Source organism: Thermobia domestica, chromosome 1 (genome assembly GCF_964235325.1).
Source record: "Thermobia domestica chromosome 1, izTheDome1.hap1.1, whole genome shotgun sequence".
Taxonomy (NCBI): Eukaryota; Metazoa; Arthropoda; class Insecta; order Zygentoma; family Lepismatidae; genus Thermobia; species Thermobia domestica.
This window is the reverse complement of record NC_137454.1, coordinates 249,159-537,516: the sequence shown is the minus strand read 5'-3', so window position 1 is coordinate 537,516 and position 288,358 is coordinate 249,159. Positions and strand designations below refer to the sequence as shown.

Here is a 288,358-nt window from a genome sequence, read left to right as displayed (position 1 = left end):
TATGAATACGCGTGATGAAATTAGAAGCAGTTTTCTCTAGACATTAGATATAAATATGTTTGTGTGATTTTAAAGTGAGTTGCATCTCCCGAGTGTACCTTTATTACATATATTTTTGAACATGTAAAAATAAACTTGAAAAAGAACTTTATATTCCTTTGTTTTGGTTTCATACCCTCAGATCATGTTTCTGCTTATTTATTTTTATCGTAGAGAATAGCAGCCTCAAATTATGGGATTTCAACTTGAGGAAAGTACCAGACGTCAAATACATGTGTAATATTAGGTTCAAAAAGCGCAAAGTAAGTGTCGCATTGGGAAAATGAAATGAAATGAAATATTTGTTGTGCGTTCCACGATTATTCCGGCTAGGCTAAAGGAGACGGTGATAATGAGAAATTAATGAAATAGTGGAATGAAGAAAGTGGGGGGAAACGGCAGAACTGAGAAAACCCACGAACATGGAGTTTGTCCACCACACAAAATCCACTTGACGCGTGCTGGCATCGAACCAAGGCCCCACGCACCAGAGATGAACGCTCTACCACTTAGGCGCCGTTCCTCCAGTGTTATATTGGGATTAATACTTGGCCACTGTAGAATGAAATTTTCCAAAAACCGTCATTGTTGTCTCACATGAAAGGCTGGAACAAATTTTTCTAAAAGATGTTTTTTTTTTTTCAAATTGTGGGAATTTTATTTAAATGTTTAATTCCTTTAATTTTACTTTATTTGCATTGTAGTTTTTCAGTGTAACTTCAGTTCGATATAACTGTATCCTCTTCCGAGCGCGAAACTGAACTTTCCAGGACAACTTCGAAGAACTTCAGTATAGCCTATGTCAACGATCATCAGTTTCACTGAACAGTGGGCAACTCAGTCAGGATCCAACTTAAGAAAAATGTATTTTTGAAGCAAAATTATTGAAAATTTAATATACACATTTCTGTTGCAGTAAATAGTTAGCTATTACGTTAGTATTAGTTTATATTTCAGAATGCTAATTATTTACATAGCGCTTAGGTGTATTCGTTTATCTTTTATACTTTTTAACTATGACGGTAGGTGGGGATGAGTTCTCAGGTTAAGAAAATATTCGAAACACCGTTGCCTCACTACTCCAAGTAACGAAACGCCAATATTCGTCTTCAGTTGTGGAGCCACGGCTACATGCACCCCGTGAAATTGGATGAAACAAGTTTTGCAGTTATTTTCTCATTACACTTTGTAACAATATAAATCGACATTTATTGTAAACTAGCTGGAATGCCCGTTCTTCGCACGGAGAGAATAGGTTTATGGGAAATATTGGATCTCCTTTCTCAGAACATTTATTTCAGTGAAATTGTAATGATAAAAATACAGAAGATCCTCTATTTTTGCATACAAATTAAAGCACCCTATCCCACACAGAATACGTCTTTATCAAATTGATATGACTATATAATCCAGCTTGAAGTGGGTACTATCTATCTTCCAAAAGTCATTTCAGATGGACCAGATGCTCCCGACCCGCAAAACTATGAATTCCACACAAATCTGTCATTTTTGACATATTATACGTTTGCCTCGGTGAAATTAATTCATAATGACTTGGGCATGCGCAAGCTCTCGGCAAAGTGGATTTCGAAAATCTGTCAGCAGGTCAACGGCATGAAAAAGTAATGGGGAAGTCATCTCCCATTTTGGCCGCAATGCCGACTAATTTCTGTCACCAATACTAGCCATGGACGAAACGTGGTTATACAGTCCGCAGCAAAAAAACCTGCAACATGAGCATTAAGTTTATTGTGAAACGACGAAGTCTTTTGCTACAAAATAAATGTGCACGGGAGGATGCCGAGGTTTCTCCTGGCGTGATTCTTGCCACTTAGACGTTATGTTGATTCCCTGCGCTGTTAGGCGTAGTTTCACAATAAACTTACATGCTCATGTTGCAGTTTTTTTTGCTGCGAACTGTCCTACTATGATCTTGAAACGAAACAATAGTCAATGGAGTGGCGGCACTCAATTTTCCCTCGCGGCAAGAAGTTCAACTGACACAAGTCGGCTTCGAAAATGTTGGCAACATTCTTTTGGATAAGGTCGTACACATATAGTACGTGCCCAGTGGTCAGACCTGTGATCCCAAGTATTAGTCTGTATTACTTAAAAACCTGAAAGTGCAACACCGCAGAAAATTGAAATAGGGAATTATGTTCCTTGAGGACAGTGCTCCTGTACATCGATGATTGCAAATAGAACTGACATTGCATGGTCTAAGGTTTCTGTGTCTACGTCATCCTTCTTATTCCTCAGATCTAGCTCCTTCAAACTATTGCTTATTCTTCAAACTCAAACAAAATTTTGGGTTTGATAAGGAGGTGATTAGTGCTATGCAACAGTCTTCAGGATTTTTAAAACTAGTCTGCAAAAATTGAATCACCTTAAAGGAAATGTATTGAACTTCGGGGGGATTATGTAGAATGACTAAAATTTCATCATTCCACATGCAGTCCGTCTGGGGTTGTGCTACGAACTTTGCAGTAGCCCCTCGTATATGTCTGGATCCGAAATATTTACTCTGATGAACTTAGAGAGTATCAAACATATACAAGTATGTCATGTAAATAGTAACAACTTGTAATATTTTCTCTTTATTGTAATGTTAAATGTTCTTAAGTGTGTATGTATGTGTGCATTAGGTGAGATAGCGGAGGTGATTAAAGCCATGGAACGATAGTCCGCGTCTTCTGAGGCAAAGCCGAAAGCAAGGAGAGCAGAACGTTTCTCTCATTTACAGTTCTCGTTGGCATCACCGTTTGCTTCTTCCAGAATTCATTACATTTCGTGCAAACTCTCGCTGTCACAAGTAGCGCTATGAGGAGGCAAGGAAGATAATTATCTCCTTAGAATTTCGCTTTACCTCTCGTAGTCTCTCATCGGTTAGTAAGTACCTAGGTAGTTGTTCGTGCAAAGTAGAAGCGATTGCAGGACTTGTTTTCAAATACTCAGATGCATTTCAACTTGTTCATATGACAATATGTGCAAACCTTCATGTTCAGAATCAATTCACTCCCATATCCTTGACCTATTTGAATCCCAATATATCACACGTTACTGCGCGATACAACTTCACATTTCAATCAAATTATCATCTTCCACAGTGGGGAAACTTCGAAAGTAGTTCTCTTTCTGAAACCGAATGAAAATACTACTAATGTAAACTCATACCAAGTACTGCCTAAGTGAAAACTCTAAGGAAGTGGTATGTAAATTATTGGAAAGACGCCGTGACGTGAAAAAAGCAACCAGAGGTAAGGGTACGCTGATTATGATTGTTTTGAAGTCGGGGCATGTCATACCGTGCATACCCCAACTTTGATCACTGATATCAACCTGTACAAATTACAACAATATTAAATAAAGTATTCGAAAAAGAAAGAAAAAAAAAACGTTAAAATATTCCATATCTATTTCAACAACTTTAAGCTTCTTCCAGGCAAGTTTTCGAGCAAAGTTTCAATGTAAACCATAAGGAAATTCAATCAATTACAAGTATAGCAAATAATTATAATAAAAAAAATAATAAACACATTTACGTACTTATTTTGACAGAGAATACATTCGATAACTCTATATTTTAAGCACCTCTCCATCCCCTTTTCGCGTGAAAAGGAAAGCCCATTACATTTGCTGGCTTTCCAACTTTGTCTCGAATCATTTTTTTTTTTTTTTTCTTTCTTCAATATTCCATTTCAACACCGAGATGTGAACGCAGATTCAGAATTACATAAGCTTCCGCTGAGAATCCAAGCTAATCTCAAAGGTGAGTACAATATTTTCAAAAATACATACCATAAGAAGTTGTGTATTAAAAAAAAATGATGTGTGCCATGATTATGCCCCATGGTTAACGGGGAAAGTGGCTATGCACCTTTATGAACCTGGTCCCAGTGTTGTCAGATGGCGGGAAATTTCCCGCAAAACGGGAAATTCTTAGCATTGGCGGGAATGCGGAAAATTCGTGTTAAAAATGGGAAATTCAGTCAACATTTCTCCTTTTCATGTCGTCTCTTTCTAACTCCTTGTGTACATGGAATATGTCAAAAGGTCAAAAGAACTAGAATAGCAAGAAATGTTTATAAACCAAATCAAATTGAACTGATAATTAAACGCGCCAATATCCATTTTCTGCAAGGGAGAGAGGGTTTATGGCCCTTTGCTTACTATATTTGATGTGACTAGTCATTCACGGAATATTAAGGTGAAGTGAAGAAGAGGGGGAAGAATATAATGCTTGGAAGTAGCGCACACACACACATGCGCACACGTGTATATTTCTCTCTATACCAAATAAACTACAGATAGAAAGATGTTCCTATAATAGATTTCTTCTCCCGCATGAAAAAAAATGTACTTCTGATTCATTGTTCATTGTCATTTGATTTTAATTTGAAATTATTAACATAATGATTAATTAGGTTAATATTCTTTCTTGGCGGGAAATTTTGAAAGCGATCGGGAAATTTCAAAGCTTTGAGCGGGAAGTCTGTTATTCTGAATCTGACAACACTGCCTGGTCCCCTCATCTCCCGGTACAAATGACTTCAGTATACAGTGTGACCTAAAAGTAGATATACAGTCCTATACTGAACGGTCATGACTAGGGCCCGGAAGTTAAGGAAAAATCCTCTTTTTCGCGAGTGCCCGAAGACTAGGCTGAACATAATACTTATTCATTATGGGTCATTGTAAACCAGAAAATGGATTTTATTTGTCCTTTTTTGCCTTTTTCGGCATTTTTTCGTTTATTGGTATTTTTTAAAAGCTTTTAAGGGTCTTAAACGTCTTTTTTTGCCCTTTCATCTTTCGACAATAAATTACTGGCCATTAACTCGAATCATCACCACCTCTTAAACATCTTTTCTTTAGTAAAGAAAATTCAAAAGATAAGACATTCTTCAACGACTGGACTGTTAAGACCAGATCTGCAACACTCACAAGTCAGATAAGGAGGCGTAACAATGTCCTCCAGCAAGGGCGCTGAAGGTGGGGAAGTTTTCTTATTTTACTTTGTACTTCAGTTTGTGGAAGGACAGACCGTTAACCTACCAGAAGCTTGTATTTCTTGAGCATTATATCAATTAAATATATAATTCTTAATTAAATTGGGTCTTATTTTACGTCCCTTTTTCCAGTTTTTAGGTCCTTTTTTAAAAGGACATTTTTAGGCAATTTTTAGGTCCTCAACTTCCGAACCTTAGTAATGACATTTTATATCATTAACTTATTGTTATCCATAGATACAGGTATTGACTTAGTTTCTTCCTTAGGTTATCTATTAATTTATTTTCACTTATACCTTAAGCTCGGAACAAACCAAAACAAATACATTGATCGATGCTGGTCTGTATATCCTACTTTTGGGCCACTCTGTATATAGATACTATAGAATGAGAAATTAAAACAAGTTGAGGAGGGCTGAGAATTACAATAAAAGTTACATCAATTGATAGTGGAATGTTAGTGTTGGATATTGCTACAAGCACAACGTTAGTTTTTTTTTTTTTTTTTTTTTTTTTTTTGCTAGAAACACAAGGTTACTGCTGCTACATACGGAAAGTTATTAAAATGTTAATATGTCATCATGTTTTAAAAATAAGTTTCAAGGGACCAAAAGAGTGCTAATATTTAATACTATGTACAGAAATTTAGTAGAAAGTAAAGTGGCTTGACGTCAAGCTAAATAGCCACTTTTTCAAAATAACTTTTGAAGACAAAAAAAAAAAGGGGGGGGGGTCATTCGTTAGTTTTGCAAACACTGTGTTAGTGCCACAGTGTGCGGGAAGTAATTAACAAATTTTGGTTTGACGTAAACGTAGAATCTTATTTTTAAAAATAACTTTGAGAAAAACAAAGCATGCCAACCATTAGTGCTACAAGGACAGTGTTAGTATATATGAAAAGTTATTAACGAATTAAAGTGGAGATTCTGGCTTGACATGAAGCTAGAATTGCCACTTTTTCAAAATAGCTTTCTAGAGTAGAAAAATCGTGCCGATCGTTACTAAAGTCTGTTTCAGCACCCTGATAGAAAACTCCTTACTTCCAACCAACTACCACTGCAGAAGGTGAAAGCAAGTCGTTGACCTTCACAGGGAGGGAAGCTTTACTAATAAAAGAATTGTGTAAACTCTAAATTTGTACGTCAATTCGCTCGCATCTGATGTTGAGAAAGCGTTGCTGTTCCTTTTAGCTGTCCCGAGTAACAATTCCCATGGGCGCCCGAAGGTGGGGGCAGGGTAGGGCCCGGGCCCCCCTCTGGCTCACGAAAATGTATACGTAATATATCAAACCACGTATATTAATTACCAGAAATGCCAGACGTAATGTACCAACCATGGAGATGGGCCGCCCTCTAGAAAATAATCTTCGGGCGCCCTTGACAATTACTGTTTTAAATTTGTCTTGGAGAAAAGTATTGCATATTATTTATATACTAAAGTTTACCCTACCGTAAAATATTTTATTCTCTTAACAAATATTGAAAACATTAAAATCAATAAGAGCTCAATCTGCCCAATTTTGTATGAATGTGGAAGTTGATCTTTAACACGAATACAAGAATGGGTACTGCGGGGTTTCGAAAATAAAATGTTGATAAAACTATTTGGAGCAAAAGAGTCATACATTCAGGTAAAATCTATACAAGCTTTTATTTCACAACAAGTACCGAGTATTATAGAAATAGTGAAGTTAATACGTATAAGATAAGCATGACACCTTGCTTGTATGGGAAATACGCACTAAGTCAGCAAGTCCTATTGAAAAAGTCTAGGAGAAAGAGACTGTTAGGTGGGCGAAGGAGAAGGTTCCCGGACAATGTAAAACAGGATCTGTGAAGGATGGTTGATAAACACGGTACATTGATTTTTCACAGGTTAAAATCTAATGGAAAAGTTTGTTTCTGCTGCAATGAGCCTTTGAGATCTTTAAGCCAAAGCGTCCGTTATTTTTGTATAATTGAACGAAATCGTATTTATCGTTATTCTTTCTTATACACTAATCAATTCTCGCTACAACATTAGACTACCCTGCAGGCCATAATCGTCTCTCCCTTGCAAGTTAATTACTGCAAATGATTATACTTATTAATGGAGACCGATAATCTTTCTAAGATAATAAAAAGTCATTTGTCCCTCTTCTGCAAGAGAGGCTCAGCAAACAAACATTATCATTGTGTATATATGTATAGTTCTTTTTCTTGTTTTTAATGTAAGAACATCAGTTTATAAAAGAAAACGAGAAGTGTTTTTTTTTTTTTAATCAAGTTCTATTGTTATCATCTTAACGTTCTGATAATTTATCTATACATATTTTACTTGGTTTTCGATTTTATGAAATTATTGTATCAATAAATAAATACCTATTAAATTACCAACCCTGCCATTCCAACATTATGTCACAACCCCGACTGCCGAAAAGAAAGAAAATAAACAATACAACTGTTCAATAAAATTTCAATTGCAATAACACATGTGTTACTTATCTCACTAATACAGGTAAGTGTAATCACGTGTTTTAAATACGTAGTGTTATTATGAAAGTTGTAATTTATTATTTAGATACACTCTATACCTCCATGTGCGGGGGCTGATGATGGAAGACGGAACACCAACATTCGCCTGTACTTGAGCCTGGTGTGGGGGGGGGGAAGATTCTTTTTCCTATCAGGTTATGTGAAACAGATTATACCTGGTCAGTGCTAAAAGTATAATGTTAGTGCTGCTATGTACGGAAGGGGATTATTATAAAACTGAAGTCCCAATTCTGCCTTGGAGCTCCTCCGTGGCTAAGCGGTTAGCGTACGCGCCTTTGGCGTGGGTGGCCCGGGTTCGATTCCCGGCGGGAGCTCATGTGGTTCGGATTCCACGTTAATCAGTAGGTCCACGTCTCATATAGCCTCGCTGCTGAACGGGACGTTAAACTCAAAATCAACTCAACCAATTCTGCCTTGACATCAAGTTAGAATCGGTACTTAAGGGTCTTCAATACAGCAAAATTAAACTACCGCTAATTTTAGAGTTTTTCTGTAATATCTTCAAAACAAATACAAATATTCGAAAAGCAGGAACGTAGTGAACTAGAAAATACGATTTTGCATTTGATATCTTTACCACAATTCACCTATCTGCTTTTGGTATGCCGCTATTTACAGAACCCGCAAAAAATATTAAAACTAGCTACAGTTGCAAATCGTAAGCAGATAAATGAGTTGTGATAACCGTATCACATGTAAAATTGTATTGTCTAGTTCACTACGTTTCTGGTTTTCGAATATTTTTATTTGTTTTGAAGATATTACAAAAAAACTCTAAAATTAGCGGTAGTTTAATTTCACTGTAGTGAAGACTTAATAATAATAATAATAATAATAATAATAATAATAATAATAATAATAATAATAATAATAATAATAATAATAATAATAATAATAATAATAAGAAGAAGAAGAAGAAGAAGCTGTGTTCCCACCTACCTGGAGAAGCCAGTGAGTTCAGCTTACACGTAAAAGTCCTGGAAATTAGGGAGCTTAACGGACAGGTAAAATAATGAAAGACGATTCAATAAAGAAATTAATACGAAATTTTACTGTGATCCTTAACACACTCGTTCTGTAGAGTATTTCGTCTATCGGTGTCAGCAAAGATGCTTAGAGCTAAAGGCTGTTTCAAGGTGACCAAAATTTTAACTTTCAAAAACAGGACGCATATGAATCGGAGGAAGGGAGAGAGGACTCTAACAACGTCTAATTTCCAGATGGTTGAGCGCTAGCAAAATTTTAAAGTTACAAAATACACAGGCGACGGATTCAAAAGTTCAAGCACTCAAAAGCATTTAAAACTTTCAAGTGTGAAATGAAATGAAATGAACATCGTTATATCCTTATGAACACATAGATACACTCAGTAACGACAGCGCATACTATTTTTACTTAGTTTTTCGACTGCTTTGCTTCCTTAGTTTTTTTTTTTTTTTTTTTACAAGTATTACTTTAAGTTGATATTAATATTAATAAAAACATTCTAGATGCACTAGATTTCAGATTTAAAATACTACATTTCATTTCTTATTTTGTCAGTCACTTATTTGGAACATATATTGTGCACACTTTTCTGGTGCGCAGGATCTTGATTCGATCCCAGCTTGCCAAGTAAGCTTTGTGGTAGACAAATAGCATGTGCGTGGATTTTCTCGGGGTTCTTCATTCATTTCTCATCATCACAGCTTTAGTCTACACGGCACAATTGTGGGACGTAACAGTGAAGATCTTTCCCTCTTCTCCAGTTTGTCATTAGAAATTTCATCTTCTGTTACCATACTTTCCTCAAAAGATTGTTGAATTAGTGCTTCGATATGTCTTCGGTGATTAGAAATCTCTTCTAAGACGGAGAATATAAATTATTGTGCCAAGTCCTTGATGAAGTCAAACCGTATAATAATGGGAGACCCTCGTATAATATTTCATAGCAAAGGTAAAAAGACGAAACTGTTAACACAGCTGATGTACTGAACTTGCTGGTTGAAGGCTGCTCCATGATAGCTAATGAAGTACACTAAACACACGTAATCAAACATTTAATTGGAGACACACTGTTTTCTAGAGCTTACGCAAAATTACGTAACTGGAAACATCCGGTCCCATAAACTCACATGTTTTTAAAACTTGATGTTTATCTTGCAACAATCAATTACTAACTGGTCAGCACAACACACAAACGACCGAAAAAGTTTGAAATAAAGGTAGGTGACATATAGTGGCAGTAGACGGATTTCCTGTTTTTCCTGCTTGCTACACTATTTGTGTTACGTGTTGCGTAAACTCTTATTTACAAACGTAATATATTTTGTTACTTTACCCAAGATTTACAGCTTTAAAAGTTTTAATGAGGCCAATGAAATGGTTAAGTGAGCTGATTTTCTCATACCTTCGATTGCTATAATAGGGAAAAATACTATTCCACGAAAGACATGCATTTTTTTTGTGACAGATAATACGTTCAGGGTGTGAGTTAGAACTTCGAGAAGGACACAGTGCCTGTGAGATGAACATAAATAAGATGCACAGGCTGCTAAGAATCCTAACCAGGGGCTGAATGTTATGTCTACATTGCGTGTACAAGTACAGTAATCTACAAATAAAGTACTCTGTTAACGTATTCCTACAGTGTTTTTTTTTTTTTTTTTTAACTTTCTTTCATAAAATGTCCGTAAAAATTCTACCTACAAAACAAGAAGTAAATATAACAATCTTCCGCGGGAAGGAACCTTCGAGGGAAATTTTTACACCGGGTCATTCCCTTGATTGACGACTGCTTTCTGACCCCACACGTGGTAATCTTGAATATTATAAATTGGAACAAGGAAACAAATGCCAAGAAGGAAATAAGTTAAAACAAAGTTATTGTGACAGCGCAACAGATAACACAACTGATTGTAGTGACTGATAGCTGAGAAAAGCATTGTAAGCAATTATATTTTAGTTTTTATCTTTTATTTTTCCATTGACTTAAATGTTTTAATTAAATGCAGGAGATATATATATTTTTTTTTTATTAGTAGAAACGTTGCGTACGGTTCATAAGCTGCATTGCGTGATCAGTTCTTGATTTCTAAACGGTTAACTACAAAGAAAAAGGTGCTAAATGGATGTTCTACAGAATTTATGTGCTAAATGAATGTTACATGGATCAAAACTATTATCTGTAATAAAACTGTTAGATATATCACCTGGAAATTCGCTTACAATGCCACAAAATTTTAATTTATAATTACAGTTCAACGTTATTTGATTGAAAGTATATATATATATATATACAGTGGCGGCGGTTGGACGTTAAAAGTGGGGGGGGGGCAAGACATGATCGGAATATTTGATATCAATGTTAGTTTTCCTGGTTGCTTGTAACACTTTGTTTGACGAAAGGTTGTATAACTATTAGGATACTGTCTTTTTCAGTTATACCGTATATCTTGCTTTATATTTTATTAAGTATATTGACAAGAGCAACGCAAGTAGATACTAGCTCTTTGTACTCTTAAAAAACCAAGGTGTAAGAAGAGATTTGTTTCCTTGCTCATGAATATCTGTCTGGAAAATTGTGTGATCAGATTAGGGGCCTATTTAATAACAAATTTGCAAAACAAATAAACAGAAAGGATAATATTAATCAAATAATCATAGTAATGAATAATGAGGCTTGTTTTGCTAAAGTTATATTGAAACTGGAAATTAATAAACAACTTATATTTTTAATTCCACGCATGCTATTATATGTGTTATTACTCTTAGAATGACAGTGAATACTATAAGCATATGCTACGACATTTAAAGAAATACTTTTGCAGCTCTCCGAAACATGTTCGCTGCCATTAAGTACAGTTTTCACTTTCTTGGAATATATCAAAACTCAGCAATACTTAGAGTCACTCCACATTTCAGTTATACAAAATAATCCTAAAACCTAGAATTATGCTGAATTCTCTAAATTTAATTGTATACACAAAACTATATGTACACCACTAAACTCGTACATTACACTGCAAAATTAATATTCCTTACTGAGCTCTTTCGTGGCGAAGCGGTTAGCGTACGCGCCTGAGACGTAGGAGACCCGGGCTCGATTCCCGGGAAGAGCGCACGTGGTTCGGACTCCACGTTGATCATTAAGTCCACGTCTCATATAACTTCGCTGCTGAACAGGATGTTAAACTGAAAAAATCAAATCAAAATATGATTATTAGAAAGAAGAAAATACATTTTAGGAACTGTCGATTTTAGTACAATTAAAGAATAACTTGTGAAGGACTTCTTTTCTTGCGAAATGTTACCTCAATTAGTTCCAGAGCGGCTGACTAACATATCGATCAATTGCAAGAAGAAATGAAAGTACGCTCGAATTGTGGCGCTCCAATAGGTTAATTTTTGGGCCATTTTTAGTGGCAGTTCAAACGCAATTCCTGCAACTTTCTTACTTCCACGGGAAGACAACCAATACGTACTCATAGAATGACAAATATTTTATGGCACCATTTTTATTCTATGAACCAATAATACTCGTACATACAAAACTTTATATTTCCAAATGAAACTATATATATTAATGGGCAATTCCAAAAAAAGTGGGGGCAACTGCCCCCCTTTGCCCCCCGTATCGCCGCCCATGTATATATATATATATATATATATATATATATATATATATATATATATATATATATATTTCAATTAACTAGCTGAACCTGCGCTCTCTACACAGCGTATCATTTACATATGAGCATGAATCTCCTTGTCATTCCTCACATCTGTTCATGTCCCTTTACGGACACAAGTGAAGGACGTCTTGTTAAAAATCGGCAAGGGGAGGGGTATCATAAAGACCATATTTATTTTCGATTATTTTTTCAATATCTCGTTCAGTTTGCAAGATTTGAGACTACTTCCTGTTGGAGTTTCTAAATTCATGTATGACCAGTGTTTTTCTTTTTCTTTTTGCATGCAGTATGTAAATAAGGGTCATTCGATATGAAGTGGTCCAAAGATGGTGAAAATGGTTGCTCGACCATCTCCAAAAATTATAGAAATTGGAGATAATGAACCGTGTGTATGAGAAGGTCAATAACATCAGTGTTCCTGAGTGGGGACTATCTTTGTTGTCGGTGGAGCGCCAATTTTTGCATGCAAGCTTTTGCATAACTGAAAACAAAGAAAAGCGGGTCTAAACTGAGTCATGCGTAGTTTTTGAGATCTAGCATGAAATATATCAAAACATTTAATTTTTTCCGGGCTATGACCATCGTCACGTGCGTGCTTTCTTCGCGTTTTTACCATGTTTCTCACTTTTTTCTCCATGTAATATCAGTCATTCATTTTTTGCAATAGTTTATTTACATACAGAATTACTTTGTGGCTTAAGCAGCAAATTTTAGCACTTTGTCCTCTTGAGATATTACGCCCCAAACATGGCATCAAAATCACAAACTTCAAATTTCGGACCCTCAAAAATCTATGGTGTCAGTACTATCATAGATGTGAATATTTCTGCAGACTGTTTACATGCAATAGTATTCAGCACAAAACTTATGAACCCCGCATTTTATGTTATTCCAAAATACAGCCTCTTTTAAAGCGTAATTTTCTGTACCTTTGCTAGTGATTTTATGTATTGGTTTGCAACCTTGCATATTTATTTAGAAGCAAGAGTATAGGTTCTCCGTGTACCTCACTCTCTCCTCTAAACATTCGTTTTTGTTTGTATTCGTCTGGCACGTCCATCCTGAGCAACTGTAGTTTTCGTAAATGCTTGTACATACAAAAAATGGCGCTCCACCGACAACAAAGATGGCTGCCATTCAGGAACACTTGTACATACGACAACGTGAATGGTGCTATTGACCTTCGCATACACAAGGTTCGTCGCAGTTAAATTTTTATAATTTTCGGAGATAGTCGAGCAACCACCTCTAGACCACTTCGTATGGATTGACCCATAAGCAAATACATTACAGACTCAATTAATTATAATGTCAGTGATATATGGTGTTCATTGGGCAAAACACTCCAAACAATAAAGATTTATCTTACTGGAGAAATGGTTATCCTTTGTTCTTCATTATAGTTTGCCCATGAAACAAACGCCTGAAAGATATACAACCCCTGTATACAGCTATATGTTGTTGGAATATATAACTCGTAAGATATTATGCTTTACTTTTTAAAAATTTAAACACTTCCAGTATACCCCTAAAAATGTAATAAATAAATAACGGTCATGTGTTTTAAATATTGAGTTAGAACTAAAGAATCTACACAAAATTTGGAATCGACCAGTGAAAACAGCACGTTTCTTGCACTTGTGATTTTCGAGATCTCATTGTCGAAATGATTGGAGACAAACATATAAAGCTAACATTTTAATATATGGACACCTTTTAAAGGGTTAAAGAAGTAATTATACAATATTTTTAATATTTGAAAAAGTATGTATTCGTCTTTTTGTTAGAATGTCTCAAAGAACCTAAAGACATCTTCGATTCTGCAGAGAGAACAATGATGCTCTCACAATCACATTATATCATCAAACAAGTAAAAGAATACACTCTATGGATGAAGCACTCTGTACGTTTTCTATGTATACTACGAATTAGTTTTATCTTGTTTAAAAGACTTCCTTAAAGTCTAGGAATTGAGAATATGCCCGAAGCACATTACTTTAGTCTCATATTGAAAAAAGAAAGTCTAATAAAACCGATTTTCGAATCACAACTCTCATCTCAGATGTATGTATAGTTTGTGCTGTTTGTTGATGTTGGAATCATACAGTCAGTGTTTGCCAGAGTTTTCAAGAAGGTAATTGTTTCTTTAATTCGATTATTTCAACTGTTCATTTTTTCTTCTACGCACCTGAGAATATGTAATCAACATTCTGCTGTCTGAACTACCAGCATTTCAACAAGGCATAACTTACTTTGAAATGAAATGAAATCTTTTTAAGTTTTGCGTCCAACGGTTGTGCCTTCTAGGCTAAAGAGACGGTGATGACGAGAAATGAATGAAATGGTTGAATGAAGAAAGTGAGAGGAAACGGGAGAACTCCGAGGAAACGCACTCACATGGTGTTTGTCTGTCCACCGCAAAGTTCACTTGGCGTGAGCTGGGATCGAACTAAGGACCCCATGCACCAGAGGTGAACGCTGTACCACTGAGCCTCCGCGGCCCTCATAACCTACTTTAATGTAAGCATTGTAGGATATAAATCATCTCCGTAAGAATTCTGTCATAATTGTAGGCTACTTCCTGAAATTTAGTTAGTACCTATTGCTAAAAATGAATATTATAGTGGAGAATATTAATATTTTGTTTTAGCATTAAAATTATTGTCTGTAACATTGTTCATCAACTGCAGCCTTCCTCTTCTGCCTCTTTAACTTAGTCTAATCATAAGGGCTTTTGAGGAAGTGATAAATATCGATAAATACTTAAATTTTCTCATTAGAAGCTAAGAAGAAAAGCCGTATCAAGACTTACTACTTTAGGCAAACTTTCTTCTCTTAGCTTAGCAATAACTAAGTTTTCAACGGTGTGACTTTCTTCAAAAGGTGTCACACTGAACCTAACACATATCTTTGCTAACCGTTCTACTTCTTAGCTATTTTTTCCATACACATTTCGAACTATTGCTCTCAAAGCTCCCTGTTGGCTATATGGTTAGCGTATCATCTTCGGCGGGGTTCGATTCCCATTACAAGCTTATGTGTTCGCGATCTCATGTTAAGCTATAGTCGCACATCTCATATATAACCTCGTTTGTGAAAAAAAAAATGTTAAACACCAAAATCAACGAACCAATTAGTGCTCTTCATTCCCCTACTTCTGCTAACATAAATTTTCGTGCCTCTCATTTATTTTCTCCATTTTTTCCCTACATTAATATTTCGAATGCTTCAGTCGTTTCTCACAACTCTTTATGTCAACATTTGTAGCCTGTTGACTTTAGTAACCCACAGGAAGCATTTGACGGGCTTTCTGTATAATTACCTTTAATGATTCAAATAATGTTTCTCTTCTCCTTGAAATATCTCTCTTTCATCGTTTTCATTTTCTTTCACGTTTCAGGTGTTCGTTAATGATGCTACTTAGGGTAGGGGATATAAAATACCATAGTAGACAAATATCAATGATTTCTTAATAGAAATTGAGTCAACATGTGTTTAAAACCACTTCCGGACCCATGTTGACCACCACCACCACCATTATTATTATTATTATTATTATTATTATTATTATTATTATTATTATTATTATTATTATTATTATTATTATTATTATTATTATTATTATTATTATTATTATTATCTATATGTTAAGAATTAATTACTGAAGTTTGACCGTATGTTTTTTGAAGCAGAATGGTACAAACACGTATTAAATTAAATGAGTTTTTTCGACTTGTCATGAAGAAACGCTTATTCCGCTGTTTTCTTTAAAATTTTGCTGTATAGTCCAGGCAATTTACAGTTGGACCTGGGCAAAGTTGCAATAGAAGCTTTTTAAACAGTTTTTGATTCAGGAATCATAACTGAATAACATATTCAAAATCCGACAAAATCGGACTACGGGAACACCCCCAAAAACGGTTTTCAAAAATGGCGGACCATGGTTAAAGAATCTTGCGTCTATCTTGCAATTTTCTTTTGTATCTCGGGTTCATCTCATCCGATTTTCACGGTTTTGCTGATGATGACGCCTGATGATGGCTCCTACAGTTTAACGTGGGATCTGAACCGCATGACTCCACAGGGAATCGAACCCTGGACTTCTTCACCATAAGGTGACGAGAATAACCACTCATCCATCGGGGACATTATATAACTACATAAGGTTTCCTAAATCGTAAGGGGAAAAATTATAACCCTCCCAAAAATAGTATAAATTTATTCCAAATGTTCTAATATGCAGGGTTACCCAAAAGTAGATATAAAGTTCCATACTGATCTCCTCCTCTATTTCATATCATTTCTTATTGTTATCACCTAGCTTCTTTATTATTTGTTCTTATTGTATTTTTACTTGTACCTTAAGCCCGGAACAGCCGAAGCAAATAAACCCATAAGCTAGAATGTTATACTTGATCAATGCAGGAGTGTATACCTACGTTCGGGTCACCCTGTATTTCTAAATAATTTTTAATTTGTGTATGTTAGTTGCCCGTTTTCTTAATTTGTTTTTATTATTAATTTTTGTTTTTTACAGTTTTAATATTTTAAAAAGCAACTATTTATAATTTGCTTTTATTCTGTTTTGTTTTCAAATTAAATTGCACATTTAAAAATAGAGATTTCTAAATATTCTGTGATATGTAAGGAAAAATTGGACAGTAGGCAAGAGGTAGTTAAAATGAAACAGAAAGGAGTAGATGGCATAAATGAAGCAAGCCACAGGCGTGGAAGTGATGTTGCTGTCATGGTATTAGTGTCCATGTTTCATTAGTGTCGGAAACGCTTTACAGATTCAAAGGATATTACTGTCAAGAAACGGCAGACTGGTGACGAAACAAAACCAAGAAAAAGTGCACGTTTAAATGAAGGCCCAATTCGTAGTGCCACTCGTTGCTTGTTTTGCGATTCATTTGTGGACATTTCTTTGAAGCATAAACCGTCATCAGAGCATGTAAAAGTACGTACGTCAGAATTTGTTGAAAGTGTTTTAAAAAAATGCTGTGAAAATCGTTGTGATGAATGGTCATTTAAGATACGAGGACGTTTAGAGTAATATCTTGGTGACCTTCATGCAGCGGACTGCGTCTACCATAACACTTGTAGTGTCAATTTTCGAACTGGTAGGAACATTCTCCGTGAGTATTCTTCCTCCAATAAGTACATAAAGAAAGGTCGGCCAAGTAATGAAGAACAGTACCTTGCATTCCTTCAGACCTGTTCGTACTTGGAAAATAATGATGAAGAACAACTGCTGATGGGAGACCTGATTTCAAAAATGGAAGAATATCCTGAAGGGAGTCGAAGCTGTGCCTATGATCGGAGACATATGAAGAGGAAATTTTTGGAATATTATGGAGAGAAAAATATTATTTCTGGTAGTTAAAGGCAGAAGTGGAAAGGCAGATATAGTCACTTTACTTGATACAGCCACTGAAATTCTTCAAAGTTATCACCAAAAGTAAAAAGAATGTGATATTGAACTACAGAAGATACTTAATAGAAGCAGCAGCCAAAATAATGAGAAATGAGGTGAAATCCCTCAACGTTTCTAATGTGGATGTGTACCCATCACCAAGTGACCTTACTGAAGAAAGTACTTTGCAATACGTAACTAAGAGTTCGAAATTACTGTTGTCAAAACTATTTGTGGGAAAGGATCTCTCTATAAAAATTTGTTCAATTGTTCAGAGCATTATGCAAGGTATACGTCCTAGAGTATTACTGTCCATTGCAGATTGGTTTAGCTATCCAGCTGCACCACAACTTTAGATCAAGGTACCTTATTGATTTGCATCACAGTCTTGGTTATTGTTCATCATATTCCGAAGTAATTAGATTTGAAAGAAATGCTGCCGTATCAGGTAGCCATATCTCGTTAAATACTGCCAACAACACTGCAGTTTTTCAGCAAACTTCCAATATTGCCCATTGCCTCTATAAGTAGGCTAAATCCTCTGTGGCAAATATGTGCAGCCGAAAGATCAGGTCCAAGTTGGTCAGGAGCTATGCAAACAATTCATTCTGGAAAAAATGTTTCACATCCTGGTGCGGCATCAATCACATTTCTTCCTATCATTGATATGGCAGCTAGTGACATGACATATATACTCTCAACATTGCAATACCTGAATAAGTTGGTACATGATCAACGTATCCCTTGTATCATCACTTTTGATCAGCCTTTATATTGGAAAGCTTCCCAAATTATCCATGAGCAACAAGATCTCCAAGATATTGTTTTAATGATGGGAACATTTCATACTCTGATCAACCTTTTGAGTTTAATTGGCACTTTGATGAATGGTTCAGGATTATCTGAAGTACTTCAAGAAATCGATGGATCAAATGCCGTGCTGCATATGATGTCTGGAAAAGCTGTTTCTCGAGCAATGCGAGGGCATATGATAGTAGATGTAGCTCTTTGTACCTTACTGGTTTCAGATGTTTTCCCTCGCAATGAAGATGGATCCCCTCATCATCTAGTTAAAGAAGCTTGTAACTTACTTGATAACGTCATAAATGGCAAACAACATGTTGAGGACGTGGAGCTGTCTAGGGCATTATCTCAAATCAGTACTGCTTTGGAGGAGAAGAAAACTCACCTTCAATCTTTTTCAAGAACAAGTAAACTTTGGCTAAAGTAAATGCAAATGATCAACGTTGCACGTAACTTAGTAACAGATAGAACTAGCTCATGGGATTTACATTAGCAATCTGTGATGGAGATTCTCCCAATAGTTGCAGCAGCTGGACATCACAATTACCTCAAGTCATTATTGTTATATTTGCAGAAAATGCTCAGTTTGGAATCTGAAAATCCAGTTGTTCACAAAATGTTTCAGGAAGGCAAGCTTGTGATAAGAAGTGATAGGATATGGGCCGGATTAGGTTCAGATCTGGTGATAGAGCAAGTATTAATGCGTTCTCTGAAAGGTAAAGGAGGTCTGACACGAGGAAGTGGATTTACAGAGATTCAAAGAGTAACATGACTACTTTCTATGCCTGTATTTTCTACTTACACCTTAGCAGTGCAGGAATACAATAAAAGTTTGTTGGAAAGCAGTGAACAACACGAAGAAATGAGGGAAAGTAGACAAACTAGGGAGAGTAATGATATTTAAAAAGTTGTTGACCGACTAGAATCAATATCCCCATTTAATTCTGGCCCAGATCTTTCCAACATATTGTCACAGGTGTAATAGCTGATCCTGGAGTAAATGTTGATGAACTGTATTCCATTAGTACAGACATCGTTCAAAAAATGATGGGCAATGATGTATTCAAATATTCTGGTAAAAGAGCCGACAAAGCGAAAACTCTAGGATCTGTTGCTGCTGTTGTGAGTCGAATTAATGATGATATGCAAATAGATGCAGCACTTCTCTTTCAGAGAATGATGACTGTTGCTGCTGGTGGGGATATGAATCTTGAAGATGTGATGTGTTATGAACTTTGTTCTTATCCTCCTGCGTTATTTGAATCTCAGAGTGTGATGAAGAAAGCTGACAAGACTCAGTTAGCTCATGCGATACTAAAATACACAAAAAAGTACACATGGAAGAACCTGAAGACATTCAGTTTACAAACCAATATATATTGGACGTTTTACAAACCAGACTGCTAAGTCACTGGTTGTGATAATATTCAAACTCGTGCTTATAATGAATATTACAGTGATGAGGATTATTCACATTAAAGTGTTTGTATTTTACGAACTTCAATTTTTTAATGCAAACATACATAATTTGAAGTAATTTTATTTAATTTAAAAGTTGATATGTGAACTGTGTTAATCATTGTTACCTGAAACACAGTTGCTGTAGAATAGTGTTGATGTAGTTTTATTTAAAATACTATTGGGTATAAACGAAAGCTGGATTAAGTTTAAAAGTTTTACTTTACGCATACAAAAGGATAAGCACAAATGAGTTATACGATTTTTAAATGAATTACATGGTTAGCATTCTTACACATATAAAACACAGTGAAGTGGCAAAAATATTTTAATTTATTGAGCTTTATCAAATGATTAAATAAATACATAAATAATACGTTGATTGTAAATTAATAGTTTTTTACACGAAACGGTGTAAGATAGGTGTAAAGTGTTGTTATTAAAAACTTATGTAGCTTTATATGTAGCTTTTAATTAAAAAATGTTTCATGTAAATCCGATTGCAGATACCCGAGGTACAGACAATTATTTAGGGTTTATATGTAAGAAATTATGATTTTTAAAATTAAATGTCGTTTTTTACAAGAAACTGTACGAGATAGGATATCAATGCTCCTAATAAAAAATATAGTAGGTAAAATAACCTTTGATTTAAAAAAAAACAATCGTCAAAATCGGATTACAGGAAACCGAGATACAGAAAGAAATTGCAAGATAGACGCAAGGTTTTTAAATCATGGTCCGCCATTTTGGAAACCGTTTTTGCGAGTGTTCCCGTGGTCCGATTTTGTCGGATTTTGAATATGTTATTCAGTAATGATTCTTGAATCCAAAACTGTTTTAAAAGCTTCTATTGCAATTTTGCCCAGGTTAAGGGTATAATTGCTCTAGATTTCCTAGATTTCCTGGACTAGTAGTACAGAGATCCTTTCTCAACGAATTATTGCGGCTTATCTGTTTGAGGAAATGGTTGTGGTTATATCCAGGTTATCACATTAGGTTAGTTGTTGACAACTTATCAGAAAGAAAAATAAATAATACAAGCTTTGAATGGCATGATAACTAATTTTATTTGCATAGTTAGTAAGTTATGTACACTCATGTGCAAAATGATTGTCGCATATTTATAACTGTCTTCATGTAAGAATATAATTTGATAATGATTTTGCAGAATATTTTTAATATTGATAGTATGTGTATAATCAGGAAATATGTATTTGTGGTGAATTTCATAGGAAAAGAATTATAAATACGAAATTAGAATGAGTAAAACAAAATGTTGCTAAATGAACAAGAAAGTTTTATTTTCGTTTTATTGTTCTTATTTATTACTCTTTTGACAAGAAATTTGCCACACACGTGTCTTTGGCGAATATACACACACTAGCATTATAATAAATACCGGGCGAATTTGTTATCAAATTATATTTCAACAACAACATATTTATAGACATGCGACAATAATTTTGGACATGAGTGTACGCCAGAGGCATCTCATGACATACGTTTGGGTATTTTACAGCCGTTAAAAATATGCTTCCTATGGTTGGTGAGAACAAACAAAACAATAAAATGAAACAAATCAACCATATAGGCGTATACTTATACATAATAAAGAGTATCCCTTCATAAGGAACGCTGCATTTTATTTGAATATGAAAGCAATTCTCCTGTCCTTCTGAGCAGCAAACTGTCCTATAAATTTTTTGAAGTCAAATATATTCTTAGCATTTTTTATCTATTGATATACAATGGCTAATGCACTGAGACAATTCTGAGTCAGGCATTTCTTTATTATCTTTTATACTCTTTAATGGTAAGACATCTTTCAATTTCGGAATAGTTATGATAGTTATAGTTTTCAAGAGATTTGTTGTTGACTGGTAAGTTCATATATCCTCAATACCCTTCTATGGATTTCCCATCCGTTTCACGACGATACATTAATGATATACAGGGTGTTTCAAAACAACACAGAAAACGTTTGGGAGGTGATTCCTGACACCAAGATAAGACAAAAAGTATAGACCAACCTGGGTGCACAAATGCTTCCTTTCGGAGTTATAGGCTGCCGAAAACATAAAAAAAACTTCAAAGGTCCATAGCTCCAATAATATTGGACCTATCGTAGTCAGATCAAGACTTCACTTAGGAACTAGTATGTGCCCTATCCAAATATCCATGCTTCAGAATCCTATGGTTCTTCCGCAACAATTTTTGTAGAGGTAGTTGGCGAGTACTTCTAGTTATTATGCCCGTAGCCAAACTCCCTCTGCAAAAAAAATGCTGAGTACCTTAGGATTCTGAAACATGTACTTTTGGATAGTGCACATATTAGTTTGTAAGTGGTCTTGACCCGACTACGGTAGGTCCCACAGTTTTGGAGCTGTGGACCTTTAAGGATTAAATTTTTCATGTTTTTGGCAGCCTATAACTCCGAAAGGAAGCATTTGTGCACCCCACCCAGGTTGGTCTATACTTTTCGTCTTAGTGTCAAGAGTCGTCTCCCAAATGTTGTTGGTGTTGTTTTGAAACACACTGTATACGTGAGACTGTATACATCCATTCGTCTCGTACAGTTAAATTGTCAGATATGCTACTTTTTTAAATTTCCTCTGTGATACATAAATTTCCTCGTATGTTAACAATATACTGTACATGCAACATACAATGGAACAAATTATTACGAGAGCTGCAGAATTGCCTTTAATTACGGATGCTGTGTCAATGTGTTCTTGTATTCAAATACGTAAGCAGGAGGGGGAGGGGGCAAATTCAATATGACGATAAGTTATATTAAAATTTGTAAAACCATCTCTAAAATTAGACTAAATTTACAGAGAAATTTATACCCACCCCCAGGATCACCCTTGCGTACGTCTCTGCTTGCATTGCTGTGTCAAAACACTTAATGACTGTTTTTTATTTCATGCTTTGTCAGCAGTTAACCTTTATATGTAACGAGATGTACAGTTTAAATGTGAAGTCTGAATTACTGTAGTGTGTTCCATGCTCTCTCACTGGGAATCGAATACGGGTCCAAGGGCACGTTCGGTAGCTACAAGACCAACAAGTACGGAACATGTTTCATAAATTCAGCCAAATTACGGAAACGCTAGGGTTATTTGAATCTTGGGACTTATAATGAAGAAACAGAACAAGTTAAGACGCACCCAAAATTTGATAGTATTAGTCGAAAGTGAGCAAATGCGATCCTTTTTTTTTTTTTTTTTTTTTACTACAAGGGTTATTACGAGCCTCGATAACTACCACCGGATTGTGATAGAATATTCCAAGCTGTGATAATTAGACTACGATCTGATTGGTGAATGGTATCGGGTGTGCTTATACTGGGTAAATTAAACAGCGTTAAATGTTTTTCTCGTGCTTCTTAACTTTTTCTCTCAAATGTGCAGGCCCACTGCGAATCTCTTCCAAATAACAAGCAAGGAAAACAATCTGATATTTCTGTTTCATAATATGTAATCTATTTATTGTTTTCGTAGAATCAGCTTGAAAATTACGCTTATATCTACGCGTTTTAGTTTTCACTTCCTGATTATATTTAACTTTGGTTAATGATGACTTTTGTCTAATCTTTCACATTCTGAGCTGAGTTGAGTTTGAATTAACGTCCTTTTCAGCAGCGTGGCTATATGAGACGTGGACCTACTGATCTCCTGATCTCCCACGCCAAAGGCTCGTACGCTAACCGCTTAGCCATGAACGAGCTCTCTTTCACATTCTGTGAGTGCATTAAATGATATATATAATAGTTCGCAATCTCCTGGCAGAATTCGTGATCATAGCTTCTCTAAGATGCACTGGCATTCAAAGAGTATTTTAGGGAAAGCCATGTAAAGATAGAACGAATTCTATAAAATAAATTCGTGCTTATAAAGCAATCAATATGCCACCACACAACACGTTTGCACTTCTCTCCATTTTGTTTCACTCATCAAGCACAATCTGCTAACTGTAATAAGTCACGCGAAGAAACAAAACACTACCTTTTTCTATGTTACAAATTAACATACGTTACTGCAAATAACAACATTCATCTTTTTGCATATGTTATAAAGAAGAATTTTGAAATAGGAAAGAAAATTGATTTCAAAGTTTCCTTCAGATTTCCAGAATACTAAAGGTCACCTTTATAGCACTGTTACAAAATACAATACTATTTCCATAAGCTATTTGCTTTCCTTACAAATTTTCAGCTTATTTTCACAGGAAAACTGTACCCGAAAGAAAACTAGTTCATATTAAAATAATAATAATAATAATAATAATAATAATAATAATAATAATAATAATAATAATAATAATAATAATAATAATAATTTGAAAACTACAAATGAAAACTTATCTTTTGGTAACTTGAGAATCTCGAGGGAAGAATTCTAAACCTCCGCACTCTCCCCGATACGATCTTGGAAAGTTTTCATTTTGTTCTAAGAGATAATTTTTGTTATAAGAAATTAAAACAATAAGAAATCCAGACAACTATTTGACAAAGTGAATACTATTATGGGCTTCTGTTTTCACTTGAAAAGCTTTTTACTTGTCTATTCTTTGTAAAACATTTTTTTTTTTTATTTTGTGATATTAAAAACTGAAGTTTTTTTCAATTTTTCGGAGAAACCAAACAATGAACAAGTAAAGGTGAAAAATTTTAAATAAAGTATTAAAAACATTTTGGTAAAAATAGTAAAAGTAAAAAACAAACATTATAAACACGGAAGACTTTTACAAAAAAAAGCCATTTTATAAACAATCCTATTTTTTAAATTTGTAATAAAAATGAAAGTATGGAAAATAAGTATATAAACTATATAAATTTTACAAAAATCATCACTTCACATTCACACTTACAGCCTTTAACGTTCACTTAGCAATTTGGATTCTTTTTGTTCAAAGCTTCAATATGAAGTTTCTGAGTAGCGATCGTCAGGACATTAGGTATAAACTTAGAAAGAAGTATAACTAATATATAGTATTATATAACAAGTTAAATTATCTATTAGTAATTCACATATTTTATAGTTATTGTATATTTTCTTCTTTTAGTAATATACTTGTGCATCTAACTTATAAGTAATTGTTTCTTTTATTTTTAATATTAATCAATTACATTATGCATTATTATCATTTTTATTGAATTTCATTACAATCTGTCTCATCTAAATAAAACATCATCACCATTTAAATAAGGTCTCCGTATAACAAGCAATTCTCTTTATAACAAACAATATAAACAGTTCTCCTCATAACAAGCACTATAAGCAATTCTCCTCATAACAAGCAATATAAGCAATACAATACACTATAACTATAATCCGACTATATAATAGTTATACACTATATAATATATATTGATTCTGCTTAAAGCGTCGCATTACGGGCAATTAGACAACATTGCACGTTCAAGTTCTCTTTTGAACGCTGAAAGAGCGCAATTTCTTCGCTTCGTTTCTCTTCTATACTACAAGTCACAGCAACCCATCTCGTTCACAGCGCTGTTGTAAACGGGCTGTAATAACGTAATGCATACAAGCATGGGGAAAATGCAAGCCAATAGTATGTATTAAAGGAAACACCTGGTGACTAATATGTTACAGAAAAAAAAGAAAAAAAAAGAAAAGAAACGACATGATAATATAATACTTTCAATACTATTATATATATATATATATATATATATATATATATATATATATATATATATATATATATATATATATATATATATATATATATATATATATATATATATATATATATATATATATATATATATATATATATATATATATATATATATATATATATATATATATATATATATATATATATATATATCTTAAGGAACAATAAACAATCCAAAATATTTGGTGATTCAAGTGATCTTATGAAGTGCATAATCGGACGCCATTGATTCATCGTCTATTTTTTTTCACATCGTCTATTTTTTTCTTTGTGTTTTCCGTAGTTATATCTTCGTTACATGACATGTATTATGTAAATGAAGCGCCATTTGTTTTGGTCAATTAAATTATTTCCAGTTCTTCAAGTGGAAAAAAAAAGTGAAAGCGAAGGTCAAGAAATCACTTTCTACTTCCTTCCAGACGCAGAATTCATTGCAACTTTGCTAAATTTGTATCTGCGCTTGTTCTACGCATGTAAATTCTTCGGTATTACTGCTGTAGGCAATGTTCCTTGAGGAACACTAGTAGAAGCACATGCAGCCGTAGTGTGCATTTGCAGATCATACTAAAATACTTCTTCGATGTAGCACGAACCAGGGACGTGCGCAGGAGGTGGGTCTTGGGGGTCCGGACTCCCCCGAAATTTAGACTTTTGTGTAAATTTAGCCGAATTTTAGGGGCAATTTCAAGAATTTTAGTTTTTGAGTTTTACGTCCCACGGTTATGCCGGTTAGGCTAAAGGGGGCTTCAGGAATTTTAATATAAAACTAGCTGAACCTGCGCTCTCTACACAGCGCATCATTCGCATATGAGCATAAATCTCCTTCTCATTCCTCACAACATCTGAACATGTCCCTTTACAAACACAAGTGAAAGACGTATTGATTTTTTTTTTTTAAAAAAAAGCCAAGGGGTACCATAAAAGGGAGGCTATTTTCGATTATTTTTTCTCAATATTTCTCACCGTTTGCAAGATTTGAGCCTACTTCCGGTTGGAGTTTCTAATTCATGTATGACTAGTGTTTTCTTTCTTCTTGCATGCATTATGTAAGAAGCAAATGCACTACATATACTGTACAATTAATTATAATGTCAGTTATATATGGTGTTCATTGGGCAAAACACTCAAAAAAATAAAGATTTATCTTAAGACTCGAGAAATGGTTATCCTTCGTTTTTCACTATTATTTGGCCATGGAACAAACGCCTGAGACATATACAACCCCAATATACAACACTGTGGTGTTGGAATGTATAACGCATAGGATATGATGCTTTTTTTTTATTTCAACGCTTCCAGCGTACCCTTAAAATATATAATAAAGAAATAATGATCATGTTTTTTTAAAATATTCAATTAGAACTGGACAACCTACGCAAAATTTCCAATCGATCAGTGAAAACATCATCTTTCTAGAGCCTGTAGTTTCCGAGATCTCATTGTCGAAAGGATTGGCCACAAACATAAACATAGTTTAAAAGAACTCGGAAGATGGAAGCACAACTCACATGCATTGATTTTAGAGAAGGCTTATTAAAACACAAAAGCTTTGAACAATAATTTTATATCATAAACTTTATGAAAAAGATATAGTTAACTAATTTAGACTGTTTAAAGTACAAATACTTAAAATGTTTGTCTCTGTTAAACGTGAAATCACACATAACCGTAAATGAAAGATTTGAAAGCTAAAGTTATAGGTTGGAGCTCAGGTGCTTTTAATTGCTAGTGTAGCATTTTAAAAGATAGATACCCTCATATTGAGTTTGGACCCCTCCCGAAATGAAGTCCTGCGTGCGCTACTAGTACGAACTCTACGACTACGCCACTAAGTTAGTGCTAAAGCAGCACATTTACTGGCAATTAAAGCATTGTTAATGAAAACTTTCTCTTGTTCCTGTAACGGATCAAGAAAACTACTTTATTAGTGAATGATCATTCGTTTCTGCATCATTATTTCTATGGCTAAATTAGACGTATCACATGATTCGAATTTTCTCTCCAGCGCCCACTTATTTATTTGAATATTGATTTTACATTGTACTTTCTCCAACTTCGAAATTATAAAGGATTATATGTACTTCTGCTATAATGTAACCACAAATCACTTCCTTCCAAGGCTTTGGGTCTCCATTAGATATTGAACTAGGGATCAGGCATACTGGAAATAAGTATTGGCCAATCTACTACGGAAGAACGAATATTTTTAAATAATTAAAAAGAATAGTAAGTTCCAAAGGCGATTGTAAATTTTAAAGAGTATATCTGATGTATAAAAATGAAACTCTATAAAGTAACACAACATAGTTCTGAGAATTATACTCTGTGACATAGTCTACCTTGGAAAAAGCATAGAATACTCAAAAGTTACAAAATAAATAAATAAATAAATCTCTTTAAAACTCAAATACAGTTTTTAAATTCAGTGATAAATGTCTATCGAAAACTCGATGTTTACCTTTAGATGTATTTTAGGCTTTCAAAAACAAACCAATTCACTGTGTAGCAGCGGTTAGCGTACGCATCTTTGTCGTGGGAGACCAGAGTTCGATTCTCGGTGGGAGCTCATATCGTTCGAATCCCATGTTAAACTGTAGGTTCACGTCTCATATAGCCTCGCTGCTGAACAGGACGCTAAACTCAAAATCAAATTAAAATCAAATCACTGTGTAGCATACAGGGAAGCATAACTGTATGTCATATTACTTAATACTGTCCGCAAAGTTGGCGACGAGGACACCATGTGTTCTTGGACATTTAATTTTATCTGCAATTAAAGCAACTCTATTTTTTTATTTTTACTTTTATTTATTTATTTATTTTTTAGATTCAATATCCAGACTTACTCTCCGGAGTAAGATTGTGGCAGATATAGGAAGACTTGCAGATTATTAAAAAAGGGATCGGAGAAATTTTGGACGACCATTCAAACATGAAAATAAATAAATAAAAAGCGCAAGCTTGGTCCCGAAACTGCTCACTCCGTTCATTAAGAAACGACGATTGGAGAGTTTGATTTATTTATTTATTTATTTTTAAAGAATTAACCAGAGAAAATCTTACGAAATTTGCGCTCAATTCGTAACTGTAGATGAGATTTGGATTCTCCAATGTGATCCAGAGTCGAAACAGGAGTGTATGCAGTGGATTAAAAAAAAAAAAAAAAAAAAGTGTAAAGGCTCCGAAGAAAAGTCGGCGTAGCAACTTGGGACAGTGAAGGTATTTTGCTGATCGATTATATCCCAAAGGGGACTAAGATGAATGAACAATATCAAGTGGACATAAAACAATAAAAATGAACATAATAAACAGGTATGGTAATAAATATTAACATTAAAAAAAAGCAATGTCAATCTAAAACTAAGCACCAACTTTATAATTGCAGAGACTGATGGTAGCTGGGTTTCAAGCTGTCCAGACGGTTCACCAGGTGAAATTTCATTTTTATGACAAAACCACAGTAACTTAATTTCCCACAAGTATTAATTGTGTATTAATATTGTAGCCAAATACTGCCCTGCCTGAATCTAGTTATTAAAAAAAAAAAAAAAAAAAACATTACCAGTATAAAAAGTGAACACTGTTTTTCTTTCAGCATTTCAGTGTTAAACAAGAGAATATAACAAAGGAATATTTATTGTTTAATGCTATGAAATAACTATATGGATGTCTCGTTTATGAAGTACTTGCCAGAGCTTGAAATAAAAGAAGAGCAGAAAAGGCGGCAATGTTAAAACTCTTTAGTTTTGATAGTTACCTAATTCGGAAAAGAAAACTGAGGTCTTGCATTTCGACAGCCCACGGAGGCGCTTTATTTCCATGTGGTATAAAATATTGAAGGTATAAAATATATGTGGTATGGTCCCTTTGTCAAAACTTTTAGGTCCAGTCTAGTGATATGGTTATTGAGAATCAAGGAGAAATGTCAGGTTTTCGAGTAAGGATGGACACGAGTCGAGCCAAAGGCAATTTTGTCGAGTCTAGTTCTGAGACGAGTCACTGTTTTGGAGGTCGAGTTTGATAAATGGCTCGCTCTTTCAGCTTGTTTTGAAATCATGGCCTGATTAGACTGGAAAGCGAAAGCCATGAGAAATGTAAGCAGTAATGTGGAATACTTTATGTGTCGTGTTGCTCACGACAGAGACATTGCTCACATCTCGTCTCTTCTCGATAACGAGATGACAATAGATAACGAGACAGTCTCAAATGTCGTGAGCACCAACATAAGTATATACTGTAGTTCTTACCTACAAAATTTCATACAAAAAATTACGTACAAAATTTCATAAAGTACCGCCACCAAATTTCATGTCTGTGAACTACAAGAGCGCATTACAGTGCAAATTATTAGTGAAAACAGGCTGGCTGAAACGGGTTTTGGGAGAAATTTCATTACCAAATCGATATACGAAGGAAACAAAGGGGACTTACTTTGAATATTTGTGAGTTACTGTATTACAAATTTAACAGTAAACTTTCGATAGTTATAGTTTATACTTAAGTGTAAAATTTTAAATAATTTATATAAGTAATACAATTATTTTGTTACTTATCGTCGCAGGAGAACCAGAGAAATGTAACTCCATAAATGCGGTATTCGTTTTCTTCATATCTGGACATAATTTTGAAAGCCTCACTTGGTGTAAATGGAACGTAACGCCATCTGTTCTCCTTGTCCATCATCTGTTGAAATGTAGCTGAATTACCATCTTATTAAAAACATATCTTTCTAAGAAAATAGTATGTTTGTTCTTTCGCCTGTAAATTTACGAAAATGGAGTTACGTTCTTCTGGTTCTCATTCGACGTTATATAAATTATTTAAAATTTAAATTTTATTTTATTACTTATAAGGAGTTGAGATCGTTCAAATCATTTTGAAACACGCTGTATATACTCGTATTAATATAGTAAAGCTTATTTTTTTCATATCTTGCTCAAAGCGGACTTAAATCCTAAAACTCCCCTTTCGCGTACACCATACTAATAGTTTGCACAGGACTAAATAAGGCGGATGGTCGGCATTAGGTTATTCACTGCTCTGTCAATAGTGTATTTGTTAAATTCTGCAACCTGCCGTTTGACAAAGCTTCCTGGAAAGCAATGTTTATCCTCGTAGAACTAGATAGTCATTGATGTTCTTTATTGCCACGCACCTGCAGAAGACCATGGCTCTCTTGCTCTTTGTGTGGATTGACTGAGCTGTATTTGTAGCTGCCTTTACTATTTAACTGATCAACATAGAGAGACTGCTCAATGCAGCTTCACTCAATTGTATAAATATACACTCAAGTAATCCTTTTAATATATCCTGACAATGTGCACATGTGTAATGGAACTGTAACATGGCATCAATGTTCTAAAATCTACAACTTTCCGTTAGACGTATAATAATTCCTATTATCTATTACTCTGAGTTATTCACACCGTGAATCTTGGTGCTTGGCTACATTAAAGTTGTTGTTTCTACGGTTAGGATTTTTAAGGACAGTTTTCGTGGGAAAATAGAAAGGCTAAGGAAGTCGGAAGGATAAGGCAGGTCAATGATGATGGAAAAATCGGTGGTATGAGAATGTGGGAACAAACGGGAGTACCCCGGGAAAACCTATGAAAACGATGTTGTCCGCCACAAACTTATATGGCCCGGGGTTGAACCAGGGACCCCACGCACTAGAAGTAAGCTCTCTACCACTTAGTCACCGCCCCCCGTAGGAAATAGAAAGAAAGTGGTAAAAGTAAGGCAAAAAAGGCAGAAAAGATTCTGCGAATATTTCCTTCAACTGTTTTGACAATTGTCCTTTTTATCCACTTCAAAACCTACATAATATATAAAAGAAAGTCACTATATTTGTGACTCCATACTTCTTGAACCACCCGACCGATTCCGATCAAACTCTCAACATATATGAGGTTCGGACCTGGGATGGTTTCTATCATATCACTTTGACGCTGCAACTTAGCGGAGCTGCAGGGGAGATATATAAAAATGATCGACAATGACCGATATTAGTGTCGAATCCATAGTTTTCGGGGTCGCTGAGACGAACAGTGACGCTTCGATACCATTGAAATCCAAATTGACCCCTTCATGCCAAAAATGATACGTATTCTCCCCGTGCGAAGAATGAGTATTCTGTAGTAATATAAATTACTTACCTCTTTCTCTCTCGGTTAATATACCTCGCTTACAGACGTAATTTGTATTGTTTTCAATTAAATAATTTTACTGAGTCAACCAACTACATATATATTCAGTACATTATTTATTGAATTGACTGCATTCCTGTATCAGTTGTTAGCACAGAAAAGATGACATGAAGTCGGTTAATAAAGTTGTTGGAGTTGCAAAATAAAAAACGTAACGCTGTAGATGGAAATTCGACAAGATTTGGATTCTTCCGATGACCAACCTCAAGCTTTCTTTAGTAAAACCATTTAGCTGTTACCGGTACTATATGGAACTAAATAGCCTACTGTTATTTGAAATGAAAGGGATTTTTTTTTTTTTTTTCAGTTTTATCTTCCATGGCTATGTCCTATAGGCTAAAGGAGACGATGATCGTCAGAAAAGAATGAAATGGTGTAATAAGGAGAAAATGTGAGGAAACGAAAGAACCCCGAGAAAACCCACGCATACACAGTGTTTCCCCACCGTAAAGTCTACTTGGCGCGAAGTGGGATCGAACCAGGGACCTACATACAATAGGGGAACATTCTACCACTGAGCCACCGCTGCCCCATCACACGCTTCTTTTTATAAGCATTCTTATCCCAAGTTTTTAATGGCATCCATCACATATTTGTAACCACAATTCAAAATAATTCTGTTTCCAAATCATGAAGTTTCGACTGCATCATTTGGTTTTAGAGACACTATTAAATACTAACTACTTCAAGAATGAGCACACTGAATTTATTATGACCAGGAAATGTAGAATTAAAATTTAAAAAGTAACAGGAAAAAAGGAGAGAAAGGAATTGGGGGAAGATTAAGGAAATACAAGCTTATGGGGCGTTTACACTTGGTCGATTTAGTCGCACGACTAAATCGATTTAGTCGCACGACTCAATCGACTCCTGCATTTGCCACTAAATCGAAGCAACTAGGCCGAATCAGACCGATGGATGTGTTCAATTATTTCAACCACAGAAAATAGAACGTCTTTCAATTCAGTTGCCAGTTGATTAGTCACCTTCGATCAACAAGCGATTAAGTTGAAGTCCCGTTTACACGGTCGATTAAGTTGAAAGTGACGTCAATTCAACTGAATCGAACGCAAATCGACTAAGTGTAAACGCCCCATTAAGGGGGTCAAAAAGGCGATAGAAGTGTTGCAAGACCATCTCTGTACGTAGCTAGAAGCAATATTTGACATCTTGGGTACTTGACATTCCTTGGAAACTGGTTTGTCTTTGCCTTCATTCACAGTGTTGTCACTATGTCTAGGATGATTTCCATCAGACTCAGACAAAAACTCTTTAATATCTTCGCCTGTTTCTGACAGAATATCACTGGAATGGTAATCAATACATATCTTGTAGGCCTACTTATTTCTAATACGAAGTAGCTAAATTAAAATACTAAATAAAACATTATTTCTATCAAGTATAAGGAGACGAATGGCGAACATGGATGCAGCTATTTTTCCTCGCCGGTACCTATGTGGCCGCGGGCCTTGCCCCGGCCCTATAGCTAAATTGTGCATATGATTTTTAAAAAAATTTTCTTTGGATGATTTTTCCCTGAATTTTCTTTGGTGTTGTTATACAGGAGGAAAGACTTTCTAATCCGTTCCTTGTCACTAAGACGAGTGTGTAAATGTTTCAAGTCGCGACCATAAGGTCCAGTCGACTACGTCATTAAAATTGTTTTAAAATCATAATTGTTTGAATGCGGTAAATGTAAAAATGGTCCGCCCCCGTATATTAGTAGAATTATTTGAATAAAAAAAGAAATGTTTTACACTGTAAATTGTAATAATAAAATGCAAACAATTGGAAAAACTTTCGAAGTGGTGACTTTTCTTAATAAAAAGAGAGAAAAAAGAAAGGAACAGGAGGAAGAAGTGATATGGTGCTGGTTATTGTTCTTTCTGTGTTCTGATTGAGAAGTGGATAGAAGACACGTATTGTTAATAAAGATTTTCCATTCAGTGTTTAGAATTCCTAAGTCACTACGTAGCTGTCCACTAGTTTATACAGATTTATTGATTTATATATGCTTTTTTTTTTCCTGCGTGTATTGAAAACAGTTTTCTTATGAGGAAAGGAATTTGCTAGAGATTGCCAATAAATGATGAATGCGTTCGTGCATCTACTGCCGTTAGCAAAAGGTATATACAGGATGTTTCGAAAGAAAAACCGACAACGTTTGGGAATTGATTTCTGACACCTGCAGTAATCTGCTACAATTTTTATTGAGGTATTTTGTGAGTACATCAAATTATATGCCCGTAGTCAAAGTCCCTTTATAGAAATTGTTGCGTCAGTACCTTAACATTCTGAAACATGTATTTTTGGATAGCGCACATATTAGTTCATAAGTGAAGTTCTGCACCAACTACAGTAGGTTTTATAGAATTGGAGTTATGGACCTTTAAAGTTTTGTTTTTTTTTTTTAATGTTTTCGACACCTTATATATATTGAGAACGATACATATTTGAGTGCCAGAAAAAATATTTTTCTCGAAAACTACGCATGACAATTTAGCTCTGAAGGAGGTCTTCTTTTTTCTGTTGAGTGATATGTCTTATCTTCGAACAATTTTACAGTTACAAAAACTAAAGTTTGTCATACTTTTGAGCTGCGCCGCGGTGGCTTTGTGATAGATCATTCCATGTTTGGTGCACGAGATCCCTACTTTGATCCCAGCTAGCGCCAAATGGGCTTTATGGTGGATAACGATTGTGTGCGTGGGATTTTCTCGGGGTTTCTCCCACTTTCTTCATTCAGCATTTCATTAATTTCTCGTAATCACCATCTCCTTTATCCCACACCATATAACCATGTGTCGTAAAACTCACAGATTTCATTTCATTTCATTTTACATTTTTGGATAAAAAAAATCCAATATATTCCAGTCAAAAATTTTCTTGTAGGTCTTATATCTGGAGAAGTACATATAGTGTAGCCGAACCCAAACTATCAGTTAACTCAGTATGATGTGCTTGCCCCCTGATCCACAAACTAATTCTTGGTCGAGATCGCAATCTTTTGATCAATTTTTTGTCACTCCTAAAATTCTTGTTGAGTTACATGTATATCTCGTTAACCATATTATAACAGATTTCAAATGATAAGCGGCATGGTTTTGAGTTGGCTTCACGCGCCGTCCAATTGGCTTTGAGTGGTGTTGACAATTCGCGACAAGCAGTCCTGCACGCTGACTTCTCGTTCTACCGCGAATCTTGACAATACCAGAGGCGCTTATTAGAAATATTGTATTAGCACATCAACTGCTCACTTTACGAAGTAGAGAAAAGAATTACGAACACATACGTGAAAACTACATCTTTTTATGTCAACTGGTTGTTATGATACACGCTTTTAAAGGTTTCCATATAAAACAATTAGTAAAACGAGCGATGAGTCCCGCGTCTAATTTCCAGTGGATTTTTCTTCAATTTGGAAATAGAACTCAACTTTTATTACAGAATACTCATGGGTGTAACCAGCTGGTTGTTCTAGGGGAACATTACTTTCAGGGGGAGGAAAGCTTTTCACACATTTAAAAGAGAACAAATGATCTCTTTCAGAATATGAAAGCATTTTAACTCACCATACATACTATACACATGTTATATTTCCACGATGCTACCTTATCAAAAGACGGATGTTGACAGTACTGAGTTGAAAACCAGATTGTATATGAATCAATAACCTATTCATAAGAAAACAAATGCTGTTTATAGCAGTATGTTCATCTGACTTTGTATTTATATGGGTTAAAACAGTAAAGGAAAAAAAAACTCGAAAACATATCAACTCAGATATTATTATGCAATAATCTAATAGAGAGTTCATACGGTGTGCTCCCAGTTAGGGAAATGATAATATAAAGCATATGGTTAATTTTAGTTGTTTTAATAGGTACAGACACCGTATTGATGATGATTGATTTTTTTTATTTTCATATTTTATTATAAACGTCCCTCATTTGCATTAACTATTAAATAAGTTTATTAAACACATACCAGAACCTCATTTTGGAGTTGGAAATAGTTTGGAAAGACAGGGCCCCCTTTTCCCCCATGGCTGCACACCTTTGGAATCTGATTCATTTATATATATATATATATATATATATATATATATATATATATATAGAGGAGAGGGTGCAAATGTGGAAACCCAGTTTGTATTTAATTTGTATAAAAGCAGTGAATCGTTAATTTAACTTGGAAAATTGCCTCAAAATGCCTTAGAATGTTAGAAATATGGGACCATAATTCGCAAATGCAAAAACCATGTATGTAAAAAATAAAAACATGTTTGGCACATGTACTAGCATATTTCGATTTTTAAAAAACTGAGGGTAATGTGGAAACATCCTAAAATTACAGTAAATCAATGTGTAAACACACAAAGTTGTTGGATCATAGTATGTTTTTTAATCATAGTATGTGTTTAATCTGTAGACGAAGAAAAGACAACAAAATATTTGAAATAATTACAAAGTTAAAAAGCTGAAAGTTACAAAGTAAACAAATTTCATTCGTTTTTTTTTTTTTTTTTTTTTTGTCAACAAAGATGTTATGTAGGCAAGTCTTATTTTCAGAAATCACAAATACAAATGTGTTTCCACACCGGTACACTCAGAGTGACTCCATTTCTAACATAACTGACAATTAATCCATAGTTCACCACGCATATCTTTCGAAAATGGTTTCCCATAAAATATGCACAGGGTGCCTTTTTCGGTGGGCTCTTCTACTCCAACTGGAAGATAGACTACATTTTTTTTAATTGGAGAAGAATTTTGGGTATTTTTCAAGTTTTCTTACCGCCTGCAGGCGGTTTCTGTTTAGGTCTAGTCGTACTCTTAGATAAGGATTGTTCGAGTTGTTTTTTGGCGGAGACGATGTGAAAATAGCGCAAGAACTCGGCTTACGACCTCTATTCGAAGTCTTCCTCTTCAAAGGGGGCATTTTCGTGATTTCATATGGTGACACACAAACTTTTGAAGAGGTGCTCGGAACGTTGGAATCCTCGGAAAAGGTGCTCGGTACGCTGGGATTCTCTAAAGAGATACTCGGTACGCTGGAACCCTGTAATAAAAATTGTGAAGACAATTATTTGCCTTTTTCTGCCTCTTTGTCAGTTTCAACTTTGCTTTACTCCTAAGCCTTACCCCTCTGCCCTACCCCTCACTTAGACCATGAATAAAAAGTATCTAATATATACTTGTATGATTCAAATGTGTGTTATCTTCAATAAATTATTTAGTAATAATAAAGCAATGCAATGGACTTTAGGGTGAGGGATATGTGGAAACGTTTCCACATTTCTCTCATCCACATGTTTTGCAAGTTACCCGCACAGTAGTCAAACTGGATTGTACGAGTTAAGTTAAAAGCACGTGTGCTTGTGTTTGATTGAAAGCCACCAATACCTTCCCAATAACTCCCTTTCACAATACTTTGATATTTATTGCATTACATCCATGATACTTTAGACTTAATAATACTTCATACTTACCTCCAAAAACTTACGAAAATGTGTAAACAACATTCGACGCACCACCATTAACTACACTGGCCGACTGCTTCATAGCGTTGTGATGTGACGAATGGGGACGAGGGTGATTGTTTACGGCAATTGCCGCTAGGGTAAATGTCTCTGCAGTCAACATAAGTTACGTTTCCACATTACCCTCAATTTTCCACATTTGCACCCTTTCCTATATATATATATATATATATATATATATATATATATATATATATATATATATATATATATATATATATATATATATATATATATATAATATGCCTAACATCGTAAGAACAAATTATGGGAAGTTCGTAATATTGTTTTGAAATTTACTTCAGGATAAATTCTTTCTTACTCGACAGAAAAAACGCAGTATGTTTTTTTTTCTTCACGTTTCACTACCTTACATATATGCGACCACTTATTCCCTCTTTCCTCCTCCAGCAGGGATTCAAAAGCACCAGGCGTCTGAATGGTGTCGTAAATTATCGTAACCCAAAACAAACTCGATCATATGGACTTGCTAAGGAATCAGACGGATTGTTTTTGTATGACCTAGACCAAGCCCAAGAAAGTTATTTGTTATGAAAACTGAGAAGGAAACAAAGGTGCTAGTTGTGTTGGAACGTAACTTCTCTTCTAGCATAAACAGAATTCATCAGTGTCTGGGTTACTTTCTTTCGTGGTAGTTCGTTTCTTGTCCAAAATTATAGTTGACAATGTCTTGAAGCAAACCGAGTACAAGTGCGGAGCCTTCTTTAAAAAAAATAAATAAAAATAAAAATAAAAATAAAAAAATAAAGTGCTACGAAATCAGTCTCGAAGAATTATTTTTTGTGTTTACATTTTTTTTAGCCCATGATGATAAATTTACAAGACTCAGATTCAGACAATGACGAAATATTAACTGACATAGACGATAGTGGAAGTAGTGTTGAAGACGAGTGTTTAGCATATCCACTGGAAAAGTTAATAGGTAAGTAATTTAATTGCTATATATACTTCTAGGATGCACAGTCAAAATTCTTGAGTTTGCTGGAATAGTATATTTACATTGCGAATAATGTTGCAAATGTATGTGTCATAATCTCAACTAGAGGAAGAGCGAGAAGGGAAAGGGAAGTCCATGATCCGGCAACACCGCGCGGAATATCGCGCACCATTGGCTATTGCCCGTGATGCTTTACATCTGAAATAGACTGGAATAGTGGTGACGTCATTTCCTCTCCGTTACCATAGTGATCACCATTTTGTTTTCTATACAAACGTGAGTGTGTAAATGAGGTGTTGAGTAAACAATGGCTGTGAAATTATTTAGAATTTTTAAATACTTTGAGAACGATGTAAAGTTGGTGGAAAAAAGCGAAAATGTTCTTGACTCAAATCACTTGTCTTCCGTAATGTATGATGGTGACTTTAAATATTTAAAAGGCAGAGTGGAGGAAAACATCAAGAACTGAAGTAGAGGTAAGTTTGTACCCATTATTTGTAAATATAAATGCCTCGATATATTCCACAAAAGGGGAACATATCTTATGTAAAGATCGTGTTGATTTGTCTGTATCATGTAATATTACAATTGTTTGTTCTGATCTAATCATATTTGCTCATTTATTTTGCCTTAGTAATTTTACGTTTACGATTAAGACTTTTATGTTGCCTACAGAATATCGAAAATCTTTAGTAAAGAATTCTAGGATATTGCTTGTTCCATTTCAGCTCAATTACATTAATATTTACAATCAAATATATAACACATCACCATTTATGCGTTATTTCTCAGCCTTCGCTCGTGTTTGTATAGAAAATAAAATGGCGATCACCATGGCAACGAAAAGGATGTGACGTCATACTATTTCAGCCTATACACAGTAAGTACTGTCGTCTTCCTAGCGTCACAATAAGCTAGACGAGAATATCAGTTTTCGCTTAATAGATGGCGTGGTTATCATGCAGCGTCAATTTTTAAATTTTGAAAAATCTTCATTTTCTCTGAAACTACACATGAGGATTTCTGTTCACCCTTATAATTTCGTTCAGTTCAATGCAATTGCTATATGTTTCATCTTTAGGCACCTTCTCGTTAAAAGCTAAGAATATTGTGCTGGAATTTACAAATTATAAACTGACAAATATTATATCAATTATTTTTGGGGCACCCTGTATCCCAATACTTTCTGAGTCTGGAAGTGAAATTGCTTGTTGCATTGTTATTCCAGTTGGCAACAAGCCAAGGTATTCAGCAAACAGTATGAAACAAATCGACGGGACTTTCCCGTTGAGAACTCAAAAATTCCTTTGACTGAGAAATAGGATAACTATCATTCTAATCCACTGTTGGTCAATAGTAGCACCTGATATAAAGAAAAGTTGTGATTGGCCGAGATCTTTATTCCGAGGACTAGCGTGCATCTTGATAAGTGTGGTTTTACACGTACGGAAATACCTTGCCAGACAAGTTTCTATTGATTTCGTGTATTTCAATATATTTTTATAAATGTAAACAACTAATCGTGTAATATGAATATAACATTATTTAGAAAAGGTGGGATTAATGTGACCAGAATTTCAACTTGCAAATATAGGACACATATGAATCGGAGGAGAAGAGGTGCAAGTTACAAAACACATAAGTAAAAGTGATACTCAGTGCCGGATTTACGTATAAGCTAAACAAGCTATATAGCTTAGGGCCTCACTCCCTTGGGGGCGGGGAGGGCGAAAAAGTTAAAGAAAGAAACAGCGGTAATACCATTTCAAAAGGGCACATACAACAACGGTGTTTTGTATTATGTACTGGTTTGTTACAAATGGGGTCTCCGTTTCCCAGTTGGCTTGTAATTGGAGTCTGTTTCTCACGTCTGTTTGTGATGGGATGGAGCCCTTTCCCAGCCCCGCTTGTAATATGGCCCGCATCTTCAATACCTTAGGGCCCTAACAATTCTAAATCCGGCGTTGATGATTCTGCAGAATTTCTTAAGTAATACCCATCAATTAGCACTTCGAGGCACGGACAAAAAATTCCCAATAAGTGTTGGTACCAAAAATAGCCCTATACACAGTCATTTTAATGAAAGTGTGAGCATTTCCTTTGATCATCTATATTTTCAATAACAATTACGGGACGCTTTGTTTATATTTGCTCAAAAAACTGAACATTTAGGCATCCCGTTTGAGATTCAGAAAAAAATATGACATAAAATATGACCATATTATTATTTCTTTACAACTTTAAAATCAGACTGGCAACATTGCAAACTGTTCACAAGGAATGAACCATCTATGATCATTCCCTGTAAACAGTTTTCAATGTTGCCAGTTTGATTTTAAAGTTGTAAAGAAATAATAATGTCATATTTTATGTCCCCTGTGGAGGGTGGCGGGACCGACATGATTAAGCGAGATGTAATTCTACAGAAAATAAGGGGGCGCAGTGGCTCAGTGGTAGAGCGTTTACATCCGGTGCTTGTGGTCCCTGGTTCGATCCCAGCTCGCGCCGTGTGGACTTTGTGGTGGATAAACACCGTGCTTGTGGGTTTTCTCGGGGTTGTTCCGTTTCCTCCCACTTTCTTCATTCCACCATTTCATTCATTTCTCATCATCACCGTCTTCTTTAGCTTAACCGGCATAATCGTGGGACGTAAAACTGAAATATTTCATTTCATTTTTTTTTCTACAGAAAATGAAAAAGCATTACATTCCCTGTCCTTATTTCTTACTGTTATTTATCAGGAAAAAGTATCTATCTATTAAAATGCTACAATAGCAACAAAAGCGCCTGAGCTCCAACCTATACCTATGATTCCAAACCTTTGATTTACGGTTATTTGTGATTTCACGTTTAACAGAAACAAATATTTTAAACTAAGCGTACTTTAAAGAAATTATTTGAGTAGACCTTATTCATATAAAGTATATATTTTTTAAATTATTGCTCAAAGCCTTTGTATTTTAATAAGCCTTTTCCAAAATCAGTGCAAATGAATTGTGCTGCCATCTTTGGAGTTCTTTTAAACTATACGTTTTTGGGCGTTTATATGTTTGTGGCCAATCCTTTCGACAATTAGGTCTCAGAAACTATAGGCTCTAGAAAGATGACGTTTTCACTGATCGATTGCAAATTTTGTGTAGATTGTCTAGTTCTAATTGAATATTTTTTAAAAGAAACATGGCCATTATTTTTATTACATTTTTACGGGTACACTGGAAATGTTGAAATTAAAAAAGAAAAAAACTAAAGCATCATATCCTACACATTATACATTCCAACACCACAAAATTGTATACAGGGGTTGCATATATCTCAGGCATTTGTCTCATGGCCAAATGATACTAAAAAAACGTAAGGATAACCATTTCTCCAGACTAAGATGAATCTTTATTGTTCGGAGTGTTTTATCCAATGAACACCATATATAACTGACATTATACTTAATTGTGTGTGTAATGTATTTGCTTATTACATACTGCATGAAAGAAGGAAGAAAACACTAATTATACATGAATTAAAAACGCCAACCGGAAGTCGGCTCAAATGTTGCAAACGGTGCGAGATATTGAAAAAATAATCGACAAAATCTCCCCTTTATGGTATGTCTTGCCAATTTTTATCAAGACGTCTTTCACTTGTGTCTGTAAAGGAACATGTACAGATGTGAGGAATAACAAGGAGATTCATGCTCATATGTGAATGATGCGCTGTGTAGAGAGCGCAGGTTCAGCTAGTATAAATAATTCTCTTTCATTGTGTTGCGAGTAAACTGAAAACAGTATTTTTCATGCAGATCGATCCTTTCGTCGAGATGTATATGTTTTATTTTATCCGAGTTTGCCGTGACATGATGATGCACGTAAACCCGGGATTACTGCGATCGTAACTAAAGCTACTCCAATTAGAAATTCTTGCAAATCCTTGAGATTTTCGGTTTGAAATATATTTATTTTTTGTAAATTGAATACTTATTTAAGTTAACCATTGTGTAGGGCAACCAGTGATGGCCAAATAATAACTGTTATTATGTTCCTTCCTTCCATGCTAAGCTGAAATATCTTACCGGCTCTTTCTCATGCAAAAAGTATAAAGGTACCTTCTAATATGGTGTTATTTTATTTTCAATGGCGGTTCTCTCAACATTTTATCGTGCTATTTTTTTAAAAGTAAAGTCTGCTATTCTGCTGCAAGACTAACGAAGATGATGGTGAGCATATGAACGAAATGGAATGAAAAATGGGAGGAAAAGGAGAAATCCGAGGAAACGCACGCACACGATATTTGTCCACCACACAGGGCCGGCGAGAGGGGGTTCGAGCCGTGCCATCGCTCAGGGCGGCAAGTCTAATGGTTGGTAAAATTTGAAAAAGAAAAGTATACTATCAAAATATAATGCTTCGTAATGGGCCCACATGAGGAATAAAATTGTGTTCACCTGAGAATGTAATTGAACTTACTTCACTCACATTCGAGGCAATACTCACTCAGGAAATTCAGAGCATTCATCCGCATTTTCAATTATCAAACTACTAGCCACAGGTATCTCGTTCAATATTTCCCTTGCAGTGGCGTAGATAAGATTTTCAGCTAGGGTGGATAAGACTATTAAGGTTCCTTTTATATGTTTTTCTAATTAGCAATGTTCTAACGCTCCATTCCAAGTATGCAAAAGGTATACTCCCACTTCAGGCAGGCCGTTATAGCCTACATCTTCTAGAGACATTTAGGTTCTAGCAGCAAGTTGCTAACCAATTTACTGAGCAAATGACAATAATCGTTCGTTTTGTACAAATTACATACAGTAATGGAGAATACCTTGTAAAAAATTGCGAACATTTTCATGCTTTCGTACCGGTAACAGACATCACTAGTCTAGGACTCACAGAAGTAATAATTAAACAGTTAAAGGAAATGAACATTCCTATCGAAGACATGAGGGACCAAGGATACGACAATGGTTCCAATATGAAAGGCAAACATTCAGGTATTCAGAAGAGTATTTAAGAAATAAATTTCCGAGCTTTCTATGTTCCTTGCGGTAGTCATTCACTAAATTTTGTCTCAACGATGCAGGCACAGCATCTCAGTACGCCGTTTCATTTTTTGTATAATTAAAAAGATTCATGACTTCTTTTTTCTGCGTCCGATCAGCGTTGGGCCATATTAAAAGAACATATTAGCAGTCTCATTTTAAAACCATTAAGCACCATAAAGTGGGAGAGCCGAGTTAATGCACTGACTCAAATTAGATATCAAATAGGGGAGATTTATGATGCCTTACCTCAAATAAGTAACGACAATAACATAGATAGAATTGTTATCCATGATGCTCAGTGTATAGCAAACCAGCTGCGTCTACTTTTCTTTGCTCACTCGTTATCTTGTATGACTTCTTACTCCTCCAAAGCATTGATTCTCATGTGTTGGATGCAATCAGGTTTCTTGAAAATGTATTTGTACTTTGAGAGAACAAGAAATGATACAAAGTTTCAATCTTACTTAGTTGATGCGATGGAGTTGGCATCAGCATTAGATATGGATGCTCGAAGTCGAAGGAAGAAGAGAGTTTCAGTACGAGGCAGAGGGTGAAGCTATTGAAGATCCACAAACAAGATACAAGATCAATTTTTATTACGAAGTTCTAGACGTGATTGTGTTAGCTTTAAGAGAAAGGTTTGAGCAACTTAAACATCCCAGCGAGTATTTCGATTTTCTTTACGATATAAGTAATCTTAAAGATATGCCACCTGAACTTTTGTCAGAAAAGTGTACTAAACTTGCTAGCATTTCAACACACGAAGAATCGAAAGATATTAACCACAGTGATTTGAAAGACGAACTGAAAGAAGTGTTATCCGCCATAATTAATCCTAAATGTTCACCAAAAGAGACTTTAAGATTAATTAAGGAACATTACTTTGCTCCTAATGTCAGTGTTGCATTTAGGATTTTGTTAACCTTAGCAGTAACAGTGGAAAAAGACGTTTTCCGAAACTTAAGCTTATTAAAAGTATATACGTTTTTTCATGTCTGAAACACGCTTGAGTAGTCTAGCGATGATATCAATAGAACACGAATTGGCTGAAATATTGGACCACGCAAATGTTATGAAAGAATTTGGTTATATCAAAGCAAGAAAAGTTTCTTTCAATTAAAGTATCTTGAATTTATACAGGGTGGTAAGAAACTATTTAAACAAACTTCGGGAGCTGATTCCTGATACCGAAACAAGCAAAAAAAAGTCCTCTGGAACTTTGGTCAGTGGAGGGATAGTTTCGGCGATATAAGGTGCCGAAAGCGTGGGGAAAATGAACTTCAGAGGGCTGTAATTCAAAAACAACGTAGCGTAAAAAGTGCGCTAGACCACATGACACTTGAAGTCATACCTGCTCAATTGAAAAATGTACTGTACGTTTCAAACATCTGCAGGATGTGTGTGAGAGATTCTCCAAAGGAACGTAGAGATTACTTGCCAGGTTATAGGAGATCTCTATATTCTATATATATTCTTAACATAACTCAAGAGCCGCCACTGTTTATTTTTCACTTTTCCATGATTTAGAAAATGTGAAAATTTTGGAATATGAATAGAGAAAATCCTTGTTAATTTGGAGTCATATTGTTCTGAAGTTAGTTGTAACTTTTCCAGAGTTTTCCGCCCTCAGGCTTTTTTGGCCTCTCGAGAATTTTTAAAGCATTTGTTTTTCAGTACAGTTGGAGATCCAGTGACTTCCCGTAAATCCAGAAAAGAACAACGAGTTCTCAATGTATCATATAGTGAGTGTCATCAACAGCTGATTCACTTTCTCTGCGTGTAAATGCGTTCGGTCGCACTTGGTCTCCGAAGCAGAAAAGGTTTGGATGGGTTGTTGCTTCTCTTTTTCCTCAATTCTCGTCTCCTCTAAAGCTCTCTCTCCCCTCCACATACACGACCTCTAGTAACAGAAATTATGTATTATACTTATATGGAAAGCGAAATGAAATTTTGTGCAGAGTTGCTTTTTCTCTTAAAAATACATATTCACTTACAATTTGCATGCACATGACAATTACATACTGGCATCACGGCGGAAGGGTAAAAGAAACTCTTTTAGCTTTCACACACTTACCCAGATGCACAGACAATGGAGAGAGAGAGAGAGAGAGAGAGAGAGATCTTTCCATATACTTGAACTATTTGCATCAGAACACATTCGGGACGGGAAACAAAGAAAAAATCCTCATGCACGACATAAAAGAGTACATACATTTGTCTGGATAAATTTTAAGGACGATGTAGAGAAGAGAAATGTGTTTAACTGTATGCATGGATATATTTGTCACCAGGATCTAGCTGAACGTTTCTCAACTAGGGATGCGTTCGAGTCGAGTCGAGACAGAATTTTCCTGACAAAATTCGAGTCGAGACACAGCTCTTCCAATAGAAAAATATATATTTTTCGAGTCGAGGCATCACTTTTACAGCACATTTTCGAGTCGAGACAGTCTCAAATCTTGTCTCGTGCGCATCCCTATTCTCAACGTTCTTTCCTTTGGGGCACACCAAAGTACGTTACAAACTTTCGCGACATCCCTGTATGTGATTTTTTTCCTAGATGCAAAAAAAAGCAAACACATAAAAATACATAACTACATTTTTTTTCATTATGGAACGACTATGAGATACAATCATACATATTTATAATAGCTTTGTGCCGTAGATATAATACCTTTGTGCAAATCATGCATTTGTTCTGGCTCATGAAGTTGACGTGCCTTGGAAATTGCGCATTCATCGTTTGGATCCAGAGAAGAGCATAAATTGTTTGATGATGATAAAATTCTGGCACAAGAACTACACACCCAATCTACGATGTTCAAGCAATTTGGAATAACATTTTGAAAAGTAGCATTAAAAGAAGACGAAAGGGGAGAAAATGGAATTGGAGCAGAGTAAGGGAATAAAGCAGGGTCTGAAAAGAAGAGAAATGGCTGAAAAGTTATCTCTATTCCAGGCCCGTATCGAGGGGGTCTAGGGGGGCGCACCCCTAAATTTTTGCTGCCCCTCTAAAATTTTGACGGTAGGCTTGCAAATGAACTATAATATGATGATGAACAATAATATGGTTGGATCGGGCCCTCCTAACTTCAGCCGGGCTCCTCCTACATTTTTGGGCTGGCTACCGGCCTGCTCTATTCTCGACTGGAAGCAACATCTGATACATCCACTACTTTTGACGAGCTTGTGTTTGCTTCGAAAGAAGAATGTGCGGGCACCTACAAATCTTAGCCCTAAAATCATAATAGTTGTAAACACAACAATACATTCAATTTCCTCAAAGCAATCACAATTGTGGAAACTAAACTGATAGCGTTTTACTTTTATTAATCCTTTCTGGGCAGATTTATTTCAATGCTTTGTTAACGGCGGTTTCCTGTTTAAGGTGTTCCTCTGTAAGATGCAGCAAACTGGATAGAAAACAGGGTCCACCTCCAAATAAAAGGAGGAATGGTCCTGCAAATAAATTACGATGACATACTCAATAAAAGATACGGGCCACCACACTAAACAGGGACGTAAATAAGGGCCCCGCAAACTCCGCATTGCGGGGTCCCAAACCATCAGGGGCCTCCAAATCGTGAAGTGGGACGTAGAGAAGGGGCCCCACTCCACGCTGTCTGCGGGAGGCCACCAAGCTTTTAATTACGCCACTGATACTAAACTTTCTCGTTCGAATTCCTTAAACTAAATCTTTTATTCTGCAGTTAGTAATGAAGCATTTTCTCATGATATACGAACAAAATTATAAGTTGTTTTCGTAAACCTCTGTCCGAAGAAAATTAATCACAAAAGTAAACAGAACTTTCTAGACATTTTAACAATTTAACACACCATATGTTAAGGTTACTAATTAAATATTCGTTTATAAAATATCAAGAAAATCTCATGTATCATATCTCAGAAAACTGAGAAAATATTACTTCTGGAAATTATGCAATATTTTCTATACTGCAGGATTATTACTGAAACATTTTATTTATGAAATGTCAACACATTCGCCTGAATCGTTTTTTTGAGAAAATTGTCTGAAAAGAAACTCATTCGAAGAGTAAACTACCTCTGTCACACGACAAACATCGTGTGCGTGCGTTTCCTCGTGGTTCTCCCGTTTCCTCCCACTTTCTTCATTCCACTATTTCATTCATTTCTCATCATCACCGTCTCACCCACTTTATGTCTTAGGTGGTGACATAAAGTGTAGGTGGTAAAATGGTGGAAATCGACCGATGTAAGTTTCGGGGCCACTGAAATGAATACTGACTCTCTTGACACCATTTCAATTCAAATTCTTCCCTCATTAGTACTCGTGAGGAGGGCAATGGTGACAGAAAAATAATTTAAAATGACCAATACTAGTTTCATAGTTTTAGGGCTCCCTAAGTTGATTGGTGACTGTTTCAATACCTTTTAATATTCATGTCAGAATAATACTTATGTCTTCTGTATTTTATGAATACACTTTGATTGAAATAATTATCCTCAGGGAGAAGAGAATTCGAATATTTTCTATAAACCTATTGTAACCTTCCATTTCAAGTAGTACGCGTATGTTAATAAGAAACGTGGAACTTTTATGTCGATGGACAACCTTTTTCCACTCTTCTTGTCAAAATCTGAAATAAAGCTACTGAATTTTATGAAATTAAACTATTTACTAATGGGTGATTCCTAAAATTTGGCACTAAATATGATTCAGTATAAAAATGACAAAATGAAACAATATTTTCTGAAATGTTAATTTATTGCAATCCCTCGTACACAGTGAACTCAAAGAAATACCATAGATTAATTCATTCTTCCAGTGCAGTGAACGTGATCTAATTTTTTGGGTATACTATCTGCCATCCGCTGTATCAGATCCAAGTCTACGTTTTTTTTTTTTTTTTTTTTTTTTTAAATACAGCATTCTGGTTTTAAGATTCTTTTCATTTTTGGCTTCCCACCCATTCTGGAATGCACAAGCTTTTAAAGAATTGACCAAAATTGTTGAATTGCTCGAAGCTTCGGAACACAAGGTGGATTATCTTGCTTAGCAATAAAAGTTATATTTTCATCGGTTGGGTATGATACTACTGATTTTGGATAGTAAGATGAGACAAGATCTGTCCAAAAGACATAATTATCATCGGAATGGTACTTTTTGATGAACGGAATAAGTCGTTTCTTTATGGAATCATTTAGGTCTTGGTTGATTGCCATTCGCGAAGGTTGGAAAATCCCAGCAGGTGAAAACGACTACCCATACCAAGATTTTCCCCCCTCAAATTTGCTTTCCTTTTTACATTTAATATCTTTATAGACTGTGCTATAATCAGTCGTGTAAAATTCTACGTTTGTATTTTTATTCAAATGCTTGAACGTAATTTTCCATCAAACGTCTGCATCTTGGTCGAAATTGTTGCTACTTCCCACACTTCTCTCCGGAACTTGTATTTTTCTCCTTATTGCATTTCACATTTGTTATTGAGAGTTTTTACTATATAAGACTGGTTAAATTTGAATGTTTTGGATAACATTCTCGTTAGTTTTCCAGCTTTGTTGTTGACTTGTTGCTCCAATCGAGGAACGTTCGCTTCGTTCATTACAACTGCTTTCCAACCTGATCCTGATTTCCGATTGGGCAGGCACGTAGCCAGGGGGGAAGTCCGAGCCCCCCCCCTTCGAGACCAGAAATGAAAATTAAGGAAGGATGAAACAAAATGAAATGAGAAAAAGAAGGATCAGCGTTAAAAAGAAGAAAAAAACTACAGGAAGCTTTTGGTTACTCTTTCCTATGAGGAGATTTGTATTACTTGCAATACATGATTGCGAGGTGAGCGATATATTCTGGAAGAGTCAGGGAATTTGAAATTTCTAGAAAAGTTACAGGATTCTCAGAATTTCTGCTTCAGGGAGATTTCAGGGAGATTTCAAGCTTCCGAAAGCATAGTGCCGTTGACTAACAGCGTGGACATTTTTTAATCATAATTTTTCGTCATCGCATCCTTGCAGAATCAAGCATGTTATTTCAAAAACAATTTTCTACTGCTCCTTTAACCTGTCATTTGGACAGACAGTAGTTGACGGAATAATAAAAACAAAAATATATGTGGAAAGAAAGTTCTGTTAACATTTGATTCAACAGAAAAAGGAACGCAGATATTGTAAAATATTTTACAAGACATTATTGAGTATGTACTTTTTATAATAGTGAATATGTACTTTTCATAATAGTTGAGATCATAATGAAAGGAATATTGTTATATTTGAATGAACAAAGAAAGGTAGCCTACTTAAATATTGTAAAATCTTTTTCAATACTTTTTTTATTCTTTTATTACTCGAGATTTCTTCATAGTTTGTTATTAAAATACTTACCAACATATCCTCATTTTATTGTCCTAACAAACCAGGGGCGGATCCAGGGGGGCGATCGCCCCCCCCCAGAAGAGGAAACTTTTTCTTATTTTATACATAAACAAAACACATCCCAGAGTTTGGAACTCTTTAAAGTAGCTCTAAGTGGCAGTATTACAACCCCCCCCCCAGAAGTCCGTCCTGGATCTAACCCTGTAACAAACCAATATATGTTGATAGTAAAGTAGTTTACATTGATCAAGCTCCTATGCCTTCAGAATTTCATATCACGCCCCCCTCCCCGTTACGAAATCCTGGTTAAACGAACCAATATATGTTCCAGTAAAATAGTTTAGAATGATCGAGCCCCTGTTGTGATGATCACAGTATTTCATGTCACGGACACGAAATCCTGGCTACGTGCCTGGATTGGGTGATATTCCCCAACGACGAATAGAGCAATATATAGTTGTTTTAGGTACATTTTCTTATTTAAAATTATCTGCTATAAACTTTTCCCCTTTATTAATGTGATTATCATAAAAGTTGCACACTCGAGAAGGCATCCTCATTCATGATCCCATATTCTTCTTATAAATTACCTTCACCCCAACGAAACTCCATGTAATTAAAGATGGCGGCGTAAGCTAATCACCTGTAACGTACAAAAGAATATTCAATTAATATTAGCGAATTATATATCAGTGCCAAATTTTAGGAATCATCGATTATGTATTTTATAATTCAAGTCACCTCCGGAATAAATCTTACATACGCCACTGGTTAGGTTAACAGATTTTATTGCATAGTAATGTTTGATATTCGTTATTTTCACAGCTACAAATAAATACTCGTAAATAACAAATATATTTAACTATTTTGGTACTGATGTTCGTTGTCTTACTTTCCTATCGAATTGAAGCATTGCGTGCATCTGTACTGAAAGAGCATTCAAGAGCGACTGTAACTTCGAATGTAATGGACATGAGTCAACAAAGGTGGTCTCAATCTGTACGGTCACAGAAGCGCGACCACACGGAAGTATCCAACAAACAACAAAATAACAATACCAGGCACAAACTTACCTAAAGTTTATTCAAGTGTAAGATAACGATTACTTATTATTACGATTACTTTTACATAATCTCATACGCTTTTGATTAGTATAATTACTATTCCTTGTGCTGTAAATACAAAACACTAATATTAGATTAAAAAGATTCTTTGATAACAATAGACCAATTATAATCCAGTTGTTGAACTAAGTTATTACGCAATAGAGAAATGTGCGTGTTAAATAATCTAAGAATGCGCGTGTAATTTAATACTAAATGTGAAACCTTTTCTTCAGCAATTTAATTAATAAAACTTTGTGTTGTGAGCTGTTAATAACATTTGTAAGGAATTTCTTGTTCAAACTCGTTTCTTTTAAAAATGAAAGTGAAAGCTGCCGTGATGGTTGTGTTGCATCCGGTTCTTGTTAATTTATTCTTTGTTGGTTTGCTAAAAGCAAGGAGGAAATTCCAATCAAATAATGCTCTCGATTCAATGAAAAGTTTCCTTCAATTCCTCTTTCCGTAAAGAAAGAATTCAACATTGAAAGTAAACTTAGAATACAATTAAATCTGTCTATGACGGCCACCATCGGTTCCTTTGAAACATGGTCAACTTACTGAAAATCAGAGTATTTTCTTAATATTGGATTATTTTGTCTTTTACAAATAACGTGTAGGCTACTAAAAACCATTTCTGCAATATGAGAAATATTGCGTGTAATTAGGGTTGCCAACTTTTGAAAATTGAAATACTGGACATCCTCCTGGAGTACGTATACTCTGAAAATTGTGACATCATCGGTTGTCAAAAATGTGAACAATCTGAAAGTGTTTACTTCGCATAAAATTGAGCGATTCGGAGTGCATTTACTTTTAAACTTCACTTACTTTTTAAGTTTAAAAGTAAAATTAATAAAATTAAACTTCATGAAACATTTATTAAGGTGGATCACCACCCGGAAGTCAGTACATATTTTAGCTCATTCACTTAACTACTGTACAATGAAACATTACATATTATAAATATTGTCTATAAGATAGAATTATGTTTCAGCTACAACATGTGAGCGTGTGGTCCCCCCCCTCACTCCCATTCCATTTTAAATTTCCCATTTACTGTTGGCTGAATTGGAATGAGGTTTGCGCATTCTCTATTGTAGTATTATCATTTGTATTGCGAATGCCTTCTCCACGCCAATCACTAAAATCCACCACAGGTAAGTTGTATTGAACAGGAGTTGTTTCCAGCAAAGTTATAAAAATTGGTTATCCCAAATGGGATCAGGTAAAAATCAGACTCTGTCAGTCACAAAAGTGGTTAGCTCGAACAGAATTAGACCCTGCAGGCCATTAGAACGGCTGCCCCGAACTGGAACCGAACCCAACACGATCCAATCGTGTTATAAACATAAGACACTGATTCATTTGGTTGTGTCTTCTGATATCCAAAAATGTAACAAATAAAGGAAAACATTTGATACATTTTACAATGAGTACACAAGATGGCACTTGCTGTTAGATCTCACTAGACGTGCTCAGTTTTATGAAATGTTTATTTGTACGTGTAAAGTATTTTAAAGTAACAATCTTATAATAAAATAGATGTATTGTTTGACTGTTTCTCCTATTATGTTTTACATTATCTTTAAATATTAATTTACATTTAAGGAAATAGATTTTGAGAAGAAACTTGCGCAGAACGCCATAATGCATTGTTGCCAAATTTGTACGTTTACTGTGACAGTCACAATAAGAAAATTCCTGGATTTAGCGTTGCAGTTCGAGAAGCGAACTTAGCTATTAATTCCGGTAAGGGTCGAAAATTAATTTCTCCAGTAAGTATCCAAGCAGAATTCCATGATTACTTGCTTTATTATCTGGCATCAGTAAACACTCCACACTATATGGCAACGTCGCACTATTCAAGCAGCGTTTAACATAGCACCTAGTGATCCACCTTAAATTTACTTATTCCAGTTTTGCTTGAGTCGGCACATGTAATTTTTGTAGTTTACCAATATCGTATTTATGGGAATATTATGACATGCACAGAAATATACTTGAAGTTGTAAAGCAAATCTTACCAGCTTTGTTGGGGCTGGTAATGTCTATTAATGTCTACATTCTTTTATCGGATCTGGATGCATTATTTAACTGAAAAATGAAGCAGAGAATGAAGCAGTGCTAGCTGCGGTCTTGAAACTGTAATTTTGTTTACCTTCAGCAGTTTTGATAAAGTTCAGTAAATTTTTCTGGCTTCAACTCTAAAAATGGCCAGAAGTGGCAAGAGTTTCATAAAATAAGCTATTGACCTACTTAAGGTTATAAGCATTTCGTATACCTGTATTTGTATAACTAAATGTCTCTTTAAATACGCTACATTTAGCTAAAAACAGGCCAAATCGGTATCACTGCCACCTTGCAAACGATAACCTCGCTGCGACGGAACTACAAATTCGTTGCGGAATGGAATTGCGCTATGGCTGTGATGAGCCGATTGTCAAATGCGGTTCATTTTAGAAACTAGATTCAACTAAATCTACTTTCCACGAAATTTAAAAAAAAATCTGAATAGAACAGAGAAAAGGACTAGTAAGAGGGAAAATTACCGGATATTTAACATCCGGTCTTAAAGTCGTAACGGACACCCGACAAGGAGGTCAAAAACCAAACTGTCCGGTAAAATACGGGACGGTTGGCAACCCAAATTTTGACTACCACCATTGCTGCCATTGCAACATGGTCAACTTACCACATATGAGTGTATTTTCATGCGGTAACTAATGATTTTACGCGTATGATTTCGTAACGTATACTAAAAACCATTTCTGCAAATAAAGTAATATTGCATGTAATATGAACACCTATCTAGCTTGCTATTTAAGAATTACACACTACCTTCTTAATATTATAAAGTCAAATATGCTAGTACCTACAAAAGAATATGGTGCTTCCCTTATTATTTTATCTCGTCCGCCTCTGTAGACGCAAATATACATTTTTACTAAACGTAAGATTCTCAGTTCTAGGTAATACTTAGGACCTGGAACATCTACTCCACTTAACCCCTTTTCACTCTTTCTAAATATTGGAACAACAAAGGTGGCGCTTGATTGTTGATTTAGCCCAAACGACAAGTGTTGTTTACAAATGTAGCACTTAATAAACTGGCATATCGAAGCGGAGATAAGCAAGCATATGCAGAGGAGGCCAAATTACAGGGGAGACAGATAGATAACAAATAAGTTTTCTTTATAGTCATCCGAGTTTGATATACTGGTGAAGTTTGGTAGCCTTCACATGATGATACTGTGAGCCGCTCACATGAGCTGCAGCTGCTAGCTTAACATTGTCTTAAATGTACGTCTTCACACATGTGCTTCAGTGGAAGTGAGCCTCGGCTCTGAGCTGCTGCCATGAAGATCACTCTGTCACTAAATGGCTCGAGCGGGCTGCTGGCGGAGAAGAAAATAACACACAGTCTTATGAGAGTCCTTTACACGTGAGCGTGAGTTCAGTTGAAATGGAGAAAAGTGTACAAATATTTGATGTTGAAATTTTTCTCATTTTGGTGTTACTCTTATGAAATGCACATTTTATACTATTATACAGTTCGTCAAACGAAGATATAGAGATCCTGGAGTAATTGTAAATTTTTTTTCATCTTCTTTCAACTTAGGAAAGAGGCTGTAAACAGAACATTCTTCCAGTATTAATCGATTTATAGGATAAATCCACATTGTTTTATATCTTCTTTTCTTTGTTTGTTCTTGCAATTTATCATCAAGATTAAAGCTGCAGCTTCTTCTCACTCTAGCATGACTGCCATTTTGGTTTCACGATCTCTTGAGCGGCTCAGAAGTATTCAATGCCTTCACGCTACAGGTTCACATGAGCGGATCACAAGATCCTAGTGTGAAGGCAGCCTTAGTTAACAAATAGAAAGAGATACTCAACTCACTGCTCTTACAATCCATTATGGCTAGGGTTATGGCTAAGGGAGGATGATAATGAACAAAATAATGGAAGAAAGAAAGTGAGAGGAAACGGGAGAACACGAAAAAACTCACGCAAAGGTAGCTGTCCACCACAAGGTCCAATTTGCCCTAGTTGGGAACAAACCAGGGAACCCACGCACTAGAGGAAGACACTTTACCACTGATCTCCGTGTCCATTCATTATAATGGGTCAACACCAGAAAATGGTAGTGGTTTGATTGGAAGTAGAACAAGGGACACGCAGTACTGCGTACGCTTAACAGTTCGGCTTAGCAGATCTATACAATGAAAAAAAAAAAAAAAAATCTTATGCAACCTATTTCTTGTTTAATGGTCTTACTCATGGTCTTACTCATACCTGCAGACGATACATTTTGATGCTTGTGCTGACGAGAAATTGCTCCTCCCCCCCAAGAGAAGAAGAATTCAGTTCATACCGGTAACTATAATTTGTTAGAATCTTAAGGGTTATAGGGGACTTCTTGGAAGCAAGTTTTTAATTTAACATGTCATACAATGGAATATAGTGGATATTAGCAGAATCAGAATTAGATATCACTGAGAAGGGGTAGGCACGTCAGCAGGCCCTCAACCAGCCACAGAGGTTTGGGGGGCCATGAATATGTTAGGGGGGCCAAGTCATTAAAAATTCTCTTACACATATCTAAATTATGTTTTTGTATTAATAATAGCATTTTATGTTATGGTCTAGGGGGGCCACGAAAGGTTTAGGGGGCAGGCCCCCCTCTAGTCAGCCCCTTCTATACACCACAGTGTGGATTTATGCGTATACTTTGGATAGTACTATGGTTGAATGAAGTACACCAATTTTAATAACAGTTGCACCGCACAGCACGTTTCTCTTGTTTTATTAAAGGCAATATATGTTTTTATTTTTATTTATTATTATTATTATTATTATTATTATTATTATTATTATTATTATTATTATTATTATTACAGTTTCCACTTTATATGAAGTTCTTCTAGTATCGGAATGCATTACTTTGTATGTGCTTTTTTTTGAGGGGAGGTATTTTTCGGTCCCATTTTCCACTTCAAATCACAACAATCATCCTAATATTACAACAGAATAAACCATGTATTGAGTTTTAGTATTCGTATGTTCTAGCCACCCTAAAAGTAAAGCAGAAAACCACTCATGCCCAGGCCCGTAGCCAGACCGAAAATGTAGGGGGAAGTTAGAAGTTAGGGGGCCCGATTCAATCATATTATAGTTCATTTGCAAGTCTAACGTGAAAATTTTAGGAGGGGGACGCAGCGCTGTAACTTAGATTTTTTTCTTGGGGGCAAGCATTAATATTTGGGCCCCTAGAAAAAGTTGTTTTTCTAATTCGAAAATAGGCCCCTTCTTTCTACCTTTCTCTTATTTTTCGTTGGCCTCCCAGAACCTGTGGTCCCTCCCGCAAGGAAAGGTCTGCGGGGCCGTTAGTTACACCCCTGGACCCGTTCCAAGGTTCCATACATAACAAATTAATTAAGGGAACAATATTGACAAATCTCAAAGCAACACGAATAAATATTATTTCTAGGGCCCCTAATGGGCCTAGTAGACATTTTTTTTTACTGAAATTGGTCCACGACTCATTTTTGTTTTATTTGCCTTTTTTGCTTATGTAATGTAATGTTTGTTATGTAATGCTGTTTTGTTTATGTAATGTAGTGAACTTGTTTGATGCTTCATTTATAATTTCATGTTTGTATCGTATATGGAGTAAGAAAATTTTGTCTTAAAGTTGACTCCCTCGAACGGCAGAGAAATTCCCGGTCCTGGGGGTCCGGTCCCCCTAGACTCCACGTGGATACGGGCCTGCTTATACCTCCCCAACAAAAACTCTTAACATCAAGCATATAAACACACAGCAGCGACTTCAAACGCAATGTGATGTAAATCACAATTTAAAAAAAACACGTTTTAAAAACTACATTCTTTCCAACAAAGTGTCCTTACATTTATTTATTTATTAACGGAAATAATAGTATTAGATTTATTTTATTAAGTACATCACAACAGTGTCTCGCCACACAAGTAATACTAAATGTGTGCCCTCAATATACCTTAACTACTACTACTACTGCTACTACTATAATGATAACCATAATTCTAACTTCCTTTTACAATACTAATTTTTTAATGCGCTCATTTTTCATGACTTCCGCCCAAAATTTGATTTACACCATACTATTACAGTTTAAGTGATGTATCTTGTGTGTTACAGATATACAGGGTGTTTCAAAACAACACCGACAACGTTTGGGAGGTGATTCCTCGCACTAAGATAAGACAAAAAGTATAGACCAACCTGGGTGCACAAATACTTTCTTTCGGAGTTATAGGCTGCCAAAAACATGCAAAAAATGAACTTTAAAGGTCCATAGCTCCAAAACTATGGGACCTATCGTAGTCGGGTCAAAACTTCACTTAGCAACTAGTATGTGCGCTATCCAAAAATGTATGGGAGCTCATGTGGTTCGGATTCCACGTTAATCAGTAGGTCCACGTCTCATATAGCCTCGCTGCTGAACGGGACGTTAAACTCAAAAGCAAGCAAGCCAAAAATGTATATTTCAGACTCCTAAAGTACTTCTGGTAGGTAGAGGTAGTTCGGCTACGGGGATAAAATTTGAAATACTCACCAACTACCTTAGGATTCTGAAACATGGATATTTGAATAGGGTACATACTAGTTTCTAAGTGAAATCTTGACCTGACTAAGGTAGGTACCATAGTATTGGAGCTATGGACCTTTAAAGTTATTTTTTTTAAGTTTTAGGCAGCCTATAACTCCGAAAGGAAGCATTTGTGCATCCAGGTTGGTCTATACTTTTTGTCTTATCTTGGTATCAGGAATCAGCTCCCAAACGTTGTCGGTGTTGTTTTGAGACACCCTGTATATCTGTAGCACACAAGATACAACACAAAAACTGTAATAGTATGATGTAAAAGATTTAAAAATCTCGTTGTATAATAAGTTCCCATACCAACCTGTGCGTCGGTACCGTAAGGCGAAAATGTAACACTTATATGGTGGAATGCAACATGCAAATTTTCAATACGCGTACATATTGTAAAGAATGGAATAAAAATGAAAACACTAATTTTTCTTATGAAAACGCCCCCTTCATGTGATCTCCCAGTTTATCTCAAATGTGTGTCTCATCAGTTTTTTATGTCCAGGTAAATTTCTCTGGTAGTCTTCAAAGTTTGTTTTTTTGGATCAAAAGATCCAATATATTTCAGTCATTTTTTGTAGGCTTTATATCTGTAGAACTACATATAGTGTAGCCAATAGGGATGCGCACGAGACAAGATTTGAGACTGTCTCGACTCGAAAATGTTCTGTAAAAGTGATGTCTCGACTCGAAAAATATATATTTTTCTATTGGAAGAGCTGTGTCTCGACTCGAATTTTGTCAGGAAAATTCTGTCTCGACCCGACTCGAACGCATCCCTAGTAGCCAAACCCAAACTATCACTTAACTCAGTAATATGATGTGCTCATTCCGTAGAAAATACGAAAACTTGATTTAGGGGCCGTTCAAAAATGTTGTGGGCCCTGATCCAAAAATTAATTATTGGTCAAGATTGCAATCTTTTGATGATTTTTTTATCATTCCTAAAATTCTTGTTTTATAATTAAAATAAACTAACAATGTACAGTAAATGACAGTTTTCTTTTATAAAGGTAACCAAGAAAGTTCTGTCGCTTTTTGTGGAGGTCTGTGTTCCGTTGGCTCTCACACCGTGAGTTGAATGCGAATGAAGATAAAACGAAAATCAGTTGTTGGTGTGAGTATATCCAACATTCTACTGGTTGTGGCAGTTCAGTTACATCGTGAACTTGCGTAAGGACAGAGTTAACATGGGACCTCCACGGAGCGTCATAAGGGCATGTATGCTATACGAGTTCAAACTGGAGTCAAACGCAGCTGCAGCGAAGTGGAAGATATGCCAGGCTTTCGGTGAGGGTGTCGTGACTACGCGGACAGTGCAGCGGTTGTTTAACACGTTTAAGGACGGTGACGAAACACTTGAAGACGCATCACGTGCCGGAATACCTTCACATGTACAAAATAAAGATCTTCAGATTGCCATTGAGGTGAACAGTAGCCAGACATGTGAGGAACTGGGACTATAATTTAGTGTGAGTGAAAAAACCATTCGGCAGCACCTCCATCAACTTGGGAAGCGATACAAGTTGGGTCGATGATTTGACTCCGGACCAGAAGGCAACGGCGAGAAGACACTTGTGTTTCTTCGCTGTCTTGTTCGAGGAAGGAGCTATTTCTGGACAGGTTGTTGACATGTGATGAGAAGTGAGTTCTGTACGAGGTTCCACGGCGCTGTCATCATTGGTTAGCATCTCATGAACCGGTTCCAAGACAGCCAAAACCAGCACTGCACCAGAAGGTCCTCCTGTGTGTTTGGTGAAGAGTTCGCGGTATCGTGCATCGGGAACTGCTACCAGCTGGTCAGAGCATCAATGCAACTGTGTACTGTTAGCAGTTGAGCCGCGTTCAAGAAAAAATTAAACTCTGGAGAGGGTACTTCTCAATCGCAAAGATGTCCTCCTGTTACAGGACAATGCTAAGTCCCACGTGGCTAGGATGACCCGGGACACCATTCCTACGCCTTGGATAGGAAACACTATTGCATCCGACACTTGCCGAATATTGCACCGTCCGATTATCACCTGTTCCATTCCTTGGACAGTCACCTTAGAAGATGCCAGTTCAAATCCCTAGTGGAGATGCAAAATACACTTGATACCTTCTTCGCTTCACGGCCCATCCGGTTCTACCACGATGGAATCCATGACCTCCCAGAACGTTGACAGAAGGTCGTCGACGCTGATTGGGACTATTTTTGATCTTCCAGGTACGTCTTAGATGACATATCAATGTTCGAAGGTGGTGGGTGAAAAAGCGACAGAACATTCTTGGTTGCCTTTGTACATCGAGAAATATACCTTGAAATCGAATCATTATTTATTTATTTATTTATTTTTAATATGTAGGGACGTTGCACAATGCGGTGCCTTGCAGCGGACTATCGTTGAGTTGAGTTGATTTTAGTTTAACTTCCTTTTCAGCAGCGAGACTATTTGAGACGGGACCTACTGATTAACGTGGAACCCGAACCACATGAGCTCCCACGGGAATCGATCCCGTGTTTCCTACACCAAAGACGCGTATGATAACCGCTTAGCCACGAAGGAATTAGCGGACTATCATCGCCGGGAGAGAGTTTTATTTAATATGCATATCATCACTCTTTAACTGCATGTTTTTTATTTACTTGCCTTTTCAGTTGCGAATACTGCTGTCGAACACGCAGGTGATTGGTGGGGTGTTTGATGTAGGATTTCCTCTGACAGAGGTGAATGTACACATTGCGTCCTGGTTTTATATATGAGTTCAGCGTTTTATCCACTTTTTCTATGAAAATCTTTAAATAATAATAACATAAAATGTTTAAAAATTCTTAATTGTTTTTGCTTTTTTAAAAACACTACTTGAAAATGAAATGAAATGAAATCTTTGAGTTTTACGTCCCACGGTTATGCCGGTTAGGCTAAAGGAGACGGTGATTATGAGAGATGAGTGAAATGGTGGAATGAAGAAAGTGGGAGGAAACGAGAGAACCCCGAGAAAACCCACGAGCACGGCGTTTGTCCACCACAAAGTTCACTTGGCGGGGGCTGGGATCGAACCCGGGACCCCAAGCACCAGAGGTGAACGCTCTACCACTGAGCCACCGCGCCCCCCAAAATACTAAAATACTTGAAATGGTAATATTGACAACGATTTCGTACATGTATTTTGTCGAGTAGGATGGTTATTCTTTAAGGTTGGATTAAAGGGACAAGTTTTGCCGATAGATGTCACTACATTCCTCGTATCTCTCTCATGTATTTTTACCTTTCACAAAAATTCACGATTTCTCTTACAAATTTCAAACAAGAGACTTCAAATTTTTAGAGAAGGAACTCCATAACCTATGGAAGGCAACAATCCGTGCCGATCCGATATTTTATTTAGAATTTTCTTCATTGTTGAAATGACTTGATTGTTGAAATGGATATCCAAACCTTTAATAATATAACTATTTCAAGAATGAACAAAATTCTAAATAAAAAATCGGCACGGACTATTGTCTTCAATAGGTTATGAAGTTTCTTCTCTAAAAATTTGAAGTCTCTAGGTCGAAATTTGTAAGAGAAATCATGAATTTTCGTGAAAGGTAAAAAGTACATGAGAGATACGAAGATTGCAGTGACATCTACCGGCAAAGCTTGTCCCTTTACACCAACCTTAATGGAACAGTCATTTGCTATATATTGTGCTGTTTTGCAATTATTCGGCGTTTCATGTGCCTCATACCAGATATATTGCACAAGGAGCAGCTTTAGTAATAAGAGTTTTGCTACCTGCCTCTCCCCCTTTTTTTTTTACTATAGGGTTTATTTTGACAAATCGTGTATAGAGGTTTTTAGGGGGACACGGTGACTCAGAGTGCTTACCTCTAGTATGTGAGATCCCTGGTTCAATCCCCGGAAAAGTACATTTTTGGTTTACAACATCGTCGTTTCCTCGTGTTTTCTCGGGGTATTCTCGTTCCTTCCTCCATTTTCATTCCACCAATTTTTCCAACATCATTCACTTGCCTTAATCACCCGTTTCCCTAACCTGAAGGCCATAATCGTGGAAGCTAAAACTGGATTTCATTTATTTATTTATTTATTTATTTTTTGGAGCGATGTTTTTCATATCTATCTATAGCGAGTTGAAAACTATACCACAATTGTTGAGTTAAAAAAAAAAAAAAAATTCAAGTGCTTCCTTGTTATTTGTTTATTTTGTAACTTTCTTTTGCCGCAAAGAAAAGTTGATAATGATATCTGAATTTACGAGGTAGGGTATGTAATAGCGATTGTGAATTTTCAAATAATGAAGATTGATGTACATTTACATATGCGACACATTCAACACACAATTCAAGACATAAAATTGGATTCAATTACTCTATTCTATTCATCTCCCTTGCGAGGGATTTTATAAAAAAAAGTCACAGCACTATGGCCCAGTTTACTGCTTCATTATAATTGTTTTAAAACTGTTTGTTGATATTATAATTCTAGAAGATGGACAATTCCAAAACAGTGTTGCCAACAAGTTGTTACAAAAAGTCGCTAAATAGGAGATGAAATGACTCCAATTTTGAGTGAAAAGTCGCTAAAATATTTTTCGTGGAATTTTCGTGGAATATATATAAAAGATACGTGATCAATTCAAGCTATAGTACTATCTACGAGAACGTATATGAAAGACTCATATACAGTATAACTGTACAATAATTTCACTTTTAAATATTTTTAACTTTATGATCAATTTTGCTTCAACGAAATCAAAAATGAGTTTAGAAAAACGAACAAAATTAAAGGTCTAGAAAAAAATCTTACTTCACATCTACTCACGCTTCTACAGATAATCAGTTTGCTATCGGTAATGTATTATTTGTGCCTCTAAACGAAAGCTCTGTAAACTGAAGGTCATTAAAAGCTAGAGTTGGTCCCCGGTAGAAGGTAAGAGATAACAGCAATCAAATTGAGAATATAGAAATAAATGTTGTGTATTTTCCCAGATAAATGTTGTGTAGTTTTCTAGCTCGTCAACACCTGCACTGATTCAAATAATCAAAAGGAAAAAGACATATATATCTGAACTGATTCGAGCTAATAGTACTTATTTTAGGACAAATTGCTTGCAGCACAAAAGTCGCTAGATTTGTAAGTAAGTCGCCAAATCGTCATTCCAAAATCACCAAAAAAGTCGCTAATCGGAAAAATTAATTTTTGTCGCTATCCTGGATGGCGAATCCCCTAGATTTAGCGACTTTTCCTCCAAATTGGCAACACTGTTCCAAAATGGACGAATTGGCCTCTTGCAAGTAATTCTGTTTCCACACTATTTTGTTAAATAAGAAGGAGGGCAGACACGTAGAACATACAAAAAAATATGTAAAATACTATAAAAAATGCAATACACTAAATGGTGTCTAAAACTGAAATTGTGTTTTAAATTTAAATTGGAATAATTAAAGAGCATGACGCTCTATTCTGTAAAACATTCTACGCCATCTTGCCAGCCCCGATTCAATTATTAAAAAAAAAAAAAAAAAAAAAGTTTTGTTAACTCGATTGTTCAAGTAGGCTAACAATTGTTTTTACTTTATTAAAACCTCACAAAAGTCGATATTTGTGCGAATAGATACAAATAAAGAGGGGAGTTACTCGTAACATCTCATGATCATTTAATATCAATTAATCTTCTTTAGCTCACCGCAGTGTGCATCACACAAAAAACAGTGAAACGCGAAAAGCGGTCTCAGAAAATTTTATAATCCTAGCGCTTTACCATAATGTGATACGAGAATGTATTGTGTCATTCAAAAATCCTGTTTTTGTGTTTTGCTACGAATTGTAACAATATTCGTCACGACCTTGCCTTCCTGTAGCCTTGAAATATGTTCTGACAATAATAAAAGTTTTTAACAAGTTACTCGAGTTTCGTTTCTGAAGCTATGTTGCAACTTCCTTAATAGTTCAATAACGGTCACTTTCTTATTTCAATTAGAAATTCATTCATGTATCAAACTCTACTTACATGAAGAAGCTTTCATGCGTATTACATTATCCATTTGTTTCCCCGTAGCTCTATTCCTGGTCATTTGGATAACAAATACCTTAATCGCACAAACTCATTCTCGGGATTGACTTCATTTTCTATAATTTTAATATTTTCTATTTTCCTTACTATTTATATAATATACTTTCAAGGGCGCTCATCAGGGGGGCAAGGTGGGGCGCTCGCCCCTCTAGAGGAAATTGTACTTCAGAATATCGAAATTCCAATAGAATTTTTACGTTAGTTATAGCAAAATCTGAAACTATTTTTGAAACGTCGCTTATACTCCCCCCCCTTGGAAACCGCAACATGGGCGCCCTTGTATATTTTATAATATTATAAGGTTGATAATATATTGATTTATCAAATAGCTTATAAGCAAAATCACCAGAACAGTTTTCGAGGAAAAAAGGAATTTTAATATTCACCTTGCAATAAACTACCTTTATTTTAAGGATGGGAAGAAAACCCGAAAAATGTCTCTATAGAATGTTAAAAAAAAAAACTTTTACGTTTAAAATTCTGTCCAGATACGTTGAACGGAATAGCCTCTAGGCAAGCGTATATAAATCGGGACGAACAAAAGAGTATATATATGAAATGAATTCGTTCAGTTTAACGTCCCATGATTATGTCCTCTTAAGCTAAAAGAGACGATGATTAAGGCAAGTGAATGATGATCGAGAATTAGTGGAATGAAAATGTGAGAGGAAATTGGAGTACTCCGAGAAAACCCACAGACAGAATGTAATCCACCACAAACTTACTTGGCTGGGATCGAACCAGAGATAAGCACTGAGTTACTATATGCTCCCCATAGAGACCGGCACGGGCTGAATTTTTCGGCCCGAGCCCAATCCAGCTCGAATGTATGTAGTCCCGGCCCGGCCCGATAAGTTTTTTAAAATTCTTGGCCCAAGCCCGGCCCGGGCCCGATAAAATTTCGAAGTTTCATTTTGTAACATTTTTCACGGGCACACTTCTTCAACGTTTGCCTTTATTCTAATTATTTTAACGAATGTCAATAATTATTAAACAATGGCAATTAATCGGCCCCAGCCCGGCCCGACCTGAAGAGAAATCAGTGGTGGGCCCGCCCAAGCCCGGCCTGGCCCAAAGAAATAATGGAGTCGGCCCGCCCAAGCCCTGCCCGCGGGCCAGGCCCGGCCCGTGCAGGACTTTAGCTCCCCACGGGACAAACAAAAGGATAGGTGAACAGACAGACAGAAGGGTACTCAAAAATCTCTTTTTCATCATGTGGGATCATGAACTATATAAATTTGTTAAAATCTTAAATGCAATTAATTTCAGGATCATCATAGTTTTTTTTTTTCCTTAACGTCGCTCGAAAATAAAAATATGCAGAAATAAAACAGCATATAAAAGAATATTGGGCGTACAAAACAGCATGTAAAAACTAGTGCTGTTCATTTTACGAAAAGTAAGGAGAGTACGGTGCTAGAAAACTTTCTGGAAATCATGCATTGTCAGCCTTATCGATCTGGACGACGAGAGTGCAGTTGCACTATATCTTGCTTAAGTAACTAAGTTCTTCCAACATTTTTGAAATTTGTGGTTCTGCATTCAACGCTCAATAATTTCCATATTCCTGTCCTCTAGTATCTGAAAAAGAAAAAATACTTTCACAAAAGCTGTTTTAATAAAAGGTACGGGCCATTGCACTAAACTTTCTCGCTGCAATTTCTTAAACAAAATTACGTGTTGCAGTTATTAATGAAGCATTTTCTTATTAAATTTCATCTAAAGAAAACTCAACCCTAAAAATACACTACCAACTTGTAGATTTTTTCATACAAATGACTAAAGTCATATGTTAGGGTTATGAAGGAATTATCTGTTTATAAAATTACAAAATCGTACGTATGGGATTTTACAAAATTGTAAGAAAGAAAAAAAAAAAAAAAAAAAAGGAAAAGAAAAATCGTCACCCGAAGAGTAAACTAACCCTTGTGAATAATGTCATGGAAATGATTTATGCAACATTATAAGAATAATAATGAAATATTTATTTTGTATGAAATATGACCAAAAATTCCTGAGTCTTTTTGTGAAAGTAGTTTGAAAAGAAGCTTATCCCTAATAGTAAACTACCCCTTATGAATCTTTTTCCCTAACGAATATTTTTACATTACATTATACAGTTAGTAATAAAATATTTATTTTATAAAATATGAAGAAAAATCACCAGAGTTGTCTTTGAGAAATCGTCCGAAAAAACTGCCCCTACTAATAAACTGAAACAAAATCGGTTTTGAGGAAATAGCATTTTTTTTTTTTTTAATTGGAAGGAGAGTTCGACAAGGATGCTGCCTCTCGCCAACACTATTTAATGTCTATCTAGAAGAGATAGTGAAAAAGCCTACATGATGATGATGGCATTTCGATAGGAGTAGAATGAATAGATGCATAAGATTTGCAGACGATATGGCGCTTGTTGCAGAATCTGAAAAGAAAATCAATAAAATGTTAGAAAAAATGAGAAAGGGCTTTGAAGAATATGGGATGAAAATAAATGTTAGAAAGACAAAAGCCATGGTGATTAGAACGAAGCGGTCTGTGTCAAATATAGAAGTAGGAGGGGAGAAAATAGAACAAGTGAATAGTTTTCGATATCTGGGTAGTATTCTTAGTAATGACGAGCTCCTCCGTGGCTAAGCGGTTAGCGTACGCGCCTTTGGCGTGCGAGACCCGGGTTCGATTCCTGGCGGGAGCTCATGTGATTCGGATTCCACGTTAATCAGTAGGTCCACGTCTCATATAGCCTCGCTGCTGAAAGGGACGCTAAACTAAAATCAACTCAAGTCAACTCTTAGTAATATGAAGTGCGAACGTGAAATAAAAGCAAGAATAGGAATGGCGAAAGAAGCCTTTAGGAGGAAGAAAAGTCTTTTTTGTGGGACCTTGAATAAAGAGTTAAGAAAAAGACTCATAAAATGCTTCGTGTGGAGTGTTGTACTGTATGGGGCGGAAACGTGGACATTACGTAAAGGTGACGAAAATAAAATGGAAGCCTTCGAAATGTGGGTGTGGAGAAGAATGGAAAGAATTAGTTGGATAGAGCGGAAAACGAATGAGAGAGTGTTAGAAATGGTGGGTGAGAAAAGAACACTTTTAGATATTATTAGGAAGAGGAAGAGAAACTGGTTGGGACATTGCCTAAGAACAGATTGTATCATGAGGGACGTCCTGGAGGGTATGGTGGCGGGAAATAGAGGGAGGGGCGAAGGAGACTACAATTAATGGATTATATAAAAACAGAAAGATCACACGCGTAGACGAAGTTAGCGGAGGACCGTGGAGCATAGAAGCTTCTCAGCTGCGGCAAGTGACCTGGCAATAAAGGCAGAATACCTATGATGATCATGACTTCATACACTTATTTTCAGTAAGACGAAGCTACACTTATTTTCAGTAGGACGAAAATTTTGAGAAAATCCTTGGAGAATCACATAAAAATCGTAAGTTTAAAATCTAGTTGAGATTTGTTGAATGGTATGTCCTCAAGGCAGGGCCGGATTAAGGGAGGGGCTTAGGGGGGCTGTGGCCCTGTTCCTTCAGTTGGACGGGGGCATCTCCTCTGATTAAATTCTCAGCTAGCTGTCTAAAAGAACTATACAAGATACAGTCATCATCATCCCATAGCACAATGCACGTACAGTACCCGTATAGTACATGTACAATTGCACGGATACAACATGTGCATCATCTGTATAAATGCACGCCTGTACATGTGATACACATAAGCGTCACAGACAGTGCCTAAGGGTGATAGTTTCAACAGGATAGACCCAATGTTGTTGTTGTTGTTCTTCTTCTTCTTCTTCTTCTTCTTCTTCTACTACTACTACTACTACTACTACTACTACTACTACTACTACTACTACTACTAATAATAATAATAATAATAATAATAATAATAATAATAATAATAATAATAATAAATGAAACAAATTAGACATAAATATTTTAGTACAGAAACACAAGAAGACAAATTCACACAAATTTAACGCAATTGTAGTCCATCGACAGCATTTATTCGATCCGAATCCCAATTTTCATAATGAAATTCACGTATGTGACTCATAGCTGATCTTAATTCGCCGTAATGCAATTTAATTGTTTTAATTCGGCGTGATCGAGTGGGGAAGATGGATTGTCACATTATCTGCGCTTTACAAGAAACATGTGTTGTTTAAGTCTATTTGTACTGAAATAAACGCTGCTTGTAAAATTTCATTTTTAATTATATTGTTCAAAACACACGACAAGCATTCAATAAAGTCATTTTGTGTGTCACTTAATTTCCCTTTGAAAGGAGAATCATACTTAAATATTTTTTTCATACGCTGCTTTTTATATGCCAACAACTCCAAATAATTTTTTGCACCAATTCATGCAGAACTCTCTTGCCCTCTGTTTGTTCTATTTTCATCACAGGCGTTGGTCTTCGTTCCTTAATAACACATTAATTTTCAAAAGACCACTGACATAGAAGATTCTTTAATAGGAATTATATTATGTTCATATGGTATTCTCCACTTACTGACATTTTCTCTCATTCACTTTTGCAAATGTAAGAAAATAAATGTCAATCAGAATATCTCAAAAACATACAGGGCCTTATGCAGAGTCGTTTTGACGTGTGTTTAGCTTCATACTAAAGGCCTGACTACTGTAGGAAACATGTTAGTCGAACTCTTCAGTATGGCACTAATCTTGCGTCAGAACGATTCTGCATAAGGCCCACAGTCTCACTCAATTCTAATGAACTCAACGAGTCTGATTTCGTACAGGTTTGCGCCAACGTAACGGAATGAAAGAGCATTAGTTTGCGATAATAGGCGTAGCACTTTTAGAATTGCTTGTTCCAGTTTTTGCGTTGCGTAAGAGTCCGCAAAATTAAGCAAAGTTAGTACGGAATGGGGCCCTACGTTCCTTTGCACTTTACTTGTTTGACATATCGAATCGAAATCGAAGGTCTCGAGAGAAATGCTTTATGTAGAAACAAAAATCGATAAGCGCTGAGGCCGGTCTCTTTCGCAGGTTATTACCAACACGTTCTCTCGCGGGATTTTCTGAGTAGCTTGGCGGTAGTTCTACTGCCGCCTGAGACACTGCTCGGTGAGCCTCCCAGCAGTGGTGCTAACCATGATTTTTTAACAAACAATGTTTTTTTTTTTTTTCAACTTAGAAACCTATCATACATTCTGTGCAAGGAAAGTGAATTAATTATAAATTACAATTTCTAAATGGGTAGGCCGGGCCTCAGGGCCTCTTACGACCCTTCGCCACTGGTCACAGATCCTATTCAACATCTTCACGTACGCAGTACATGTGCAATGCACACGTCCTGCACAAATGATTTACACCTACCGTACAGTTGATTTACACATAGCACGTATTCGATTTACATGTAGTGCACAGGCGATTTACATGTAGGACAGAGGTGACTTACACGTAGCACACAAGTGATTTACATGCAGTACCCAGTTGATTTACATGTAGGACAGAGATGATTTACACATAGCACGAAGGTGATTTACACGCAATACACAGATGACTTATATGTAGGACACAGGTGATTTCCTCGTGGTGCAGAGGTGACGTAAAAGCATAGATATTCGAAATACAACGAAAAAAAAAGAGTTTATATATATTTGGTGCCTTACGCAGCAAGACCATCTATAACACCAAAGACATCACCTTTCAAGTATATCAGAAGTAAATTGTCAGTGAGAATTTTACTTTTGGAGTTTATTATTTGCAACGAGCAAAGCTTTAGGTAGTATATTTGACATGTTTGCCAAGTAGCAAATAACTCAAGATGTTCTGCTGTAATCGGTCACGAAAATAATTTTATAAACCTATGAACTGTCTGACAGTAGTTACATCAGTACAGTGCTACCAAGTGTTGATCTTATATCCTAGCTCAGCGGACGTTACAGAGTTACCGCCGTGGTACCCCCACATACATGAAATACATATCAGTCGAAAGGTTCATCCTTCAGGAACACATTGATATCAAAATTATCTTTCTCTTAATTAGGGGGTGAGCTATTGAGGTTTAAATTAAGTCACATTAAGGGGCGACCAGAATGTGACTATTTCACAGCATTAGACGCCTCAATGGCCGTAACTCTGTAACGATGCATTTCCTGACATACGGTCAGATGAACTTTTTTGCTTGTCTATCCAGAAGGAACCCACCGGTGAAATTTTGCCGTACCTCTTTGTTACATCCTGTATATTATAATCAGTGTAGTTTGTCATATCCAATGTCATGAACTAGATTGCAACGTGAAATATACATTTTAATTTGAAGTAATCTGCAGTTATATTTGTTTATTGCAATTTTTTGCATTGCGATGCGATGCAAAAAAAAAATAATAATAAAATAATAAATAAAATAAAATAAAAGCACCGACCAGTCTTCCCTAACTTTTGCATAGTGAAGCACAATGCAGCGCTACACAAAAGCTGGAATAAAGAATTGTAAGTACTATACAGATTATCGCAAACTAAAACATACGTCAACGCACCGCACAATAAGCACTTTAGTTTGTACAGTTCAGTGACAGCTTTAGCGGGTATGCACGAGCCTACCCAAAAAATTTTGAAACATATATAAAACGCTAAAAGATACGATAAAGAGTAAATATATTTGTACTATTTATATTAATAATAGATAATTACTTAACAAATAGCACCAATCACTACCGGCACTTTAAAGTAATTTCCTATTGACATTAATGAATCAAATGTGTATGTGTATCCATAAGCAATGGAGTGACCTACCCAAAATTAAAATTCTAAAGCCGCCCCTGATACAGCTTTTGTGCCAGTTTATTGTCCGCAAAATTTGCGCAAACTAGTGCTGAATGACTCTTCTTTTAATTCCACTAACATATTGGGATAATCAGCAACCAAAATCGAATGAATGGTTTTGGCACTACTGTGACACAGCTGACATTGCGACAGTGTTTTGTTTATCATGGCGCCGACCCGAAGATGATGTAGAAATGTTAGATTCGTGTTTTGTATATAGTGGCGGTAACATTGAAAGTTTCCTATCCAGTGATGGCTAAGTATTTAATACAAATAGTGATTTTAGGAACACAAGTTGTAGGACGCGCCTTTGCAAGAGCTTTACGGCAGGAAATTGAAGCAAGCCAACATGCAGCTCGACGTGCTGGCGGAGGACAGGCTGGTGCAAGTCGTGCCGCTGCGAATGCAAAAGCAGGCATGACATTAGAAGAAGCGAAGCAGATTCTTAACTTAGATGAAATAGACCCAGAAAAAGTGAAAAAGAGCTATGAGTATTTGTTTAGTGTAAATGACAAAGCGAAAGGAGGGTCATTTTATTTGCAGTCCAAGGTCGTTCGAGCAAAGGAGAGGTTGGATGCAGAATTACAAAGGCAAGAAGAGGAGAAACGGTGAAAAATACCAATTCTAGTGGCCAGTCTATCATTTTAAAAGATGTATTTAGTACTGAAATTTAGACGATTTAGTTATAAACTCTGCTAGCTGCTGTAGTGTAAACATTTTGGTAGCTTTAACAGTCGCTAGAGTGGAGAGTTGGTGTACATAGATTGAAAGTTTCATGACGCTTGATGTACTGTCCTCAGAATTATATCCTTTTGTGATTCTAGCGTAGTGAACCCATGAAAGACATTACTAGGAAACTCATGAAAGACAAAGAAATAAATGAACTAGCAGTGTTGTGCAAAAATATCTCGCTTCATTGTTTATGAAGATAGTTGTATATTTATCACACATTTGAGGGTAAACTTGGCAATATCCGTATAAATTATTAAACAACTTCTTATTGAGATAATTTTGACAAATTCCTCGATTTATCAGTTAATGGCATGACCTTGCGTTGAGGAGTTTCTAATGAAAAACGTGAGTGTTTTCTTTGCGTATATGTATTGTTATAAAATTAAATGTAGAATTGCATGTAAGAAATGGTCACTTGATAAACAGCATGTGTAAGTAAGAGCTCTTTCTCTGCATTATTTGCTTTTTTTAACATTAAATTGTGAGAAGTTGAAAATAATTGCTGGAAAGGGGTTTCCATCATCGTACTTTCTTAACCAACATTTTCCTGTTAATCCCGAGTATCCGGAATTATATCCATTTTTGTAGTGAACATTGCACTTAGATTAGGTCGTAGGTGGGCATCTGATAAAGAAAATTAGCGAAGATAAAGCACCAACATCTCAGTTAATTGAGCTATAACTGAAGGACAAGATCATCGCCATGGTTTAATGCTACGCTTCCAGACAAAGTGAAAAGTTAATATGAAAATTAAATGAAACTATTAATTTTTAAAATAATTCCACTATTATGTCCTTTTAGGCTAAAGGACAATATGATCAATGAGAGTAAATGATTATGAGATTTATTTTTTGTACTCTCCCACTGGGAAACTTCTCCGTGGCTAAGCGATTCTCGTACGCGGGAGACCCGGGTTCGATTCCAGGCAGGAGCTCATGTAGTTCGGACTTCACGTTAATCATTAAGTCCACGTCTCATATCGAGACTATATGAGACGCTAAACAGAAAAATCAAATCTCCCACAATGGATCGAACCCAGGACCACATGCAATAAAAGCATACATGCTACTCACTAGACCAAAGAAAGCATTACTCGAGCAGATGTTCTACCAAACTTCGACATATTTCGTACATTTTCAGGTTAGGTTAGAGCTTTCTATTTCTTTTAGTAGGCATACGCTAAATAAAGAGCTCCATTACTGCTTGCAGATTGACTTTCCGGCGGGTTCAGTAAATACAATTTGGGTATATGCTATAAAAAGTACAGTGTATAAAATACGAACTCACTTGTACTATGTGGCCATTAAAAGGTACTAATGTTATCTAAGCGAGTCAGGGCAGGAGTGCAGCAAGGGGGCCTTAGCGGTAGCAAGAGCGTGCGTCCGTACAGAGCAGGCGCCTCAACGACGGATGGTATACGTATAAATGAGGGCAGTGGAAGAACACACACATACAATATTTTCACTATTATTCAAAATTCATTTTAATCTACTGTGCACTGACAATAATTACATTTATTCACACTCTCATTCCTTCAAGAAAAAATGTTTCTCATCGTATTTTACCTCTAAATTTTTTTTTTCTTCAGCATCTGCTCAAGTAAAGGAAAAGAACCAATGTTTAATTAAAGGGAGGCCAGGCATTTTTTTCGAAAAGATGTTAGTTTTACTAATTTCTGTTAAAATTAGGTTAGGAGTAACGACTTGCATCATTGTATTCATATTCCCTTACGAGCGCTTCTAATAATTACATTTGTGGTGGACAAACACCGTATGCGTGGGTTTTCTCGGGGTTCTCCCGTTTCCTCCCACTTTCTTCATTCCACCATTTCATTCATTTCTCATAATCACCGTCTCCTTTAGCCTAACCGGCATAACCGTGGGACGTAAAACTCAAAGATTTCATTTCATTTCATTTTCTAATAAGTACATATAGTCTCTACAGGATTTCGGGTAAATTTTACAATACACGTGTGCACATCGATTAGTAGAACCGCTTTGAAAGGGTATAATAACAGTAGAATAGGGTAGAGATGGATTGGCTTAGGATTAGGGAAGTTTAGACCGATTTTGTTAAAATGAATAGAGAATAATTTCTCGTCTCTGCGTAAAAATACCAACTGGAGCAGCCACTTACATTTAACCATGTACTTCTGTTCATAAATGTGAGCCAAATAAATTACGCTTCCCTTACTTCAACTCATTTCTCCTGTATATACATATATATTCAGGGTCTGCCCAAGTGGGCCCAGCCCTAAAAAAACCACCGGGTTTTTTCGGGTTGGACCCATCTGAAAAAACCCACCTCGGTTTTTGACTTTTTTGTTAGTGTATTATTGGTACAACTAAGGTGATTACATTGAAAGTTATTTTTATCAGATTTTAAACTTTCTTTGGGCGAATTATATGCTTTCATGTTAAGATAGACAACAATATTCAACATAAGACCTTATAAAGCTCTAAATGCACTGAATGAATGAATAAATAAATAAAACCCTCACCTTAGCTTGAGATAATTGTAGAACAAATTAATGTGTGGATTATGCTTATAGCTTATTTGAAGTAAAGTAAGCGATTGTATATTTTAGAAAATACTTTCCATGAATAGTATGTTTCCTGACTCGGCACCGCCGAGGGACGTTATCCCTCATACGTTGACGGGTTTAAGGTCATAGGTGCCGGTACTAACAGTAAATATGTAAATACATTAGTAAAACTATTAGTGTTGTTTCTTACCTTTGATGGTAACAAAAGTATTCAGTAAAATTTGGTTTTCCAACAACAGTTAAGTTCAGTCATTTGTTGCTAGCTTTCAAATAAGCATTCTGTAGAATCAACACTAGCAATAACGTAAACATTCTTGTCAAAATTAAGAAGCTTAATGCTCGGAGCTCCGAAGACTACGTAACGCTTACTATTTTAAGTGCTGCATTCAAACTTCAGTATTAATGGAAGTTTCGATGTACAGTAAAGCAAGCTGCATTTTGAGGGAAAACCCGTCGTGGAAAAAGTGTTCGCGAAATTCCCGCAATTGAACCCACAAAGCATCGAAAGTGAATACTTCAACAATAAAACTATTTATTTAACGCTGGAGGATATTTCATTTCATTTTAGATATTTTGAAACATTTACTTTATAAAATATGAATTATAGGCCTATCTTTGTTAAATGTTTTAAATTAATTTTCGGAAAAGAACGGTCTTGCAACAAGTGCTCGGGTAATTCCCGTAATGGAATGCACAAAGCATCGAAAGTGAACTTCAACAATAAGACCATTTATTTTACGTTGAAAAATATTTAAGACTTTTTGATGAATTATGTCTTCGTTTTAAATTAATATAGCTATTTGGTATTCATATTTGGCGAACGTCACTGAGGCTCCTAGTATGACTCGATCTACATTTGTTCGTTTGTCTGCCTTTACCACACAGTGTTCAACTTTCGGTCTTTTAAATTTTCAGGATACAAACCAGAGACAATGTAAATTTTCTATTTAGATTTTGGCAGCATACCGACGTAAAATTACAAAATGGCGCGCTTTTTTTTTTTTTTTTTTTAAATAGCTGATATCCACTGGCGAAAATCCCGGGGGGATGATGGGGACATATCTCTTACAATCTTGGAACTGTCCCCCTCAATAATCCGATTGGAATAGTGTCTTTTAGGAAGAAATGTAATGATTTGTGTCCAACTGTCACAAAGGAAAATGAGATGAAATTGATACCTCCTGGAATAAGCCTCAAATCTGACCGCCTCCCAATGTTGAAGACAACTCTGCTCCCCTACCCATGTTGTCCCTGAGTTCCACACAGGGGACATAAAATATGACCATATTGTTATTATGACATAAAATATGACCGCGGTGGCTCAGTGGTAGAGCGTTCACCTCGGGTGCATGGGGTCCCGGGTTCAAACCCTGCTCCTGCCAAGTGAACTTTGTGGTGGACAAACACCGTGTGCGTGGGTTTTCTCGGGGTTCTCCGTTTCCTTCCCTTTCTTCATTCCGCCATTTCATTCATTCTCATAATCACCGTCTCCTTTAGCCTAACTGGCATAATCGTGAGACGTAAAACTCAAAGATTTCATTTCATTGTTTTGGAGGGTGAAAAGAGAGGATGCGAGTAAAAATTGAAATATTTTATTGAAAACCATATGAAGGTAAGTGGAAACTTTTTTGAGCGACGATATGAAATGAGTTTCAGCCTTGAACCATTGTTACGCAGATATGTTGATTTGACGGTGCCTTCCATCCGTCTTTGAATGGTGTCGATGTCACATTTTGTTACAAACTATACGTCTGTAAGTCAAGAAAATTTCCTGATCTTTGATTCATGTATTGTTTACATTTTTTTTTCTTTCGGATATATGAACAAAATATATTTTTCTTTAATTGTGATAGGCTACGCGTCAAACTCAAAAGAATACTTAAGTTTCAGATGCAGCACATTTCTTTGGAAACGAATGATTCTGGAAGTACTAGCGGAAATAAGCATGTTTGATTCATACGTTGTTGTATGTAGCACAGTCTTGTATTCCTCTTTTAGGTTTCATTTCTGTAAAATATTTTGTTAATCCGTTGACAGGCTCACGGAAGTGACTGTTTGAAAGTGAATTTTTACCAAATTTCTTCCTTTTTTGTTTCTTCCAGAAACTATGTAGATTTTATTCAACTGATGCTACTAAGGATTATACCAGCGTTTCCCAACCTTTTTCAACTTGCGGCACACTACGGGTGTATCTTGAATTCTCGCGGCACACTCATAGATATTATTATTTGTAAATATAAAATACCGTGGTATTTTTTTTCTGTGATTACTGATCTCCTCACAGAGAAGAAAGCTCGATCACTGTTTTTTCCCCGTGGTAAATCATTATGCTTATTTTTCATTCTAATTCAAAAATAGAAAACAATTCCAGTGAAATATTGGACTGAGGTTTTTAAAACTAAGCTTTCTTTTTCGAAAACTAACTAACGAACAAACAAATCTCTTTTAGTTTTAAAACACAAATGTAGGTAATTTGTATGCATATTTGCTTTATCGAAATGATTGAATGATATTTTAAAATTTCAAGTTACGAAATAGTCTGCAGCAATAAAGAAGCAATAATAGTAGTAACAATGATAACAAATACTTTTTTCAACATTAAACATGTACAGAAAAGTAACACGGTATGTAATTTAAAGTATTAGATTCATAGTAGAGGTTCATAGTAATGTGAAATACAAATATACACTTTTCCTTTGTCTTGCAATTTGATTCCTATAGAATTAATAATTTGTTTCGATTTTCTCGCGGCACACCAGCGGCCCATTCACGGCACACCGGTTGGGAAACGCTGGATTATACAATAAAACAAATAACCATCATTCAATATACTTACTATAAATAGCAAAGAAAAACTGGAGTTAGCATCTCATCGCTATGCTCTTTAGGCTAAAGAAGACAGATAATGAAAGTGAAAGAGTTTGGAACAAATTGATATAAAGAGAATGTGGGAGGAAAAGGGAGAATCCTCCCGAACGCGATGTCCACTACAATCTCAGATGGTCTAGACATGACAACCATGCTTGACAAATATTCAGCTCGGGGTTGGTTAAACGTAATGGAACTTCGTGTTCCTCTCGCTTACTATCTGTCAGGGCTCTAGTAATTTTATTATTTCTATCAGGATAAGTTTCGAAGATCATTCGGTAAAGCGAATATTGACTTTATCGAATTTACTGTCTGTAAGAGAAATATCATGTATAAAAACACAAATTGCCGTAGGAGTCTTATTGTTCGGTGAATTCTTTCTACGAAATATATCCTTCCTCTTCGGTATTTCAGGATTTTGTGCTGTAAATACATCATCTAACTTTGGACCCGACTTTATATAACAGATAAGGAACGCACACAAATCAATAACTATATATTAACAGGTGATGCAGGTGCGTTGTTGAAGTGAGCAATGCTCCCTCTCACTGATTTGAACTTCATACAGTAGGAATAAGTAACACATACAATGTACTATAATGTGGGCCGCGGTGGCTCAGTGGTAGAGCGTTCACCTCTGGTGCATGGGGTCCTTGGTTCAATCCCAGCTTGCGCCAAGTGAGCTTTGTGGTGGACAAACACCGTGTGCGTCGATTCTCTCGAGGTTCCCCCCACTTCTTCATCCCACTATTTCTTTCATTTCCCATCACCACCGTCTTCTTTAGCCTAGCTGGCATAACCGTGGTTTGTGGAACTTTAAAATTTCGTTTTATTTTCACAATCCTATAAAAATCTTAGTGTGTTTAATAAATATTCAGCAAAATATATTACATAGCATCTAAAATCCTGGTACTAAGCTGTCCAGATTTTTTTTTTTTTTTTTTTTAACTAACGCTTGAAATAGCTATGATGATTGTTGGTGTCATCTAATGAACAGAATTAGTAATAAACACAAGTGAGAGGTAAACAAACGTTGCAAAGCAGTTTCTACTACGATGCAGGCCTCAGAATAGAAAAAAAAAAAAAAAGAAGGTGCACATGTGTGTACCTATGGACTGAAGTGGATAGAATTGGGGAGAACGTGTTCCCTCTCATTTCAGCTGCAAACAATTGAGGCTATTGCAAATTCTGATTAAAAAGAAAATCATATTCGACAAAATTGTATTTTTTCGAAAGCTTTCGTAGAATTTTTATTTAAATCTTCGAACAAGTTAAACAATTTTATTAACTTCAACTGCAACAATGGAAATTATGTAAAAACCTCCATAAACACATACATCATATTGTGTTAAAGTTGAATATTTACGAAAATTAGCAAAGAATATATATTTTTAACCTAAGGGGGGGGGGATCATTCTCGTTCTTAGTTGATTTCACAAGGTGTCTGCTGTTAATTGAAATACTGGAAATTATTGTGCAATACTGCAGAAATGTAAAAATTCCATTTTGAGACTCTTCCAGATAGCGGTCCCATCATTTGGGTGTAGATGGTGTTAGGGCTAAATAGCTAACCGTTAAAAGATTAATTAGTTCGAGGGGAAAATGTATTTATAGTATACTCTACTGCTCGAAAGTGTTTGAACACACCTCATTTCCAAGATAATAGGAGAAAAATAGCATTACAAACTTAAGATTGATATTCACAAAAATTTATTGCATCAGAACGAAACAATACATACTAGAGTTTTATTTCTTCAAAGTAATCGCCCAGTGCTTTGATCACTGTTTAGGACACCCGAGGCAATCTTTCTATCAAGTACACGATTTTTTTTTTTTTTTTTTTTTTTAGAAAATCGCCTGCCATTCCTGCTGCAAATTGTTCCACAAAGAATTCACATTTCTCAAGGGTTTTTGGCGGACCATTCTATCTAACTGATCCCATAGCAATTCTATGGAATTGCAATCTGGACTTCGAGGAGGCTATATCATAGTTTTCAGGTCTTTCCATATCTCTGAACGTTCAAGATACGTTCTGCATAAAACAGACGAATGTTTCGGATCATTATCCTACTGCAAGATGAAATATTTGCCAATTACACATGTACCACATGGTTCTGTGTGACGTTGGAGAATGTCATGATACCGTTTCCTCTATTCTTATAAGATCACCTGTAAAATTGCCTCCAAAACAACCCTACACTATCACTGAATCTCCTCCTCGTTTAACAGTCGCGGTAACGCACTAAGATGCCATGCGTTCGTCTTTTACACGACGCACAAACTTGCGGCGATTTGTCACAAATACCTCGAACTTCGACTCCCCTGTAAATAATACTTTTTCCACTGATCTACAGTCGAATGTACAATCCGCGGCAAAAAACCTGCAACATGAGGATATAAGTTATATTGTGAAGCTACGCCTAACAGCACAGGAAATGAACATAACGTTTAAGTGGAACGAATCACGCCAGGATAAACCTCGGCCTCCTCCCGTGCACACTTATTTTGGAGCAAAAGACTTCGTTATTTCACAATAAACTTATATGCTCATGTTGCAGGTTTTTTGCCGCGGATTGTACATGGTGTTTAGTCCACTATAGTAGTTTCTTCTTATTGCCAGCCTGTAGGATAGGCTTCTTTGCGCAATAGATCCTTTAAGCTTTGCATCCTGAAGTCGCCTCTTTACTGTTGACACGCTTTATAGGTTCATCCCTACATGCATTCAGTTCCGCTGTCAGCATGGACGCTTTCACTAAAATACTTATGCTCCCGTTTTGACGTAACCTTAGTCTTTCTCGTGCGATACCGATCCTTATTACTCTGAGTAGACACATACCGCTTCAGAGTGTAATGAACACGTCGCAAGGCAACATATTTTTGCTTGGCTATTTCATGCATGCTGTGACCTGCTCTGTATAAACTAACTACTGCTGCCCACTTTTTTGTTGATAGTTCTTTTCCTTTGCACATTTCAACTTCCTCACAACTGCTTTTCCACTCAACACACTGGCACCCATATACTTGGTTCTGCAACACTCACTTGCCTTTCACTGTGCAAATATTTGCTGCTATGTGTGTACATCGTTATTGAAAACGCCAACTGGTGTCATACAGATACACCACCCGTTCCACAGCAACTTACGGGGAAGTGTTCAAACCAGACTCAATGATTCAGCTGCCATCTGTCTACTTTCCTTAACACTAACGTAACATGTCACGTTCCAGCGGACTTGTAGGGTTTTCTACGCATTTCTACACTTATGTTTAGGTTTCAATCATGCATAGTATCTGTTCTCTCCGAAAACCAGATGCGTTCAAAAACTTTTGAGCAGTACTGTAAGTGTATATAAATCGTTATCTTTTAACTTATATATTTTATGTGCAGTTTGTATTTATTTAATCAAGACAGTAGCATATCTAAATGTGTAAGCATCAACAGTAAACTTGCTACTCTTTGATATTTGTAATTAATTGGTCTTCTACTTGAAAAGTGTTTCTGTACTAAATGTAATACGAATGAAAAAAAAAAATCTACGTATACATAATACAGTGAACTAAGTGAGGAAGAGGGTTGGCTGTGGGGGGAATGGAACCAACACACATATACACAAAATTAAACGAAAAAGAAAGATGAGTGTGAATTACGACAAGCATTTTGGAAGAAATAACGTCCAGAAAACTCTCTTCTCGTTTTATTTTTTCTCTGTTTCTTCGATTTTAACCCACAAATTTCTATGCATTTTTTCTGTTAGAATATTGAAGACTACTTTGCTTTTTCAGGATATTTTACAGGTTTACCATAGTATACTGAAATGTTTCTAACAAGACCTGGAAACATCCAAGTAGTGGAAATGAAAGATATATTGGCTCATATTTTTTAATCGAAAAGAAGAAGAAAGAGTAATCTATATCACATTTAGGAGGGTTAAATCCACAGTTCATTCTTGACTAATTTTAATCCCAAGCATTGAGGATTACAGGAATGAGCTAAAGAAAACGTGTATTATGTCAAAATCGAATAAATTTTAGAAAACCCGATCGGAAATCAGTTTTGAAGGGGAATAGGAGGGTAAGTCCAGTACTGATTTTAACTCTGCAAAGATGATGATTGGGAAGCCTTAAGGTAAATGTATGACATATTACGCCGAAATCGACTTATCGTGTAAGATATCCGTTTTTTGAAATTGAGAGGATAAACGGGGGGTAGGGGAGGAGTGATTGACATTTTCATCCTTGGTAGATTTTAATCTTAAGCTGTGGGGATATTTTCAGTGCCATAAAGAAAATATACATTAGATTTTGTTATGATTTAAAATGTTTTTACGTAGTTTATAGTTGAAAATTGTGTCGCATATATATGTATATTTGCTACATGGGGTGTATTTTATCCCTCTCCCTTATACTTGATGGATTACAGCAAGTTTTATTCTGTAAGTGGAAGGAAGGCATATACTAAGTTTAATTAAACTCGGATAAGTTTTATTAGAGTTATTGTAGAACAGACGGACACACATACAAATGGAGACGAATAGTAGAAGTTTCTCTAACGCTTATTTCAGTAGTAACGTGTGTCACGGTTTCCGCAAATAATCATTCTCCAAATAAGTCAGATGAAGACCGTGAGAAGTTGCAGGAACTGTAACTACATAAAATAATTTGAAAACATTCTCTTTATTTACTATGCCTGTACTCTACTATTAACCATACAATTTTGGTGTTCCCTGATACCTTTCTCAGAAATCCGGGCAACCTATGGTACTTCTCAAAGTTCTTGTACTTTTTAAATCCTCTTTTGAGTGTGTTATTGCTGTAAAAAAAAACTTACGCAGCAGATTTTTTATGAACACGTATATGTAATCTTGTGCTACTCTGAAGAAATTTTCTTACTTGTAATGGATGCTTCATGAAGATGCTATTATTTTAAGTCTGTGCGTCAATTCTTAAAATAATTTTAAATGTTCTTAGTTAAAGATCGTATAATACCGTACTGACACTTGCATGTGCAGATCTGAGAAAACAAGATTTTCCTATACTGTTAAATCTTTTGTGGTGAAATTCATAGATTAACTGGAAGGCAACTGAAGAAAGAAAGGAAAAAAAAAAAGTACTTACTTCCTCTGTGGCACTGTGAATCTTTTCGTTTGGATGTAGCTGAAACAAAAGTGAATCGTTTATTTACATAATTTCAAATGAAAAATTAGTAGTTCTCATTTTTATTGGAAATACTTCTTTCAGTTGCGAAGACCAACCTATGTGACGCAAGAGTAATTTAATTAAATACTTCCTTGAATATGGATTCTTATAATTGCGACTTATTTCCCAATTTCTTTACAATAAGCTCTCATTTATACTTCGAGTTATTTGGGCATTTTATTGAAGGGATGCTTTATGATGCCTAAGTTAATCCAAAAGGGTGAAGTGGGACCTCCCTTCCGCGCTACTCAAGATTTTTAAGCACAAAACCCTCATATGGCGTTCTAGGTCTTCAGTCGATATAGACATAAACAGCAGACACCAAACTAAGGCAAGACTAGCTTAACTTACATTATTTTACATACATTATTACGTAGTTGCCCATTATGCCAGAATACGTCTGTTTTCAGTCAGAATATATTCTAGAAACAAGGAGAAACTTTTAACGTCGTTAGACTAAGTTCCGAAGTTGAACCTATATTTAATAAACCATTCTAGTATTCACCTGGCTCTACTGAAAAGGAAAACCTCGACCATCGGATTCTAATGTGGGACACTTCATTCTGAAGCGAGAACGCTAACCACTAGCATACACCTGCTCGATTAACTTAATTTGCTAGTACATGGGCATAAAATAAAGACATTCCACCACGTGGATGATTAGTGCATGTTGCTTTAATAGCTTGTGATTGGCTAATTGAGTGATGACCAATTTACAATGCACTGCGGAGGTTGAACGCTTACCTCTCGTGCAAAGGGTCCGTGGATTTTGTTGAGGTACTCCCTTAGCCTAAAGGACATAAATGTGGGACGGTTCACTGAAAGATTTCATTTTACAATGTACGGCGGGCCATGACAAAATAAGAATCATGCTTGGGTGCCAATTACCATTTTATCCCCCCCCCCCTTCTGAGTTATACATTTTATGAGTCTTCGTTCTATTTTTGTTTCTTATGTTTACGGCGATTAAGGTGGTATCAAGGTCTTTACCGAATCTGTATTTTTACTAAAAATCAACCCGGCACCAACGGATTTATCTTGCAGACTGAGTTTGGTATCCAAATGGTTAAAGAAAATATTCTTACAGTTAAAAGCAAAGTCCAAATTAATTTATATTATTATGGTCAGCTGCATTTTTTTCTGTTATAGGCATACGTAAAGTTAGGGGAAAAAAAAGAACAAATACTTTTCTTTTCAGTATATTTACAACCCGATTTCGGCCCATAGGCTACCATTTGTCCACCACGGGTATGATATCAATCATATTTCATGTACAATAGTATTAAAAGCCAAAGGAGTGGTGGAATATTTCTATTCTTTCTTAATTCGTAAATTTTCAGGATGTATGAAAACTTAAATGCTAGAGGCTGATGAATTAACTATGCCCACTATTGAATAAAAGTGTAGTGACCTTCGTACCCGTTTGAATTTTAAACGGATAGAAGTTTCAGTAAGTAAATATGTATGTCGACTAATCTCTAAAACTTGAGTAAGATCTTAGTGGCTGATAAAAGTAGAAATGCATTTCAAGACTACGCTTGCATATAATGTATGTATATGTGAAGTAACTGTAGTATTCTATTTTGTTTTTTTTTGTTAAAGCTAATACATGGGTATACTGATCAACAATTACTAAGAATATAAAGTATCGTACCTACTAATAATTTGGAGATAAATCCTTTTAAATTCTTGCACTTTTTGAGGAAAATGTTGACTTTCAGTTAGAGCTTTTGTCTTTCAAGTGTGCCCTTGGAAAAGTGTGAAACATACTTCGGCCCCTCTCCCGCCACCCTCTTACCAAGGTAACCTTACCTTTGCTTTGGGGAAAGAAGTGAGTGACCCTGGCTGTGTTGCCAATTTGTCGTGCAGTCGTTAGATCTTGACAAGTGAAGATCGTAGGCTACTTACTCGTTGAATGGCTAACAAGACAGTGCACTTCGAAGCCTATAAAATAATTGAATGTGGCAACTCTGTCCAAATCCAACTATTGAAGGATCTGGGCCTCAGCTACTTGTCCCTTCTCTTTCGAGGGAAGTGTGAGAAAACACAAATTAACAACGCCAGAAGGGGTACCCTTAAAATAGAATGGCTCTAAATAATTACTGTTTCAGTACTGTTCATCCGAATATCATGGCTCATAAGTCATTCTCTTCAGAAGAAGAAGAAGAAAAAAAAATGGTATCTTGCACATGTGTGCATGGAGTACGAGACAAACGACATTTTGGGGTAAAATAATGAAATTTCCTCCCAAAAGTTCCTTTTTCTGAAATTTGTTGGACCCCGCAGCGATCCTGGTTACAGGTACCCGTATATAATATACATGAAAAAACACTACGCAGTGCGTTGCAGTATCTAGAATATTTAGAAGGGGAAAATATTTCTCAATCCTGTTTGACAGAGAAGCGAACGCAGTGACGGCATTCTTATCTTTCTAATATACCACGTAATACTCTCAGATTGCATTAGCCAATTACCATTCACTAATGAAAGTAACGACAGAATCACTTAACTAGCAGGGACCGCGGTGGCGCAGTAGTAGAGCGTTCACCTCTGGTGTATATGGGGTCTTTGGTTCGATCCCAGTTTGCGCCAAGTGAACTGAGTGGTGGACAAACACCGTGTGCTTGGCTTTTCTCGGGGTTCTCCCACTTTCTTCATCCCATCATTTCTCATGATCGCCGTGTCCTTTAGCCTAGCCGGCATAATCGTGGGACGTAAAACTTAAAAGATTTCATTTCATTTCACATAAGTAGCAGCTACGTAAAACAACACTCGCTTTCCTTGTTTGATACAGAACTGACTAATCTAATGCTTGCTGCATGTAACTTGGAAAGAGAAGGAAGGAATGAGGAAAACGCCATAATGTTCATTTCTTAATATACAGTATGTACATGAATATTGGACCTAAGTATTCAGTTCATCAAGATATGGTATAAGTGTAAATCGGAGGTTCTTAGTTTTTCACATAACTTAGAAAAGTTCCTTTAATGGTGTTAAGTTTTAATGTTAATAGGAATTCTAGGGGAGTTAAAGTGGTACTACAGGTTATGAAGGAGGGAGTATTGTAATTTTTCGGACTTTTCATAGCTTATAAAAATTGATATTGCATATTTGCGATTCCTTGTACTAATCAAGTATATTGTAATTTTATGCAATTCTAGGGTTGGAAAAGCGACGGAGAGGGTAGTGCTAAAAGTGCCCGTCATATGGATGATGCAGCGCCACTATTATAATGAGAACAAACGGAACAAAAAAGAGAAACAAGCGACGCCCTTTCTCTTGCGAGTAGCCAAATTGGCTTCAGAGACGCCATCTGGAAGAGGATAGGGAAAATTATGTTCTCGAATCAGGTTCCAATCACGTATTTTATTAATAATTGGCCAGTTAAATTTTCATGATACGAAAATATCGGGGAAACCTTATATTGTTAAGCTATTTGTATTAAATCAATGGAAAGTATTTTCTTGTAAAAGAAACACCTGCTTCTCATGTATATTTTGAGATAGAAATATAATTGTTGACAATTTGTACTTCTTTCCTTATTATTTTGATACTTTTTGCAAGGAAGGTTCGTATAAGAATGGTATGTGTTTATACGAGGGAGGATCAGAAACTAAGGTTACAAGACCGACATTTCTGAAGTTGGCAACTGTAGTTTCATCCACCCGCCACCTACAGCGCTAGTTGTAGGTAAACAAATTGCGACTCGTTTGGACTCGCGAAGAAGTCCGCCCAGTTATTCGATTTCTGTTGGGCGAAACATGTAATCGCAGCTGAAATTCACTGGCAGCTGGTATAAGTTTACGGCTTGGACTTTTCACCGAGGGCATAATCTTCCTTCACGACAACGCGCGCCCGCATACAACCCAGAAGACGACCATGCTGTTGAAGCAGTTTCGCTGGGACATCATCGACCACTCTCCCTACGGCACGAACCTCGCTCGAAGCGACTTTCACCTGTTCCCGCACTTGAAGGAGCACTTAGGAAGCCGTCGCTTCGCTTCAGACCAGAAGGTGAAACACTTCGTGACAACGTTACTGAACACAAAAGGACAGGACTCATCCGACGATGCGATAAGTTCCTCAACTGATATGGAGACTACGTTGAAAAAAAGTCTAATGTATGTCAATGTGTTGGGTGTATGAAATAATATATACATGTTTCACTACAGGCTTTGTAAACTTTACTTTCTGATCATTCCTCGTGTATAAGTTAGTGTTTCCAGATTTTTCTTTCTTCCTTCTGTTGCACCTGGTCGTGACGTCCATGTACACTGTATCCGTAAGTGAGAATGGAGCAGGTCGAAAGTTGTGATATGCAGCAATGACCAGGGATAACATTCTAATGTGAATTCGAGATACTGAAGAAGATAAGTTTCCGACTCGCACCATACGATTCAACAGCTATGCGAAAGATGTAAATGTGTGGAGTTGCAGGGATTTTGAATCCGCATGAATGGAAGAGAACGTAATGATTTCTTGTCTTATTACTTAACAGGTACACAATGTGTAGCCCAAGAGTTAAACTTCCTGCTGAGTGGTACAGAATATTATTCTGCTATAGTATGAAGCTGGCAAAATGCAGTAGTTTTACTGCTATATTTTCTTGGAATAAAACCGGTACTGTTTTAACACGTTGACTGCCATGTGTATAGTGTATATACGCGGCGAAGTAAGTACAGGCCAGGTGTATACTTAAGTATACACGCCATTAAATTTACTAGTCATGTGCGTTCTTAACCATTGCACATCCTACTTTCCCCTCTTAGGAGAAATATCACATGTGGCCTCAGTGTCTTTTATTTTGCTGTCAGTTTACGGAATTTATTTTTTTTTGGGGAAGAGGTTTTGAATCCAGTTATATAATTTTCTTTTATTGTGCTCTGTGTCTTTGAAACCTGCTTGTTGGTACAATACGTATATGTAGAATTTCAAGAAGAAAACAGAAAGCAGACATATGGGAATGTTTCTTAACATTTTCTTTGAAAGATGTATGAAATATAATGTTTTGTTTTACTACAGTAGATAAAACATTAACTTATATCCTCTATTGCAATACATAAAGAAAGCGTAAATAAACCTGAGAAAGCTCAAGCAAGAAAAAGCTTTCCTGAATTGCAATACACAATGTTGTTAGAAAGAAAATGACAAGTCTAATGCAGTTGATTGAAACAGTTTCTACACAAGAAGAAACAAGTCTTCTTCTTCATGGCACTACAGCTCTTTGACGAGCCTTCGCCTCCGTCAGAATCTGCCTCCACTTCTTTCGGTCTGCCGCACTCGCCTTCCAGTTCCGTATTCCCATTTCCTTCATGTCCTCTAGGACCGTGTCCCACCATCTCCTTCTTGGTCTTCCCCTCGTTCTCTTTCCTTCGATGTTAGCGAAGAAGATTTTCTTCACTACTCTTTCTTCCCCCATTCTGACAATATGTCCCACCCATTGCAAACGGCTAAGTTTGATGTGCGTTACTATGTCTACGTCGTCGTACTTATTGTAGAGTTCATTATTATATCTTATTCGGTATGTATTTTTGTCTACCTTCACACCTCCATATATTTTCCTTAAAATCTTCCTTTCAAAGTTCCCTAGTAGTTGCAAGAAACAAGTCACTTTCAACAAAACATTGCGTAACTCTGCATCCAAATAAATGCGAGAGGAGAGGAAAAAAAAAAAAAAAAAACATTGTGGACTACAAGGTAGGAAAGTCTTCAGTGAATCTTAAGTAATCCAATGGCTTCGTACAGTACTGCTCTGCGGCGCTGAAGTAACACAGAATAATCATTATTGAATTGCTGTGGGGAACAAGATTCTTTCACATTTCTTTCTAATAACATATTATATGTCCAATAAAAGGATAATATAAAAGCACAACCTACATATTAAAATTTTATTATCCTGCTAAATTGTGCGCACTGGAAACAGAAAGACAAAATAAAAAACGTAGAGTAACTGTGATCGAAATTAATATAATAAGCGTGTATACTTTAGTATACAGGGCTAAAAAACATACTGAAAACATTAAAACTGCTAAAATGATATTGAAATGACACACACACACACACAAAGCGAAATAAACCAGAATCCGAAATTACGCTTGGCAGTCTAACGGCAAAATGTTTGGTTTAATTCAATGTAGTGAACTGGTTAAACACTTCAAAATCTGTTACTCTATGAAACTGAATCTTATTGTAGTAATTGATCTTTTAATCACTCCACTCCCAGAAAAAAAAAATCTAGATAATCATTGCCGCACACTTTTATTTACAAAGCAATAATACAAGCTTAAATAATACAATATATTCTTTAATATCTCTTTGGAAAAACACTTTTCAATCAACTCTCAATCTTTGTTTATAAAATAGATCAACATTCATAATACAAACACTTCATCTGGTTTGGCGTATTTATAAGCAAATTACAAAATTATGTACTAGTATCACATGAATGCGGGCCATTCGAATTTGTAACATAATATTGATCGGTTTTTGTCAGTTAAATGGTTTATAAATTCCAACAGACAGAGAGCAGTGAATGAATACAGTGGAGTTCTACAACTATAAAAAGCGAGGTTAAGGATGTATTATCATTAAGATCTCAATAATAATTCCTCGTTTAGTAGGCGCAGACTTTTTTTTTACTTTGTTCAAATTGTTTTCTCATTAATATCTTCATTCGAGCACGACTTAACACGATTTTAGTGCAAGACCAGTTATTTGAAAATATTTTGTTTTACTTACCCTTATTAAATGACTCAAATCATTATAAAATTAATGAACATGTAAACTTTTTATGTTGGCAATAATTCCAATATTTCTTATTCTTTTCTTCATACGTACTGTCTTAAATCTGGCCACCTATGTCTCCGAATTTTAACCAACACGCGGAGAAGAATATAGTTTTTGACTTGAAAAAGTTTTAAAACAGCCAAAGGTGATTCAAATGCAATTAGTTTATGTCATCTTATGAACAAGAGGACAGGACTTTTTAAAAGGATATACACGTTTGGTTCACCCTACATATTGTAGCATACCAAATTTTAAAACCCCAAAATTATTGTAAATATTTAAACTTTTGTAAAAATCTTTGTAAACAATTCAAGGCTGGTTTGAGTACAAAATATTAACTGTCTGGATTGAATGAATTAAGTCAACGTTGTTTTCAGGATCTAGTCCGCTTCATTGAGATATGTCCAAAACTTATTTTATTCAATCAGACATACACGTGGAACTTCCAGACAAGGAAATAAGAAAGGCATGTGGATTGCATTCCGCAGTTTTATATAAAAGGACCACCTATGTTCAGTCGACACAACACTTCAAGTCTATACTTCAATTCTAGATTTGCCATTCGCCTGGAAGTTACATCAGCTACAGAGGAGGCGGAGCCTACGAGGTTTTACTTCAGCTACCACAAGGATCACAATGTAAGTGCCTTTCCATATTACCTTATCTGATAGTTTCATATTCCTTGCTTCTTATCTCAGCCTTTATACACATTATAAGAGCAATTAATGAAATTAAAACCTCTTTATCATTCAATTATCAGTTTCATATTCGTGTTTGTCTCTATCTCGCAATATTCTGAGAGAAATTAGCTTAAGATTTAGATAGACTGAGAACCTACGATCAAGGGTTCGATTCACAGTTTATGCCCCAGTATTAACTATACTTCACAAAATGATAATATATTATTCACACGTAGTTTGTAAAGGAATTTTTCTCCCCGAAAACTGGATGCGTGTGCTTTTAGTTTATGAACAAGGAAATCATTAAAATAGTCCGTAGGCTATTTACAAGTACTTAAGAACAGAGGAATGCACGGTCTTTCGCAGTAGGACCAAAATTATCTGGAAAGGAGCAGTCAATTTTTTTCCGTTTAATAACTTTCGTTCTGACAGTTACTTGAAGTTCTCTAACGCTACACTCATGACGGACTATGACTGACTAGATTCACATTCAACTCGGTGATGCGAGGCCAGCACACACACTCCTGACAAGTAATGCCACCAGAGGGGCAGATTCGACGATCGGTGTAGCAACTGAATTTTCCGTTTTTCTTTCCAGTGAAACAATTGAGGGATCAGTTGAATTAGAAAGTAGAGGCGCAAAAAGCCAGAAAAAATATGACTCAGTATGGGTTAATTGATCTCACACCAGCCAGTTGAGCGTGCGCAGTCTGACCGTCTACAGTCTTTCAGAGGGTAAAACTAACTAACTCTATAGCCTATGGAACCCGGAGGTTCAATGCCGCATTCACAAAAGCTCTCCATTGACTTTTATCCTTAGCCAATTGGATCCAATTTCTACTTTGTATTTTTATTTCTGCGAGATCCATCTTAATATTGTCCTCCCATCTGCTCCTAGGTCTTCCTAATGGTAATTTTCCGATTGGATTTCCAGTTAAATCTTTGAAAGACTTCCTACATGACCTCCCCACCTGAGCACCCTAGCTCTGATGACGCTAACAATGTTTGGAAAACTCAGGGGATACAGCATCACAAAATTTCCTGGCTCTTAAAAGTATATTGATTTTTTTTTAAAAGGAGGTGGGGGAAGTGGCTGCTTCTTTCGAGGTACAATTTTTGTACTTTAACAACAACTCGACTACGAATTGTGCATTATCTTAATGAGGACGATGCATTCGCAAACACTGAAGAGACGCCTCTAAATACTATTTAAAATAATAATAATAGTGATAAATGTGTAGACGGGACAACGATGATGTGACTGCACTGTACTCAAAAGCAATATTGGAAAGAAGTGTATGAAATTTCTTAGCGAATTTTTCTCTTCTGTACATCCAAAGCAATGCCGCACACAACATAGTTTTACAACTACGCTGAGTGCTCTTGTTATCATTCTCTGTAACTACCGAAACAGCATAAGGATAATAGAAACTGTTAGCTTTCTGTAAAATTCCTTATGCACAAAAGTATTCAATGCATACCTAACTAGTTCGTGAACTAGATTTTGAAGTGGTTCAAAACTTATCAGTTTCATTCTGCATTAATATCTGAGGTGTATAAGCATCTAGTCAGTTAGGCAATACAAAGCATCGTCCAACTTCAGAATATGTGAATCACGCTGTCATTTTGTGTTATTTTGTTTAACTTTTAAATGAGAAAAGTATCTCACGTATTCTTGATTGGTCGCAATTGTGTAATTCATCTTGCTTGCTGATCCACGTCTGAATTTTAGATGAAATGTAACCTTTGATGATGCCTTTTCTCTAGTTTATCAAAAATGTTATTAGGATCACTAGTGGGATTGTTAACACTGTATAGTTAATATGTCCGTCCGTTATTCCACACGATAACTCTTGAGCAAAAGCAAATTTTTGAATTCTGTTTTAACCAGCTAGAGTGATTATCTCGTCTGCATTCGTTAATCGAATCAATCCGTTAACGTCTTCACGGGTAACGCGCGATAATATCGCACTATCAATTTCTATAACGATCTAGAAGTACTCATCGCAATGTTTAACATTTGCTATGAAAGTTTTAATACAAAACGGAAATAAGGCGCAATTAACATCTTCCGCTGTTGTTGGGACGAACTTGAAATGCAAACAAATTGGTACTTAGGATTCATATACGACACGTTGTGCACTTGATGACAACTTTTGTGTCAAAAATCACGAGGAAAGTAATGGACGTTAACTGTCAAAACAATTACATTAGAAATTAACATCCTTACCTTAAAGTACGCAAAGACATTTTTAAACGGTATAAACTCACCTATTATAATGCTAACTAAATGCGTCGAATTATTGTAACAGTTTTTTACTTAGAAAATATATCAGGTACTTACGTTAATGTAAGGGGGCGATTAAATCGTTACCCAATAAATATTACTTACGCTTTGTATTTACATTAATTATTTCAGTTGCAGTCATACAACTATCTGTATGTATTAAGGAGTTCGTGTCGTACGACGTATTCTATTGAACCGAAGATTTCATTAACAAAGTAAATCTTCCATGATTCTAGTCTTAAGCTCTGAGGATGCCACAAAGCGAACTCTTATAAAAAGGACGAAATTTTACAGCATTAAACAATTCATCTGTATATTGAGCTCTTCTACAGATAAATGTTTAGGCTTTTGCCTTTTTATGCAGAATTTCCGGATTCGGTTTTCGGTGGAAGTAGTCTTTCTTTTGCAACCCACGTTTTTTCAAGGCCAAATTTATACAAGTGTGCGTATGAAATTTTACTACCTTAGTTTGAATAAAGCTATTGAATTGGCAGAAGACTGCCATTTGTCTGAATTAATTCCACCTTTACATAAGAATTCAGGGCTTCTCAAAGAGAATCGTGTGGATGTATATATATCTTTGATAAAGCAGTACACGTGTTTCGGATTCCACGTTAATTGTAAGTCTACGTCTTACATCCTTTCAATGATGAGTAGAGTTAGGAATTTTAGGTACTGCACTTTAGTTTTCTTTTACTATTAAAATGTCCAAATTAACTCACCTTTTTAAAATTACCACTTGTTTCACCTTTTTGCTACTTTTCTCATGAAATAATCTTTCTTTTCACTTTTTTTTTTCTTTCGCTCCATTTCCGCACTTATTCCTATAAACGAGGTGTATTCAAAAAAGTATGGAATCTTATTTTTGTTCACGCGTAAACCAATGAAACGCAGGAGACATTCTTCAGTATAGATTTAGAGGAGACACTCATGCACAGTCGTGAATATTTTCCCGCCCGCAGAAATATCAGTCGCTGGCAGTCGATCAAGGAGTGAAGACGTGGCAGTCGGATTTCAGCTTTTGACAGAAAAACTTCAGCAGCGATATTGCATCACATTTTGCCAAAAGCTTGGCGATATCCAAGCGGAAACCATTCGCAAGATTCAACAGGCTTTCGGGAACGATTCCATGAACACTTAACGCATAAAGGAGCGGTACAACCATTTCAAAGATGGCCACACATCAGTGGACAGTGAACCACCTTCAGGTAGATCTTCAACAAACCGGAATGACAATGTCATTGAGCAAATGCGGACTGTGGTCTTGCAGGACCGTTGTCCGAGAAATTGTGAACGATATAGGGGTAAGCATCAGATCGGTACGAAAATTTGAAGAGTGAGGAGAGTGTCCGCGAAATTTTTACTGAAGCTGCTAACAATGGAGCAGAAGCAATAGAGTCTAGACATCGCACAGGACATGCTGGACAATGCAGTGACCCCAGCTTTTTGAACACCGTGATCACAGGCGATGAAACATGGATTTATGGCTACGAGAAGTCATCATTCCGAATGCGACAGCAAGATTGCTCACCATTCCAAAAACTGCATTCCAGAACTGTTTCCAAAATGGCGGAAGCGCTGGGAGAAGTATGTGCATTACTAAGGAGACTATTTTGAAGGGGATTGTGTTTCGGATTTTCAAATTAATAAATGTATTTTGCCAACCAAAGCTTCCACACTTTTGGAATGCACCTCATACTACAATAAGAAAAAGTGATCGTTTTACTTGAGTGCAGCCCATTAAGCGAAAGGTATTGAATAAAGACAAGTGGCAACATCGAACTGACCACTCACAGCTATCACCAATCGGTATTGTTGAGTGCTTTTCTATTTACAAACATTTACTTAGTGGCCACAAATGCAGCCTCACTTAAAAGGAATGTTAAATGTTATCCATTTCAACGTTTTCCGGACTTGTGACTTAAATAACTGAGATATTCTGGAATTTGTTTTAGGCAGAATTTTTAATACCTGAGTCAATTTTGAGTTATGTATGACTTGATATTATTTATACGAATATTTACATTTCAAAGCTGCATTTTTATTTTTGAACCAAAATCTTGTACCTAAATTTCCTAGGTCCAACGATAAGAAAAAAATCCATCAATCAATTACTTCTTGAATATTTAGAGGAGAACCCTGCATCCTGGAAACATATTAAAGCAAATAATTTCAATATATCTTCCACATGGTGATACGTTCTATCCACCTATGTAGATAACGGAAGATGAATTGATAAAGAGGCCGGAGATGCAAGGTAACGATAGTTTTTTTTTCCCTCTAAATATTAAGTATGTATCCTATATTTTGCATATGTAAATATTCCTTGAATCTTTGTTCAACTCCACCTACACACCTTTTCCTCGCTTTCTAGTGCTGTGAATGGGAATGTGCATCTAAACGTTCTACTCTGTTACAAACTCTTTTGTTTCTGACCCCGATGTCCTGTGCATAGCCCACAAAACGATCTGAGAACCAATTTATTTAAAAACATTTGATTCCAAGCACCGCAAAAGTAGAAAACGTTTTTTATACGTATGTACACATTACACGCAACTGGTTCATTGAGCACTCGAACCATACACTCGTATGTGAAGAAAAAGTCTTCCTTTTACTTGGACTAGACTCAAGCTTCGAATCACTTCACCCACTCACAATACTCGCATTAAATTAGAAAGGCCACTCACACTAGCCACCCTTTTCCTCCTGGCGAAGAGATACAGAAATGCCATAAACCGTAGAAAGAATTTCTTTGGAATGTATACTATTATTGTATGATGGAATGTTTCCTACGTCTCTAGGTTTTTCACTCCTTTCTCTAGAATAGCTATGGACCTCGCCGTCTGCTTCTCCCTCCGGTGTTTCTCTTGAACGGCCAGAAAATGCTGTAGAAGATGGTTGAAGTTGATACGTTTCACGAATTCACGATCTTCCTTCTTACTTTTTGCTCCTCTAAAATAAAATAAAATAATTCTTGTTAACACTCGCTAAGACAACAAATACAACTAATGCATTCAACTTTAATAAAGAATCACTAACAGAGTAATTACAATAAATGAAAATTTTCATATGTGAAAACATCCAAAGGTCCAAAGAATCAGAGACCTGTTTCAAAGCACTCCTCATCTCTTTCTCAGTGCATCTGAAGAAAAAACTTTGATTAATAAAAAGATGTTGTTCCCCCGGATGCACACTGCAGCTTAAAATTGTGTTTAATTAAAAACTTTAATTGATTACATTGACAATTATTTATTTTAGAGTTTGTTTACCAAATACCCCAACATCCATACAATATTTATGCAATTATTCAAGGGTGGCCCCGCGTAGAGTAGTCGCTAACGCTCTCGCCTTCGGTGTGAGCGGTCCCGGGTTCGATTCCCGGTGGGGTCACTCGGTCGAAAAAGTGTACAACGCTTTTTTAGGCCAGCCACCCTGAATGAGGTTTTCCTCATTTACACCAGGCAAATGCCAGGGTGGTACCTAACTTATAGGTCCTAGGCCGCTTTCTTCTTTCCCTTTCCCTGGATAGTGTGCTCGCCGAGGGACGTAATGGGCTAAATGGCCTTAGATGCCGAAAGCCCAGAAATCTAAAATCCTAAATTATTCGAGAATTTCGTTGTACTAAACACTGTGTTGATGTCATTCACTTGATGGACAACATACAGAGGTTGATTAATTTATATTGAATCGAAGTCAATGTGCAACTTATCGCCGTGAGATTGGCACGAGGCAAGCGACAGTATCTTGTTAATCATGCAGTACAACAGTGTGGTCGATCGTACTCTGATGTCGCCGAAACAGCAGATTCTGAGATAGGTTCATTGTGGCAGTTTCCGATGGTATGTTCACGGAGTCGTGCATCGTAGGAATGTATCAAGAGCTTAATTTTCATGTAGTTCATGTCACAGTGAATCATATTATAGAAAATATGCGGCACAGAGTCTTGAGCCTACCACACCGACACGAGCAGCTAGAAACTGGCCTCCTGTGAAGAAGATCCAACCGCTGTTGCGTGTGGTTTGCCGTATGGCGACTTCCGAAACTCCCCCCCAACACAAGCGTGCGATGGTCAGCAAATGCCGCGCCGCGCCATTCACATGGATATACGCCTCACGGTCATTCGTAAGAGCACTGTGCACACCTGAAACCGTGTCACGCAGCTGAGAGAAAAAGGAACTGTAGAAGGCTATATGAACGTTATCTCACCGATGTTCGGGGTAAGTTCATTGTTACCTGTGATGAGGCGTGGATTTACATTACGGACTGTAATAAAGTTCGTGCCGTTACATACAGATCTGTTGACGCCAAGGGCTGAAGCATGTTCTTCAGCCAGTGCACAGAGAGTTTCTCAAAAGGATTCTCCTATAGAAGCAAACTGTGTCTTTGAAAGGTGGAGCGAAACGTCAAAATCAATGCTACATACTACCAGACTAATATCATAACTGAAACGTACCAGCATTGTACGAAAAAGGCGTGAACTAGTTGAACTCCACCAAGATAAGGTATCCAGCCACACGACGAAACATCGCTGGAATTCTATCGCCGTATGGGACTGGAAACTAGAAATTCGGCAATTCCCTTCTCTGACATCCCTGTTAAGAGTCCAGATGCCAGCCCAATATTGTGCTTTTCAGACTCCTCTCAAGCGGCACCTGTCCCACTGTCTCCGACCTAGTGCGATGTAATACGCATGGTTTTAGCTGCAACACGTTCTTCTCCAACGGAAACTCTGATGCCGGGGAATAGTCAATAGAGGTGGTCTGCACATCGAACACAACTGGTAGTGGAAACATTGCGTTTCCTACGCAAGTAGCACATTCAAATACGGCTCACTATAAATGAATCAACCTTTGTATTTGAGTATTGTCTGCAAACAATGCAACATAAATAATTCAATTTAAACAATCCAGTTTTTAAGTCGCAATTAAATCGTCATAATAGTTTTAAATACACGAACTGCCTACACATTTTAAGACCTGATAGCACAGGAGGCGACATCTGTTAACGTGACGCATGAACTAAGATTTTTACCGCTTATTAAAGTGATGTATGAAATTCTCTGCTTATTCATTCTGTACAATGAAAATGATACGATAAGTAATACTTCCTGCTCTTCCTAGTTTAGGGGGAATACAAAATCCTTTCTGTCTGTCTCTACTTTAATAACACAAATAACGAACACTCAATTGGAGATCGAACTAACATGCAATTAATAATTATAACTGCGAATCACGCATCAAAAACATGATGTAATATGCGCCGAACACACACACATACTCACTCATACTCTCGCTCTCTCGTACTGTGTGATAAAATGAATGAATAGAAACTGCAAGCAAATGCTGCGAGAAAGAGGTGAGGCGTGCTTTGAAACCATTCGCTGACATTTTCACGTATGAGAATGTTTATTTATTGTCAAAGATATGCCTCCCATGGTATCAATTAGTAATTATAATGTAGAGTAATGCTATGGTTAATGAATGCATAAAATGTAAAGGAAGGAAAATGAACATTTTGGGTCTTAATTAAAAAAAAAAAAAAAAAAAAAAAAAGAACTCTACATAGAACAAAAACTAGTGAAGAAAATTTCGACTTTCTTCTTTCTTATAACCTACAAACTGCTGGAGATAAAAGGGTGAAGCAAATAATAATAATAATAATAATAATAATAATAATAATAATAATAATAATAATAATAATAATAATAATAATAATAATATATTATTATTATTATTATTATTATTATTATTATTATTGATGATGATGATGATGGAGTGGTCGTTGTTCGTCGTCTTCTTCCTCTACTACTATATCTTCTTGTAAGCATTTTCTAAACCAGTTTTTCATTCTGTGAGTATCTGCTAAAGACTTCCTTATCATCAGGCTGACTAGCAACTACTAATGATCTTTCAGTACTCTGCAGCACGAGATCCAGAAATGCTTCGCCGCCACAACTCCACTTGTTACACTTAACAGTACACTTTATAACATGAGGGCAACTGATCTCGCTCACACAGTGTTAAACCTTGCATTATTTTTTGTTAAGAAAATTGAACCACTGAAAAATTACGATTAAATTTCTATTAACTTAAAAATAAAGTCCATTTTGTTCGATAGTTACGACAGCTTTAAACAATATTCAACAGGGCATTACGTTCCATTAACCCTAGTCGGTACAAATGCACTCAGCAATTCTACACAGTTCTAAATACAGGGGGTCCGAAAAAACATTGTACCCTTTTCTTTCTTTTTTTCTAGGTGCCCAGTGGGTGTGGAGAGAGGTGTTGACAAGGACTGCTATTAGATACACCAAGTTTTGATTGAAATACCCGCCGTTCCACAATTTTTCCTAACGGACTGCGCCGACACAACAACAGAAGCATTTTGTGCTGTGGAATACGCAAAGACAACAACTTTCGTTATCACAGTTCAACGCAACTTTCGGCGACAATTTGGGGGGTCGATCCACCTGACAACTCCATTAAGCATTGGCATACACAACTCAAGGAGACAAATCGCCTATGTTACGACAAAAGCACCGTCCGTTCTCCGCATTCAGAAGCCACAATGGTTAGAGTTCGGCAATCCCTCTAACGCAGCCCTACGAAGTCAGTTTGGAAAAAGCTGGTCGTGCGATAGCATTGCCCGCTCAACAGTCTGGGATGTTCTTCGTAAGCGTTTGAAATTCAAGGCTTACAAGCTGTAACTTATGCAAGCATTTACTGAAGATGACAAAAACTTTACACTGTCTTCAGTGATGACGCGATCTTCCATATCAACGGTAAAGTCAATAGGCATAATGTTCGAATCTGGGGTTCAGAACACCCTTGGCGACTCTTTGAGCATGCCAGAGATTCTCCAAAGTTGAACATTTTTGCTGGCATGTGCAGAACGAAGCTTTCTAAGCTCTTCTTTGCAGAAAGAACTGTTGATTCGAGCATGGGAGGAAATGGACTATTGACTACATATCTGCCTTGTCAGGAAGGGCGTCCATATTGAATCCTTGTACGGTAGATTAAAAAAAATGTTGATATATTATCTTGCTTTTGGTATATACAGTATTCTAATATCACATCAGGGGGCCGAGATTTTTTTTTTTTTTTTTTTTTTTGAAAAGTGTACATTTTTTTCGGACACGAATACAAATCAAGTGAAAATGGTTACCGATTATCACACTGAAGGTGTATACTTGGAATGCAGTCCAAGCGATGCCTTAACGTATGGAACGCCTCTGTTTGTGGCAACAACATGAGCAAGCCGTAGAGGGTTTGAACCAAATGTTGATTATGAGGAACCTCCAGAAGTTCCAAACGAAGATCTGAAACATTAGTAAACATGGATTATACATTAATTCTCTCTCTGAATTTCTGAACAACAAATTATCTTAAAGTGTTTACTTAATTTTCGTACCACTTAACTGAAAGAATTTTTTAAAGCTTAAAATGCTGAATTTACGTCTCATAAGACAAAAACGATTTATGTTTACAAACCAGCGACTTAATTTCTATATTTCCCGTTTAATATAATGAAAAAAAGAGCAGTAATTAAAAACAATAAGATAAAAACTTAAAAGTAAATGGAAATAGTTTAGGCTGATTTGCATTCAGTTAAAATCTATGGTAATGTGTTAAAATCTATGGTAAATATGGTTATCTGATAGAAAACAATATCAATTTGTCAGTATTAACTGTAGAAATCTTATATCTCCTTTGAACAAGAACGAAATACATAGGTTCTAATATCAATTACTTATTTTGATTTTTGGAGACTATTGTTAGAAACAACTTCTGTGCGCAAACACTATCAACCTAATATACATACTTACATGTAAAAATAGGAGACTCTATTAATTGTACTAGTTTGTCTATTTCCGTGAGAAAATCAACAGTAACTTCTAGATTTCCACTGTAACAAAGTTAAGGAACAAAACAAAGACATATAATGATTCTAACTTATAAGTCTATAGGCTAGACTAGGGCATACATGCCTAAAAAGCTACTACTAGGCTAACCACTCGTTCTTCGTTTTAAGGATGTCAGCTTTGTACGAGGGTCATTTAGAAAATACCTTTTAGTTATACAAAATGAAAAACTAATATTTATTGGAAAATACAATTCTGTTACAACCTGAAGCTTGCCTTACTTCTCTACGTAATTACCACCTACATTTAAACATTTGTCACGAGCTTCAGAATTCCCATGTTTCTCTGCCGCCAGTTCATTACGGCCACTACGATCAATGCAAATCGTTATTGTGAAACTCTAAGGGTAAAGGCATACCGAAGACACCTCGCGATCAAGGTCGAGGTTTAAGTCGCTGTCGCTACCTCGATAATGATGGATTCAACTGGGTAAGCGCATGCCGGAGATGCACGCCACATCGGACCTAGAGGTCGACCGCGAGGGTGAATTAGTGGTCGCGATGATAAAACAACCGAGTTTGTTTTTACATCGATGTTCAGCGGAAGCATCGCTGTGGCTCATGTTCTCATTGGTTCTCCCTGAAGCGCTGCACGGAATAAAATCTTAATTTGTTCAGAATTTCGTCTGCAGAGAATTGTGTGTGTCTATATTCGAGAGGTTTTGCTGCACTTTAAGATTTGATTATGAGAGAGATATTGTTCCAACAATATGGGAGGCACGTTTTAAATAGAGAATGGAAGAAAATAGTAACTAAAATGAGAACGTCAGATAAGTTACTCGGATTTATTTGAGATTTATATTATAGCTTATTGTTATATAAGCCAGTGGCGGTTACAGGCAGGGGTCTTTTGGGTTGAAGTCCCTAAATTCCGGAATTTCTAAAGATAAAAGAAGCTAGTTGTAATCATATCTATGCTTAAAAACTCCATGCCCCCTCCCCAATTCCGAGATTAATAAAGTTTTTTTTTTTTTTTTTTTTTTTTTTTAAATTCATTACTGATATAAGTACCTGTAAAGACAGGCACGTATCCATAGGGAAGCAACATTGAATAATGGAATTGCAGGGACGAAACTTTATTTGGTGAAGTTAATGCCCCCTCCACCTCTAAACCTGAAGACATACCTGTTTTTTATTTATTTAATTTACTGGAAAATGATTTCTTGCCTGATTGCTGAAAGAGGGCACTTGTTCACAGAAAATTGAGAAAGGTAAAAGTCTTTGATTTATTGATAAAGAATGACAAAAGATTAGACTCAAATATTTTTGCGAAACAAGAGACGAGACTTCGGCATTTCTCATACCTCATCTAGCGTCCATCCCTATTTATAAACTATTTGGTCCTTTCAATTTCAAAATGTGGTTTTGCAATGGTTTTTATGCACTCACGGAATAATTTCACACGCGTCACAGTAATGTTTCTCCTCAAACAGAGAACTTACAGCGAAGGTGCGATCTCCTCGCTATCTGCGCCCTTCATCTATCTAGACCTAGACATCGAGGTAGCGACCGCGACTTAACCTCGACCTCGATCGCGAGGTATCTTCGGTATGTCTTTACCCTACGAAAATTACGGTGAGCCATCCAAAACAGGAGGCGAGGAATGCTTTGTGGACGAATTGTACTTCTTCACGACAATGCCCACTCTCATACTGCTGCTGCAACTCAAGCATTGCTGGATCAATTCGGATGGGAAATTTTTATCATCCACCCTACAGTCTGGACCTTGCTCTTAGCGATTTCCCTAAGCCGAAAGAGTTTCTGGATAGTAAACGTTTTGGAAGTGCTGAAGAGTTGGAGGATGCAGTGACTACCTGGGTTAATGAACTAGCGGAAGAAGAGTCTAACATGGGAATTCTGAAGCTCGTAAACATACGACAAATGCTTAAAAGAAGATGGTGATTATGTAGAGAAGTGAGGGAAGCTTCGGGTGTGTAATAGAATTGTTTTCTGTAATAAATGTTGTGTTTTTCATTTTGAATAACTAAACGGTCTTTATTTTCTAAATGACCCTCGTACAAAGCTGATATCCTTGAAACGAAGAACGAGTAGTTACATATACAAAAAGATATACGACTCTCACACTCCCTGGCTTTTGCTATTTCTCCTGCTTTTTGTATTGTAAAATTTTGCAGTATTATCACATAACGGAAAACACATACCACTCGATAGAGCTCATTGGGCTGAACAAAATATGGTAAGCTTACATCCTCATGCGTAGTTTTCGAGGAAAACAAACTTATGGTGTTCATGCCAATAGTAATTGATATTTTTTTTATTCTACTGAAACAGATTATTTATTAATTTTTGTACTGTTAACTATGAGATTGTCTTTTAACGGTGAAACGAACAGTACTTGTAAATCTTTTGAATAACATCCCACGTGGTGCCTGTACCTTAAAGGAGATGGGTGATAAAGATATGTGAATGGCTAAGAAACGGGGCAGAAAACGGTAGAATCCCGAGAAAACCCACGAATGAAAATGAAATGAAATCTTTGAGTTTTACGTCCCACGGTTATGCCGGTTAGGCTAAAGGAGACGGTGAAGATGAGTAATGAATGAAATTGTGGAATGAAGAAAGTGGGAGGAAACGGGAGAACCCCGAGAAAACCCACGCACACGGTGTTTATCCACCACAAAGCTCACTTGGCGGGGCTGGGATCGAACCCGGGACCCCTAGCATCAGAGGTGAACGCTCTACAACTGAGCCACCGCGGCCCCCAAAACCCACGAATATCATGTTATCCATCAGAAATTCACATGGTTTAGAACGTAACAAGAGGTCTGAATATTAACATATTTATATAAGTCTACTCGTCTGTTCTATTCAATTAAAGTGGCAAGACTATATTTTTCACTTTTTATTTAAGAAAATTCAGCGAGCTTTGTGTGCTTATGATTTTATTTACACCTTTAAACAATACTGAAGTAATAAACAACGGGCCATGATATTACAGTTGCATCCGAGGTGATATAGCCTGGAAATGCTTGAATTTGCTTTTTTTTTTTTTTTTTTTTTTTTTTTTTAAGTATTCACAAACACCTGACGATTTTGGAGGTTCCAAAATAGCTGGTTTTGAAGAAGCTTCTCACATTTGTGTATTTCAATTACAGCGTGGCGTGGCCAAGTTCTCTCGAGATATTGAGGTGGAGAACGATCTATATTGTGAGGGTTGTTCTTGCATAATAGTATGTGAACTCCCAACTGCGTACGCTAATAGTAGGTTCTGTTTTTTATAATCTTACTTTATAGTGATCTTTATTATGAACCAATTTTTAGAAAATTCATTTTGTGCAATGAACTTAAGGAAGTAAATTTCGTTTCATTTCTGCATTTTCTTCCATTTTACGTTACAATAAACTCTTTATTCACGTTTGAACTTCATCCGTGGGAACTAATACGATAACGTACTCTCACAGACCTTGCTTATACGTCATGATAATGCTCCAGCCAATGAAAGTACATGTGCAGACGAAATGAATAAGAATTCGTAAATCAAAAGTACTCATTTGCGGTGCCCCAAGCCTTTGATGACGCACTGGCACACTGATTTGTCTTCGTACAAATGCATTAGTAAGACGGTCACTACGAAAGTTTTGAGATGTGAAATAACTTACATACTTAAAATCAATTTAACACTTACATTTTCTCAAAGTATTCACCATTACACTATACACACTTTTGCATCCTCGAAAACCACTTTTGAAAGCAGTGTTGCCAGTCTTTTTCTTCAAGTGTTGAAAGTTCATTCTCGTAGCCACTACAGCTTCTTCAGGGCTGCAAAATCTCTTCCCACGCATGCGATCTTTGATCATGGAGAACAGAAAAAAATCACACGGGGCCACGTCAGGACTATACGGCGGATGAGTCATAAGTTTGACCTCCGTAGATTCTAAAAACTGAATTGTGATGTTGGCCGTGTGTGCGGACGCGTTGTCACGATGAAGCAGGATCCCACGCAATCCAGTTCTTGGACGCCGTTCCCGAAGCTTCTGGAGCACTTTTGTTAGGCAAACAGTGGTATACCACTGAGCAGTAACAGTCCTTTGTTCTTCAACTGGAACAGTTGCTACATGGCCAGATTTGGAGAAGAATGTTGCGACCATCTTCTTCCCCACACTTCGCGGTCGCTTCACTTTCGTGGGTGGATTTTTGTCTGGAAAGATCCAAACTGTAGACTGGCGTTTATTTTCAGGGTCAAATTGATATATCCAAGTCTCATCATCAGTAACAATGTCAGAGATGCGTCGAGAATTGCCTCCATCAAATCTTGCAAGCATTTCTTCACAGCATTCCACACGCATACGTTTCTGCTGTTCAGTCTAAGTGTGAGGCACCCAACGAGATGAAACTTTCCTGAGCCGAAGATGATCATGAAGAATTTTTGTTACTGCTGACGATCCAATGTTCACTGTAGATTCAATGCCCTTGAAAGTTGTTCGAGGATTTTCTCGAATCATTTGTTCCACAGAGGCAATCTTTTCATCTGACACAGCTGTTGCCGGACGTCCAGCTCTCTCTTCATCTTTAAGCGATGTCCGGCCTCTTCTAAATTCACCAAACCACCGAAAAATTGTAGCACGGGAAGGAGCAAGGTCACCAAATGCCCCCTGCAAACGGTCAAGGCTTTGTGTCTCGTTCAAACCACTTTTGAAATCGTAAAGGATCATTGCCAGAAAATGTTCCGTTTCGAGCTCCATTCTAGACAGCCGAATACTGCTCATATCAACAAACAAGTGAAGGCGATACGGCCACGCCGATAAGCGAGGCGAGTTGAGACTTGCTTTGCTTCTTCGCTCTGGATACCACTACCAAACGCAACTGTTAGAATTCAAATACAGTGCCACAACAATGCGTATCTCAAAACTTTCGTAGTGACCCTCGTAATATATTATATTTTGCATAGTCCTTTTAGTACACCATTGAAGATTTACTATTTCTTACATACATAATGAACAAATGCAATTTAATTATTGCTGATGTGCAGGTCACTCTCCCTCTACAAGCTGTACAGCAAAAGGATCTGTGTTGAAGAGACATGAAGGCGAAATAATGATCTTTTAATTTAGCGTCACACTGCGTGCAGACTGACAACAAATCAGTTTTAAATAAACTGTGATCTAGATAAATCTTAACATTCTTATTAATTTATAACAGTTTCAGTATATCACAACGATCGTATACAATAAGCCCTGAGTTACAAAGCAAACCTAGAAGATCATTTTGTCACAGCAATATTCCAAAGTCATCCGCCTTCCTCATAATAGAACTGAAACATCTCAACATATCTGTGAAATTTACTGAACTATAGACACAATAATGTTAACTTCGTTAGTTTGTGGTTTAATGTCGCACGATTATGCATCTAGTCTACAGGAGACAATGGTGGCCCCGCGTAACGTAGTTGCTAACGCTCTCGCCTTCAGTGCGAGCGGTCCCGGTTCGATTCCCGGTGGAGACACTCGATCGAAAAAATGTACAAGCTTTTTCAGGCCAGTCATCCTGAATGAGGTTTTCCTTATTCACACCAGGCAAATGCCGGGGTGGTACCTAACATATATAGGTCCCAGGTCGCTTCTTTCCTTCCCTTTCCTCTGACAGTGTGATCGCCGAGAGACGTCATTCCTCAAACTTGACGGGCAAAATGGCCATAGATGCCAAAAGTCCAGAAATCTGAATTCTAAATCTAAAGGAGACGGTGATAATATTGATATAAAACTAAATGCTGGAATAAAATAATTGGTAGGAAGCGAGGGAACTCCGAGAAAACCCATACACACAGTGTTTCTCCACAACAAAGCCCACTGGACGTGAGCTGGAATCGAATGAAGGACTCCACGCACCAGAGCGAGCGCTCTATAACTATTTCTGATGACTGACCAGATCTAATATGTTTTATTGATTACGTAATTTTTGACCTATCAAGCTATGTTAACACTCAAAACAACACATTTTGGTCTGCCAAAAATTTTCAGTGTTATTGCCGATACATTACTGAGAATTTTCGGTCCCGTATTTTCAACGAACAATGAGGTCTACGGTCAAATATTCAACGAATTTATAAAACAACTCGACGGCATCAAGTTGACGGAGATCTATTTCCAACAATTTGGTGCTATATGCCAGATATCGAACACCTCCATTGCAATCACAATCACGTTCTTCGATTATCGCGCAACTTTAATAAAACCTATGGTCTCCCACATCTCATGACCTAACTACTCGACCTTTTCCTTATAAGCCTATCTGAAAGATAAGGTGTATAGGAATCGTACAATAATACTCGAAAAATTGCGAGAAACCACCAGGAATGAACTTAGCAACACTACTGTTCATATATTTCAGGAAACATCTCAGAATACGGTATGACGGATTCAATTGTCTTCACAAGGTGAAGATCATTTCCAGCATTTGCTGAGACAAAATTATTCTGTCATATTTACTTATAATTCACAACTGACTGTATTTGTTTGTTGTGATTTGTTTAAAAGTTAGAAGTTAATAAATAAAACCAAAAGAACTGATGTTTCACCAACAAACTAACATAAGAGACCAATTATATCAAATGGTAGCTAGAAATGAACTGAATAATTTTTAAGGAAAGGATACAATATCCTAATGAGATCACACGCGTGGCTGTAATTCTGGGTCAGAAGGCAAAGAGCGACTGTCGCCACTGGGTTATGACACCAAGACTGATACAAACACGTAAATAACGAACAGCTTTCCTGGAAAGAAAGAAAAATTGAATTTTACAGTAAACATACTAGATACAGTTTTGTATACTAAAGGTACATGAAAGAAAAGTCACTGTATACTCGTGACAATTTTTACTTTTTTTTAAATACAAATATGCGCATTTTATACAATGATCCTCATCGCATTCCACAATACTACGTTTAACTATGAAAATTTTGGAAACTACCGTTTCCTAGTTCCCTCATTTTCTTTTACATTCTCGTCCCACCAATATTTCCATAATCATCTGCTTTTATTTATCATCCTTCTATTTTAGCCTAAAAGTGACATAAACCATAAGACGTAAAACCAGAAATTCGCTTCTTCAACAGAAATTTAGGAAAATGAATATAAGGAATCCTGGCCACTTGTAAAGGAATATACACGGAGAAAATATGAAAAATTGAAATACAGGGGACGAAACAACTGATAAAAAATGCTTTTCCTCTGTATTTCAAATTTTCATATTTTTCCTTTCAGTAAATTCCTTTTCAAGTAACCACCGATTTCTAATATTTGTTTTCTTACAAAAACAGCAGTTTTTTTCTTTTTTAAAAGTTCAATGCGATTTTGTGAAATTCAAAGTGGATTATTATATAAAATACGTACTCTCTCTTTTGAGTCCTAATATACCCTTAGTAATATGAACTGAAAGCACTTAGACCAACATATAAGCTTTATGTACATCTGAATTTTCTTGCCAATTTTTAATACGTTAGATAGTTTCAAAACTCCAGTACAAGAATGACAGGTGGCACGTTTTTTTCTCCTATGATTTAAGCATGAAAAATTACGGGATGTATCGTTTAAGCCGCAGCGGCATATTGCGTAAAGCGTCTATCCACTAACCAAATGACCCTACCTTCACTTGTGGGGCATATTGAACTATATCTTTGCCTACCAGTTGTAACGTATATATGTCACAAATATTCCAGGTTTCGGATCATGTTTTCTAAATTAGACAGAATTCTTTGTGAAAAGAAAAGAAGAATTTAAATCAGGAAATTATAGTGAAAAATATAGACTATACACGGAAATAACAAAGAAAAGACGTTTTGTTTTTTAATGAGATACATAGAGAATGTGACCTAATTATTATTATTTTTAAGATTTAAGTTTCTTTTTTTCTTTCTTTTGTAACTCAATTGCTGAACAGGTGCTTTTGCAATACTCGATTTGTTGAGCTAGGTCGGTATCTGAAAGCTGCTTATACACGTCAGCTCTTGTCTGTGTCTAGAGGACGTGGCAACCTCAAAATTAGGGTCCCAGCTGAAACCCGCGTGAATGCTTATTGCATATAATGAAAATCCCAGGTTTCGAATCATGTTTGGACTGCCTGGAACACTTACTCGGAAATGCGGGAACTTCGCCATTTTATTTTGTCTTAACGCAGAATGTCTTAACGTTTTGTTGAAATGATCTATAAGTTTATGATAAGTTAGTTGCCTCCTTTTCGTATTTAATATGTTACGGGAATTGAATAAACGCAGGCTAACAACAGTTCTATCAAGTGAATATAGTGAAACCGTGTCTAAAGCGTATTTCAGTTTTTTAAGAAAATCTTGCAAATAAGAGTGCATAAAATTCCATATCTTTCTGAGGTCTTACGTCACTTGAGACCTACGTTTTATAACTTGAGTACAGGACATATGTTATTTGCATATTGGTTATCTAGGGCTCGAAACGCATGCCTGTGACACCGTCGAATGCTCCCAATAAGGCCAAAGACATTACACATGGTTTGAGAGAACTAAAACATCATATTTTGTGGCGTTGTTCTTCCTCATGGAGTAACGTTAACACTCATGGACATTGATGGAGGTAATGGAAGTTAAGATTCCCTACCGCGGGAGGTGAGGTGCTGGGATAATTCCCAAATGGATGAGTAATGCGTGCCCTTGGGTCTGCTAGGTGGTGGCTGGCTGCACACATGGTACCTCAAACAAGAGTTTCAACGATCTGAGGTAGGAAGGGCCACTTATAAAGCCCTCCCCTTCCGAGATTATCTGGAGTTCCTGGATTTGGGTTAGTCTCTACCGGATTTGGTAACTTAGAGTCTTGTAATCCAAGGAGGAGGTGAGCTTACCTCATAACGCTTGGGTACCAGAATGTTTATGTTGATAGGCTCCCCTCGCTGCGAGAGCTCCCTCAACCAGTAGGTATAACTGGAAGACACTTAAGGTGTAATAAACTTATTTGTGCATTATTTTTGGTGTGCCCAGCTGAGACAATTTAATCATTTCATTTTAAAGGCTGCTACTTTTCCACGCACACTATACGTAATCATTGTATGTTCTCGCAACGGATATATCAACAACGAAGCAGATGACAGCAGTCGCCAGCAGCCAATCACAATTGTACCTGTGCTTACGTCACTCTGGTAGGTGGGACTCACGTGAGCAGCACGGACAAAGAGGAAGCTGCATGACGTAGCGGAGACTCCGATTCTGGACCAGCACTTTACATATGCTGCTCAACAAAATTCATAGAAAAATGTAAACTTGTGCGTATCCATTTGTATTTTTATACTCAGAATACATCCACATTTTCTGATGTTAGAATTTTATCCGTCACTTGTAGAGATGTAAGTATATTGTCAATATCAAATATAATCACTATTTAATGCGTACCATTGGCGCTATTCTGACCCGGAAATTGTCACCTCGTGTTCTTCATTTTGGTGTGCATGGTGGAATATATTGATAATAACGAATTTTCATTATTTTATGTTCTTTTTCAGTTTAAATGATGCTGAAGTTTTATTCTATTCATAAGTTTAAGGTTGTTGTTTGAATCTTTGTCTATGTGTGGTTAGTGGTAAAAGGAGCTATTACTTTAGTGATAACTTGTTTTGTCGTTAATGCTCGGGCGAAATATTTGATCAATGACTACCTAATGTAATGCTTACTCTACTTGGATTTTCATCCTATAGGGTAAACATCACAAAGGCCCTACAGTCTGGTAGTTAGGACATTATGGCTGTCGAGTCTGGTGGGCTTAAGGTTCCAGAGTTACTAACTCCAGAGATCGAAATTATCGACTTTCACCTTCAAAATTATCGTATATTACAAACATTATTGTATATTCGTTATGTACGTGGTAATTGTGGAAACAAGTATAATACTACTAATAATAAAACACTACTAATAACACTACTAATAATACTAATAATTAATAGATTATTTATCTAGTAATCTTCAGTTTCGAACTAAAAATTGTGTTATTGTCCTCACCATTTTTTATTAAAAAAATCTTTATTAACACTACTCTGATCAACAATAATATTTAAGCAACAACAACAACAACGTGCAAATAACGGAAGTCCTTGAAACCACTGGACCAGCCAAAATGTAAGGCAGGTTTGTAAAAGTAGGGTGGTCATCTATCCATGAACTCAACTACAATGTATTTTTGCCTTTCAGGTTTTATACATTAGATGTATGGAAATTTGGAATTAATGACCATCACTCATTGAGTTTGTTTCTTAGGTGTTTAATGTCCCTTTTCAGAAGCGAGGCTGTGTAAGACATGAACTCATAATTTATGGACATGAGATCAGAACTACGTATGTATGCCTCGATCGGAGATCGACAACGGCCACGTATGCTGGCTAGCAGGGGCGGCGGTTGGACGTTAAAAGTGGGGGGGCAAGACATGATCTGAATATTTGCATATAAATGTTACTTTCCCTGGTCGTTTCTGACATTTAGTTTGACGAAAGGTTGTATAACTAATACGAAACTATCTTTTTCAGTTAAAATACCGTATATCGTATTTCATATTTTATTAAGTAAATTGACAAGAGCAACGCAAGTAGGACTAGCCCTTTGTACTCCTAAACAACGAAAGTGTAAGAAGAGATTTGATTCCTTGCTCATGAATATCCTAAAATTCTGTCTGGAAAACTGAGTGATCAGATTATTGAATAACAAATTAGCAAAACAAATAAATAGCAAGGATAATATTAATCATAGTAATGAATAATGATGCTTGTTTTGCAAAAGTTATATTGAAGCAGGAACTAATGACCAACTTAATTTTTAATTCCACACATGCTATTAAATGTATGTTATTACTCTTAGAAAATGAAAGACAGTAAATACTACAAGCATATGCTACTACATTTAATGAAATATTTGATTTTGAAACTTCCCGAAACTTGTTTGTTGCAATTAGATGCAGTTTTCATTTTCTTGGAGCACATCAAAACACAATAATACTTAGAATCACTCCATACTCCAGTTATATAAAATAATGCTAAAACCTAGAACTACGTTGAACTCACTAAATTGAATTGCATATACACTCATACACCCCTAACATACCACTTCACTCGTATATTACACTACAAAACAATGGAAAAGGTAGAAGTTGTTTCTTATTACGCTGTTTTCCCTTACATTTTAGGAACTGTCAACTTTGTGCAAGTAAAGAATAACTTGTGAAATACTTTATTATTATTATTATTATTATTATTATTATTATTATTATTATTATTATTATTATTATTATTATTATTATTATTACTGAAATGTTCTCTCAATTAGTTTGAAAGCGGCTGACTAACATATGTATCTTGTAAGAATTGAAAGTATGCTGAAATTGTTGTACTCCAATAGGTTAATTTTGGGGTTATTTTCTGTGGCAATCAAAACGCAATTCCTGTAGTTTTTTCTTTACTCCACGGGAACACAACCAATACGCACTCGCTAAACGGCAAATATATGGCACCATTTTTTCTATGAACCAATAATACAGTAGGACGTCGATAATCCGAACTAATTGGGACCACAGGTAGTTCGGATTTTCTAATTCTTCGGATTTTCGAAAATGATCAAGAAAATACCACTTAGGCTTAACTATACTGTATGGTATGCTCTTTTATCGATACAGTGGTTATACAGTACATACAGTAACTACAATACCGTACGTAAAGCTACATACACTTAATGTTTCTGAAGAACCTGCTCGTGCACTAAATTACACTGTTCTTGTAACTCACACTTAAAACTTAACTTGTACAGGCCTAAGGGAAAATAAAACTAAAAATATGTATGACAAACAATTACATATGAATGAGCTTTTGTACAAACACTGACTTCACACAAGTTTGTGTATCGCTAGCGCTAAGACAAAATGTAAAAAGCTTCTAGGGATCGCGTTCGGATTATCGACGTCCTACTGTACATACAAAAACTTTCCATTTCTAAATGAAACTATATATATTAATGGGTTACTTCAAAAAAGTGCGAGGGCAACTGCCCCCCTTAATCGCCGCCCATGCTGGCTAGTACTCATCGAAGTTCAACTTAGTATTGATAATATTGTCTTGCATTATTGAAATTCTTTCCATGGAACTAAGTAGAACACAAGCGAACAGTTTAAATTGTCATTAAAGAACATTGTGAACTGATAAAACAACTACGTACCTCTGTTTTCAGATCTTTCAATTTCGTTCTGAGTTCGAACAACTCAGATGATGTCAAAAGAATTGTATTTAAAGTTTCCACCATAATGCTTGCAAATTTCAGATTCTCTTCGCGCAGAAGAATTTCTGATAACGTCCTGTAAATATCTTCTGAATTCAGAAGAACGCAAAGCTGCCTGAAAAGAACGAAAACGTCTTATAAAAGCGTTTCCATTATCACTTTCGTTACCAAAAATTGCTTAATTCTTTAATTCCAAGACTATTTTTTTTTAATGATTATAATAAACTTTCTAAAAGTGAATCCTTGAAGGAGAACCATCTAGAAAATTTAACTAATGCTCTAAAGTAATTAACGCTTTAGATAATTTGAACGGCGAAATGTTTAACATTTTAGTTAGTTGGCCTGAATAGAAAATCACTAACTGGCTATGTATACATATATTGATAATCGGCGCACCCGTTAAAAATGAAAGCGAACGAAATACATAACGATGAAATAAAATATCTTCCCGAAATTAGGAAAAATAATGATTACAATATTACTTAAGAAATGGTATGGGGAGACAGGATACAGTGCCGTGCCTACTCCCATCACACACGTAAGATAAGAATCATGACAGAAATGAAAATTGAATCAGTTTACCGAATAATCTAAATAAGACGCTCAAGATTCTGTTTAAATTTGGCCGGACTACTAGGCAAACAGTTAAAAATAACACTTAACGGAATATATTTTACGGCCGGTTCATAAACTAGTGTGTGTATCCAAGTTACGTGCTTGAAATATACATAGGAACCGAAAAAGCAACACCCAACTTTTGGACTATAGTAACACTTAAAAATAAAAATACAAGACATTAACCAAACAAGCACAAACATTTTATTTAAATTCCACAATAATATAAAGAGGGTAATTATGAAGTTATTTTTATTAAAAGAAAGAAGCACGCGATTAAAAGACAGGGGTCCACTAATCCATGGCTAAACCAGAATTATAGATATGTTTTCGGAATTAAAAGGCGAGCTATAAACTGAATCTCTCAACTTTTAAGTAGGCAGCATGGAATCAGCACAAAAGAGGAAACAGAAAAACTTACTTTTGAGAAATTACTTACAAATTAGAATTCCTGAACAATTTTCTTTTAATTTCAATTTCAATTGTACCTAGATAATTCATTTTTCTTCATTCCTTCTAAATCTAAAGTTGGGTTCCGTGTAGGTTTGAAATAGTTCTCGTTTGCAGTAAGTCCCAAGTGATACAGCATTATAATTCCACATTTAATTACGAAACACTACTCATACCTACTTCCTGTATAATAATAATAATAATAATAATAATAATAATAATAATAATAATAATAATAATAATAATAATAATAATAATAATAATAATAATAATAATAATAATAATAAAAGATTTGAAAGTATCTAGAAGCGGCTCTTCTTTGATATAATCTCTATCATGTTGTAAGTAATTCAATAGCTGTATAGAGAAATGATACCACTTCAAATTTGAATTCCTGAATAATTCTTGGCATAAGCTTTAAGCTTGCTGCCAGAGCTCTGTTCACAGAGAATAAAAACAGAATTAAAAGCAATAAAAACACCAAGGAAATAAAACAATGAACGACTCATTGGAAGTGCAAATACGTCTTGTATATTGTGGTCCACTCGTGAAGTGACAGTACAAATCTCTGTGGAATGGTAAGGTCAGGTTGGGTATTCTTTTGTTTGACAAGTTCAGGTTCTCAACTCGTTGATCTCTAGTTCTTTTGTGTGATGAGGGCCGTCCAGAAAGTAAAGAACGATTGCGCAGCGCGTGCGGCGCCAATCCACCATTACTGCGCGGCAGTTAGCTCCTTCCTTCACCTCATTGTAAGCCCAGTCTCAATGCTGTGCGGTCACGCTACTTGTAAGGTGAGGTGATGTTGAGTTTAACGTCCCGTTCAGCAGCGAGGCTATATCAGACCTACTGATTAACGTGGAATCCGAACCACTTGCGCTCCCGCGATTCCAAATGACGGCGCCAATCGAAAATCCTGCCGAAGTGTCATTCGTTCTCTAAACGCAGAAAAGGTGAAGCCTATTGAAATTTACAGGCAAATAAAGAATATTTGTGGTGATAGTGCACTGAACGAGTCATCAGTGACGAAATGCTGTAATATATTTAATCAAGGAAGGACCAGCGTACATGATGAATAACAGAGTGGGAGACCATCACTTGGTACGGAACAACTGAACGAATAAGTCAAAGAAAAAATTCAGGGAAACCGACTTGGCACCAAGTGATTTTCACTTATTCCCGAAACTTAAGGTTAGTGTAAAGAGACAAGTTTTGCCGATAGATGTCACTACAATCTTCGTATCTCTCCCATGTATTTTTTACCTTTCACGAAAATTTACAATTTCTTTTACAAATTTCAACCTAGAGAGTTCAAATTTTTAGAGAAGGAACTTCATAACCTATCTAAGGGAACAATCGTTAAAGATTGTTAAAGATTTAGATACCCATTTCAACAATCAAGCAATTTCAACAATGAACAAAATTCTAAATAAAAAATCGGCATGGATTATATAGATAAATTATGAAATTATTTTTCTAAAAATTTGTAAGAGAAATCGTGAATTTTCGTGAAAGGTAAAAAGTATATGGGAGAGATACGAAGACTGTAGTGCCATCTATCGGCAAAACTTGTCCCTTTAATCCAACCTTAAGGAATTTTTGGGTGGAAAACAGTTCGCAAACGATGAGGAACTCAAGAAAGCGATGACAGTCTTGCTCAAATCTTTGGAAGTAGATGAGTATAACATCGGCATTGAAAAACTGATCCCATGTTATAACAAATGTCTTGACAACTATGGCGGTTACATAGAAAAGTAGAGTAAGTTCCTATGGCTTTGTAAATAAAGTTTTGTGCTGATATCTTTTGTTTTTATTTAACCATGCCGAAACGTTCTTGACTTTCTGGACGACTCTCGTATAATTGATTCCTAGTTGCTAGTTAACCGACATTTGTCTATACTAAGACTTTTTTTTTTTTTTTAAATAAACAAATTAAGAAACTTCGGATTTAATTTTCACTTCTAATCAAAATTAATACTATGTTATGTTTCTTTCATGTACTTCGATAGACATGTTACATGATACTCTGTTTCGGCATCCTAAGATGTTCTCTGACATGTACTTTTAAAATTTCTTTTAATTACATCTATATAGTATAACCCTCATGACAACAGCTTTTCATCTCATAGACCTTACATTCCTCATTCAAAGTCGTGTAATAGCTCTAAAAATTGGATAATGTTTTCGTCCAAAGTTTTGGGATTTTTATGTTACATGTAATCGTGCTGTAAAAATAGCCCATTCTTCAAAGCATTGATCTGTCTGGAAAATATTAGTAGTGCAAATAATTTCTCTACAAATGCCTCAGCTTTAGGTCTATGAATTCCACTTTCCGTTGTACTGCCTACAGGATATTATTATAATAAATCATTAACAAACTGAATACAGAATATCCATTGAGTGAATGAATAATCCGTCTATAACTCGTTACCTGATAATAAAAGATCCTCTATCTTCCAACAAATGTTTATCCGTGCTGAACAGTTTTAACAGACTAACAATGAACTTGGAGAAATATGGATTCATTGCATCGTTCTTCTCTAAATCCAGAGGAACTGGTACCACTGAAAAAAATAGTAACCATTTCTCAAAACGAAATAACAAAATGCAATTCCGAAATTTCATTCAGTAAACTGAGACTTTTTATGTGATATGGAACTTAATAAAACTTGGATATAAACATGTGATATGAGTGTATATTAATTTGAAAGCAGTTCTTGGCACGTGTGCCTTACATCTTTGGACCTTGTAGTTTCTTCAACAGTTAACTGCTATGTACTATTCACCTGTCTTTAACTCACAGCAGCTCAGTGTTAGAGTGGTTCTTAACTATTGGTTTGCACGATGACAAAGATTTGTGCTCCGTACACTTGGGTTTTTGTGAGGAAATTACTCTCGCATTATTACATAGCATTCATTTGTATTTATCAGTATTCTATGGGTTAATGGTAGTCGGAATTTTAAGTTAACTGTTTGATTGACTTTTTATTTATTTACAACATGCTTGATGTCTTGCAAGCCCCTGAATTATCCCCTTTGTATGCCCCTGTTAAGTACGGAAAAGTTCCTTCACATGGCTTTGAAGTTATGTATAACTGTTATGATAATTTAATAACTTAAGGAACTAAACTAACAAATGTAGTGTTGTCAACGGCTCGAGCGGCTCGGCTCACAGCTCACCTAACCGAGCCGATGGCTCACTTGAGCTGAGCCGAACCGAGCGGATGGCTCACCTGGGCCGAACCAATGGTTTATTCCAATCGAGCCGGCTTGAGCTGTTAGCTCAATTGAACCGAGCTAAGCCGAGCCGGGTGACATCGCTATACATGATTAGAAGTCTCAAGCTCCAATCAGACGATTTAGAGAAGTTTTGAGTAAATCAAGAGAAGTTTCCGAATAGTTCTCTGAAAGTTCAAATATTTAGGGTGAGTGTAACTTTTGCTACTGAAAATATTGCTGCGTTGAGGAAGATGGAAGTTCCCACTGAAAATTTCGGGAATTATTACTTGACAGGGATATGCCAAAGTTACTCCAAGTTAATATCTGATATAATTCTCTACCCATCAACCGAAGTGCTCCTACAGACATGACTCTGTTTTTATCACGCTGATAGGTGATTTATTTTTAAAAGCACGTTTTCTACACTCAATTTCTAATTTCTACTAATGATATAATGTGTAATACTAAATGGTAGACCCTGCATATAGGAATTTAAGAATAGCACAGTATCCTTCTGAAACTGACATAGACTTACGGTATTAAGTGAGCATTTGTAACAATTTTGTTTTTTGATTAGTAATTTGCATAATGAATATGGGCTGAGAGTTTTACAGCCTCCAATCAATTATTTTAAATATGTGGTTAATTTGTTTTGTTGTGAAGTGGGTGGCCATGTTTTGTCCAATTCGCTGGCATACAGAACTAACTATTTTTGCTTATTCTATACTCAGCGCCTCAGTTTTCACATCCTCATTACGAGAACTATAGTTACCACGACGACTCGTGAAGCATGAACTCCACATCAATCACAGAACTGTTTTGCCTCACGTGCAATGCATCGGAAATATTCGGTAGGATTCGTAGAGCTGTTTTTCGGAAAGCATACTTGAGAAAACGTGAAACAGCAGAAGTTCAACAACAATGTTGCAAACTTTAAACATGTCAAATGAGGGACAAAAAAGCACTTAAAGAACTAGAACAAGAACACTAACAATTATTCGAATTAAATGGTAACAATAATAAAAACAAATATAGAATAACAACAAAAGTAAATAAAACGAAATTTAGTGGCAATCAAACAACACTACACCCTTAGGAGTTGTTCTCTGTATAACGCAGCTGTCGCATCTTCCTTCACTAAACTCTTTTACTTTCATCTTATTACGTGATCCACGCTTTCTTTTCTTCCTGCTTCTTCTCCCTATTCAATGAACCATTAACCTTTCTATGCTCACGAGGGATGTGAACGAAATCGTACTCTCACGTTGGGGGTCCTGGTGACTCCCCTTAAGAGCCTGCCTTACTAAAAATAATACAAAATTTGCATTTTTCTTTTGCTTGTTTTTCATAAGTAAAAGAAGATAATGAAATGAAACTTACAATAATCATAGATAATGTTATTCTACAACAGAAAATATGAAGCTGATGAATGTTCACAGAGTCATGATTGATATATCGTTGGAAAGCTTTTGGAACACGGATGCCAACGAAATAACATTTGTGCAATTCCCGCCCTATTCGTAGAAGAGAAAGAAGAAAAAATCCTAAAAAATATGAAAGAAAATTAGAATTTGTGGGGCCCTGGAAACCCTTGCAGTCAACTTACGCTGAAAATGATGTTAGATACTTTTTTCTTCCTACAAGAAATTATTGAGTGTGTGTGTCAAAGAAATAGAATTTCTATATTTTACTAAAAAGAAAAGCGTAATGAAATCGTTTTATGTAGGAAATACTGGAACCAATGTTATGCGTAGAAGAAAAATTCATAGAATTTGAATTGTCCCCCCCCCCTCCCCATAGTACCAAGTTCTATGCACATCATTTTTGCTACATACATCATGTACAACAAGCATTATATTTCTAGATCAATTCAGTGAAAAGATATCTTGTCTTATATGGAACAGTCCAGAAAATAAATGTTAAAAAACCTGAGACTTAAAAAATTGACCAACTTTACCCTTCCCCTCCCCCATATAAACAACAAATACTTTTGCAGGGTATTTAGCGTGTAGTGGACTACTTCACTGCTTCACGTACCAATTTTTATGACTGTACCCACAAGGGGTAAATGCCCCCTCAAAAAAAAAAAAAAAAATACCTTCCCCTATCTCCGCCGTGGTAAACTCCCACATACATAAAATGCATATCGGCGGAAAGCTTCATCCTTCAGAAATACATTGATATCGAAATTATCTTCCTAGCTTAAAATAGGGGCTGCATTATTAAGTTTTAAAGCCTTGACGCAGCAGTTGCGTCAATGGACGTTTCAAGGTTAAGCGAAAGCAAGCATAATGATTTTTTTTTTTTAAATGTGAATATTCGTTTTCTCTGAGGGTCGGCTGGTTTAAACCTGCTGTTAAAAAAAAAAATAAACAAAACAAACAAACAAACAAATAAAAAAATGCTTTAAATCGTGTGAACTTCATGCTGACGTTTCCACATATCAAACCATCCGCATTACGTTTATCTACTTTTCACCTTTTAATCAAGGGATTCCGTGTTCAATTCTCGGTCGAACCGCAACCCATCTTTCAAGTGTAAACTAAATAGAAATTCGAGGTGTCCCTTTAAGCGAAAGTCTTCTCCGGGATAACCTTGGTATTTCATAAGGATGTTAAGCCTAAACATACGAAACGAAACCAAATTATATATTTCTACTTGAATGAATGCCTCTTGTTTTATAAAGAAGCCAAGCTTGCTTCAATACGTATATTGATAGAAATTGGCAAAATTTATTAAATGCCTACGTAGCTTCCAACATCAGCTTGGATTTGACTTGGTTTTAATTTTATTGAATGATATCTATATACCAAATTTGTAATTTAATACCTCAGTTTTAGCGCAGTGATTATGATACGTTGACCTTAAAATTTTACATACAAATACATTTAAGGTAATAACAGGATTTTCCCAATGGCTAAGGCGGGAGTTTCCCGATTTATATATAATTCTGTATAATGTTTTTACTTGTGTAACTGTTTATCTTTTAGTCCTTCTGAATGACTCTTGACAATTATATTAACAAATAGGCCTATGTAAAGATCAGTATAACGTATTTTTATCAAGAGTCCTTCGTGAGTGAGTCGGCAATCGCATTTGTGACCAATTAGTCCCGGTTTCGTGTCCAAATGGACAATTTCTCTTGGATATAAGCCGAGAAGCGGTTTGGATTCCGCTTTAAGCTTATGTACCCCTTCCACCATAACCTTGTTGTTAAACTAATTTCTGTCCATATTTAATATAAATACATAGAGTAAATTGTTTAAACCAAAAAACCGAGTTTAAACCAAAAAAACATGTTTTTTTGTTTTTTCTATAAAAACTATGGTTTTTTCCAACCCTGTTTTCTCTATTTTCTGGTAAATAATTTATTTTATATACAATTATTGCTCGGTGTGATAGCAGTAATGTTTCTATGAGCTTCCGCCTGAAACTTCTAGTTTGTTCGTTACACTTGGATTCAATGGAATGATAAATTCAATACTTCCGCGGACACAACAGACAAATACAGAAACTAAACTTTTATACAAGATAGTAAATTTTAATACTTACAATTCATATATATTGTATTACACACAGATTTACAAAAATCATTAAAGAGTTGAACTTGTCAAAGAAGAAGAAGTAGAAGTAATAATAATAATAATAATAAAACAATACAATTAAAAATGAGTTAATAGTACATAATTACCAGATTTCTCCTCAGATCCTGCCTTCTTTCCTGAATGTGATGATATGATTTCAGCTAACACTTCCAAGTCCTGCTGCACCACTTCATCGGAAGAATCGGAAAGCGTCCTTAACAAGATGGGAAACAACTCATCCACGTGCCGAAACATCTGCATTTGGAAATCATTTACTTTACAATGTTAACTTCACAGTGACAATATAAGATAAACATTATATTCACATAGCTTAGCTGCACTTCGACTGTTGTGACCTCGAATACTACGCGGCTGGAAATTAATACTTCCGTACATAAACAAATCATAACATCAATACACTCAAAAAGTGTTTAGCATGCTCTTCTGTGTCATGTAGTTGCGTTTAACTATGCTACAGAAAAGCAAGGTAAGTGCCTTTCGAAGTTATTAATAAAAGGCTTATGTTATAATACCACATCATGGGAGGTTTGTCCAAAGATATTTTTGAAACTCGTCACTATGATATAGCCCTTCTGCAAATATAGACGTATTTTGTAAGTGCTAAGTTTTAAAATATTGAAGTAGAGCCATTATTTCCTTTATGTGGAAAAAAATGTGAAAAACATACGAAATTATTCAATATTCACAAAGACAATTTGGTGAATTTATAGAATTAGATTCCCAAAGTGTAACGCTTAAACATGGTGTAAAGAACTCCTTGCAGGAGACAGGCCAGCAAATATTCGGGAGGTTAATGCAGTAAAGGCATTTGGTACACAGCAGGTTTATAACATTTTGCACGACGACCTGAAAGTCAGAAAGATTTCAGATTGATTAGCATTCCGTCTATTAGGATCGGTCAATAAACTGCACATATGAGACATTTTCGATGAACTTCCACGTATTTGCTCTTAGGGACTTCTTTTAATAACGAATAATAACTCAAGCAACAATTGTTCCCATTCTACAACCTGTACACCTAATAAAGAACAGCGAAGACCACAGAAAGAACCTCGACCTATAACACATTTTGTTTCTTCTATTGTAAAGTACCAATTGTAATATTTTCGAATTGCAATGAGATCATTTTGGATTATCTATCAAAGGGAACCACGCTACGGAACATAGCTTATAAAATACTGTTCTGGAAAAGCTCCAACCTGATCATTGATGCAACATGTTAATGCAAGACTACATATTAGTCTGTTGAACAATAAGTTTTAAAAGGACTGCAACAGGGAATTTCTCCTACCTTCACCTTATTCGCATATCTGGCTTCTAGTCAGTAAAATATCTTTCCAGATCTGAAGAAATCTCTGCGTAATTTGCAATTTCAGAATTTAATACATAAAACGTCTGAGGATCAGTGGATAAAAAATGGATTGCTAAAAAGTCTTTCAATATGACCTGAAAAGTTGTTTTCCGCTGGCAGAAGTGTACATCAGTTAAATAAAAATTACTTTGAAAAAGAAGAAAAAACTACAATGTTACATAGACGATACTTAATTAAATTACAAATTTTAACTACAATTCCCAAAAGTTTGGAAATATCTCTCGTACATAAAACAGAACACGAAAAATATTAATGTTGACAACATAGAACACGAAATATATTAATGTTGATAATCATTGAAATAATAATAATAATAAAAGCAACAGTGTAAATTCAGACTAATTCAAGGAAGGTTCTGTTATTATGAATGCATTTCTTACTTTCTCTTTCGCTAACAAAGCATTACTCTTATAAAATTATGAATAAGCTAAAATATTTTATATTTTTAATTAACTTAAAGAAAACAACTACCATACCAGATTCTTCCCATCTCTTTCTGCAGTACATAGTCTGGTAATGGAGAAATAAAATGCATTGGTATTCTCCAAAGGGAAATAAAATAACGTCAACTCACAGACTACTGCCTACCTTATTGGGTATTTTGATGTGCAGGTGATATATCCATCTTAGAACGGCTACTTTAGTAGGAACCGACGTATGTTGGAGATGTTTGATGAGAACTTCAACCACCGAAGGCAAATCGAGCTCCGTGGGCTGGCTTTGAACATTGGACACATTTTCTGGAGTTTCTGTTGCTTCTGATCCTTCAGGCAAATCTCGATCGTCTTCCAAGGTTATCAGTTTCATTAGGCTGAAGTTCACAGCTTTCGACGTTTCCTTTATATCTGTTACATGTTAAGGGAGCTACAAAAACAACTTACATATTGTTGGAAATAGTTCTCGCAAATTACATTTTGAAAGAATGAAAACGGATCTTCATGTATTAATAAGATAATACAGAATTACTTCCTAGCTGAAATATTTGAAGTGCGAGTCATTTTAAGTCTTCATAATATCCTTTACTTTGTGAATTTAAATTATATTTTAATTTACATCCACAGTTGCACTGACGGAAAGGGAGTTCGACAGGGATGCTGTTTCTCGCAAACATTATTTAATATATACAGTAGGATGTCGATAATCCGAATGTCCAAAATCCGAAACGTCAAAAATCCGAACGCAGTTTCTAGAAGCTTTTTACATTTTGTCTTTGCGCTAGCGATAAACAATAAGGTTGTCCGTCGGTTTTGTGTGAAGTCAGTGTTTTTTACAAAAGTCAGTGTCATTCATATGTAATTGTTTGTCATACATATTTTTATTTTTATTTTCCCTTAGGCCTATACAAGTTAAGTTTTAAGTGTGAGTTACAAGAACAATGTAATTTAGTGTACGAGCAGGTGCTTCAGAAATATTAAATGTAAGTAGCATTACGTACGCTATTGTAAATACTGCATGTACTGTATAACCACTGTATCGATAAAAGTTATACAGTAAATTTAGACCTAAATGGCATTTTTTGGTAATTTTCGAAAATCCGAAGTACCTCTGGTCCCAATTAGTTCGGATTTTCGACTTCCTACTGCATCTAGAAGAGATGGTGAACAAAATGAAGACGGAACATCAGTAGGAGGTACAATGATTAGGTGCATAAGGTTTGCAGATGATATGGCACTTGTGGAATTTGAAGAAAAAATAAATAAAATGTTAGAAAACGTGAGGAAGGATTCTGAACAACATGGGATGAAAATAAATGTTAGAAAGACAAAAGTCACGATGATTGGAACGAAGGGGTCTGTGTCAAATATAAAAGTAGGCGAGAAGAAAATAGAACAGGTGATTAGTTTTCGATACCTGGCTAGTATTATTAGTCATGATGTGAAGTGTGAACGTGAAATAAAAGCAAGGATAGGAATGGCGAAAGAAGCCTTTAGGAGGAAGAAAACATTATTTTGTGGGACTTTTAATAAATAGTTGCGAAAAAGACTTATAAAATGCTTCGTGTAAAGTTTGATTGATTGATTGATGTTGAGTTTTACGTCCCGTTCAGCAGCGAGGCTATATGAGACGTGGACCTACTGATTAACGTGGAATCCGAACCACATGAGCTCCCGCCGGCAATCGAACCCGGGTCTCCCACGCCGAAGGCGCATACCCTAACCGCTTAGCCAAGGAGGAGCTCTCGTGTAAAGTTGTGCTGTATCGGTCAGAAACATGGACATTATGCAAAAATGATTAAAAACGACTGGAAGCTTTCGAAATGTGAATGTGAAGAAGAATGGCAAAAATTACCTGGGTCGAAGAGTGCTAGAAATGGTGGGGGAGAAAAGAACAATTTTAAATATAATTCCAATGTCCCAACCAGTTTCTCTTCCTACGAAGAGAAAGTGAAACTGGTTGGGACGATTGATAAGAAGGAACTGTATCCTGAAGGACGTGCTAGAGGGTATAGTGGCAGAAAAGAGAGAAAGGAGGCGAAGGAAACTACAATTAATGGACGATATGAAACAGAGAAATAGTATGTGAACACGAAAAGGTTACCTGAAGACCGTGGAACATCGAAGCTTCTCAGCTGCAGTAACTGACCTGTCAATAATGGCCGAATACATATGATGATGATGAATATCCTTTCGTTTTCTTTGTGAATCTAAATTATATTTTAATTTACATCCAGCATATTCCCATAAATTAAAATATGAGTTAGATATACAAAGAAAAAAAGAGGATACGAAAACAAACAAACAAACAAAAAAAGTAGGACTCTCTGTAAGTAGGTACTACCTCCAGGAAGAGTGAAGAAAGTGGTTGCACTATTTCATAACTTAATAATTACGCAAATACAAGATAACAAAGCTTTAATCTATATTGAACGTATCTTTCACTTTATTATTTGCTTTTCCACTAATTCTTGGGTCGTCTTTCAAGCGTATTTGATGACTTCCCCAGAATATTATAGAATCTACGAAAAGATAAGAAAGATGGAACTTTGACTACTTGATTGTGACAATGAGACTGATGGATGAGAAAATAAATTTCCTTATTTAGAGCCGAATATGTGTTACCTCTGCTCCTTTGTTCATACATGAATGACATATAGGTTGGTGCATTTTCATAATACAAGTGCAATAATAATAATAATAATAATAATAATAATAATAATAATAATAATAATAATAATAATAATAATAATAATAATAACCTAGGTTTGTGCATGTGCGAGAAATGGTCGCTGTGTGCAGTAGTTCAGCAGACAGTAAATAATGAAAGTATAAGATTTTGTTGCAGTTCACTCGTCCGCTATAACAATCTAAAATGAACACTCTAATAAAAACACTCGCCAAATGTGAAGTGCGTGGGTAATACGATTCTTCAGTGCGGAAAAACTTTCGGTAGCTGCGATTCATCGCGAACTGTGTGGTGTTTACGGACCAAACATGATAAGTGAAGGTGTCGCATGTTTAAAGAGGAACGAACTGACATGCAAAATGTGGCAAGAAGCGCCCATCTGTAATCAGCAATGAACTCAACTGCACCTCTTCAGGCACATGAAACATTGGTTTGCGTTGCACCGCTTCGACAATGGCAATGCGATTCACAATGCTGTTAGCAGGTGGCTTCACTTCTATGCGGGAGATTTTATTGCAGAAGGAATTTTAAACCTTGTAAAACGTTATGACAAGAGCATCAATTTGAATGGTGAATATGTTGAAAAGTAACGTTCTACTCTTCTAATGTGTATAATAAACTTCTGTATCTGCGAGTGTAATCAAACGGCGTTTTTTTTTTTTTTTTTTTTCGAACTGCCTTTCTAAGCCATGGCTACTGATGGAAATTGGGGATGAGAATGGTGAAGAAACATATTCTTCGATTTCTTGATAATGATTTAGTGCCCCTTTACCAGTTGCGCTATGCTCAAAGCTTCGCACCGCCAGAGTACAAATCTCTTTGGAACAAATCCAATCAAACAAGTTAGGGTGAAGGAGTTGACGGAAAGCGAACAAACAGTTATTGAAGATCTCACTGGCGTCATAAACAACTAATTTTAATTTCGATGGTCGATTCTGAGTTTCAAATTTAAATCAAACTAACGTGATAACAGCCGTTTTAATACTGATCTTATGATATTAGAAGCGGTTTTTGTTCCGACATGAGATATTTAGGCACTACACACATCATCTTGCGATCCATATTCAATCTTAGTACTACAATACATAAAAAAAATGAAAAGGATACTTTTTCGAGAATCATCTTCGTACGCTAAACATGGAAGAATGGCTGTGAGAATTCCTGAAGCAAATGGTAACATCATTCTTCCAGACAGCTGCACGAATTCTTTAATCCACGTAATCGCAGTAAACTGAAAATGTAATAAATTCAAACAATAAAAGGAAAGAATCTCTACTAGAAAATAATCACATCATAAATTAACTTCTCTTCCGTAAATTTCAGGAATTTGTGATAATAATAGAAACACTAGAGGTGGATTTCTTTAATCTGATTGGTCCCATAGAACTGACATTCTCTTGTTTTATGTAGGTAATGTGTATTCTGTTTAACTGCTCTCTGACATCAAATAATATAAGAAATAAGTTGATCTCTTCTTCACATCATATTAATAATTAAGTTGCCCACCACAGCGTCTGTTTCCAATATTTTGTCTAACTCTTTAATTAAAACTACCTGTTTTTACTTCTTTAGTTTTGCTTTTTCATTTCACTCTTTTCTGGCCTACTTGTCTCTTCGGCTTTTACTCTGTGAAATTAATAAATATATATACACTACATACAAAAATTTATAATAATATCTAAGAATATTATTCATTGGTCTCTGTTTATACTAAACAATATAAAACATCTAGGGGTATTCGAAATTAGAGAGCTTTATTTCCGAGTTCAGAGAACTTTTATATTAATGAACAAATTAATACCAGAATTTCTTTCAATTATTTCTTTTATTTCTAAGGTAGATGATAATAATAATAATAATAATAATAATAATAATAATAATAATAATAATAATAATAATAATAATAATAATAATAAATATTTACTTAAGCAACGCAGACTATGTTCTTCAGAGTTTTCACTGCAAACTTCGATGTGCTTTTAACTATATAGGCTCGAATTCGGAGCCATTACATACCTACTTGAATTCTTTAAATTTATAAAATTCTCTAGTTCATATCAGACCTGTGGCATAAGCGCTTTACTGTTCTCACTAACGAAACAGTTTAGTTTAGTCTTAATTTTAAAAGCACTACTTTCATTGTAAGAAACGCTTGGCGTAAGTACGCGGAAATCCCGGAAAAAGATATCTGTGCTAACGATGCCTAGCTAAAAGAATTGAAAAGGATAAAAGTGAGGTGAACGTAAAACACAGTTTCTCAATAATGAGACAAGAAAAAGCCCCCTACAATAGGCCGTTCCCAATCAATGGTCTCTCACTAATGAGACCAGAAAATTTGACCTTTTTTTCAAGGGGCAATTCCTAACACAGGTTTAGGTTGGAACAAAAACAGTGCAGCAAATAATTCAATATTAACGGAAAAAAAAAAGAAAAGAAAATATCAACCTTCAGGGGAACCAAACCCAAAACCCTTTTAGTTCTAATAATACTCTTAATAAAAACCTAACCATAGGTACACAACCTTCACTTTAACAAGTTCTACTTAACTTAATAAATCTAACTCCTAACAGGGGGAAGAAAATTGAATAAATCGTAATCACTAAAGACTTATACAAAAGTCTCTTATTATAAACACCGAAAACATCTTAAGAACTGCGTAACCTAAATCCTTGTTTTCCCGTAAGACCACCTACCCAGGCAGTCGTTCACACCATATCCTCCTCCCCCCCCCAAAAAAAAAGAAAGAAAGAAAAGCAGTTTCCACTGCGAACTTGTTAAAAGTAGTCGATCCAGGGACCTAGGACCATGTATCTTACATAATCTTGTGATCCACTGGTGTTGGAAATACAACTCCGATTAAGCGAACATGCGTCTTTTATATATGATGCTGGATAAACGTTGCAGAATACGATCTGAAGCTAAATAAAGAAAACATCGTTATATTTACAAAGAGAAAGATGCTAACCAACCTCCCCCCTTGCATTTTTGCGTTCTACCGTAACACATCCGGTCTAAAACTAATGCTCCCAGTGTTTCTATCTATTATTAAAAGCTAAGAAAAAGTCTTTTCCTTTATATGTAAGAAATAATGCTGTAGAAAAACGAATACATATATATCAAGTAAATAAATACTAGCTTTACCTATACATCATATATATAATTAATTACGCAGGCCTGGAGTTCAATCTAAAATTATTTAATATATATATTTAGATATAAAAATACACACTTTAGTAAAATTTTTCACTAAAATTATATATTCAGTAAGTGGTATAAACATGGCCACTTACACTGTTGAACACCAATTAGTCACTAACAGGACATTCCTTTATTCAAATTAGTATTTTATACATCAGATTCTCATTTGTAGTGAAAACTGAAATATCTGAGCAGCGTTAATTTTATATTATTTCTTTTTAAATAATTATTTTCAGTTTGCAACGTAAGTCCAATAACCCAGAATTTATATAGGTTTGAAAGCAAGATAGATCAATTTCCTACAGCTTTGCTAGGTCATAGGTAACGGATCACTCTGTTAGCCTGCCTTATGGAAAGTTGTCTGCCTATCACCAAGTAGAAGGTAATGCTTACTTAGCTTTTGAAAGATTAGTACAAATGGATGTGAAAAAGAAGAGGAATAGGACTGGGAAAAGGGCCACGAAGAACAATGGCGGAGTGAAAGAAATCGGAGGGGGAGCTCGACGGGATGCTAGAATCGAGAATCAATAAACTCTGTTAAAGAGAGCACACATAATCACGTTATGAATGAATGAGCTTGCATTTGTGGTAAGTATTAAAATATTTTCGCCTGAGGGTTGCATATTAGCGTTACCCGAAATGTACATTTAGAATGAATGGGATATGGGTAGCATAGTTAAAGTCACCACTACCCACGAAGATGTTAGATGTTTTGAATCCGTTAACGAACTCGGGCGAGACAATCGCTCCAACAAAATTGAAAATGTCGCTTTCATTCAAGAATTTGCGTGTGGAGTAACGGACGGACGTATTAACATTAGAATGTTGTAAGTTCCATTGCTTGATTCTAATCATGATCTTCGAAATAGAATGCTGTAAGCACACACTATGTGATTCTAAGTCTAAACTAACCTTAACAAATGCTCAATCGTTTGAAAGTAGCTCAAGTGGTAGAGCGTTCGTTTCACATTCGGGAGGTCATGGATTCGATTCCCGCTGCCGACCATCCTGACTGGTGTTTCCACAGTCCTACCAGGCAAATGCCAGGATGGTACCTACTAAACAGGCCCTGGCCGATACTTTCTCAAATCCTTTCCATTGTTATTGTTGTTAGATATCCAGTATAAAAAGGTCTTTGAGCTGCATCTGGTGATTGTCAAATAAATAAATAAATAATAAACAAGTACAAATTGAACGACTATATTTCGGCGGCTGTACTGTGTAGATAAATATCATAAGTGGTCCTAAAACAATGTTCTTGTTTTTATTCAGCTTCTTTAAACCTTTTATGAAGAATTGGCCATATTAAGCCAAGTTATCGTTTTACGCTTAGAACTGTAAATATATTGATGTGCCAATACCGCTTTATACATTCATTTACTACGCTTGCAGGAGTATACTCACTCATTCTGGTTAAGGTAATCACGAAAGCCACCAAAACACAGAAAAACGTTGCGTATGTTGTCAGATTGTTATAATATTATGTTTCGATAGTTGCAGTTCTGTGAGGTGACAACTATTACAAACGAATTATCTGAGAATTCCTGTTGTGTCGTGTGTATATTTCTTATGTGCGTTGTCTAAGCAATATTTTTTTTCTTTTATCTCTATATTCCGTTCTTTCTTCAAACTCAACGCCGTATTTTCAGTCCTCATGTAATAGTATTCCAATATCTATTATTCAGTGGAAGAAGTCGTTTTACGTAGAATGTTTATTCCCTTAATATTATGCTCTGTGATGTGCAAATGCTTTGTCAATCCTAAAACTGCAGTGATTCCTTATTTTCAGTCACTTGTGTGTCCCTTAATTATTGCAACGTCATCGATCGTACTAACAACTAGCCTCGTACACATTTAAACTTCTGTATCCACAAAAGATGCAATATTTTAGGACCACTACTTGTCAATTGTGGCAGGACAGCCTTCCAAATATGCTCGCTTAATTTCTACCATCAAACACTTGAGCACTTAAGTTCAGTTTTACAATTAATAACTATTTATTTTCGGTTATTCCATATTTTAACTTAAAATATTTAAATAACATCACCAGCACATTTAAAGAAAATTTTATTAGTTCATTTGGCGTTATGCACACAAATGTAAATATTTATATGTCTCTCTCACACACACACACACACACAAAAAAGTATTACGCATATATGAAGGATCTGCACTTCCTAAATAGTTGACACTCTAATTGAGACCACAGGAAAGAAAACAGTGGTCGAAAATTAGATAAATAATATACTTCGCGCAAATTAAGGAAATAATTTAAATTTCATTTGAATATTTAGAAATGAAAATGAAATCTTTTAAGTTTTACGACCCACAGTTATGCCAGCTTGGTTAGTTAAAGGAAACGTTGATGACGATAAATGAATGAAATGGTGGAATGAAGAAAGCGGAAGAAAACAGGAGAACTCCGAGAAAACCCATGAACACGGTGTTTGTCCAGCATAAAGTTCACTTTGGCGCGAGCTGGGATCGAACCAAGGACCCCATATGCACTAGAGGCAAATGCTCTCTCTCTCTCTCTCTATATATATATATATATATATATCTATATATATAAAAGAGAACGTACAAAATCCTTTGTCCGCTCATCACGCTAATACGGCTGAACCAATTTCTTTCATTTTGGGGGGGTTATTAGGATTTGGACCCTAGATGGTTTTTATCATATCACTTTAATTTTTAATTACCAGTGTCTTGAGATAATTGACCATTCAAGTGTCCATAACGTACAAATCCTTTGTTATTAGTTCATCATAGGTAAAAATAAACGTATTTATATGCAACCCGCATGACCGTGTCACTCGGCGGGTTAACATAAATGACAGGCGATATACAGCGGAAAATAGCTTGAATCTTCTGTTTAAAATTTTTTAATTGATTTGCTTATTTTTACAGACACTTTTACAATATGCCAGCACCGGGATGACCGCAGCGAAGCGGGGCGGGTTAACATAAATGACAGGCGATATAATGTTAAGATTTACTGCAATCTTCTATGGTTTTTATCATATCACTTGAAAGCGAAAAAGTAAAAATTATCTAAGTAACAAAGTTTATTGCGTTCCGGGGTGACCGCAGCGAAGCGGGGTGAACGCTGCTAGTATATATATATATATATATATATATATATATATATATATATATATATATATATATTAATAAAATTAAAAAGAAAAAGCTGACTTTACCAGAAATCGAACCCTTACCTCCAGGTTGCCAAATGGATACTCAATCACTACACTACCATTAAGAAGATTTTGCTTTGTTATAACATTTATTTTTTCAGATCTCAGTTAATCAGATAGCTTCTAACAATTATCTCTTATGGATAACAAGATGGATTTAAAACCAAATTGACTCCTTAACAAACAAACAAACAAACAAACAAACAAACACTTGGCGTAACAGCCCATTTAAGGGTCTGAGCCGCCATCTATCAGCGACCGGCTGAACTACGTCCAGCCTAGCAACGAACACTTGATCAGCCCTGTCGCTAACCGGCGTGTCAGGAACTTTCTAGACAGTGGCCGTCACGTTTTTCATTCACGTGACTCCCCAGTTTGCCTCACGACATTGGGTGGACGCCGAAAATTGGGAAGCACCGGTCGGGAATCGAACCCGGGACCAACGCTCTAACCACTAGACTATGGCCTTTCACTTGACTCCTTCCCAACACAGCAATATTTTTCTTTTTCTTTCCTCTCCCACCTTAATCTCTTCTATATTTATTTTTAAAACAAATCTACCAGTGAAAGTGAAAATTGTAATTATGAAATTTATTGATTTACCTTACATCAAAATTTTCTATTTATTTTCATGTTTCATATCCACAGCACAAAAATATTACCCATCTTATCTTACCTGCAACAATTCATCTGATGCTTGTGAATGAACGATTAAGATGTTTATCATTCCTGCGAAATCAACTCTTGAAGGATCGTGCTTAATGCTTCGTAAAAATTCACCAAGTACTGTGTCACACCTACAGGGAAAGAGAGTTCATAAACTTAAGCACCAAAGTCAGATTTAAAGAAAAAGAAAGATACGGTGTAATTGATAAACAAGCTGAAAGCAAAATATTCGGATAAGTAATTTCCATCTGACTGCTAGTCGATGCTTTTTGTTTTCTAACTTCCTTTGTTGAGAAAGAAGAAAGAAATAAACACTGAATAAATCTTCACAATAAACAGGTATAACGTGAATGACTGCAACTAGACAGTCTTAAAATGAGTTATACAATTTTTACCAGCAAAATTGGATCTAAAATCGTACATAATCTCTGAAAGGGAAACAAAAATTGTGAAAAACAAATTAAGATTATACCATATATTTAAAGCTACCATAACAAGCGGAACATACAGACTTTTAGTAGGGAAAATTTTTACGGAAGATCTTTAAATACGTTAAAAGCTAAATGAATGGATACAAGGCTTACTTTAAGGAGATGCATATTAGCTATTCTTACTGGGCACAGAATAGGGTTTATCGCACTCTTCTTATTGCACCAATCAACCTCTCGGTTTCTTTGTTTCTACAGTTTATTATAAGTGGGCGTTCAAGTAAAAACAGGAATTTTCATCCTCTGTTCTCATGAAGAAATGCAAGGTAGACGTGTCGCACTGAATAATTACACAAATCGTTACTACTGCTGGCTGTTATCTCGTTTCCTTTTTCTATCAGCTGCAATTATGTCAAACCAAAAGGCACATAGTTGAATTGTGCAGCAAATTTAAAATTTTCACGAGTGAACGGATCAACACTAATGTGATTTAAGCGGGATCTAAGAAACAATTTGGGAATGAGTGTCTCTCTCAGTCTAGAGTGTTGAATAGTGCAAGCCATTTACAAAAGACCGGAAAAGAAAATGAAATGAAATTTTTGAGTTTTACGTCCCACGCTTATGCCGGCTAGGCTAAAGGAGACGGTGATGATGAGAGATGAATGGAATAGTGGAATGAAGAAAGTGGGAGGAAACGGGAGAACCCTGAGAAAACCCACGCACACGATGTTTGTTCACCACAAAGTTCACTTGGCGGGAGCAGGGTTTGGACCCGGGACCCCAAACACCAGAGGTGAACGCTCTACCACTGAGCCACCGCGGCCCCTAAGACCGGAAAAGAATTGAAAATAAACGTAATACCCACCGGCCAAGCACTTCAACCAGTGAAGACAAGTACACTGCTGTAAATCATTTATGTAAGAAGATCGTAGAACAGGGGCGCAAGCACCAGGGGGTGTTCACCGGGTCCGGATCCCCTTCCACCCACCCAAAAAAAAAAACTTCCTAATTCAACATATGTTTGTAAACTTTCAAAATAAAATTATATTTGTTTAACAGAGAAATGATTGCTGTAGCATGAACATTTGATCTTACACTTCATCTGTACTCTTTCTCTTATAAAAACAATCTAGTTCTATCATTATTTCCTAAAAATATAGATGGAAGTATAACCTATACTATAATACTATAATAAAACTATACTTGTTTAACAGGGAAATGATTGATGTAGCATGAAAATTTGATCTTACACTTCATCTGTACTCTTTCTCTTATAAAAACAATCTAGTTCTATCATTATTTCCTAAAAATATAGATGGAAGTATAACCTATACTATAATACTATAATAAAACTATACTTGTTTAACAGAGGAATGATTGATGAAGTATAAAAATTTGATCTTACACTTCATCTGTACTCTTTCTCTTATAAAAACAATCTAGTTCTATCATTATTTCCTAAAAATATAGATGGAAGTATAACCTATACTATAATACTATAATAAAACTATACTTGTTTAACAGGGAAATGATTGATGTAGCATGAAAATTTGATCTTACACTTCATCTGTACTCTTTCTCTTATAAAAACAATCTAGTTCTATCATTATTTCCTAAAAATATAGATGGAAGTATAACCTATACTATAATACTATAATAAAACTATACTTGTTTAACAGAGGAATGATTGATGAAGTATAAAAATTTGATCTTACACTTCATCTGTACTCTTTCTCTTATAAAAACAATCTAGTTCTATCATTATTTCCTAAAAATATAGATGGAAGTATAACCTATACTATAATACTATAATAAAACTATACTTGTTTAACAGGGAAATGATTGATATATCAGGAAAATTTGATCTTACACTTCATCTGTACTCTTTCTCTTATAAAAACAATCTAGTTCTATCATTATTTCCTAAAAATATAGATGGAAGTATAACCTATACTATAATACTATAATAAAACTATACTTGTTTAACAGAGGAATGATTGATGAAGTATAAAAATTTGATCTTACACTTCATCTGTACTCTTTCTCTTATAAAAACAATCTAGTTCTATCATTATTTCCTAAAAATATAGATGGAAGTATAACCTATACTATAATACTATAATAAAACTATACTTGTTTAACAGGGAAATGATTGATATATCAGGAAAATTTGATCTTACACTTCATCTGTACTCTTTCTCTTATAAAAACAATCTAGTTCTATCATTATTTCCTAAAAATATAGATGGAAGTATAACCTATACTATAATACTATAATAAAACTATACTTGTTTAACAGGGAAATGATTGATATATCAGGAAAATTTGATCTTACACTTCATCTGTACTCTTTCTCTTATAAAAACAATCTAGTTCTATCATTATTTCCTAAAAATATAGATGGAAGTATAACCTATACTATAATACTATAATAAAACTATACTTGTTTAACAGGGAAATGATTGATATATCAGGAAAATTTGATCTTACACTTCATCTGTACTCTTTCTCTTATAAAAACAATCTAGTTCTATCATTATTTCCTAAAAATATAGATGGAAGTATAACCTATACTATAATACTATAATAAAACTATACTTGTTTAACAGGGAAATGATTGATATATCAGGAAAATTTGATCTTACACTTCATCTGTACTCTTTCTCTTATAAAAACAATCTAGTTCTATCATTATTTCCTAAAAATATAGATGGAAGTATAACCTATACTATAATACTATAATAAAACTATACTTGTTTAACAGGGAAATGATTGATGTAGCATGAAAATTTGATCTTACACTTCATCTGTACTCTTTCTCTTATAAAAACAATCTAGTTCTATCATTATTTCCTAAAAATATAGATGGAAGTATAACCTATACTATAATACTATAATAAAACTATACTTGTTTAACAGGGAAATGATTGATGTAGCATGAAAATTTGATCTTACACTTCATCTGTACTCTTTCTCTTATAAAAATAATCTAGTTCTATCATTATTTCCTAAAAATATAGATGGAAGTATAACCTATACTATAATACTATAATAAAACTATACTTGTTTAACAGGGAAATGATTGATATATCAGGAAAATTTGATCTTACACTTCATCTGTACTCTTTCTCTTATAAAAACAATCTAGTTCTATCATTATTTCCTAAAAATATAGATGGAAGTATAACCTATACTATAATACTATAATAAAACTATACTTGTTTAACAGGGAAATGATTGATATATCAGGAAAATTTGATCTTACACTTCATCTGTACTCTTTCTCTTATAAAAACAATCTAGTTCTATCATTATTTCCTAAAAATATAGATGGAAGTATAACCTATACTATAATACTATAATAAAACTATACTTGTTTAACAGGGAAATGATTGATATATCAGGAAAATTTGATCTTACACTTCATCTGTACTCTTTCTCTTATAAAAACAATCTAGTTCTATCATTATTTCCTAAAAATATAGATGGAAGTATAACCTATACTATAATACTATAATAAAACTATACTTGTTTAACAGGGAAATGATTGATATATCAGGAAAATTTGATCTTACACTTCATCTGTACTCTTTCTCTTATAAAAACAATCTAGTTCTATCATTATTTCCTAAAAATATAGATGGAAGTATAACCTATACTATAATACTATAATAAAACTATACTTGTTTAACAGGGAAATGATTGATATATCAGGAAAATTTGATCTTACACTTCATCTGTACTCTTTCTCTTATAAAAACAATCTAGTTCTATCATTATTTCCTAAAAATATAGATGGAAGTATAACCTATACTATAATACTATAATAAAACTATACTTGTTTAACAGGGAAATGATTGATATATCAGGAAAATTTGATCTTACACTTCATCTGTACTCTTTCTCTTATAAAAACAATCTAGTTCTATCATTATTTCCTAAAAATATAGATGGAAGTATAACCTATACTATAATACTATAATAAAACTATACTTGTTTAACAGGGAAATGATTGATATATCAGGAAAATTTGATCTTACACTTCATCTGTACTCTTTCTCTTATAAAAACAATCTAGTTCTATCATTATTTCCTAAAAATATAGATGGAAGTATAACCTATACTATAATACTATAATAAAACTATACTTGTTTAACAGGGAAATGATTGATATATCAGGAAAATTTGATCTTACACTTCATCTGTACTCTTTCTCTTATAAAAACAATCTAGTTCTATCATTATTTCCTAAAAATATAGATGGAAGTATAACCTATACTATAATACTATAATAAAACTATACTTGTTTAACAGAGGAATGATTGATGAAGTATAAAAATTTGATCTTACACTTCATCTGTACTCTTTCTCTTATAAAAACAATCTAGTTCTATCATTATTTCCTAAAAATATAGATGGAAGTATAACCTATACTATAATACTATAATAAAACTATACTTGTTTAACAGGGAAATGATTGATGTAGCATGAAAATTTGATCTTACACTTCATCTGTACTCTTTCTCTTATAAAAACAATCTAGTTCTATCATTATTTCCTAAAAATATAGATGGAAGTATAACCTATACTATAATACTATAATAAAACTATACTTGTTTAACAGGGAAATGATTGATATATCAGGAAAATTTGATCTTACACTTCATCTGTACTCTTTCTCTTATAAAAACAATCTAGTTCTATCATTATTTCCTAAAAATATAGATGGAAGTATAACCTATACTATAATACTATAATAAAACTATACTTGTTTAACAGAGGAATGATTGATGAAGTATAAAAATTTGATCTTACACTTCATCTGTACTCTTTCTCTTATAAAAACAATCTAGTTCTATCATTATTTCCTAAAAATATAGATGGAAGTATAACCTATACTATAATACTATAATAAAACTATACTTGTTTAACAGGGAAATGATTGATATATCAGGAAAATTTGATCTTACACTTCATCTGTACTCTTTCTCTTATAAAAACAATCTAGTTCTATCATTATTTCCTAAAAATATAGATGGAAGTATAACCTATACTATAATACTATAATAAAACTATACTTGTTTAACAGGGAAATGATTGATATATCAGGAAAATTTGATCTTACACTTCATCTGTACTCTTTCTCTTATAAAAACAATCTAGTTCTATCATTATTTCCTAAAAATATAGATGGAAGTATAACCTATACTATAATACTATAATAAAACTATACTTGTTTAACAGAGGAATGATTGATGAAGTATAAAAATTTGATCTTACACTTCATCTGTACTCTTTCTCTTATAAAAACAATCTAGTTCTATCATTATTTCCTAAAAATATAGATGGAAGTATAACCTATACTATAATACTATAATAAAACTATACTTGTTTAACAGGGAAATGATTGATGTAGCATGAAAATTTGATCTTACACTTCATCTGTACTCTTTCTCTTATAAAAACAATCTAGTTCTATCATTATTTCCTAAAAATATAGATGGAAGTATAACCTATACTATAATACTATAATAAAACTATACTTGTTTAACAGGGAAATGATTGATGTAGCATGAAAATTTGATCTTACACTTCATCTGTACTCTTTCTCTTATAAAAACAATCTAGTTCTATCATTATTTCCTAAAAATATAGATGGAAGTATAACCTATACTATAATACTATAATAAAACTATACTTGTTTAACAGAGGAATGATTGATGAAGTATAAAAATTTGATCTTACACTTCATCTGTACTCTTTCTCTTATAAAAACAATCTAGTTCTATCATTATTTCCTAAAAATATAGATGGAAGTATAACCTATACTATAATACTATAATAAAACTATACTTGTTTAACAGGGAAATGATTGATGTAGCATGAAAATTTGATCTTACACTTCATCTGTACTCTTTCTCTTATAAAAACAATCTAGTTCTATCATTATTTCCTAAAAATATAGATGGAAGTATAACCTATACTATAATACTATAATAAAACTATACTTGTTTAACAGAGGAATGATTGATGAAGTATAAAAATTTGATCTTACACTTCATCTGTACTCTTTCTCTTATAAAAACAATCTAGTTCTATCATTATTTCCTAAAAATATAGATGGAAGTATAACCTATACTATAATACTATAATAAAACTATACTTGTTTAACAGGGAAATGATTGATGTAGCATGAAAATTTGATCTTACACTTCATCTGTACTCTTTCTCTTATAAAAACAATCTAGTTCTATCATTATTTCCTAAAAATATAGATGGAAGTATAACCTATACTATAATACTATAATAAAACTATACTTGTTTAACAGAGGAATGATTGATGAAGTATAAAAATTTGATCTTACACTTCATCTGTACTCTTTCTCTTATAAAAACAATCTAGTTCTATCATTATTTCCTAAAAATATAGATGGAAGTATAACCTATACTATAATACTATAATAAAACTATACTTGTTTAACAGGGAAATGATTGATGTAGCATGAAAATTTGATCTTACACTTCATCTGTACTCTTTCTCTTATAAAAACAATCTAGTTCTATCATTATTTCCTAAAAATATAGATGGAAGTATAACCTATACTATAATACTATAATAAAACTATACTTGTTTAACAGGGAAATGATTGATATATCAGGAAAATTTGATCTTACACTTCATCTGTACTCTTTCTCTTATAAAAACAATCTAGTTCTATCATTATTTCCTAAAAATATAGATGGAAGTATAACCTATACTATAATACTATAATAAAACTATACTTGTTTAACAGGGAAATGATTGATATATCAGGAAAATTTGATCTTACACTTCATCTGTACTCTTTCTCTTATAAAAACAATCTAGTTCTATCATTATTTCCTAAAAATATAGATGGAAGTATAACCTATACTATAATACTATAATAAAACTATACTTGTTTAACAGGGAAATGATTGATATATCAGGAAAATTTGATCTTACACTTCATCTGTACTCTTTCTCTTATAAAAACAATCTAGTTCTATCATTATTTCCTAAAAATATAGATGGAAGTATAACCTATACTATAATACTATAATAAAACTATACTTGTTTAACAGGGAAATGATTGATATATCAGGAAAATTTGATCTTACACTTCATCTGTACTCTTTCTCTTATAAAAACAATCTAGTTCTATCATTATTTCCTAAAAATATAGATGGAAGTATAACCTATACTATAATACTATAATAAAACTATACTTGTTTAACAGGGAAATGATTGATGTAGCATGAAAATTTGATCTTACACTTCATCTGTACTCTTTCTCTTATAAAAACAATCTAGTTCTATCATTATTTCCTAAAAATATAGATGGAAGTATAACCTATACTATAATACTATAATAAAACTATACTTGTTTAACAGGGAAATGATTGATGTAGCATGAAAATTTGATCTTACACTTCATCTGTACTCTTTCTCTTATAAAAACAATCTAGTTCTATCATTATTTCCTAAAAATATAGATGGAAGTATAACCTATACTATAATACTATAATAAAACTATACTTGTTTAACAGGGAAATGATTGATATATCAGGAAAATTTGATCTTACACTTCATCTGTACTCTTTCTCTTATAAAAACAATCTAGTTCTATCATTATTTCCTAAAAATATAGATGGAAGTATAACCTATACTATAATACTATAATAAAACTATACTTGTTTAACAGGGAAATGATTGATATATCAGGAAAATTTGATCTTACACTTCATCTGTACTCTTTCTCTTATAAAAACAATCTAGTTCTATCATTATTTCCTAAAAATATAGATGGAAGTATAACCTATACTATAATACTATAATAAAACTATACTTGTTTAACAGGGAAATGATTGATATATCAGGAAAATTTGATCTTACACTTCATCTGTACTCTTTCTCTTATAAAAACAATCTAGTTCTATCATTATTTCCTAAAAATATAGATGGAAGTATAACCTATACTATAATACTATAATAAAACTATACTTGTTTAACAGGGAAATGATTGATATATCAGGAAAATTTGATCTTACACTTCATCTGTACTCTTTCTCTTATAAAAACAATCTAGTTCTATCATTATTTCCTAAAAATATAGATGGAAGTATAACCTATACTATAATACTATAATAAAACTATACTTGTTTAACAGGGAAATGATTGATATATCAGGAAAATTTGATCTTACACTTCATCTGTACTCTTTCTCTTATAAAAACAATCTAGTTCTATCATTATTTCCTAAAAATATAGATGGAAGTATAACCTATACTATAATACTATAATAAAACTATACTTGTTTAACAGGGAAATGATTGATATATCAGGAAAATTTGATCTTACACTTCATCTGTACTCTTTCTCTTATAAAAACGATTTAGTTTTATAATTTTTTTTTTCTGAAAATATAGGTGGGAGTATTTTACAATTACTTATTGTCTTTTCGGATGCAGAATAATAATCCGTTTAATACTACATAGACGTAGTGGCTTCTGGAATTGGACCTCTCCCAACAAAAATTTCTGGGTGTGCGTCTGTCTTAGAAGTATGTTTAAGAGAAATCGCTGGAAAACTTGAAGTGTTAGCAATGCAGAAACAATAGTCAAAGATAATTTTACATTGAACAACGTGGATTCCATGCCTTTTGAAGCCTGAACACAAACAAATAAATCAGTGACACGGTACGACATGGAAGCACTTTTTAGACTCAATTGAGGACTGATGTCTTCGGTCCACTTAAGAAGAGTTTCAATTCCAATGGGAAAGTAATGGATACTATACAAAAATGGGTTAACATGCAGATGAAGATACTTCCACTCTTTTGGGATTAAGAAGTTTGCTCAACAACAAAGCAAGTCTACTGCAGGGAACTACATACAAAAACAGTGTGTAAGCAATTTTATTCTGTTTAATAATCACCGTGTAACATAATTATTCTTGTTCATATTTTAACGCTCCACATAATATGAATGTTTAACTGAGAACCGGTAACTTCTTTGCACAAAACGTTTGTAACAAATACATACAATATTTAAAATACACTGTTGCATTGAAATTTCTCATTAACATATTGTTGAAAACAGTGGTAGAATTTGAATTTTAGGACTCCTCTGCAAAAATTCTCCTCAAGGTCGTTACAAAAATTCATGTCGCACTCTCCTGACTTAACAATTTGTTCACGACATCTATTAAAAAACATGAAGGAAATACACATTTCCACATATCAGAACTTTAAATTATTTATAATTGAATATATTACAAAAATCCTTTGCCAAATATATTATTAAAAGGAGGAAACAACCGATTTAGAACTTATTTTCACACACAAAATCCTCAATAATACACAAAGAGCGAACAAAAGCATGACTGAGCCGAAACTCGAACTCGGGATCCTCGGCGTACCGCGCCGGTGCGTCAACCACCATGTCACCCAACCCGATCCCATAGCTGCCATACACTCTACCACTCTTAGATAAAGACACTGTGTAGTTGTTTGTAACTCAGATGGGACTGAATTATTCGATTATAATACTGATAACATAATGGATAGGACGAAAACAGTTACCGACAAGTAGACTTCAAATATGGATTCAGTACCATGAATGTGTTTCCACTCTCATTTTGTACTTCATATTGCAACTAGAAGTGACAGACATCAATTGAAAGTTTGTTGAAAGAAAAGAAAAAGTTACAATAAGCATATATATATATATATATATATATATATATATATATATATATATATATATATATAATTTAGAGAGAGAGAAACTAAATTATAGAATAACAGTATAATAATACGAAAATATTTTAACAAAATACCAAAGGAAAGAAAAAGAAAGAAAATATAAGATTATTCAATGGAAATTACATAAATCCAAATGTCCTTTTCTTTATTTACATTGATCTTCATTCTTATCTAAAGGAAATCGGAAAAATAACATGAAATGAAATCTTTCAGTTTTACGTACCACGCTTATACCGACTAGGCTAAAGGTGACAGTGATGATGAGAAATTTGAAGAAAAATGGTAGAAAGAAAGTGGAAGGAAACGGGAGAACCACGAGAACACTCACGTACACGGTGTCTGCCCACCACAAAGCTCACTTGGCGCGAGCTGGGTTTGAACCAAAGACCCCATGCACCAGAGGTGAACGCTCTACCACTGAGCCATCGCGGCTCTAAAGCAAATCGGAGTTCAAGATTTCCTATACTATTCAACACACCCTATATTCCAAGACAGATAGAGCTTCAGATTTCCAGAAGTCCTATCTTCCTGTTCCGGTCATCTCGCAATACTAACATAAATATTTGTATTTCTGTAGAGATTAATGCTCACATAAGCAGGTGCTTGTGTTTGAGAAAATTTCTTTAAGTCAGCTGACTAATACATAAATTTAAGCTGGACGTTATTTCTGTAATATTGCTTCAATTCGTCCAATTAAATGTCGGCAATTAACTCTAAATTTTTCTTTCTCCATAATGAGTCTGATATGTGTTATACATCTAGTTGTTCTTATTGTGAATAAATGTTTTTGTGTTACACTTCTAGTTTCACACACATCATCAACTCCTTGCCATTCATTTATATTATTTCTCAGATATATTAAAAATTTTCATATACAATTGATTATTAGAAAAAGAAACTGAAAATTGATTGTATAGATTCTAAACTTACTCTTTCAACTAGTCATTTCTTAAAACATATTTTCAAAATATTATTTTGAAATGTAATTATTGAATTTAACGATTTTAGGATTAGAAATTAGATTTCTGAGCTTTCGGCATCTATGGCCATGTTACCCCGTCACGTATGAGGGATGACGTCTCTGGACGATCACAGTATTCGAGGAAAGGGAAGGAAGAAAGGATTAGGATTAGAAATTAGATTTCTGAGCTTTCGGCATCTATGGCCATGTTACCCCGTCACGTATGAGGGATGACGTCTCTCGACGATCACAGTATTCGAGGAAAGGGAAGGAAGAAAGGATTAGGATTAGAAATTAGATTTCTGAGCTTACGGCATCTATGGCCATGTTACCCCGTCACGTATGAGGAATGACGTCTCTCGACGATCACACTATTCGAGGAAGGGGAAGGAAGAAAGGATTAGGATTAGAAATTAGATTTCTGAGCTTTCGGCATCTATGGCCATGTTACCCCGTCACGTATGAGGGATGACGTCTCTGGACGATCACAGTATTCGAGGAAAGGGAAGGAAGAAAGGATTAGGATTAGAAATTAGATTTCTGAGCTTTCAGCATCTATGGCCATGTTACCCCGTCACGTATGAGGGATGACGTCTCTCGACGATCACAGTATTCGAGGAAAGGGAAGGAAGAAAGGATTAGGATTAGAAATTAGACTTCTGAGCTTACGGCATCTATGGCCATGTTACCCCGTCACGTATGAGGGATGACGTCTCTCGACGATCACAGTATTCGAGGAAAGGGAAGGAAGAAAGGATTAGGATTAGAAATTAGATTTCTGAGCTTTCAGCATCTATGGCCATGTTACCCCGTCACGTATGAGGGATGACGTCTCTGGACGATCACAGTATTCGAGGAAAGGGAAGGAAGAAAGGATTAGGATTAGAAATTAGATTTCTGAGCTTTCGGCATCTATGGCCATGTTACCCCGTCACGTATGAGGGATGACGTCTCTGGACGATCACAGTATTCGAGGAAAGGGAAGGAAGAAAGGATTAGGATTAGAAATTAGATTTCTGAGCTTTCAGCATCTATGGCCATGTTACCCCGTCACGTATGAGGGATGACGTCTCTCGACGATCACAGTATTCGAGGAAAGGGAAGGAAGAAAGGATTAGGATTAGAAATTAGACTTCTGAGCTTACGGCATCTATGGCCATGTTACCCCGTCACGTATGAGGGATGACGTCTCTGGACGATCACAGTATTCGAGGAAAGGGAAGGAAGAAAGGATTAGGATTAGAAATTAGATTTCTGAGCTTTCAGCATCTATGGCCATGTTACCCCGTCACGTATGAGGGATGACGTCTCTCGACGATCACAGTATTCGAGGAAAGGGAAGGAAGAAAGGATTAGGATTAGAAATTAGATTTCTGAGCTTTCAGCATCTATGGCCATGTTACCCCGTCACGTATGAGGGATGACGTCTCTCGACGATCACAGTATTCGAGGAAAGGGAAGGAAGAAAGGATTAGGATTAGAAATTAGACTTCTGAGCTTACGGCATCTATGGCCATGTTACCCCGTCACGTATGAGGGATGACGTCTCTCGACGATCACAGTATTCGAGGAAAGGGAAGGAAGAAAGGATTAGGATTAGAAATTAGATTTCTGAGCTTTCGGCATCTATGGCCATGTTAACCCGTCACGTATGAGGGATGACGTCTCTCGACGATCACAGTATTCGAGGAAAGGGAAGGAAGAAAGGATTAGGATTAGAAATTAGACTTCTGAGCTTACGGCATCTATGGCCATGTTACCCCGTCACGTATGAGGAATGACGTCTCTGGACGATCACACTATTCGAGGAAGGGGAAGGAAGAAAGGATTAGGATTAGAAATTAGATTTCTGAGCTTTCGGCATCTATGGCCATGTTACCCCGTCACGTATGAGGGATGACGTCTCTGGACGATCACAGTATTCGAGGAAAGGGAAGGAAGAAAGGATTAGGATTAGAAATTAGATTTCTGAGCTTTCAGCATCTATGGCCATGTTACCCCGTCACGTATGAGGGATGACGTCTCTCGACGATCACAGTATTCGAGGAAAGGGAAGGAAGAAAGGATTAGGATTAGAAATTAGATTTCTGAGCTTTCGGCATCTATGGCCATGTTACCCCGTCACGTATGAGGGATGACGTCTCTCGACGATCACAGTATTCGAGGAAAGGGAAGGAAGAAAGGATTAGGATTAGAAATTAGATTTCTGAGCTTTCGGCATCTATGGCCATGTTAACCCGTCACGTATGAGGGATGACGTCTCTCGACGATCACACTATTCGAGGAAGGGGAAGGAAGAAAGGATTAGGATTAGAAATTAGACTTCTGAGCTTACGGCATCTATGGCCATGTTACCCCGTCACGTATGAGGAATGACGTCTCTCGACGATCACACTATTCGAGGAAGGGGAAGGAAGAAAGGATTAGGATTAGAAATTAGATTTCTGAGCTTTCGGCATCTATGGCCATGTTACCCCGTCACGTATGAGGAATGACGTCTCTCGACGATCACACTATTCGAGGAAGGGGAAGGAAGAAAGGATTAGGATTAGAAATTAGATTTCTGAGCTTTCGGCATCTATGGCCATGTTACCCCGTCACGTATGAGGAATGACGTCTCTCGACTATCATACTATTCGAGGAAAGGGAAGGAAGAAAGGATTAGGATTAGAAATTAGATTTCTGAGCTTTCGGCATCTATGGCCATGTTACTCCGTCACGTATGAGGGATGAAGACTCTGGACAATCACACTATTCGAGGAAAGGGAAGGAAGAAAGGATTAGGATTAGAAATTAAATTTCTGAGCTTTCGGCATCTATGGCCATGTTACCCCCGTCACGTATGAGGAATGACGTCTCTCGACGATCACACTATTCGAGGAAAGGGAAAGAAAAGAGGATTAGGATTAGAAATTAGATTTCTGAGCTTTCGGCATCTATGGCCATGTTACCCCGTCACGTATGAGGGATGACGACTCTGGACAATCACACTATTCGAGGAAAGGGAAGGAAGAAAGGATTAGGATTAGAAATCAAATTTCTGAGCTTTCAGCATCTATGGCCATGTTACCCCGTCACGTATGAGGAATGACGTCTCTCAACGATCACACTATTCGAGGAAAGGGAAGGAAGAAAGGATTAGGATTAGAAATTAGATTTCTGAGCTTTCGGCATCTATGGCCATGTTACCCCGTCACGTATGAGGGATGACGACTCTGGACAATCACACTATTCGAGGAAAGGGAAGGAAGAAAGGATTAGGATTAGAAATTAAATTTCTGAGCTTTCGGCATCTATGGCCATGTTACCCCGTCACGTATGAGGGATGACGTCTCTGGACGATCACAGTATTCGAGGAAAGGGAAGGAAGAAAGGATTAGGATTAGAAATTAGATTTCTGAGCTTTCGGCATTTATAACCATGTTACCCCGTCACGTATGAGGGGTGACGTCTCTGGACGATCACAGTATTCGAGGAAAGAGAAGGAAGAAAGGATTAGGATTAGAAATTAGATTTCTGAGCTTTCGGCATCTATGGCCATGTTACCCCGTCACGTATGAGGGATGACGTCTTTGGACGATCACAGTATTCGAGGAAAGGGAAGGAAGAAAGGATTAGGATTAGAAATTAGATTTCTGAGCTTTCGGCATTTATAACCATGTTACCCCGTCACGTATGAGGGGTGACGTCTCTGGACGATCACACTATTCGAGGAAAGAGATGGAAGAAAGGATTAGGATTAGAAATTAGATTTCTGAGCTTTCGGCATCTATGGCCATGTTACCCCGTCACGTATGAGGGATGACGTCTCTCGACGATCACAGTATTCGAGGAAAGGGAAGGAAGAAAGGATTAGGATTAGAAATTAGATTTCTGAGCTTTCGGCATCTATGGCCATGTTACCCCGTCACGTATGAGGGATGACGTCTCTCGACGATCACAGTATTCGAGGAAAGGGAAGGAAGAAAGGATTAGGATTAGAAATTAGATTTCTGAGCTTTCGGCATCTATGGCCATGTTAACCCGTCACGTATGAGGGATGACGTCTCTCGACGATCACACTATTCGAGGAAGGGGAAGGAAGAAAGGATTAGGATTAGAAATTAGACTTCTGAGCTTACGGCATCTATGGCCATGTTACCCCGTCACGTATGAGGAATGACGTCTCTCGACGATCACACTATTCGAGGAAGGGGAAGGAAGAAAGGATTAGGATTAGAAATTAGATTTCTGAGCTTTCGGCATCTATGGCCATGTTACCCCGTCACGTATGAGGAATGACGTCTCTCGACGATCACACTATTCGAGGAAGGGGAAGGAAGAAAGGATTAGGATTAGAAATTAGATTTCTGAGCTTTCGGCATCTATGGCCATGTTACCCCGTCACGTATGAGGAATGACGTCTCTCGACTATCATACTATTCGAGGAAAGGGAAGGAAGAAAGGATTAGGATTAGAAATTAGATTTCTGAGCTTTCGGCATCTATGGCCATGTTACTCCGTCACGTATGAGGGATGAAGACTCTGGACAATCACACTATTCGAGGAAAGGGAAGGAAGAAAGGATTAGGATTAGAAATTAAATTTCTGAGCTTTCGGCATCTATGGCCATGTTACCCCCGTCACGTATGAGGAATGACGTCTCTCGACGATCACACTATTCGAGGAAAGGGAAAGAAAAGAGGATTAGGATTAGAAATTAGATTTCTGAGCTTTCGGCATCTATGGCCATGTTACCCCGTCACGTATGAGGGATGACGACTCTGGACAATCACACTATTCGAGGAAAGGGAAGGAAGAAAGGATTAGGATTAGAAATCAAATTTCTGAGCTTTCAGCATCTATGGCCATGTTACCCCGTCACGTATGAGGAATGACGTCTCTCAACGATCACACTATTCGAGGAAAGGGAAGGAAGAAAGGATTAGGATTAGAAATTAGATTTCTGAGCTTTCGGCATCTATGGCCATGTTACCCCGTCACGTATGAGGGATGACGACTCTGGACAATCACACTATTCGAGGAAAGGGAAGGAAGAAAGGATTAGGATTAGAAATTAAATTTCTGAGCTTTCGGCATCTATGGCCATGTTACCCCGTCACGTATGAGGGATGACGACTCTGGACAATCACACTATTCGAGGAAAGGGAAGGAAGAAAGGATTAGGATTAGAAATTAAATTTCTGAGCTTTCGGCATCTATGGCCATGTTACCCCGTCACGTATGAGGAATGACGTCTCTCGACGATCACACTATCCGAGGAAAGGGAAGGAAGAAAGGATTAGGATTAGAAATTAAATTTCTGAGCTTTCGGCATCTATGGCCATGTTACCCCGTCACGTATGAGGGATGACGACTCTGGACAATCACACTATTCGAGGAAAGGGAAGGAAGAAAGGATTAGGATTAGAAATTAAATTTCTGAGCTTTCGGCATCTATGGCCATGTTACCCCGTCACGTATGAGGAATGACGTCTCTCGACGATCACACTATTCGAGGAAAGGGAAGGAAGAAAGGATTAGGATTAGAAATTAGATTTCTGAGCTTTCGGCATCTATGGCCATGCTACCCCGTCACGTATGAGGGATGACGACTCTGGACAATCACACTATTCGAGGAAAGGGAAGGAAGAAAGGATTAGGATTAGAAATTAAATTTCTGAGCTTTCGGCATCTATGGCCATGTTACCCCGTCACGTATGAGGGATGACGACTCTGGACAATCACACTATTCGAGGAAAGGAAACGAAGAAAGGATTAGGATTAGAAATTAAATTTCTGAGCTTTCGGCATCTATGGCCATGTTACCCCGTCACGTATGAGGAATGACGTCTCTCGACGATCACACTATCCGAGGAAAGGGAAGGAAGAAAGGATTAGGATTAGAAATTAAATTTCTGAGCTTTCGGCATCTATGGCCATGTTACTCCGTCACGTATGAGGGATGAAGACTCTGGACAATCACACTATTTGAGGAAAGGGAAGGAAGAAAGGATTAGGATTAGAAATTAAATTTCTGAGCTTACGGCATCTATGGCCATGTTACCCCGTTACGTATGAGGGATGACGACTCTGGACAATCACACTATTCGAGGAAAGGGAAGGAAGAAAGGATTAGGATTAGAAATTAGATTTCTGAGCTTACGGCATCTATGGCCATGTTATCCCGTCACGTATGAGGGATGACGACTCTGGACAATCACACTATTCGAGGAAAGGGAAGGAAGAAAGAATTAGGATTAGAAATTAGATTTCTGAGCTTTCGGCATCTATGGCCATGTTACCCCGTCACGTATGAGGAATGACGTCTCTCGACGATCACACTATTCGAGGAAAGGGAAGGAAGAAAGGATTAGGATTAGAAATTAGATTTCTGAGCTTTCGGCATCTATGGCCATGTTACCCCGTCACGTATAAGGAATGACGTCTCGCGACTATCATACTATTCGAGGAAAGGGAAGGAAGAAAGGATTAGGATTAGAAATTAGATTTCTGAGCTTTCGGCATCTATGGCCATGTTACCCCGTCACGTATGAGGAATGACGACTCTGGACAATCACACTATTCGAGGAAAGGGAAGGAAGAAAGGATTAGGATTAGAAATTAAATTTCTGAGCTTTCGGCATCTATGGCCATGTTACCCCGTCACGTATGAGGAATGACGTCTCTCGACGATCACACTATTCGAGGAAAGGGAAGGAAGAAAGCATTAGGATTAGAAATTAGATTTCTGAGCTTTCGGCATCTATGGCCATGTTACCCCGTCACGTATGAGGGATGACGACTCTGGACAATCACACTATTCGAGGAAAGGGAAGGAAGAAAGGATTAGGATTAGAAATTAGATTTCTGAGCTTACGGCATCTATGGCCATGTTATCCCGTCACGTATGAGGGATGACGACTCTGGACAATCACACTATTCGAGGAAAGGGAAGGAAGAAAGAATTAGGATTAGAAATTAGATTTCTGAGCTTTCGGCATCTATGGCCATGTTACCCCGTCACGTATGAGGAATGACGTCTCTCGACGATCACACTATTCGAGGAAAGGGAAGGAAGAAAGGATTAGGATTAGAAATTAGATTTCTGAGCTTTCGGCATCTATGGCCATGTTACCCCGTCACGTATAAGGAATGACGTCTCGCGACTATCATACTATTCGAGGAAAGGGAAGGAAGAAAGGATTAGGATTAGAAATTAGATTTCTGAGCTTTCGGCATCTATGGCCATGTTACCCCGTCACGTATGAGGAATGACGACTCTGGACAATCACACTATTCGAGGAAAGGGAAGGAAGAAAGGATTAGGATTAGAAATTAAATTTCTGAGCTTTCGGCATCTATGGCCATGTTACCCCGTCACGTATGAGGAATGACGTCTCTCGACGATCACACTATTCGAGGAAAGGGAAGGAAGAAAGCATTAGGATTAGAAATTAGATTTCTGAGCTTTCGGCATCTATGGCCATGTTACCCCGTCACGTATGAGGGATGACGACTCTGGACAATCACACTATTCGAGGAAAGGGAAGGAAGAAAGGATTAGGATTAGAAATTAAATTTCTGAGCTTTCGGCATCTATGGCCATGTTACCCCGTCACGTATGAGGAATGACGTCTCTCGACGATCACACTATTCGAGGAAAGGGAAGGAAGAAAGGATTAGGATTAGAAATTAGATTTCTGAGCTTTCGGCATCTATGGCCATGTTACCCCGTCACGTATGATGAATGACGTCTCTCGACGATCACACTATTCGAGGAAAGGGAAGGAAGAAAGGATTAGGATTAGATATTAGATTTCTGAGCTTTCGGCATCTATGGCCATGTTACCCCGTCACGTATGAGGGATGACGACTCTGGACAATTACACTATTCGAGGAAAGGGAAGGAAGAAAGGATTAGGATTAGAAATTAGATTTCTGAGCTTTCGGCATCTATGGCCATGTTACCCCGTCACGTATGAGGGATGACGACTCTGGACAATCACACTATTCGAGGAAAGGGAAGGAAGAAAGAATTAGGATTAGAAATTAAATTTCTGAGCTTTCGGCATCTATGGCCATGTTACCCCGTCACGTTCACCCTCACTTAATATCCCATAATTTAATACGTTCTGTATAAGAACATGGTACACTATACCAATATGTACAAATTAACATCTCTCAGTTGGACAAATTTGTATGACGGATTTCTTAAAATTTTAGTAAGATACTGAATATGGTAATTCCACTTTAAATGTTTACCATTCCCAAATATTTTATGGCTTCAAGTTTTTATATTGATGCCTTATAGTACTTTCATAATTATGCAATTTTAGTCATTTACTTGTTGACTGACCAGCATAAGTAGATAGGAATGTCAAATATCTAGTTTTAACAGCACTTTCTACTAAGATTATTATTGAGCCATTTCTCACTTCCAATTTGGCTTTCCAAGAATGTTTCACCCTATGTCTTGCCAGCAACAGTAAGGGAAGTACCATCAGCGAAAGACTGTACATGGCAATTTCGTTCTAGGTTACAATAAAAATACGATTGTCCCTAAGACTGTCCCTTGTGGCACGCCACCCTGTACAGTTCTACATTTGAAAATTTCCAATTTGGACAGTATGTTCTCTGTTAAATAGCTACCAAACTAAGATAACGCTATTCCTCGTATGCCACGTTTCTCAAGCTTGTATAGCAAAATTTTGTGCGATATTGTATCAATGGTTTAGCTAAGTCTATAAATACTGTAATTACCTTTTTGTTATTATCCGTTTTTTATTAATAAATTCTGTTAATATGTGTATAGCATCTGATATATTTCTACCACTTCGGAAACCATACTGATTCGTTGTAAAAACATTATTTTTTTTCCGTAAACGCAACTATTCTATTTTTTTTTTTACACATTTTTCTAACAATTTGGCACAATTAGCGAGTAATAGAATTGTTTATAGTTATTTACATGTTTTTGACCCCTTTTTGTACATAGGTTTTATAACTGAAATCTTGTACTCATCCGGGAACGTTTCCGTTTCTATACTTAGGTTACATATGTATTGCACTGGTTTGAGATTATGTTGTTCCATTTTCTTTAATAGATTTACTATTATTTAATCTATTGCAGGTGCTGGTTTTGATTTGAACTGGTTAATGATCTCAATTATTACTTCCAGTTTTAATGTTAATCCCCACAGAGCAAATAAAAAAAAAAATAAATAAATAAATAAAAATAAAAAAAAAAATCTTTGAGTTTTACGTCCCACGATTATGCCGGTTAGGCTAAAGGAGACGGTGATGATGAGTAATGAATGAAAATGGTGGAATGAAGAAAGTGGAAGGAAACGGGAGAACCCCGAGAGAACACGGTGTTTGTCCACCACAAAGTTCATTTGGCGGGGACTGGGATCGAACCCGGGACCCCAAGCACCAGAGGTGAACGCTCTACCATTGAGCCACCTCGGCCCCACAGAGCAAATACAGTAAGATATAGCGAATAATGTTTTTTTGATGTGAAATCAGCGTTCGAGGAACAGAATCTATTTTTGATCTTTCTCCTCTATTGCAACGAGTAGTTACAGATGTACTACTTGGAGTTTGAGTATTAAATTCACATGGTTTAAAAGTCTACTGTAGTATCACATCATGAAATGAAACTCACTTGTCAAATTATGTAAGATTAAAGATACAGTGAACTACCAATTCACCCATGAAGTACATGTTAATTACTACAATTAATTTGCAAACTTCTGACAACTAAGTTCTGCATTTTTTTCACTCTTTGAATCCTCTTATACCCAGTATGTCGGAAAAATTAACGGAACTTTTACAATTAAACAAAACGAATTAGATATTTGACCAACTATAGTTCTTTTTATTCAGAATACATCCCGCATCAATACACTGCTGGACACGTTCACCCAATGCTAGCATAGAGTTTTTAATGTCCTTTTTCGGAATCGCCTCAATGACCCTCGTCACGGCAGACTGGACGTGTTCATAACATGTTCCTTTCATGGCCAATTTTAATTTTGGGAATAGGAAATAATCACACGGCGATCAATCAGGCAAATACGGAGGGTGTGAAAGCACACAGATTTGTTTTTAAGCCAAGAAGTCACGAAGTGCGACGGTCCTGTGACATGGTGAGCATTGTCATGCAATAAAGACCAACTGCCTGGCGCTCGATACTCGGGCCTTACGCGAACGATTCGCTTCCACAAACGTTCCGTAACACCCAGATAGTGTTCACCATTAACAGTTTGACCCTGTGGAACGAATTCCCAAAATATAATACCTTTGGAATCGTAAAGTCAAATAAATCAACATTGTCTTCTCACGTGACTTCTGAAAACGCAATTTTTTCGCTTTCGGAGAATCTGGGAACTTCCACGTAGCACTTTGATGTTTGCGGGTCGTACTTGAAGCACTAAGTCTCATCACCAGTTACAACTGATTCCAGGAATGTTCTGTTCTGTCTGGGTATTTTAATCAGGTCCTTGCAATGTTCAACGGGAGCAAGGTTTTGGTCATCAGTTAAGGTATGCGGAACAAATCAAGCACAAACTTTTCGTTTCCTTAAAATCTTTTGTCAAAATTTTGTGAATCAAGTCTTTCGTCGTATTCAATTCCTCTGCCACCCATCTCACAGTCGAATTCACATCGTGGGTGATCATTTCACGCACTTGTTCCATCAACCCATGGCAATTTTTGTTTTTCGGTCTACCTGGTTTTGGGTAGTCTTCCAAGGACTCACGATCGTCTCCCGGAATCACGTATACCACTCGAACATACGTGTACGAGAAAAGCATTCATCACCATTCACTTGTTTCATCATTTCCAATGTTTGTGTAAATGTTTTACCTAGCTTGAAAAAAGATTTAATATAGTATCTTTGCTCTACCGTGTCTTTGTGATGAGGTGACACCAGATACACTCACTTCTCTTGCTATAACTTGACACACCGTTAATCGGTTCTCATGATTGTGGTCTCGTTTTGTTGAGCAGATATCCAGCTTTCCGGTGATATGTTGCGTCAATAGATGGAGCTAGTGCTTATCTATGAAGAAAAAAAGTTCCGTTACTTTTCCGACATACTGTGAGCTTAATTCACAATGACAACATGCTCTGCGCATTACATGTTATTATCACTCTTGTTAGAACTTTTATTGAATTTACAACACTGTTTCAACTTACATTGTTTTGATCTCCGTTGTGGGATCTTCCAGTATGTGGAAGAGACCGTCCAAAATCTCTGGCAAATACAAAATCATATCTATATCAGGAACAGCGTCAAGTACAGAAACCCACGAGATGATGAACTGCCGTGCAAACGTGTTCTTTGTCAATATCCTTTCACGAAGCATAGGCATGAAGGCCACCAGGTTAAAAGAGGCGCTCTCAGTTACAATGTCCTGAAACACAAAAGAAAATACTTTTACATAACTTTCCTACTAGTCTTAAAATATTTTCACATTTTTTTCTCCAGTAAAACAGTGAAAGTATTGTTTTATATGTACGAAGAGTGTTCAACAATTATTGTTCCTGACAAAGAAGATCTGTCATTTTTCCACATAGTAACTTCTCACAGTAATGAACTCTCACTTATGATCCAAAGCGCGAATACCAGTTTCAAAAAAAGTTAATAGTTGTGCTAGAAGCCATTCTTCGTCAGCCTGCATACCATGCTCATCGGTGGCCAACTTTGTTCCTCGCAGGTGTTGCTTAAGCTTGGGGAAGAAGTGAAAGTCACTTGGGGCAAGATCTAGAGAGTGGGGAGGGTGCTCAAGTACTTCAAACCCGGCCTCAGAAATAGCGGCGACGGTAAGGTGACTTCTGTGAGCAGTAGCATTGTCCTGCAGCAGTAGCACTTTCCTGTGTAGCATCTCTTTACGTTTCTCCTTGATTGCCTCCCTAATTTTTGGAGTCAATTGTGAGTAATAGTCACATGTAATTGTCTTTTCGCCATAGAAATAATCCATGAACAGTACACCCTTACTATAAAAAAAAATCGTCGCCATACGCTTGCCAGCTGATGGCATTGTCTTGAATTTCATGAAGGTCGGAAAATCATGGTGCCACCACTGCATATTCTGTTGCTTGGACTCTGGATCGTAATGTTGTACTCAGGTATCATCTACGGTCTAACAAGAAAGTTACCCGAATGTTTCTTAAACAAGGCCAAATTTGCCTCTGAACAATGGATTGGTTCACACTTTTGATCAATAGTTAACATTCGTGGTACCCATCGGGCTGATGCCTTGTGGACCTTCAAGTGTTGATGTAAAATATTGTGTATTGAACCAAGAGACAAGCTAGCAACCTCAGCTAACCTCCGCACAGTAAGTTATCTGTCAGTCATAATCAGGTCGTGAACCACACACAAGTGTGCACACTGTTGCGAGCGGTCCTGTACCTGATCTATGTTCACAGGTCTCCCTGCTGCACCAGAAGTCACTTGACCAGTTCTTGAATGCCTTTTATATAAGGAGCAATAGTTGCTGAACACCCCTTTTATTTATAGCAATCAAAATAAAATAAACGAGAAAGCAAAATAATGTTAAAAAAGAAAAGAAACTACTAATAGATAGGAAGCGACTTGTCACACAAATAGCCACTACTACTAGATGTCATATTCTCCGATGGAAGATATTCTATAGCTAATGTTGAAAAGCATTAGGTTGGCTTTTCAGTTCTCCGTAAGATGACTAGCAGGATTTAGTTGCCTTAACTTTATTAGAATCAATTCTTAAATTGTATTATAACAGTTGTCGCATCAGAGTGAATATTGAAACTTGTCCGAAGTTCTGCAGTTTTGTGGAGCCAATACATATCATACCTTATCATTTCAAGAAAGTTAAAAACGCAACTTAAATGCATAACAGACTTGTGCACTGCATGAAAAAAAAATAAAAATAAATAAATAAAAATAAAAAATAAATAAATAAAATAAATAAATACTGTAACTGATCCAATATATCAAAAATGGTTTGCGGAGTTTCGTGCTGGGTATTCTCCACTGCCCTACACAATTCACCACAGCTGAAGTTGATGACAATTAAATCAAGATATTAATTGAGCGAACTCCACGTTACATCCCGATAGAGAGAGAAAACAAGCTCAAAATCAAGTACTAAAAATAATTTGTACTAGCATGGTTCTCTTATTCGCTTTAATGTTTGGATTCCACAAAAGAAAAAAAAATCGAAGCGACTTTCTACTTACATGTATCAAAATGAAATGAAATGAAATCTTTCAGTTGTACGTCCCACGACTAAGCTGGCTACGCTAAAGGAAACGGTGATGATGAGAAATGAAAGAAATGGTGGAATGAAGAAACTGGGAGGAAACAGAAGAACCCCGAGAAAACCCACGCACACGGTGTTTGTGCACCACAAAGTTCACTTGGCGCGAGCTGGGATCGAACCAAGGACTAAATTTATCAAAATATTTCCGCTTTCAGAATGTCTTGTGACAGGCGATAAAAAACTAGATACTTTATAACAATATACAATATAAGCAATGAGTGGGGCAACGGAAATGAATCACTATAAATCAACCGACGACCTGTTTTCACCCATTTTGAGCTTGGAAAGTTATCCTTTACTATGAGCTCCTTTCGGAAAATAGTTAATTACAAGTAGTACTGCTCGTAATTAGACAAATTGAAGAGTTAACACATTATCGTAAACGTACGGAATTGGTCAACATTCAACACAAAATCTTCCATCAAGATTATATAAAATTGAATGTTTATTTGTTGACCAAAAACTATTATAAGAAGGATGGGAAATTCTGACTCATCCGTCGTATTCACCGAACACTGCACCGTAAGATTTCCATTTATTTCTATCATTACAAAGTTCCTTCGGTTAAAAAAGAAAACCTATTTCAGGGAAGACTGCAAACGATATTTGGAAAGTACTCTTTAAATATTCAAATGCTTTGGGAAGATAAAATTAAGTTACTTGAAAGATGTTAGAAATGAAACAAAATCATAAAAACATGTGTAATGAACTTATTGGTGAAAATCAAAACTGTGCCGTTTACTTTTAACAAACAAAGTTTTGGTCAACCTGTGGCACAATAACGTCATCGCCCTCACTAAAACTAAAGTTAAATTTCCAAGAATTAAATGCTACGTAATTGTAGGTTAGTTTCTAACAATGGGCCCAGTTTAACAATTTCAGGCAGTTACTGAAGAAAGTGGGAGAAAACACTGACCTTATACAAGGGATGGATAAAAAGTAATGGCACAATTGTTATAATTTAAAAATGACTGTATTAGAAGGGAAAATACGTTCTATATTCGTTCAATGTAATCCCCCCCATGTCCACAACCTTCTGCCACACGTATGGAAGGCGCCGTACTCCGTCAGCACGTTGTTCTCTGGCTGTGTCTTGCAGCGACCGCCCTACGGCATTGAGGATGGCGTGTCTGTGTTGTATCGTTGTCCGCGAAGTGGTTGCTTCATCTTGGAAAACAGGTCATAATCGCACGGACTCATATCCCGCGAATATGGTGGATGTTCCAGAATCTCCCAGTTCTAGGCACGTAAAAGGTCCGTCACGGCGGTAGCTGTGTGACAGCGTGCATTGTCGTGCAAAATGATTGGGGTCCGTCCCAAAAGATCAGGTCGCTTTCTCCGAAGTGCGGGACGCAGATGGTGTTGCAAGAACGTGCAGTAATATGGCGCATTCAGTCTGCCCTGCTGGTACAGCATGGTGCAGGATAACCCCTTGGACATCATACGCCACTATCAACATCACCTTCACTCCTCCCTGACTAGGGCGCACAGTCTTTGGCCGAGGGGAACCGAGATGCTTCCATTCGTTGGATTGGCGCTTCAAACATTGTTCGTAGGATCGAACCCAGGTTTCATCAATGGTAACGATCCTGCCCCTCCCTCTGGTGGCGGTCCAGCAATTCTTGTGCCAGTGCATATCGGTACCATTTCTGCACCTCGGTAATGACATGTGGAACCCAACGTGCTGCAATTTTGCGAAAACCCAGGATGTCGTTCAAAATGTGAAGCACAGTTTTATGGTACACCCCAACCTCTGCCGATAACTCACGCGCAGTCCACCGTCTATCCACGTCCAGCAAGGATGCAAGGAGCTGAATTGTCATGTTGTCCACTGGAGGTCGTCCAGAACGTTGGCGGTCTTCCACGTTCTGTCTGCCTTCACGAAACACTTTAACCCATCGAGCTACGGTGCGGTATGGCAACGCTGCATTACCACAGGCTTCCCGCAGTCCCTGAAAACATCCTTGTGCACTACGACCACGTGCCACTTCAATTTTGATCCACGAACGCTGTTCATGTTTAGTGAACATTGTGTTTAGAGCTCTTCCACTCGCGATACCAATTTGACGCCACTGCTCTCGTTGACTGACTGACTCAACAGCGTTCCCACTCACCTAAGTTCCTCAACTGAGATTGTCTTCTCCGGTGCTGCCACCTCGCGGTTCTCCGTCACTAGACTGGCGCGTGCCGGCAGTGTTGCCAGTACATTTTATTCAACCTATGTATAAATAATAAATGAACATGTAACTCAAAACACAAGGTGAGAACATATGTTAAACGTGTATCCTATAGCTTTCCATAAGTTGAAGAATCTAGCGCGCATCGGAGATGTATTAAAAGTGAACGAAATCAATTCACTTCAACAACAATACAAACGAAGGTGAAACAATATGGTTTAATTCGTCACTCAAAATGGACTGATAGAAAATGCTCAAGGAAGAACACACATGAAACACCCACAACGAACTATTTGAACAATATCTAGAAAGAGTGACATATTAACACATCCAATATTAGTATGAAAAAAAAAAATCTTCCACGATCCACCCTGACTTTTGAGAAGAAATGAAGTGCTTTCTCATCCCTACCCGTTAACCTTCCCTGCAGAACAGAACCATTCTTACCTTCATTAGTCGATCGAGAAGTTCTGAACCATTCTTCACATTCTGGTCAGGATCTGCTGCTAAATTGCTCAGTGCATTGAAAATTGCTTCAAAATGTGGTAACACTGCTCCTCTGGCAACTTTGACAACGTTGTACAGTGCTTCACACGCGTAGTAACGCACTCGAGAATCGGAGTCCGAAAAACAGGCGAGGATTGGATGGACTAGCTCCTCGATGTATAATGATGTATCCTAAAATAATAATAAAATGAAATCTTTTATATATATCAACAGCTTACCTGGATAATGTTCCTTTCTAAAATAATTTTTACCCATATTTCCAGTAGGCCTACGTTCCACGGGTACTCTTCTTCGGGGCTACGACTTAAGAATATCCATTATGCTGTTATTCACATGTTAATCTTTTAACAAACAGGGGTGTGAAAATATATACAAACTCATAATATTATAGTAGTTAGTGCACTAACTCTAACAGCTACCTGTTCTGTATTCTTTAATAATATCTAGTCCTGTGATCTGCTTTCCATACGTCTTAGAGCCTCATGGTAGAGACTTGCACGGACCGAGCTTGGGCTGGCCGACACTGATTTCTCTTCAGGTCGGGCCGGGCTGGGGCCGATCAACTGCAATTCTTTAATAATTATTGACTTTCGTTAAACGATAATTGGAATAAAGCCAAACATTGAAGAAGTGTCTCCGTGAAAAATGTTACAAAGAATGCAATAGCTATTTACAGTTTGTGTTGCTTAGCGGCTCCACTTTCACTATAGAGGATTGCAGGCATTATGCGGTAAATTGAGCTCTGACCTTGACCTTCACTGAACTCAAAATATAAAGAGGTGGGAATGTTTTGCCTGTCGCTAAACAATATTGCCATCTTCACTTTATGCTAAAAATCAATTAAGTTAGATTTGTGTTACAGGGAATGGAGTTCTTGTTCTCTCGGTGACAGGCAAAGTTTTAGGAGGTAATGATACCATTCGGGAGGCAAGCGTCAGGTTGTGAACCAGAGTTTAGAAAATGTTTCTGAGGGTTAGATCAAATTTAGTACTAAATTTTGAGAATGATTCGGGCTCGAGCTAACTTTTTAAAAAAATTATCGGGCCGGGGTCGGGCCAAAAACTTTTAAAATTTATCGGGCCCGGGCCGGGCTTGGGCCAAGAATTTTGAAAAACTTATCGGGCCGGGCCGGGCTCGGGCCGAAAATCTCCAAAACATTTCGGGCCCGGGCTGAGCCGGGCCTAGGTACGTTCGGGCTGGATTGGGCTCGGGCCGAAAAATTCGGCCCGTGCAGGTCTCTACCTCATGGAACTGAACAATGAAATCTGTCAGATCAAGTTCCACGATTATGCTAAGGGAGACGATGATTAAAACAAGCGAATGATAATCAAAGAATTGATTGAATGAGAATGTAGGAGTACATGTTGTCTGTAACAAACGTACTTGGCAGGGGATCGAACCACGAGTCTCATGTAGCAGAGGTAAGCGCTTTACCAGTGAGCCCCCTAAAACATAATACAAGATAATGATTAGCTAAAAGAAATGAAATCTTTAAGTTTTACGTCCCACGGTTATGCCGGTGACGATGAGTGAAATGAAAATTGGGAGAAAACGGGAGAACCCCGAGAAAATCCACGAGCGCGAATTTTTGTCCACCACAAAGTCCACGCGGCGCGAGCTGGGATCGAACCAGGGACCCCAAGCACCGGAGGTGAACGCTCTACCACTGAACCACAGCGCCCCCGATTAGCTAAAAGAAACGTATTACTAATAAAGGTAACATATTGATACTGGTAAACTTTCTGCCTCCTAAATACTCGGTTCCTCCAATTCTCTCCGCACGCGACTCATCAAAAATACAGCATCTGGGTTTGCTTGTTCAAGCTTAGCAAACGTTTTCAGCTACATGAGGCGTTCTATATCACAGACTACTAATTTTACATGTCCAACGAACATGTCACGCGTTCAAGTTACCACGCAAAGTTCAAAACTGACGCAATACACTCATAAACAGACGTCTCTAGGTGAGTGTGGAACCATCCATTTAGGTCGTAGTGCATAAAATGTTTTATCTTCCAATGTGGAATACTGAATTTGTATCTTTGAATGGGACACTGGGATAATTGTTTAAGCTTGCATCTTTTTTACATGATTCAACAGCTAAATTGGTGTTTAATATAAATTCTCGGCGAGCTGCAAAAGTTTCTTTTGGTTCACTTTCTTTTGAAGATTGAATTTCTACTTCGAGAACATTGATAAGTTTTGAATTGGTGTACTCACTCACAACTGAAGTAATTTCGCTGTTCTTTCTTGAAGTATAGCCTTACGGCTCGACTTCACTGATCATGGTTTCTTAACAGGACTACCAGGATTAACACCAACCGACTGATTCAGGGAATGTAATTCACCTTCTGCAGATACAAAATTTTTATCACTCACCCATGGGAGACGACTTCTCGTTCAGTTAGTGTCATTGCTGACTTCCAGAGCATTTAGAACACAGAAAGTAATCACTGGAAACATTTCAACTCTGAAACAGTCTTGAAACGAACATTCTTATTCCCTATCTGAAGAAACTCTGTTCTTTTGATAGTCTTATATATATCACTCTTTTATGGATATGCAAATAGTCAGCACATTTCACTCTCCTGTGGGCCCAATTGCAAACTCAATTCTTTCTCCAAAACACTAAGCAACACAATCAATCAACGGGATCCTCAAAAAAAGCTTACTGGTAGTGTTGAACCACAAATTTGTTGAACTGCTCTGTTTGTTTGCATGTTGACAACTGAACTGTGAAGTCATATGTCCTCCCTTTTATATGCTAGGCTAAATCCTCAGAATTATCTGGATAGTTCTAGATTCCCGCAGAAGACTCTGAGATATTTTGGAATTATCTTGGTGGTTCCACATTGTTTCAGATCTTTCATGATTTAGAAGGTTCTATGTAAAGAAAATTCACAAGAATTAAAATATTATAATTTCACCAGTTCTAACTTCGTACATTAGCCACAAAAAGCAAAGCATGAACATTATGTATAAAATATGTTACATTCAATAGTGAAAGTTTTCCTTTCCAGAGAATATAGTATTGCATGGTGCCGATCAACAGTTGAAAAAAAAAAAAAAAAAGATAATACTAGGTAGATATAATTTAAATCAGTAAATTATTATCTTTCAAATAAAACTAATAGCAACAAAATATTTTGAACTGTTCCACATATACACCATTTCAATGTTTTGCCGAAAATCGCACTCGGGGCGCCAGGTTTTGCGGTCTGTATCTTGGGCCAGGATTTTTTTTTTTTTTTTTTTTTTTTTTGGCGGGGGACACAAAACAAACAAAAACAAAAGTTTCTTACTTTGTCCTGAATTCCCTGCCTGAATTGATATGGACTACGCTATCTGCAAACGTAATCCTGTCTAAACATCTACTTCTTCTAACTCTACCGAAATAACGCCTTCCTTGCGTACACTCCTTGTCACTATCTCTTCTAAATATTAAATGACATCCTTGCGGAACTCCTATTCTAATAACACTCTCCTGCACTTTCTTCTTCTTTCTAACTTTTACTTTTCGGTTTATATATATGTCTTATGAATACATTCCGGTTTATATGCAAAATTCATGTCCCTAAAGTGTATTCAACGTAAGAACCACACCTGAGATAAACAAAACAGTTTGTATCACTCCGCGTCAAGCACGTGCTTCACGGTGAGATTTCTGCTTCGGTCAGCTGTTCTTTTACCATGCGTTCCTTGATCTCAAAAGCAAGATATATCTCGGTTATAAAGCAAGCATAGCTAGAAGGTAATTTCGGGTGAGGGGTGTCCGAGATTCCTCCCCCGGAAAATGTTTGGGCGAAAAACGCGATTTTTGGCTTAATTTTAACAACTTTTAAAATTTCGGGAAGGGGGTGTCCGGAACCACCTCCTGGCTACGCTACTGAATGAAATTAAGTAATAGCGCTAAGTAAATGTTATTATCAACTTCAAGAAATAAACGATAAAATAATTATGAATTACTAACGTTAATTTGAGGTTTCTTCTGAATCGCTCAACGCAGTAACTTGCAGGTTTTCATCAGAAGATTCATCAGATTCGTTGTTAATTACAAGGCGATCTACCAAGGTGTCAGAAAGTCCGTCCAGATTCCACATTTTCTCTTCTTCCTTCAGCACATGACGAATATTGTTTTTCCACATATCTGGTGTCACTTGAGTCAAGGCAGTTTCAAGCAGCAGCCGAACGTCACGTAACTTAAACGTGGTATTATTTCTGGCTACAAAACTCTTAACAAACGCCCACACAGTTTCTATCGGGTTCAAATTGCTGTGGTAGGGGGGCAGTCTCTCAATAATTCTCCCAGTCTGTTTTGCGATACTGTCTACTACATATAGGTTTTCGTTGTTGAGAGCAATGCTTTGCGGGACTTCTAACATTCGTTTGAGACGCATTTTATGACAGCACATATAAGTGCATATTTTGAGTGACTTTCGATGTGCATCCATATTTCGTAAACTTTGCAGGATACTGCATATTTCCGAATTTTATTGCTGCACACTAGGATATTTCAGAGTATATGACAAGAAAGTATATTATATTTAAAGTGAACTGAATCACTTTGTAATCGCAGATGTAGAATAAAATGTTGTATAGGATAATATAATAAAGTGTTATGTCCTAAATTAGTCTACCTGATTTGTCTTGCACACGGTGTTCATCGCGTAGTAGGAACACTCAGATGCCAATAACCGGAAGTAGACGCGCTTCTACCAAACGTAAAAAAAGTAGTTTTGAAAGCTCCATCGCGCGTATGTATCTTTCGCGAAGTTGAGAAAAATGTTACAGTTTTAACCCAATGGGGCTCGTGGCTATAAGTTGTATTGTACTATGCAAATAACTTAAATCAAGTGATAACAGTTGTAGACTCACTAACTCCCGATGACGCAGCCGCTATTTATGTGTCACAAAATTGTTTCTCTACAAGTGGCAACACAAACACTTCTCGAAAATACCTGAAATTATCAGACAGTTGGAATCCTATAACAATGCTTTGCACCATTCATTCTCCTTGTTGGGCGAATTATCGTAGACTTCATTTGAAACTCACGGTGTTGTGAAAATACGTCAGATAAATTTCTGCTGATGTAGAAAGGAACATTTTGATTTACACAAAACGTTTCTCACTGATAAGCGCAGAGGGTTTACAGAAGAAAAGGTAAGATATTTTTGTACGAAATTGAAATTTTATTTTCTTAGTGTATATTTCAGCGCATATGTGAAATTTTTAATGCATATTTTTGATATTTTTCGTGCATATCTCGGCATGGGTTTGTGCATGGAAATCCGGACTCTACTTCTTTCAGAACTCCATTATTATCTCCCAGTTTACTCGGTCAAAAGCTTTATCTGGGAAAAACTTCTAAAACCTTCAAAACCTAGCAACTGACTTTAACTTTTGAAGCCCTGTCTTTTCCTCTGATTGGAGTTTAGTATCCTTTTCAGTACTAAGACTATAGAAGAAGTGAACCTAGCACTTAACATGGGATTCGAAACGCATGAGCTCCCACCGAGATTCGAACCCGAATCTCTCGCGCTAAAGGCGCGTACGCTGTGCATTTAGCCAAGGAATGTATTTATTTATTTTTTTAGGTGTGATCAAAAAGTATGATGAATAATTTTATTAGAAACAAAATAATAAACTTACATGGAATTTTATTTAATCTTCTTCAGAGTATTGTCCTTGACTAGCAATACATTTATCCCAACGTTGAATCCATGACTGGAAGCATTTCTGGAAGGCTTCTTTTGGAAGAACGTTCAGCTGCTCTGTCGTGGAACTCTCAATGTTAAAGATGGTGTCAAAACGTTTCCCTTTAAGCACGGCTTAAATTTTAGGAAGAGCCGGAAGTCGCATGGTGCAATATTTGGAGAGCACAGCGAATGAAGACAGAATAGGAATATTTTTTTTTCGGCCCAAAACTCGCGGATTAAAAGCAATGTGTGGCAAAGTGGGTTTACATGATGAAGGAGGAAGGGATTTGCCCATATAATCAGCGGTTAACCCTTTAATGGGGAAGCTTTGATAGCATTATCATTAAAATAGGGTCAATGAGGGTAATTATGAGACAGATTTCACAACTTGTCGACGTTACTCAGCTTACATTAGTTTTGAAAGCAAATAACCTAGGAACCAGTATAGTGCCAATAGAGTAACAATTTGCTGCCAAGAAATTTCCTGTCATCTCATAAGTTGATGAGCAAATGACAAATTTGTGCTGTCTCACAATTATCCTTTTGGAGGGACCACCAAAAGCGTAATTATGAGACAGTTGTTGTCAGCTTTCTGCATATGATGTTGAGGTATGAAGGAGTCCAATTGTATGACAAAGAAATCTTCGTTATTTTATGTTTATTACATAAAGATATAGAAATATTTCGCTGAGTTACAAGAAAATAACTAAGAAAGAAAGTGGAAATAGCTCTTAATTTGTATTTACCTACAGTGGATGAAGATCAGTGAACGGTCTCATAATTACTCTCCATAGGCAGTGTCTTATAATTACCTTCATTGAATCTATTTAGTTTGCTTTTATGTTTGAACCATGTCTTCCTGATCATAATTTCGTAATTTTTAAAGTATTTTGTACTTTGGTTACAAAATACAGGGTATTTATTTCAAAGCAACATTGCCACAGAATAGGTCCAATGTGTAGCTACGAGGGTTTGAAAAAACCTGGTGATTTTAGAAAAAGCCCAACCCACCCGGGACCATATGGGTTTTTCGGGTATTTTCGGGTTTAATTGTTTTTTTCGGTTTTTTCGAAATATTTCAATGTCTTTGGGGTAAAAGTATTAAAATGTGATTTATATTTCAAGATTATCATTGTCACAACTTGCAACAATTTTCTACTCACTGCTGTTTTTTAAAAAATGGCCGCCATTTTGAAATTTTACATTGGATCGCACAGAAAATCTATAGAGAAAATTTAGCATATCTCGTGCTTCCACCGTCAAAATTTCAACTTAAAAGACTGAAAATTGCGCTTTATAGCGTGTATGTTCGCTGTTTTGAAAATATGGCCGCCATTTGAAATTTTACGTTGGTATGCCGCCAGAATCTATAGAAGAAATTTAGTGTGTCTCGTGCTTGTACTCTGAAAATTTTAACTTAAAAGACCGAAAGTTGTACCCTGTAGTGTGTGTAGTAGAGGCAGACAAACGAGTTGAGTTGAGTTGATTTTGTGTTTAACGTCCTTTTCAGCAGCGAGGCTATATGAGATGGGACCTACTGATTAACGCGGAATCCGAACATAAGCTCCCGTCGGGAATCGAACCCGGGTCTCCCACGGCGAAGACGCGTACGCTAACCGCTTCATGGAGCTCGGCAGACAAACGAACAAATGTAGATCAAGTCATACAGAAGCCTGACAGACGGTCGCCAAATATGAATACCAAAAGGGGTCTATTGATTTAAAACAAAGATACAAATGTTTCAAAATTTCTTACATAAAATAAACACCTTCCAGTGTAAAATAAATGGCTTTATTGTTGAAGTTCACTCCCGATACTTTGCGCGTTCAATTACGGGAATTTCCCTAGCACTAGCAAGACGGTTCTTTCCCGAAAATGAATTTAAAACAATTAACAAAGAGATGATTCATATTTTATAAAGTAAATGTCTTAAATGAAATTAAACATCTTCCAGATCCGATGCTTTGTGCGTTCAATTTCAGGAATTTCCCGAGCACTTCTTTCACGATGGGTTTTCCCCGAAAATGCAGCTTTCTTTACTGTACATCGACACTTCCACTAGTACGGAACTTTAAATTTAGCACCTGAAGTAGTAGCGTTACATAGTCTTCGAACTCCGAGCATTAAGCTTCTTAAATTTGACAAGAATTTTTACGCTTATTGCTGGTGCTGATTCTACAGAATGTTTATTTGAAGAGTAGCACGAAATGACTGAACCAAACTGTTGTTGTTGGAAAACCAAATTTTACTGAAGAATACTTGTGTTTTACATCAGAGGTAAGAAATAATACTAATAATTTTACTAATGTATTTACATATTTACTATTAGTACTGGCATCTATGGCCTTAAACCCGTCAAACGTATGAGGGATAACGTCTCTCGGTGTCGCCGAGTCGACGAGCACACAATTCTCGGAAAGCATTTTCTAAAGTACAAAATTGCATATTTTACTTCAAATAGGCTATAAGCATAATCCATACATTAATTTGTTCTATAACTATCTCAAGCTAAGGTATGTTTTTTTTTTTTTTTTTTAATTCATTCAGTGCATTCAGAACTTTGTAAAGGTCTTAATGTTGAATGCTGTTGTATACCTTAACGTGAAAGCATCTAATTCGCCCAAGGAAAGTCTAAAATCTGATAAAAATCATTTTCAATGTGATCACCTTACTTGTACCAATAATATACTAACAAAAAGCTCAGAAACCCAGGTAGTTTTCAAGTGTTTTTTTTTCAGGTAGGTCCAACCCGAAAAAACCCGGTGGGTTTTTTGGGCTGGGCCCATTTGGGCAAACCCTGGTAGCTACTGAGCAGCATTGCCCTATTATGGTAAAATATCATAAGAATACTCTCAGTAATATATTTTTTTACAGAGCAAGAAACCGAATTTAAAAAAAATATTTAAAAAAATTTAAAAAAAAAAAAAAAACTTTCGCGGTACGTAGGAGATAAAGCTTTTACAATACTAAATTTCACTGTTCCCTGTTGACGAAGATTAGAAGTATCTAAAGAAGCGACCCGCAAATCATGTATATATGGATATTGTATAAAAGCAATAATGCCAATTAAATGATCAATGAAGTTATAATTCGTGCGGATAACGCAATAGAATGCGATGTTGCTTGAGAGCAACACTGACCAATAAAGGGTTAAAATGCTTTTTACGGACCTGTACGAGATGTTTAGTTCTTCAGAAAGTCCTCGTATAGTCATTTACTTGTTCGAACGAATCATTTGTGCCACTTTTTACATGCTTTCATCTGCTTTTGACGTCGAAGGACGTCTCGATCGTTTCTCGTTTTCAACATACTCTTTGCCGCTTTTGAATTGTTCATAACTCTAACTAACTAACTCTATGGCCTATGGAACCCGGAGGTTCAGTGCCGCGTTCACAAAAGCTCTCCACTGACTTCTATCCTTAGCTAATTGCATCCAGTTACTACTTTGTATTCCTATCTCTGCGAGATCCATCTTAATATTATCCTCCCATCTGCGCCTAGGTCTTCCTAATGGTCGTTTTCCTATGGGTCTACCAGTCAAGACTTTGAAAGCGTTTCTACTTTCTTCCATTCTAGCTACATGACCTGCCCACCTAAGCCTCCTAGACTTGACGACCCTAACAATGTTGGGTAAACCGTATAAACTATGTAGTTCCTCGTTATGAAGTTTCCGCCATTCCCCATTCTCATTCCTCTTGGGTCCGAATATTCGTCTCAGGATCCTGTTCTCAAATACTTTCAGTCTATGTTCTTCTCTCAGAGTAAGCGACCATGTTTCGCAACCATACAGAACAACAGGCATGATTATCGTTTTATATATTTTAAGCTTCAAATTCCTCGACAGAATTCGCGACGACAAGAGATTTTGAACCGAGTAGTAACACGAATACCCTGCTTTTAGTCGACATTTAATTTCTTCGTGAATATGATTTTCGTCTGTTAACATTGATCCTAAATATTTGAAAGTATCCACTTTATCAAAAGCATTATTTAATATTTTAACGCCTCCACAATTTGCCGTATTACGGTCCCGACGTACTTCCATGTATTTAGTTTTCTCTGCATTTACTTCTAAACCCATGTCCCTGCAAGCGTTTAATAAGATCTCTGCATTTATTTCTACTGTTCTCCTATCCTCCCCTATTAAATTTACATCATCAGCATATGCCATAACCTGGTGAATGCCGTTCAACTCTAAGCCCTGGTTGCTATCTTTGATTTTCCTTATGGCATATTCCAGCACAAAGTTAAATAATAATGGCGACAACGCATCTCCTTGTTTCAGACCATTTTGGACGTGAAAGCTCGTGGACAAAAATTTTCCTTCCCGGACTTTACTTTGGGATTCACTTAAACATATCTTAATTAATCTAATTAGCTTTCTCGGTATTCCAAGTTCTGTAAGAACGTTGTATAATGTTTCTCTCCTAACCGAGTCGTAAGCCTTTCTAAAATCAATAAATAGTTGATGTACCGGGGTATTGTATTCCCACTTCTTTTCGAGTATTTGGCGAATGGTAAATATTTGGTCGATAGTTGATCGATTTCGTCTAAATCCGCACTGATAATCTCCAATAATTTCATCCGCGTATGGGGTCAATCTTGCTAACAGAATATTTGAAAGGATTTTATAGGATGTTGACAGAAGAGAAATGCCTCGATAATTATTACAGTCAGTTTTGTCGCCTTTCTTGTGAATTGGAACAATGATTGACTCTTTCCACTCTTGTGGCAATTCTTCCTTGTTCCAGATAAGGAGAATGAGTTTGTGTATCTTGTTCCACAATTTTTCGCCTCCAGCTAAAATTAACTCAGCCGGAATTTCATCTACACCCGGAGATTTGTGTTTCTTTAATTTCTTTATAGCGGCTTCCACTTCTATTCGATTGGGTTCTGGAATATACGGTTCTGCGGTGTGTATCTCCTTTTCTCCACGCACATTAGTTTTTGGCTGCGTGTTAAGCAAATCGTCAAAGAAATCTTTCCATCTATTTAAGATGCTATCCGTATCAGTGAGAACTGTTCCGTCAGATTTCTTTAATATATAAGCACGAGGTTGATAGCCTTTCTTAAAATCGTTGATTCCCTTATACATGTCCCGAATATTTTTATTTTTACTATTATCTTCAAGTTCCTTAATTTTAGCTTTCAAAAAATCCCGTTTCTTTGTTCTAAAAGTTTTGGAAGTTTCCCGCCTGATATCTGCGAAATTTTGTGTAGTTATTTCATTCGGATTTTGTAGCCATCGTAATTTTGCCTGTTTTCTCTTCTCTGCTAGTTTAATGCATTCTTGGTCGAACCATGGTTTGTTCCTACGTATTTCCGCGTGTCCCAATTTTTCTATTGCTGAACTTTTAATGCTATTTCTAATTTCAATCCAAGTATCCTCAACACTAGTGCACTCCGAGTCTTCTAAGACCGAGAATCTATTCGAGACTTCAATCTGGTATTTCTCTCTTCCCTGGCTCTCTTCTAATTTCTTTAAATTAAATCTCTCCGTTTTCGGACATTGAATATTACCTTTATTCAACGATAATCTCTCCCGTATTATCGCTACTACCAGGTAGTGATCAGTGTCACAATCAGCCCCTCTAAACGACCGGACGTCAATTATGCTAGATTGTCTTCTTCTATCTACTAAAACGTGATCAATTTGATTATGTGTTTTTCCGTCTGGTGATGTCCAAGTGTATTTATGAACGTCGCGATGTAGGAATTTTGTACTCTTCACGATTAGGTTTTTGGATGTTGCAAAGTTCACGAGACTAACACCGTTGTCATTACTTTCCTTATGCAAACTTTCGTTCCCTATAATCGGTTTGAAAATATCCTCTCGTCCTACCTTCGCATTGAAATCCCCTAATAGAATCTTCATATGGTATCGCGGGAGTTGGTCAAATATCCGTTCCACTTCTTCGTAAAAACTATCTTTTATATCGTCACCCTTATCTTCAGTTGGAGCATGTACATTTAAAACAATAATATCACACCACCGTCCCTTAAGAGTAATAAAAGAAAGTCTGTCAGTAACAAATTCAACCCGTTTAATTGCTGGTAATATTCGTTTGTGAACGAAAAACCCTGTTTCTAACTGGTGATTTTTATTTCCTTCCCCGTAAAAGAACGTAAAATTTCCGGAATTCTCAGATCCATTTCCTTCCCACCTAACTTCCTGAACTCCTACTAAGTCCATCCTGTATTTCTCTAACTCACTCGTTACAGATTTTAACGCGCCTGCCCTATAAAGACTTCTAATATTCCATGTTCCAAATCTCATGTCCATTTTCTTTTGCTGATGTCGTGCCAAGTTATCAGTCCTTGTCCGAGGCTTTTGTGAATGTTTCTGAACAAGTACCTTTTTTTACAGGATGAGGGTGTTAGCCTTACCCAAACCCCCAAGCTGGAGGACCACTCCTAGTCGGCTGTCCGCGACTGCTTATTCAGTATATTCGCAGCTAACCTCTATATCTAGAGGCCTTCTCCTCGATCCGCAACCTGAGGACGCGCCATGCCGTGGTGACAGGAACCCACGTTACACGGTGTTCATACCACTTGTAAACAATCCTCAATGCCACCGTTACATCGCCATACTTAGATATTGACATTTCGTGAGCTTCTTTGGTATTCTTTTGCAATTTAGAACAAAACTTAATGTTGGCGCGGGACAAATACTCTTAACACGTCCTTACTCTTCTCCCTCTGGAAGCCAAATAACATGTCACAACTCGTTCAAACAACACAGTGACTGTACCAAGGGTTGAGGCTACTGGGCTTACTAGTTGAAATGGATACATCGATAGATGGCGCTGTGCAACTATATTCACCTTACTTTTTGATCACACCTTTTATGGCTTGTAATGTGAGAACTAACATTTTTTTTTTTTTAACACAAAAGATGTGTGACTGAAAATAATAATGCAAAGTACACTCATGTCCAAAATTATTGTCGCATGTCTATAAATATGTTGTTGCAGAAATATAATTTGATAACGAATTCGCCCGGTATTTCTTATAATGTTCGTATGTGTGCAATCGGCAAAGACATGTATGTGGCAAATTCCGTGTCAAAAGAGCAGTAAATAAAAACAATAAAACGAAAATAAAACTTCCTTGTCCATTTAGCAACATTTTGTTTTACTCGTTCTAATTTTCGTATTTATGATTCTTTTCCTATGAAATTTACCACAAATATATATTTCCCAATTATACATATAGTATCAGTATTAAAAGTACCCTGCAAAATCATTATCAAATTATAGTCTTACAAGAAGACAGTTATAGATATGCGACAATCATTTTGGACATGAGTGTACATCTTTCATAAATTTTCGATCTCCCACGAGGCTATACGGTTAGCACACGCGTCTTCGGCACAGAAGCTCCGAGTTCGAATTCCGTTGGCAGCTCTTATCGCTCAGATCCCACGATAAGCTGTAGGTCCTCATTTCATTTAGCTTCAGTGCTGAAAGGAACGCTAAACTGTTATCGACCCACTTGTAAATTCTCAACCTTCCTTTAACTTCAGAACTGTGTAATATACGTTACCTTTCCCAGGGCAATGGCGATTGCTGCTAAACCAATCAAACCTCCTTTCCTAGCGTGAGCATTCTGTGAAGTGGCAAAGTCCTGACCCAATACTTTAAGCAATCTCTTTATTTCTACCGTTTTATTGGCTGCTGCGAATTCTTTCACCATTCTAGAGGGAAAGGAAAAAATACAATATTAATCATCTCTCTTCCTTTACAAAGAATAAAGTCAGAATTACTGTCATTTCGGCTACGTAAGTATAAATGGACTTAGACTAAATAGTACATAAAAGGAATTAGACTTGTTAGCTACTAAAACTATGCTGGTAAATAGTAATATAAATTGCAGGAGAGAAAGACGGCCGGAAGAAGGGTAAGGAAACACGAAAAAATGTATCTGGTCTGCAATTATATCTTCTTTCTTGGAACTTACATGAATTTTAAATGAAGTTTAATAACGCATTGCTAGCAGCGACTAACGAAAATGCATACCACTTGCGATTTGTTCTGCAAACTCTTTTCGATGCCAATTGACTTTCAGGCATCGTAATTCAGTTTATGAAGTCACGAGAAACAGAGCTCCAATTGACAAATAATTTGATCATACGTAATCCACAAATTGTAAACGTTATCAAAGCACGTGCAGTTACTGTACGGGTCATCACAAACATTTTATCAAATATTGTAATCTTTCAACAATTTTAACTGTTCATGTCGGTTAGAATTTAGGCATAGCTTCCCGTAACGCTCGTTTTACCCTCTCCTAGTACTAGAAATCCACAACCAACATAAGTATTATACAGACTACTCAAAGCACAATGATCCTCTTAAAGTAAACTGAAACTCAAAACTCAAATTAGTCCGATATTAACAAAGCTGAAATTTGTGTTTTTGTTGCGTTCTGACAAGAAGCTTTGGTGCCAGTAGTTTATGGATAATTTTTAGAATTTACAGAAGAAATACGTAATGTTAGGTTTTGCGTTAACTATATTTAAGCACATACATTAGCTCTGCCCTTACTCGCGGGTTAAATACACTTCTTGCTATTCGGGGCCACATAGCACAGATTGTTTTCTTAAAGTGTCGTTTTAATGGGATACCGAAAAAACGCTCTAATTATACCCATACTAGTTAAGCCCAGGGATGCAATGGGGCGTATACGGGTATACGGCGTAAACCAACCTAAAATATTTAGTCCAACGTACACTTACTTTAAATTTACGAAAGCAAGAGTGTATATGCGTATACGTTATATACTTGAAGACGGTCGAGCGTATACCTACCAAAAGGTCTTGCATTAAATCACTGGGCAAGTCTTTATTTTGGGCAAGGCAGTGACAAGAAGCAATGAATCTGATCCGGTTCCTGCAATTATATTTACAGTTCCCAAGAAGGAAAAACCAAACAACGTGCCCTGCGGGGCTCTAACCCGCCTTCACTCGCTGACGCTCGCTTGGCAATAATATGTACTGACAGTATATCACTGCCTTGCCCAAAGTAAAGAGTTACCAATCACTGGTTAAGCCCTTCTAAAGTGAATCTCTGCCGAGGAATGCAACTCTATGAAACAAAGTTTAAAGGTACTAGAAGTCCACTTCATAAGTAAATATATCATTAAGTTATGTACGGATCCATAAATTATTTGCAACGATGCTTTTTCTATTTGTAATTCAGTGCCGGTACTTGCAATTTTGAAATATCTCTGCAAATGTAATTGACAAAGCAGTATTTTACTTTGCACTGTAAATCATACCAAATTAAAAATTACAAAATGACTATTTATACGAGTTTTAAACTTAATATGATATATTACTCCCAAGTTGTTGGGTTCCCTTCCTACGTATACACATTTAAGTGTTATATAATAATAAAACAAATTTATCATGAAACATCTATGTGCTGCCAATTAGGATATTTGTTCAATGATCATCACTTAAATTATAACTATTTTCATTCTATATAGGGTAATAGTATACAACAGTGCCTCATGATCTGTGCGCGTCGATACTTCCTACTGTTGCACTACGTATAAAAATGATTTTATTACATTTAGAAGTAGTAAGAAGCATCCACGTGCACTTGACATGCGATATGTGTTTCAAATCCCCCACATATACTCATACACTACGTACAAGGGCACATTATTATTCTTCGCATACCATAAAACACAACGAAACGCAACGCAAACCGACGTACATTTTATTTTATATTACTCAGTAATTAAATGAAAGTCGCATTTTTACCTCATTTTCAAGTTCCTATATCCTCAATGAATAATCCTTAAAAGACTGCACTTCGTGAGTCGTCGCTAAATGATGAGGCACTCTCGTATACTATATCCCTATATAGTTAGCTACTTTATATTACACATGTTTACACCAGTATTCTGAATTTTGTATATGACATAAACTATAATTATACTTGTATCAAATTAGTCATTCTCAAATTTCAAATAGTACAAGTGATGAATACATACTTCTCTATTTCTACAGCAGCTGCTTTTCTTTTATCATATAACTTGTCATTTAAAGCTCTTACACAGGCTGTACTTAATGGGGCGTAATCTCTTTCAGACATCATTCCGAATAATAAATATATACTTCAATACTTAATATTTAATATACTTGTATCGAAAACTGCTGTCCCTATCCACCCTACATCACGACGAATTTCTCGCGACCTGACTAACATATTCAAAATGTGTACTATTTTATCTAAAAATCGGATTAGCACTTCAAGAATAACTTATATAAACAACACTTATTAATTTATCAAATACATTATTGACTCAAATTATTAGATTGTGTATGATTTATTAAAATACTATTATGCAGCGGAAGTGAGTACCTTAGCGCGATTATTTAGTAAACATGGCGAACGAACATACTGTCATAGGAAATCGGAATAGAAGACCGAAAATATGATGAAAAGTGTTATAGAAAGTGAATGTGATGAAGTGTATTTTGTGTAATTAGCACTTAAGAACAACTCCGACGGTAGATGAGTACTATAGACTACCAAGAGAATTTAGTAAGACCGAAAGAATTTCATCATGTTGTTGAAGAAAATTAGTCCAGAAATGGGCTAGGCCTTGACTTCTCGTGATATTACGGATTTATGGTACTAAAATTGGTAAAAAATGTATTTTTAGTTGAGAAATTTATAAGAAAATCAATTGGAAATAGTAAGGACAAATATATTTATTTCAAAACATTGTAGGAAAGTATATGAATTGATTAGAGCATACAAAATTCAGCACGTGAATTTATTGCAGGTGTATTAACAATTGACTTTTATGTAACTTTTCGATTTCCTAAAACAAAAGAAAGACTAAGTGGTAGATTTAGTACAAAAATTGGGCAGGCGCAAAAGAAAACTAGTACCGAGCAGATTTTATATTAAATACTAAGTTATTCAGTGATTGGAATAATGAATTACTATGCGCCACTTTGCATTCTTAATTTCAGTTCGATTACCCGTATATCGTTCACGAATACAGTTTAACGTACACAATCAGTTCAGGTTAGACAGCATGTTCACCTCGTAGTGTGTCAGTAAAGAAATTCTCATATGCTTTTAATTGCAAATATTTACACCTACCGTAATGCATCCGTTGAACAACGCATTGTCTCGCAAGGATAGAAGGAGCCGTTCATTGAGATGTGATTTGAGATTTCACCCCTAGTGCTTTGCCAGACATGCTAGTGTGTAAACAGATAGTATGCATGTAAATTTGCCTTAACATGAGCACAGTACATTGGGTTCGAATCTGGTGAACACAGGTTACAATATTTCATGAAGTGAAAAGCATGGCATTGAAGAAAACAAACATTTACAAAACGCGAACACACATTCCCTTTTATCCTTTAAATGATCAGCATTACTCGACCAGACGGTTCTGCCAAATTTTGATACATTTCTCACATTTTCAGGTCAAGTTAGAGTTTTGTATTTCTTTTTGCAGAGCCTGCACTAAATGAGTACCGTAGCTCCATTACTAGTTGCAGATTGACTTCAGGGGTGATCAGTATAAATAGTGTGGAAGAATGGCATAAAAACTATAGCTGTAAAACACGAAGCAACTTGTGCTAGGTTGCTACTAAGAAGTTCGAATGCTATGTAAGCGAGTCAGGGCAGGAACACAGCAGGGGTCCGACCGATAGCAAGGAGATGCGTCCGTTGGGAGCGAGCAGGCACGTCAGCGACGGCCGGTATACGCATGAACGAGGATAGTGGAAGAGCACAATTACACTACTACAGTACTTTCACTATTACTCAAAAATTTATTTCAATATTCTGTACACTGGCAATAATTACTTATATTCACACTCGCATTCCTTCACGAAAAACGTTACGCATCTTATTTTACGTAGGCATATAAATTTTGTGTTTGGTAGAACCGTCTGCTCGAGTGAACCAAATGATTTTACCTGTTATATTCTTGTTTTAAAGATATTTTAAGCAATAAACGTAAGTTTCCGTGGCATTTATTCTGAAGTTGGTCGTCCGCCTAGTTTTTGGCAAAGAAAGTGTATGGTTCCTTTCTGTACCAAAGTTTAATATTCAATTCACATAGTATTACCGAGCGACCGTCAGCGAGTGAAGGCGGGTTAGAACCCCGCAGGCAACGTTGTTTTCTGTCTTTATTACAGCTAAATAGGAAGGGGGACCTGTGTTCTAGAACCTTGCCGCCATGTTGGTTATATTACCATTACATTGAAAAGTATAATTTTGTCCACGTTTCTTTACATTTATTTGATTACTGCATTTTCTACAATTTATTCTTAGATTTATTAAGTCATGATTTTACTTACTTTTAATAGATTTTCGTGATTATCACCAGCCATGTTTACAAAACAAATGCTCATTACATTCCCATACTCTTACCATGAAATAACCTTGCGCCAAGTAGTTCCCTCAGCTTGCCAAGTAGTTCCATGTTTAGAACTGTTTATGTAAGGAATTGAATATAACTTTCGCTGTCCTTATACATTATCAAGCACCAAACAAATTATTCATTTCTTCCCGGTAAATTTTCAAAATTTTGTTATTTACGAACGACCAACTTTGGAACTTAACCCGTTTCCGTTATACGCATCCTACACAGTGTTATCATATGATCGCCTTCCGAACTACGTTCGACTGTTACAAGTTTCTTTGTGGTCGATGGATACGAATATTTACAAGAATCGAGATGGAACTGTTTATTTCAATTTTGATTTTGGCTTCTCTGCCGCAGAGTAGGTCCAGCATGTTAAGCCTTAAGTTAGCTTACGGTACAGTAAATTAGGTTGGGCTTGTTAGTTCCGGTTAAGTTCGATGTCCGTGGATCTACTTTGTGGCACTTAACCCCTGATATTTTTCCAAATTGATAAGAAAACTCGGAAAGTGTCATCAGTGTGGCAGAAAATTTGTCGGGACGGTAGAGGAATGTGATAATCGGGTAGATGGCCATCCTAACCAAGGCTATCACTTTATTTCGTGACATAAATAACGAGATAGTACTTTTAAGTGTAATCCCTGACCAACTTTCTCTTTTCTTTAATTAGTGTCTATGGGATGGACTTTAGAAAACCTCTCTGCTTGGTATACTTACGCAGACACGAATCATGACACTACTTTCTACCATGTAAACAAACCGCTAATTAGTAAATGTTGAAACAAAGAAATTTTTCTTTACCCACCTTCGTTAACGCGCGTGCTTATTATGGGCGTACCTCTGCGCGACCGCTAGTTGACGTAAGACTAACTTGTCTTGACTACCGACCATATGTGCTAGTGGGTGTTTTTCGTTCAACTGCACTGAGCCAGGCACGTAGCCAGGATTTCGTGAAGGGGGGGGAGGGGTCCGTGACATGAAATACTATGGTCATCACACCAGGGGCTCGATCATTCTAAACTTTTTACTGGAATATATATTGGTTCCTTTAGCAAGAATTTCGTAACGGGGGGGGGGGGGGGTTACATGAAATCCTGAAGGCCCAGGAGCCCGATCAATCTAAACTACTTTACTATCAACATATATTGGTTTGTTAGGACAATAAAATGAGGATATATTGCTAAGTATTTTAATAACAAGCTATGCAGAAATGAGTAAAATAATAATAATAAAAAAAAACGTATTGAAAAAGATTATAAACTAATTACTTTCTTCCTCTGCTTATTCAAATATAGCAATTTTCCTTTCATTATGACCTCAACTATTATAAAAAGTACATATTCACTATTATAAAAAGTACATATTCAATAATGTCTTGTAAAAAATTTTACAATATCTGCGTTCCTTTCTCTGTTGAATCAAATGTTAACAGAACTTTCTTTCCATATAAATTTTTGTTTTTATTATAACAAGATCTCTATTTACGTATCTATATTATTATTATTAAATATTATGAGCAACAGCAAGACTTTCATAAGATATTAACAGCTTACACTTCTTCTATTCTGTAAGATGATGACAGTCCTTCACTATATCACAAATACATTTCAAATATGCTTCTTAGTGAATTCAACTACATATTCATGATAATCCTATCAATAACTAATCAACAAACCTTTTTTTTCTTTTTCAATATACATTCCTGCTCACTTATTGCGCCTCTGATCATATTCATCATTATGGTCGTATCATTATATACTATGTCGCTCGAACGGGAATTCCGTAACGTTAATAATGTGAAGGAAAGAACCCTGGATTAAATGTTTCCAACTTTTGACCTTTTGAATAGCCCTCGTATGGATTTAAAATTACATTATTAAAAATATTTTTCTTCTCTTTTCCTTATATATATATTCATATTACAATATTATATTTTTTTATATATAGTATTAATTATATCATCATATATCCATATATTAATAACGTCGATTCAAAAACAAATATATCGTCGATGGGACTATTCAAAAAAATGAAAACTAACTAATGGTTTTTGCAAGGGTATTAGTTACATATTCCTTCCCGTATCATTTTTATCTATATTTAACATATTCATCCATGTTCTAGCAACATTGTTTATAAATAACGACTATCATCCTATTAGATGTTAATAAAAGGCAATATAACATGCAAAGATTGTGAGCAACAATATAACATAAAACAAGTACATATTGTATAATAGTGAACTATGATCTGCAATTAATATAAAATTGAAACTAATATTTTAAATTAGGATAAGACAAATAGAACTCGTTTACGTTTACTTTCGCCTTCTCATATGTTACTATAACTTATGAAATTAACAAAACAACAACAAAAGAAAATATTCGTACTATCTACACAAAACAAATGAAATAGATTTTGATTTAAGATTAATGTCATGAAATTCAACTAAGTATATTCGGCTCTCCTATTGGAACATAAATTAACAACAACAAAAATATTTAAGTCAATATGTACATTACATAATCATTTCATAATGAATTAATTATAGATGAGTTATTAAAGGAACAGATAAATTATTTCTAATTACTACCGAACATCACATAACCGAATGAAATCATACGTATACTTTTAATTGCTCCTTTCTTCTTATGAAGACAAGTTTCTTCTGATATCGGCTAATTTACGTTAGCAGCCTGAAGAGCGTGGGTAAATAGCACCTGCATCCTAGGACGTATTGTTACCACAATTACCTTAGATAATGTTGCCATTGCAACCATAACAACATCATGAAGTAGCTTCTGGAAATTATGAAGCAGCAAGGGTTCTATGGTACACACTTCTCCTCTGCTCCCAGAAAACAAGCATCGGGAATCACAGCCCCGTATTCCCATAATTCGTTTGAAATTTAATTCGAACACTGAGCCACCACTATCGCTGTACAACGCTAACGTTGGCAAATCTGTAAACTTAACATGAAGAACGGAAGTCCCAGGTGGATCGGCATCCGTCATAGTTCTTAGAAGTTTCCCATTGGTAAGATCATACATTAAAATATGCCCTTTCGCAAAGCCAACCAGAATTCTGCTACAATCATAGTTGAAGCAGAGACTTGACACAGATCCATATTTCTCTCCAAGCGCAGTTGTTCCTAAACACCATTTCAAGGTTTGGATAGCATCAAACACCAGCACCAAACCATGGGACGTGCCGACGACGATCATGGTTGTAACTACCATTGCTGATGGCTGGCCACCGTTGACTCGTTCGCTTTCGGACATTAATTGCGATGATATTCCTTTTAAAATTAAATGTCTCAAGATGGCGTCATATGAAGTGGCACCGATAAGGCTTCTTCTTCTTTTCTTCCTCTCGGAGGAACACCGACTTCTGGCATCAGAGCTTCCTCGGGAGGTAAGCGGTAAAGTTTCAAGCGAAAAAGTTTCACTACTTTCTTGAACGTAGCCAGTCTCTTCGACTTGTTGCAAAGGGGAAGAAACTTCATCATCACTGAGGGATCCTTGGTCGTCCAGTTCGTTCAAAATGCTTTCCAGTATTGGAGGTTTATCAACTGGTGGAATGTCATATTCTGCATCATCAAGCTCTTCTATGTCTATATCAAGTGTTTCTGGAAGTAAATTAGCAGACAGTTCTAAATCAACGCCCTCTTCGCTTTCCGCCATGTTTACGTTTCCTGGTATATTTGGAGACTGTTGTACACTATGTGATGAGGTCCGGCCTACATTTTGATCAATTATTAAGTCTAACTTAGAATCAATTCGCTGCGTCAGTTGTTGAGTGATTTCTTGAGACATCAGCTGTATTTGTTGACTTGTATTGAGTTTCATTTCTTCGACTTTCGTTGCAAGCTGTTGACTCGTATCGAGTTTCATTTCTTCGACTTTCGTTGTAATTTCACTGACTTTCGTTGTAAGCTCACTGGATATTTGCTGCTTTAATTGCATAAACATATCCAAGATTTGGTTAGTATTTACCAATTGCGATACGGTTTCTTCTGTATTATCCGTCATTGACCTACCATCATTATGCACATTGGCCATATTAGTCTTGCGCTCAATTTTTCTTCCACTACGAAAACAAGTATAATTTAAGTTCATAAGTCCCTTGATATTAGAACTGAACCCTGTCTTTACTATGCTTCAAGACTTTTACAGGGTTGGGGGCCGCGGTGGCTCAGTGGTAGAGCGTTCACCTCTGGTGCTTGGGGTCCCGGGTTCGATCCCAGCCCCCGCCAAGTGAACTTTGTGGTGGACAAACACCGTGTGCGTGGGTTTTCTCGGGGTTCTCCCGTTTCCTCCCATCTTCTTCATTCCACCATTTCATTCATTACTCATCATCACCGTCTCCTTTAGCCTAACCGGCATAACCGTGGGACGTAAAACTCAAAGATTTCATTTCATTTCACTTTTACAGGGTCCCGGATTTTGTCGCACCATTATATAACAAGATCTCTATTTACGTATCTATATTATTATTATTAAATATTATGAGCAACAGCAAGACTTTCATAAGATATTAACAGCTTACACTTCTTCTATTCTGTAAGATGATGACAGTCCTTCACTATATCACAAATACATTTCAAATATGCTTCTTAGTGAATTCAACTACATATTCATGATAATCCTATCAATAACTAATCAACAAACCTTTTTTTTCTTTTTCAATATACATTCCTGCTCACTTATTGCGCCTCTGATCATATTCATCATTATGGTCGTATCGTTATATTATTCCGTCAACTACTCTCTGTCCCAAATGACAGGTCAAAAGAGCAGTAGAAAATTGTTTTTGAAATAACATATGTGATACTGCAAGGATGCGATGAAAAATTATGATAAAAAAATGTTCACGCTGTTACACAACGGGACTATACTTTCGAAAGCTTAAAATCTCCCTGACTAGTAGCAGAAATTCTGACAATTCCGTAACTTTTCTAGAAATTGCAAATTCCGTGACTCTTCCAGGATATCTCGCTCACCTCGCCACCATGTATTGCAAGTAATACAAATTTCCTCATAAGAAAGAGTAACCAAAAGTTTATAATCCTGTAGTTTATTTTTAACGCTGATCCTTCTTTTTCTCATTTCATTTTGTTTCATCCTTCCTTAATTTTTTTCACTTCTCATCTCGAAGGGGGGGGGGTCCCCCTTGGCTACGTGCCTGACCGAGCATGCAAGGCCGTTTCTTGGAAAACAATTCTAAACTAGTCCTACTTTTCGTGTTTGCGTAAGAGTACCAACTGGACAGTATAATGTAACATTACTTCTCAGAAAATTTGTTAAATAATAATAATAGTAGTATTCTAATATGTTTTTATATAAATACTTTTGATGTCTTGTTGAAAACTTGGAAGATGACTTTGGCAAAATAGATAAATTATATCAATACGTTGAAGTTTCTGTATTGCTTATGCAAATTATGTATAATAAGAGAAAGAAATTTCATACATTGCGCATGTATATTTGCGTAAGGACGGTCTATCTATATATATATATATATATATATATATATATATATATATATATATATAGATAGATAGATAGATATAGATATACATGTATGCATATTTTGAAACTGTAGAATTGATCAGTTGTTTACAGAATGCGGTTTCACCAGTTCGATCCGAAGTTGAGCAGTCAAAGCAGCTTTGCCACTCGGAGTTTGTTTTAGTCCTTCCATTCCATTCTGTTCTACTAGTTATTTTGGGGATGCGGTGGTACTCTTAAACTACATGTAATCCTTAAGTTCTAAAATGCTGACGTCCGAAAGACCATTTACGTGCACAAGTCGTAAACACTCTTGTGGTGCTAACATTGCACCCATGCCATGAATACTGTAGAGTACAGAAGCTTCTAAACATTGAGAAAAATTACAGATTCATACGTAAATGAAATCCCCATCTAAAATGTATTTCAGTAATATTTATTGTTAATGTTTTCTGTGACAGGTTAGGTACAGGACGAAAATTTCCTTTTTCTGATATAGAGGTGCATACTTCTGATGGCACAGTCCATTGATAAATAAATTCGATTTATAAAAGATCTATCGCTTCTTGATAGAAGCTTTGACTTCTTTATAAAGCCAGTAAAGATACTATCGGAATTTACATTCTAAAATAACCTGCATGCAAAGAGAGCGAGAGAAAACTGGCTTAATTTATTCGTACCAAAGCAGGTTACTTTATTTAATTCATATTTAACAACAGATTAGTTAATAGTTTTAGTATTACAAATATAACTTTTACCATGGGAATTAACTGCGTTCGTAACGCCATTACTGAAATCACTACACAGTTGCATCGACGAATTTCAGAACTAAAGCAAGTGAATGGATCATGCGCAAGTCCTAAACTATAGAAGACCTAAAGTTTAGGATTTGTGCTCATATTTTCAGGACTTAAGAACGTTACCTGTTATTTCAATGAATTTCCTTGGCCATCCATCCAGTATTTGGCACGAAAAGTGTGAGACTTGCGAAATTCAAAAATTCATACTGAACCTTATCAGATGGAATACGGCACATCATCATCGTAGGTATTCTGCCATTATTGACAGGTTACTTGCCGCAACTGAGAAGCTTCCATGCTCCACGTTCTTCTGCTAACCTCTTTCTCTTCACGTAAGATTTTTCTGTTTTGATTTCGTCCATTTATTGTAGTCTCCTTCGCCCTTTCCCTTTCTTTCCTGCCACTATAACATGTAGCACGTCTCTCGTGATACTTTTTTTTTTAACCAATGTCCCAATAAGTTTCTCTTCCTTTTAATAATATCTAAACTTGTTCTTAACAATAATATTTCTCCCTACCATTTTTAACACCCTTTCATTTGTTTTCCGCTCGATCCTGCTAATTCTCACCATTCTTCTTCACACCCACATTTCGAAAACATCCACAGTTTCTTATAAATAAATAAATACTAAGTAAGGGCTATATAAAAATGTATGATTGTAAAGAACTTTCTGATCGAAACGTGAGAGAATAGCTTGAGAACTACAGCTTCTCCAACCACTACTTAAGTGTACCTACTCAGGGCACATATTGATCATAAGAAAACTGAATTACCTTGTGCGTACGTGTTTGTTACTTTAATTGAATATTTCTTTTCTCTCTGGGAATGTCATCAGCACCATTTACCCAGTCTTACTATAAATACTGTTCCAAAGTTTTAATTACCTTGATACAAAATGGTTAGAGATATTTCAATATTCTAATAACATGAGTGACATGGATGCATTATGAACTAAAATCACGTATAATTATTCAAAATGATCATCATTAGCACACACACAGTCCTTAAGTCTTTGTTGCCATTCATAAATTGCATTACGCAACACAGCAACTGGGAAATCTGCAGCTACCTCCCAAAGAGACCGTTTTAATCTTCCAACATTGGGATATCTCTTCTTGAAAGCCATCTCCTAAAGTTTGGACCACAATTTCTAGTTCAAACGGATTAGTTCCGAGCTTCCAGAAGACCAATCAGAAGTGGGAATGAAGTCAGGAACATTTGCCTCCAGCCACTGCTGGGCTGTCCGTGCCTTGTGTGCTGGGGCTGAGTCCTGCTGGAAGCTCCAGTTGTGTCCATGAAAAAAAGTATTGCCGAGATTCTTGACTAATCTCACAAACACTGGTACACTTTGGCTGACGTTTTGATACCCATTTCACAGGTGCCCTCGTAACTCACCCCACCACACCAGGACAGGCAGGATGGTGACCCTTCTGGATTCTTGGTGCATTTTTACTAGCTTCTTTAGTTAATGTGGCGTATATTCTGTCGTTTTGGTCATTGAAAGCCTTCTCAATAGTCAACACTGACAATCTTTTCATCAGTGAAAAGGATTCGACGGTGCCTATTTACTGCGTAACGATTAAGTAAGCACTTTCCCTTTAGGAGCCTCTAGCACTTCAGCTCACTTGTCAGATGATGTCCTTTGCGTTGTTTGTAAACATGGAGTCCCAGATCGTTGCTTAGCTGCGAGAAATAGACATTTTCGATATATTTAACTCACGGGCCACACTGGATTTCGTTGCACACGCGCCGCCACTGCTTTCACAAGTTCCAGTATTCGTACTGTGCATGGTCTTCCTTGCCGAGGGCGATGTTTCACAGTTCCAGTCTGAACAAAGCCCTGGATAGTGCGGTAAACGATTTTTTTTGTTACTAATTTGCAACATCTGGAGGGATTTGAAAATTTCCCCTGCTGATTTTGGTTGCCTTGCCTGTGCATCGCTATCATGGATACAGGCACTGACACCTTTACACTTCTTCAGCTCATTCATCAATGACTCATGCTTCACGATACCGCTCTTGACATCGCTCGCTTGTACGGGCGGGAGTACAACCACCCTCAAAAGTTGGGACAGTATTTATGATAATTCTAAGTATTATTACTGTGACACCGGATTCTTACTTTTATATCTCTTCTAAGTTTTGTTATCTTTCAATGAACAATGGGTAGCACGGTGGCTTAGTGGTAGAGTGCTTACCTCTGGTAGTGCGGTCTCTGGTTTGATTCCCGGCCAAGTAACTTTGTGGTAGACAACATAGTGTTCGTGGGTTTCCTTGAGGTACTCCCATTGCCTCCCACAATTTCATTATACCAATTTTTCCATCATCATTAATTTGCCTTAATCATCCGTTTCCCGTAGCATAAAGGACGTAATACAACTGAAATATTTCATTTTCACTTTTAAAGAACAACCATAAACGTCCCTGTATTTACAGTCAATTCACTGGTATTACAAAAAAAACAATAATTTATGCGGAATTCCACAATGTCTAAGTTATTGCTGTGGTTGCCCCTCAGTATATTTTGACTGTTGTAAACACTAATTTCACTAGTAGATTAGACTCTTCGCAGACCTCGTTAGTTTTAAGACCAAAGGTGGTTAAACACTTTGTTTTGCCGTATGTAGGTTGTCATTGAGATTTCTTCTGAAAGCTAGTTTTACACTTTTTGTTGGCATCAGGTATGAAGTTGCGGAACGATTTTGAATTCCAAGTGAAGATAACATATAATTTCATTCTAACTAGTAAACCTGCTATGTAACTAAAAGTAAATTGTTCAGGAGAAAGAAAGAAAATTGTTTAAAATATATAGTTTCTAGAATTACCTTAAACTTTTGTATCTTAAATTAGCTCTGTCTCATGTACTGTTAGTGGTAATAGCAATTTGGAAATCTATCCTTTACTTTTTACGGAACACCACATGAAGTTCATAACCAGGGTGTCTATCGGTCACGAAAGTCACAAAAGCCCCGGAAAAGTCACGAAATCAGAAAACGGTCACGAAAGTCCAGAAATTTACCTTTTGGGTAGCGATTTTTTTTTAAATCTGTACAAATGTAAGTACAGACTGGAAAATTTTGTTGTATAAAACGTCAAAATTCATTACCAAAAAAGTCTATGGTCGGCTTTAGACGCTACCAAATCACAAGCAAAGCACGCTTCTATCGCATTCATGAATATTCGGCGTATTCGCACCCAAATTCGCTCTTGAGAATGTTGCAAAATTATATGATTTGGTAAAGAAAAGGTCACGAAAAAGTCACAAAATTTCAATTTGGAATTTTAGTAGACACCCTGATAACCCATAAAGGGAAAAAAATGTGACAGCAGGTTTTCTGGTTGGAACGACAATATTCAGATCCAACTTTTGAGGTGAAGTGAGGACATGCTGGCTTAAGTTTTAGAGCACTCGCTTCTGATGAAAGGAATCTCTGGTTTAATGCTGACTACTGGACAGCATAGTGTGCAATTGGCCTTCTGGGCCTGTTCACTATAATTCTTTCATAAACATTCAGTGCCATGTATTTTACAGTTCATACCAGCGACTTACAATTAAAAGTTTCATTCAACTTTTTATATTCAGAGTCTAGAATATTCCATTCCTGCTTCACGTAACCTTTCCTGTTTCTTCGTATAAACTTAGTGTATTTTTAAGGTTGTGATCAGACCAACTTTATAAACATTTTAGACTTTTCAACTGTAATCCCTTCTTTGTAGCCTCTTTGCTTCAAGTTAAAAAGAAATGTATGTTCTCTTTACAAACTAAAAGTATGTAAAAGAAGTTTCATTACTCTTTCGTGTTTTATAGTTAGTAGTAAATTAATTTTTCAAAAATAAAAGTAATGATGTGAATGTGCACGCGCCATTGGCCATGCATGTTCGTGAATAGACTAGGACCCGATGTCACTTGCCTGGGTGTCTCCGAACAGAATTACATGTAAAATTTAATCGTAGTTCCCACCACAGCTCTTGACCCAAGGGTTCATAATGCAGCTAAGATGGCACGGAATAGACCACTTACTGTTGTCAGGTCATTGCAGCACCAAGGCTATATAAGACATGAAGATATAATTAACATGGGCTTCGAACAACATGTGCAGTTACTAGAAATCGAACTGGGGTCTCCCATGACAAAGCATGACGGCTAATGGTACAGACAAAACCAATATTTATTTTATTTTTGTACTAACGGCATGCTTAAAATCGCTTCATACTTTGCGCTGTAGTAATTTGTCAAGGTTAGAAATGTTTACAGTTCGGAAATAGTAGTAATTTCTGCATTGTACTCTTAACGAATCGTATAAATTTCGCACACCTCTGATGCGATGAGTTCTTATTTCGATTTTGAGCCACGGAAGTTTGTGATGAATTATCTCGTGTCCGTGGCTTTTATTTTCATTCATTTTCTTTAATCGTCTGAGTCCTTCAGCCTAAAAGACGTAAACGTAGGACGTACCGGTAAGACTTTATTTTTTATTTTTCATTATACTCACACGTGTCTTTCTTTGTGTTGCAGTATTCATCAAGAGCAACATACTTGAATGTTAAATGTGTTTTTCTTACTCTCGCTTGTCTGTGAAGAATCCATGGTCATTAGGTTCCTTTATGTAATCTGCCCTTATGTTGTCACATAGAACTGTAAACATTCCTGACACTTGCTTGTTTCACAACGGAAGTTCTTGCGATGAAACTCCCATTGGTATTAGTCCATGCTCATGTTCCAACAGATAGTTAGTAATATTGAAATTTATGTTGTGTTCTATGTTCAGTGTTTTTAACTTCTTTATTTACATTTATTTTCCACAGCATCCGTGAACGGGGAGTGGGTGGAAGTGGAGTAGAGTTGTCTTGATTTAAATGATACGAGACAGAGAAATTGCGAGTTGCAAATTGTGTTTCATTACCTCATCGTCTGTATACCATGCATCAATATTAGGTAAGATAGTATTATTATGTGCATTTATGTACGTTTATTTTTAATAGTTTGTTTGATAGATATCGGCCGTTTTTCATCTTTAATATTAGTCGTCTCAACCAGTTCTCATGACACTAATAACAGTTGCGTGAGATCTGGTTTTGCTGGAAGGATGGAGCAATTATGTATTATTGAACCTGTTTAAATCCTGAACGCTTTGGAAATCGCTAGATGGACGCTTTCATCCGCGCCAAATTATCCGCCGTTGTTACGGTCCGAGGTCGGCCAGGCGATGTTTTTCTCAGTGCAGATCCTGTTGCTGTAAAGTTTGGTATCTAACGTTAATAGTTTTTCTATCCGGAAAAGAATTTTGTCGTCCAAGTTCGAATGCGAAATACCCGGTGAGTAGAAATCACAGAACCACCATTACAAATATACTCCTCCATAACAGACGAACGATGCTCACCGCGCCACGCCACGTGATTGCGACTACTGAAAATGGCATGTATACCGCTTTCGACCGATACCCGCTCCTCCACCGTATCCTTTTCACAACTCACACAGCGTCCTCTTCAAATACGAGAGGTCTTTTGCCGGACCCTGTATTTCGTGAACATACCAAGCTATACGATATCTACTACCAAACAAAATTTAGTCAAGATCGGATTAATATTTTGGATAGCATTCCACATATAATGACGTTTCACTAAGTTGAATCTCAACTTTGGTGGTCAGGAACTCAGAAGCCAACGGCCTGCACACCATAATATTTAATCTGTGTACTAAGCTCGTGAAGTCCCATGATACCAAGTAGAGTCAGATCGATCGCATGCCATATATTCTGTTCTGACATTGACCAAATGAAGGACGACCAAAGGAAAAGCCATCAACATATACCTAAGTTGGTGGCATGAGGAGTTAGTGGTAAACCGCTCACCTCTGCTGCAAGGGAGCTCTAGCTCGATCCCAGGCCGCTTGAATTTGTGGTAGACAGTATCGTATCCGCGAGTTTTCTGGGAATTCTCACCTGTCTTCATACATTCGTATTCTACCCATTCTTTAATGATTATTCTCTTTCATTAGTCATCTGGCCCTTTTAGCTTAAAGGGTTTGGTCAAAAGTTCTTTCTCTAGGTTAGCAACATAAAAATGAAGTGTGGAGAGAAAGAAACGTGGTGAACAAGGGTAAGTGAGAAATCAGTAGGCACAGCAGTTATTCAAAATGTCCCTGTGCCTGAATACAAGCTTGTAAACGAAGCAGCTAATCATCAGTGGCTGCACGCACCACATTCATGTCCATGGCGGCCACTGCTTTCACTCTAGCAGACTTCAAGCGCGGTCCACAATCATGTGAGGTTGAGCACACACCTTCTCTTCCAAATAGGGTCAGATCTTGTAGTCAAGAAGATTTAAATCTGGAATAGATGAGAACCATTCTTCGGTGGTGGTGAATGCAATTTTGTTGCCACAAAACTAATCCTGCGTCGTCTTCACCTTATGAGCTGGTGCTGAGTCCTGTTGGAACACCCAAAACTTGTTTCTGAACATAATAATGCGAAGGGGTTTCACCATCTTACGGAGAATGTCCTCCTAGTACATTTTGATCCCTGTTTTCACACCTTTTTGTCAAAAATGGACGTCAGTGGGATCCAGGTACGACACACACAGTCAAACTATTACTGATGCAGAGTGATGACCTCGCTGGACCCGGGGAAGTTATTCACTTGTATTGCTGCAGCACTGGTCGTAGCAAACAGCTTTTCATTCTGCCTGTTGAGGTGTTCTTCAACTGTGAAAAATTTGCGCATCTATCAACAAAGTTTGTCGATGCTTGTTATCCGCGTACTGCTACAGGAGCTACTTTCACCTATCACGTGACATTTTCATCAAACGTTGATTTAATCGCTGGGTGTTCTTTTGAGATAGGTATGGAGTCTTAGGACTTCGTTGATCTCCGTTTTAATTCCAAGACCAATATCGAACTTCATATCTGACATTGTAATTAATCCAGTTTTCGGATGTTGCCTACTGATACTAGGTCATTAAATTCTATTGAAAGCGATCACTATTAGACTTCCAATTATGGAGTGAACTCAAGAATAAGACAGTTTTACAAATTCTTAAAAGAAAGTTGAAGTGAATACCAAATCGCGTCTGCATTATATGAACGATAATGATACCCGTAGGCTGTAAACCATTTCGACCTCCATTGTAACGTACACAGTGTGGCAAACAACACTTTTTTTTTTTTTTTTTTCTGCGAAGTTAGTTTTGACAAGGAGGTTTTCTATGATGGTAAATCTTGCGTTTGACATTGGGAACACATCTATAAATTTTCAGCTCAACTGATCGGCAGTGTGGAGCGTGACGTGAGTAAGTTAGACTGATATTGTGATTCCTCGTCACAATTTCAGCGTGGAATAAACAGTCAGTATTAAGTTCTGTGCGCTCTTAAAAAAGGTATATGGGGACAATATCGTTTATTCGTTGCCATGTTTTTGAATAGCAAAAGGTTTTCAGTACGGGCTAATTGTTTTTCAGATAATAGGCTCATTTTATTGGCTATAGTCATGAGCAATGTAATGGCCTCTTGTCAGTTTATACTTAGTGTTGATTGAATGTGTACCTAGGTAATGTTGATAAAGGTAGTTGGGTTAATGTATTGCTCTCTAAAGATGATGCAAAGTTTTATTAGAATAAAGCGAAGTTTATTTATTTATTTATTTATGTATTATTATTATTATTATTATTATTGTTATTATTATTATTATTATTATTATTATTGTTATTATTATTATTATTATTATTATTATTATTATTATTATTATTATTATTATTATTATTATTATTATTATTATTATTATTATTATTATTATTATTATTATTATTATTCAGCATTTGCATCTACATTGTTATCGCGTTTGGAAAGCACAGTTTTGAAGAAAGAATATTTGTGAACGTTAAGGTGTATGATAGATTATATAGAATGACTTTTCCTATCAAACAGCAATAAGAATGATAATTCTCTTCATTATTATAATGATATGTAGTGAGTGTGATAGCCGGAGTAGATTACATAGATACTGAAATCTTTGACGCAAAACTGCCTCGATGACTTTTTTTTAACGTTTAGTTTATGCTTCGAGATCGAGGGATACGGCTGATAATATTGATCGAATTGGTGGAATGAAGAAAGTAGGAGGAAGCGCAAGAACCCACGCACATGATGTTCGTCCATCACAAAGAACACTTGGCGTAAGCTGGGATCGAATCAGACTCCCTTACATCAGAAGTGAACTCTCTGCTTTCCAGAAGATTTAACTTGCGTAGTTAGGATTTCCTAAAATTGTATTCTGAGAACAATGCTGATGCCATAGACTAGAATACATACAGACGAGCAACTTCCTGTATGCGCTATTGAAATCAGTTTGGATCGTCTACACAGCGAAAGAACCAATCAACGCTCTCGGTGGGCGGGATCAGTGTCGTCGTGTGTGGATGGTGCTGCCATCTGTTGTGGAACGTGACATCATGCGTTGCCATAGTAACCGGCGGATTGTTTTCGTCTGCTTCACATCTCAGTGTTAGATGTAGTGCAGAAAGATTAGATAAGATAATGTTCACTTTTTCTTTTACTGTTTCTGGACTAGATGTTCCATTCCAGCTTTTTTTTATATTAATAGATTTTTCTTTCTTTTAAAGAATTCAGTTTGAAAATATCTAAGTGCCGCGAAGTGCGTCAACAGAAAAAGCTGTTCCCAAATGTATCTAAAGGAGCAAAAATCTAGTCTGTGGTTACTTTCGAAATTTCCACGTAGGTGACGTCAGATCGATTGGTTAGTTCCGTCGTCGCATGTTAGAGGCGCTACTGTTGCCAGTTTTTCTCTGAGTTTGCGGTCTGTATATTCTAGTCTGTGCCTGATACTCTCTCTGGTGTATAAATATCCTCCGTATATCGGATACACAACTGTTTTAAGTCTGATATACATAGTGCGGCAATTAAGGAACGAGACTTAATTTACTTCTACCTTAATACCAATGCATTTCTTATCTACATTAAGAGGCTTCATTACAGCGAAATTAAAGTATCGCTGATTTTACAGTAATTATTTGATATCTTCAAATAGATAAAAGATAATCGAAATGTGGAACAAGAGCGCCCTAGACAATATTATGTTACATGAGATACCGCTATCACGACTCACTTATCTGCTTTCGATTTCCAGCCAGTTTTGAAATTCGGCATTTGTTTTCGGTTTGAAATTCGGCATTTGTTTTCGCGTTACTAAATAGCTGCAAACGGAAGACTACTAGATGACTCATGATAACGGTACCTCATACAAAATAATATTGTCTAGGGTGCTCTTATTCCACTTTTCGATTATCTTTTATCTATTTGAAGATATCACATAACTACTGTAAAATTAGCGGTATTCTAATTTCACTGTGATGAGGCATCTTAAGGAAAATACGATCAAAAGACGCATGTCGATCTAACTATAATCTACTTCCAGTGTCGCTGTAGCTCAGTGGTAGAGAGCTCATCTCTGGTGCGTGGGGTCTGGTTCGAACCCCGCTTACACCAGGTGTTCTTTGTGGTGGACGAGCACCATGTGCGTGGATTCTGTTTCTTCCGCGATTCCACCAATTCAGGGAAGCACGGTGGCTTAGTGGTAGAGCGCTTGCCTCTAGTGTAGGGAGTCCCTGGTTCGATTCCCGGCCAAGTAAGTTTGTAATGGACAATATCGTGTCCGTGGGGTTTCTCGCACATTTTCATTCTACCAATTCTTCCATCATCATTCACTTACCTTAATCATCCGTCTTCCTTAGCCTAAAGTTCATAATCGCGGGACGTTAAAGTAAAGCTGTCATTCCACCAATTCGGTCAATATCACATCAGGCGTGTCCCTCAGTCTCAAAGTATAAACTAAACGTTAAAAAAAATCGAGGCGGTGTTCCATTAGATTTCAGTATCCATGTAATCTATTCTGGCTAGACACACTTACTATAGATCACTATAATAAAGAAGAGAACTATGTTTCTTGTTGCTATTTGACAAGAAAAGTCATTCTATAAAATTGATCTTGAGGGGTTAATAAACATACACCGTAACGTTCAGTTTTCTACTGCTTATCTTTAATAGTTCTATATATTTGTGAAAAACATAATTGCATATCTTCAGATAAGTGATGCTTCAAACTAATCCCTTTCTGAGAATAACACAGAACCGCCACTCTTCGTATCCTTCTGGATGCTTCTTTGTATACGAGAAAACAACTACTTTCACTTATGACTTCAGGTTACGCTTAACTGATTTTCAGTGTTAAGTGCAGCTTAATGTATTTATAATTGTACTCATAAGTCAAAGTTATTATTTTCTCCTATACCAAGTAGCATGCAGAAGGCTGTGAAGAGTAGAAAGAGTGCTATCTAAGAAAAACCTACCAGACAGTGCTGACAGGAAGGGGAGAAATCGAAATATTGTAGAGGATTATAAAGTACAAAAGTGCATCAAAGGATAAATATTTTATTATTTATACTTAAATTACGTTAATATGCACACTTTAAATTATCATATTATGTATAAATAATTTTTACTTAAACAGGGTGTCTACTGATACTGGAAATTACTGGAATTTTGATCCACATACTGGAAAAATCATGAAACTGGTAATTTCTTAATAACACTTTTTTGTAATTGTTCTAATAGTCTTAGAAACAATTTTGTATTCATTGAGATTGTAAATTTTTCCAAAGCAAGAGTTGTATACATTTTGTAATCAGAAATTTAAAACAATGGGTCGAGTGGAGGGCTGTGAGAGGAATTGGGAAGCCCTTTAAAAAATGTTAAAAAATCAAGGGTAACTTAATTTATTAAAAATAAAATATTCTTTTGATGCTGAAACAATTACAAACCTGAAATCATCAAGTGTGTTATTATTGTTAAAGAACTTTAAAAAAAAAGCATTGTAATAGATATTGGAATTGTGCTGATAGTTATACTGAATATACTGGAATTTTGAAAATGAAACTCAGTAGACACCGTGTTAAAGATTGTCTTTGCGAATAGTACAGCATGTTTATAAATGAATGTTCAGTTTTAAAAAGTAATAAAAAACCTATTTACTACCTTACATGAGTAAAACCTATACCGTAAGCAGTGGCAACTGTCCAAGTTTTTCATGCGCTATCAGATGTTTGCTTATCATGCTTACTACGGAGGCGCAGCGTCGATTTCCGAAATAGCGTTGCAACAGGAAAAGACTCTGCGTGCTCCGTTTTGAGGTGTCCAGATCTTGGATACGAGTTTCGTGCAGGTAATATAAATAGGTGGTACCAACAGTTCGTGGAAACTGGATGCTTGTGTAAAGCCAAGAGTTCTGGTTGGCCTTGTGTGTCTGATGTAAATGTTGAAAGAGTGCGCGAGATGTTTCAGCTGTCTTCACAAGTCACTTAGTAACACAAGTAGGGAATTGGGCATGCCAAAGAATACGATGTGTTGCGTAAGCGGCTATGCTTTAAACCGTACAAAGTGCAATTAGTGCAGGCCTTTACACCAGCAGACAAAGTGAAAAGGGGTGACTTTTGTGAAGAGATGCAGTTGAAAATGGGGGAAGATGGTTTTGTAGAAAGACTCACCTTCTGCGCTGAAGCCACTTTCCATGTAAGTGGCAAGGTGAACAAACAGAATGTCCGTATCTGCGGAAGCGAGCAACCAACATACACAGATAGAGTATCAGCATTACTTTCCAAAAGTGAACATTTTCTGTGCGGTGTCCCGCGAGAAAGTGCACGACCTATTTTTCTCCGAACAAGAAACTGTGACCGGAGACTTACTTTTATTCATGCTGGAAATTGGTTGATACCCCAGTTGAAGAGCAGTTGTGATTACATTTTGCAACTAGTAGAGCTTCTTAATCGTGTTCCTCTGGATTGGACGTGTTGAAACAGAAGACAACCACCTTCTCTCATGGCCACCCCGTTCGCCGGGTTTATCACCATGCGATTTCTTTCTGTTAGGGTTTGTTGAAGAGAGTTTATGTACAGCCAATGCCCGTGTCCCTTGAGGAAGTGTGTGATCGGATAATGCATACACTGTAAACCGTCACGGCGGACGATGAGAGTATGGGAAGAATCTGATTGCCATGTAGATGTGTGAACAAGGTTGCACATGTTCAAAGGTTGTGATTAATGCATCAGAAACTTGGATAGTTGTCGCCGCTTATGCTGTAAGTTTTGCCCATATAAGGTAATAAATAGATTTATTATTAATTTTTAAAACCGCACCATTCATTTAGAAACACGCTGTGTATTGCATTCCACTACCAATCCGACACTATATAATTGAATGCATTTCCCCTGCTTACTATATCTGGAACAGGTTTGGAAGGGTACATAAATCCACGTCTTCCGGCTTAGCATTCCGTTTTTCTTTACATCATACCAATCTATTAGTATCTTAACATTTACTAAGAGTTCTTGATTATCCATAATATATTCACTTCCATTCATTACCTTGAACAAGCCTAACCTTAAACTTGTGTATATACATCGTTATATATTTACCTAACAAATTAGCAAAACATATCCATTAAGTAAGAATCTGTCCTAGAGCAAGGATGATACTGTATTCGCTCTACTGAGGTTTCTCATTGCTGCAGTTCACTACCAGATATGAGGGAACTTACTAGCACATTTTTGTTTTGGTAGAAGTGACTAACGGTTCCAGAGAAACGTGTAATAGAAAAGAAAAAATAAACTTTCCCATTTTAAATGAGTGTTCACAAATTGTACTTTTAAAATATTTCTTGTTTTCTTATTCGTCAACGCGAATATCCAGAAGCCAGCTTGGTATTTGTAGAAAAGTAAATAAGTGATTCATCCATATGCCTTTCATGTCGTAATGTCTTAAATATTTAATATAAAATCTTACATTTTACATTTTGAAATTACCTCCTGTTAACTCCTCAGTCCACAATTAAAAGAAGGAGCGAAAACATGAATTCAAACGAAATGAACAGGTCGATATAGACAATCTATTCCAATTCTATTATCGTTTTTGTTTTGTAATCACGTGATTTTGTAAAAATATGTTTGTTAAGTGTTGTTACATAAAACATAAAATTTAACATTGGCTTCAATACGAAGTTCACGAAAACTGAGAGTTGTAACATTATTTGATTGTTTCATATTAAAATATAAAATTATAATTACATAATTATAATGGAAAACACTGTGCATTCTGTTACCACAAGCTTTTAAAAGGCATGGGATTAAATTAAATTTATATTCTTATTAGAAAAGAAACACCTTACCAAGTTCCTTTGCAGGTGGTAAAGTGCGAGGAACCGACGACACGATCACGTTATATAAACTATTCTCATTGTTCAGTTGTTAACGTTTATTCACCATTGTTTTGTATTTTTTAAAAATGAAATAGATTGTATATTGATCCTTGCACTTACCATTCATTGATTTGTATAATCAAAGCAACGTTTCAAACCAACACGAGGCTCTTGAGGATTTTGAAGAAATAAAGGGGAAATGGAAGGGCAGTTAAAATTAAAAGGAAAATTTAAATTGATATTTTATCTCCATGTCAGCTTAGCAGTATCCTTCATCAGTTGGAATCGCAATTCTTGAAGAATCCTATTTTGAGATCTACTAGGTATTATGAGTTCCACAGTGTTCATCCACCTTAGTCCTCCACAAAATTTGCAGTGTTAAATCTGCCATTGAAATTAATGTTTAGAACAGCCAAAAATAAATTGAGAGAAAACCATGTAGAGCATGAATTAAAATCATAATGTGGAATTCTGCATAAATTATTAATGTGAATCGTCTTTTTGTAATAACAGTGAATTGACAGGAAATACAGAGACAGTTACTAAGGACAGTCAAAATGGATATTAAGTCATTGAATACTTTGACTAATTATTCTTTAAAGAAAACAAAACTTACAGTAGATGTTATAGGTAAGAATCAGGTGATACAGTGATAGAAGTGGAGCTGATGATGATCGCAGAGAGGAAGGAAATATTCAAATAAAGTAATAAACATAGAAGCATAAAGTAGACCATTTTTCTTAAGAAAAAATAGGTTTAGTTCTCTTTTATATTTATTAATGCACAGAAAGGATACAAATTTCACACCAAAATTCATAGGAAACCATAGGGTTGTCACATCTCCGCAGCAAAATGTAGGGACGCTATATGCGTTTTCATTGATACATTCCTTAAGTATGAAAACAAACGTCTAGGAAACATTCTTCTCAAGGGCTTGTGCTCTGGAAGATAAATTCATAACGAAGAAATAAAATATCTTTCTGAAACTAAGAATCAGCCTTGTGAAGTTACTTAAGAAATGGTTAGGGAAGGCTAGAGCCGTGTAAAAAGAACACAAAAATAAAGTATCGATTAATTTAATAAACTTCCAATTCGTAAACAATAAACTTAGGAACTAAAAAAGTAAAAATAAATAAAAGGGACGTTCCAAAGACTCCGTTTAAATATAGTCGTACGGACTCTTTAAATACCCGTGGAGTTTATAAACTTCATGTTTTTTGTGAGAAAAACGTTCAAAGCCCACAAACAGAATCAATCAGAATTAAGAATTATAAAAGAACATCCAAGTTCTGTACAGTTGCAGCACTTAAAAATATGCTAATTAACGTGATTAACGGGACAAAATTTTATTTAAATCCTGTGACAGTACAGAACTATGGAGACACATTTTTATTTAAATTTTTTTTTAAAAAAAAGAAGAAGAAAAAACTGGGATTAAATATAGGCAGGCTTGGACCAAAATTCTGGTTATGTTATGTTTTCTCTGTGCTACCAACTCTATAATCAGATAACATCACCAGTATCTTGGAGAAATTTGAAGACGATGTTTACGAGGCGTGAAATTACCTACAAATGTGACGGATATATACAGTATTTCATCTTTTTTTTTTTTTGGGGGGGGGGTTGTTTTTTGTTTGTTGGAGCTCCTGTGGTTTGGATCCCACATTAAGCTGTAGGCCTACATCTCATATAGCCTCGGTGTCAAACAAGGCGCTAAACTCCAACCAATCCAATTACTTTTTCTCCTTTTTATTTCTTCAAAATCCTGAAGAAGAACTTGTAGGTTCGAAACGTTGTTGGTTTAAGAATACACAAGTGATAAGTGCACCGAGAATTATTACATTTGATTACAAAACATACCTAATTCAAAAATTGTTAGGCAGGAAATAGGCTGCTTCCGGACCTTGCCAGATCTTCTGTTGTCTCCTCCTGTAAATTCCCACTTCCACTTCTGCACACTACAGTTAATGCAGTGTCTCCACAACATCTTTCAGTTGACTATTAATATCTAATTCACAACAAAATCAATATTGGGCACCTCTGTGGTGAAATTCGTCATTTCAGGTCAGTATCAAAAGAGATTTTCTTTCACAGGTAAGTATGTTAAAAACTAAGATACAAGATTGAGATCTTGCACAGTTAAACTTTGAAGTTTAAAGTTAATTCACAAGTAATTATATCAGTATACCAGTAGTAGTTTTAGAACTATGGCAATACGGCATGTACTTTTGATACGCACCTTGTACACATTTCATTTCTTATACAGTGGATGGACTCCTGTTGAAGTTCTGTTGCAATATCTTCATGAGAGTTAAAATTATTAACAAAATGCTTGGTTCGGTAGTCCGTAATTATTCATAGCTAATTTCAAAAACAAAACCAATAAGCATACACTGTGAGAGTGGCTTCGTGCTGTATCAATTTTTATAAATGTGAACGTGACGCTCCTGTCAACATTTTCTAAATAAAATATTCATATTAAGTTTTAATAATTAAAGAGGTATAAAAATTATTAGACTAAAATAAGTTTTCTTGAAAAAAAAACCTTTATTGTGAGCTGTACCAGAGTTGGCAAAAACCATGGTTTTTATAGAAAAAAAAAAAGTTTTTTTTTTTTTTGTTTAAAGCAGGTTTTTATGGTTTAAATAATTTGTTCTATGTATTTATATCACATATGGACAGAAACAAGTTTATTTTGCCTTGATGTTATTTTGCAACAACCGGGTTATGCTGGAATGGGTCACATAAGCTTAAAGCGGAATCCAAACCGCTTCTCGGCTTACATCCGAGAGAGATTGTTCTCCATTTGAACTCGAAACCAGGACTAATTGGCCACAAATGCGATATGTCTGCCGACTCACTCATAAAGGGCTCCTGATATGAATACGTTGTACTAATCTTTGCACACTTGTTAATATAATTGTCAAGAGTCATTTCAGAAGGATAAAAAGGTAAACAGTTGCACAAGTGAAACCATTACACATAATTACATATGGACAATTCCAAAATATTGCAGCGTACAGAAGAACTAATTTATTCCAAATTAGTTCACTACGACTTTTATTAGTCGAACGACTTAATTTGCATATTTATAAGAAAAGTGAATAAGATACGAATTATTTGAGTTCACTTTGTCACCCATTTATACTGAAATGTTTTAATGAGTCAATGATGGACCGAGATTTATCCCTTCACCAGTTTTATTATAAAATTAATTCTTTTGTGTCTACAAAAGTTCTCATAACAAAGTCTCTATAATGACCAACGTTTGTAGGTTATAATGTTCTGTACGGGTAAGCCCTTAACTTCATTGCAGCCTCCAGGGTTATTTAAGAATGCAGTTCTAGCAGACCTCTGCTCATGGTAGCCTTCACGAGGTACGATTAAGTTTGAAGGGTAACCCTTCGCTTCATAGCAGCCTCCAGGGTTATTTGGATAGGTTGCGATCAATGGTCGACTGATGCTCGTTGCCTCCGTGGTCCCTCTTTTATGTCTCCTTCTCAGGTGGCTCGTCCTCCTTCGGATCCTTTCGTGTGGTCCGTCTCCTTTTGGTTTCCTTCGTGTCTTCCTCCTTAGTGTATCGTCTGCTTTTTTGTTATACATGTGCTTTTGTTGTGGGGATCCTTACAATACATAAATAAATATCAAAGATACTTCTGATTTCAATAAATGCCTCTCGTGGGGTTTGTATGACCCCCGCCAAAAAAAAAAGTACGGCATGTCGATGTATTTTATCAATAGTAAACGTTATTAAAACGAAACAATATTTAGAATTTCTTTGATTGCAGTTGCATAACAATAATAACGAACTATAAAAAAGTCACAAAAGAAACATTCATCAAAAAAAAGAAAACGAAACTTGCTTTTGTAGTTTAATCTCTTTGAGTACTGAATGGGGAATTTAGGTCTGAATATAATACGAATAATATACGGGAGTGAAACATGATAACCCACGAACACTTACACTTTTACGAACATTTTTCCTTTTTTGATTTAAACCATTAAAAAAAAAAAAAAAAAAAAAAAAAGCTGGTTTAAGCCATGGTTTAAAATATCTTGGTTTAAACCAGCCAACCCTGAGCTCTACTATAAGTTAATACTTCGTATGCATGTATTTCTTACGTATTAACATTCCATTATGCCTTGGCGTGCTTTGCAGAAGCTTTTAACACGAACGATAGTGCTCAGGTTTGGAGTTCTAGTTCTATTTATTGCACCTTTCTAGTAACGTTGATTCTCCTTAGACGTTCATTTGGAATTACCAGTCAATTTTCTACGAAATTCATGTCTGAGATGTGCCCACGCCATGGCGGAGTATTTATTTAATCAAGAATTTTATTACATACTATAGCTGAAATGCCCGTTCTTCGTACGGGGATAATAGGCTCATCGGAAACATTTGTATCACCACTTTAAAATATTTATTTCAATAAAAGTGTAATGATAAAAATACAGAAGATGCTCTATTTTTGGAATAAATATTGAAACACTCTACCTCCACAGAATACACCTTAAATTAAATTGATATGAATAAAAGAAAGCTTGAAATGGGTACTATCTATCTTCTAACAGTCATTTTAAACGGAACAATCGCTTTCCCGCCCCGATAACTATGAATTCGACACAAATCTCATTTTTGGCATTTTATTTTTCACCTACTCCCCCTCCTTTCTGCCGACGGGGATGAACTTGGACTTAAACGACATTGAGAGTGTCATTGTTTATTTCAGAAAACCCTGAAAACTATGGATTCCACACTAATATATGAATTGTTTTGCATTATTTTTACATGTCACTCCTTCGAATTTCCTCATTCCCACAATATTTTTTCGAGATCATTGTCTATCATGTTTGGTTAAAATTGCTCTAGCATTTCAAAATAACTTTACTTCGGATATTCATTCTTCCTTACTATTAAGTTAATTTACCTTACTACGATCATTTCCAAATCTACTTCTGACATTTGAGTTAATCCATTGCTGCAGTGACTTTCGCCTTCTTGGTAGGACTCCTACATGAATAAGCTTTCTAGGAAAGCTGATGAACAGATATCAATCCCGTGTCTTTCAAGGTACTATTTTAAGTCCTCATTAGTAGGTTTCTGTTTCTTCCAGGAAATTGGACTAATTAACAATTAGTTCTTAGGCTCGGTTGCTTCTTGAGCCCACAGTTTTCTGTACTAGGGCTGTAATCGTGTTCATTCTTCAAAATTACTCTGATACGACACTGATTCTTGAAATATGGGTAGCTTTTTAAAATTTCCTTGCTGTCTGTACAGCTTTCCTGGGTAATAATGCCTTTTAACAGCAACACTCGTAGGTAAAAGATAATTTGTTTTATCTAAAACCCCAAAAATATACAAAATAAAATTTATCTGTTATAGCTCTGTTGTTGATCATGCAAACTAAATATAAGTAAACCGATTTGTTAACAGCACCAGATAGAACAACTAATTAGTGTATGCTGTGTGACCAATCCTGTCCAACATACTAGGTGAGGAATTCTGTAGGACAGGAAACTTACGAGATGTAATAATCTGTTTACAAAGTAAAGGATTCAAAATTTTGAAGATATAAGTTTCTATAGCGAAGAAAAATGACAAAATATTTTTAAAATGATGGTACTGTAGTAATTTTTACACTGTATTTGATTGCGATGTGATTAATTCGTGTATTCGTTTGTTGCAGGTGGGAATGGTGCCCACTTGACTGGTGAATTCAAAATGGCTATTGTGGGTGTTTCCATGGCCGAAGCTGTGGAGCTCTCTTCGTCTGGAAGTGTCCTGTGTAAGCTAGTTGTGTACTTGTGGCGCACCAAGAAGCTGCTAACTTTGTGAACTATGCATTCCCGTGCGGAGTGACCTTCGGCCTCGCGTAGGCCAATTGGGCTCCAGATATTGGGGGAAAGTGACTATTTGACATAGCTATGCCCAAGTCGCTGGACCAAGAGGGCCACAACCGGGATTGTGGGAGTAGCAGCGACAAAGTACCCGGGCGGTATATCAATTCTGTGTCGGATCTCTACGGCACAGACGAAATTGAAGTTTTGTTAGAAGAAATCAAAGACCTGGAGCCTGCGAGTTTTCACACGGAAGACTTCCAGGACTTCGAAATAGCTGGAAGTCAAACTGGGGTGAACGCTGTCGAGGAAAGCTGTGAGTCCCTGGCTACTATGCATTCGTGGGACTCACATGCTAACTATCGTCATCACTACGAAGAGGCAACGGGCAACAACTCGGTGTTCTCGGGTGTGATTATGTATTGTGATGACACGCACCTGAAATCATCCACAGGAATAGTACGGGTTTTATTAGTGGTATGTAGTGAGTTTCTTGCAAGTTAAAAAAAAGTGCTTGTTCTCGCATATTGCATGATAGCTAAGTGGTGCAATGGTAAGTAACCTCTTATGATGTGTATGTGTGGATATGGATGTCGATAAGCCAACGAAGAGAAATCACTGAAAACAGCATTCGAAATAAGATAAGTATAAATAAAACTTTATGAAAATAATTATTTGAAAACTTACTCTGTTATATATATATTTTTATGTTTTGGAAATATAGCACGTACAGTTTACATTATTGCATTGGATTACATTGCAAAATTCATTTCTTCCGTTTGTGTTTTTTAATTAATAACATGCCTTTGGGATTAACTAGAATCATATAAAAACATGCTATTCAAATATCCCGGTTAATGTTTGAGGATATGGCTTTCCCGTTTTATTGTCCGTGTTTATTCTCCAACATATATTTTGTTTTTGCTTGTGCTTTGCCATTATTTGTTTTTTTAATTGGATAAGTGATAACTTTCTATTTTCAATAGCTGGGCATGATTTAAAATGATAAAATTAACGAAAAATAAGCTACACAAACATAGAAAATAAGTTTAAATTTTGCCGCTCGTAACTGCTAGCCGACTCTTTCTCAGTCATCTGTTAATATAGCCATCTTCAACTGTGCTGGCACTGTGTTTGGTTGTTGTAAATTTTGTAAAAATTGACAAAAATCCTATTCAATAATCCTGTCTGTAATTTCTTTTGCTCTGTAAAACAGGGAAGATCATTGTATCGGAGTTCTAGTCCAATCTAAGGTTTTTAAGATTCTTTTCGCGTTAGTATGGAGTAATCAGATTTTGTTCCATAGCTTCCCTGTTATGATTCGTCTGTGTGCAGTCTTCCTATTCGATTGTCGGTGGTTTACAGGACTAATGTTAAAAACAGCTCGAACAGCTGTGGACTTAAATCTTGCATTCTTCGGGGTGTAATCATGTAAGTGTTTCGGCATTTATGGCTTGTAAATTTTTCTGTCTTAATTATAGAGCTGCTGCTGTTCCGTGTTTCTAATTGTCACGTTGCCACGGGGAACAAAAATTTTTCTTACGTTTCTTTTGGATGATAATGTTTCTACTACAAGTCTGTCGTGATGGATGTCTCTGTTTGAACTCCCTTGTAGTTAATTGGTTAATTCTGATCTTTCGTGCAAGAGGCTGATTTGATTTCTAATAGAAGTTGTGGTTTGGATCCTACGTTAAACTTGTCTAATATAATTTCACTGTTGAAGACGTCTAGAAGACGGAGCAGTATTTCTCTCTTCAGCTTTACAGATAGGTATGATATTTATTGTTTTCAGAAGTAGGGGTGAATCTATTTGTGATGTCCATGACGGCAATTGAGAAATTCGAAATACAGTCTTGCGAAACTTTACGTTCCGGTACATAACCCTTTTCTCATTGTCTCTGACAAGAACTGACTATTTTTGTTACCGGGAAGGCAATGAAACACGGGTCGCGACTAGCCTTTCTTGTTGATTTGCAGTCAGCCGGAGTTGAACCCAATGGTGGAACTTCGTGGTAAAACCAAATTCCATTGTTGTGTGTCTGAAAGGTGTCTGCTAATTCCGCTGTGGTTGAATTTGGACTGTTTTTATTGTGACTTGGTCAAGAACCTCTTCTGAAAACACTGCTGGATGTCTCGACAGTGGTTGATGTAGACAGCTTCTGTCTCCATCCCAGAATTTGTAAAACTAGACGACATATTCTGTCAACTCCATCTGCACCATATAGCCCTCCCCACTGGCGCCGTTGGGGCATGCGGTACTGGATTGAATTTCAGGTGGGATAATGGTGAACGCGTTGAAGTCGTTCGGATTCTATAAACTGAAGGTCTACGTTTCATGTAGCCTTGGTGCTGGAGAGCCTAAACTCCAACCAATCAGCTGTTCAAACAAGCGAATGGTACGGCATGTCACTTGCTAAATGTTAACGGCAGGCTGCAGCCGCAGTATTACCTTATCGAACTCGAAAAGTAAATCTCCCTTAGCCTAACAGGCATAACCATGGGACGTTAAACTCGAACTCAAACTCAGAAAGTAAACTGTGTCTGTGAAAAGTTCTTTATTGGTCTTTGTTTCACCCACACGATACTCTGTCCCCTAAGATTCCTCGTTCACATTCACTGTCTGTTGCTTCTCTAAGGTATCCCCGATTATGGGACCACCGATTCATGCTCTGGCAGCGTCTTCTGAGCGGTCGGTACTTCGCTAAACGGTGAACTGTTAAAAAGGTAGAACTTTTGCAGGTACAAATACTAGGTATAGAATAATAGTAACAATCATGGTTACATGACGTACTGCACTTACATCTTTTAATGGTGGCTACGACTAAGAATAGGATTTGTTAGAACAGTAGATTTTTTTTTTTTTTTTTTTTTTTAACTATTAAGAGTAGATTTAAGTTCAGAATTGTGGGAACGAACCATTCCATCTTTAGAACGTTTTGTGAAAAGTGTTAAAATGAGTATTAGTAGTGATTATATAGTAAAGCACAGTACACAATATGTCAATTCTCTTCTTTGTTTAAAAGAAACTCAACACATACTGCATGTTTTTAAGTTAGCTTGAAATGGAATTTATATGTTTGTTTTTCTTTTTAAAAGGCTACTTCTGTTACAATTTCGTGTCAATAAAGTTTTATTTGAGTTGTATTATGTAAATTTATTGTTTTTTGTGTTTTCAAATTTTACACAGCGGCTTCGTGTATCAGATTATTTTTGCTTCAGTGTGATTTTAGTTCTTGAAATGCCGAAAAGAAAACTGTAGTTTTAGATTCTGCTCCTCTTTTGTTTTGGGCAAAAGTAAAAGTAAACTGAGATGCTTTAGTCTCAGCTGAGGACTTGAATATCTGTGCCATCGTGATTTCTAAACCTATTGATTTATATGGGAAAATATCATTTTTGTCTTCTTTTGAAGTGGTATGAGTTTACTGATTTAATTTTTAAATTATTTAGACATCTCTTCGTGAATAGATCTTCTTACCTTTAGTATCCGGTTTAACGAATTATTCTTAAATCATTTCAACATACTCTGATATCTTTTTCAGTAATCCATAAGCTAGTTACACCAGGTGTATGTTGAAACTGACTAATTGTATGGCGTATGGAACCCAGAGTTCAATGCCACGTTCGAAAAAACTCTCCATTGATTTCTGTCCTTAGCCAACAAAATCCAGTTTCTATTTTGTATTCTTATTTCTGTGGGATCCATTTTAATATTGCCCTCCAATCTGCATCTAGGTCTTCCTAATGGTCGTTTGCCGATTGGACTTCTAGTTAAAACTTTGTAAGCGTTTCTACTTTCTTCCATTCTGGCTACTTGGAATGCGCACCTGAGCCTCGTAGATTTGATGGTAGACCGTATAAATTAGGTAGTTCCTTGTTATGGAGTTTCCGTCATTCCTCATTCCCGTTCCTCTTGGGTCCGAATATTCGTCTCATGATTTTATTCGTAAATACTTTCAGTCTGCGTTCTTCCCTCAGAATAAGCAATCATGTTTCGCAGCCATACAGAACAACAGGCATGATTATCGTTTTATATATTTTAAATTTCAAATTCCTCGGCAGAATTCGCGACGACAAAAGAGTTTGATCTGAATAGTAACACGAATTCCCTGTTTTCAGTTGACATTTAAGATTACGTTGAAACTAGGTTGTGAATCACTGAAGAAGACATCCGAATATGTTGAAATGATTTTATAATTCATTTAACCGGCTCCAAAGCTAAGGTAGTTTATTCATTTATTCAATGTGTATCATATAGGGCTAGTATCCATGAATAAATATGTCACTTCGTTAAGATTAAATTCTGCGATACGTAATTTAAATCGTGGTAATAGAAGGCAATTGTCCCGGTTTGTACGTCACTTGTGACGCTAATAGATGCCGTTAGCTGTTCAATGATTTTCAACACACCATTGTGGATATCGAAGTGAGTAATTGCATAAACTCAAAAATATAAATAAAGCAGAATTTATTAGAGCTTCTAATGAAGGAGGATTTTAACTTGTAGAAAACAGTGGGCCGAAGACTTGAGAGGAACAACTGATATTTATAAATTAAATTCAAATAAAAATTCCTATACAAATTAATTGTTTACAAAACAGAGATGTTTACATAGATTTGAAGAAGAGTCAGTAAATTTAAACTATTTAAATCCCCGTAAAAAGCATTTTTCTGTTTATAAACCAATGGTCAGAAAAAACAAAATGGCACAGATTGTCAATAGCCTTAGGAATATCAATATGATATAAATGTTCTTTTGTTACGAAGTGTAACTTTCAACCAATGTTTGTTGCGTTTGCAAATTCAAGAACAATGTTTCAAGTATGAAATTATCGTTGTATTGCATTGAGATTGTGAATGATTATTTGACATTCTGCTTGTACTTCTAGTTACATTCTTATGAATTATCTATGCACGTTATAGTACTTAAATATGTTCTTGAAATTTTATTTTGTTGTTTTGTATTATATTTTGCTAGTCATGATGCATTTATTTATTGTTTTATACATATTATTTTTAATTTATAATAAATTATATGTTGCAAAGTAGTATGCGTTGTGTTTTTGTTAAATGTTTCCTTATGTTGAATGATTAAAGACGTTTTCGTTAGTTTCTTGATGTTAGATTTCTGCACTTTCTGTTAGATATGCCTAATCAAGAAATGTGAAGGGATGAAGTCATGTTTTTGTGAGACACACACAGGATCGATATATTAACATATTAATAATGTTCTTCATAATCTTCACAAAGAAGAAGTCTTTGTGAACATTACCGTTTTTATTAGCTCTTCGACAGAAACGCTAGTAACATGGAAAAATGATCAATGAAGAAAGGACAATAATAAGGAAACCTTGTAAGCAACTAGAAATGATATATTTTTCTTCTTTACCTCAGGCATAGGTTGGTAGGCAACACGAAAAATTTAAAACTTCCCTCTTTCTTAAGAGAGCAGTTTTATACTTTGATAAGGCCTCTTCTTCGTAACTGCATCTAAATAATCTATCCTTGGTCTTCCTCTTCCTGGTTTTTCTTCTGCCTTTTCCTCTATCAGCATGGTGATCCAATCAGAGTGCCGAATAAGATGGCCAAACATGCTGTTTCTTCTTTTTCCTATTATCTTCATGATCTGTCGTCCTTCGTTAGCTTCCATTAGTACGTCCTCATTCCTTTTCCTTTCGGTCCATGATATGCGCAGCATTCTGCGCCAACACCACATTTCAAATGCTTCCAACTTGGATATTTCAGCTTTTCTCAATGTCCACGTCTCTGAACCGTAAAGAGCCACGTCTCCATACCAGTCTTAATAAATCATTTACGAACGTCCAGCGACACATTTCTTGATGTTAGTAGTCCTCTTTTCCTATTGAATGCTTGTTTGGCCTGCGCTATTCTTGAACTTACGTCTTTTTCACTTCTTCCGTGCGAGGATATTAGACTTCCTAAATAGGGGAACGTCTTAACATTTTCGATTTTTCTTTCCATCTAGCCATATGTTTGCCCCTTCCTCTCCTCTTGTACACTTTATTACTTTAACGAAAGTAATTAATACACTTTAATATTATTTAAGAAATGGTAGAATGGATCTGATTTGTTTTGTGTATTGGGTCTTTAAGAGTTTTCCTGAACGGTTTCGATCACTTAATGTGACCTTTCTCAACAGACGAAGTCCATAAAGACTGAATCACTTTACAGAAATATCTTGCTCTTTAGGTGCAATGGGTTCTAAAATGGAAAATTAAACAACTGACCTCTTGATAAACTTGCATAGATGTGTGTTTTAATAAAATTATTTTCGAGAAAAGAACTATTGTCCAAGTGATATTCACACTGCCCGTGTTTTTAGATTTGTAAAACCTCCAGTCTTGTATCAACGAGTCTTGTCTTGTACAATAATGTATTTCTACAAAAACCACAAATTTATGAAGAGATCAGTTTTATGCTAAGAGAGCTGAACAGAAGCTTGTATGGAAGTACAAATGGAAAAATTTAGGGGGAACAATGGGTTCAGGAGAGGTAAGGGCACAAGAGATGCAATTGGATTATTAAGAGTGATCGGTGAAAGGTTTATAGAAACAGGTGTATGTGCTATTTATTGATCTAGATAAGGCTTTTGACCTCGTAAATTGGGAATTGTTGGAAGTCTAAAGAAGGTTGGTTTGAAATGGAAAGATCGAAGACCCGTAAGGAACTTATATATGAACCAAGTAAGTGTTAGAATAGAGGAGGAACTAACAAAGGACAACTGGAAGGGAAATTTGACAAGGATGCTGTCTCTCGCCAACTTATTTAATATCTATTTAAAAGAGAGAATGAAAAAGAGCCTACAAAATTAGAACGGCATTTCAGTACTAGGTAGAATGATTAGCATGGGCGCCCGAAGAAAATTTTCTAGAGTGGGCCCATCTCCCTGGATGGTATATTACGTTTGATACTTTTTATTTGTATTAAGAAAATCGTAAGGAATTTAAGTTGTTTTCGTTAGCCAAGATCACAGAAAAAGTGACTGAAATCATTCAGATAAACTCTTAGACATACTAAACAAGGCAGATTCGTACTACTACTTAAGAATAAATAAATAAATTAATTAATTAATGACTCTGTCAATCATTTTCGCAATGTGAAATCACCGATATGGATGGTGTAGATATGGAAGTGTACGTTGAAACTGTTCACCAATTTTAAGTTTTTCAGCACTATGCGATAAATATCTTGAGGCTAAAATTTGCAGAGAAAATCATTGGTGAAATCAATGTTGCAAAATCTAGCAGAGGTAACAGTTTAATTTATTAATAAAAGGAGGAAGCAACCGATTTAAACTTATTTTTACACACCAAATCCTCTGTAAGTTCGAATCAATAACACACAAAGAGAGAAAATTGAATGATTAGACCGAGACTCGAACCCGGGATTTGCGGCATACCGTAGTGGTTAGTGTATTGGCACGGTATACCTGATATCCCGGTTTCAAGTCACGGTTCAGTCATTCATTTTTTCACTGTTCTTGTGTGTAACAGCTTATCCTTCATGTGTTTTGTTACAGGCAGCAGAGTTTGCAAAACTGATTTCATCAATAGTTTTTTTTTCTGCAAGTTCTAGTCCTAACACCTATATTACATGACGGTGTTAAATGTGTTCCCAAAACACTTACTTCGTCCATATTGAGGACTTCAATCATCCTGCCTAGTGCTTATATTTTTCCAATTCAGTAACTCTAATTTTGGAACACGCTGTACATCCTCTTATTTTGCATCACCGGTTCTAAGTTCCATCTCTGAAAATCCTTAATACACCTAGTTATATCATAAATACTGTCACAAGCTTGAATGTGAATAACACAGAGAGTACTAACCCCAAGGCAATTTATTTTCGTCATGTTTTACATTGATATGTTGTACACCTGACGCACTAATCATTTTTCGAAATGTGCCCCCTTGGCCTTGATGCCGGCACGAAGTCTGTCCGGCCACTGGACAATAGCATTACGCATCACGTTCATGGGAAAATTGTTCACTGCTCGGGTCAAGGATTGTTTCAGACTGTCGACAGATGGATGCCGTTTATGGCAGACCTTTGTCTGAAGGACTGCCCAAAGTTTGTAGTCCAACAAGTTAAGGTCCGGGCTGCTAGAAGGCCAATCAGTGGTAGAAATGAAGTCGGGGACGTTCCGTGCCAGCCACTCCTCGGTTGTTTTCACTTTGTGACCTGGAGCGGAATCCTGCTGGAAGGTCCATCTTTCTCCAGGGAACATGGCAGCAGACAGTGGTTTCACTATAGGTGTTAGCACTGTGTCCTGGTACATCTTAGCAGATGTTTTAACACCTTTTTCGCAAAAATGTAGCTGGGTTGTGCCTGAGTAGCTCACTCCCCACCAAACCATCACTGAGGCAGGATGATGTGCCCTCTGAACCCTTGGAGCTGCAGTAGATGACGTGGCATACACACGGTCATTTTGGGCGTTGTAGGCCTGCTCAATTGTGAACACCTTTTCGTCAGTGAGCAGAATCTTTATGTGCAGATTGTTGGCGTAGCGCCGCAACAGTCTCTTTGATTTAAGGACCCTGTGCGACATTAATGTTTGGGTCAGAAAGTGACCAGTCCACCTCTTATACGCCCGTAGATGTAGGTCACTCCTCAGCACACGAGACATGGAATATCTGCTGATGTTGATCTCAGCAGCCATCACATTTTGTGTTCGAACAGGATTTCTTCGAATTGTTGCGACTGCTTTCTAGACCTGCGAGGTTCGTACCGTTCGTGGTCTGCCACTCCTTGCGCGGTCAGCTGCCGTTCCAGTCACGGTGTTTCGCTGTATGGCGCGATACACGAATCTCTTGCTGATTTGTACGGGTTTCAGGAGGTTGAAAATCTCACCTGCTGTCTTCCCGACCTTGTGTAGTGCAATTACTACTATTCTCAGTATAATATCAACGTATGTCATGAACAGTCACACACACACTACATGCATCTTACACTTTATACACTGATGGCAGCACTGTGCCACTCCGGATGCCTACAGCGCCACTCCAAACTTTGTGACAGTGTTTATGATATAACTAGGTAGCATAAGGTGTCTCTCAAAGTTGTCCGTTAAAATACCCATTATACTGGTCCAGCCCAATATAAGGAATTTCACTTTTGTCTATGATCTCGAAGGTGTAACGTATCATTATCATCATCAGATTTTTTTTTCTTCAGTTAGCTTGGTTCGACTTTTCGGATCGCTGTCTTCCACTTGTTTTTATCTTGTATTATATCCACTGTAATACCACACTGCTCCATATTGTTCTCAACACAATGTCTCCAGTTCTTTTTCCGGCCCCGGGCTCGTTTCCCGTCAGTGAGTTTTGGATTCCAAAGGTCTTTTTACATGCCCAGACCATCTCAGTCTACTTCCTTGCAGTTTTTCTACTATTAGTCTCAAGCTTTAATGTTCCTCTCATTACTTGAGTCTTAATTTTGTCCTGAGTTACTCCCAGGTCTATATTTAGGTAAGTGCTATTCTGTGCTCGAGCACAGGGCGGCAAAATTTGGGATTTTTTTTTTAAGATTCACAATAAAGGAATATTTTAAACCAGTTGTGAATGCAATAGGAGCATTGCCAGAATTAATTTAAAAAGAATGGAGAGTTGGAACGGAAAGGATAACTCATTGTTCCTAGATGTAAAAGTAAATATTTTTATCCGCACCTTCTCTTTCTCGCAAAAATTAGCAAAATATCATCTCTCTATGACCAAGTTCTCGAGATATTTCTGTTTAAATATCTAGAAATTTGAACTTTTTGGGCCAATATCTGGGGGACGGCCGACCAGTTGGCCAGTAGACAGTTAATCAATGGCCATCGGTTACTATTTGGTACCAAAATATTTACCATCCTCTTAGGTATTGATCAACATCAATATCATCTCTCTACAATTTATGGTTCCCGAGCTATGGCCCCTTAAATATCTAGAAATTTGTCATTTTTGGCCAATGTCACGGGAACGGTATACGCCAAGGGGGTGGTAACTTCCCCCCTAGGGAACTTTTGCCACTATATTAAAAATGTTCCTTAGGGTCCTTAGAATAAAAAAATAGTTGTTGGTCAACATATAAGTGCAACACCTGGGTCCTAAGGCCCTTAACCCTTTAGCAACCGTGTATATTTACAGACATCAATGGGATATCTCTAAATGACCCTAGATCAGACCGTTGGTGCAACAAGTTATACCTCAATCGATTTATAAGAGTGTAGGCTTTCAGTTTACGTAATGAACGAGACATTTCTGTTTACAAAGGAAAAATAATTGATGAATATTTGAGAAAAATTCCCTAAAAAAAAAGTACCTTCTTGCGATTCTTTTAGTTATTACATGGCAACACTGCAAACTAAGTGAATAATAAAATTTATTTATGTGTTTTGTTTTATGTTCAACTTAAAAAACTGAAAATTTGGTCTTGCTTCTTTAAATAGCAGCAGAGGAATTATGTATTTTATAGTCTTCATAGGGGTCATAATAATTGATTTTCAATGAAATACGAGTATGACTTTGTGTCAATGTACAGTTATTATGTGGCAATACTGGAAACTACATGAATAATAAAATGTATTTATGTGTCCTATTTTATGTTTAACTTGAACTGAAACTTTCGTCTTCATCCATCAAATAGCAGCAGAGGAAATATGTATTTTATAGTCTTCATAGGGTTTATAATAAATGATTTTCAAAGAAATACGAGTATGACTTTGTATCAATGTACAGTTATTATGTGGCAATACTGGAAACTACATGAATAATAAAATGTATTTATGTGTCCTATTTTATGTTTAACTTGAACTGAAACTTTCGTCTTCATCCATCAAATAGCAGCAGAGGAAATATGTATTTTATAGTCTTCATAGGGTTGATAATAAATGATTTTCAAAGAAATACGAGTATGACTTTGTGTCAATGTACAGTTATTATGTGGCAATACTGGAAACTATATGAATAATAAAATGTATTTATGTGTCCTATTTTATGTTTAACTTGAACTGAAACTTTCGTCTTCATCCATCAAATAGCAGCAGAGGAAATATGTATTTTATAGTCTTCATAGGGTTCATAATAAATGATTTTCAAAGAAATACGAGTATGACTTTGTGTCAATGTACAGTTATTATGTGGCAATACTGGAAACTATATGAATAATAAAATGTATTTATGTGTCCTATTTTATGTTTAACTTGAACTGAAACTTTCGTCTTCATCCATCAAATAGCAGCAGAGGAAATATGTATTTTAAAGTCTTCACAGGGTTCATAATAATTGATTTTCATGAAAGTATGAGTATGACTGTGTCAACGTTCCGCTTTATATTTTTCTATAGAAAACAAGTTATTCTAGTTGATTTTCTCATTCGTTATATTATGACAGAATTCCAGTACCAAGAAATCCCCCAGGATGGTTTTATGGTTTGTAGGTCCATGATATAGAAATTATTTCAAAGCAATAATTTTACTGTTGTGTGGTTACAGTATGTTCTTTTGAAAAATATTTGTTGTTCTGGTATTCTACAATGAATACAACTTCCAAACATGTCTGTTGGTATGTGAAGTTATCGAACAACTCTCGAAGTTACTTCGTATGGCATGTATTCTTATTACATGTGCACACAGATAATCGCACTTAATATAGTATGAAATATGTAGTTTTTTAATCGCCACACATCATTAAGCATACTGACTTAGAAATAGTGGTAATTTTGTGAAACTTTCGTAGTCCCAGCGATAGACCGTGTTTGGTTGTATTGTGTTCTGTAGGAATTTGGATGCAAATTGGTGTTAAGCGTTGCGGTTTTGCTGTGTGACTCTCTTGCCGCAGTTCTTTGACCTACAAGTTTTATAGAAGCTATTTTCGATTAAATTTGTCCTCCTCATGTCAGTTTGGTTTTATGTGTAGTGTATTACACAGAATTTTCGATTTTTCACAACAGCAATCTTTTTTTCTTGTTGTAATTGTCATCTGACTGCCTGCTTTCTTTTTGTTTGCCAATCTTCTCAGAATAACTGGGAATACGTAGATTTCAGGGAGAATGTGATACTATTATCAATTTACAGACAGACAAGATCACAAAGAATATAACAAATTGTTTAACATTAAGACAATTAAAAAACTACATACAGTGAAACCTGTCAACTTGGCCATCTGTTTATCTTGGCCTAGTTCGTTTGAACCTGCATTTTCCCATAAGACATTCGTTACTTACTACTCTAGAAGTTGGCCACCTGTCTATCGTGGAAGTTGGCCACACTGAAGCAATGTTTACCCTATGATGATAATGATAAATTTACCTGCGTATCTTGGCCACGAAAAATACAGTTTTGTTATTTTTCTTAACCCTTTCGAATTCCCATATGAGAGGCAGATGTTCTGTATTTGTGACTGGACACAAAGGAGCGTAGATTCGCACGATTTGTTCTTGGAGGTCAATGGCCAGAACACTACCCTAATAAAGGGGTGGTGAAGGAAGATGTGAATAAGAAACAGCACATACAGGACTTCAGGAAATTGTTGTACGTATTGGTTACCCTGTCTGTTCTGGTAAAACCATTAGCTATATCGGCTCCTTTCATCAGTGGGAAGCTTTAGTAATTCCGGAAAATTCTCAAGGTTAAAGCTAACCATCTCAATTGTCAAGTATTGGCACCTGTCGGCTTGTCAAAAGATAGCGGAGTTTTTAAGATATGAATTCCCTCAAGATTTTCTCAAAACATCTTTTGCTCCGACGGAAACACTTCTAGCTCATTAACAAGAGGTAGTTAACTACAATATTAGAATGTGCATATCTGGCAAAAAGAATAAAGCAAATATGCCTAGAATGAACCACCATTCAGTAACAACTGAAAAGAAGTAATATAAATTGCATATGAATTTCTCAATTTATAACTTAGCTTTTCTTGTTTTCAATCTGAATAACTCAGTGTGCTATAATATCAATTTCAATAAACTGCGTACATACACTTATATTTCATGGTTGTTTGTGTTATTGTGTTTTCAATCCGAATAATCCAATGTACCAGACTAGTTTTCAGGAAGAGAAAGGTATGCACATATATTAAACATACTATCAAGGGCGCCGATCCTGGGGGGACTGAGAGGGCCCGGGCCCCCCAGAGCTCATGTGGCCCCCTATTTTATTTTTGAGTATACAATATTTGGTATAATTTGAGTGCAATTTGTCATAAAATCTTCATATATATACCTTCTGCATCTGAATGCCCCCCCCCCCCAAATTTACAGAGAAATCGGCACCCTTGCAGACCATAGTAATACACTGTACTGTATATTTTTATGGTTACACTATATACATTATTTATAAGTAGCTGTCGTTCCACTGCTTATTAAAATTTTACAATCAAGTAATACTAGAAATCCTATTCTAAAAATACACAAATCACACTTCTTTTCTGTAAGTTGGCCACTTTTCGATGGAAGCGATGGTGGCCAACATAGACATAGGTTTCACTTTATTACATACTATATTAAGTGCGATTATCTGTGTGCACATGTAATAAGAATGCATGCCCTACGAAGTAACTCCGAGAGTTGTTCGATAACTTCACATACCAACAGACATGTTTGGAAGTTGTATTCATTGTAGAATACCAGAACAACAAATATTTTTCAAAAGAACATACTGTAACCACACAACAGTAAAATTATTGCTTTGAAATAATTTCTATATCATGGACCTACAAACCATAAAACCATCCTGGGGGATTTCTTGGTACTGGAATTCTGTCATAATATAACGAATGAGAAAATCAACTAGAATAACTTGTTTTCTATAGAAAAATATAAAGCGGAACGTTGACACAGTCATACTCATACTTTCATGAAAATCAATTATTATGAACCCTGTGAAGACTATAAAATACATATTTCCTCTGCAGCTATTTGATGGATGAAGACGAAAGTTTCAGTTCAAGTTAAACATAAAATACGACACATAAATACATTTTATTATTCATGTAGTTTCCAGTATTTCCACATAATAACTGTACATTGATACAAAGTCATACTCGTATTTCTTTGAAAATCATTTATTATGAACCCTATAAAGACTATAAAATACATATTTCCTCTGCTGCTATTTGATGGAAGAAGACGAAAGTTTCAGTTCAAGTTAAACATAAAATAGGACACATAAATACATTTTATTATTCATGTAGTTTCCAGTATTGCCACATAATAACTGTACATTGACACAAAGTCATACTCGTATTTCTTTGAAAATCATTTATTATGAACCCTATGAAGACTATAAAATACATATTTCCTCTGCTGCTATTTGATGGATGAAGACGAAAGTTTCAGTTCAAGTTAAACATAAAATAGAACACATAAATACATTTTATTATTCATGTAGTTTCCAGTATTGCCACATAATAACTGTACATTGATACAAAGTCATACTCGTATTTCTTTGAAAATCATTTATTATGAACCCTATAAAGACTATAAAATACATATTTCCTCTGCTGCTATTTGATGGATGAAGACGAAAGTTTCAGTTCAAGTTAAACATAAAATAAGACACATAAATACATTTTATTATTCATGTAGTTTCCAGTATTGCCACATAATAACTGTACATTGATACAAAGTCATACTCGTATTTCTTTGAAAATCATTTATTATGAACCCTATAAAGACTATAAAATACATATTTCCTCTGCTGCTATTTGATGGATGAAGACGAAAGTTTCAGTTCAAGTTAAACATAAAATAGGACACATAAATACATTTTATTATTCATGTAGTTTCCAGTATTGCAACATAATAACTGTACATTGATACAAAGTCATACTCGTATTTCTTTGAAAATCATTTATTATGAACCCTATAAAGACTATAAAATACATATTTCCTCTGTTGCTATTTGATGGATGAAGACGAAAGTTTCAGTTCAAGTTAAACATAAAATAGGACACATAAATACATTTTATTATTCATGTAGTTTCCAGTATTGCCACATAATAAATGTACATTGATACAAAGTCATACTCGTATTTCTTTGAAAATCATTTATTATGAACACTATAAAGACTATAAAATACATATTTCCTCTGCTGCTATTTGATGGATGAAGACGAAAGTTTCAGTTCAAGTTAAACATAAAATAGGACACATAAATACATTTTATTATTCATGTAGTTTCCAGTATTGCCACATAATAACTGTACATTGATACAAAGTCATACTCGTATTTCTTTGAAAATCATTTATTATGAACCCTATAAAGACTATAAAATACATATTTCTTCTGCTGCTATTTGATGGATGAAGACGAAAGTTTCAGTTCAAGTTAAACATACAATACGACACATAAATACATTTTATTATTCATGTAGTTTCCAGTATTGCCACATAATAACTGTACATTGACACAAAGTCATACTCGTATTTCTTTGAAAATCATTTATTATGAACCCTATAAAGACTATAAAATACATATTTCCTCTGCTGCTATTTGATGGATGAAGACGAAAGTTTCAGTTCAAGTTAAACATAAAATAGAACACATAAATACATTTTATTATTCATGTAGTTTCCAGTATTGCCACATAATAACTGTACATTGACACAAAGTCATACTCGTATTTCTTTGAAAATCAATTATTATGAACCCTATGAAGACTATAAAATACATATTTCCTCTGCTGCTATTTGATGGATGAAGACGAAAGTTTCAGTTCAAGTTAAACATAAACTAGGACATATAAATACATTTTATTATTCATGTAGTTTCCAGTATTGCCACATAATAACTGTACATTGACACAAAGTCATACTCGTATTTCTTTGAAAATCATTTATTATGAACCCTATAAAGACTATAAAATACATATTTCCTCTGCTGCTATTTGATGGATGAAGACGAAAGTTTCAGTTCAAGTTAAACATAAAATACGACAAATAAATACATTTTATTATTCATGTAGTTTCCAGTATTGCCACATAATAACTGTACATTGACACAAAGTTATACTCGTATTTCTTTGAAAATCATTTATTATGAACCCTATGAAGACTATAAAATACATATTTCCTCTGCTGCTATTTGATGGATGAAGACGAAAGTTTCAGTTCAAGTTAAACATAAAATAGGACACATAAATACATTTTATTATTCATGTAGTTTCCAGTATTGCCACATAATAACTGTACATTGACACAAAGTCATACTCGTATTTCTTTGAAAATCATTTATTATGAACCCTATAAAGACTATTAAATACATATTTCCTCTGCTGCTATTTGATGGAAGAAGACGAAAGTTTCAGTTCAAGTTAAACATAAAATAGGACACATAAATACATTTTATTATTCATGTAGTTTCCAGTATTGCCACATAATAACTGTACATTGACACAAAGTCATACTCGTATTTCTTTGAAAATCATTTATTATCAACCCTATAAAGACTATAAAATACATATTTCCTCTGCTGCTATTTGATGGATGAAGACAAAAGTTTCAGTTCAAGTTAAACATAAAATAGGACATATAAATACATTTTATTATTCATGTAGTTTCCAGTATTGCCACATAATAAGTGTACATTGACACAAAGTCATACTCGTATTTCTTTGAAAATCATTTATTATAAACCCTATGAAGACTATAAAATACATATTTCCTCTGCTGCTATTTGATGGATGAAGACGAAAGTTTCAGTTCAAGTTAAACATAAAATAGGACACATAAATACATTTTATTATTCACCTAGTTTGCAGTGTTGCAATGTAATAACTAAAAGAATCGTAACAAGGGACTTTTTTTTTAAGGGAAATTTTCTTAAATTTTCCTCAATTAGTTTTCCTTTGTAAGGAAAAATGTCTTGTTCATTACGTAAACTGAAAGCCTACACTACTACAAAACGATCGAGGTATAACTTGTTCCAGTGTTGCAATGACTGTCGGAACATTGACACTCCGTAAAAATCTATTATTATGAACCCTATAAAGACTATAAAATACATATTTCCTCTGCTGCTATGTGAAGGATCAAGACCAAATTTTCAGTTTAAGTTGAACATAAGACGGAACATATAAATGCATTTTATTATTCACCTAGTTTTCAGTGTTGCCATGTAATAACTAAAAGAATCGTAACAAGGGACTTTTAGGGGAATTTTCTTAAATATCTCTCAATTATTTTTCCTTTATAAGCAGAAATGTCTCGTTCATTATGTAAACTGAAAGCCTATACTCTTACAAATCGAGCGAGGTATAGCTTGTTCCAGTGTTGCAATGACTGTCGAAACATTGACACAAAGTCATACTCGTACTTCCATGAAAATCTATTATTATGAACCCTGTGAAGACTATAAAATACATATTTCCTCTGCTGCTATTTGAAGAAGCAAGACCAAATTTTCAGTTTAAGTTGAACATAAAACGGAACACATAAATACACTTTATTATTCACCTAGTTTGCAGTGTTATCACGTAATAACTAAAATAATCGCAAGAAGGGACGTTTTTAAGGGAAATTTTCTCAAATGTCCCTCAATTAGTTTTCCTTCGTACACAGAAATGTCCCGTTCATTATGTAAGCTGAAAGATTATAATTTTACAAATCGATTGAGGTATAACTTGTTCCAGTGTTGCACTAACGGTCTGATCTACGGTCATTTAAAGAGATCCCATCGATGTCTATAAATATACACGGGTGCTAAAGAGTTAAGGGCCCCAGGACCCAGGTGTTGCACTTATATGTTGACCAACAACTATTTTTTGATTCTAAAAACCCTAAGGAACATTTCTAATATAGTGGCAAATATTCCCTAAGAGGGGCAGTTATCACCCCCTTTGCCCCTTGGTCTAGTAATATAGAGAGATGATATTGGTGTTAATCAATACCTTGGAGTATGGTAAACATTTTGGTACCGATAATAATTGGTGACCACTGTCCAACTGGCCATTGGCGAAACCAGTAGTCAGTTGGACAGTGGCCACAAGTTACTATTTGGTACCATAATATTTACCTTCATTTTAGATATTGATCAATACCAATATGATCACTCTGTGACTTACGGTTCCCAAGATATGGCTCCTTAAATCTCTGGAAATCGGCCATTTTTTTGACCAATATCTCGGGAACGGGAAGAGTGACGCGAAAAATTTAATTACTTTTTCTGATAGTTTTTGATGCTCTATCGAATGCAGGGTTCAAAATTGAAAAAATCGCAAATAACAGACACTCAGACAGAGAATTCAGTGACGAAATTTTTCAAGTTCGTTCACTAGCAATCAGAGTCCCACACAAGCGCGAGGAAATGTTAATGTGTTTGATCAAGTAACCTAAAACATGAGAGAAGAAAATGCATACAAAAGAAAAAGTTGATTTGCAAATACTTTGGAAAGAGTTTCTCTTATTCGTTGGAGTGGCTTAAAAACATTTGAAAGAATCCACACTCATTATGTAAACTAATATATTTTTTTTACATATAAAGTTTTGTTTTATAAAATACTTTTTACTAAACTCACTATAATCTTTAATAATGTGATAAGTTCAAATAAACAATGTCAAAAACACTGCCCAGTTTATTTTTATTTTATTTTATTTTATTTTTTTTATGGAAATTCAATCATAATTCAAGTGAAACTATGAAATATAAAATGACGTAACGGTTGATTAAGAATAAATAGAATGTATTTTCTCCGGACAGTAAATTAAAACCTACATGAACAGATTACATGCCAATAGTGAATGTGTCCCCAATGGATGAGTTTTAAGCTCTTGCCTTGTAATCAAGGGATCGCGGGTTCGATTCCCGGTGGAGACGGAAGTGGTTCGGACCTTAAGATAAGCTGTAGGTCCCGTCCTTAGTGTATCATCATCATCCCATGGAAGGCAATGGCAAACTAGCATGAGTCCACCGTACCCAGGGACCTTCGGGCAAAACATCACATCATAATCATCATTGAGAGAATTAGACCATTTAAAATTACGTTTTAACTTTTGTAACTTGTAATACCTAAACTGCTACTCAACAAGAGCTGGTATGTTTGCAAAATCACAGCTTGTTTCCTTGTTTGAGACATAAGTTTGTGCGGGGGGAGGAGGCAAATTATTTAGAGCACAGGGGAGCACAATATATAAATACGTTCCTGGTTACTCCACATATCCACCACAGCATCTTGACCTCCGCAACATGCAATTTCTGTTTCTCCCCCTTCGTCCAACATTCTGCTTCGTATAATATAGCACTACTATTTTGTCAACTTTTCCTTTAAGGCGCATTGATATCCTACGGTTACACAATACTCTTGCAGCTTCTCTCCATTTTTCCAATCAGTGCTAATTCTGCTATGTACACTCATGTCCAAAATTATTGTCGCATGTCTATAAATATGTTGTTGTAGGAATATAATTTGAGAACGAATTTGCCTTGTATTTCTTATAATGTTAGTATGTGTATAATCGGCAAAGATATGTATGTGGCAAATTTCATGTCAAAAGAGCAGTAAATAAGAACAATAAAACGAAAATAAAACTTTCTTGTCCATTTAGCAACATTTTGTTCTACTCTCTCTAATTTTCGCATTCATAATTCTTTTCCTATGAAATTTACCACAAATATATATTTCCCGATTATACACATGGTATCAGTATTAAAAGTACCCTGCAAAATCATTGTCAACTTATATTCTTACAAGAATACAGTTATAGATATGCAACAATGATTTTGGTCATGAGTGTACATCATATATTCTTGCATTTTCCTACAAAATTGATCCCAAGTACTTTAATTTCTTCGTCATTATCACCTCTTCTTTGTTCAATCGTATTCTTGTATTCTCGATTACATTTCTGCTGGAAGGACAATGTAAATATTCTGTTTGGTTTTACTAATTGTAAGGTCTGTGCGCTCCAGTGCTCCTCTCCAGGCATCTACAGTAATATCTCTTGCAGTGCTGCGTTGGTCTCACTTATCAGCACATCATCATCCGCAAATAGCATATTTCAAGATGCTAACTCTTGGATATCCTTTGTAAGCTCGTCTCAAAGGATATACATTTCGTTCGTTTGTATCACAATTACAAAAAAAAGTATGGGCTAAGAGTAGATCTCTGGTGAAGATGATATATGTATGGTGTGAAAAAGGTTATTATTACTTTCCTTTATTGGTCGCTCATTTTATCAATTTCCATGGTACTTCCTCTCCTTTAATTTTTTAATAACTTAATTTCGCACTACCGACGATATCTGCAAATGATCAATTCAGCAAGTGTCTTCGTGCATTACAGAAGGTATCAGGCACATTATTAACATTTTAAAAACAACCAGCCACCCTGTCCCTTTCCGAGTGTTCTTAACGGTGTGCTTTCTGTGCGCGTAATCCCTCTGAAAGTACTTTCCTCAGAAAAAAAAATAGTGGTTAAACAGTAAATCCCGTTTATAGAAAGGACGTTAAATTCCACCCACCTATTTCGAGCATCCATTGGTAACATGCCATAATTCACATGTTTGCAACCAAGGCTTGAAAGAGAAAGAATTTAGGTTCCTTTTTGCTACAATCCTAGTTAAGGGTTAAGGTATCCATTTTTTAAGAGAGGCCTTTATATATTTACCAGGTCTGTCAGGCGGTCAAAGTATCTCAAGAACTATTTGAGCGATCACCGTCAGTTTTGGCCATGATGTAGAGGATGAAAACCTTTTTGCATTCAAAACGAAAATGGATAATTTCTACCATTCGATCACTATAGAGCAAAACTGGTAATAGATACGAAGAAGCAGTTTCCTGGAATCGATTAAGCGTTCCAAAAATATATTTCATTTCTATCCGTAAATCCCTACAAATACCAAAAGCGATATAAATCCACTACAATTTCCTGTTTTAATATTGATCTACATACAAAGTACAATTCTATAATGTTACTTATGTATAAGAAGGTCATGGAATGAGAATTGCCAAGTTTTGTGTATTTCACTTAAAGTACCTGCTTTTTAAGTTACTCGGGAATCGTTCTCAGACATTTGTTCACATGGCTTCGTGTCTGTGCACGGTTATAAGTATACCAGTAAGCCTGTTCTGTCAGCGTCTTTCTCCGATCCTGAACGGAAAGACTCCGATATTCAACAAAGTAGTAATACCCACGAAATACAATCAAAACAAGATAGAGCTTATGGTCAGTGCAATACTGTGGTGCGAAGTGAATAAACTTGAAAGATGACGGTAAGGATTCATTTAAATGACTATGATCGTGACTTGATTTGATTTGATTTGATTTATTTGCGTTCATTTGACCATACAAAGTACACAAATTTGTACATATGGTATAGAACATGTCATTTCACAATAATACATTGGTTAAATACAGAGTTAATAAACACATACAAACAAACTATAAGCATACGAATATAAAAACTAAATTTTTTTTACAATAAAAGAAGGAAAAAATAAAGATTTATTATTTAATCTAATGGTTACAATATATCTACATACCAAGTTTTATTGCCTTCAGAAATAATAAATGATTATTCACCTATATACTCATCTACAGAATAATAAGATTTACAAATTAGCATATTTTTAACCTCTCTCAAAAACTTTATATCATCTATTATGTATTTCAATTCTCTTGGTAATTTATTATATAGCACCGCACCTCTATAAAATGTAGTTTTTTCAAACATACTTGTTCTGTATGACGGTATTACAAATTTATCACAGTTTCTAGTTCTATATTCATGTACGTCGGCATGCGTTAAGTAGCTATCTATATTTTTTCTGACTAATTTTAATATCTCATATATATACAAACTCGGTATAGTAAGCAATCTGAGTTCACGAAATTTACTTCTACAACTACTACGAAAATGAGAATGTGTAATGATTCGGATTATTTTCTTTTGTAATCTAAATATTGTAAACAAATCATTAGTGACACCCCAGAAGGCAATACCGTACTGTACTCGGGAATAAAATGACGCATAATATAATGAAATTAAAGTGTCTAGGTTAAGAACAGAGGAAAGTGTATAAGCCATATAAACAATAGAAGATAAATTTTGGCATAAATTGTTTATATGATGTTTCCATTTAAGTTTGTCATCTAGGTTTAATCCTAAGAATTTCGTATTTGAAGCACATTCCACATTATTATTATTAATTGTAAAAGAAGGTTTAATCGATGATGAATTAGTTGGGAAAAAATATAAACATTTGGTTTTTTCGGTGTTAATAATTAAGTTATTGTGGTGTAACCAAGTTTCGAGCTCTCTTGCTGTTATATTTACATTATTTTGCAACTCAGTTAAATTACTTCCTTTTACAAGTATATTTGTGTCATCTGCATACAGAAATAACTTACCATGAGTGATATAAAGTGGTAGATCATTAACATATAAAAGAAATGACAGAGCTGTTACTAGGCCTGAGGAAGGTCACAGGTTGCATTTATGATGGGTGTTCATTTTTTTAACTTGAGAAATCTGTTACGAAGGGAATAGCTGTACCTGTGAATGAGCACGGTAGTTAATCATCTCGGCTCAATCATCTCACATCACAGAAATAGACAATATCGCTGCTGTGATTGTCACATTCTCTTTCTGAAAAATTTTGGAACGTTTATTCAAACCCCAAGCCTTGATGCATTATGACAGTTCTTATTGCATGGTCGAACCCGAGAGGTTTTCCGTAGAGATTCTGTGATTATTATGTAGTGGTATAACTGTCGAAACTCAGACGTTCGTACTTGAACTCTATCTGTCCTACAAGGTCTTTAATAGTCGGCGAGTGTTTTCTAAGGGCGCTTTCGTTGCCTCGAGAATATCGACTCCGATGGTTGCCTCTTTTTGACAGGTACAGGCAAGAAATTCTTACAAAACTTCTAACTTGTTCATTCTACGAAAAAAAAAAAAAAAAAATCGCCAGTTGTGGAGATTAATTAAGTTGATAGTTCCATCCAGCTTCAGAGAGTGGCACGTTCAACCCCGGCTGTTTCAAATTTTCGGTCTACATTTGGATGTATTTGGAAGCACTGTCCTCAATAATTGCAAAACCAGCTTGTATCCATTGTCAGCATTATTGAATACTTTGTTCAGTAGAGAAAAATGAAACTTCCGAGGATTTCTTCAGCACATTTAATTTGTTTATCTGCAGCAGCCTTCGAATAAACGATTTTAAAAAAATAAGAACAGTGGATTTGATCCATACAGTCTCAGGGGCCCGAACACTTTTTTGACATATTAATCGGAGAGGCTTTGCATCATTTTCAATTAAATATAATTCTGTCCACTTTTTGTTCAAATTCCACTGTAACTTTGTTTTCTTGACCCATTTTCCATTTTGAACACATGTCTGGACTAAGAAATTGAATGTCTTTTCAATGTCATGTATCAATACACTGCTGAAAACATATTTTAAAGCACACAGTTTAAAAAAGAGATTTGCGTATCAGGTCCGAAGTTCGTATACAAGAAAAAGATTGTAAAAGAAAAATGGCTAAAAGAATGGAATATGACAAACAAATTGAGCGTTCAAAAAAATAAATCAAAAACACTGTGGAAAATAGTAAAAAGTGAAACAAATAGTAAAGCATCTTCTAGGGAGATGGGAAACATTGAATTGAATCATGTAGATACTAAAATAACTGACCCAGTATTAGTTGCTAATATTATGAACAACTATTTTACTGAAATCGGAAATAAAAGTATAACAGGTACTAAGTTCGAAATAAAATCTACGGAAGATAGGATACAAAAAAACGATGTTCCTTCAGCCAGTAATACCTAACGAAGTTGCTCAAATAATTTCAAAGCAAAAAGACAAATGGTCAGTAGGTTTTGATAACATTCCAATGACAATACTGAAGAAAAGTTCCGCTTATATAGAGGAACCTTTGACATATCTTATAAATCTTTCCTTTCCATCAGGACAGTTCTCTCAAAAATTAAAGTTAGCACGAATTAAGCCAATTCATAAAAAAGATGATAGGTATAAGGTAGAAAACTATAGACCCATTGCCTTACTTTCGCCCTTCTCAAAAATCATCGAATCAACTGCGCAAAAACGTATAGTAAGCTTCTTGGAAAAATATTATATAATAGACATTGCTCAAAATGGTTTCCAACGCAAAAAGTCAACTGAGACGGCAATATTTAATTATCTCGATTATATTCGGGATGCATTAGACGACAGGAAAAAATGTACTGGCATTTTTCTAGACTTAACTAAGGCATTCGACCTTGTTTCGCATCAAATACTCCTCGAAAAACTAAACAATATCGGTGTAAGAGGAGTTGTAAATAAATGGTTCCAAAGCTATTTAGAAGATAAAAATCAAGCCGTAGTAATTGATTACACGGATCAGCGAGGTACAAGTTCCAAATATACCTCTGACATCAAACCAAAAAAATGCAGGGTACCACAAGGCTCGATTTTAGGCCCTACTCTCTTTATAATTTTCATCAATGATTTTCCAGCTTACATAAAAACAGCCAAACCAACCATGTTTGCTGACGATACAAGTCTAGCCATTACTGAATACACTGACAGTAAAATGAAAGTTAGTATCTAACAAACAATAGAAGAATTAAACTCATGGCTTGAAAATAATAAATTAAAATTAAATACCGATAAAACTACAGTAATAAACTTTCATCGCTCTTGAAATACAAATGTAAATAATCCAATCATATCTGTTAAAAATAAATTTATAGATAACGTTAAAGCAACAAAATTTCTAGGACTCTGGGTAAGTGATACACTAACGTGGGATAGGCACGTATCTGTATTCGAAAAGAAACTTGGTAAAGTGCACTATGCCCTAAAAAGTGTGAAAACATCATTCAACATATCAGCATTAAAAGTAATTTATCATAGTCAGTTTGAGAGTCTACTTCCGTATGGAATAGTACACTGGGGGAAACGCAGCAGAAAGTAAGACAATTTTTAAGATTAAAAAAAAAAAAAAAAAAAAAAGGTATTGAGAACAATGAAAGGTACAAAATCAAAAGTATCATGCAAAAGAATATTCCGTGAGTTTAAAATTCTCCCACTGCCTTGCCTTTATATATTACGAACAGCAATCTTTATAAGAAAATACCTGAAACCGTCTCTTAAATGCAACAGTGACATTCATAATACAATACCAGAAACAAAAGCGATTTTGCAATTCCCATTGATAATACAGCACTTTACCAAAAAGGTCCAAAATATACAGGAATACAAATTTATAACAGCTTACCCATCAACATAAGAAACTCAGAATCTGATCACCTTTTTAAACAAAGACTAACAAAGTACCTACAAGAGCACTGCTTTTATACTGTCTCGGAATTTTATGAACATGCTCAAGCTAGAAACTTGTAGTTTTATGAATCAATAGGAAGGTATCTATTTTATTTTATTATTACATGAATAGTCATACTTATTTATATATTATTATAATCAAATGTCTTCAATACGTGTTTCCTAAATACTAAATGAAGATAGCATAATGTAAAGAAAAAAAAAAAACTACAGATTCTCGCACTATGAATAAAACCAGGCACATGAATAGATAAGATGTGGTATTTCTATGTATATATATGTATCATGTAAGACTAATGTGATGTATAAGAAACTATAGTAGTAGTTTATTATATAGACAATAATAGGATTTGACATGTTCTATACTGCATGTACAAATGTACAATACTGTGGTCTCTTGAACGCAAAATAAATAAATAAATAAATTCCAACGTGGACATATTATACAGTTTGCTCAGAAGGATACAGTATTCACCTTAATTACATGTGTACACAAGCAGTTGTTCAGGCAGGAGCGGAATTGTGTAGATGCTGATTATCTCATCAAAGCATGGCATCATAAGCTCGCTGTAGATTGTTCTACACGTAATCGGAGCCTTAGTGTCCCATACGTAATCGATAGGGCTTAGGTCGAGAGACTGAACATACAGGGCACAAGCGTGTGCCGATTACAGCATGTTGTATGGCCTTGATGATATGAGGACGCGCTTTATTTCGTTGCGAAACGAGGTTGCGCAAAATGTCCAGAAAGACAGCAGTGTGGACGTCACGAATGTACGAAGCTGGTTATATTTCCATGAATGAAGAAAAATGTCAACTTGTTACCTCCATGTTAGTAGTCGGGTTTTTTTTTTTTAAAAAAAACAAGACTCTACATAAAAAATCCTTCTTCTCCGGCAGTCATCAATCTTTCGATTGTTTAGACGCATCTTCCCATTCTTCCCTGTCCTGAGTCAGATTTTTCATCTCTGTGCACTTTTCTTTCTTTCCTAGATCATATATCATTTAGTTCCTTTGCTTCAATCATGGCCTTCCTCTAGGCACTTTTCTTGATTAATTCAGTCTCCTCAGATCAGTATTCCTTCGATTGGTTTTTACGCTGCATTCCACCCTTCCGTATCCTGAGACCGACTTTTCATCTGCATGTACATCTTGTATTATTTACCGTTTATTTTCTACGTGTTTTTTTTTTCTTACGCTATTCCTTCCGTAGCTAAAAGCGTAATTCCTGCGTGTCTCATAAAGTGTCCAATCACTATATCTCTTCTTTTCGATATATTCCGTGCTGTACTTTTTTCCTTACTATTTCATCCATCGTACTTTCATTTCATACCTTATCCACACTTCTAATTTTTAGTATTCTTCTTTATCACTACATTTCGAAGTCTTCGTTTCTTCGTTTTCCTCTTCTGCTAGTCATGCCTCTCATAGATACAACGCCTTCATAAATGTCTTGTTTATGTGTTTCTTGGAATAGTTTCTTCGCCTGAGTTATTCTGTATTTTATTTTAGTTTTGTTTCCATCTATTATCACTTACTATTTTACTACCTAAATATAGAATAATTCCTGCACCCTTTCCACCAGAATACCTCCTATTTTGATTGTTTCTTTCTTTTCTTTCGCATCCTATAACTTTCGTTTTGGTATTGTTGAGCTTTATGTTGAATTTGCTGCTAAGCACTTGTTGCATTCTGTTTAGATCTACCTCTAATTTTTTTCTCACTGTCTGTCAACAGCGCGATATCTTCCGCAAATCTAAGTGTGTGTATTTTCTGTTCATGAACAGTTATTCTAGGTTGTGAGTGCCCTTGACTCTTTTATTTTATTTATTTATTTGCCTGTTTTGCATACAAATGAGAGTATTGCTTCTTCAGTGTGAAGATCAGTGGTGACAAATAGCGTTTTTCCTTTCTAAATTGTAGCTTTCCCTCTCTCTTTCAACCTCAGTTTTTACCTTCTGTTCTTTGTATAGGTTATTTATTATTATTATTATTATTATTATTATTATTATTATTATTATTATTATTATTATTATTATTTTATTATTATTATTATTATTATTATTATTATTATTATTATTATTATTATTATTATTATTATTATTATTATTATTATTATTATTATTCGCTTTTTATAGTTGATTCCTGATTCCTTCAGAAATGTTTCTTATAAGTTGTATATCAAACAGAAACACGATAATAATAATAAAACTCATCAATAAAGTTATTACTGTTACTGCATGATACCAAGGGCGCCCATCAGGGGAGGGGGCAAGGTGGGGCGCTCGCCTCCCCTAGAGGAAATTGTACTTCGGAATATCGAAAACCCAATTGAATTTTTACATTAGTTACAGCAAAATTTGAACCTATATTTGAAATGTCGCATATACTTGTCCCCCCCTTGGAAACCACAATATGGGCGCCCTTGCATGATACGATACACATAATTATAGAAAACTCGATTTTCATGAGTTCTCCCTACCATAGCTTTTCGAAATAGACTTGTAGTATTCTCAGGGGTGCCCACAAGGGGGGGCTATGACGCAAACTGCGTCATTGAAATATTTGGGGGGGGTTTAAAATCTATATAAATATGTTTGACGGGGGGGGGGTAAAATTAATCGAAAAGTTTTTTTTCATGGAAGAATACCTATGGATAGACAATTGCGGGGGGGTGCGTCATGGACATAAGGGGGGGTGGGCACCACTGGTATTCTATTACCTGGTTACAGGTTTTGATTGCCGAAACTGACTCGAAGTTGCGACCCTTGAGGTGTAGTTTAACTTCTATAGATAAAACATAATGAGCTGGCAATGAGCTTAGGGCTACTGATGCATAACAGTCATCTATTTCTCTGCAAGAAATGGCTCAGCTATAGTTGCCTTGAACCTGAGGTTATTGTCATGCAAGGTTCTTTCTTGAGTTCTTCGCCACAGTCTTCCTTACTATATCTTTGCTAATGCTTAGGTACTCAGCGATCACTTGTAATAAGCAATAATAAATTACAATAAATATCTCCTTAATTTACATTGACCTAACGTCCTATTTCACCACCGATGCTATAAGAGTTTGTTGGACTTTTTAGGTGTTACCATTAAGTTCGACCGGCGTCTTTGACGTGGCTTGTCATACATATCCAATTCTCATGAAACCAAGAATTCTTAATGAAAACTTTACTTCAAGTCAAAGTTTAATCTCCGTACACAAAATTCGGGATTGCAAGAGTTACTGGTGTCATTTTATTCAATTACTTGCACAAAAATGGATTGCCATTGTTTGTATTGTTCACAAATGTATGATAGCTGTCAACACTACCCTCATAGACTCAAAAGCTTAGAAAGCACTACATAGAAACGAATCGTAATTACACACCACACATGACACTATGTAATTGTATTGTATTGTATTATATTTATTTTCATCCTTTTTCATACAAATTGTTCACAACGTGAACGTATGAGTTGGACACGTCATAAGAACACTGAATGTGTACATATGTATAGATTTAAATCTACATGCAATATTAAAATAGTGTTAATTTATATAAAACAAAAAAGGTACAATTTTTCATTATTCTAATTTACATACATCGATATAAAACAACATAACAGTTAATAAAACCTTACATTATAGATATACAAAATATATATACTTTAAACATTATTTACTACAGGCGAGATATTCTTCTACAGAATAGAAACAGTGCTCGAGTAGGTAGGACTTGACTGCTTTATTGAAACCAGATGTTTTGTTTTTTAAAGTGGAAGGAAGCTTGTTATAAATATTCACTGCCATAGGAAATGTACTATTCTTATGTACTTTTAAACGTGAGGACTCTACATCAAGGTCAGACGCTTGTCTTGTGTTACGCATATGAATATCTGAGTTCAACCGGAAGGTGCTTGTATCTATCTGTATATCTTTACTTACAAATTTTAGAATTTCATATATATATAAACATGGAAGAGGTAAGATTTCAAGAAATTTAAATGGAGGTTTACAAGAAATTCGAGGTTTACTTCCGGTCATAAACCTTAAAACTCTCTTTTGTAAAACGAATATGGAATTTAGCAGTGCAGTAGATCCCCAGAATATAATACCATATTTCAATTTAGAATGAAAAAGTCCAAAATAAGCTGTGAGCAGAACATGTTGACTGACACTATTTCGTAAAAGCTTTAACATGTAACAGGTTTGAGCCAATTTACTAGATAATTTTTGAATGTGAATTTTCCAATCTAATCTATCTGACACCCAAACACCAAGAAATTTGATATCCGAGACGTAATTCAACGTTTTGCCGTTAATTGTTACACAAGGGCGTTTTCTTATCTCGTTTTCTGCTACGTGAAAGCACATGCACGAAAACTTTGTTGTGTTTAGTATTAGTTTATTTCTATCCATCCAGCCACTGATGGCAGACATGGTGGAATCTACTGCATTACATAACTCAACGTAAGTTTCTCCAGTTACTAATAAATTTGTATCGTCAGCATACAGAACAATTTTAGCAGAGTCTAAACATTGTGGCAAATCATTTATATATATTAAAAATAGAATAGGGCCTAAGATGGAACCTTGAGGAACTCCAAATTTTAACTCTTTGGTATCTGAATAATATTTGCTTACTCCCTCAGTGTCTCGATTTTGACAGTTAATTTCAACAGTTTGCCTTCTGTTGGATATATACGATTTAAACCACTCATAAGCATTTCCCCTAATACCATAATCATGCAATATTTTAAGTAAAATTTGATGATCAATTGTATCGAAAGCTTTGCTAAGATCAAGAAATATGCCGGTTGTATATTTCTTAGCGTTTATTGAATTTAAAGCAGAATAGAGAAAAGAGTAAAGAGCAGTTTCAGTAGATTTATTTGATCTAAAGCCATTTTGAGCAGGAGATATTAAGTTAAAATTATTTAGAAAGCTAACTAGTCTTATATACATAAGTTTTTCAAAAAGTTTAGAGAAGGTAGACAGACATGATATTGGTCTATAGTTCGATGTAAGATCTTTCTTGCCACTTTTATATAAGGGCTTAACAACTGCTAGCTTCAATGCTTCAGGAAAAACGCCACTACTAAATGAGTTATTTACTATGAAGCATAAGATATCAGCAATTTCACAAGAGCATTGCTTTAGAATTTTATCAGGAACTTCATCATATCCTGAAGAACTCTTATTTGTCATTTTCAGTGTAGCATTTAAGATTTCCTGACTAGTTACTGGGTGCAAGAACAATGATTTTTCGAAAATATCGTTATGTCTACTAACGTATTGTTTGCTAGATAGTTAATTGTTCACGTTATTAGTGATAAGCTTTTCCACTTCATTCGTGAAGTAATCGTTAAAAGCATTTGCAATTTCAGTCGGATTTTTTATAATTTTATTTTGACAAGAAACGCTAGTTATCTTAGAGGAGGGTTTTCGTTCCCCAGATTCTTTCCGAATAATTTGCCATGTAGCTTTCATTTTATTGGAAGCTTTCCCAATGTAAGTATCATTCTCTAACATTTTTGCCAGTTTTATGACCTTATGTAAAACTCGTCTGTACATTTTGTGATATCGTTTAAACACGGGAGTACGGCACCGTCGGGATAGTTGATGTAAATAGCGCATTTTTTTCTAGAGAAACCTTTATTCCAGAAGTCTTCCACTTCGAACTGACATTTACCGATTTATTTATCTTAAATTTTTGTTTAGGAAAAGCAATATTAAAATAATGAGTAAATATGCATAAAAAGGAATTAAATTGGTCGTTAACATTACATTCAGTATAAACATCTTCCCACGACTCAGTTTTCAACAAGTATCTGAAATATGCCACGTTAGTGGGTGTAAATGAACGCCGTTCGGACCATTCCACGCCCACGTTTCTATTCTTATTAATTATTTCTGTGTAAAAATAAAGAAGTTGAGCATTATGATCAGATTAGCCTAGGTTTAGTACATTAACATGAGATACGAAATCATCACGTGGAATTATAATTTGGTCAAGAGCAGAGATTCTTGTTTTGCCTATTCTGGTAGGAGTATTTACGATAGGTTTCAGATTAAATGATGTGCAGAGCGAAATGAGATCTTTTTCTTTGCTATTATTTAGTAAAAAATCAATATTAATATCACCATAAATTACTAACGACTTTTTAGAGGACGAGAATTCCGATATAAGCCTTTCTAATTTATTCAAAAAGTCATTGACATTACTGTCTGGCGTGCGATAGAGACAGATAAGTATTAAATTATGATCGCAAAATTCAAGTGCTACAGATTCGAAAATTAGCACTATTAGTCATATGGAAACAGTATTACCAGTAGCAAAAAGTAGTATTAAATTGGTAAGAATAAAATATTCGCTTTGACGTCTGGTGGGAAACTCACCTCACCAATGTTACACAGGAATGGTCTAAGGTCACGTGTCTAACGTCACAAACTCAGTACACGTCCAGTGAACTGGCTGAGTACCTAGGCAGTGAGGAGACAGTGTGTTGTTAAGCAGAGTCAGATGAAAGTACACCATGGAGAATAATAATTGCGAGTGACTTTTCTGTACGAATTCCAACCAACACAACATAGATATTTATTAAGGTTACATGCCTAACGTCACAAACTCTATACACGTCCATCAAACAGACTGAGTTACCCAGACAGTCAGGAAGCAGTGAGTTGTTGAATAGGGTCTGATGAAAGTGCACCGTGGAGAACACACAATTGTAAGTGAAGTCCTTTATGAATTCAAATATTGCAACATTCTGCGTAGGAAGCTGCGAAGAACATTAACAACACATTTGGACCAGAGATGGCGAATGAACACATCATTTGCCATTAGTTTGTCGCAATTAGTTCCAATGACACATTGTAACAAAGCAAAAGAAAAAAAGGGTTACCAGAATATGAAATATTCTGGTGTAGAGAAGCCAAATCTGTTGAGTAAGTAAATACATAAATAAATAAAATTGTAGAACAAGGTATGAAATGAGTGGGTCGAAATATCGAAGTAAAATAATAGAAATAAATAAAATAAAATTAATATTCGGCCTAGTGCAAAATAAATACTGTCGATGTTCACTTTCCTTTAATGATTGGATCAACAAAACCCATTGTGCAGTACATGAACAAGAAGCAGATGGAGTATCTGCTGCACCGCATTTTCCCATTCCCTTCACTATTCAGAAAGAAGAAATCAATTTTTGTCAAAAATGACTTTGCGACATTTTGCCCATCAATTGAGACTCCAATGCCCTGCTTGAGGTTCGCCGTACGTTATTCACGGTGAAATGAATCACATGTATCGAACCCTTGACCCAGGGCACTGAATCCTCAAATACTGTGAAAGCAATGCACCACAAGTAAAATTAAAATACAGGAACAGACATCACAAAAGTTCGAACTCCCTATACGGTTAGCGTACGCACCTTCGGCGCAGGAGACCCCAGTTCGATTTTGAGTGGAAGCTCATATGGTTCGGATCCCACGTTAAAGTTGTAGGGTCACATTTCATGTAGGCTCGGTGCTGAAAGGAGACACTATATCCAATCCAACCAACCAATCAAATCAAAGGAATTGAATGTCAAAGGAGGGTTGACATCTTGCTTGTTCTTTAATCCGATTCTAAAAAGCCATTAGAAAGGAAAATATACTAGAATACATAATGTTTTGAGTATACAGACAATGTAAGGCTTATCAGTAAGACCCTGGAATACTTAGAGTAGTATTTTATATATTGGAAAATAATGATAATGGTAACAGACTGCAAATAAACGAAAAGGAGACTAAATATAGGAAAATTATCTTTGGGAGACTTCGAAAATTACGTATTTACCGATAGAACCTCCAACTTCCTGAATTTCTTCAAAACTAGCAAAATAAGAAAACGAATGAATAAAAGAAACAAAGAAAAACTAATTTAGAAGTGATGTTGTGGTCAGAGATCTGGAAATGCAGATAAATTTTATCGTATGTTTAGGCGAGGGGAGTACGATGAGGAGGGAGAAGGAATTTTGAGGATTTACATTAAGAGATTTGATAAACGTGCTTAGCTCAAATCCAATCGTACGAATCTTCTGTACAAAAATAGAATGAAAATGCCTCGTTTAAGAAAGTTGTTATCCTTAATACGGATTGATGTACATTATCTTTCGTTATTTGTGGGGTAGTAAGGGCCATTAGGCGTCAAGAGGAAGGATCCATTTAAAGTATTAAGATTTTAATTGGGCTTTGCAAATGATTCATTCATATATATTTGTGTGTTTCTGCAAGTATAGGCTATTACTGCTTGTACAGTCACTTTCAAAAGTGGTCTTGCTGAAATTAAAATCCTTTTCGCAACAACTAAATAATTTGACCAATGTTATTGTACACTTCTGGTCACAAAATGTGAGACTGCCTTCCAGAGACTAAATCCAAAAAGTTGAACCTAGAACTTTACGTCTCTCGGATCTCCTTACAAGATAAATCTATTTTCCTTCCATTCTGTTACAGCGCAATATACTTACTCTCTAGTAGAAATAAACCATTTGGACATTGTATGCAAGTACATATTCAGGTGACATGTAGAAAAGAATCATAAAGTATGATAAAAAAGAAAGTAAAAGTAAAAATAAATAAAACTGGCATATTGCATGAAAGAAGATTAAAACCTTTGGAAAATAGCCGTCAACAGAATAGTAACAGAAATAAACTTAAAAAGCTTATAGACATGATCTCTTGGTCTAGTGGGTAACGTAATGGATTCGTGTGCTAGTGTGTAATTTTAACACAGGTTTGAATCTTGGCTAGGTAAGCGTTCTTTCTCTTATAAATAAAGAATCTGCATTTTACTGACAAAGAGTATCCATATTCAAATGCAAGAAATGTATAAATATATATCACAGCTATATAATATATTACATTAAAAAATATATGAAGATTACAGGAAAAAAAAGAGATAAGCCATGAAAAAAGAGATGGTCGAAAATGAAATGAAATCTTAAAGTTTTACGTCCCACAATTATGCTGGCTAGGCTAAAGAAAACGATGATGATGAGAAATGAATGGAAATGGGAGAACCCCGAGAAAACCCACGCACACGGTGTTTGTCCACCACAAACGTCACTTGGCACGAGCTGGGATCGAACCGAGGATCCAATGCACCATGAACGCTCTATCACTGAGCCGCCGCGGCCTTAATTGCTCGAAAGTGAGTTAAGAGCAGAATAATGTAGCCTGAAAGGTGTAGTTTGCAGGACTAAATCCCACAGTAAAAAGAAGGTTAGTCACTAAGAAATTTAATGCTAAAGAGTTGCCTGCAGGGGAAGAAATAGATAAGTCAGTGGAAAACAGGGCAATTGTGTAAAATTATTAAATTCATTCATTCTTTTATTCATCCATGTCGTACATTATTGGTCAGAGACCAGTACATAGGACTTGTCAAATAATAAGACATTTCAATATAATTGATATACATTATTTTACAAACTATCACCCAAGTATTCATTAATATGATAATACATTTTGTTACACAAAAAATTAAGTAGTTCATTTTTGAAATTCCGTATGTTTTTGATATCCTTCAAATAATTTGGGAGCTTATTAAACAACTTAGCGGACATAGGAAGAACACTTCTTTTGGTGCACGCATAGTTTTGGTATGCTGTGAATATGTTATTCTTTTGTCGTGTGTTGTATGATTGTACATCGTCAACATGAAGAAAACTACTTTCATTTCTCTTTATATATATGATACTTTTGTATATGTATAGACAAGGCACAGTTAAAATTTTATTTGACTGAAAGACCCTTTTGCATGAGGACTTTGGTGATAGATTAAAAATAGATCTTACTAATAATAGATTAAAAGCTGACTTGCCTCCTTTTTCCCCGGTAGTCTTCATATATTAAACAGAATAACAACTACTTCTCCTCTTAACTTTAACGTTTACTTCGGCGTGGGAGATCCATATTCAATTCCCGGCGTGAGCTCATGTAGTTCGGATCCACATTAAACATTATGTTCAGGTCTTATATAACGTCGGTATTGAAAGAGATGCTAAACCCCAATACAACACACTGTTTAGTCCTGAATAGAAAGCAATACGGAAAGACGTTCATCCTGGAAACTAATTCGTTAGTAATTCGCACAAGCAGGGGCATGTCTGGAGGGAGATGGGAAATTAGCCCCCTGAGTTTGATGTATATACGTTTTAATTAGGGATGGGCAAAACCTGGTTTTATAAAAACCGGAAACCGGTTTCTAGAAAAACCGACATTTCGTTTTTCTCCAAAACCAGTTTCGGTTTTCTCCAAAGCGTCCGTTTTTTCACCGAAACGAGTTTCGGTTTCTTCCAACTGGTTTCAGTAAAAACTTTTGAAAAACAAAACTATTTCTGTGGAAACGGAATCGGTTTCTGGAGAACAAAACACTATTCTGGTCTGAAATAGAATCAATTTTGAGAAAAAACGGAACCGGTTTTGAAGAAAACCGAAACTGGATTCGGTTAAAAACCGGTTTTTCTAAAATTTTCAAAAACCGGTTTTTGTGCCCGTCACTAGTTTTAATCAATAGTACGGTATAATAATATACTAGCGAAAATCGTGAAACTATGTATATCGGAGAGTCTTTGTTTAGGATAAATGTATATATACCGTACCAGCGACATAGCAGTAATATATTTTATAACTTATAATAAGTTTTTAATTGCATTAGGCAGAATTTCGTAGCCGAAACATTCTTTCAGATGACTGACAAGTATGTCAGTGAAAAAAATATTTATACCAATTATTTATACCAAGTATAGCTTCTTTGTTCTCATTATAGCAAGTGGACCTTTTCCATCACAACTTTGTGCTTATTAGCATCGTTATTTTGTGTATTTATTTATTTGCTTGTTTTGCATACAAATGAGAGTATTCTCGAGTACGCATACAGTTGTCAAAATTACAAAATAATTATATATATAAGCTATAAAAACTTACAAAAAAAAAAAACATTCATAACTATGACTTTTATAAGCTTACACATTCATAACATAATTAACAAAATACATTTATACATTGTCTTCAAAAAACTCATTTACCGAGTACCGTAGTAACACACCTACTAAGAACTTGTGAAGAGCAAATTTAAACATAGAATATGATTTATTTAGCTTTAGAAAGTCAGATAACTTATTGAAAATTTTTGTACAATTAATATATACGCTTAATTTTTTTTTTTTTTTTTTTTTTTTTGGGAGATAACATGCAAATTTTTAACGAATCGAGTATTGTATTTATGGACGTTACTGTTTTCAATAAATAAGTGTTTATTACTTACGGTAAACAAGATAGTTTTATATAGATACAAACAAGGTAATGGTAATATTATTTGTCCTCGAAAGATGGGCTTGCAAGAAGTTTTTGGTGACAATCCAAACACAACCCTTAGTGCTTTCTTTTATAAGCGAAACGAGCTAATACCCCCTCCCCTCCCAGTAGAATAAACCCCAAAAATAATACCGTAACTTATTAAAGAATGGAATTTTGCATAGTACACCGAAACTAAAGCCTCTGTTGTGACATTACCTCTTAGTCTACGGAGGCCGAAACAAATACTACTTAATTTTTTGTTGAGTTTAGAAATATGCTCATTGCAAGTTAGTTTCGAACTAATGGTGACACCAAGAAATTTAGTTGAAATAGAAAAGTCGTCTTTTTGTTATTTACCATTACATAAGGAATAAATTTATTTTGAAGAGGACAAACATTTAGCAAGGAAGTTTTATCATTATTTAAAACTAATTTATTGCTACTTAACCAGTTCCTTAATCGTGAAAATGCAGTGTTTAGATTACATTCAATATCGTCGTGAGTTGCCTGTCATAATAACATTCGTGTCATCAGGAATAAAACACACTTATTAGGCAACATTTCTTGTGTCAAATGATTGATGTATATAGGAAAGAGCAATGGACCGAGCACTGATCCTTGAGGTACACCAGTTAGTATTTTACCTTTATAACCACTAAACTTATGAATTTTGCCATTGTGTATCTGTATTCAATTCCCTTACATTTTTATTGTTTACCAGCTTGCGCTTCTTTTGTCTTTTTTTAATATTATGTTTATTTTTGTTGATGATGTGAATTTCAATGTCTTCTCTAAGCAGTATTGACAGATGGTTATTCTCCTTACTCGTTGTTATGTCGTCATTTCCAATATTCCACACAGTAAGTGAATGATTTTGAAACATATGTTACTTGTTAGTAAAAACAAAAAATACCCCATCGCGCATCGAAAATAGATCTATTGCTTTGAAAAAGAGAACACTTATTACCTGCTCATGAAGAAAATTGAGTCTAGTACTAGTAAATAATCGTTACATGTTGTGGAAGTACGCTGGGAAGTTGTAAGCTTCAAATTGAAGTTACAGGAGAAATGGATGCAATTAGGCAGCTCTAAAGAGCTTTTTGTGTTTACTGTGATTTTATTCAAGATTAGTATCTTGTATAGTCCCCATTGGCTACTGTTATGGCTTTTAGTCTTCTTAGTATGGAGTTAATTAAGCTGACGACATATCTGTGTCCCTGTACCACTTCCTACGCATCAAGAACTAGCTCTCATATCTCGTTAGCTATCCTCTGTGGGTTGTCAGACCAATTTTCTGTAAAGTTCTGTTAACCTTTGCCCATTGATTTTACATTGGATTCAGGTCGGATGCTCTAGGAACCTAGTCGGCTAATTTAGAGAAAGAAATATTCTCAAAATATATTTTGAAAATGATCAAGTAAAGGATCTGTTTTAGTCTTTCGTGTATAAAAAACTTTGGATAATTTTTCTTATATATATTTTACTAGATGAAATGCACGTTCTTGGCAAATTCCTTTGTTCCCTTAGGATATGCATTTCAATCGAAGTATAAAATCTCAGGTGAACCCAAGTGTTAACTAGGATCATTCATATTTAAGCGGTTCAACTGTTATGTCACTTTGGTTGATTTAATAACGTCTAAAATTTCCTTTCTTTGTTCAGAAGTGCCCATTGTAAGGATTTGCTGAAGTGTGAGATGTGAAAATCGACATTTAAATTCTTAAATAAAAATTAAATACGTATTTCCGTGTCTGTGAAAATTTCGCTTGTGAAAAGGGTAAGATGCTGATTTCTATAAAATAAGGTTTCTCATTATTTATTCAGAAACCGCTTAATGTAAGAATTCACTTAAGTCGGAGGTCTGAATTCGTTATATAAACTCTTAATTAAAATTAAAGGAAACACGTATTTCAACGTTTTCGAAAATTCCGCTTGGTGAAGGGAAAGGGGTCAAATGTATGATTATATGGAGGAATGAGTGCAATTCCTGAAAATTCAGGCCATATTAATATATGTGGAAACATGGCACTTGGACAGAAAGCTGATTTTATTACTAGAACGACAAATAGAAAAGTTTTTTTTTTTTTTTTTTTTTTTTTAAATGAACGTGTATGCTAAGCGATGTAAAGGTGGAAAAATGATTCACATGTTTTACCCAGAATAGAGAATCACATAAATCAAATTATTTAGGGAGATCAAACTCGGCATAAAGGTCCTCTAAAAATAAGCAGACACGTGTCTCAGCGTGTCTTAAAATTCCTTTTTAAGAGGAAAGAGAAATTTTCTATTGTTTTTCTTGCACATTGAAAGCAATGTTATCTATTATTTCTGATCGCATCACAGGAAAATAACTGAAAACTTTCAAATTAATTTTGAAACATACTTAGTATCTATCTTGAGCTAGGTTTCAACTTACTACTTTGATTAAAGGGCGTATCTTAAAAGGGTATGGAGTTCAAAATTAATGAGATAAATAGATTATATCATGAACCCTCAAGTTAGGATGATTAAATACAGGGTAGCCCAAAAGTAGGTATACACCTCTGCATTAATCTAATGTAACATTCTAGTTTATGGGTTTATTTGCTTCGGCTGTTCCGAGCTTAAGGTATAAGTAAAAACCCATTAAAAACAAATTATAAAGAAACTAATTCTATCTGATGGATAACAATAAGAAATGATATGAAATGCAATGAGCTGATCAGTACGGTACTGTATACCTACTTTTGGGCCACCCTGTATGTATGTAAACTCTTCATTACAAATAAGCGAACATGTGAATTAGCATTTCCCAAAATTCCTGTTTTAAGGGGTGGAAGTTGCAATTTCTATATTCTTTTGCCATATTGGTATAAGTATTATCTGTTTGTGATCGCATCACTATAAACGGCTTATCTGTTTGAAATGTATCTTGGAGTATAACTCCTGCATACATTTTGAGATAAATAAAATATATAAAAGAATGTAACTTTTAAAGCAAATATAGCTACAAAGTTTAAAAATGAAATGAAATCTCTGAGTTTTACGTCCCACGGTTATGCCGGTTAGGCTAAAGGAGACGGTGATTATGAGAGATGAGTGAAATGGTGGAATGAAGAAAGTGGGAGGAAACGGGAGAACCCCGAGAAACCCCACGAGCACGGTGTTTGTCCACCACAAAGTTCACTTGGCGGGGGCTGGGATCGAACCCGGGACCCCAAGCACCAGAGGTGAACGCTCTACCACTGAGCCACCGCGCCCCCCACTACAAAATTTAATCACAGAAAGTAGTCACAAACAACAATAAAGTTTTTTTTTTTTTCATCTTTTGTAGAGACACTTTGTGATTTAGCGTGGTTTTTCATTTGTCAGTTAACAACTCTATCTATAGCACTCTGCTATCTCTTTGCTCGCTGCAAATTAAGTCAATAAAACCTAGAAAGTAGCCAAGTTTGTTCCTTCCTGCTGTACGGATTGGTTTGGCATGAAGCAGGTGTTTCTTGTTGTAGATGACATCATCATGATTATTTTTTTATTCTGACATACCATGAATCATTAATGAACCCTGTTTCTTTACTATACTTTTTCTTTAAAGAAACTTTCGCAGGACGTTGGGAGGATTCGAACCACCGATCTTGGGTTTTATCATTTCCGTATTTTACACGCAACATCGCATCTTACCATTTGATTATTTTATCACTGACCATTTTTCTCTCTTTGCTAGTTCTTGCAGAAAGACCGGAGTGGAGTGTTTACTCTGTGGATTCTAAAGCTAGTTTCAAAGATTTCTCAATATACAGGATGCAAATCGTATATTTGCGTATACTTCCTGTATATGCAAATCCGTGTTATGATATTGTTATTATAATAGTGCACTATCGTGTTTAAGATAATTTCATGGCAGAAAAAAGAATGTTAAAATATTAAGTTCGGATGATCCCAAGGTTGGAAATTTTATTTTGGATTCATACAGAGTTATGCATTGGATTAAGTTGTGTAATATAAAGAAAATATGATGTAGATACATCAGTCTAAACAAGTAGAAGTTTCTGTTAAGTTAAACATGAATGCAACTATGGATTTTACTTTAATATTGGTCTCCCTTACAAAAGCAAAGGAACGAGAAGCAAACGAGAAAATGTATTTTCATCGGCGTAAGTGGGGTCTTTATTAAGTGCGAAGTAATGTAAATATACATAAATATAAACTACTGAACTTCTAATAAGGAACACTATTATAAGAATCTTACTCTTTTTTTATTCGTCGAATACTATTAATTTAAAATGCGTAAGGGTTATTGTAAGATAACGAAACATCAGCATTATTCTTGCATTTTAAATATTCCAACTTCTCTTGCAGGCTAAAGGTAGAATTGCCATGAAATTTAGCTTAAAATAGTTTTCTGGGGTCTAATTTAAAAATAGAAGAACATTTTTGGTTAGTTTAATGTCCCACTTTTATGTACCGAGGCTAAAGGAGACAGTAAGAATGAGATTGAAGATAATGGTAGAATGAACAAAATGGGAGGAAAGGAGAGAACTCCGAGAACATCTACGTTCATGGTATTTGCCCACCACAAAGCCCAGAGACCTCAGCATCAGAGATAGAAGTAACAAATAAATGATTATATGATTTGTAAAGATTCATAATTTTAAAGATTTTCCTCATTGTGTTTGTATGCTTATTTTGAATACTAATTACAGAGTTACTTGCTGAAGGTCTTTACAGAAAACAAATTAGAAAAGTCTTTATCTATTTTCCTGCCAGAAATATCATTTTAAGAGTTCAGCTCTAAAAGAAGAAAGAAAAGTAACTCGTCTTATGCGCAGCAAAATTTATTCCGGTTTTGGTTTATTTTCTGCTAGTTGTAATATTGACATTGCAAGTGAACTTGATTTTACTTTGTTTCCTGAAATATTGTTCCCTCTCAGCCTTCTATGCGAAAGACGTGTCGTATGAATTACATTTTATACCAGAAAACGGCAAAATGTTTTAAAATATTCTTGCTTTTACACTACTGACTTCAATGAGTTTTTCATAAATTGTTCCTAGTTTTGAGTCCAAGGAAGGTAACTAGACAAAGGTATGTTTTGGAGACACTCGAATTGGCAGTGAAACAACAAATCGCATGAAACAGATGGTTCATCATTGTAGTCTGTGTCCAGTTACGATATTTTCCCTATTTCCTTCACTTATTTAATCGTTCTAGATTAAAAATATAGATAATGTATCGCATTTGCGACTTAAAATTACCGTATTTTTCTGTATTGTAAATATCATGTTTACAACAAAATTATCGTATACATACTGGAACATTATCGTTCAATTTTCACCCCTGACTGTGGCAAAAATACAGGAAAAAAGAGCCAGACCTACGTGAAATGCGTAAGGATGTGGAGCCGTCTCTGGAAGGATTCGGATTTAGTCTCTGGATGGCAGTCCCACTTTTTGTGACCAGAACTGTACAAACAAGAAAAATTAAAAAAAAAAAAAAAAATGTATCAGTGCAGAAAGTACGAATATTGCTACCGATTTTTGTCGAATCTTGCCTTTTGAAGATACAATGATCCTGGTGGCTCTTTTTTTCCTACGAGTAATTTTACGCTATAACACTGAAGCTGAATCAAAGATTCTTAATTGGTATCTTGGCTCAGCTCAACTCAAAACCCACAACCAGCTTTATATGACATACTTTGACGGTATACGATGTACAAGGTATTTGGACATCGGCAAAGAACTTTAAGGCAGAGTAAATGGTATTATCAACAAACCAAGAAACGAGTTGACGTGTGAACAGCTAATATATCAAAGAAGGAGGAGAATATTCACGATTTCTTAAAAAATAACGTGGACAAATGAAATTGGTGGTGCTATTGGTGATCTGTACACGATGGAGATTATGTTAACAGAGAATCTCGCAAAGAAGTTCTACTTTTCTTTTATCAATAAAAGTGAGGATAATTTTACAGGCGCTGCTTTATTTGATTCTTTGGCAGTATTATATAACTAACTAACTAACTAAACTAACTCTATGGCTTAGGTTCAATGCCGCGTTCACAAAAGCTCTCCACTCACTTCTATCTTTAGTCAACTGGATCCAGTTTCTACTTTCTATTCCTATCTCTGCGAGATCCATCTTAATATTGTCCTGCCATCTGCGCGTAGGTCTTTCTAATGATCATTTTCCGATGGGTGTTCCAGTCAAGACTTTGAAAGCATTTCTACTTTCTTCCAACCTTGCTACATGACCTACACACCTAAGTCTCCTAGACTTGATGACCCTAACAATGTTTGGTAAACCATATAAATTATGTAGTTCCTCGTTATGAAGTTTCTGCCATTCCCCATTCCCGTTCCTCTTGGGTCCGAATATTCGTCTCAGGATCTTGTTTTCAAATATTTTCAGTCTATGTTCTTCCCTCAGAGTAAGCGACCATGTTTCGCAACCATACAGAACAACAGGCATGATTATCGTTTTATATATTTTAAGCTTCAAATTCCTCGATAGAATTCGCGACGACAAGAGGTTTTAAACTGAATAATAACACGAATTCCCTGTTTTTAGTCGACATTTAATTTCTTCGTGAATATGATTTTCCTCTGTTATTATTGATCCTAAATATTTGAAACTATCCACTTTATCAAAAGTAAATAATAGTAATAGTGAGCAGCCTTTGAGCGAACGCTGTTAGATAAAGTCACTGATTCTTGTCGTCTTATGAGTTAAATACTCTTATTAGTATTTTGCCTTCATTCCATTACATTCCATTATTGGTGTAAGTTCTTTCACCGACACTAATGTGTCACACACACACACTCTATCATACATGGAATTTACACCGTTAGTATACAAATAAGATAAGTTGGTGTTCACGATCAAAACATTCACACGAGAGACGTAATGTTATAATTTAATGAGGGCAACATTTGTCCCATACGTTAATGAATACCAGAGACCTTGGAATATTATACAAAGACTGATCAAAACCTAAAATAGTCCTACTATAGAGACTTATATTTAACAAGAAGAACATTTTATATTTCTGTATAATAAATCTGTAAGAAACAAATATTTGTTGGTGTAAAATAAAAATTGTATTTTTTTTTGTACATCAATAAACCATTAGTACAGAACTATAACTATAAATCAGAGTACCAAAACAAATAATTATAACGAACAAAAGAAACTTATATAATGAGATCTGCATAGATAGCAAAATATCGTTGATGTCTGCTCCTTGAGGGAAATAACGTTGTTGTTAAAGATGTGTCAGCTGATTCAGTGTAATATTAATATATATGTATTAATATGTATTAAAGGATGTGTCCCATTAACTATCATAAAAGAACGTTATTACGTTATCTTGGGGTCTAGTACTGATCGGGGTAAAAGAGTGCCATATTGTCACACTGTGTATCTGCGGATCTGCCTACTAGATCTAATCGTGATTTGGGGTGGAAGAGTTGCTGCATTCTCCATACTCTTTTTACACCCAATAGCTGTGCCTCTTCCAGTTGTACCCATATTAACATATGCATTGTGGGAGGGTAAGAAATCGAAAGAGGGAAATGTCACATCGATCAGAATAAATAAATAAAAAAAAAAATAGTTGAACACTTTACGTAAAACAAATTTTAGCGCAAAACGACTGGCTAATAGTTAAAATACTGATAGAATTTTATAAACAAAATTGAATATAGTTATAAAAAGTCGTAATTGGGTCAAACTCTTTACGTTTTAAAAAAAATCAATGGAGAAAGAATAAATGATCGATTTAAGGAGAATAGTAATAATTTGAAAAAGATTCCAACAAAAGTACCAATCATAAGAATAATCGAATTCACTCAGATAATCTAATAATAATAATAATAATAATAATAATAATAATAATAATAATAATAATAATAATAATAATAATAATAATAATAATAATAATAATAATAATAATAATAATAAATAAATAAATAAATAAATAAATAATATAAGGCAATAGGACTTATGTGTGTACTATGATGAAGAGACCATATTAAAGGTGGGAAAGATGAAACTAATTAATTTATAATCAATAAATGTTACATAACATTTTGAGACTGTTTATTTTGTGCATGGAATATGCTGTTGTTTTCTTTCCTTGTTAATATAAGTATCTTTGCATATATTGTATTACTTCAGAAAGTCCACCACGGTAAAGTGTTTAGATATATTTCGATGACGGAAAACGTGTATTCTATGCTACCAGCTCAATATATTATAACAATGCCTGTTTAAAGATCTGGCAGAAATTACCAGAAACAGGGTTGAAGATAAACTAACATATGTAATAATTAATAATAACATTTAAAACTTTTTTTTTTTTGTTCCAATTACTCAAACTCTTCATCTACTTGCCTTCAGCCTGGACATCTTTGAATGGCGGAGAGAATGCAATCTTAATCACCGATATAACTTTGGGGTTGATTTGGGGTTGGGGGTTGATTACGCTTATTTTTACAGAGATGTTAAAAGAAGCGATTATTTAATTTAATTTAAATTCTCGTTTATATATGTGACTTATTGTTTTGTACTTTAATACTAAAATTGATCGTACTTTAACAATATTTCTTTAAACAGAAATTCTAGTAGCTAGTTAGAAAAAGTATTTTTTACTTCCAACAAAATCTTAGAAACGTTATTTCGCAAATGAAATAAATACTCAAAAATTACATGCATTCATATTTCGAATTTTGTCGAATTTTCCTTTTATATTTCAAACTATGCAGAGGCTTTTTCTCAGAAAGACCAAAGTGATATGATTACAAGTTACAAGTATATAAATTAATAACAAAGATCGCTTAATGACATTTATTGACTTTTTTCAAAACGATATTTTTAATATTCAGGGTGATATTGATCTTTTATACTTTAATCATATATTTACATTCTATAACACTGTCATGTGACGGTGTCCACTCTTCCAACGACTTACACATAAATTCACCAAACTTTCTGTCGTTTCAAATTCAAAATCTTACGTTCTACCCCTAGCTTCCATTCGTGTTAAAGTTTTCATCCTACACAATACTTTTGTATTCACAGGAACCATTATCAGGTGTTGTTAATATGTCACAAGCAGGAACCTATGTATAATATTATTAATGTACCCGTCCAATTAGAAAAAAAAAAAAAAAAAAACAATCCTGAATATGTCAATTCTATTTACCATTTCTGAGTTTTAATGCAAATAAGCCCACTGCGGGCACACAGTATATTCATTATAAATCCGCTTATTCTGCAAAGACTAAAGCAAATATTTGGAAGAACTTGTTCCTTGGCATTAGACTTACCTCTTTGGAATCGTACTTACAGATAAAAATTCACCATTTATTAAAGCTTGGCGGCACGAATGGGTATCTAGCTTCATTACTAATAAATTGGTATAAATAGGTTAAAAGGGATTTAGATTTCGACAGACCCGAAACCGAAATCAATGACCCAAAATAGGTGGGACTATTTTTTTTTTCTAGATTGACAACAATATTGAAGAAGATTTTTACACAACATAGTTTCCTTACTACTTTGAAGCCTCCCAAACTTCAGAGAATAACACCACCCAATCCAAGAGTTATTACGCAGATCCAATGAGATATCGGGTATCTATGAAACAAAATGCAGTTGCTACGAGAGTTACACAAGCAAGACTAAAAGAAACCTTAAGATGAATGTTTGTTAAGAAAAATCCGAAGTACGAATGGTATTTAGGTATTGCATAAACTTGTAAGTAAAATTATTGTTAGAATTTCTGAGCGTGTCATTAGAAGGTCTATGAACTGATAAAGATGGGACAGAAATGAGTAGCCGAAATCAACAATAACAAAACATGGAAACGCGGTCTTGGCGGTAGAGAACTTCGGGTCCTAGTTTGATCCCAGCTCCCTCCAGGTAGTGAACAAACCCCATGTGCGTGTTTTTTCTCAGAATTGTCCCGTTTCTTACCACTTTCATAATTCCACCACTATCATTCATCTCATCAACACTATTTCCCTTATGCTCTAAAATTTCAAAAATAAAATAAGTAACTAAGTAAATAAATAAATAATAAACTAAGATGAATTAATCCTATCCCATCTTTGATTTAAGTTTCCACTATCAAAATTTGTGTGAATGAACTTTACTTTTTTGTTGTTAATCTAACTTTATATGCCTCAATAATCTTTCTCGCAGTGTGACACGAGGGATCTGACGATCTATGCTAGCGTTCATCCTCCATTAAGTCGTATTTCTTGTTATTTTACATCTTCATCAGTAAAAGGTTCATTCGTAATTACGGTAAATCACATCGCTTATTGTCCATGATATACACTGGCATGCAATGCTGATTCCGCCGGGGGAATAGGCCATGAATGACAACACACCATTGGCCATTTATAAACACTAAGGTAACATTAACTAATATCGCTTAGTAACATGGACAACATTGTGGCCTTAATTTTCTCGAGATTCTCTCATTTCCTTTTAAATTACCATTTTGCTATTTTTTCAATATTTTTCACTTTCATTAATCAATTCATCTCCTTTAACCTAAATGTCATAAACATTGCGCATTAATTTAAAAATTTCATTTCATTTTCACATGTGTTTGGCCACTATTGCATCCGACCGATTTCCAATAACATCTGTAAATCATAGAAACTTTTCTTTCTCCCTTGCCACTCTTCGTCACATAGTGATAGTTGTGATAAAAATCTTTCTTCCTTCTCGCCACTGTTTGTTACATAGTGTTACAGTGTTCAAAGTTGTGATAGAGATCTTTCTTCCTTCTCCCCACTCTTTGTTACATAGTGTTACAGTGTTCAAAGTTGTGATAGAAATTTTTCTTCCTTCTCGCCACTCTTTGTTACATAGTGTTACAGTGTTCAAAGTTGTGATAGAAATCTTTCTTCCTTCTCGCCACTCTTTGTTACATAGTGTTACAGTGTTCAAAGTTGTGATAGAAATCTTTCTTCCTTCTCGCCATTCTTTGTCACCTAGTATTACAGTGTTCAAAGTTGTGATAGAAATCTTTCTTCCTTCTCCCCACTCTTTGTTACATAGTGTTACAGTGTTCAAAATTGTGACTCATTTGCTACGTCTGTTATTTAGTTGACTAATGTAACAAAAGAAGAACTGAAAATTTCAATCCTGTTTCGTCAAACATTACCTCTGCTACAGAGCTTCTTATAGCAGGTTATTCTAAATTCTTTTGGAAATTCGAGCAAAAATAGTTCTGTTCGACTAATGGTTCGGAAATTTCTATATATATATATATTCTTCAATCAAATTTAGCAGTTCAGTGCAGTTGTTTTTGTTCATTGACTCGCTATCATTTCAGTGTCTTCCGAATTTATTCCTTCTTTGATTAAAAGAAAAAAGAATCTTTGACACCAATCAACCGTTTCAATCTTTTTTTTTTTTTTTTTTTTTTTTTTTTCATGTCATGACGATGTTGTTCACCACTTGAATGTCGATTTTTAAGTAATAATTGGATGGAGATAGCTTTGGAAATATTCATGAGGGCTACTATTTAAATAAAAATTATTTATCATTAATTTCTGAGACATTTCAAATTCCTTTCTTAGTAACAAAATAATTATAGCCGATACTGCAATTTATAACTTAATGGACATATGCTTAGCTTAACCACTTCCTAGAATTATAGTAACTACTTTGGAAATGCTTAGTGCAATATTTTATTGTGGTTTAAGTTGAGGATATTTTTACTTTATTTTAAAATTCACTGAAAAAAAAGCAATTTCATCTGGTCAGTCACATTGCCAGCTCAGTTCTTTTAAAACATTTTCTGAGCCGTGAAATTAGAACATCCAGCGTTCACCTGTTTCATTATTGTCTTACTTCCACATATTTGATTAGGATTATGGAAGCTTTTTTCCTTTTTTTTAAGTAATAATTGCAATACAATATCACACACAACAGTATAACAAAGGATGTACAAATTGCTCTTTTACTTAGCAAAGTAAAATTACAGAAATGAACTGAACTGAAAAAAAAAAAAAAAAAAAAAAAAACACTTAATTCTTCATTATATCCACTGTACAATGGAGGGAAGAGCTGAATAACAGCTTTCACAGTTTCCTTGGTGTGTTCGTGGAGGTTCGTATCTGCTCAGTTTTATTCAGAAGGAAAGTTTCTTCGCACTTGGTGTTGCAGTGTAGACGAAGAAAGTGACAACAGCATTTCCTTGCACTAAGCCAGTGAATAAACTTCTTACCTCTAGAGAATATTTTATTCTTTTTTTAAAGGTTTTAGAATACCCAGAGACGGAGTATGCTGTTCGATCTCTTACATTGAGGAATCGCCACTGATAGAATTCAGAGGGGAACATCTGAGATAAACATTTAGTTTGTAAAATATGTTGTTTCGCTTCTTGATAGAAGTAAGTTCGGAGCAACCATTTAAGGGCAGTACTGTACCCGCTACCACTTCGGTTACAGCCTATTTAAAATTTATTATTGAATGCATCTGAACTAAGTTCCGTTTATTCTCTTTCCTCTCGTCAACAAACTCTATTTCGTTAAATTTCTTTCTTGTATGTAAGTTTTATGGGGAGTACATAGAGGTCATCTCATACGTCTCACAACTCTGGAGCCAAAAGGAAAATATTTTTTTTCTAGTAATTAAATGATTCTCTGAATTTCTTCGATTTACTAGCTATGTTAATATTGTATGTCTTGAAAGTCCATTTTAATTATTTAATAATCTGTGGGTGTTGGGAATATCCATTCAAATTTTATAATACTTGCAGATCGAAGTTTTGTCTTCTTCAGTTAAGTTAGGAACATAGCCTTTTTGTAACTATTATAAAATTCCTATGTGGATCACGTATGCTATCTCCTTTCTCAACACCTTTTATTACTATATTATTTATTTACTGATATTTGAGCACAGATTGAATCTTCTATTATTATTATTAAGTATTCTGCCTTTTTGGCAAACCCCGGGACTAATGAGTTTTTTTCCTTTTCTTCTTCTTGTATCCATTTTCCTTCCCCAAGCTCACAACCTACCCAAGACAAATTAAATAAATCCAAAACGTATTAGAAAGCACGTTGTAAGGCCGAAGAGACAAAATAGCCACACAGCTGGATGATTGAAAAATTTTCCCAACTAGTCAAATTAGGTTTCTGGTACTAAACGAAATATACACATATATTCTGTAAATGCTATTGGGGGTAATGCTGCTGACTTTGTAAATGTCAGAAGTCAGTAATTAACAATTGTAAATATATTTATTAACAAAAAAATAACCAACAAGAAAAGGTCGTAGCTACGAAATTATTTGAATTCAGACAAACACCTATTAATCCTTACTTGTATATGCAATATTTTGACTCTTATTACTACAGGCATTTTGACATACCATGAGGATACAATAGTTCTTTTAGCAAAAATGGCGTCAGCTCCAATCCCCATAGCAGAACATACCGCGATCTGCGATGTGATCGCAGAAAATTTCCCGTGCCTGTGCAGAAAAATTGCCAGAGGGGAAAAAAATAGCCAACAGAAGAGTATAAAAATATGCCTTCTATGTTTTGATGTCTTAAATGCACGGACGACTCGCATAAATATAGTTTGAACTGTTTTTTATATCGCATATTTTTAACAATTGCAAGTGTTTCTCCTGCTGGAACTGATTCCGGAGATTTCCGAGACAAATGTTCTGTTGCAGTAACGCTAATGGTGTTTTATTTGAGTATACCATTGTCTGAGGCCATATGTGAAAGCTGGGGTCCAGTGGTTACTAATGTGATGGAGGAAAGGCCAGCAGAAAAGGATGGACTTAGTGATGATATGTAATCAACAGACAAGCTTACATACAATATCCTAAATGGACCCCCATCAGGGAAAAAAATACTTAAAGCTACTCTCATTACAAAATACGGTGTATCGTATCATAAATATTTAAAATCTGCTTCTTTTAGCGAAACTCTTTCAAAAGATGTGACTTTACAGGTTGTAACTCGAACTAGGGATACCAGTGAAAACTGTTTACCATGCTGCATGTAACACTGTAATAAAAACATGATAGTAGCATCTTGATTTTTTCTTTTGGAATTCCTGCAGAAAATTTTTGACTTACAAAAGCTCATCACAGAAAGACAAAGAAAGTTGTGCCATCGGGGCCTCAATTAAAAAAAATGCCAGATAATAATAATAATTATATCTCAAACTGTATGAAATACAACACTCTTACGTTTTTCCTTTATCTACAATAATAACTTATCTACCATGCATAGATACCAAGACTCAATTATACTTTCACAAAAATAGAAAAATTTAAGCATAGTAAAAACATGGAAGTTCACGCTCACCAGGTAATTACGTCAACTGAAGCATTAGTCAAATTTACATGGCAGGCCAATAAATTCCCAGCATGCTTCAGTTGATGACAAATAAGAAATTAAGTTTGTAAACCAAGTAAACACTGCCGTATAATAATAATAATAATAATAATAATAATAATAATAATAATAATAATAATAATAATAATAATAATAATAATAATAATAATAATAATAATAATTTATAAATAACTAGTTTCTGAATACATTACATTCTTAATTTTCAGTTTGGGTCTGGAAATATTTCTTCCATGTTTCTCGATTTTCAGCTTTTTCTTTAAATTTTCAATATTGTCTTGTATTTTTCAAGTCATCGATCACTTGTATTCTTCTTATAATTATTCCTCTCTTTCCTTCCATCCTTTCTATGGCAGTATGCAGACATTTTCTTCGCAAGATTGAACCTTCTACAGGAATATATATATATATATAAAACTTCTAAATACTTTAACTCAGAAGAGATAGGCGAATGTGGCATACATATCGTAATCTCGCCTTGGGTTATCTATATACTTGTAAGTTGAACTTATCATCTCTGTAAATTAACATATCCAGAAAATTGACATGTTATCAGTTTACGTGTCAGCACCTACTTGTTCTTAGCAAGATGGAACGTTTGTAGATTTTTTCTTTTGTAATTCTAATAAAATCCTCTCTTTTTGAGGTAAATTTTAGACCTTCAGTCAAGCAGCTACTGCTTCATTGCTATTTATCATAGGATCATGGTTCATACCTCGTTTTTCTTTTTTTTCTTTTTTTCATAATAGAGCAACCTTTCCAATAGTACTACTCGCTTGTCCGCATTATACACCTGAAATGGGAAAATCGGGGAAAACCGAGAATTTTTCGAAAATTTTTTCAAGAATTTTGCGCCCCTCTGGCCCGGGCCTGAGTTGACGTAGGGACCTCAAAATCACTGTAAAAATACGTAGTTACGTACACAATGTGTGTGCAAAATATCAATGTGAAATCTTGAAAACGAATAGCGGGAAAAATTTTTGAAAATCTTAAGGTGACTTTATACCTATATATACATACAGTATATCTATATATATTTATATGACGTAGTGTCAAAATTTCCTAAAACAAGACTATTTGTTCTTGGATCATGATTCATACCTCATTTTCCTCAGAATAAAGCAATAGTTTAGAGCAGCGTTTCCCAACCTTTTTCAACTTGCGGCACACTACGGGTGTTACCTGGATTCTTGCGGCACACTTATAGATATTATTATTTGTAAATATAAAACACAGTGGTATTTTTCTGTGATTATTGATCTCCTCCCAAAGAAGAAAGCTCTATCACTGTCCCCCCCCCCTTCTTTGTAAATCATTGTGCTTATTTTTCATTCTAATTTAAAAATAGAAAACAATTCCAATGAAATATTGGACTCAAGTTTCTAAAAATACGCTTTCTGTTTAAAAACTGTATCCATCCTTTTACTAAGAAGGAAGATCACTATATAACGAACAAACAAATCTCTTTTACTTTTAAAACAGAAAGGATTGAATGATATTTTAGTTTCAAGTTACGAAATAGTCTGCAACAATAAAGAAGCAATAATGATCATAACAATTATAACAAATTTTTTTTGAACATTAGAAATGTACAGAATAGTAACCCGGAATGAAACTTAAAATTGTAGGTTCATAGTAGAGTTTCACACTAAAGTGAAATACAAATATACATTTTTCCCTACGTTTTGCAATTTGATTGCTATAAAATTATTTTTTTTTTTATTCCTCGCGGCACACCAGCGGCCCATTCACGGCACACCAGTGTGGCGCGACACACCGGTTGGGAAACGCTGGTTTAGAGGGTACCACTCGCATACCCATATCATAGTCAGAAACAGGAAAATCCACTTTTGTCCTTGTATAAAATGTTGCATACTTCATTTCTTATGACTCGCTTTAATTATGAAGGAAAAAATTTACATAAACGAAGCTTTGTTTTAAGTTTTCATAAATTTATGTTGTGTAAACCGTTTACATAAATTCGGCGTATATGGAAAAGACTAGAAATAATTATTTATAATCGTGTTCTTTTGTTCAGTTTATTCTCTTAATGTAGTATCCTTACTGAAGTTGCTAGTCAAGACTAGTGAAATATCCAGGTAAAACAAAAGTACGTACTATTCTTTTACTTCTGCAGAAATAAGGTGAGTTTGCATTGATTCTCTAATCTTTCACTTCACTTGTTGAATGTATTTTGTGATATTTTACACATTTTGGTATTACATTTTCCTACATAAAAATGTTTTCTCTTTCTATCGTCATGTAAATATTTTATTGGGTTGGTTCATTAGTTCCTGTCGTTCGGAATCAATAGATACATTTCTTGTTTGAGGATTGAACTAATCAGACAAATGGATCACTGATACAAAATCCATATTGTTCACAATCTGTTCCCAACGTTCAGTTAATTATTGGATGCCTTTACGGATACAATTCGGTGACTTGAATGGCTATAAGTCATCAATGAAATTTTGCAACTGCTCATCGTTTTCTAAGAATGTACCACGAAGTGCATTCGACAGAGATCGGAGAAGATGATACCTTGTAGGATCCACAGTTATTGAATACACCGGATGAGAAAGAACCTCCCATTGAAGCTGCTGAAGGCAACGGTTGTCATGTATATCACATGTGGTCTAACGTTGTCTACGTAGACATTAATGCCATGTTGTTTATCCGGTCTTTTTTTAAGTTCTGCATGAACATATTGGAGTTGATCACAGTATACAGCAGCAGTGATGGTTGGATAATCCATTTCATGTTCCACCAGAACACAAGATTGTGTTCTTGGAATGCAAGTCCTGTTTGGGACGTGGTGTTATCTTTTGTTTCGGGTCATCCATTCCTTCCACTGCTTAAAGTTCACGTACAGTCACCATTTCTAATCTCCAGTAGCAACACGTGAGGGAAAGGACTGAAATTGGCGATAAGATTTATGATGGCGGATAAACGGAGAACAAGATATGGCAACACGTTGATTCTTATTGTCTGCATTGAGCGAATGAGGCATCGCGAACCGAATTTTTGAACTTTTCCCATACGTTGACGATGTCGCATAACAGTTACCTGTCCATTGCTCATATCCGAGCCAATTTCTGTATGCTTTTACGTGGATCACGATGGATTAAGTCGTTCTAATGGTCCTGATCAAAGCGAAGTGGACAAGCAGAACGTGAGGGTATCGTTCAAGTCAAAATTTTCACTTTGGAACCTGTCAAACCATTTCCGGGTGGCCCTTTCAGCAATAACGCTTTCTCCATACCCTGCACAGATTTGTCTGGATATCTCTGCAAAATTAGCATGTTTGCTAAACTTACACAACGAAAACACGTCGAAGATAACCATCTTTTCAATTTGGTACTCCATACTACAAAACCTGAAAAACAAAAATTGATTACCCTCAGCAAAACCACAAATAGTGCTACGCATGACTGATAACATAGCTACAGTTTGGTATATACCACACCGCTGCCGTCTGGCGAAATTATTCCTGAATATAAACGCCACGAATTAATGAATTAACACAATATGGATACTTCACATTCACTGTTGTATACAGAACAAATCCATTGTGGTAGAATATTTTCGTTGTTTGAAGCATGGATTTTTCTAGAATAGTTATTTCTTGTAACCTAAACGGTTTTATGTTGGGAAACTGGATCATAAGATAATGCCGAATTAAAAAGTTGATCAGGTGTTTGGTGTACAATTTTGCTTCTGTCTTTTCTTCCCGACATTCGAGGCTTTATTGTAAAACACTGATTACACATTTACAATTCAAAATATTGTCCATAGCTTAAGAGTAGTTTCTCCCATCCTTTGGGCAGCGTACGAATCCTGCGTCGAAAAAACTGTTCAGCTTTTGAGGTGAGCTATGTGATTATCCAATTTTGGTCTTCTTCATAAGAACGTAAGTGCTGGTCAGCCAGGCCGTGTGCATTGATCGAAGCAAATGATAGCCAGAAGGAGCAATGTCTGGAGAATACGGCAGGAGGGGCAGGACTTCCTGTTTCGAAGTATGTTTTGACCGACTTTGCGATATGGGATAATGCTGCACAGTCACTTTATCGTGTCTCTCGTTGTATTGTGGCCGTTCGTGCTTCAATGCTCGGCTTAATTACTTTCGATTCAGATCGTCCGTGATTGTTTCAGTCGGTTTTAGCAGTTCATAATACACTACGTCTAGCTGATCCCACAAAATATGTAACATCACCTTGGAGCTGTGAATATTCGGTTTGGCCGTCAACGTGGAAGCACGGCCGGGAAATTCCCATGATTTTCTGAGCTTCGGGTTATCGTAATCGAGCCATTTTTCGTCCTGTCACAATGCGATGCAGAAATACCCCCCGTCTTTGCCTTTCAAGCAGCTGTTCACAAGCAAACAAACGCCGTTCAACATCTCTCGGTTTTAACTAATACGGCACACAATTTCCTTGTTCCTGAATTATTCCCATCGCTTTGAGGCGTTTTAAAATGGCTTGTAGAGTCACTCCTAATAATTCTGTCACTTTATCTTGTGTTTGATACGAGTCTTCAAGAAATAATACCTCCATTTCTGCATCTTTGTAAACTTTCTCTCTTCCATACTGGTCTCCGAAGCATTAAAACCATCCACAACACGTTCTTTCACTAATAGCCGTCTCGCCATAAGTATTTGGGAGCATTCGATGAGCCTGAACTGCAGATTTCTTCATACTGAAGCAGAAAATTAAAACCTCCCACAAATGACAAGAATTTAGCTTGTAAACTGTCATTTTCAATCGAGAATAACGTTACGATGCGGATACAAATCGACTAATGTTTCGATGGAATTATGTTGACAAATGCCCGAGCTTATTGTGTGATGTCTACTTCTGTACCACTTGCCACTAAAACCATCTATTGGACAACGACGGGAGCAAAGTTGTACATCTAATACAATTTTGAGCAATATTCAATCATAAATAAATACGAAAAGTATCTGAGGATATTTGAGTAGCTAATTTTAAGCTATCAACAAATATTTTGAAAATAACAGAATGTTCATTTAAGACTTCATTAATATAATTAGATAAACAAATAAACATAGTTTAAAATCATTAAATATGATTTTATTAGTAAATGTTGTTTGGATGTGTTACAACCCCAATTACTCTGTAAATACATGTAAGAAAAAATGAATTTGTATGCATACCTAAAGGATAATTTGTATCGTTTCAGATCTCCTCCGTTGCTTGTCTAGCTTGCCTGTGTTCATCAGGACCGGCGAAAGTGGGGCTGTTTATGCTTCCATTAATAGGTCGTCTTCGCCTTATGATGTTTGTAACCGTGTTCAGCCTGCTTATGACGTGTTTATTTCTTTTCCTCGACATATCACACATAGTTTATTTATTTCCATTTAACTGGGGAAGATTGGTAAGTATTTATGGGTCACACTAGTTACGTAAAGAACTTAATTAAAATTTAGTACTAACCTTGTATCCCAAAAAAATGTTTTATATTTATTAATTATTTCAAACCTCTCTGGAGTTTTCTTCAGTAAATCTACTCTTTTAATAAATAAATAAATTTGTTTCCGGTGCTTCAGTTGGCTCAAACGATATTTTCCTTGGAGCACAAACAGTATCCTTTCCGAAATACAAACTATTGTAACAGTAGAAAACTTGGACAATTATCGACTTTGCTATAGAGCATGGATGCATTTAGTTTCCATTCATTAACAAAGAATAGCTTATAAAAATTGTCACAAAGAAGTTATTTTTGCAAGAAGATTGTGGATAGCGTAACATGTTTATGTAAATACTTTTACGAAGTTTAGCCAGAAGAACATATGCATTTTAACAGTACAAAAAGAAAAGCTAATTGAATTTATTACCGTTATTAATGGCATACTTTGTACATAAGATTTACGATTTAATCGCTTATACGGGGACTGTCCAGAAAGTACAGTCGTGGCAGCGGGCGTGGCTAGAGTCGCCATTTTGGTGTCAGAACGTTGCCACACTCAGTACGCATCCAGCTGTGGTATCGTGAGGACTGTGACGCTCTTACTGTACTTTCTGTGACGTGTTACAATAGGTGCTGCAATAGAAAATTCCGCCTCTTGTGAGGTGCGTTCTGTGATTAGGTTTTTGTTGGCAAAAAGAAAAAAGAAACAATTGAAATCCATCGCCAACTGTGTGAAGTGTAACTTAGCGCGACCCTAGGTGAGAGGTGTTCAATCACCCACCAAACAGACCGGATTTGGCGCCGAGCGACTCCACCTTTTTTCCAGCGTTGAAGACATGACTCGCTACACAACGTTTTGATACTGACGCCGAACTGCATGGCGATGTAACCCAGTCGTTGAAATCGTAGGCGGCAGATTTCTACCGCGCTGGTATTGAAAAACTTGTGCCACGGTATAATAAGCATATTGATTTGCATGACGATTATGTGTAAAAATAGCTTAAGAGTGTACCTTTTAAATGTATATAATACAATTTATGGACAGCCCTCGTACTTTAAGAATAGAAGCCCTAATATGAAGATATGCGAAATGATACAAGCCATACAAAATTTTAGGGTTTTTCTTCATTTTCTTAATTTTGTGATTCAAGAATCTCTCCCATGTGGATCAACATACAACAATAAGCACACCAGCGGGAGGAGAGCTTCTGAATAAAACTCCGGAGAAGGTTGAAATAATCTAATAAATATAATACATATTTTGGGATACAAGGTTAATACTTAATTTTCATTTGGAATATGTACCCTATAGCATGCATTAGAAAGTAAGGAACACTTTTTCATATTTTTAACATTTACTTCTATGATCTCTGAACATTGAGTGTTAAAAATATAGTTGTAGTATATATACTGATAAGCAATAACATTGGTTCCTTATAAGAGTGTTCTATGATGCAATAATGCATTACTCTTACATTTATTAGGTAAAGGTTCTATATGTTGTAATATTGATAAAAAATATTTCTTGTCTTCTTCTTTCTCTTTTATATGTTATCATAATATAACTTAAAGCGTGTTGCAGTCAGTGGCTCGCATAAACGAACAATCCTCTTTTCTCCCTACTCACTGAATTTAGGACCAGCGGATTTCTGGGTCTTTCCTAAAATTAAAAAGGGCCTCAAAAGTAATCGTTTTGCCACTGTAAGGAGGACATCAAAACCAACGGGACGGCTGAACTTTGAAACATACCAAAACAAGACTTTCAATGTTGTTTCCAACAATGGTAGGAGCGGTGGAACAAATGTGTGTGTTCTCAAAAAGCCTATTTTAAAGGCAATTAAGTGAGTGTACCTATATTGTGGTAATAAATAGTTACACACACTTTCTGACTGCTTCTCGTATAACTTGAGTCTTCCCTTTAGACTAACAAAATATATTTTCTCATTGCTAATGTCATCCAGTATAACGCGTGAGGAAAAATAACATAATCAAATTTTGAGAAGTGACGAAATAAAATAGTTCTAAAAAACATGGTTAAAAACAGCCTACATTCAAAGTTAGTGCGGTAGATCAGATTTTGGAGCACCATAACATGTAAAGTGTGAAACTTACAAAAAAGCGATTTAAAAAATAAAAATAGTTTAATTTTTACCTAAATACCTATGTTTCCAAACTGCTCAATGTCAGCGGAACGAATTTTACAGAGAAAGGGGAATTTTAAAGTGAAACTAAGAGATAATGGACATTTAGTTAACAAATTAACTAACTAGAAGTCGTTATTTTATTTATTTATATTTGAATATTAATGTCAACAGTTTTCTGTCACTTTGAAGTGTTTACTTTAGTTTCTTCGGGTGTTCTGCATGCTCGTACAACAACTTGTTTATATGTTTTAGTTTATACTCTATTATAGTTTGAATTCAAACTTCTTAAAATTGCATACCTAAATAATATAATGCATTTTGATACACAAAAAATAGTTTTTATTAAGAAAATAAAGTTTGCTAATTTGAATTACTGTGGTTTGAGAATAGCACTTACAAGTTAATGATCTTCAATGATGTGTGATGCTTCCGAGAATTAAGTTTGAGGGGGCAAGAGAAATCTACAAATAACCTGGCAGACTGGCTGAGTAATGTACGCTATTTAGCCTCAATGTGCCAAGTCACGTGATGTACGAGGAGCAGTCAAAATGTTCCCTGAATTCTGTTGTAGCTCTTTATTACCACAAAATAAGTACACATCTACCTACTCGCCTTCGAAGTTGCGAGTTTTCGGAACAAACACAGACACACAGTTGTTCCACCGCTCCTCCGATTTGTGAAAACACCGGCGAAGACTTATTTTGGTAATATCCTCCGAAGTTTAGGCGTTGTGTTTGTTTTCATCTCTTCTGCATTGTCGAAACTGTAAAGGCCCATATTTAACTTCGGGAAGAGCCAAACATACGATGGTGCTAAACTGTTTTTTAAGGCTATCAGAATCTCTGAATCAGATTTCCCCGAATTTGCACATGAACTTGATGTTTGCATATTGCTCGATCTGTGAAGTTACACCAACTGATCTCCACTCACTCTTTCATTCAGCTACACTACTCGTACACTGCCTGTTATGACGTGTTAGTATTTGTCAAATTCATTGTTAGGCAGCCAAAGGACTCTGTTGTACAAGATTCATTGTGATTGTATCAGAAATGCTAAAACTACTGTATAACAACACCTCGGGAAGTTTTTGACTGCTCCTTCTATGTATGTCGGACTCCGAATTTAATATGATGTCTGACTGGATCTTTTGAGTTTCTTTAACTTTTGTTTTTGTCATTACTTCTTTTCCTCCTTACCTGATGAAGAATTTAGTGAAAGTGCTTATAGTGAATAATAAGTGAAAGTATTTTCTTTTGCAATCTAAGAATTTGTTCTATTTTCCAATAAAAATTTGAGTGAAACGAGCGTCAGTTCCACTTTTCTTCAAAAAGTTTAGTTTTTCAGCTTCTTCTAATCGGTTTGATTGACCTCAACCAAATTCTGTATGCCTCCCTCTTTTTCACACTAAATAGGGGAAACTGTTTAGAGTAAAACAGTTTCCCCTATTTACTGTGAAAAAGAGGGTGTATGCAGAAGTTGGTTGAGGTCAGTGAAGCAGATTAGAAGAAGATGAAAAACCGAACTTTTGTGTAAAATAAAAAAAAAAAAAAAATCGGTTGCTTCCTCTTTTCGTTAGTATATATTGTCAACCTGGGTTGATACTCCTTTAATATCGTGAGTGGAATGTAGCCTTATCTCTGATAGAGCAAATTTGAGTTAACCCAGATTGTTGACATTAGCTTAAAGTATATCCTAAAAATACCTATCTCGCTAATGTTTCAAAGAACGCTCCTGTGATGTGCTTGTGAGGTATAGTTTAGGGATTCTCCGCCACTGTTTTGAGTCGGCAAAACAGAAACGTAGAGGTAAATAAAAGAGACTTGTTATCACAATAGATGGCATGTATTCTGTTTCAAATTTAGTGTGTAGAGTGTGTGTTTGTGTAGCGCCATACTAAGTTATGTAAATTCAAGTGCCTGATTAGTTCTTAGTATAAAAGAGGAAAAAGGTTAATGGATTCATACCTAGTAGTAGTCCCCCCGTTATGCCCGAATGACTCATCCTCACTCTCTTTTATGACCGGGGTGAAAGGTCAATGACCTGGCCCGGGGTCAATGACCTAGGGGTACCTAGGACCACCCCCTCTAAATTTTGGCAGGGGTACCTTGGCCCACCCCCTAAATTTTGGCAGGGGTACATAGGACCACCCCCCTTAAATTTTGGAAATTGCCAAATCTAAAAATTTGGTATGGTAGCCTAGGACCATAGTATGTACCTCTATCAGTATTGGGTGTCTATGTCGTTCCCTTTTATGGGTAAAAAATTGCCAAAAATTCAAATTTCGGGGTTTTTTGACCTAATTTATCCCCTTTGATGAGGTGTTATTACCCTATATAGTTATATGGGCGTATACAGGGGTCCATTACCTTTCATAAGACATGGGTATATTAATGCACCCCTTGAAAAATTTGGGAGGGGTACCTTGGCCCACCCCTTAAATTTTGGAAATTGCCCAATTTAAACATTTGGTATTATAGTACTGGACCCTAACATGTATTGTGATAAATTTGGGTGGTCCACCTCGTTCCCTTCTAGGGGTACAAAATTGTCAAAATATAAACGTAAGCATTACGTTATACCACGTGTTTGGTTTTTGGTCGATTTTATCCCCTTTGATGAGGTGTTATTATCCTATATAGTTATATGGGCGTATACAGGGGTCCATTACCTTTCATAAGACATGGGTATATTAATGCACCCCTTGAAAAATTTGGGAGGGGTACCTTGGCCCACCCCTTAAATTTTGGAAATTGCCCAATTTAAACATTTGGTATTATAGTACCGGATCCTAACATGTATTATGATAAATTTGGATGGTCCACCTCGTTTCCTTCTAGGGGTACAAAATTGTCAAAATATAAACGTAAGCATTACGTTGTACCACGTGTTTGGTCTTTTGGCCCAATTTATCCTCTTGGATGAGGGGCTATTACCTTATATGGTTATATGGTTATGTATAGGGGTCTATTCCCTATCATAAGACATAGGTACATTTGTGCACTCCTTTAAAAATTTGGGAGGGGTACTTTGGCCCACCCCTTAAATTTTAGAAATTGCTCATTTTATATATATTTGGTATTATAGTACTGGACCCTAACATGTATTATGATAAATTTGGGTGGTCCACCTCGTTCCCTTTTAGGGGTACAAATTGCCAAAATATAAACGTAAGCAATACGTTGTACCACGTGTTTGGTATTTTGGCCCAATTTATTTCCTTGGATGAAGTCCTATTACCTTATATGGTTATGTATAGGGTCTATTCCCTATCATAAGACAAAGGCACATTTGTGCACCCCTTTAAAAATTTGGGAGGGGTACTTTGGCCCACCCCTTATCTTATGATAGGAAATGAACCTATATACATGACCATATAACCATATAAGGTAATAGAACCTCCTCAAGCATTTGGTATCATAGTACAGGTCTCCAATATGTACCACTATAAATTTGGATGGTCCACATCGTTCCCTTTTCATAGGTAAAGAACTACCAAAAATCAAATTTCGGAGGTTATTGACCTCTATTTAGCATGTTATATGGATATGTACAGAGGTTTATTACCTTTATATGTTTATGTTCCCTTTTAAATTTGGGAATTATCAAATAACAAAATTCGGTAAACGTTTTCTAAGCCCCATTGTAGATGTTGATGTTCCTCTTATGGCCAAATATTCAAAATTTAAATGTTATTGACCGGCTTTATTATTGAATAAGTACAGGATTTATTACTTTTTCATAAGACACAGGTGTATTTGTGTACCAATCTTAAATTTTGGAAGGGGTACATTTCTTATTGTCGTATCAATAATTGGTAATTGGATAGTATTTCATTCATTGGGTAAATCATTAGGATCACGTGATCGGTTATTGACCTATGATGGGATTAGGAGTCCAGGACATTGGTACATTGAAACTTTGTAGGATAATTTGATAATGCGTCATTGGTTTTGATTATTCCCGCCAAATATAAACGTAAGCAAGACGTTGTACCACGTGATTGTTCTTGATGAGGTAGTGTACAGGGATTCATTTCCTTTGTTGTGGTACTTCTTAAGTTTGAGTACACACACACACTTCTAGAAAACAGTTGGTTCTACTCAGGTAAACAATTGACGGACATTATTGACCTTATTGAACATATAATGATATGATTAACTCTAAGACTTAGGTATATCAAGAGAAGTATTCTTTAAATTTGGGAATGGTGATAAACAGAATTTTAACATAAGGTGTGAAATTTGAAACAATACATTGAACTTTAGTCACAGCTCATAGTCTAAGATCATTGGTGGTGATTGATTTGAAATCTGATAGCTAACCTTATTGAATCTTATGATTCATAGACGAAAGGCAATACATGCTACAACAGTTTAAAATTTAATCATAAGGTGATGTAATCTGACACTAGCAAAGTTATTGTTAATGCAATTTGATTGGATGATCACTATCTTTCCTGCAATCTGATTGGTTGATCACTATCTTTCGTGCAATCTGATAGGTTGATGAGTTTTAAATCTTTTTCTGCATTCAGTTTTGTTTTAACATTTAAAAAATTTGAAACTTTGGTTTGACATTTTTTCGTTTCCAAATTTTTTGTTTAAATTTTTTTGTTTCGAAATTTTTGTTTGTTTCAAAATTTTGTTTGAAACTTTTCGTTTGAAATTTTTGTTTGAAAAATTTTTGTTCGAAAATTTTGTTTAAAATTTTTTGTTTGAAATTTTTCGTTTCCAAATTTTTTGTTTGAAATTTTTTGTTTCAAAATTTTGTTTGAAATTTTTTCGCTTCAAAATTTTGTTTGAATTTTTTTCGTTTGAAATTTTTTGTTTGAATTTTTTTTTCGTTCCAAAATTTTGTTTCAAAGATTTTTGTTCTAAATTTTTGTTTTCAAAGTTTGAGTTGACATTTTTAAAAGTTTGTGCACTTATTAGTAAAGAACTGGAACTGTTTAGAGCAAAAACCTTTGACAACATTGTGGTGCAATAGTACACGTCAGAATATGGGTTTGTACTTGAAATGAAAAAAAACAATTCATTGAAATGGATCATTTTATTACACTCCACATACATCCATACCAGATAGTGGTTCTGGATATTGTCGATACAATGTATTTTGAACTTCTTGCACTAGTTTGTCTTTAGCATATAATTTTAATTCCAGTTGAAGTCTTTTAAGGTCTAATGCAATATCAATTGGTGGAAACTCAATGTCCATTTGATCACAAATAAACTGTTTATCAATACAGGTATGCACCCACGAACGATGTTGACAACCATCACAATATCTAGATACATGTTGTACAATATGCATAACACATTTTTCAAAATAGTACTTTTTCAGGAATATACTAGTTTTGTTGCACACTTCCACTGCATGTTTCACACACTGAAATACGCTGATGAATTTTTTCCATTCCGTTTGTGTTAGATACACCATATTGCGAGGGACATGAAATGTACTCTTTTTACGTAACAGCACCATCTTCTCTTCAAGGACTGTACGCAGCACCACTTCATGATTTGAGCCTAATGATTTGACTATGGTCACATTTAGCTCATCATGAAAATAATCGTTCATTTGGTCGATTCGTGAACATAATATTTGCCATTCTTCACAGGTCAGTTGTACACCAAATTGTTATGCTTTGCCCAATCGAATCAGTGGTTCAAATGTTTTAGCACTGATACCAATCATCACATGTTTTGTTTGAAATATATTTATTGGATAATAGCTTGCGAAGATGAACTCTTTATCGTTAGAAGTACACATCCTTCCTCCTGAAAAGCACTTGCTCAAATGATTTCGTGGGATGACACTGTATTTGCTGGTTTATAGTTATTACTGACGTCATTGGTAAGGAATGTGCTGACGTTTGAATTCATGATTTCATCACAGTTGCTGACGTCATGCCGACCAACCAAATTCATACAACTACGGCTGACGTCATTGGAAAGAAATGTGCTGATTCATGATTTCATCACAATGGCTGACGAATCTGGCTGTGTACTAAATTCAAGTTGATGACTTCGACCCAAGAATCCTTTGTAACATAAAGATACAGATCCAGTATTTAAGAAACGCAGCAGTTCTTCTTGTTTTGATGCTTCCATGGGTAAATATCTTGCTGGTAAAATTATATTCTTATCATTTTCAAGCTTCACTACGATTCTTAATCCAAACTTTGTAGGGATCATTTGGCTAGCTAAGATTCTATAAGGTACATTCTGTTGTAAATCAGTAATTTTGGTAAATGATTTCATCACATCACGCGTGTTTAGAAACTGCAGACAAGTAGCCATGATGACGTTATCATGAATACTAACTCGAACGATACTTATATATGATGCAAAACTGATGACGTTGCATTATCATGTTCTGACGTGCACCACAATGTTGCCAGAGGTTTTAGTTCTAAACAGTTCCAGTTCTTTACTAATGAGTGCACAAACTTTTAAAATGTCAAACAAAAATTTCAAAAAAAATTTCAAACAAAAATTTTCAAAAAAATTTGAAACAAAATTTTCCAAACAAAACTGTTCAAACAAAAATTTTTTAAACAGAAAAAAATTTTGGAAACGAAAAATTTCAAACGAAAAAATTTTAAACAAAAAAATTTTGAAACAAAAATTTACAAACAAAAAAATTTCAAACAAAATTTTCAAACAAAAATTTTTTCAAACAAAAATTTCAAACGAAAAGTTTCAAACAAAAAATTTCAAGCAAAAAAATTTCAAACTAAAAAAATTTTACGTTTCACGGTTAACCGTCAAACTTTATCCGGTTTTTAACTATTCGATTAACAAATAAACGGTTTTGATCATATTTATCAGTGAGTGCAAAATGTTGAACGAAACCAAGATTTTTAAATGTTAAACAAAACTTAAAACTGAATACAGCAAAGATTTGAAAATCATCAACCAATCAGATTGCACGAAAGATAGTGATCAACCAATCAGATTGCAGGAAAGATAGTGATCATCCAATCAAATTGCATTAACAATAACTTTGCTAGTGTCAGATTACATCACCTTATGATTAAATTTTAAACTGTTGTAGCATGTATTGCCTTTCGTCTATGAATCATAAGATTCAATAAGGTTAGCTATCAGATTTCAAATCAATCACCACCAATGATCTTAGACTATGAGCTGTGACTAAAGTTCAATGTATTGTTTCAAATTTCACACCTTATGTTAAAATTCTGTTTATCACCATTCCCAAATTTAAAGAATACTTCTCTTGATATACCTAAGTCTTAGAGTTAATCATATCATTATATGTTCAATAAGGTCAATAATGTCCGTCAATTGTTTACCTGAGTAGAACCAACTGTTTTCTAGAAGTGTGTGTGTGTACTCAAACTTAAGAAGTACCACAACAAAGGAAATGAATCCCTGTACACTACCTCATCAAGAACAATCACGTGGTACAACGTCTTGCTTACGTTTATATTTGGCGGGAATAATCAAAACCAATGACGCATTATCAAATTATCCTACAAAGTTTCAATGTACCAATGTCCTGGACTCCTAATCCCATCATAGGTCAATAACCGATCACGTGATCCTAATGATTTACCCAATGAATGAAATACTATCCAATTACCAATTATTGATACGACAATAAGAAATGTACCCCTTCCAAAATTTAAGATTGGTACACAAATACACCTGTGTCTTATGAAAAAGTAATAAATCCTGTACTTATTCAATAATAAAGCCGGTCAATAACATTTAAATTTTGAATATTTGGCCATAAGAGGAACATCAACATCTACAATGGGGCTTAGAAAACGTTTACCGAATTTTGTTATTTGATAATTCCCAAATTTAAAAGGGAACATAAACATATAAAGGTAATAAACCTCTGTACATATCCATATAACATGCTAAATAGAGGTCAATAACCTCCGAAATTTGATTTTTGGTAGTTCTTTACCTATGAAAAGGGAACGATGTGGACCATCCAAATTTATAGTGGTACATATTGGAGACCTGTACTATGATACCAAATGCTTGAGGAGGTTCTATTACCTTATATGGTTATATGGTCATGTATATAGGTTCATTTCCTATCATAAGATAAGGGGTGGGCCAAAGTACCCCTCCCAAATTTTTAAAGGGGTGCACAAATGTGCCTTTGTCTTATGATAGGGAATAGACCCTATACATAACCATATAAGGTAATAGGACTTCATCCAAGGAAATAAATTGGGCCAAAATACCAAACACGTGGTACAACGTATTGCTTACGTTTATATTTTGGCAATTTGTACCCCTAAAAGGGAACGAGGTGGACCACCCAAATTTATCATAATACATGTTAGGGTCCAGTACTATAATACCAAATATATATAAAATGAGCAATTTCTAAAATTTAAGGGGTGGGCCAAAGTACCCCTCCCAAATTTTTAAAGGAGTGCACAAATGTACCTATGTCTTATGATAGGGAATAGACCCCTATACATAACCATATAACCATATAAGGTAATAGCCCCTCATCCAAGAGGATAAATTGGGCCAAAAGACCAAACACGTGGTACAACGTAATGCTTACGTTTATATTTTGACAATTTTGTACCCCTAGAAGGAAACGAGGTGGACCATCCAAATTTATCATAATACATGTTAGGATCCGGTACTATAATACCAAATGTTTAAATTGGGCAATTTCCAAAATTTAAGGGGTGGGCCAAGGTACCCCTCCCAAATTTTTCAAGGGGTGCATTAATATACCCATGTCTTATGAAAGGTAATGGACCCCTGTATACGCCCATATAACTATATAGGATAATAACACCTCATCAAAGGGGATAAAATCGACCAAAAACCAAACACGTGGTATAACGTAATGCTTACGTTTATATTTTGACAATTTTGTACCCCTAGAAGGGAACGAGGTGGACCACCCAAATTTATCATAATACATGTTAGGGTCCAGTACTATAATACCAAATGTTTAAATTGGGCAATTTCCAAAATTTAAGGGGTGGGCCAAGGTACCCCTCCCAAATTTTTCAAGGGGTGCATTAATATACCCATGTCTTATGAAAGGTAATGGACCCCTGTATACGCCCATATAACTATATAGGATAATAACACCTCATCAAAGGGGATAAAATCGACCAAAAACCAAACACGTGGTATAACGTATTGCTTACGTTTATATTTTGACAATTTTGTACCCCTAGAAGGGAACGAGGTGGACCACCCAAATTTATCATAATACATGTTAGGATCCGGTACTATAATACCAAATGTTTAAATTGGGCAATTTCCAAAATTTAAGGGGTGGGCCAAAGTACCCCTCCCAAATTTTTAAAGGAGTGCACAAATATACCCATGTCTTATGAAAGGTAATGGACCCCTATACATGACCATATAACTATATAGGATAATAACACCTCATCAAAGGGGATAAAATCGACCAAAAACCAAACACGTGGTATAACGTATTGCTTACGTTTATATTTTGGCAATTTTGTACCCCTAAAAGGGAATGAGGTGGACCGCCCAAATTTAACCTAATACATATTAGGGTCCTATACTATAATACCCAATGTTGAAATTGGGCAATTTCCAAAATTTAAGGGGTGGGCCAAGGTACCCCTCCCAAAAATTTAAAGGGGTGCATTAATATACCCATATGTTATGAAAGGTAATGGACCCCTGTATACGCCCATATAACTATATAGGGTAATAACACCTCATCAAAGGGGATAAATTAGGTCAAAAAACCCCGAAATTTGAATTTTTGGCAATTTTTTACCCATAAAAGGGAACGACATAGACACCCAATACTGATAGAGGTACATACTATGGTCCTAGGCTACCATACCAAATTTTTAGATTTGGCAATTTCCAAAATTTAAGGGGGGTGGTCCTATGTACCCCTGCCAAAATTTAGGGGGTGGGCCAAGGTACCCCTGCCAAAATTTAGAGGGGGTGGTCCTAGGTACCCCTAGGTCATTGACCCCGGGCCAGGTCATTGACCTTTCACCCCGGTCATAAAAGAGAGTGAGGATGAGTCATTCGGGCATAACGGGGGGACTACTACTTACCTCCAACACTTGATGAAGATGACACCAACTCACAAAACTTCCACTATGCCCAATGCTGCAATCTTTGGAGTATTCATAACTAACCCCAGTCTATTACTTGTCGACGACACAACTTTCAAATTATTCTCGGAGTTCCAAGAACCTGCTACTCGATCCTACTTGTTCGACTATTACTGTTGTCTCTCCTCTATCTACTGGCTGTCTGACTCCTCTTGTCCAAAAACACTGGATTATTTATACAACCAAAGACGCTTGCATTACAGAACATTGCTTTCAAAATTGGGTCAAAATCATACACGTGCGTATGAGATTTCCAGTGGCGTATTTAGGAGGGGGCTTCTGGGCTTAAGCCCCCCCCCCGAAATCTTACTTACTATAGTCAAGTATATGAAATATCTTGCAGAATTTTCACATTTTCAGGCAAAGCTTCTCCCCCGAAAGTTAGCAAAGCCCCTCCCGAAACAAAATCGTAAATATGCCACTGGAGATTTCTATGAAGAAATCTGGGTTAACCAATTTCCCTTAAAATGGAGCGTCATGTTAGCACTCTGCATTTACATAACTTACATAACGCTGTCCGATGCAATGTGTTGCTGTTAAAAATGAAATTACAAAAATGCTTACAATCACATAAGACAATTTACATGATTTACATTTGCAGACATTACACATACCATAACCAAAACAAATAATCTTTGAGATTTCTTACAATTTAAAATAAAAATGAACAATATTTTAAATTAATAAAAATGAATTATTAATATATCTTGACAATATAAAATCACAACCGTCATAAAGTGCTCGGTATATGAATATAAAATTGTCCAATCACAGCAAGGGTCTGTGTTACAACCCACGTGGTCCGAGATTAGAGTACCGACCTCGAGAGTAAGAGAGTGAGTAGCTGTTCTGGGATGCGTATTGGATGGCGTGGTGGTTAACGCATCGGCAAGGTATGCCGGAGGTCCAGGATTCGAGCTCCGGTCCAGTCAGTCTCTTTTTTACTCTTTGCGTTAGAATTCGCACCTATAGAGGATTTGGTGTGTAAAATTAAAAATCTGTTGTTTTCCCCTTTCATTAGTATATATGTTTAGAGAAAGCTTAGCTGTTATACCCAAACTTTGACTTTATAAGCCTACCAAGTTAATATATAGATAAATAGATGATTGTGATATATATTAAACATAGTAAAATATTTATATAAATCGTAGATTCTCTTTGCTAAACACTATTATTTTCTGGACACTTGTTGGAGGTACTTTCAGCATACACAAGCTATTAATTACTTGGTGTAAAATTTAATTCTTCTGTCCATTACACTTGTAGTAGATTTAACTGGAAAGCAATAACTGACTGAATATGATGTTTATTTGCAGAATGCCTTGTTCTATGTGAGTGTGAGTGTGATGTATTTGCTGAGCTCATCACTCATTATCCATTTGATCCACGTGTATCACGTTTCATACTCATGGGTTCCCAGCAGGACCAAGGAGCAGCTACTAGTCACTGGGGTAACAACACTTTCTCTTCATTATTTATTCATCATTATTTTATTTGATTGTCTTGGATTATGGCATGCATGAGCACAATTAGAATATTTTGTGGATCATTATTGGTGTGAAAACTAGATTGTGTCTTGTATAAGTTCATAACGAATCTAATGGTAGATATGTGTAGAAACATTTTTTATTTTTTTTATGTTCCATCAACTAATATTACTTAGCATATACCCATGTGGTGTAGAACGATGTCATATTATTAAACGTAGTTTAAAATATGTGATTTATACAGAGACGAATTAATTTTGAAAGTCACACAATTAAAATTACAGTAGACTCCAGAGTATCCGGTCTAATGTGGCAAAAGGGCAGAACGGATTACAAAAAAGCCGGATAGGCTGGAGTTCTATGAACTCATTTCTTTGCCCCCCTGCCCCCCCAATACCAGAAGACAAAGTTTTAATACCAAAACTCACTGTTATAATAAAGTACGTATTTTCTCACTTCTTATTTGGTTCTGTGCTGGTAGTTTATAAATGTTTATGTACTGCACTGCACGTTTCAAGAATTTATTAGATAAAACGTAAGTTAAAGAATACGTATAGAACGCTCCTCTTTTTCTGTCACAACTTGTATTTTGCACACGACACGTAAGAGGATCGTAGCAGACGCCCGCTTCCAATGCCTTAGCAATGTTGCCAACATAACGCCTTGCCTTCCTCATTTAAATCCGATAAAAGAAAAACTAGGCCGGATACTCGGGAGTCTACTGTATTTTTGTAATTAATACATATTTATGGATCCCGGCGGGAGCTCATGTTGTTCGGATTTCACGTTAAGCTCTAGATCCATATCTCATATAGCTTCACTGCACAAAGGGACTAAACTCTAATCCATCCACCCAATACATTTACGGATTCCCTTTAAACAAAATTTAGTAGTACAGTAAATTACTATATGTTTGTGTGTTATTAATGCTTACACAGCTCTTGATGAATTGCTTAAAGTTATTTAGTTCCAAGATGAGCTGGAATACCTCTGACGGAATAATAATTTTAATTTCAATAGGCGAATATTATATCTATACCTACAAGGTTTGGTATAAAAATATCAGTTGTTAGGCTTATTTCTCTTTATATATTTTTATTGAAGACGAAGACCCAGTGAATAAAAATCTAAAATTCCTAAAATATAATAAAAATAACAAACAAAGACAGTTCTTGCAACATGTTCAATTCTGCGCATATTTATTGACATTGTTCTGTTATGATCACATTGAAAGTATAAATGAATATTTAGATTTTGTTATTATTTTACAAACTTGATTAAATGTTTTTATTGTTTTTTAATTTTACTTTTATGAACAAGTTTTACTGAGTCAAAACTATCAATTAGACAGAAAAGTAGTACTTGTTAAGCTTCGACACCAAGTGTTTTCAGACTATTGACTCTTGCTGTAATTTTACAAATAATACTTCCTGTTTTATTCTACAGAGATTCTTTTATATGTCTCTCTTTGCTCTGCCTTCTTTCTTTGGACTTTGTTTCCATCTCCCTCCTCTTCTTAATTTCACCCTATTCTTTTTCGTTATCTTTCTCCTTCATTCCGCGATCTGTCTTATTTCTTTAGAATTCGTCTCATTTCTTCTCTTTGTTTAACCCTTGATTGCTTTTTGTTATATTATTCTTCTTGCTTCTTCTCATTTTCTCAGTTAGTGCTCTACGCTTTTGTTCTACTACCTTCCTGTGCTATTTTCTATTCTGTCTTTCTTGGTGAGTCAGTGGAGCTTGTAAAAAAGAAGATAGAAAGATAGGACATTATTTATGTTATTTTTCCTAATACCTGTTTCGTTGATGTTACAGGTGTTAGGATACCTCTGTGCAATTGAAGCACTTTTATTGTCGATCATCACAAGGTGTAGCCAAGTCCAATATAGCCCTGTAGAAGAGGATCCCAGTCAGATGACGTTGCAGGAACGGCAAGAGCCTTCCCCTCAAGAAGTTCCTGAGCCAGCGGCAGTTCCGGTATGGCCTGTGGATGACGTTCAGCCATGTTCTTCCAAGCATTTGCAACCACCGTTTGATATGTACACTGTTGCATGATAGTTGGTGAAGGCAGTTTGTTGTAGAGGACCGGAGGCTGCAGCTGGTGGGCAGGACCTTGGCTTGATTCTTTTATGCCACTGCAGCACCGGTCGTGATAAACTGCGACGGTTCGGACTCGGACTGTGTGGTTTTACTTCAAAGTGATATTTCTTGTTGTGTGAGTACTCTTTGCAGGAGCTTTGAGCTTTTGTTCACGTTTTTTAAATGTGTAATAATGTTCCTGAATTATATATATAATATATATATCTAAAAATATAAATTACAAATAACATATTGTTGTTATGAACCAATTCAAAAACAGTTACTTGTTTCTGAATTTGGATTTTTTACTGATTTTATCGTAATAAAATTAATATTAAAAAAACGCAAATCTAGATTGCTTATGACTGCAAAATTTGTTCTGTGTACAATTTGTGTTAGAGAGAGAGGGAGTGAGAGAGAGAGAACATTTAGGCTCTTGTTTGACTCTCATTGCAGTAAATTCGTATTGGAAAAATATTGAGAATAAATGTTTGATTTGTTCTGTGGTAATTTTCTGTGGAGGGCAATGCCTCTATAAATATGTGAACAGAGTGGCATTTTCCCTTCTTTTACAGAGAATAAATAGGAAATAATATCTTGTTAAATTTGTAACTTAGGAAGAAAAAAATACTTTAATTTGTTACGTTAATGTTTAAATAAACCAAGTTTCATTGCTAATGAAGTACGATTAAATAACTTCAACTTGTTGTGTTCTTGAATCTGTAAGCACTGATTCTTGATGTAACATTGAAACTTAATGAGTTGAGTTGAGTTGATTTTGAGTTTAACGTCCCTTTCAGCAGCGAGGCTATATGAGACGTGGACCTACTGATTAACTTGGATTCCGAACCACATGAGCTCCCGCCGGGAATCGAATCCGGATCTTCCACACTAAAGGCGAGTACGCTAACCGCTTAGCCACATTGGAACTTAATATTTCATAAGAAACTTATTTTAAAATGATCCAATTAAAATAACTTTGGGTTTAAAATTAAGTTAATATTGGTGGAAATCAGGGATGGATTTCAGAGGCCTAATCAATGCGAAATTAAAATACCGCTAATTTTACAGTAATTATGTGATATCTTCAAATAGATAAAAGATTAGCAAAATGTGGAACAAGAGCGCGCTAGACAATATTATTTTGCATGAGATACCGTTATCACGAGTCACCTAGTAGCTTTTCGTTTGCACCCATTTAGAAACGCGAAAATAAATACCGATTTTCTAAATGGCTGGAAATCGAAAGCAGATGAATGAGTCGTGATAACGGTACCTCATGTAAAATAATATTGTCTAGGGAGGTCTTGTTCCACTTTTTGAATATCTTTTATCTATTTGAAGATATATAATTACTGTAAAATTAGCGGTATTTTAATTTCGCCGTGATGGAGCCTCTTACCCAAAACACAAATGAGTCATTTTTTAAAACGTTTTATATAATATTTCAGCAGCATTAGTTACTTTTCGCGAGTTAGTGTTATAATATTTGTTTCTAATGTGTTAGTTTCGATATGTATATGAAGATGTATTGGACATAATCTATTTATATCATATAAGATTAGTATTTTTCCAAAATTGAATAATAATTATAATATTAATATTGTTCAACAGGTCACCCTATGTATACAATAAGATGTTCAATGTGTTTTCATGTAATCCAAACAAACAGTGAAAAAGAAATACTAAGTTTGAACATTAGAAAACAAAATAAAATTAACCTTATCATGAAGAATTTTGCACTTTTCAAAATTAAAAATCTTGAATTTCAAGAATTTTTACGAAGAATTACACCTGAATTCTTCTTCTTCTCTTTTTAACAAATGCCACTCTGTTCGGAGAAAAAATAAAGTTTGTTAGCAAGATGGGGCACTATATGTAAACATATCTTCCTTTTTTTCAGAAGTACAATCGTCAACAGAGAATACTACTGAAATTCTATATGTAACTCAATTACTCATCATATGACAATATTTCAAGAATAATAAGCAGAAGCTATATTTAAGTGCAAAGGAGTAGTTACAAGTAAACACAAGGTGCTCAAAATGTATAGCAAATAATCTTTAGTTTTTACTCATGTGCCTCGAATACTTTGTTGTTATGTTAACTCTTTTTTTGGCATCAAGTATGTGTTAATATCCTGAGAATAGAAGCATTTAAAATAAATATAGATAATAGAGCTCAGATTTCAATTTATTTGCTTTAAATACTGGCGAGTAATCTTGTTTTAAAAGCCAGTAAATATGAGAAGTACCACAATGAAATGTTACTTGGTTCTTCAAAAAAAAAAAAAAAAAAAAAAAAAAAAAAAAAAAAAAAAAAAAAAAAGTTAATTTGAATAATCAATACTTTTAAAAACAAATACGGAAATATGGCAGCAGCCAAAATTTCTTGTACAAATGTTATTTGTTAAGTATTTTCGTTATACTTGTATTATAAAACGTTCATGGGTTGAGCTATATTGATAATTTTCCTGCGTGTATCTTCAAAACCTGAATGATTTATTCAAAATTGTAAACAATTCCACATAATAGGATACTGTCAGCAACAAATTGACAAACATGTCCGTAATATTACCACTTCATAGTAGCTATATTGTTTTCGTCTATTTATAGTTTTGTTCTATAACTGTACCAATATACATTTGCTAACTGCACTCGAATTATAAAGTACAAAATCATTTTACACTTTGAATCTTTATAAAGCATAAAACTTCATACTTGAAACCTTGACAAGGATCTTTTTCAGACAATTCAAGAAATTATTTCTTTAAAAAGAGTGAGGGGGAATAAAAGAATAAATATGATAAGTACCGCAAAATTCAAGCAGAAAAAGTAAGCGCTCGCTGCTAACTAAAGTTATAGGTTGTGGTCAGCCATTTAACCTGTGCAATATGTTTATTTAATGTTTAAAGCTACAGTATTCTAGGTACAACTAACTTTAAGTCATTTCGTAATCAGAAGGTTGAATTGATTTTGAGTTTAACGTCCAGTTCAGCAGCGAGGCTATACGAGACGTGGATCTACTGAGTAACGTGGAATCCGAACCATATGAGCTTCCGCCGGGAATCAAACCCGGGTCTCCCACGCCAAATGCGTGTACGCTAACCGCTTAGCCACGAAGGAGCTCTCGTAATCAGAAGGAGTGTCTCCTATTCCACTACCCCCCATCTTAGATGAGGCTTTCCCTCAGTTCTACTAGTCTAATGCTGGAATATGGTACTTTTATGTAGGCTCTGACAGACTTCCTTATTGTTATCGGTCAATATTTTTCTTTCCGAATAAATCTAGTAGAACTTTACTAATTAATTAATAAATTAATAAATTATAAAAATAGTCACGAAGTGATTTATTGGTACACAGGAATGGCAGTTTGATTCAAATTTCGTACCACTAAATATAATAATAGCAAGAAATTTTTCTCATTTTAGTTTGCTTTTCCTTAGGAAGAAGCTAATCTTTCATGCTTTCATTAACCATGGCTTATTTCTTTAAAAATAGACAAATTAACACAATTTCTGTTTGGTCAGAAGTAGATAAATTAAGAATTATTACAATTTGTATGTTACAATAATCGAAAATATAGTGTATCAGAGCATGTAACTGCTTTATTGCCAATATTGATTTTTGAGGTTGCACATCTTCAGACTTCCAAATATGTGTTGACGTTGAAAACACCCCACTGACCTGGTCAAAGTTTTACGCATATCAAAAGAAGAAATTGAGAGAAATACTTTCGAAACTTATTTCATTAAGGAAAAATGCACAAGTACACAAGATTAAATATAATACAAAGCAATGAATCGTAAATAACACATAGCATAGAATTGTTCATTTAACAAAACATATCTTTATGAACAAATATTGTCAATATGTATTTTGTTTAATCTGGCAAGAATTTGTCCTGCATTTTTAAAAAATATTTTGTTCAATATCAGTCCCTAAAACCATGAGAAAGAATTTTTCCTTTTTTAAGCAATTGGAATATTTGACTATTTTAAGGCAAACTTTAAAATTTATTCTTAAAATTATGTGATTATAAATACAGAATGCAGAAAACAATTTAGTTATTGTGTTGTATTTTAACGGACCTATACATTATTTGCTTCTCAATAAATATTAAATATCAGTTTATCTCAATGCGAATTTAATTTTACATGAAAAATAATTAAATTTCAAAAAGTAATTGGAGATTTTGAAATCTGAGCTCTTGGAATGTACTGAATATGAAATTGTTCTTGCACTTTGGTCTTTGTTTGTAGCCTCTGCTGTTAAATTCGTGGAAATCGATGCTGTGTCGTTACGTTTTGTACATGTTTTAATTAACCCTTTAACAACGAATCTGCGAAATGAATGTGTTAGATGTTTATTGACGCATACGCATACACATAACATACATTTCATTAAAATTTCTGATTACGGAGATTTAAAAAAAAGTACTTTAAAGTAACTTCCAGTTCTAAATTTGCAAATGTTCATGGTGTCTCAAAATTGAATGTATTAGTTTTTTCTTTTCCTTTGAAGGAAAAAAAAAATAATCCATTTCTTGGTTTAAACGTGCGGTTAAAAGTATTATGTTTTCAGGTTTGATATATATTGTTAGTGGTATTTTTACTGAAGATACTATTCATTGTTTAAAGAGTCAACATCGGATTTTGATCGTAGTTGCTTCAATGACAAGCAGAAATAATTATGTCCTCCTTCAAATCTTTTCAAAGTTTGAATTTTAGTCTTTTAATAACAATAGTAATTTAGCAATATACTTTTCCGTCGGCCATTTCACACTCTTAATTTCGTTTATCTTTGAGTGGTCGTTGTGATATCTTTTTGTATTCAGTTCAATACATAAATTTTGCCTCTAAAATTTTCTTGTTAAAAAATTCTTTGAACTGTATTTTTATTTTCTAAATTGCATTTCCCATATTCAGGGAGCACCGTAGTCTGGTGGTTAGAGCGTTGGACTCATGTCCACGTGGTCCCGGGTCCGATTCCCGGCCGGTGCTCCCCAATTTTCGGCGTCTACCCAGCGTCATGAGGCAAACTGGGGAGTAACGTGAATGAAAAAAACGTGACGGCCACTAAGTCTAGAACGTTCCTGACACGCCGGTTAGCGACAGGGCTGATCACGTGCTCGTTGCTAGGCTGGACGTTGTTCAGCCGGTTGCTGACAGATGGCGTTGGAGCGGCTCAGGCTTTCAAAATGGCGTGTTAGACCAAGTGGTTTGGTTTGTTTATTTCTCATATTCATCAATTCAAAAATCTACATGGACTGCATTGTGTAAATTCTAGTTTTTTTTTCCCTAAATTTTTTGTTTGTAATGGTCTTATTTTCTTTCACGCAAGAAATAATAACAATTCAGTTTTATAAATTAATAGTATTCATTGCTTATAAAAGGGAAGGAACAAACACCTTTAACAGTCAATGTTATGAAATATGTATTTTGCAACTTTACAATGAGCCTAACGTGTTTGGAGGAAGCACAGTGATTTGTAGTTCAAGAGTAGTAATATTTGTTGGATTCATTTATCATACTTACATAATATCAGAAATGCCAAAATTTTCAAACATCAATACGAGTTGCACATAAATATGTGTTCAAAGGTTTTACAGCATTCCTGAACCATAAACTATTTTTTTTTATAAATATCAGTACTAGTTTGCAACTTTTCTCTAAGTTAATTAAACAAAGTAGCTTGCTTACTATATCTGAATTAGTTTAGACTACTTAAAAGAATGTATTAACCATCCGGTGAAGGTTTGAGATACCATTTACATATGCGCGTCAAGCCCCAAAATGTGTTGATAACGTACCGTATAGTTTCGTGTTGTATTTTTTTATTATTATTTTGAAAAGAAATGGTTAATGTTATGTTGAGAGTGGAATGGACAAGAAAGTTAAAGCAACACTGCCAAGCTCTCTGAGGACCTTTCAACAAAGCTTTAATTAAATGAATATAATACTAATAATAATTATTATTATTGTATGACAAGAACTTAAGACATCACCAAGAGATGATAGATGTAACTTAGTCAAACTGATTTTCTATATTATAGATATATATCTATATACATATATACATATATATACACATAGATTTATCTATATATACATATATAAATATGTATAAGAGCATATATGGATGTAAATAAATAAAATTGTTAAATAAGAGGTTTTTTGTACAAGGGAGCAAGAGAATTGCTATACTGAATTTCACAGTTAGTGTGATTGCGCACAAGTTTACTACAATGAGAGTCTAAATCACACACACACACGTATATATATAATATACATAAACAAAATTGCTTGTTTCAAATGAGAGAACCGTTTATTTAATAAATACTGTATAAAATCCAAGATGAACTTCGGTTTTCATCACACTGAGTCATAATATCTTAGGATGAGAATAGAACTTGTTTCATATCTAGAATATTTAATTCTGCGAATGGCATCGATTCTTAAATCATATATAGGCATATAATATATACGTTTTCGATTTTAATAATAGATAAAATTTACATTGTTATGCGAAGCATTCCTGTAAAATGATATTGTTGAATAGAGAAAAAAATTAAATATATATACATATATATTTCATTAAAAGAGATGAGATTTGATTCAAGAGAATTAACATGGTTAAAAACCGAATGCACTTTAGAACAAATATACTTGAATATATTACAAATGGTTTTAAAAATCTAAAACTAGAGGTGTTGAAATATACAATAATATTACGGGGCTCTCATTTGAGGCAGAAAGTGTTTTTTCTTTATTTTAATATTTAAAATCTAAGAGAGATATATCTGTTTATATCATATATAAATACATGTATCTAAAATTAATGATCATGTATTTATATACAGATAAATATATATATGTACATTAATATTTATCTTTAAAACTAAGCATCCTGCATAGACGACAATCTAGAGAAAGAATTTTAACAGAACGTAGTTGAAAGCAAACTGCCTATCAGTTCTAGCATCTTATACACCATTACTTTGTGCAAAACTGGTATTTTTCAAGAAAAAAATCAAAATATTTACTTCTATCCCTCAAAAATATGAATTGCTGAAACACCAGTCTTCAACACATGATGATCTAACATATATATATATATATATATATATATATATATTTATTTATTTATTTTAATAGTAGTGTTTTGTTCGTGAGGACCTTTTCTTATTTGTAAAGTATAATTTAAGTCAAACAGGAAATCATCCACAAATTCCAGCAATCTAAGGATTAATCGATCATGAGTGAGTGGACATAACATCAAGCTTCCTCTTTTCAACAGGGACAACAACATTTGCTTTCCAATTTCATTTTATAAACGAATTTTACTATAAAACAGCTCGAACATCAATGAATGCAGCTTTTTTTTACTTTGCAATTGTGAAACTGGCCTTTCTGACTAGGATTTTCCAAGGTTTTGCTTAGATCCTATTGGCGGTTCCAGTACAAAACAGCGACCGTATGTGAAACTTCGTTTATACATATAATATAAATTCATAACATTTGATGTGAATGATAACAAAATTATGAAATTACAACACCACTGTTGGAAATGGGGCTAAATTTATTGTGCTTTTGTATTTATGATTCCTAGCTTTTTAAATGTATATCTTAAGACGACAAGAAGATATGTCGCCAATGCTGGCAGATCTATGTTAGTATATGAATGAATAAGTATCCATAAGGAATTACGAAGCAAAAACAGCTATATTCAAACAATAATTTTTCAAGATGAAACAAGTGTGAGTAATAGAGAAAAACTTAGCCAATAAATCGATTCTTGTTTTTACAGAAAGAAACGGTTACTTTTCAGAAATCATATTGTGTAAAAATTTATTGCCTATTTATTTGGTACTTTTTGTAGTTTAGGTATTATGTAGAACATTAGCTTACCCTTATCAAATGATAAGTTTGAGGAATTGTCAAAATTTGGAAAGAGAACACTTAGAACGAACTTATAATTGTTCCTGTAACAATATACGGTAACTTTTAAGGATGCATTCAAAAGTACGTAACATGAGGATTTTAGTTACAGCTATAGAAAGATTTGTATATTGATTACAATTGTTTTGTTTACCTTTTTAAACTGACAATTTTTTAAATCATGGGAGTTCATTTTTAATGGTTAGTATTATACTCATTATACTCGCTACCGCTCACTTTTTTTTTGTTACAAAACTGAAAGCCTAAACTAAACATTTAAGGGAAATTGAGAGAACTAGCATATGACGCATAGATTAAAGGCGAAATGAGAAAAGACTTATTAAACATTATTTCTTCTTCATTAGCAACAAAGTAATTTTAACATAGATACAATCTGGCACATTTTGTTAGGATTCATCTAGTTATGTTTTGGAAATCCTAATCGAATTATACGAGAGCTGATCAATAAATAATGATCATAAATGAATAAGACATAATTACCTGTACTAATCCTCCAAATGATGATTGTATTTTTCAAAATAGTCCCCATTACATGCAATGCACTTGTCTTAACGTTTTTGCCAGTCTCAAAGACATGCTGGAAGCCATTTTTGGACAGATCCTTCAAAATCGCCTTTGCAGCTTTCACCATTGCCCTTGAAGATGCGAAACGCCGTCCTCGGAGGTGTTTCTTCAAAGTTGGAAAAATAAAGAAATCACAAGGGGCTAAATCAGGGCTATATGGAGGGTGGGGTATACATGGAACATTGATTTTTGCAAGATAATCAATAACAACATACGCAATATGAGACCTGGCGCTAACATGGTGTAGCATCCATTCTGTTTCTTTCAAATGTGATCGTTTTCGATTAATGTGACCTTGGAGGATTTTAATACATATTATACATTCCTGTGACAGTTGTATGTGGTGGGACGACATATTGGTAAACCATGCCTCGAATATCGAAAAATGAGATGTCCATAACTTTGTTAGCAGAAGCAACCAACCTCGCTTTCTTGGGTGTTGGTGATGAAGGAGACTTTCACGCAGAACTCTGCTGCCTGGACTCAGAGCGGGTCATAATGATGAAACAAAATTTCAATGCACTGTACTGTTTTCCGCGTGTCACTTCCTGTGTTGCCTTATGCAAAACAGAAATCACGTGTGCTTAAACGGCTGCCAAGGTCACATTCGTGACATCATGGCCTTCAAACTTGCTCGATCTATTCGTCACTTCTTCCATTACACAGACGTGTTTCGTTTTCTGTGCCTTGCTGTTGTATTCATCTCATAAATACTGATAATCAGTCTTTATTGATTAATCTACGTATTTCTGTCATGATCTCGGCAACCAATTCTGTTGCCTTTGACAGCCAGACACTAAATGAAGAGCTTGGACTCCACAAGTATTTTTGTTATATAACTTTTTTTTTTCCTTTTCAATACAGAAAACAGTAGCATTAGCAATAACTTTTCAGAATGTTGGTGATCACTTCACACACTATCAATTTGGCAGTATTAATATAAAAACACTCTACGACGCCACTATTTACAAACGCTTTATATAATTTTCACTATTTGGGGTGTCGAAAGCAATAGGATTACTGAAATCATACCAGGAACACAATCATCCGATCAGGACTCCCAGAGTTCAGTTCTTAATGACAAGATGTTAATTATGCAACTATACCAATATTTAATGAAAACAAACAATGGTATCAGCACAGAACTTTTGTATTTTGTTGTGTTCTGATTTCATTGTTTACAGCAACTTGGTATGGTGCAAAGAAAATTTTATTCTGTGCTATCAACTATTTTTAAACATCGTATCGACTGAAATCGTAAGAAGTAAGAATTCCAATTAAAAATTACTGTCTGGAACAATTATCTTCCAGTTATTTCATGATTAATCTTATATATTTCTTTATATTCAATATCCCGCTAGAATTATTGCACTGTGAGAGACGTATACAAATATTTATATAGTAAAACGGAAGTCCAGTATGTATCTAGAAAAGATATTTGTATGTGATAATAAACAGTTACTTTTACAGTTCCGTAAAACAGATTTAATAAAAAGAACACATTTTTTGTTTACTTTTATTTTTAAAGTTTTGAAATAGGAGGAAAGTCTGAAAGCTAGAGATACTTTTTGAGCAGTGGTGCAATATTCCCATATTTTGTATACAACTCCTCAGAAAGTTAAGTAACTCCATTGTTTACGCACGTTGATTTCAGAATCGTATAATTGGGCATCGTATATTCGGATGTTTTTCTTTCTTTTTTCAAACTGAATAGGGCGCTATTAAGTTCAAATACAACTCTTCAGACGATTGTGTACTCACAATCAAGATTTTCTTGGATATAGTACATTAAATTTCCGTTTATGACTCCCTAAAAACTCTTTGCCGTGATTGCACAACTGCCAGCAGAAGTGGAAAATTCACTCACTTTTTCTTCCTCATAAAACTTAAGAGAATAAGAATCCAGTTGAGTATTGTTTGCTGTAAGTTGAAGAAAGTCATGCCCTCTGAAATATGTACTCGAAGAATTGTGTTTATTCAGAAGTTTTAGACAAAAGATATTATTTACTTTTGCTGTAGATAAATTACATTAAAATTTGCAAATGATTTTTGCTTTCATATACTTACTTGCATTTTGAAGTTTTTGAAGTTAAGGTATTTAATTGGAATATGAATTATTAATTATATTGTTATGTACTTCTTGCTTTTATTCAAGATTTATTATTGATTAACTTAATTTTATATCTTCTTCTTGTTCACCTCAAGCATAGGTTGGTGGGCTACATGAAAATTTTAAAACTTTTCTGTCTTTTAAGAGAGCTGTTGTATACTTTGATAAGGTCTCTTTTTCCTAACTGCATCTAGATACTCTATCCTTGGTCTTCATTTTCCTGATATACCTTCTGCCTTTCTCTCTATCAGGACAGTGATCTAATCGGAGTGCCAAATAAGATGGCCAATCATGCTGTTTCTTCTTTTTCCTATCACCTTCATGATCTGTCGTCCTTCATTAGCTTCCTTTAGTACGTCTTCATTCCCTTTCCTTTCGGTCCATGATATGCGTAGCATTCTGCGCCAACATCACATTTCAAATGCTTCCAACTTGGATATTTCAGCTTTTCTCAATGTCCACGTCTCTGATCCGTAAAGAGCCACGCTCCATACCAGAGTCTTAATAAATCATTTACGAACGTCCAGCGACACATTTCTTGATGTTAGTAGTCCTCTTTTCCTATTGAATGCTTGTTTGGCCTGCGCTATTCTTGAACTTATGTCTTTTTCACTTCTTCCGTGCGAGGATATTAGACTTCTTAAATAAGGGAACGTCTTAACGTCTTCGCTTTTCTCTCCATCTAGCCATACGTTTGTCCCTTCTTGTCCTGCCCTTGTGCATTTTATCACTTTGGTTTTCTTCTTATTTATCTTCATTTTGCATGTTTTTCCAGTTGGTCGTTCAAGTTTGAAAGTGCTTCCTGCAAGACCTTTTCGTTCTCCGCTGTCAGTGGTATGTCATCAGCAAACCTAAACCTTATTGTGCTGAAATCCTGACCATTTACTTTTACGCCTTTCTCGTAACTATATCAGTATTTTTCAATTGAAACGTGAAAGTAAACGTTACAACTGGTGTGACTTAATTTTCATATATTGTGTAAGTTTACTTAATATTTCAACGAAACTTAATGCCCCATTTCATTTTAAAACTAAATTGCAAACAAGTATTTTATAATGTATGCTCCATTCTAGAACATCAATGTCTCCAGTTTTGCACAAAACAAAATGGTGTAAGATGTGCAGATGAAAATAAAATAAAACATGTAACAATTAAACACTTTGTGACTGATTAACCGAAGATGAGCGTTTTTCTTCCACAATCGTTTAAATAACTCTCGTGACTTGTAGGTTATTTTGATACTTTGACGTAGAAAAGAAAGCGATGCACAAATGTAAAATAGTTATTAACATATATTATTATGTCATTGTTATATTAACATAAAAGAAAATGATAAAAACCCTGTTTCATGCATTTTTTATGACTTGTACATATTTCTGCCTCAGCCGAAACAAGATCCCTGCAGTCCAATGAGGGATGGGGGTGCAAGGGAAGGAATGGAAGTCAAAAGTCAGTGGTAACTGTATTTACATTGTTTCATATAAGAGCTATCCCTGCCATTGTACATAATGTTTTAAGGCGCCTGAAAGATGCTAGTTTGCTGGCATTGTGGTTCAATTTTCTTCGGTACACGAAGAGCAAATCAAACGCGAAACATTTTTATGTTTTTCTTTAATTACATACACACACACACACACACACACACAATATATATATATATATATATATATATATATATATATATATATATATATATATATATATATATATATATATATATATATATATATATATATATATACAATAATTTAATTATGTATAATGTATAATTATCAAAATTTGCCTCTAGCACTGCCATGATTGGTTAATCGATGGTAGCTGATGTTTGTACAACGTTTAATGTTAAAGTTACTATAGAGTTACTATAAAGGAAAACTCATATCACGTTCAGCTTCAATATGTTATCCTATTAGAATGACTCATTTAAAAGCTTCTGGCTATATTTAAAAAGAGAATCTTTTGTGTGGTTATCCGTTGGTCTCACATTCACGTATGATTTTTTGCACTGATTTAGTATTTATTGTTTCTAAATTGGCTATTTCTTACAATTTCTTTTCCGTGGTTGATCTTCTTTGGTTTCCTGCAAAATTAGCGCCACTGATGATCTTATGCTCTAGAGAGAAAGAAGGAAAAGAAAGATATTCTAAGTGTTTAAGTACAAAATAATGAAGAAAAGACTCAACACAAGTTATTTTTCAGTAATCATTTAAAGGTCTGATTTCCGTCACAGATATTCTTTATTTTAAATATAAAAGTTTCGTAGAATTTCTTTTTTCGGTCATTTTGCGTTAACCTAAATAAACACTGACATTTATCTTGTAGTTTCAAATTTCTGTCGTTACAATAAAGCAATATTTTGTGGGCTAAAGTGATTCAACTACGACAAATGTGCAATAAGTTTTTGTAACAATCAATCATGAACTACTGTACAATAATGGTATGAATTTCGCAACAAAGTGTGAAGCATGAAGATCAATTGTTCAATTAACGGACTATTATGAATTGCACTAGCTTTAGATAACTATAGTGGAAAACTTTTTAGAGTTAGCGCGTGATTATCTTGTCATATGTCAAAATAATGGTCTGCCATTTACAAACATCTTGTATTAAATTATTGTAGCTATCTTGTAATACAAATCAAAAATATTAATGCATGGAAGGAATTAGAAAAGTGATAACTGTCATGAAAATAAAAATGTAATTATTACTTTGTTAGTTAATATGTTCATAGGAACTAGTATCTTGTTACAGTTTATCTTCCAAAACAAACATATATTTATATGGATAAATTTATCTTTGCACTTTTAAATGAGCAACAATTCACCATTTTTTGGTGGAAAAACATTAAAATTACGTAGGCGCAGGAAAGATAATTTAAATTAACAAGAAATTGGTTACTTACCAACAAATCTTCCCGTGGGAAACTAAATGTTCTCCAAACGTAGAAGGATTTATTGGTAAGTAACCAAATTTTTGTTAGTTTGAATCATCCTTTCATGCGCCTACATAATTTTAATGTTTTTCCGCCAACAATGGAGAATTGGTGCTCATTTGAAAGTGCAAGGATAAAATTTATAAAGTTATTTTCATGGAAGTAAAGGTTAGATTGTTTACTCAAGAATTTCCGAATCCAAAACAAAGCACTTTGATTGCATTATTATTATTATAGTTATTCAGTGCAGATCAAACCGTAAACTATTTGAAACTTCGAATACACCTTCAAAACTAAAATCTTTAATGAGAAACTGTTGTCAGTAATTTTCTGCAAACTTTCCAAGAAATCAAAACCGTTTTATCTTGAGATATCGTTACTCCAGACTCTCGAGTTAGTTAATTGCAAAATTTTAACTTGATTTAAGGAAATCATTAAATATATTATTGAAACAAAGAGTAATAGTTTTGAACAGTAAATAAATATTCCCATATCTTAAAACATCTAAAAGCACAAAATCTACGAAAATTTTCAGGTGCTTCTCACCTCTTCATCAGCGCATCTTAAAAAATAAAACAAAATAATATAAAAATGTTTTTACATAAAAGACACGATATCTGAAATCCTCTGCTTATCAATCCTGTAAAATAAAAGTTGAGAAAAGTTTTTAATTTTTTAAAATTAGTTCTGTAGTAAGATTCCTTCTCTTCCTAATTTACGGGTAATGAGAATTCTTTTATACATACCTCTATGTAACATCACAAATTATGAATACTCAATTGACAGTTTTGAACTAATGGTCACTTAACGATATTGAATTGTACGTCACTCAGCAAACTGATGATGATGTAATATATTTCGAGAAAA

General features: G+C 35.4%; 3 protein-coding genes across 4 annotated transcripts; 2 read left to right on the top strand and 1 right to left on the bottom strand.

The window, feature by feature from the left end:
- The first annotated feature begins 70,470 nt into the window (after positions 1-70,470).
- On the top strand, positions 70,471-85,204 carry LOC145682993 (mitochondrial import inner membrane translocase subunit tim16-like). The gene is made up of 2 exons (XM_081754349.1): positions 70,471-70,926; positions 84,836-85,204. Exons 1-2 carry the CDS (start codon positions 70,589-70,591, stop codon positions 84,999-85,001), a joined length of 504 nt encoding a protein of 167 aa, XP_081610475.1. The 5' UTR covers positions 70,471-70,588; the 3' UTR covers positions 85,002-85,204.
- A 2,709-nt stretch (positions 85,205-87,913) lies between these two features.
- Positions 87,914-174,375, bottom strand: LOC145682979 (protein VAC14 homolog). 2 transcript variants are annotated; one of them, XM_081754338.1, is made up of 14 exons: positions 174,243-174,375; positions 171,415-171,565; positions 158,113-158,343; positions 153,378-153,595; positions 131,033-131,153; positions 125,066-125,189; positions 121,424-121,680; positions 119,550-119,697; positions 115,071-115,203; positions 111,518-111,692; positions 105,960-106,078; positions 99,253-99,332; positions 98,592-98,745; positions 87,914-94,379 (listed from the first exon to the last, which is right to left on the bottom strand). In XM_081754338.1, the coding sequence occupies exons 2-14, from the start codon at positions 171,562-171,564 to the stop codon at positions 94,217-94,219; spliced, it is 2,073 nt and encodes a 690-aa protein (XP_081610464.1). In that variant the 5' UTR covers position 171,565; positions 174,243-174,375; the 3' UTR covers positions 87,914-94,216. The 2 variants fall into 2 exon arrangements, with proteins under 2 accessions (XP_081610464.1, XP_081610461.1); XM_081754335.1 differs by lacking the exon at positions 174,243-174,375 and adding an exon at positions 173,872-174,183.
- LOC145682987 (uncharacterized) lies at positions 174,376-276,261 on the top strand. Its single transcript, XM_081754344.1, has 6 exons — positions 174,376-174,515; positions 187,392-187,521; positions 201,532-202,159; positions 257,868-258,062; positions 271,676-271,810; positions 273,662-276,261. The coding sequence occupies exons 3-6, from the start codon at positions 201,770-201,772 to the stop codon at positions 273,899-273,901; spliced, it is 960 nt and encodes a 319-aa protein (XP_081610470.1). The 5' UTR covers positions 174,376-174,515; positions 187,392-187,521; positions 201,532-201,769; the 3' UTR covers positions 273,902-276,261.
- Positions 276,262-288,358: the final 12,097 nt, after the last annotated feature.

Coding starts and splice junctions, on each gene's coding strand:
- LOC145682993 (XM_081754349.1), top strand. CDS start 70,589: ATGGCTAAGTATTTAATACAAATAGTGATTTTAGGAACACAAGTTGTA. Junction 70,927..84,835: donor TTGGATGCAGAATTACAAAG/GCAAGAAGAGGA, acceptor ATGCAATTCTAG/GGTTGGAAAAGCGACGGAGA.
- LOC145682979 (XM_081754335.1), bottom strand. CDS start 173,975: ATGATGTCTGAAAGAGATTACGCCCCATTAAGTACAGCCTGTGTAAGA. Junction 158,344..171,414: donor TCGCCATTGCCCTGGGAAAG/GTAACGTATATT, acceptor TTATTATTTTAG/GATACATCATTATACATCGA. Junction 125,190..131,032: donor CATCAGATGAATTGTTGCAG/GTAAGATAAGAT, acceptor TTACATTTTCAG/TTTACTGCGATTACGTGGAT.
- LOC145682987 (XM_081754344.1), top strand. CDS start 201,770: ATGCCCAAGTCGCTGGACCAAGAGGGCCACAACCGGGATTGTGGGAGT. Junction 202,160..257,867: donor TAGTACGGGTTTTATTAGTG/GTATGTAGTGAG, acceptor GTATCGTTTCAG/ATCTCCTCCGTTGCTTGTCT. Junction 271,811..273,661: donor AGCAGCTACTAGTCACTGGG/GTAACAACACTT, acceptor TTGATGTTACAG/GTGTTAGGATACCTCTGTGC.